General features: G+C 44.2%; 2 protein-coding genes across 3 annotated transcripts; both read right to left on the minus strand.

Moving 5' to 3' along the window:
- Window positions 1-14061: 14061 nt before the first annotated feature.
- Window positions 14062-202481, minus strand: vps50 (VPS50 EARP/GARPII complex subunit). 2 transcript variants are annotated; one of them, XM_056298098.1, is made up of 28 exons: window positions 202352-202481; window positions 201700-201768; window positions 189881-190003; window positions 188800-188871; window positions 176250-176303; window positions 163524-163594; window positions 156283-156400; window positions 155853-155888; window positions 154811-154893; window positions 140877-140919; window positions 138395-138493; window positions 131371-131511; window positions 115294-115426; window positions 91084-91181; window positions 90250-90344; window positions 87995-88093; window positions 79336-79426; window positions 76443-76628; window positions 73374-73492; window positions 70734-70840; window positions 67333-67454; window positions 62062-62142; window positions 35812-35960; window positions 29841-29937; window positions 28330-28488; window positions 23588-23709; window positions 18266-18455; window positions 14062-15913 (listed from the first exon to the last, which is right to left on the minus strand). In XM_056298098.1, exons 1-28 carry the CDS (start codon window positions 202382-202384, stop codon window positions 15794-15796), a joined length of 2910 nt encoding a protein of 969 aa, XP_056154073.1. In that variant the 5' UTR covers window positions 202385-202481; the 3' UTR covers window positions 14062-15793. The 2 variants fall into 2 exon arrangements, with proteins under 2 accessions (XP_056154073.1, XP_056154074.1); XM_056298099.1 differs by lacking the exon at window positions 14062-15913 and having other exon boundaries at window positions 18339-18455; window positions 23584-23709.
- Window positions 202482-206874: 4393 nt separating this feature from the next.
- hepacam2 (HEPACAM family member 2) lies at window positions 206875-220108 on the minus strand. Its single transcript, XM_056297917.1, has 9 exons — window positions 219944-220108; window positions 214677-215036; window positions 213587-213871; window positions 211044-211343; window positions 210033-210158; window positions 209215-209236; window positions 209069-209103; window positions 208516-208589; window positions 206875-207819 (listed from the first exon to the last, which is right to left on the minus strand). The coding sequence occupies exons 1-9, from the start codon at window positions 219999-220001 to the stop codon at window positions 207709-207711; spliced, it is 1371 nt and encodes a 456-aa protein (XP_056153892.1). The 5' UTR covers window positions 220002-220108; the 3' UTR covers window positions 206875-207708.
- Between the last annotated feature and the right edge of the window lie 11942 nt (window positions 220109-232050).

Consider the following 232050-nt stretch of genomic DNA (forward strand, 5'->3'; position numbering starts at 1 on the left):
GAGCTTTTCAAATGTTGCTGCATGAAGTATTGGTTTGTGTTATATTGATGTTTGCGTAACGCCTTTTCCACGTATGAAGGAGTATGTAAGACAGCCTCCTTTCAGTTGTATGATAAATTACTTTCATTATACTTTCATCTGGTAAAAATGGAAATAATCCTTCTGGGGCCACTCAGACTGTTCCTGTCAACATCCCCCTGTGATAGTGTATGAGAAAGAACAGCAATAGCAGAGTGAAGCTGCCATTTTTTGGTTATTGCGTCTGCACTGAGAAATGGGGCACTCGCTCAATACGTTCCTTGTTTACATTGCAAATAGTTGGAGTGATTCTTCACCAGCTCCTTAAACCTGTTAACGTTATTCTCCAATCTTTAAGCAAATGGGATAAAAAGTAAGACAGTGAACTAAATCCATCATACTATTAGTTGTGTAAGTGAAGATAGCCTGCCTCCCATGACTACTCTACCCTCTCTGTGTTGGTGTTGTGGTGAAATACAACATCCGTTAAATGTGCGTAGACAAAGATCCTCCCGAAGCTTCGATTTCTGTGCCAAGGGTCTGCAGATGGGATGCAAATTTAATCTAAAACCCGGGTAAGAGTGCATCTGCCTATTATACGTGGCAAGGTCAAGTATGACCTGCAGTCACTCATCAAGTACATGGTGAACTACAGTCTACTGTACCGTCATCTGACAGGTTCAATACAACAGTAGACAAATATTGGAAAAAAAACATGTTTCCCAGTTCTGCTTACCTAGTGTATAATGCAATATGGCATTAAAAACAAATTACCAGGGGTGTCCGGCTGGCACGGCGGTGTATTCCATTGCCTACCAACACGGGGATCTCCGGTTCGAATCCCCATGTTACCTCCGGCTTGGTCAGGCATCCCCACAGACACAATTGGCCATGTCTGCGGGTGTATATGTCCTGATTGCTGCATTAGCGCCTCCTCTGGTTGGTTGGGGCGCCTGGTCAGGGGGAGGGGGAACTGGGGGGAATAGTGTGATCCTCCCACGTGCTATATCCCCCTGGTGAAACTCTTCACTGTCAGGTGAAAAGAAGCGGCTGGCTACTCCACATATATCAGAGGAGACATGTAGTAGTCTGCAGCCCTCCCCGGATCAGCAGCAAGGGGGTGGAGCAGCGACCGGGACGGCTTGGAAGAGTGGGGTAATTGGACGGATACAATTGGGGAGAAAATAAAATCGCCAAAGAATTTCCATGCTTGGTTTCATATCTCATGTGTATCAACAAACGACATGTGCCCAGTTGCAAGCTGACCAAGATTCAGCTCTCAGACACAAACCAAGTCATCCGGACTTCACGCTCACTAGTTATGTAAACAGGAAGTACAAAAATAGCATTTCTCCTCAGTTGTATCCTGAGTCGACAATACACTAAAAATCACATGTATCTCATTTTGTATTGAAAAGCCAGAAAATACCTCTTCTGCAAGGCCACGAATAAACCCCCATCAAACACAGTGAGACTTTTGGATATAGCTGGAGAAACAGACATGCTCTCATTTGTTATCCGTCTTAAATAACCAAACACCGGCTCAGTCTCAGTTTTGTGGTATGCAATGCTCACAAGCCCGGGGAACCATGAAATTAACTGTGTAATAATCTATCGTGAGGATTTTGTTTGTTTATCTCTGCATAAATATTCACTGTTCTAGCGGTATGACTCATAAGACCTAAGGCGGTTTTCTTGTTGTTGGGTTCTTCATCTTATTTGTGACGATAGGCAAGGCAGGTGAGAGTCGACTGTATGAGACGGACGGTGATTTGGTGGATAAAAAGCAAATCAGCAAAAATGATCTAAAATCATAGAAAGAAATAAAAAAGCAGAGACGTTGTGGAAAGCATGAACATCAAGACTCTTGTAAAAATGCCCTGGAAAACTACTACTGGTCAGGACAAACAACATCATTATTGGTCAGTGGTCGTCCGCTAAAAATGCCCCATGATGAAATTGCAGTGCGTTGTGAGGATGATATGCAGACATGCCCGGGGAGAGATCGTTCCTCTAGATCAATCCACTGGGGGCAAATTCACATCAAATCATTCTCATCAAAACCGCATTTGAAACTACCCTATCGGAGGCGTACTAGGCCCTGCATCCCATCATCCCGGGAAATAAGATGTCTACTATACTACATGTACATGCTGCCTTTTATAACAGCATGAAAACCGGCAATTTACATCAAGATAACTGCAGAAAGATTAATCAATACCTATTCTACAGGGAGAGCGATATGGGTTGCCCATTTTGCTGCATGTGAGGGATTTCTAAAGGATTAGAGGAGGGTGGGAGGGTGACTGATGATTGTGTGTGTGTGTGTGTGTGTGTGTGTGTGTGTGTATATATATATATATATATATATATATATATATATATATATATATATATATGTATGATTGTAGGTTTGACTTTGGAAACGTAGACTCTTAGCTGGTCCATAGAGGACCCCACATGACCCCACATGTCTATTTTCATCCTGCATCACAGATACATAGCATAGAGATCAAGAAAGTGTAGGTGAAAGTGTCGAATGCCTCATTTAATGTGCTGCTATCGGAGTTTACTTGCTGCCTGAGGTGGGAAATAATAATTGCTCTTACCACGGCGCCATTCCCTTCGAGCTTACTTTACACTTGGCGTGTCAAAGGAACCAGCTCACTTTTACTGAGCTACAGATTTGCGGCACTCACAGCATTCAAACCTTTTGCCATTCAGACATTTGGCCTGTAATTTTACCTCACCTGGACTCTTGGTTTTTTTGGTTATACGATTTTATGAGTACTTGGTTTTGTATAAAAAAAATATGTGATTCATTAAAACAAAATATATGACCAAGATAAGGCGATTTGAGCAGCCTGAATAGACCACCTACAACCGGGGCGTCATCCATAACATTTACATGCAACGGAACAAAGAGGCTGCTATACAAAAGGATGTAGTTATTTTTATTCTTTTGGATCCCCCCCCCTTTTTTTCTCTCCAATTGTACCCGGCCAATTACCCCACTCTTCCGAGCCATCCCGGTCGCTGCTCCACCCCCTTTGCCGATCTGGGGAGGGCTGCAGACTACCACATGCTTCCTCCAATACATGTGGAGTCGCCAGCTGCTTCTTTTCACCTGACAGCGAGGAGTTTCACCAGAGAGAAATTCCCCCCACTTCCCCATCCCCCCCCCCTGAAACAGGCACCCCGACCGACCAGAGGAGGTGCTAGTGCAGCGACCAGGACACATAGCCACATCCGGCTTCCCACCCGCAGACACGGCCAATTGTGTCTGTAGAGATGCCCGACCAAGCCGGAGGTAACATGGGGATTCGAACCGGCAACCCCTGTGTTGGTAGGCAACGGAATTGATCGCTACGCCACCCGGGCGCCGGATGTAGTTATTTTTTGAAACGTACTATGCATTTGCCATGACACACTAATGTCTCTTCATGTTGAAGTTTGCCCGGGTAGCCGTCTGCACACTGTTCCACCAGGGTATTTTCACCCCTATCGAGTAACAGACCCTTGATCAATATCTTGAATGTCTACATTGTTGTTGTTTTTTTTTTTTACTATGCTCATTGGAAACTTTGCATGTGTTTATAGCCACACACATCATTTGCTGTATCCTGGCCAGGCCAAACACCTTACAAATGACTAACACCTGGAGGAACAAAATCCTCTCAGGGCTGCCATGAAAGTTATGCAGCAGAGCCCAACATCCAATTAACTGCTCCAATTTGTAATGAGAGTCAACAAGAAGAAGATGCAGGTACTACATTCATTAAAACAGCAAACTATTTTCACCGAAATTCCCAAGAGATTGTGAAAATAAAAATGATTATCTTTCCAGCTATTTCAGGAATCAGGAACACGTTATGTGCCATTCCATGCAGTTCTTTTGCTTCTGCATTAAGTCCACGTTTGCAAATGACTGCAAGTAATCTGATTTTATTGGTCTGGATTATTGCTTGCCCTTAAAAGGACATGGCATATCTTTTATAGAAAATAGCATATTATTTTTGCTAAGTTTTTGAATGCAAATGAATCCTATTCCTATTGCTCATTCGGCGACACATGAGAATGATTTTTCAAACATGCCTGGAGTTGCTTATTCTGAATTCAATTAAAAAGCTCTGAATTCTACCGACATTGTGATGGATATATCTAATATCTATGCGGGGAAACATTGACCAGGCTATTTCAGTTTCTTGCATGCTTGTTTGGTGAAAGGCCTAAAGGGTTATGAGGAAAACTTTGACATACTAGTACATGTGACAGCCAACCAGGAGAGTTCTTTGCAAGCCAGCGTCTCCATTGGTCCGTACTTGCTGTCAATCAATTTGCGTGTTTTTTTGAGAAAGCCTCTTTATTTTGTCATTGTAGTCTTACAATGAATTGTATTGTCCCAACGAAAGTTTTCTCTGCATTTAACCCATCTAATTGTATAGGAGCAATGGGCAGCTGCAGCGCCCGGGGACCAACTCCAGTTCTTCTTTCCACTGCCTTGCTCAGGAGCACAGACAGGAGTATTAACCCTAACATGCATGTCTTTTTGATGGTGGGAGGAAACTGGAGCACCCAGAGGAAACCCACGTAGACACGAGGAGAACATGTAAATTCCACACAGAAAGGACCTGGGACAGCCTGGGGTTCAAACCAAGGACCTTCTTGCTGTGAGGCAACAGCGCTAACCACTGGGCCACCGTGCCACCTCCCCATTTCTGCCCTCAATCATGGCTACAGAAACACTATGTATGATGCTGGTGGTCTTGTGATCCGAAAAGAAAAATTATTGTGGATGCTGTTGCGGCTAGTGCTTCTGGGGAATGATGACCTCGCATAGTTTAAACAGCTACTGACCAGGTTGCTGAAGTGTCTCTGCTATTTCTCGCCAACATTTAGCCTGTCTTTTTTGACTCTGTCATGGTCCTCCCTCAAGGAAATGTCAAAAAGACAGGGGTAGTGTTGCCACTGCTCAACGAACCTTTACTCAGTTTTGTTGTTCAACCTGACAGCTGCAACAGCAGCACCCCTCTTTCTCTTTGCCATGTTTACAGAGTGCACCAGAGAGGACTCTACCATCCTATTGGTCAACGTCAAGGAACACATCGTAGGAGTTGTGAAAGGAGGCCGGAAAATACAAAAAATTCTGACATGCTAGACTTTTCATCGGGATGTCGTGGGGCGTCCCAGATGCCAAATCGCTGCTCTTCGATTATATCACACTACACGGGGAAAAGATGCTCGTTTGTTGTTCCCGACATTTGTAATCGGGCCCAACACTGGAAATGTGTTGGCGATGACAAAATCTTGTCAAAATTGGTCTGAATTCGTGTAGTCTGAGCCCGGCATAAGACAGGCAGGTAGAGACTGGGATTTTCGAGCAGATAACCAGATAAGGGATGCAGTTCTGAATAAGTGTACATCAGAATATGTGTGCAGAAAATTACTGGAGGAAAGGCATGGACTAACACTCGCCCGTATATTGGAGTTGGCCTCACAGTGTGACAAAGTTGAGGAACAGATGGCAGCTGTCTCTGAATGGAGAAAAGAGGGAGACAGGAACTGTTCATTGTGTCACAGAAAACAGGAAAGTACATGAAAAAAGAGGAAAGATAACGGATAAAGAAGAGGGCAAAATCAAGAGAAAATGTTACAGATGTGGTTATACTGATCATATGGGAAAGGATCCAAAATGCCCTGCACGTGGACAGACATGTCACAAGTGTAATGGAAAAGACCATTTCTCAAAAATGTGTCACACAAAAGGATCTAAGTAACAATATGTGAACATTCTTGAGGTAGAACAAAAAGAGTTTGCATTTATTGTAAAAGAGCATGAAATGTCAGAGACTTACCTTTTGTGTGGAGGGAGTAGACTTGAAAATGTAAGTAGATTCAGGTGCTGCAAGTAATGTGATGGGATAAGATATATGGGACAGACTGAAGGCGGAAAAGATAAAGTGCTATTCATATGTGCCAAAAGAGCAGAGGAATTTGTACCAGTATTCATCAGTCACTGCCAGGTAAGCGGGCATTCAAGTGTGAAATCACAACTGATAACAGGACTGATCAGGCAGAATTCATTGTGATTAAAGGCAATGGTGAGCCACTCCTTGGGAAAAAGACAGCCTTTTTTTTCTTTTTTTTTTGGATTTTGAGATACTTTATTGATCCCCATGGGGGGAAATTGTGCTCTGCATTTAACCCATCCTAGCTGTGTAGCTAGGAGCAGTGGGCAGCCGCCATGCAGCACCCGGGGACCAACTCCAGTTCGTCTTGCCATGCCTCGGTCAGGGGCACAGACAGGAGTATTAACCCGAACATGCATGTCTTTTTTTGATGGTGGGGGAAATCGGAGCACCCGGAGAAAACCCACTGCAGACACGGGGAGAACATGCAGACGCCACACAGAGGATGATCTGAGATGACCCCCCCCAGGGTTGGACAACCCCGGGGTTCGAACCCAGGACCTTCTTGCTGTGTGGCAATAGTGCTAACCACTGTGCCACCGTGCTGCCCAAAGCCATGAGGGGTACTGAAAATAGGTGAAAATGTCTCAGCTGTTACAGACATCAAAAACACACACCCCAACAGCACTAGCCAAATGTGTTCAAGGGAGTGGGAAAGTTGAGCACCAAGCAAATTAGCCTTTACGTCCATCGACCCAAAGGTGAAAGCTGTGGCCCAGCCACTCAGATGCATACCATACAATCTCTGGGAGGCTGTGGAGAAAAAGATAAAAGAATTGATGGACATGGACATTGTAGAATGTGTCGAGGGCCCCACCCACTGGGTAAACCCAGTGCTTGTACTCCCCTAACCTGATAAGGATATCAGGACGTGCCTAGATATGACAAGGGCCAATGAGATATCGTGAGGGAGCGGTACCCTGTTCCTACCGTGAATGAAATACTCCAAGGCATAATTGGCTTGCAAAAAGGAAAAGGCAAAATTATTTGCAGATGAACAAAAGGGAGTTCAGTACTCAAAGGTGGACACTGGAGACACAGTAGGACAACTTAGACAAGTTCACCACATCATTCAATGCAACACCACACAAAGTTGTGAGTACAACAGAAATCAAGTTGTGGTCGAATCCCCAACAGGAGCATGTTATCAGAAGAACAACACACATGTGAAAAGATAACATAGGCTTAAGGAAATACACAGTATACAGGAGGAAACACCGGGAGCTGATAAGTGTGGTGGCTGAGGACACACATGCACAGACTAATGTCACTCAGACACCACACCAGGACACTCAGATATCAGATTTGCCAATGGTCTGACCTCAGATGGTTAAAAGGGCACCTGAAAGACTTTGTGATTTTGTATTGAAGTGAACGGTATACATTGTGTGGATGTATTGCGAAATAGTTGTCTGTTGTTGAAAAGACACAAGTCGTAAGATGGTTGTTAAGGAAAACAGCTGCTATAGAAAGCAAAAACATTAAATAATAGCCACTTATGTACAGTACAGTGTGGAGTTTATTTAAGTGAACAAGTTTATTTTCAAGAAAAGGAGGGGTGTCATGTGGAGGAGAGTGTACCCAAGGGAGAGAGAGTGGTGATTGGAGCAGACTTCAATGGACATGTTGGTGAAGGGAACAGAGGTTTTGAGGTGGTGGTGGGCAGGTATAGTGTCAAGGAGAGGAATGTGGAAGGAGAGAGGGTGGAGGATTTTGCGAAAAGGGTGGAAATGGCTGTGGTGAATACAGATTTCAAGAAGAGGGAGGAGCACAGAGTGACGTATAAGAGTGGAGCAAAGTGCACATAGGTGGACTATATCTTATATAGGAGGTGCGATTTGAAAAGAATTGGAGACTGCAAGGTGGTGACAGGGGAGAATATAGTTAGGCAGCATCGGATGGTGGTCTGTAGGATGACTTTGGAGACCAAGAAGAAGAGGAAGAGAGTGAAGGCATAGCCAAGGATCAAATGGTGGAAGTTGAAGAAGACTGCTGTGTGGAGTTCAGGGAGGACTTAAGACAGGTACTGGGTGGTAGCGAAGAGTTGCCAGATGGCTGGGCGAGCACTGCAGAAATAGTGAGGGAGACAGATACTTGGTGTGTCATTGGACAGAGGAAGAAAGACAAGACAAGGAGACTTAGAGGTGAAATAAGGAAGTGCAGCAAAGTATACAGAGCAAGAGGTTGGCAAAGAAGAAGGTGGATAGTCAGAGAGATGAAGAATTTAGACATGAGTATAAGGAGACGCAGCATAAAGCGAAGACAGAGGTGGTGAAGGCAAAGGAAAATGCGTATGGTGAGTTGTATGACAGGTTAGACACGAAGGAAGGCGAAAAGGACTTGTACCGATTGGCTAGGCATAGGGACTGAGCTGGGAAGGATGTGCAGCAGGTTAGGGCGATCAAGGATAGAGATGGAAATGTGCTGACAAGGGAGGAGAGCATGCTGAGAAGGTGGAAAGAGTACTTTGAGGGGCTGATGAATGAAGAAAATGAGAGAGAGAGAAGGTTGGATGATGTGGGGATAGTGAATCAGGAGGAAGTGAGGGCAGCTATGAAGAGGATGAAGAGTGGAAAGGCGGTTGGTTCAGATTACATACCTGTGGAGGCATGGCGGTGGAGTTTTTAACTAGATTGCTTTATACAAGCTTGGAAAGTGAGAGGATGCCTGAGGAGTGGAGAAGAAACATACTGGTACCGATTTTCAAGAATAAGGGCGATGTGCAGAACTGTAGCAACTACAGAGGTATAAAGTTGATCAGCCACAGCATGAAGACATGGGAAAGAGTAACAGAAGCTAGGTTAAGAGGAGAGGTGACGATTAGTGAGCAGCAGTATGGTTTCATGCCAAAAAACAGCACCACAGATGCAAGGTTTGCTTTGAGAAAGTTGATTGAGAATTATAAAGGCCAGAAGGAGTTACACTGTGTCTTTGTGGATTTAGAGAACGCATATGACAGGGCGCTGAGAGAGGAGGTGTTATATTGTATGAGGAAGTCGGGAGTGACAGAGAAGTATGTAGGAGTGGTGCAGGATATGTATGAGGGAAGTGTGACAGTGGTGAGGTGTGCGGTTGGAATGACAGATGGGTTCAAGGTGGAGGTGGGATTACATCAAGGATTGGCTCTGAGCCCTTTCTTGTTTGCAATGGTGATGGACAGGTTGACGGACAAGAGCAGGCAGGAGTCTCCATGGACAATGATGTTCACGGATGACATTGTGATCTGTCGTGAGAGTAGGGAGCAGGTTGAGGAGAGCCTGGAGAGGTGGAGGTATGCACTGGAGAGAAGAGGAATGAAAGTCAGTTGGAGCAAGATGGAATACATAATGCGTAAACAAGAGGGAGGATGGTGGATTCAAGGAGTAGAGGTGTTGAAGGCATATGAGTCTAAATATTTGGGGTCAACTGCTCAAAGTAACAGGGAGTGCAGGAGAGAGGTGAAGAAGAGAGTGCAGGCAGGGTGGAGTGGGTGGAAAAGAGTGTCAGGAGTGATTTGCAACAGAAGGGTACCAGCAAGAGTTAAAGGGAAGGTTTACAAGATGATTGTGAGACCAGCTATGTTATATGGTTTGGAGACAGTAGCACTGATGAAAAGACAGGAGGCGGCACTGGAGGTGCAGAGTTGAAGATGCTAAGATTTTCTTTGGGAATGACGAAGAAGGACAGGATTAGGAATGAGTACATTAGAGGGACAGCTCAGGTTGGATGGTTTGGAGACAAAGCAAGAGAGGCAAGATTGAGATGGCTTGGACATGTGCGGAGGAGAGATGCTGGGTATATTGGGAGAAGGATGCTGAATATGGAGCTGCCAGGGAAGAGGAAAAGAGGAAGGCCAAAGAGGAGGTTTATGGATGGAGTGAGGGAGGACATGCAGGTAGCTGGCGTGACAGGAAAATGCAGAGGACAGGAAGAGATGGAAACAGATGAGCCACTGTGGCGACCCCTAACGGGAGCAGCCAAAAGTAGCAGTAGTAATAGTAGTAGGTCACATAGTAGTAGTAGTAGTAGTATTAGTAGTGGATCATGTCTCTAGTAAACAGGAAGGGGCTGGAAAAAGACCGCAGGGGGATCGTGAGGATGCATAAAGCTGTATCATTGGTTGTTTGGACAATAAAGCAAGTAAAAGAAGTAGTTATATGTCATTATTCAATTCTGGATGCAGTATCTAATTAAGTATTAAGACAGGCACACAACAAGCACCAGGACTGGAGAAAATGAGAACACTTGCATCGGGGAGAGACTGACTAACACATACTAATACAGTATGGGCATCACTGGGGAATGTCCCACAACGATAGCGCATTGTAAGAGTTGATAGACGAGGACATTAACACATCATAATGGGCTGAACAGGCCCCATGGTCTCATCACTCCAACAACACCGACACCAGATAAAAAAGGACTGAACTGAGCTAAACGGTCGTAAAGTGTGCACAAAATGAACCTTGATTCCCTGTCATCAGCCTCCAATAAAATGTCAGCATCACACGAATGAGACGGCGGCACAAATCATGTACATGTCAAATTCATCCCAGTGGGGGTTTGTGTGTGTGTGTGTGTGTGTGTGTGTGTGTGTGTGTGTGTGTGTGTGTGTGTGTGTGTGTGTGTGTGTGTGTGTGTGTGTGTCAGCTGTGATATTGGTGCTCAGTTATTAGTTTATATTCACACAGGGACTAAGTTTCAACCCTGTGATCCAGTTAAACTGACAATATTTAAAAACAATGGGGACACATATAGTTAAATATTTGAACTCGCATCAGTGTCATTGTATTATAACAGCACAATGTGGCTTGTATAGTAATGGTCAGCAGTGTACCAATGAAAAAATAAGTGCCCCTGATAAAAGCTCCTTTGCTAGTTGTGATGGGAAACAAAAAAAAAATGAGAGAGCAGACACTGACACAGGCTATGTGTGGATGTGAATAAAGAGTAGCAAGCTGCAAATTTATACCAGTGACTTTTGTCTATTCTAATGTCGAATGTGTGCAAACACCTGAAGGTCCCTGTGGATACACAGTCATATTATTACACTGAGATTTGCGTCTAGACTATCCAGGTGTGTGCGTGGGTGCATCCTACTGAGGGATGAGTACAGAAGGATGGTGAGTCAGAAACAGGATAAAGAATGAATTGAATGTTAATACCAGTGAAAAAGTACAGTGCGATACTGCCATTTAGTAATACACATTACAGGATAAATCTGTTTTTTTCCCCCAACCTGGCTCTTATATTTGTAGTTTTTTTTATCATACAAATTGATTGATGTTTTTATTTATTTATTTATTTTGAAAATTTCCCCTAATTTCCCCCCCAATTGTATCCGGCCTATTACCCCACTCTTCCGAGCTGTCCCGGTCGCTGCTCTACCCCCTCTGTTGATCTGGGGAGGGCTGCAGACTACCACACACCTCTTCCGATACATGTGGAATCGCCCAGCTGTTTCTTTTCACCTGACAGTGAGGTGTTTCGCCATGGGGATGTAGCACGTGGGAGGATCACGCTATTCTCTCCAGCCCCCCCCCCGGACAGGCGCCCCCGACCGACCAGAGGAGGCGCTAGTGCAGCGACTAGGACACATACCCACATCCGGCTTCCCACCCGCAGACACAGCCAATTGTGTCTGTAAGGACGCCCAACCAAGCCGGAAGTAACAGGGTATTCGAACCAATGAGCCCCATGTTGGAAGGCAACGGAATAGACCGCCACGCCACCCGGACGCCCAATTATGATATTATTTTACTCACCAGCTTCATTTTGCAGATTTTGGGTACCAAGAGACAACAGCTTTAGAGCGCTGACTTATGGGCCACCTGAACCCAAGTCTTCAGCCTGTCCCATCAACACATCAACAACAACATCAACAACAACCAAACCAACAACCAAAAAGAGTCAGTCAGACTGTGTACATGATTTCCCAGTATCTATAACTCATCAGATGCCCTGGCCAGGTAGTTTGCTGATTGTTACTACTGCTTAAAAAAAGAAGAGCTCAGCAGTGCAATAGACCCTTGATAATATTCGAAAATTTGTTTTAACTTAAACCTTGGTTTACCCTCCCAAATATCAATGATAATGAGTTAAATCAGACCCGTTGAACATATCAGACACTTGTGTTCCATTGCAAAACAATGGAATAATCCTTACACAAATACTCATGAAGGAATACATGAGTTTGCGCGCGCCCGCATGCGCGCGCACTCACACACACACACACACACACACACACACACACACACACACACACAGTGACAGACACAGAAGAAATTTAGATGTCGAGATAGGGGTCACTTATACATTTACCATGACTTAAAGAATACCATCGCAGAACAGTACTAGCTCTGCTTTTCTGCATGTGTGACATGTATAAAGACTGCATATTTAAGGTGGAGTTCCTCCTGTGGGGGCAAGATATTGGCAGATTTATTACAGGAAATGCAGATATGACCATATTTGCACAGAAATGCCAAGATTTCCTTTAGGACTGATGTCTTTCATTGTAATAAAGGCATATATTTCATTTTTACACACAAAAATCATATTTAAAGGTACTATCCTTGGATTCAAATGTAAACAAAAGCCTTTAACAAAATACAAAACAAAGGATTAGAACCTTATTTCACTCCCAAATTGATCGACAGGTCTATTAAGTAAAGGAGTTAAGACCAAACAACAACTAAACCTGAGTTTCTGATGTTTTCTGATGCTGCAAAAGGTTCGTTTAAACATTGTAGTAAAACAAGCCCATATTTTCAATTATGGCTATGGTTTGCAAAAGACAAAAATGCTAATTTTTTATCTACCCATCAAATTCAATTAGGTATGGTCAAATAAATCACAGAATGGGCTTTTAAATGTGCAGTCACTCTTTAAAGTCGACCAGAAACGATTTCCGGCTGTGGTAAGAATCCCCTATTGAGTTGGTCCGAGCAGAACTAATGTAACATTTCAACATTTTGAGCAACATATGAAATGTGTGATAATAGTCACAACGTTCCCCACATCTTTCTTTAATTAAATCAAAATCAACAGGCTCCGGCCTGTTCCAGAGGGCTGAACGGTACGGCAGAAAGCCTCATTAATTAGGCTGAGATGGCAGCGCGAATTCATATTTGCGGTGGCCTCACCCAGTACCGTCCATGCACTGTCTTTGTCCACATCTGCATCTGAGTTTGTCTTCATTTGATGGCTGGGGGAGTGGTGCTGGATCGGCAGGGAGAGCTTTGTCTGACACGTCTTGTGGGCCCACGGCCCTCCCCGGAGCTGCACCCCAAGAGGAAACACCGAGGGGGGTCTGACAGGACAAGGAAGCCGAGCAGGCTAAGCTAACTGCTAGCCCATGTAGACCGGCAGTTCCGATAACACCGAGGGTGGTCTGGCGGCGGCCTCGCCTAGCCTTGACTGTGTTTTTAGTGTCGCTGTGTGGAGTGCGGGGAGGTGTGTCGAAGCTGTCTGGCTGGGAGAGCTGGCGTTGGATCGGCTGAGGGAGCCCGGTCTGCTGCGTCCGGTGGGCCCAAGGACCACGGCCCGGTCCGGAACTGCGACCGAAGAGGAAACACCGAGGGTGGTCTGACAGGACACGGGCAGGCTAAGCTAACTGCTAGCCCATGCAGACCAGCAGTTCCGACAGTCATCCTGGCTGGCGTTCGTTCTCCTGGACAGTGATTTTTTAAATTTTATTTGTTAGTATGGATATATGTGTTAGTATGGATATATGTGTTCTTGTACTTTTTGGATGTATTTTTGTCTTTGTGTTGCGCTGCTGTGGGCTAGGGGAAACGGTGTTTCGTTTTATCTCGTGTGCGCAAGTGCACGAAATGAAACGACAAAGTGTTGCTGATTCCTGGTAGGAACACTAGACCAGCAAAGACAGCACTCATACACGTTCATGACCCGCATTCACCAACTACCTCATTCTGCTGAGCTTATTTAAAGCTATTTTACGGAGATTTTAAATTGCTTCTTTTTTTTTTTTGGTTCATGAGGTTGACAACTGTAATGATCATCGGGTTGTCCAAACTGTTTGTTTCAATCATTTACAAGTGAGCACATGCACAACAGGTGGTGAAACGGTTAGTGTGTTTATTATGTTTGAATCATTTACAACTCCAACACTGATTACCGATTTTCACGACAGTGCACTTAAGCTTAAACAGTTTGTCAATGTTCAAATATTCATACTCTCCTTTACAGTCGACAGGTTACAGGGTACACAAGAGGAACCAGATGATAGCGCTCTCTCAGAAATTATCATGGGGAGGGGAAAAAACAAAAAACAAACCCAAAACCAAACGAGACACAAAGAGCAAGGAATAAATAGACAATGTTCAAAATTTACATTTTACAGTAGTTTTCTTAAAACAGTTGTGCACAAAGAAGGAATGGAATTAGAGCAAACTTTTTTCTCTCTCTCATCCGACAGCAAATCAATCTGCCTTCAAGGACTTAAAGGTTCAATAATGGAGATCTACTTTTTTTGGGGGGGGGGGGGGCTGGTTGGCCTTGAAGGAAACATTTTCATTGGTGTCAGGCACAGTTTACCCATGAACGTGCAAAAAACAAACAAGGTCAAATCTCGACTTCATACAGCCAGGGAATTGCTGAAAAATAAATCCATACTTTGCTGGTCGACAAGAGAGGCAGCCATCAAGTTGCAAGATAAGCAGTATATCACTTTCACCACAATAGCTTTCACAAAGCCACCCAACAAGAAAATAATTACTTCATAAGATAATGACAGACAACAACCAGACCAGTTCAGTCGGTGCAGATACATTCTAAAGACTTTGTTAATTTCACCGATAATTGTTTGTACTATTTTCAAAATCACCGTTAAAAGAGATTAGAATTACATCACTCGCGAGCGAAGCAAATCAACAGAACATAAAAAAAGATCTAGCATCCACTCAGGAAAAGTAAATGTCCTAAACTGAAATATTATAGAGCAAACAAATGAAGTCATAACATATAACATATGCTCAAAGGACACCACATATCACAGTCGTTTATGGACCCAACCTCCGGGAAGAGAATCAATCATATGTCCAGAACTTTACGACTGTTTGCACGAGAAGCCAGCATCAAACGTCTCCTGGGTCGACGATGGGTCACGCTAACCTCAACTACATTCTGTAATTACTTAATATGATAGCCTGCAGATGCTGAAGGATGTTTGTTTTTGTTTTTCCCACAAAATAAACCTTTTTAACTTTTGGGCTTGTTGGCAGGAAGTAAGCACATTTGTTGACAAAAGACAAAAACCAAAACCGAGAGCTCTTCCTCGTGTTTTCGTGGAGCTAATGAGAAGCTCAAATTCTTCTGGTTAGATAGAAAATGCAGCAAAACGTGTAAGCAGCTGACATGCATTATAGTAGGCTAATATCCCCAGAGCAACAGTCACATGCTTGATAGTGGGCAAATGTAGTATTTACTATAAATCCCCCCATCTAATGAGGTGCATCCAACAAGTTGCAAACCATCAACGGCTATCAAACAGTTTGAGATGTATTTTTGATTGTTTAATTTCAACGTGGCTAACATACATTTGTGGGACAAATGTATGTTAGCCACGTTGAAATTAAACAATTACGAAGCATCTTTTCCTAACAGCTCCGATGCTAACACTGTTAGCAAGCAATATTTACTACCTGCTTGTTGAAGCATTTCATACTTTACATGTGAATAACAAACTGAAAACATAGATGTTCTACACTGGGCTCCCCTCTCGTGTGACTAGATGTCCTTCTGTGGGAGTGTTTGCCATTACGGGCAGGGGGTTTATTTGGGACGGGTCTCGTATTACTATCCATCTATCTCTTTGGTCTATCGATGTCATCGATGGCCGCCAGGAGCTTCTGACGGGCCTTTTTGTTGATGTGGGAACCCAAGCACACGTTCACCAAGTTGGCAAGCTGCTTCATGGAGTACTCCTGCAGGGAGATGGAGACACAGCAAAAAAATACGAGTCAGTTGGAAAAAAAGACATGAAGTCTCAACATTTTTTTCAACAAGTACTTCAATGAACCTTGAATTCCACATTCTGGAGGGAGCGAAAGAGATGCATGAATTCAGTACACCCACAGATGGGTTAGAGAGGAGATTAAGAGTCATTCCCTGTACTGGTGTCATATGGGTTTCACCACTGCCCTGCCCCTTTAGAAGACTAGCAGCACATCCCGAGTCTATTCACTCCAATGGGAGAAGTGAACGTGAGCACAAGTTATGACTCATTCTTTTGCCCCATAGTCACCGAAGTAGATATTGGACCAATTTTTCACAAGACCCATATCTTCCTAATGTTCTGACACTAAAATTGCATTTTTCAGAGAGACAAATCAGGAGAAAATTAACTTTGTTCGAGACCTGTCTCTGTTGGTGCTGAACCATTGGTCTGATTTCACTTCAGTGCTGCTGATGTCACTTTCAAACCAGATAAACAGAAATTCAAAGGGACTTAAACATGAAACCATGAATTAAAAGTTAAAAAGTGAAAGAAAACTTGTTTCTTTGCTTAGTAATACAATTATTATTATCTAACTGTTTTTGGAGGGGAAAAATAATATCATGAGACTGATATGATCTTGTACTGGGTTGATATCAGATATAAAGCTAGCAGATAAAAATGAGCTGCAAAATAAGGCACAAACATTAAATTTGTACTGTATCTAGTGTTGTCCCCCCCAGTTGTACCCGGCCAATTACCCTATTTTCTGAGCTGTCCCGGTCATTGCTCCACCCCCTCTGCTGAGCCAGGGAGGGCTGCAGACTACCACATGCCTCCTCCGATTCTGATACATGTGGAGTCGCCAGCCGCTTCTTTTCACCTGACAGTGAGGAGTTACACCAGGGGAACGTAGTGCATGGGAGGATCATGCTACCCCCCCCAGTTCCCCCTCCCCCAGGAACAGGTGCCGCGACCGTCAGAGGAGGTGCTAGTGCAGCGACCAGGACACATACCCACATCCGGCTTCCTACCCGTAGACATGGCCAATTGTGTCTGTAGGAACGCCCGACCAAGCCAGAGGTAACACAGGGATTTGAACTGGCGATCCCCATGTTGTGTTGTGTTGTATTGTTTTGACATGGACAAGATAAGAGTCCATCAGTATTGTCTACTACTACTACTACTACTACTACTACTACTACTATTTTTGGCTGCTCCTGTTAGGTGTCGCCACAGCGGATCAACCACTTCCATCTCTTCCTGTCCTCTGCATCCTCCTCTGTCACACCAGCCACCTGCATGTCCTCTCACATCACATCCATGAACCTCGTCTTTGGCCTTCCTCATTTCCTCTTCCCTAGCAGCTCCATATTCAGCATCCTTCTCCCAATGTACCCAGTGTCTCTCCTCCACACATGTCCAAGACTTCTCAATCTTGCCTCTCTTGCTTTGTCTCCAAACTGTCCAACCTCAGCTGTCCCTCTAACGTACTCATTCCCAATCCTGTCCTTCGTCACTCACAATGAAAATCTTAGCATCAGTAATGTGTTATTGTTAAAAATGCCCAAGCTTTTTGGAGCAATAGGCTGTAATAACAGGGATAAGTTCTCTGTCTGTGTGTTCATCCATCCACACGACATTCACAACACTTCCAAATGAGGTGGGGGGATGGGAGGAGAGGAGACCGCTTCTACTTAGGAGACAGGAAGTTTGGCACAGCTTGTAATGCATCATCTTTGTTACAGAGCATCTTTGGTATGCTGTAGAACCTGTGATGGGAGCTAGCAAGGTCCTTCTAAACCTCCTTTTAAATTGTCTTTAAATCGTTTTTTATTTTATACCGCCACTTAAGTGTATTCAAATGTCTCTTTTTTATTAAAAAACAAAACAAAACAAGTACAGCGTTGTCCCAACCACATTATGTACAACTTACGCTGCTGGAAAAACTCACCATATACTCAAACTGTACAACTGCTGCACCCCAGCACAAACACTCATCATTATTTCTGAGAATTCACAAAGAGCTACGGCCAACTTTTCTGCCGATACTTTCAGCTTACAGACAACATGGACACTTCTGCTCCTTCAGAAAGCCGAACATTTCTGAAAACATTTCTCAGCTTTAGAGCTTTAACTGCACTTGGCTAATAAAGAGACCGGGTGCAGCGCTGCACTTCTGGGGCAGAGGCTTCAGAAAAGCTGTGTAAATTTTGAAGAAAATTATGCAACTTGTGGGGGGTAAGGTAAATGAAATTATGTGGACATTCTGATGGTGAAACCTTGAAAAACCTGAGGATCAATTTGATCCTTGGGCCCCGCAAATGGGATGATGTCTCACCCTGTGATTCTTGATGAACTGCTCCATGTCGTTCTCAGTGAGATAGTACGCCTTGATGTAGGTCTCCACAAACTCCTTGTCAGGGATCGGCCGCAGGTCCGTCAGCTTCTCCAGCTTCGTCAGGAACTGCTGGAAGTCCAGCTGCATCAGGGCCCGGCCTTCATTGCTACACTTCTTCACATTAGCGTAGCTATGGGACAGAGGGGGGGGGGGGGGGTTGAGTAACGCCAGAGGCCAGAGTGAAAACTGAGTTTGTTATTTAAGTATAATAGACATTGCATTGCTTGACCATGGTTTTAAGAATTAAAGCCCAAATATGCTTTGTTAGAACACTAATTTTTGCCCAATCAAATCCACGTTCATTATTTAGTACAAGTAACTGTTATACTGTGGTTTTACAGGAATAACGTGTTGGAATCATATGCGGCGCCAGGGAGGAGCTTGGGTGTGCTGTAGCTACTGCTAAGACAGCCATAGCACCCCCAAGAAATTTCTGTGGTTTATAATTCTTAGTTTTCAATATGTGAATACTGTAATTTATGATTTAAAAATGAACAAATACATTAATAAAACACACAAATTATTTTTAGACTAAAAACACACATAAGCCCATACAGGTGAAATGATTTGTCCAATGGCTGCAGCACACAGTGAACCCCCCCCAACTGGCAGCAAACTAATTGCCCTGTAAGGGACAATAAAGATACATTTGACTTTTGATTGTAGTTGGCCAATTATCCCGCTCTCCTATGCCATCCCAATTGCTGCTCCACCTCCTCTGCTGATCTGGGGAGGGCTGCAGACTACCACATGCATCCTCCAATACATGTGGAGTTGCCAGCCGCTTCTTTTCACCTGACACAGAGGAGTTTCACCAGGAGGACATAGTGTGTGGGAGGGAGGATCACACTATTACCCCCAGTTCCCCCTTCCCTCCCGTACAGGTGCCCCGACTGACCAGTGGAGGCACTAGTGCAGTGACATGTACCAGGACACATATCCACATCCAGCTTCCCACCCGCAGACACGGCCAATTGTGTCTGTAGGAATGCCCGACCAAGCCGGAGGTAACACTGGGATTCGAACCGCCGATCCTCATGTTGGTAGGCAACGGAATAGACCGCCACGCCAGCCAGATGCCTGCACACATTGAACTTTTGACCTTATTCAGGTTTATGGAACGGAATACTGCTGATTCATTAGCTGAGGTGTTGGTAACTGGCAGCACGAGTTTGTCATCTCAGAATCTGAGGCTGAAATGTGTTGCTCGCTGCTTGTATGTAAGCCCTGTCCATGGCAGGATTGTGTGAAAGTTTATATTCAGTGGTGTGTTTACGTAGGCAGGCTTGTGAACCTTACATCTATATCCACTGAGCTGAATATCTCGCCTTGTGTTTAATGGTGTGTTCAGATGGAGAGCGACTGATGTAGCTAAGTAATTCCTTTCCAATGAGAGGTGAGCGGGCAGGTAGGGAGGCGCGGGCAATCTGTCAGGCGAAGCGACAAGCGTGTGCAATCCCGTGAAGCTGTCACCGTCATGCTCATCATACGCACATGCCTGTCACCGAAGTTGAATCGTCTTGAACTTTTTTCTGTATGACGGCCTGTGGCACCCCACAAAATGGACGAGACGGATCCTTGCTGTGTGTGAGTTCCCTAAGATATACAACTAAACAGTTATCTGTTAACTGGTTTTTGTTTTTGTTTTTTTATTTTGGGGGGAGGAAGTTTCCCCTCTTTTGCTCCCCAATTGTACTTGGCCAATTACCCCACTCTTCCGAGCCATCCCGGTCACTGCTCCACCTCCTCTGCCGATCTGGGGAGGGCTGCACCACATGCCTCCTCCGTTACATGTGGAGTCTCCAGCAGCTTCTTTTCCCCTGACAGTGAGGAGTTTCACCAGGGGGACGTAGCACATGGGAGGATCACGCTATTCCCCCCAGTTCCTTGTCCTCCCTGAATAGGTGCCCCGACCGACCAGAGGAGGCGCTAGTGCAGTGACCAGGACACATGCCCACATCCGGCTTCCCACTCACGGACACAGCCAGTTGTATCTTTAGAGATACCCGACCAAGCTGCAGGTAACACGAGGATTCGAACTGGCGATCCCCGTGTTGGTAGGCAACGGAACAGACCGCCATGCTACCTGGATGCCCCATGGCAAGCCCTTTTAACATTTAATCATTTTTCTTGATATTAACATTTTGAAACTTGATATCAGATTTATGAACTTTTATATCAACTTTTTTCAAATTTGATATCAGCTTTTGGAATTTTGATTTGAAATTCGGGAAATTGATACCAAGCTTCTGTTTCCGGATGAGGAGGGACAAGCAATGGCAGAGCTGGAGAATGTCCTGTTACAGGTGCAAAGAAGATGTACGGCTGTTCACCAGAGGGCGAATTATCAAGGATTTGCTGGTGAATGAGAAAGACATACTCTTAATTTGTTCATTAGAAATGTGGGACAAAAGGGAATATGAAAGGGAAGCCCTGTTGTACATGTACAACGGCACTAACAACACATATTAAAACATCTTGAGAGTGAAGACGTTGTACATAACTACATGTGACTTAGCAGCCTACTTTAACAAACTACTAGTTCGGCACAATAGCGGTCTATTATAGCAAAGCAATAATAATGCAGAAAATGTTGGCTAAACTAGCGACCAACACCAACAGGAAATGTGAGTAAAGCAAAATACTGACATCAGTGCTTTTGAAATTTGACAAATTTGCTATCAAGTGTTTGACTTTTGATATCAAGGTTTGGAAATTTGATATCAAGTTTAATTTATTTTTATATTTGGGTTTCTTAATTTAATATCAAACTTGTGAAACTGATATCAAGACCTGTGTTGATATCAAAATTTAAAAACTTGATATCAGATTTTCCCAAACTTATGATAAGGGTGTCTACTGGGTTGTGAGCGTTGGTATGCATGGATAAGTGTGCACAGGAAGGGCCCGCTACTCAGTCTGAGAGGTCCATGCAGCTGTTTGTATTTTGTGGTGTGCGTTTGTGTGTTTGTGCCAGAGAAAACAAAATTACTATGTTTGTTTTACTTACTGTGTGTGTGTGTATACTGTGTGTTTAAACACAGCCTGCCAATAGATGGGGAGCTGATGACACCCATGTTGCCAGCCTGACAGAAAAGTAATTGCTTCAGCATCAAAAACAGATATGACCATGCATGTCCACTCTCTTCCTCTCTTTCCTTCTAACGCTCTCACCTCTGTTTCCTCTGTCTTTCTCTCTTCATTTCAACTTCTTCTCTGTCACCCTTCAGCTCCACCCACCCCCTCCTCTCTCTTACTCTTCAACCTCTCTGTCATCCGCTCTTCTCCGCGGGCCCATCAAACCCTGCCAAGAGTCCTACAGCGAGTGTTTATGGCCCTTTGCTTAGAATGTTAACAAGGCCGTTTCTCAGAGGGGCCCACTCCAGGAGAGATGACCGGTGGTAGGGGACAGGACTAACAGACGAGAGCATGCCAGACGGCAAATAAACAAATCTGACTATTGTGTACTGTGTGTGTGTGCGTGTGCATGTGTGTGTGTTTCTCTCTCCATGTGTGGGTGTGTCAAGAGCAGATGAGGTCACAGAGGGAGAATAAACTGTGGCAGAAACCGTCTGGGGTCACGCAGACCTAATAAGTGATTTCTTTGTTTGGAGGGTTTCAAAAGTTCTCTGGCATCATGGGGAGAAATGTTTGTAAAGGATTCATGATTAGCAAAACACAGCGGTCTGCTGATATTTCTCCTTTCAGTTTTCCAAACACTCGGTACTTGTAAACTATAAATAGCCATACCAGCTTAAGTATTTCGTGAGGAAGATACCTAAATCCTACTTGCTCCAGGACTGCTAGAACAGTTGTCTATCCATTCAGCCCAACCAAAGGATGAAATGCAACCTCTATGCCTTTGGAGCATTAACCTAATTTGATAAACATCATAGTCAAAGGAATTTTTTCCCACTACATCCGTGTTGAGTGCATGCAAACTTGAGTCCAATCAACTCCCCACCATACTGCCAGCGCTCACACTCAGCCGTGCATACTGCTGTGGCAGAGAAAGGAAGAGTCTGTGTGTTGAGTGGTGGAGAAACTATATTCTTATCTGGTGCTCGGTTACCCATAATAGCCTATAGCTGGTGCCTCCAAAGGAGATGGCTGAGAAGTGCATTACAGCGGGCATTCAGAGATATGCCAAGTGCAGCGTAGCTTTGTGCACAGAGCCCGTGTCATCCGGTTCCCTGATGGACCTCACTATCTGTAGCTGCAAAGATGAAGCAGCACTGAAGTTGCCTGCATGGGAGGCGGATGACAGGGATTAAGACAGGTTATCTTGGGGGATGAGTCTAAGAGAAACCTGGCAGCCTGACACCGCACATCTACAGTTATCAAGGCAATTCCCCCTTGTTCCTCATGGCGCTTGACAACATGCTTTTTTTTCTTTCTTATTTATGATAAACAGATGTTCATACAATGGAAGGATGATAGTTAAGAGGAAAAAAAACTAGGGGAAAAAAGAGGGGGAGAAATATACTCTTGTCATATCAATTTCTCCATAGGCTTGCCTGGAAAGACAGAAGGAATGAGAATGGTACGCTCCCTAATTTTTGTGATGTAATAACTCAACCACAATACAAACTTAAGAGTTAATATTTATGGCTATGCCCTTGGAGAGGAGACATCCTTTCCACCAAAAAGCTAAGAATGTCAAAACAAAGAATAAATGAGCGAGGTAAGATCTCCACACCTTCCAGATTCTCTGACTATAAATCCACTATTCCACAGGTGCACATTAGCATATCCACGAGTGATAAAGTGCAGCAGTAAAGTGTAATTGAATGAACAGCGTTTGTGTTTGCAGATTTCCTTCCCCGCCACCATGCTGAATCGTTCACTGGCATTCCAGCTGGCATCTATACTTCTTGTACAGCCACAGCTGCTGAGACGTTCAAAAAGTTCAAACGGCTGACTTCGGCTTTTACAATTCTTAGAATTCATCAATAACTGTTACATCCAGTAGTTTTAAGATGCTGACCGTTTTTCGGGGTGTTCACCCCTGAACGATTCTGTTCGTGCAATCATGCACAACTGCGATACCTGACAAGTAAATTTACATAAGCTACTACAGTTTACCATTAAGGATGTCAGGGTCCCACACACTCGCAGCAAAAAGCCTGCTCCTCCTCTCATCAGATACACCATGAATGATGGGAGATGTCAAATGGCGGACAGGATGTGTGCAGCTTAGCTGGTACGACATGAGACAACAGAGGCCCTTGACACTGAAGAGCTGCTGCATCACTCACTCACCCCTCAACAACAGTCCTGTTGGCTAGTCGGATGCAGTGCTCCCACAGGACGTTGGACACGGCCAAGGGGATACGCACATGTCTGGACACATCACTGAGCCGTTTGTTGAATAGTTCAAACTCCTGGAAAGGGAAAAGGGGGGGTTAAAAAAGGATTCACATTTGGAGATAGATTTACATTTGTGAAATAATCATAATTGACTTAGCATCAATATACTTTGTTGGAACATAAATCGTCCCCATAAAAACGCATATCAAATATGTTTTTTTCATTGGCTGATAGAATCAGTTAGTTGCATCCATCCATCCATCCATCCATCCATCCATCCATTATCCATGCTGCTTATCTCAATTGGAGTCGCAGGACGCTGGAGCCTATACCAGTGGTCAGCTAGTCGCATTCATTTACAAAATGAAAAGCTGGATAGATATGTGGTTACACTTTATTTTAGGGGGTCAGAGGGGGTCGGAAATTACCTAGTAATTTCCTAGTAATGAGGTGGTAATTATCACGTAATTTCTTAGACATAAGGTTGAAATTACCTTGTAATTTGGGTTAGGGTTAGCTGTAAAATTACCTGTAAAAACTACCACCTTATTACTTGGAAATTACTAGGTAATTTCAACCTTATTTCTAAGAAATTACATGATAATTACCACCTTATTACTAGGAAATTACTAGGTAATTTCTGACCCCCTAAAATAAAGTGTTACCAGATACGTTTATGGTAAACTCAAATATGAATACATAGTTCTGATAGGATCAAGTATTTTTTTTTTCACTTTCAGTTCTTCAGCATCATGTTGTACTTGATGAGAATTCAGAGAATGGTTTCAGTCAGCAAAGTCGTTTGCACACCTCTGATAAGTATTACCTCTGGGTAACTTTTGCTTTCTGCCTTATAATGTGGCAACACAGTGGAGGACCTGCACGCCTCCAGGACCTTGAGGCGGGCAGGGAAGATGGTTGCTGACCTCTCCCACCCTGGACAACACCTTTTTGAGACTCCTGCCTCTGGCAAGAGGCTGAGGTCCATCAGGACCAAAACCTCACGCCACAAGAACAGCAATCTTTCCTGTTGCAGTTGGTCAACACCCGGGCACTATATCTGTCTATCTATATATGTGTGCCTTTGTTTATACATTTTTTCACATCCATCCATTTTCACATCCATCCAAGCCGTCCCGGTCACTGCTCAACCCCCTCTGCCGATCCAGAGAGGGCTGCAGACTACCACATGCTTCCTCCGATACATGTGGAGTCGCCAGTCGCTTCTTTTCACCTGACAGTGAGGAGTTTCGCCAGGGGGTCGTAGTGTGTAGGAGGATCACGCTATTCCCCCCAGTTCCCCCTCCCCCTCGAACAGGTGACACGGCCAATTGTGTCTGTAGGGACACCCGAATAAGCCGGAGGTAACACAGGGATTCAAACCGGAGATCCCCATGTTGGGAGGCAATGGAATTGACCGCTATGCTACCCAGATGCCCCTTTTTTTTTTTTTACATACTTATTTTAATTTAGCCCTGTGATGGCCTGGTGGCCTGTCCAGGGTGGCTTCCCGCCTGCCGCCCAATGACTGCTAGGATAGGCTCCAGCATCCCCGCGACCCTGAGAGCAGGATAAGTGGTTTGGATAATGGATGGATGGATATTTTAATTTATTTTTATTTTATTTCATTCTCTGTACAAACAATGCCAAGCTAATTTCCAGTGCATGTCATGCACATGGAAATAAAATAATATTCTGATACCCCGACGTCCCTTTCAATGCATGATGGTATCCAAAATCAGGATCAAAAGCATCAATGATGAAAGTCTTATTACAGCTGGACTCCTATCTTTCTCTTTCCTGTTTTTAACCCGAGGAGGAAAAAAAAAGAAGTAAAGATTCCCAGAAAAACATTTCGGCTGCTAGTTGCAAAGATATATTGACCACAAGTGGCAGACAGCTACATGTACATGTACATGTAGCTGTACCTTGTTTTCTACTCCTTGTTTGCTAATGCAGAAAACAGCCATCACAAATCCAGACAGTTTCAGAAGGATGTGGCCTGCAAAGGCCCTGTATACTTTCACAGATAAGATGATGAATATGATTTTCAGATATGCTAAATACATTATCATGTGTTTACTTCCCCCGCTGTCTGGAATATCGACTTCCAATGAATTAAATGACAAAATTACGATGATATGTTGCTGTTTTTTTTCTCTTTTTTATTTTTTATTTTGGTGGCGCAAATCACAGTGCATCAGGAATGTACATAAATGTGATAAATGGGGCCCAGGAAAACTAGGTTACTTGTATGTGAACAAATGTGTGTCAGATGACTTTAGGTACACACCGACGTACTGTCATTACATTAGTTTTAGTCAAATAAGCAAGAATGAAATGCCATTTAATTCACAAAAATACAGAAAGAAGCACTTCGGCAGTGAAGTCCCTGCAAAGCCCCTGCATTTCATTGCCACTCTATATGCAAATCACCTCCAATGTCATATGCTACTGATCAACATGAACTCATGAATAAAAAATTCTCCTTTCTGCTGTACTATAAAATGCCCTGTAATAACGCCGTGTCTTTCATTACCTCTACTGGACTGTATACGGATGCCTTAAAGGGTGACAGAGGGGACCATTAGCATTTTCTGCAGAAGAAAAAGTACACACTGGTGTAAATATGCTGCACATTTCTTCTTGTGTCTGATAAAGTGGCACTAGTCCATCAGCTGAAATGTTTTGTACATTCAAACCCTGCCAGTGTGACAGACACCTCTCCAACCCGAACCCCCCTCTGGCAATTTAGCTTATAACCTAATTTTCTTTGGTTCAACGGCAGCTTAATTGCTGAGCTGCCAGAGTTAAACAAAGATCTGTGTGCCGTCTGGGAATCTGGAAAGGTGAGCCTGAGCTATGTATGCATTTCTCACCCAGCAGGGACGTTACACTGTGATAGGCCGAACAGAGGTTGTTTTTTTTCCCCCCTCCTTTTGTATCACCACAGCATTTGGGCGACTTAGCTGATGGAGCTTCCCGAGACGTGCCTGTGCATATATGGGGATTTCTCTGGGCTTTGTGCTCCAAAAATAACAGCCTCCTTCTGATTCCACCGTACAACAAGCCCATCTCCACCATCTTGCTCTCTCCACACAGAGCAGGCGTGAATCCCACGCTATGAATCCTCTCCCTTCATGATGTATTCATGACAGTAGAAATGGACGGGGTGGGTAGAGATGCCCGTTTAGAGAAAAACCACAAGTCTTTTCCAAAAAAAAAAATCGCTGGCACAGGGGGATTTCAAAAGTCTTTAACAAAGCTGAAACTTTAAGGAAGATCTGCATTTAACGCTGTCGTGTTAATCATTCATCCCTTTGCAAATAATTGATATCAGAGGTCTTTGGATGTATCCATGCCCGATGTGGGAGAGCACTGAGATGAGCGGTTTCAAGTAAAATCCAGATAGCGAAATTGACACGAGGCTTAAAGTCATAAGACATCAAAGGCTGTAGCAGGCCTAGTCCACGCTGCGGGTCTCACCAGAAACAGGATATGCCAGATAATTAGAACACACTGAAAAAGTGATGATTTCAGCTCAGATATTCCCACTGCATCTGGAATATTTTTTGATGCGTGTCATCCATGCTGATTATAAGAGTACCCCGAGTAGTCATCCATATCCCATTTAATGTCATGTATGCTTTTATGCAGTATGTGATATTACCTGTGCAACCCCGTCTAATTGGGTATGTATGTATGTATGTATGTATGTATGTATGTATGTATGTATGTATGTATGTATGTATGTATGCATTATGTATTTAATTATGAGGGCAAACTTGCATTCCTTTGCGATGATCATGCACTTGGATGTTTATAGGTGAACTTAAATTCTGATGTACATGATGTGGTAATGCACAGAGGTGTAAAACGCCGCTTCAGAAAGTAGAATTACATTTGCTCCACCCATGCACTAAACAAGCTGATTCTAATTAGCACAACACTTCAGCCATGTAGGAGAACTAATTAGTAAAATCAGCTGGTTTAGTCCATGGATGGAGCAAATACATGGTTAGTACTTCTCCTTTCTGAAGCGGGGTTTTCCACCTCTGGTAATGCAGCATGGTGGTGCAGTGGTTAGTGCGGTCGCCTCACGGCAAGAAGGTCCTGGGTTCGAGTCCCGGGGTAGTGCAATCTTGGGGGTCGTCCTGGGTCATCTTTTGCGTGGAGTTTGTGCATGTTCTCCCCGTGTCTGCGTGTGTTTCCTCCGGGTGCTCCAGTTTCCTCCCACAGTCCAAAGACACGTAGGTCAGGTGACTCGGCCATACTAAATTGTCCCTAGGTGTGAATGTATGTGTGTGTGTGGGCCCTTTGATGGCCTGGCAGCCTGTCCAGAGTGTCTCCCCACCTGCTGCCCAGTGACTGCTGGCATAGGCACCAGCATCCCTGTGACCCTGAGAGCAGGCTAAGCGGTTTGGATAATGGATGGATGGATGGATGATGTGGTAACAAATTTCCTCAAGTAGCACAATAAAGAATCTATCGCTATCTTTCCTAAAAAAGAAAAATCTTTGCACATACTCAGATCTAAGGTCAAAGACTTGATTGTGTTTATCTGTAAACCGATCACCTACTTGTATGAGACATGAACAGCGTTTTAGTAGTCAAACACACAACAGTCACATCCATAAACTTTACTGAGAGTCAATTAAGACGTCAGCTCTCCGTTTTACACAGGTCATCGTTACCTTCAACAGAACGTCAACGTATACGTTGTGCTGTGACATTATCTCCCTGACGTCCCATTTCACTCCAGCCATCATCAGCAACATCTGCTCATAGTCGATGGCTTTGGCTGCCACGATCCAATATATCGGTTTTCGCAGTTCACTGGCGGTAGACACCGTCTGTCAGGGAGGGATGGGAGGAAACATGATGATGTGTGACATGTATGCTATATGTTCCACTGTGAACATTAACACAAGAGACAGTGAGGAAAGGTAGCAAAACATATAAGGTTTGCTTTGTTGAGTCAGCCAACAAGCAATAATTTAAAGATTGTACAATACTGTTAAAATTGTTGTATTGAAATTACCAAAGTGTGGAATTAGGGGAGATGACATTCATTTAACACGTTTTGAAAACAGACGTACTTTGAGAGTATGAAAAGATTAAGAATGAGTGGACAGAGAGGAAATGTAAGAGCTATAGACGTATGGTTCACAGCAAAAGACCCAGCATCATAGCGATGAGTGGCTGCACAGAGTAAATGCAGAGGGACGTGTTTTGCTTGAGGGGAAATAAGCCTTTTCTTTTTAAATACAAGCAAAACTGGCTAACGGCAATGAGTTACTGTGTAAATACCGGAGGTCAATTTATAGGTTGCATTATGACAGTGAGACATTTTCCATGCACTATGATTTGTATTTCATTTCAGGATTGCTACTGCATCTATAGGAGTTAAAATCGACAGTCACACTCAGCAGACTGATATCACAATCTTATTATTGAATACTACAGCAGACCTTGCACAACATTTCCCCCCCCCTTTTTCTCCTCAATTGTATCCGGCCAATTGTCCCACTTTTCCGAGCTGTCCTGGTCGCTGCTCCACCCCCTCTGCCCATCCAGGGAGGGCTGCAGACTACCACATGCCTACTCCAATACATGTGGAGCCGCCAGCCGCTTCTTTTCACCTGACAGTGAGGAGTCTCACCAGGGGGGTGCAGCACGTGGGAGGATCACGCTATTCCCCCCAGTTTCCCCTCCCCCCAAAACAGGCGCACTGACCTACCACAGGAGGTGCTAGTGCAGCGACCAAGACACATACCCACATCCGGCTTCCTACCCGCAGACACGGCCAATTGTGTCTGTAGGGATGCCCGACCAAGCTGGAGGTAACAATGGGATTCGAACCGGCAATCCCTGTGTTGGTAGGCAACGGAATAGACTGACCGCTACACTACCTGGACACCCCATGACCTTGTATGACATTTAAGCGATTCAATCAACATAGCAAGAAAACAGGAAGCACTGTTTGCATAAATCAGCACCACTAATGTAAGTTCCTGTACCGCATGGTGAGGTGGGATTCCGAGGTGGCATATGGTTACAATGCAGCACCGTCTCTCTCTCAAGTCGATAAATCGGAGTGAAGGTGTACAATAAAATATCATTCACTCCAACTAGGGACAATGTTAGTAATATATGTCATCGTTGAAGCACAATGGCAGGAATCTTCTGATGTTATAAAGTATACCTGGGAGTAGAACTGCTGCAGGAAGGGCTTCTTGGCGGCAGGCATCATGGTGTCCAAGTGGGACTGGAGGGAATCAAATTGCTCAGCCAAAAATGCCCTAGGGGAGAACAATGAAGGGTCAACTTAAAGCAAAAGACACTGCCATGGGTGCTCTTGCTTGCTCGAGCAAGTTTAAATAGTTGTCCTAATTTCTAACGTTGATAAGTGTAGGTCAAAGAAGGTTGAATCCATTCATCTGGATACAACAGATGTATCCACACAAACTGATTCAACCTTCTTTGATTTTCTTACCTGGATTATTGAGCATGCATCAAGACAGATATGTGTAGGTGTACACTACAAATGAAAATATACACAATTGTACTTGTTCGTAAAATGCTTTTTTTCTCCAGCAGCAAATTACAAAAATTCCATGATTTTCATTTTTGTGAAATCACAATATGAATCACTCCAGGTTAGACAAGTGCACAGATCTATTAATCACAGCGAATGGCAACAAAAAGCCATCCTACAATAAATCCAACACATTCAGACCTTTTCATTCAGTGGGAAATCAGCGGCTCTGACTGTCACAGACAAGATGAAAATCAAAGGAGACAGTTTGTCTAATTGGGCTTGAATGTCATGGTTGAGTCAGGAGTTTAACGAGTGTAACTGCTGCAGTTCAGCGTGGCTGATTGATTGATTGATTTTATGTGACAAATTCATTAAATCGACAAACACCAGCTCTGTCAGGGCAGCGAGTGCTTACATATAAGGAAAGGTCAGGATAACACAATAAAGCCTTAAGGCTTATTTTGCGGTCCCTTTGGGGATGAGGAGTGTGCAGGGGAGGGATCGAGACAGCAGATCGGTCACGGCATGAATGACACAAAAACATTAATCAAAGCAATAATATAATACTCGGCGAGTTATTCACTGTATTAACAACATCAATCACTACGTCAGTGCTTCCTTGGACAATGCCTGGCCCTTGTCGCCACTCATTTAATAAAACTAATTCAAACGCTATACGTCAAAAATAATTACCTCAATATATCAACATTACATCACAGCCCCCTCAACAGATTACATATACAAGCCTGGGTCTGTACAAAATAATTAAAGTAAATAAGCTACATCAATACAAAACCAAGAAATAAAATGAAGACACCCTATCAGACATAATATTCTACTGCAAGTAACCTCTGAGCCTATTCTTAAGAATTTCTGGCAATCTTCTACATATACTTAGCACAAAAAGTAAGGAAATTTGTGTTTGGTAGATTATTTCTTTGTTGTAACAATGCTTCTTGGCAATAAATCTTATACCGTTGGAAAGCCTGTTTATTTCCCTTTTAAATGGTGCCACATTTGTAAGGAACATGCATTTGTGGGATGAGCAGGAGAGCTGAGTATGTGGGTTGCGCCCATGAAAAATTTGCCAAATCTTCTCTGCCAATGCCAAACAGCTTATTTTGCTGTAGCTATTGACTCTTGTTTTGAGCTTCTGGTACCCCAGGTGCTGACAATCAGGTGCCTGATATAAGATTCATTGCCAAGAAGCATTGTTAAAACAAAGAAATAATCTACCAAACACACATTTCCTTACTTTTTGTGCTAAATTTAGATTTACTGCATGTACAGAAACGTTTCCTTCCCAAGGTTACTCTTACCTGGGAGGAACAAAATCAGTGGAACTGCCCCTAGTGGAGAGGCTGTGAATATCCTTCACACTGGATACAATATATTTTTTTCTTTTTTGATTTCCCCCCCTTTTTCTTCCCAGTTGTATCTGGCCAATTACCCCACTCTTCTGAGCGGTCCTGGTCACTGCTCCACCCCCTCTGTTGATCCGGGGAGGGCTGCAGACTACCACATGCCTCCTCCAACACATGTGGAGTTGCCAGCCGCTTCTTTTTACCTGACAGTGAGGAGTTTCGCCAGGGGGACGTAGCGCGTAGGAGGATCCCCCCAGTTCCCCCCTCCCAAACGGGCGCCCCGACCGACCAGAGGAGGTGCTAGGGCAGCGACTAGGACACGGACCCACATCCAACTTCCCACCTGCAGACACGGCCAATTGTGTCTGTAGGGACGCCTGACCAAGCTGGAGGTAACATGGAAATTCGAACTGGCGATCCCCGTGTTGGTAGGCAACGGAATAGACCACTACACTACCCAGATGCCCAGATACAATAATTTTTTAGGTATCGAGGGACAGCATCATGCACAGCCTTATGTGCAATGCACAACTCGATCTGACAGACTTTATCGTGTACTTTCAACCACCCAAGGCTCTAACTATGAGAAGGGTCAAGGTCAGTTCTGCCTTGGTGATTTCTTCCTGCTACTATCCCTGAGTGATGCCACTCATACTGCTTTCTTGACAATTGCAGGGATCTCATCTATGGTTAATTTTGTGTAACAACAGCACCCTGGCAGATTATCCTTTCTATCATGGCACTAGAAGAAAATTATAGAAGAGTGCAATATAGAAAAAAATGACAATCTGTCATGCCGTTTATTTAAAAGTCAAGAAAAACACCCTTGGACATTAGTGAGAATAATAACTGCTGCACAGTTCTTAAACACTTCACCACAAGAGGTGCCACTTACAACAGGCTCGTAATTGATACTATAATGAAGAGCACTAAATGACTTATTATTGTTCCTGAACGCCCACCATGCATGGGTTCCCACCAGAGCACTTACTGTTCTCTAATCCATTTCTAAGCAAACTAGATCAGTGCTGCTGTTGAGAATGTAACTCAGATCAGTTTGGAGAGTCACAGCAGAATATGGGCTGGGAATAAACTTGACTAGAGACATTAGAGAATGAATGAATACTAAAACCATTAGGCCAGTGAGCTTAATGGCATTTTAAATTTAGACAGTAATGTGCCTCCATTCAGATTTTATGAACATTACAACTGGAGAGAAATTCTGCATGCGTGCAATGGTTTATGCAATTTCCCCAAATGATCATTGTGTGACTGATTCATTAAGTTATTTTCTGTTGATGTGTGCTTTGCTGCACAGTGTGGCCTCAACACTGAGGGGGAATTGAAACCGTGTTCTGAGTTTGCTTGTTTTTTTTTTAAACTTGCTCTAGACGAATGTGCTGTGGAGTTCAGTTTAAGTACCTCCCAAATTTATTGCTCTAAACGAAGCCCCTTTTGAGCTTTTGGGGATTGGCCAGGACAGAAAAAGGGCTGCTTTGGCAACACTAAATCTGTAAGCCCCACATTAAACACATCCAGAAAACCACCAATGTGCCTTGTGCAAATACATTTGTTCTTTTTATGTACCTGGGGAAAATCACATTAAGAGCTGCTGGAACGGCTTGTGTTTACCTCTAGAAGACATGCTGTAGGGTGTAAACAAGTGCAACATACACACTTACCTTGTCACGCTTGTATAAATATGTCACGCAGACGACTGTGAGAGCAGCACTTTACAGAGACCCTTATTTCAGGTGTAATCTTGATCTCTGCTTGGAGGGCCCTAAAGCCTCATTGGTTATTCCAATACAGCGGGTCTAAACAATGTGCAACCTACGAACAGCTCCTAGTTTAAAGAACCTTGGGGAAGCAACGGTGAGCTTCTGAACACATCTGAGGCGCTACACGCCAGGTTTAACAGGCGCGTGGTTTGGCTACCTTGTTTCAGAGGAGAAAGGTTTCGGTGCAATTAGACCCAACATAGGTTGGTCTCTAATCCCCCAGAGGAGCTTTTAATCTCAAGTAGAAATATGCGACTTTTGTTACCTTCAAATAAACGTTGAGCTCGTTTTGTTTTCCTCCAAAGAAGCTTGCCGCCTGCCTTCAAATACTGCTCAGGTTGTTCACTGTTCATTTTTAGCATCACTTCCTTTTTTCTAAGAGTGTAAGCATTTATGCACAGGTGGCTTTGGTCTCTAGTCCCTTGGCGTACCAACATTCATAAGAGGTTTCGTAGAGCATTTCTAGATCACAGACCCTCTCCAGTCAAACAAGGTAAGAAATGCCAGAGACTGATAAGCCTATTTATGTATGTGATTGTGTTTGTGTGTTTGTGGGCAGCACGGTGGTGCAGTGGTTAGCGTGGTCGCCCCACAGCTAAAAGGTCCTGGATTCAAGCCCCGGGGTAGTCCAACCTTAGGGGTTGTCCCAGGTCGTCCTCTGTGTGTAGTTTGCATGTTCTCCCCGTGTCTGCGTGGGTTTCCTCCGGGTGCTCCGGTTTCCTCCCACAGTCCAAAGACATGTAGGCCAGGTGAATCGGCAATACTAATTTGTCATTAAGTGTGAATGTGTGTGTGTGTGTTGGCCCTGTGATGGACTGGCGGCCTGTCCAGGGTGTCTTCCTGCCTGCCACCCAATGACTAGTGGGATAAGCTCCAGCATCCCGCGACCCAAATTCAGATAAGCAGCTTGGATAATGGATGGATTGTGTTTGTACTGATCTATAGGAATGAAACAGTGCATTGAGTGAAGTTTCAGGTGCAAATTCACAAACTAACAAGATGCCTGGAAGAAGCAAGGTCCATGAAAAAGCAAAGATTCCCATGACTCTTGCAGTTGCATTGAGAACAAAACCTTTTTATTTTGGTCAAAACTAACGCGTTTTGGTGTATGAGCCTCCATCAGGGTAAAAGGAAGTACAAACAACAGAAACAAGCAGCTAATATGTGAACATTATCATCATGTCTTGACTGGGTAGAAACCACTGATGCGAATTTTAAGAAAAAGGCGTACACAAAACAGTGTGAAACCATCCTTAGGCTCAAGGAAACCAAACATAAAGCACTTGACACGCAAGAAGGAAAGTAACCATCGAGATAATGAGCGTCCATGTGATATATTAATAATTCTTTTGACCTATAGGTGGCTTTCACAAGGTTTTGTGTCCTATTGATTAATCTGTGATTATGACCAAGGTTTTTTAGTGGCCCCTGTGGAATTGGTGGTTTCGACTGAGTCATGAGATTGTCACAATGCTGTCCTACTGGCTGCTGTTTCAGTTACCCTGCGCTCCGCTGGTAGTTGCTATAATGTTTCTTATTAAATGAACTGTTGTTTATATTTCCTTGGATCCTGATGAGGGCTCCCATGCCAAAACACATTGGTTCTGTTTTATTTTTCTCAATGCAACTGCAAGAGTTGCTGGAATCTTTGATTGTTTTATAGGGATGACAAAGCAATCAACATTGAGAAAGAGAAAAATACAGTGTGTGTATGAGAGAGAGAGAGAGCGAGAGAGAGAGAGAGAGTACAAAGGCCAGAGGGAAGTAGAGCGATAGAGAAAATGAATAAGTGACTCAGTGAGATTGATTAAAAAGACGTCAGGTCTAGAATGTTAAGAGCAGCAGAACGGCGAATTAGACAGACAACCAGAAATTCAGGTTATGGGGAAGGATAAGTCACGTCCATCCTCGTTTCTCTGCTTCTCTCTTTCCTCTCTCTCACACGCAAACGCACGTGTGCGCGCGCACGCACACACACACACACACGTCTGGGGTTCAGAGAGTACAACTGATGAAGTTAGGACCTCTCCAGGGCTAAGTAGTGAGCTTTTAAATTCTCTCTGTCGACAAATTAATTAATTGTAAAGTGCTTTGAGTGGCTGTTGCAGCTAGAAAAGCGCTACATAAAAATGCAGCTTGACTGACTGATTGATTGGTGAAACTGCCTCTCTTAAGCTCTAAGAATCAAGGACACTGCTTGGATGGACCTAAATGCCTGATTACATCATACTGCCAGCACACACAAGAGTTGCTAGGGGCAGCCATTGTCATCATTATCTTAAAGTTAAGTGCCTGTGATTGAATTTTTTTCCTCCTCACTGGAGGAGGGACTAATCAAGTTCTACGCTTTTGCGTAGGATGTGGGTGCAACTCCAGTGTTACATGGCAATTTGGTTCATAACACTTTGCTGGATGAATGCAAATGAAAGCTTTAAAGAAAAACGGATGAACTGTGAAAGCAACGGCAGAGGGTTTGCAGAGAGTACTTACAGAGACTCGGTGGCCACTACTCTCTGAGCAAGCCCGTAGAGCGTTCCACTGTTCGTGAGGACCACCAGCTGGCTGAGGTGTGGGCTAGGCACCTTCTCCTTTCTGTCCTCGCCCGAACCGTGGCCCGCTGTGTTCTCCCCCACTGCCTCCTGGAGGACACACAGAGGGATGGACAAATGAGTAGCCGCATAAGTCGAACTCTGGAGCTCAACATTATTCATTTGAATTTTAAAACCTCTACACTGACCAAGAGACAGAAATGGCACCAACTCAAATACCATATTAGATATGCATTTTATTGGATGATACGATTCATGTAAATGTGTTGCACTAAATGCAACTTTCCAGTGTGGTTGTTTTAGAGAGCACAAGTTCTAAAGCAAGGTCAGGATTTGTTTTTCCTCCCACAGTTACCTCACCTATGGAAATACGTGAAAAACCAAACATAAAATATAACCGTAGGTTGACAGGTAAACATAATCTAAAATTCATGAAACATTGTGGAAGTCGATGGAAATCAATTTCTTCTCACATCCAAAGCACACATACTGCATACTTCTGCTGAGCAAACACTATGTTGATGAGCCAAAATATTATGACCACTCACAAGTGAACCGAATAACGATCATTTCCAAACAAGGGCACATGTCAAGGTCTGGGTAGATTAGATGATATCAGTTCTTGTAGTCAACGTGTGAGATGCAGGAGAAATGGGCAAGAGTAAAGACCTGATCAACAAGGGCCAAACTGTTATGGCCAGACAACTGGGTCAAAGCATCTCTGAAATGGCAAGGCTTGAGAGGTGATTCCCGGTCAGCACTGGTGAGTACCTACTGACAGTGGTCCAAGGAGGGACAAACCCCAAAGTGGTGACAGGGTTTTGGGCACTAAGGGCTAATTGATGCACGAAGGCAATGGAGGCTATCCTGGCTGGTGCGAGCCGACAGAAGGTCTACTGTGGCACAAGTCACAGACATTTTTAATCATGGTTACCAGGGGGGCAGCATGATGGTGTAGTGGTTAGTGCAGTCTTCTCACAACAAAAAGGTCCTGGGTTCGAACCCCGGGATTGTCCAACCTTGGGGGTCACCCCAGGTCATCCTCTGTGTGGAGTTTTTATGTTCTCCCCGTGTCTGCGTGGGCTTCCTCCAAGTGCTCTGGTTTCCTCCCACAGTCCAAAGGCATGTAGGTCAGGTGAATCATAGGTCACGTGAATTGGCCGTACTAAATTGTCCCTAGGTGTGAATGTGTGTGTGTGTGTAGGCCCTGTGATGGACTGGTGGCCGGTCCCGGGTGTCTCCCCGCCTGCTGCCCAATGACTGCTGGGATAGGCTCCAGCATCCCTGCGACCCTCAGAGCAGGATAAGCAGTTTGGATAATGGATGGATGGATGGTTACCGGAGGAATGTGTCACAATACACAGTGAGGGCATCACACCCTGCTGCGGTATCGGGCTTTGTAGCTGCAGGCTGGTCAGAGTGCCCATGATGCCCCCTCTATACCATCAAAAGCACCTATAATGGGCACGTGAGCATCGGAACTGGACCTTAGACCAGTGGAAGAAGGTTGCTTGGTCCGATGAGTCCTGTTTTCTTTTAGATCACGTGGATGGCCGTGTACGTGTGCCGTTTACCTAGGGAAATTATGGCACCAAGATGCAGTGTGGGAAGACGACAGGGCGGTGGAGGGAGTGTCATGCTCTGAGCAATGTTCTGCTGGGAAACCCTGGGTCCAGCCATTCATGTGGACATCAATTTGACACGTGCCACCTACCTAAACATCGCTGCAGACCAGATACACCCCTTCATGACAATGGTATTCCCTGATGGCAGTGGCCTCTTTCAGCAGGATAATGCACCCTGCCACACTGCACACATTGTTTGGGAATGGTTTGAGGAACATGATGAAGTGTTCAAGGTGTTGCCTTGGCCTCCAAATTCTCCAGATCTCAATCCAATTGAGCAGCTGTAGGATGTACTGAACCAAGAAGTTCGATCCACGATGGCTCCACCTCGCAACTTACAGGACTTGAAGGATCTGCTGCTAATGTTTTGGTATCACACACCACAGGACATCTTCAGGGGTCTTGTAGAGTTCATGCCTTGGTGCTGTTTTGGTGGCACATGGAGGACCAACTGCATATTAGGCACATGGTCATAATGTTTTGGTTCATCTGTGCAGAAAAGCCAGCATTTATCTTGTTTTTTGACGTGGAACAGCACAACCCTCTCTCCACCAGACAGAAGGGGGTGGTGGGGGCTGAGAGAGATAGAAAGAAAGATTTCACTTCGAATCTCTTGTGATCGATCACAAGAACATATATCATAGTGGATACTAATGTTTCAGTAGGAGCATGTTTGAGCGAGCTGCTGTATGACATCGGCGTGGGGAACAGTGTACTCTGATCCTGCAAAGCCCCTATAAATAGCCCCCAGCAGATCAATAGCAGTTACACAGGCATGAACAAATGACAGGGGACTAATATCATCCACCTACATACCACTCTCCTGTGTATGCCATGTCTCATTTGCATAACAGCACCATTATTCTAGGCATCCACTGGGCACTTATCATTACAGGTACTCCATCAAGTGGCCAAAGAATATGACATACTGGTTAAAAATTGATCAGTAACACCTAAGAGCCTCTTCAAAATAAGGGGGCTTGTGAGTAAAACCACAAATGCTTTAATGACTGTCTGAATTACTTTTAACTTCTCCTGAAACGTCTCCAGTCAGATTCAATAAAACATCCATAATTAGGAGGTGACACACATTTTTGAGGCTAAGTCTGGTCAGTGGCACTCGTGTCAAAATGGTCTTGCTAATACAAATTAGGTTATGATGTGCATAGCTCTGGGAGAAAAAAAAATCACATTACGTGTCCCCTGTCATCGAAAAGTAAAGATATGATTTTTAAAAATGCAGCCTATTGCATTAGAAAAAAATCTAAATTATGCAGTTTCATATACAATGTATGAGTAAGAGCTGCTAAATAATGTATTCCTCGCTGTAAAAAATGCAACCTCTGCAGAGTCTGGAACTGTTACCCTTCCGTAGTCAATAAAAGCAACAGGATTTTTTAAATATCCATTGCGTTAATACAAAACACAGTCACATTCCGGGGATTAACACTTGAATTTTATTACTTTTATAGAACTGTGAATTTAATGGCAAATGGCTCTGATGGCACCAAAACACAGGTTGCATGACATTCTAATTCTCCAAAATGCATTTCATTCCAAACAGACCGGCTTTTGATTTAAAAGTTAAGCTGAATGAAACAAGATGTTCCGTGAAATAAGAAATTACTGGTAGATACCAAGGATCTGTGTAAGAATTTCTGGTAAAAGCCAGCTCTTTTTTTTTTTGTCTAGCTTTTATGTCAGCTGACAGAAGGCGTAGTGCCTCTGTCAGGGTTGTTGATGGTGTTGTTCTTGGCTTCTTCTGCTGTTTTGGAAGATTCAACATAGCGGTCAGACAGTTAGGGAAAGGTGTATGTGTGTGTGTGTGTGGGGGGGGGGCATTGATCTTCTTAATATAGATATCAAATGCTGTTTCCATCAGGCATTACTCATATGAAAGTCACACTGTAGCCTAACTCTATCAAGATCTCCACTTCTCTGCACACAGATAGCTAGCTAGCTGGGTGTGGATATCCACGGCCTTGGGTAGTGACAGAATTTATGTCATGCACAACATAGTAGACCCTCGTGTACTCGCGGCTGTGTAAAAAATAATCCCCTCCTTAGATGCTGCAATAACACCAGCTGGGTTACTAATCACTTTGATGGGATAAAGCCGTTAAAAGTTGAACAGTGGACTGCATTAAAAGCGCTCCAAAGCATATGCATACTCTTTATGGAGTTTATCCAAAAAAGCCATTTGTACCCATTTCCTAATGTGACTAATGATCTGGAACTTGAGAAAAACTCACTTCTGGCCAGCTATTTGCATCTGCTGAAGGGTCCACTCACAGCCAGTATTGATTTGTGCCTGATGGATCCCATTCTTTTTCTCCACTCGCATGCCAAAAGACTTAATCTTTAAACTAATATATAACTCATATTAGTGTTTGTGACAGGGAACCGTACAAAAATAAATAAATATGGACGCTATTATCAGCAGGATTTTGCATTGCTGCACGAAAGTACCATGAGAATGAACAAGGGGAAGACCTTTTGAATGGCAAACAAATTGCGAGACTGGCAGCCGTTACAAGAAAGATCTCTGTTTCTTCAATAATTCGAAATTGTCAGATTACGATTTGCCTTTGAATATATCAACATTATTACAGTTCTGTGGCAATAACTCAAAGCACAAGCTCAGAAAAAAATTAGAAACCAATATTATATTGACCAATCTATTCATTTTAGTTGACCTTGTTACTGAAGAAAAAAAATTAAACAATAATTACAGAAATATATAACAGGCTGTAAACGCAAGGTGGATTTTATCGAAACTGGCATTCAGGCACAATTATTAAATATGTTACAACAAAATCTCTTGAAAAAATTATGCAGAAGTTTTTGCGTTCCATGCCAAAGTGTAAATAAACTCATTTCCCCACTAATTTCCTGGTTGCCTTCAAGGTGTAGCTCAGTGTCATTCATGCTATTCACATACTGTCTGGGAACTGTGGGCCATAGGTTGATTTAAAAAAAAAATTCATCCCATTACTACAATGGAAATGCAATTGGCCACCAGGACCAAATCTAGCTATTCTAACACATGTCAAGACCTATAAATGGCATCATACATAACCTAATGAAATATTTTAAAGTTGCTATGAGGAGTTTTTCACTGATTTCACTGACAAGCCAACTACCTCAGATAGGAGTGAGAGTAACATGAATAGAGTCATACTGGCTACATACTGGCTAGGACATCGCCTGGATTAACTAGGTCCGCATCAGGTACTGGGGAACCAGGACAACCTGATGAGAAATTGGCTACTGCAAGAAGATATTCATGGACAAGAGCCGAGAACCTAGAACTGACGGAATGCTACTATAACAGCAGAGCCCAGGAGAGGGGCTATATGAAGTGTATGTAAGAACTGTAGACCAGTAGGAGACCTACTTCCACACCAACTCAGAAGCAGCTAGTGGCTCAATGCTTGAACATCAATAGAAAGAAGCTACTGTCACAACTTGAGATGGAGAGGCTCCAACAGGATGACTATACAATTCAGCACCCAGAATAGCCACACGGCAGGTAGGAGATACATGAGGACAGACTCTGATCAGCTGAAAAAATCCTATCAATCTTAACAGCTGAAGCTTCTGAGGCTCAAATGAGAATCATGGCCAGACTAAAGACAGTCAACCCCCTGGCTCAGCTTCCACAACTCAGTGACAAAGTACTATCACAAGGCCTGCTTGCAGATATGAACACAGCCTTATGAAATATCTCGACATCTCAACTGCCACCATAACAGAGACCAACAAGCTTGCAACTGTAATCCTGGAGATGCTTGGGTACAGGATTAAGAACACAGGACACCAACAGTACCCTCCAAGGAAGAGAAGGCTGGAAGCCAATATCAAAGCAGCGTGAAGAGATGTTAGCCAGTTAACAGAGCTGCAGAAAGGTGTCATGAAAGACAGGCTCTGGGTGAAGAAGTACAACAAGCTGTTCATAAGTGAGGCCCTGGAAACTGCCAAATAAAGGCTCACAGCTCTGGCCATGCGGCTGAAGAGATACGCTAGAGAAGCAGAAGCCAAAAGAATAAATGGCCTGTTCCTCAAAGAACCATCCAAAGTGTACTCCCAGCTACAGAGTAACAAGGGAACAACATCAGACCCCACCCAGAGCAGAGACCGAGCGATAGTGGAAGGTTATATGGGAAAAGGAGGCATCAGACAACACCAATACCCAGGGGCTAGTGGACCTAAGAGCAGACCACAGCAATATCCCAGAACTGGAACCAGTTATTATCACAGTGGCCGATAGGCCATGACAAGTCTCAAACATGAAGAGCTGGACTTCACCAGGCCCTGACATGATTCATGCCTACTGGCTGAAGAAGCTAAGAGCACTCCATGAACGCCACAGACGAACCAGCTGCTAATATCAGGGTCTCACCCTGACTGGCTAACACAGGGGAGAACAATACTGATTATGAGGGATCCCCGTACAACACCTTCAAACTACTGGTCAATGAGCTGTCTTTCCACAACATAGAAGAATCCTGTCAGACATCATAGAAGCTAAGCTGAATGGGCACACGAATCAATACATGAGTGACACTCAGAAAGGGATTAGGAACAATACCAGAGGGTCAAATCATCAGATACTGGTGGATAGAGCAGTCATCCAAGACTCTAAGGCCAGACTGACCAGCCTGAGCATAGCCTGGATTTACGACAAGAAAGCCTACGATTAAATGCCCTACACATTGTAGGAGTGCTTGGCACCATACAAAGCCAACAGGACACCAATAGCTTTCATCAAGAACTCAACACAGTGGAAAACAAAACTAGAGGCCAACTCAAAGTTAATGACACAGGTAACCATCAAATGTGGCATATACCAAGGTGATTCACTGTCTTCCCTGATGTTCTGCATAGGCCTGAACCCCCTCAGTCAGATCATCACAAAGAGGGGATATTGATACAGGTTCACAAGTGGTTACCATCAGCCACCTCCTATACATGGATGGCATCAAGCTGTATGCCAGGAATGAGCAAGACATTGACTCGCTGATCCACCTCATCAAGACCTACAGCAATGACATCCGGATTTCATTCGGACTAGACAAGTGCGGTCAAATGGTGGCAAAAGGAGTTAAGGTGGTGAGGACTGAAGGGGTTGAATTACCAGATGGCAGGATAACAGACATACAGGACCGTTACAAGTACTTGGGTATTCCACAGGCAAATGGAAACCACGAGGAGGCAGCAAAGAGGTCAGCTACAACTAAATACCTCCAGAGAGTGAGGCAGGTCCTGAGGAGCCCCAAACTGGGAGAGGGACTCCAGCAGATTCCAGGAACAACACCTGAAGTCTCTGTCCAGAAGAGTGCAGTCCTAGGAACAGCTAAGATGCTGCACAGAACCCTCACATTCCTGGGCCTCTGGTAGAGGACCTGAGCTTGAGGAAGACACACACCACCCGAAAAAAAGGTGAGAGGGTGATTTTTTTTTTAAGAGACTCTGTAGGCACGAGACAAGATTTTGGTATCAGAAGCATTCTGGTTGCCATTTCCGTTTCCATTATAGTGTGAGTAGCATTGACCAATCACATTTGAGTAGGCAGCGATTTCTAAAGGAACATGCTTTTGTTGCATCTTGGTGTGAGGAGCGAAAGAGAAGGAACGCATTGCCAAAATGTCGTCTGGACCTAAAACACCTACAAAAAGCATCGATGTTTGTGTATTGTGGGGAGAAATGTTCGACTTGTGTCAATTACTAGTGAAACAATCCGGTCGTAGATGTTGTCTCTCAACTCCGACTCCATTCTCGCATCTTAAATTGCAAACTCGACTGTAAACAATGACGGACGCATGGAAGAGAAAGTCTTCATAGGAAACGGAAGTGAGTAGCCAGCAGCTACATCAGAAGCCCCAAAGTATTTTCTCCTGTCTCCAGAGCTAAATCGTCAGATGAAGACTTAGCCTCTGGGTTCCGAGATTGATATGAAATGAAGTCATTCTTCTGCTAAACAGTACTGCTTTTGTCCACAGGGGCGCACAAAGTCAGCAGAAATGCAAAGCTCCTCGTAACAGCTTTAACATGTTCTATTTGATTTGCAGTCAATGTGTGGGTGCCTGTTTGGGGCGTCACTATTGCCCCCTAGTGGCTGTTTTCGATTATACATTGCACCCTTTCAGAGATGTGTTGATCCACTGGTTTGTAAATTGTAACTTCTACTTTGAATGACTCAAAGATCAAAACACAGCTAGTTAATCTTTAGTTTGATACAGAAAAACAACCCTCCAAAATAAAGAAAAAAAAGCGGTCTGTCTACTTGATCGGTCTGTATGGCTCTTTATATATCAGTGACTGTATGGACAAGTATCCGAGGATACTCGACCTGATGATGATGATAGACAATCATTTTGCACAAACTATGACGCAACTTCTTCTAGAAGGTGGAGGAAATGTATATGCTTTGCATCAAATTTTCTTTTACAAAGATCCCGCAATAACGACATAATGAAGACTTGTTTGTATGCTGCTTTGTGTTTTTATACTGAACAAAGGCGGCATAATCGCGACCCAGTGTGTGATTTCACATAGTATGCTGGCGTTCTTGAAGTAGAGGCGTCACAATGTGTAATACAACAGCGTCGGCTGCCCCATCCTGCTAGCTGTCCCATTTACACAGATGTGGCTCTGTGACTACCTCTGCTGCCTTCCTAGCAAACAAAAACGTCCCCAGCATGTCCCCTGAAGGTCCTCTCCGAATGTCCGGTAAATGTCATTGTGTAGGGTTTTTGTTACGTCACGGGGACATTATTGCGGGACGTTCAAAGAACATCTCGAGGACATTACAGGGATGCTAGGGGAAATTCTTCTAGACATCCCAGGACGTCACGAGGACGTTATTGCGGGAAGTTAAAGAAGAAGAAAAAAAAAGTCCCAAGGACATTACAGGGACGTTAGGGGAAAGTCCTCTAGACCTCACAGGGACGTTATTGTCGGATGTTCAAAGAACGTCTCGAGGACATTACAGGAACGCTAGGGGGAATTCTTCTATACGTCCCCGAGATGTCACGAGGACGCTATTGCGGGACGTTAAAAAAAAAACGTCCCACGGACATTACAGGGATGTTAGGGGAAAGTCCTGTCAGCGTCATGGGGACATTATTGTCGGATGGACAGAAAACGTCCCGGGGACATTACAGGGATGTTATGGTAAAGTCTCCTAGACGTCCCCGTTCAATTATTTCATTCACACATTTAATGGTAGAGCAAACGTGTTGAATAACATCTCTTCAATGTCTCATCTTCAGCCGCTTTTCTGGTGTCGGGACAGCGATGGCAGCAAGCTAAGTAGGGCACTCCAGACGTCCCTCTCCCCAGCAACGCCCTCCAGCTCCTCCTGGGGGATCCCAAGGTGTTCCCAGGCCAGATTGGACATGTAGTCTCTCCAGCGAGTTCTGGGTCCACCCTGGGGTCTCCTCCCAGTTGGCCATGCCCGGTAAACCTCCAAAGGAAGGCGCTCAGGAGGCATCCTAATCAGATGCCCGAACCATCTAAACTGGTTCCTTTCGATGCGAAGGAGCAGCGGCTCTACTCCAAGCTCCCTCCGGATGTCCGAGCTCCTCAGCCTATCCCTAAGGCTGAGCCCAGACACCCTACGGAGGAAATTCATTTCAGCTGCTTGTATCCGCGATCTCACCCTTTTGGTCACTACCCAAAGCTCATGACCATAGGTGAGGATTGGAACGAAGATTGACTGGTAAATTGAGAGCTTTGCCTTCCGGCTCAGTTCCTTCTTCGCCACAATGGTCCAATACAACATCCGCATTACTGCTGATGCTACACCAATCCGTCTGTCAATCTCCCGCTCCATCCTACCCTCACTCGTGAACAAGACCCCGCGATACTTGAACTCCTTCACTTGGGGCAGCAACTCATCCCCAATCTCTTCAATGTAGCCCAATAAAATTATCCACATGAGTAGACTAAAAGATGTTTTAATTCCAGTTTGAAATTAAAGCATGCTATTAGGCTGATGATTTTATCGGGGGAAGGATATAAGAAGGCCCGTACCTCCCTCAAAAGTAAAAAGTAGCACTGCTTACAGCAAATAACGATGTTGTGTCTGTATCACAACACAGCCGTCTCCATGCTAGACAATCTGCCTTGTAGCAGGCATTTGACATTAGAAAATGGATACTGTCAGGCATCCAGGTGGTGTGGTGGTCTATTCCGTTGCCTACCAACATGGGGATCACCGGTTCAAATCCCCGTGTTACCTCCAGCTTGGTTAGGCGTCCCTACAGACACAATTGGCCGTGTATGCGGGTGGGAAGCCAGATGTGGGTGTGTCCTGGTCCCTGCACTAGCGCCTCCTCTGGTCGGTCAGGGCGCCTGTTCGGGGGGGAGGGGGAACTGAGGGGAATAACGTGATTCAACCATGCACTACGTCCCACTGGTGAAACACCTCACTGTCAGGTGAAAAGAAGCGGCTGGTGACTCCACATGTATCAGAGGAGGCATGTGGTAGTCTGCGGTCCCCCCCAGATCGATAGAGGGGGTGGAGCAGTGACCAGGACGGCTCAGAAGAGTGGGGTAATTGGCCAGATACAATTGGGAAGAAAAAGGGGGGGGGGCAAAAAAGAAAATGGATACTGTAATAGTGAAATTACTTGTTTTTGACTTTGCATTCTCATTTTTCCCAATTTTACAATTGTGACCGTCATTGTACTTCTGTAGGTAAATCTAAGACTGTCTCAGTATATGTTATGTAGCTGTTATTCATGCTTAGTAATACATTTGAAACAAGTTGACAGGCCCAAGACATATGAGCTTTTCTCAGCTGCTCGGTTCATTCAGTGCACTTCTGCCATCCGAACTTCCTAATTTTTCTCAATGCTCATTTTTTTTATGCTCATAAAATACAAGCACGTGTCGCGTCTTCTCATATACAATGGGCAACATGTGAAAATATAATGCATAGCACGTTCTGAAGCCTTATTAGTATGACAGAGAAGCTCAGGCGATGTGATGGCTCATAGGGCAACATATGTTTGCACTTGGAGCGCAGCTGATAATGTGCATCATAATGACTTTGCTTTATGTCTGACTGGTGAATCACTTGAGATGCAAAGCTTTAGGGCACAGCATAAAATCAGTTATGACATTTAAAGCCTTCAAAATAAATGAAACGCCGAAACTGAAACACTGATATTTTCAAGCAAACATTACCAAGACATGCTGTGCTGGACTATAAGAGCTTTGACTATCAGCAGCTTAGACAGAGGGAAAATCCCCTCATCACTGACATGGACAATAATTCAAGTTACACTTGTATTCAGCCTCAATTTAAGGAGATAAGACAATGTGATACATTACGGCTCCCTGTCAGAAAATCCACTTTTTGGTGGTTATAGCAGAGCAGACCTGGAGCTTGTAGGAATGTGTAATCAATGAGCCTGCAAGGTCAGTGAGAAGCTATAAGATAATGGACCCCCCCCCCCACAGGACAGATGTAAAATGAAATGGTGGCAGAGCGGTCAGCAGGGTGGGTGGATGTAAAGCACTTCTTTAAGAGATAGCAGTTCACATTGTTGCTGGAATGTCTTGTACAGAAATCAGAAGTATACGACAGGCTTACAATAACTATGCTTTAAGAGATTTAATGATAATTCAGTGTGTTTACATGCAAATTAAAAATTCAACTTTAATCAGGATTAAGGCAATAATTTGATTATTGCAACTGCCATGTAAACACCTTAATCAAACTATCAATTAAATCAAGGTCTAAATAAATGCAAGCATAATGCGATTAACAGAGTTACATTTTTTTTTCTGTAAATAATTTGATTTACTCTGCATTGTACACACCTTAATCAGAGTTCATTTGGAGAACTGGTTGTGTACATGCACCAAAAAGGGATTCCCGCTACTGGCCTCTGATCCAGAAATGATAGACAAAGGACAATATGGCAAGCAGCAGTAAAAAGCCACATTTCTGAAGTAAGACTGAAACGACGTTCAGGCTATCCTAAAGTTTTTGGATAGTGGGGAAAAAAAAGAAACGGAGACATTTTCCGAAAAGTCTCAAACACAATGTTGGAAGCGGTGCCGCACGCAACGCAACTTCCGTTCCATAACTTCAACTATCCAACGCGTCTTGTAAATTTCAAATATATCGAAGAGATCGCATTATTGAAAGGACATGTGGACACTTTAATTGAACTATTGCCTTAATTCTCTTATTCACTTCAATCAGATTATTGACTGCAGGTAAACATGGGGATTGATGCTTCAAGACAGAGAAATGACCAAAGTTAGCGCATGTGTCAACCATCTTTGCCTGAACAAAGCTGGCACTCTTGTTATGTGTACTCCCTCCCGGTAGCTCAGGACTTGCTCTCTACCACATGTCTCCTCTGATACATGTGGAGACACCTGCCACTTCTTTTCACTTGACAGTGAGGAGTTTCACCAGGGGAACGTAGTGTTTTCCCTCCCCCCCAAACAGGCGCCCCGACTGACCAGAGGAGGCGCTAGTGCAGCGATCAGGACACATACCCACATCCGGCTTCCCACCCGCAGACATGGCCAATTGTGTCTGCAGGGACGCCCAACCAAGCCGGAAGCAACACAGGGTCTCGATCCTGTGATCCCCATGCAACGGAATAGACTGCCATGCTACCCGGACGCTCTATCATTACAACTCTTTAATGAATTCATTTAGTTTGCATTAATGAACCTGTATTGCTTTATAAATTTAATTTTCACACAATGTGTTACAAATTTTAGAAGATGACAGGCAAGTCCATATCGAAGACTTGCAAATTCAGTTCCCATGAAGTTATTTGGTAATCTTTAGACTTTGCTCAACTTACTTTTCTAAACTCCCCCTTTCATCTCATTCTGAATGTATGGAATATAATACACGTTCAGCAGTGTGGTTTATTAACCGTACTGGAAGGGGAAAAAATCCATGCAATCAGCTCTAGCACATTTTGCTTTGGGAGAAAAAAAATCTCTGTGTGTGTGGGTGTCTCAATGCTCAGTGTAATCTGTAGTGAGGTAACAAAAAGGGGGCAAAAAGTGGGGGATCGGAGGGGGAGAATGATTCTTCTCTTGGTGTGCTTGCGGTGCTTTAATTATCTGTCTAGCGCTGGTGCTCTGACAGAAGTGGCTCTCGAATTAATGAACCATTTTGAGTCTTTCCTCTGTGCAAAGACAGATGAGAAGATACAGACTCGAAACTCTTCTCCATCAGACAGACAGAGAGGAGAGGTGTGCTGGTGGAACGACACCCTGCAAAAGCAGCAATGAATGAGCACTCAACAAAAGCTGGGCCTGGACATCTTCAACAAAGAAAATATCAAAAAAGGCTTTCAACGCACATTGCAGAATGCCGCTGTGTAACTTTTTTTCATGTCATGGCAAAGACTACTTCTCAAGTGTGTTTCTGAGGGTGGAGTCAAACAGTCGAGGGGAGGACGCCTACTTACTTGCAACCTCTCTCCTCCATGCAAGGACATGCATACACACTCTCATGCACATGTCTTGTGCACTGCTGAGAAGTTTTGAGGTAAACAAGTCACACAAAATGATGCAGTGTGTATTGGAATTTCAAATTGCATGTGATTGATTATTGACAAACCAGTGAGGTCACATGGAACATTTACTGCTGCTGCCATCAATTACAAAGTATTGAGATTAACATGTGCGGCGTATCTCACTTTGTCATTCTGATGACTTTTACAGCTAGAAAACGTGTTGCTACTGTAAAACAAAAAAGCTTGTAATAAATTATTTAACATATACTATATTTATATTATAGTATGTACACTACCGTTCAAAAGTTTGGGATCACCCAAACAATTTTGTGTTTTCCATGAAAAGTCACACTTATTCACCACCATATGTTGTGAAATGAATAGAAAATAGAGTCAAGACATTGACAAGGTTAGAAATAATGATTTGTATTTGAAATAAGATTTTTTTTACATCAAACTTTGCTTTCGTCAAAGAATCCTCCATTTGCAGCAATTACAGCATTGCAGACCTTTGGCATTCTAGCTGTTAATTTGTTGAGGTAATCTGGAGAAATTGCACCCCACGCTTCCAGAAGCAGCTCCCACAAGTTGGATTGGTTGGATGGGCACTTCTTTGAGCAGATTGAGTTTCTGGAGCATCACATTTGTGGGGTCAATTAAACGCTCAAAATGGCCAGAAAAAGAGAACTTTCATCTGAAACTCGACAGTCTATTCTTGTTCTTAGAAATGAAGGCTATTCCATGCGAGAAATTGCTAAGAAATTGAAGATTTCCTCCACCGGTGTGTACTACTCCCTTCAAAGGACAGCACAAACGGGCTCTAACCAGAGTAGAAAAAGAAGTGGGAGGCCGCGTTGCACAACTGAGCAAGAAGATAAGTACATTAGAGTCTCTAGTTTGAGAAACAGACGCCTCACAGGTCCCCAACTGGCATCTTCATTAAATAGTACCCGCAAAACACCAGTGTCAACATCTACAGTGAAGAGGCGGCTGCGGGATTCTGGGCTTCAGGGCAGAGTGGCAAAGAAAAAGCCATATCTGAGACTGACCAATAAAAGAAAAAGATTAAGATGGGCAAAAGAACACAGACATTGGACAGAGGAAGACTGGAAAAAAGTGTTGTGGACGGATGAATCCAAGTTTGAGGTGTTTGGATCACAAAGAAGAACGTTTGTGAGACGCAGAACAAATGAAAAGATGCTGGAAGAATGCCTGACGCCATCTGTTAAGCATGGTGGAGGTAATGTGATGGTCTGGGGTTGCTTTGGTGCTGGTAAGGTGGGAGATTTGTACAGGGTAAAAGGGATTCTGAATAAGGAAGGCTATCACTCCATTTTGCAACGCCATGCCATACCCAGTGGACAGCGCTTGATTGGAGCCAATTTCATCCTACAACAGGACAATGACCCTAAACACACCTCCAAATTGTGCAAGAACTATTTAGAGCAGAAGCAGGCAGCTGGTATTCTATCGGTAATGGAGTGGCCAGCGCAGTCACCAGATCTGAACCCCATTGAGCTGTTGTGGGAGCAGCTTGACCGTATGGTACGCAAGAAGTGCCAGTCCAACCAATCCAACTTGTGGGAGCTGCTTCTGGAAGCGTGGGGTGCAATTTCTCCAGATTACCTCAACAAATTAACAGCTAGAATGCCAAAGGTCTGCAATGCTGTAATTGCTGCAAATGGAGGATTCTTTGACGAAAGCAAAGTTTGATGTAAAAAAAATCTTATTTCAAATACAAATCATTATTTCTAACCTTGTCAATGTCTTGACTCTATTTTCTATTCATTTCACAACATATGGTGGTGAATAAGTGTGACTTTTCATGGAAAACACAAAATTGTTTGGGTGATCCCAAACTTTTGAACGGTAGTGTATATATATATATATAAAATCCAGTGAGTCAAGTAAATTCTTTATGAGACAGTACAAGCCTGTTTCATGCCATAAGCAATCATCAGCTGTCAATAAAGCTACTCTATATACTATTTGCTGCCTCGTCATGCACATCACATGCACAACGTCCAATGGGGAAGGGAGAGGTGCCTTCATTCAAAAATTCAAAAACATGAGATCGCTAACGGTCCAGTGAGTGTGGGGTATGGTATTTGTCTATTGGCATGATTTATTTATAATTACAAAATAGGTGCTAATATCTATGTTTGCAATTGCCGGCCAATTCATTCCTGTTATTCAATGCGGACATTTCTGCTTTGCAAATGACAGAATATTTTTCTGTTAGACATAGAATGCACATTTTACTACTGGTTGAATATGCTGTGTTGTTTGAGAGGATTGATTGCCGGGGTCCATAGAAGTGACTAGAGACCTTGGTGAACAGCTGAGTATTCAGGAGTTTTTACTCCATTGTTGGTGAAAACAGCATTATGCTGTTCAAAATGAGACGGCTCACGCTTGTGCATTATAATTTTGTACATGTGTATTGCGTAGTGAACATAGAACATAGAACATCTGAAAGCAATGAAATGCCTTTGAAAAGGCAAGAGAGAGGTACAGGTTTTATGCATACCTTGTAAGGCCATTTGGCGGGAAATTATGCAAGCAGGACATGCCATTCCATCTCAAAAAAGTGAGATAAAAGAAAGAATCACACGTATTCCACAATGAATATTCAGTTGTGAAAGAAACCAGTTTCTGACACGCCTTTGAAGCCAAACCATAATTTGATTAGGGGGTTTGGAGAACAGTATCAGCCCAAGACCAACAAAGAAATCTCATTTGATTTTCTGTCAACTGTGCCAACATCCAATAGTTGAGCAAGAACAGATTCTCCAACAGCACCAACGGTAACGTCAATGTCCTTGAAGACCTTCACAGTTCGAGTACAGGGGAAGCAGTGAAATAAATTCTGGTTCTTTTCGCAAGGTTTTTACAGCCAAAAACTGTCTCCCAAATGGACGGATCGCATTATGAAGTGTGAAGAAATCAAGCATCAAAGCTAGGGAACTAATTGAGTCCTGCGTAATGATTAGAAATTAGTCCTTGATATTGCAAGTGAAAACAAAAAGGGGGGGGCCCAGAGAGGGACAAATAAACAGATAGAAGCAAGGCTTTGACTGAGCCTGGAGAACAGGGACACTGGCTTGCTGACTATCTATGCACCAAGCTCATGGCTATGGCACTGTTTTCCTCAGATCAAAGGAGGCAGCGATGAGATATCCTTTGTACCCATATGAAAATTATTCTCGATAAGTAAAATATTGTGGGGGAAGATGCATATGTATTTGTGTGTGCGTGTGTGTGTGTGTGTAGGGTCTATGGACTTTTGTTTAGCTCAGATCAATTGGAATATAACAATTTTATGGCATGTGTTATGGTAGTCGTATGGGATATCTGAAATCATCCTCCCATAAACCTTGTGGGAGAGAATGACGTTCAAGCTCTGACCCAATAGGCAGACTTGAGACAGCCCAACGTTCAAGCCTAGAGCAGAATTCCAGGTCCACAAGGACCAGCCCTCCAAGTTTTTAATCCAAGTCAAATCTCTGCATAAACTATGTTGGCTTTTGTTTCGACACGCAATTTATGGCCATGTGGCCACAGACAAACCTTCTGCTTTAATGGCGCAAACCTGTTTGTTGAATGTACAAAACCCCCAAATGCTTGGTTCAGGCTCTTTCAGTCTGACCGCGAATCAAGTGCAAAGTCGGGGAACCACCCATAGTTACTGATGACTTTGGCACTCGGGGGCTCCCTTGATACTGCTGGCTCATCTAAAGTGTTTATACTTCAGCGGCCTCGGTCTGCAACACGGGGCCTGGGTTTGACTTTGCTGCCAGGACCTCTCTGTCTACTCAAAATGCTGAGTCAGGCTTTCCTTTGCTGAAGTGGCCATATTTTTATTGGGTTTGCTCTTTGTGTCCACAAGGTGATTTGTTACATGGAAGCCGTGCTTTGAGGCACTGTCTGAGGTTGCTTTGGGGGGGGGGGGTATTTGAGGTGCCATCTGTCCTGGGTTGGCAAGATGCTGATCAAGCCCTCACCTGGGGGGGTGGGGCTTACTCACTAATTGGTTCAATAATGGAGCCTTTAGCAGCTGAAAGCAACCAAAAGTGCCATACACTTAGATAAGGAAGACTTGGGTACAAAAAAATGCCCAAATCCTACTAAGTATATAAAGCATATATATGATATATATACTAACGTTGAATGCAATGTTAACAGTCAAAACAAAGACTATGCCTGTTACACAAGACTGCCACATCCAAGAAGAGCTATTTTGTGTTTATTTAACATCATCATTATTGTTTTTTGTATTTTTCCTTTTTCTCCCCAATCGTACATGGCCAACTACCCCACTCTTCCGAGCTGTCCCGGTCGCTGCTCCACCCCCTCTGCCGATCCGGGGAGGGCTGCAGACTACCACATGCCTCCTCCGATACATGAGGAGTCATCAGCGATCACACTATTCCCCCCAGTTCCCCCTCGCCCCTGAACAGGCGCACCGACCGACCAGAGGGAGGCACTAGTGCAGCGACATGGACGCATACCTACATCCGATTTCGCATCCGCAGACATGGCCAATTGTGTCTGTAGGGATGCCCGAACAAGACGGAGGTAACGCAGGCATTCGAACTGGCGATCCCCGTGTTGGTAGGCAACGGAATAGACCACCATGCTACCCGGATGACCCAGACATCATTATTCTTAAGTTGTTCAAATTTCACTCAAAATTAACAAAAAAAAGACTATTTAACAAATGAACTAAATTTTGACAGCGTCATAATCATCCTTTTGATGAATGTCAGTCAAGACCTGACAATCAATCTCCTTGTTGAAGTATCCTCAAACTGCCATGATTGACTGTGTACTCCTCCCAAATCCATCCCACAGAGATTTATAGCCAACCGGAGGTGGCCTGGCTGTTAGACGTACTGTCAAGTGGATTCCATTGCTCTCCTCATCATTCACTCCAGTAGTAGAAATTTGCTTCTCATTAGATGAGCCTCAGACTTGTGAACATTTGTTTGCTTGGTGTGGCACAGCCTGGCCCTTACAAGCCCATCTCTTGCAAACTTTCCTCCCATGGCAGTTGATCTGATCACCTACTTGGGAGATAAGAATATCTTCCAAGTTTATTGTGCAGAAGTGCCTAGTTTGAACTGACACAATTGCAAAGAGTCAAGGGGAGAGAGAAAAAAAACCCCACACTCGAGCGCTTGGCTGTGGAGGCTGAATCTAGATCAGCTTCGAATTGAAGATGGAAGTGTAAAGCAGGGCCATTGTGTGCGAGGAAGAAAAAAAAAGGGAAAGAATTTGAATTACTGAGTGCAAATCTGCTTATCCCCGTTGTCTGTCACTCTGGAAATGTGGTGAGTCATTGGCAGAAGATGGGGAAGATTTGTGGACAGAGTTGAATCGCTGTGTCCAGCAGGGCCAGCTGCTCTTTTACTACAGACAGGGTGTGGTCATAGGTGAGCTACTATGGGGCTAATCAATAAGTTGTCAAACTCTCATTATGTATCACAGAATGAATTCTTGAGTGTGGGTGTGCGTGCGTATGTTCGTTACATGAACACTCAACTTAACCTCTATAAAAATGTCAACCGTTGCCATATTCTAACAGCTTTAAATATCCATTTCAGCAAACTTGATTATGACCCATAATGTCTGTCAAAATGCATCTTTGACAAACCAACATTCCCTTTGGCTGCCGGTGCCATTCACAGCCACAGACAAGGAGAGACAACAGCCAACCACACGCTGCTCCACTAAAGAGAAAAACTGGCCCGGACACTGATGTGCCCCTTGTGACAGATAGAGATGTAATGACTGTGTATAGCGTGCGTCTGTGTGGATGTGCACAATGGTAGCAAGTGCCTCTTGTGCGAGGCACTGTGCCAGGCTCTGGCCCTGGCATTCGCAAGCTGCGGTGAGAAAAACCACAACCCCACCACATGCTTAAGGTTTATAACCCAGCTGCTAGCTGACAGAAAGACAGAGTAGGACAGTGCACGTGCTTGTGTGTGTGATACAGAGAACGAGAGAGAGAAAAATACAGAGAAATGGTGTTTCACTCATATGTATGAATGGGTACAAATCTGTGTGTGTGTGTTTGTGTGTGTGTGTGTGTGTGTGTACTCCTTTTTACGCACTCTTGCTGCCAGATTGCTGGTGCCATCAGGGAAATCACTGCACTTCCGATTCCTGTTTCGGAGCCAAGCTGAAAACAGCCAGCCAGCCCAACGTGACACCAACTATGAATATCAATACTCGTGCCTGCACTGACAAACACATGTAACACAAACACACGTGCAACTGATTTGCAATAGCTCAGCCTAAGCGTACATCATTGACTTCAGCAATTTTAGGATTACAGGTAAAATACAACATAAAAAAAAAAGGAAATCGGACATCCGAGCAGCGTACTGGTCTATTCCGTTGCCTACCAACACGGGGATCTCCGGTTCGTGTCCCCGTGTTACCTCCGGCTTGGTTGGGCGTCCCTACAGACACAATTGGCCATGTCTGTGGGAGGGAGGCCAGATGTGGGTTTGGTCATGACAGACCTAGTAGGCTACAGGGCGCCCCTAGCGGCATCTGTGAGATACGTGTCAATGAACACGTGTAAGTGACTTGCAGAAGCGTGTCCATAGACACGTAAAGAGGAGGCGACCGGTCTGAACCAACACAGTGATCGCCGGTTTGAATCCCTGTGTTACCTCTGGCTTGGTTGGGCATCCCTACAGACACAATTGGCCGTGTCTGCAGGTGGGAAGCCGGATGTGGGCATGTGTCCTGGTCACTGCACTAGTGCCTCCTATGGTCGGTCGGGGTGCCTGTTCAGGGGGGAGGGGGAACTGGGGGGAATAGCGTGATCCTCCCATACGCTACGTCCCCCTGGTGAAACTTCTCACTGTCAGGTGAAAAGAAGTGGCTGGCGACTCTACATGTATCGGAGGAGGTATGTGGTAGCCTGCAGCCCTCCCCCGCTCAGCAGAGGGGGTGGAGCAGCGACCAGGATGGCTTGGAAGAGTGGGGTAATTTGCCGGATACAATTGAGGAGAAAAAGGGGGAAAATCCAAAGAAAAAAAAATACTATATCAAAGACACAACTAGGATGCGCGAGTTGTGGCAATGGGCTGGTACTCACCGGTACTGATTTTTGTTCAAATGAGTATCCTTACTTCATATTGCATCATGCCACCTTCTGGTGAGTCTAGGTAAGTGCCACTAAGCACCCGCGTAACTGCGTCTGTGTAAATACAAAGCTAGCTTAACGCTGAGAAAACAACTCCAAAAGGAGGGGGGGGGGGGACTGAGGACCAGGAAGAAACTTAAGCAACTGCTGAGGGTTCCTCTCTGAATGATGCTGCTGCTGTAACTGCGCCATTAGTAGCTAGCTGCAGTGCAAATGACTCAGAGGCTGTCGGTACTAGTTGCGGCACCAAAACAGAGCCTCCCTCGTCAGCTGCCAACTACCGGGGCAGCAGTGACACTTTGCACCATGGACGCAGTGTACCTGACTGCTGTACGAGGTAGCAAGTTGACTATTTCTGCAAGACAAATTATTGGCTCATTATGACATATAAGAAGCTTGGATGCCGTATTTGCAGACAAGTTAAATCTTTGGGAGTGCACTGTGGACAGGGACTCAAACTAGCGACTGAGTAGTTTGAGTTAAATACTATTTTCATGCTTTCTCTTTACTCCCTCTTTGTTCTGTCATGCTATAATAAATGCCGTTATTGCAAGGTGGAAATTCAGCAGAAGATGAAGGAAGAAATTTAAATAATGAGTTTTCCGTTATAATCAATTTATGTTGATTTAAAACACTACTTCAAGGTGAAATGTGATGTGACTGCATCATTGGAGCTAAATAAATGCAGTCTTGCCCATACATCATAGACTTGCCTTTTGTATTCATTCTCATTACCCAATTTAATCTGTAAGCCAACAGATATCATATTTTTCAGTTGGTTTTATTGTAGCACATATACAATATTATATTTGTGTATAATTTGACTTGTATCAGTAGCTACAAAGTTTTTATTAACCAAATATGCATTTATGTACAAACTGTGGAAATGAATGTCATGTGTAATGTATGTAATGAAATGCATACAAAAATACATTTGAAGTAGGACAAGATATGCAAATAAATATATCCAAGACCCATGCGATGCTCATGTCATGCAACTGCTGAATTAGGGTACTGGCACCTTTTTTTGGTGCAATTCATGCATTTTTAAGATACCAGCCTAAAATATATGGGACAACTTCATTTAGTAAACAAAAACGTGAATAAACTGGGTTGAAGTGGGTTTACCCCACAATGAATCTGTCAGAATGACCACACTGACGTTTAATGATTGTGTGACTGAGTCCATCGACCTGTTGGTGCCTTTCTCAACCCCTCTGAAGGTGTTTCTCCACCTGCCTCATTACTTTCAAACCCAGTGTTTTTAATTTGAATATTCAAGAGGAGAAACGAACGACATGGGCCAAAATGGAAAGTGTAAACCCTGTCAACCTACATGGCGTTTGGGAAAAAGTTATTCGGAGCCGAAGGGAGGGAAAGAAATAGAATAGAAGTGTGTGTGTGTGTGTGGGGGGGGGGGTTCGTTTACTTGTTTCCAGGAACTCCCAGTTCGAGCTGAGGCTGTACCTGAGACAATGAAATGGAGATGTAGTCTTGCCGTCAGCCATATGGGAGTCAGAGTCATTATCAGCACATTGGTTTTAGAATCAAACAGTCAGGACGATGAACCGCAAGGGCAACACTGCAAGGATTCGTCAGGTGATTTGAAATGCAGCATGCAATTAACTTTTATAATATGTTCACAAATGAGGTCTATCTTCACTGCGATCTCTTGAGTGTATGTGCTTGTATCGAAGTGTGTGTGTGTGTGTGTATGTATACGTGCACATAGACACTTTTGTGTAAACTCATTCACAAAGGAAGATTTATAATCCAAACACCCCTGCACCTAATATAACCCTGTGGAAGCTGAAAATTAGTGTAAATAAATACATGACAATATCCATTGGGGCTCGAAATGAATACTGAACGCAAACATCGACCTTTATTGTTGTCATAAGAATGCACACATTCAAAATGTATTCATTTTACCAAGACATATTCAGGTTAATGCATATTATTAATGGAGGTGTAGTGTGTGTGTGTGTGTGTGTGTGTGTGTGTGTGTGTGTGTGTGTGTGTGTGTGTGTGTGTGTGTGTGTGTGTGTGTGTGTGTGTGTTCAAGTGTGTGAGGGTAACTATGTGGAAAACAGGTGAACAGAGAGCAGAGCAACTAAAAAGGAAGAAAAAAAATGGGACAACTGCAGCAGTTTGGAAAATACGTAAGCTTTCTCCAGCAATGAATGATTTATAGAGCTGAGGTTAAAATAGTTTTGTGTATGGGAAAGACAGACTAAAAGCTTTTGCCAATACATCGGAGAGCGAATGAGAACCGCTGAAACAGCCTGAGTCCCTCGCTCTCCTTCTGTCTCTCCTCTTGAGATGGTCTTAAATACCTTTTAATAAGGCAGTCTAAAATAGCCACAAAGTGTGTTTGTGTGTTAACGCTTGAGCAAATCTGGCCTCTTGAGGGAAACTCTCAGCTATTAGCACCCACACCCACACGCTCGCACGCACGCACGCACGCACACACACACACACACACACACACACACACACACACACACACACACACACACACACACACACGTCTCCATGCACCTCAGTCATATTCTGTCCATCATTGCCCCTCTGAATCCATCTTTCTGCACTGCTAACTTTTACACTCCCTCCTCTCCCAGGTCGTCCATCTGTGTCTGTGTCCATTTGATGTAATGGCTCGGAGAAGAAAGGTATTCCCGCAGTACGCTGCTGAGCACTGAGCTAGACACAGCTACCCTGACATTTGGAAACGGTTGACAGTTTGTGTGGCCTGAAGATTGCTGAAGTGTAAATAGCTACGATGCTGCCCCCTGAAGGGAAAAAAGGCCACTTTTGCTGCCTTAAGAAAATGCTTCACGCACATCAGTTGTGCTCTGCTATTTATTCATTTATTCATCCTGCCCCTCTCTGTCTTTCTTCTATCTTATATCGCCTTGTCCTACTCTGAGCTAGCTAAACTACAACCATTGTAGCAGAATTCTTCATGTTGTTGTCATAAAACTGCCATCCTGCTGTGCTGTAAAAATTAACACTGTTTTAAAATGAGTACTTTAGATGGTGGTGTTTTACTTTGCTGTGGAGAACTGACAAATGTGAGCTTATGGACAGGTTGTGCGTGGACTTGCCTCTATAGAGAAAATGTACTCAGCTCACCGCTTCTAACCATTGACAGCAACAGAAACGAGACCGCTAACGCTGACATAAAGCTGGCCTTATATGGAAGGCCATTTGAGCAAATAATGCCGTGGAAATTTTGCGTTTACAGGACATTAAAATGTGTGTTAACACATAGAGCGTGGTCGTGTCAACGCATAAAAATATTACGCATTAACATGACTAATTTACATTGTACAGGAGTAGTAGCTACACACTGTGGCAGTAGCTAGCTAGTTACTGTGTCACGGTGTCTTGTCAGGGGTGTGTGTGTGTGTGTGTGTGTGTGCGTGTGAGGCATTGGGGGAGGGAGACAAAGTGAGAACGGAAAGAAATGGAAATTATTTAAGAGGCGCTGAATTATTTACATGATATCATATGTATTTTTACGTGACAATATTTCATTTTTTATCATGGTTATTGTCAATACCGGTATATCGTGACACCCCGACTTTACGCTTTATGGTACCTTGGTGCCTGCAGGGTGCCTGTTTATGTTTATTTAGATCCCCATTAGTTGTTACCCAAGGCAACAGCTACCTGTAACGAGTGTGTAGCATGTGCGTAGACACCCACATCTGTAATTTATGCACAATGTCAGTAATTTATGCATGTTTTCCCTTGCGTTGTTGTTCGACATCATTGATGCAACCCTCCTCATGAATATGTATGACTGCCTTGATTCAAGGTCCCTTATTGGCCACAACCAGAAAATGCACGTCAATGTGTCAATTTTTGTTGTGTTGATGTGTATAAATATAGTGTGTTAACATGACCAAACTCTACAAGTTAACATGCATTTTAATGTCCTGTAAACACAACAATTCTAAGAGGTTATTTGCTCAAATAGCCTTCCATAGCCTTATGCTTAGCCACTTAGCCCTGATGATTACTATGACAACCTGTCAGTGGGATGCTACTGACGGTGATGGTCACCAAGGAAACGCCTGTATCAGTGTGGTGGCCTGGTAAGACTCAGGAAGCAATACTGTAACACAAGCAATGAAAAAATAAAATCAAAACAAAAATTAGGAAATTTAAAAAAACAAATCAATGATTACGAATGCCTGGACTTTCTGTCAAGGCTGTAGGAAATTTGGAGTACTTAACATAATGTCACTGATTAGCACTACGCTATTCATTTGTACCTTTGAACAGCTTGGTTGGTATAAGTAAAATTCAGCTATTGTCTCAAACCAGCCAGGGAATTGGAAGAGGCGTCTGTTCTCTCCGTTTAGTCTGTGGAATTACACTGATGTACAGCTTCATAAAGATTATATTAGCAGGGGAGGTGTTGGCAGGCAAACGGGAGATGGGAGAAAAGATTGTGACAATACTCAGAGATGATTCCACCAGGAGAAATGGGTATTATTTCTGGTTTAGAACTGATATATTGTTAAAGCATTCAATAAAATCTTATTCGGGCATGAACTGACAAAGTCGGTCTCCTGCTCATTGTAAAAACAGCAGATTGAAACGGTTGCTGAATGACTGGTTTCTGGTTTTTGGAAATCAGGCCAAGCAGAGTCCTAACAATGACATGTGACTTCTTTAATTCATTTTGTTGAATGGATGAAAAAGTTTGTCAAGATGCTTCTTCTTTCCATTGTATTCAAGGCACGATGACTAAAATAGGACTTCAGGAAGTTATTCAGCACATCGCTACAGTAATCACACTCAGCTACTCTGCTTATTTGCTTTATCTCCTTTTCTCGCTCAGTGCTGTGGCAATTTGGAGAGTGGCATGACTTGAATGCCAGTGGGATTTCCCATTTTTCTCCAGGCCAGCTTAAGTGCAACAGTCTAGAGCAGATTTAAGTGCCAACATTGCATGTTGGACAGTACAGGCCAAAAAGGACTCTGAAAAAAAGGTCAGCAAGGAGTAGTTGAGAGGAAAAGAAAGACGAGGAGAGGTGACATCATGCTGGACATGTGTAATGGAAATGAGTGACGGGCGCTGGCTGAGTAACCGTTATAAGGGAGAGGTGAAAGGCCCTGGGTGTCCAAGTGGGAATCTTTCTATAGACTTGCTTGCTCTCTCTGTCACTCTCTCACTCCATCTCTCACCAATTTGTCAACACCAAAACAAAACACACACACACACACACACACACACACACACACACACACACACACACACACACACACACACACATACAAGCAGAGAAAAATATCAGAAACGTGAAAGCAGCCATTTAAGCAGACAGCTGGTTATGTCTGAAGGTGTGTGTGTGTGTGTGTGTGTGTGTGTGTGTGTGTGTGTGTGTGTGTGTGTGTGTGAGCTCATGTGTGGGTGGAGGAGTATGTATGTATGTGATGGCGAGACCAGTGGGAAGGCAAAGAGATAATGGCAACCCATGATGCATTTTGTGGCCACACAGGTCGGGAGCACTGTCGACCATAAGACCACACACGCAGTCGAAATGGACGGAGACAGCCAGGAAAAAAAAAAAACAGAGTAAAGGATAGAGAGGAGAAATTTGGATATGAGTAGAAGAGAAGAGAAAGAAGGACACAGAGAGAAATGGGAGGGACAGAGGGAGAAGAGGGGAAATGGTTTCCTGACCACTCTTCCCTGAGAGCAGTATCAACATGTTGAGATGGAAAAGGTGACGAAAGAGACACAGTAAGAGGTAGAGAGAAAGAGAGAGCGAGAGAGAGAGAGAGAGAGAGAGAGAGAGAGAGAGAGAGAGAGAGAGGGAGAGAGAGAGAGAGAGAGAGAGAGAGAGGGAGGGAGGGGGTAAGGAGAGTTACAATCTTACCATGTCAATGAGGCTCTCTTGGATACGGTTTAGTGTGGTCCTCAGTCTGCTGCTGATAAGGCCCAGGCCCGATGACTCATACTGTGAGAAAAAACACATGCGCAAGCACACACGTACACATGCACGCGCGCACACACACACAGGGACACGCACACAGGTGCACACACAGTCAGTTTCTACAGCGTGCATGAGTATGGACTCTTGTTTAAGACAACACACTTAAGCAATGTGGAGGCTAGACAATGCAAATGTACACACTCACATAAAACACACTGATGCCTGTTTGATCATTCTACATCCTAACTTCTATTCCTCCAGTCTGATCACACACCACTCTGATTCAGAGAGAAGGGAGGAGTGATGAGAGGAACTAACAAAAATCAAACACACACACGCCAACTACTGCAGATGATAGCAGGGAGGAGGAGGAGTGTGAAGAGGGTAAACACAAAGCAAACTCAATGCCCAAATGGCTCTCAAATTATTTACAGGTGTGCTTGGTGTTGATTGTACAATTCCTGGGCTGGTACTTGGGAATTGGGGACTGAACAGAAATGACGTACACCTTAACTGCTTCAAATCAAGCACAACACAACTTTGAGAGGTATTTGGGCACACAAGGCATACATACATGGCCTTGCATGATAGCTACGAGGCCTCCAGAGTACCACCCTTACCAAGCAAGCTGGACCCACTATCCTGGCAGTGCCCACCTCTCTGCCACCCTGGGTGGGCAAAGACGGGCTAGGGATTGGCTATGGACAACAAGCGGACAGCAGAAAGAAAAAAAAACTGACAGCTAAAATTAAACAATAATGTAATAGGCAAAACATTGATGCATACAGAAAAAGAATGAAACAATGGTTTGAAATGACTGAGGTGATGACTATTTTGGGACTAGCTTGTACAGTCACATGCAAAAATTTCCTTTGCATTTTGCATAGGCCCTGGCATCAGTGAGCAGAGAAAAACTACTTTCATTACAAACCCACATTAATTAATTAAGTTTCCTTTATCAATCCCCTTGGGGAAATTAATTTACGGCAAATTAACCCACCCTAGCTGTGATCTGTGTAGCTAGGAGCAGTGGGCCGCCGCCTTGATGCTGCGCCTGGGGACCAACTCCAGTTCTTTTCCCATTGCCTTGGTCAGGGGCACAGACAGGAGTATAAACCCTAACTAACATGCACATGTTTATTTTGATGGTGGGAGGAAACCGGAGTGCCCACAGGAAACCCACTACATACATGGGGAGAACATGCAAACTCCATACCTGGGATGACACCCAACCTGGGATGACACCCAAGGTTGGACAAACTCCGGGTTCGAACCCAGGATTTTCTTGCTGTGAGGCGGCAGCGCTAACCACTGGGCCACCGTGCCACCCACATGGCCAAAGCACTGCTTTTAAATGTCAACAGTTAAATTTTCTGATTGATTAGGAGACGGTTGGAGGAGAATCTAATGACATGGTGCATGGCAATGTTCTAGTTTGATGGTATTTAGCCAACATATCATCCTCTACTCCTGAATCTGACAAAAACTCCTGCTTGGACATTGTATTGTCGGTGTTTTGAAGACTGAGCAATGCACCTAATTCATTAGATAGGTGGATTCATTAATTTGGCTTGGATATGAAATATCAAACCAAGACAACTGCCAAGCTCAGTCATTACAGCAACTGAGCTTGCTGCTAGGGCTACTACAATTATTACATAATCGCCTGATCATGATTATTTGACCTGACCGCAATCATTTTGCATAATCTTTAGGATAGTTTTCATTCATTTGTATAAAAACAGCTGGATGAAACTAACAAATGTCATATTTCCATCACTATTTTCATGTCGTTTTCCACCTTTTGTTGTTTGACTGGCGCTCTTTTAATGACATCATCTTGTTGTCCCCCTTCTGCGATGGTTTAATGGCACATGAGTGGTGAATTAGTGAAAACAAACGGTTTATCTTGACACACTTGTTCTCTAATATTCGACGACTGCATTTCGATGAGCATCTATTGACATTAACATCTTGGACATAGTTGCAAAGCCAAACACCACAGCAGTGCTGTGGGCACATTTTGGTTTTAAACCAAATGAAAAAGGAGAGCCCAATAACTTGGAGGAGGCGATTTGTCAGATTTGCAGCAAAAAGGTGGCGGTCAAAAGCACTACTTACCACAAATTTAAAAAAAATGTCTACGGATCCACACCCCACCCAATTCACCAAACTTGGAAAGACAGCCACCGTCGAAGTTCCATCCCAGCAATTGGCTGTTCATGAAGCTTTCCCCTGTTACCTCCGGCTTCGTCGGAGATAACAGGGGGATTCGAACTGGCAATCCCCGTGTTGGTAGGCAACGGAATAGACCACTACGCTACCCGAACGCCCCATGATTGAAATATTTTTGATTCATCTGATCAGATGTGTACAATATAACACATTCAAGCTCTTTCTGAATGTTGGAAATACACAATCAAAAGTCAATTACAAAATCAAAAGTCAATTATTTCAAATGTCAAAATAATCATTAAATGATCCCACTTGCATTTGGATATATTTTGATAGCTAAACTATCAAAAAAGCAAGAACAGGCACACAGACTCACACAACCACAGTGACAGATCAGTATGGACAGAATGAGTATTTTTGCATACTGAGTAATCAGCGTCAGGCCGCTTCAAAATAAGCAGGCAGATAGATGGCCGCCCGGGAACAATAAAACCAAAGTCTTCCTCTAATGCTCACATTGTTGCTCGCTTTCCCGAGAACCCATCTATTCAAGTGTCGGCGCCTTTCCCATCCTCTCTCTCTCATCAATTTCTCTTTCCATCCATCAGTACATCCGCCTTCCTCCATCCATCTGTACCTCGCCACATCTGTCTTTGCTCTCTCCCCTGTATGAGTACTATGAGTTAGGGTTCCAAGCCTTTCCCATGGGGCAAACGGTTTTCATCATCTTAGGGCTGTTTCACTTTTGCCAATAAGGTATTTGCAAATCTGCCTCATCTCTTTCCCAGAATGTGAAAGCTAGGTTATTAGCGGTGAGGCAGAGGAGTCACAGGCGTTGCGCCTAATTCATCTTCAGCATATGTGCATGACAGAGCCAACGGTGTCGCTCAACTCGACAGGGCCAATCATCCCACACATCAGTGCATTTATCCTTTTGAATATTAATGTAGCTCATTGACTCTCAAGTCAAGAATTCTATCATACGGACTCTGGTGTAAAGAGAGGGGTCCTTCGGTCAAAATAGCAGCATATGTGCTGTGCATAACATTTTCAAGGAGGACGTAAAACATTTATGGGACATTAGCATATTAGTGCTTTTTTTGAGTAAAGATCTTTATTTTTTGGAATGGGTGGACTAATGAAGCCTTACATCGATCAGCCAAAACATTAAAACCACTGACAGGTAAGTGAATAACACTGATTATCTCGTTACAATGGCACCTGTCAAGGGATGGGATATATCAGGCAGCAAGTGAACTGACAGTTCTTGAAGTTGATGTGTTGGAAGCAGGAAAAAGGGGCAAGCTTAAGTATCTGAGCGACTTTGATAAGGGCCAAATTGTGATGGCTAAACTACTGGGTCAGAGCATCTCCAAAACAGCAGGTCTTGTGGGATGTTCCCGGTGTCAGTACCTTCCAAAATTGGTCCAGGGAACCACCGGAACAACCGGTGAACCAGCAACAGGGTCATGGGCACCCAAGAATCATTGATGCAGGTGGGGAGCGGAAGGTTAGCCTGTCTGGTCTGATCACACAGAAGAGCTACTGTAGCTCAAGTTGCTGAAAAAGTTAATGCTGGCTATGATAGACAGGTGTCAGAACACACAGTGCAGCACAGCTTGCTGTGTATGGGGCTGTGTAGCCACAGACTGGTCAGAGAGCCCATGATGACCCCTATCCACTGCCGAAAGCACCCACAATGGGCACGTGAGCGTGAGAACTGGACCATGGAACAATGGAAGAAGGTGGCCTGGTCTGATAAATATTTTTTTCTTTTACATCATGTGAACGGCCGGGTGCTTGTGCATGTGAATCGTTTACTTGGGGAAGAGATGGCACCAGGATGCACTGTGGAAAGAAGGCAAGCCGGCAGAGGCAGTGTGATGCTCTGGGCAATGTTCTGCTGGGAAACCCTGGATTCTGGTATTCATGTGGATGCTACTTTGACACGTACCACCTACCTAAACATTGTTGCAGACCAAGTACACCCCTTCATGGCAATGGTATTCCCTGATGGCAGTGGCCTCTTTCATTAAGATAATGCGCCCTGCCACATTGCAATAATTGTTCAGGAATGGTTTGAGGAACATGACAAAGAGCTCACGGTGTTGTTGCCTTGGCCTCAAAATTCCCCAGATCTCAATCCAATTGAGCATCTGTGGGATGTGCTGGAAAAACAAGTTCAATCCATGGAGGCCCCACCTCACAACCTACGTCTTGGTGCCAGATACCAGAGGACACCTTCAGAGGTCTTGTGGAATCCATGCCTCTATGGGTCAGAGCTGTTTTGGTGGAACAAGGGGGATCTATACAATATTAGGCAGGTGGTTTTAATGTTCTGGCTGATCGGTGTATGAACAAGAGAGAAGGCTGGATCTTTGACATGGAAGACTAAAGAAAGGGAGTGAAAAAAGAAGTGTTGCAGGAAAAGAGTAGAACCTGGAGAGGTTAAGAACATGAAATATATAAAATGAGGGGAAAGAAGACAGAGAGCGCGAGTGAAAAGGGACACAATGAAGCGAGGAGACAGCCCAAGAATGTGGAAGCACACATAGACCGACAATGATCAGATGGACACAAAAAAACCCCAAAGAAATCCTGGTAAGTAGTCAAGTGACAACCTCCAACCCTCCACATCCCATCCCTCAAAATCACACACACGGCAGTGATTTCTGCTGTGTGTGTGTGTTGGCCATTTGTTAGCTGTCAGTTTGTTGCCACCAATACTGGATCCCTAAAGATGCTATTGTCAATAGTGCTGTAACCCGATAGTGGCTTTACCATTCTCTTTATGCATGGTTGCATTACAAATTCATCAGTTCTTACCATCTTAGTCAGTAAATGATTATACTTGCAGCGGGCACAGACACATTCACAAAAATCAACTCAATTTTGGTTCAATATTGTGCATGCATGGAGCACTGGTATAAACACACAGTAAGTAAAGAAACAGTGTGACGCACCAGTAAGGGCCAGGAGAGCAAGGCAGTACAGAGACTAACACAGTAGCATATCAGGCTATGGAGAGTGATACAGTACCATGTCATTACGTCCGAAGAAGGTGTAGACGGCGTACAGGTAGTAGTCAAAGAGTTGAGACACACAGTGGATGACATCAAAGGCAATGGGCTTCAGAATATTCATCATCTGCATGTACTTGCCTATAGTAGATGGAGGTGGGAAACACAGCATCACAATCAGCACAAACAATTTGTCGATAAAAACAGACTGATTTCATTAACTCATTTGTAAAAATAAAGGTACTTACAGTACCTTTATTTTTATAGGTTTTCAGTCAGGGGCATTAATTTTTCTGCCGTTTTAAACTTCAGGGTTTTTTGGGACATGAATCTCTTTTGTCTTTGTCTATTTTTCGGTAACACTTTAGTATGGGGAACATAAAAAACTTAATTACTAGTGAATTAGTAATGATCAAGATGTCACTTTATTATGGGGACCATATTCTAAGTCAGTGGTTCTCAACCTTTTTGGGGTCCTGGACCCCTTGCGTATTTTTGATCTACCCTGAGGACCCCTCCACCTGATCTTGGGGGAGGGGGGTTGCAATTTGATAGATACAGTAGAAACTGCATTTTAAATTGCATTATAGCATTTATTCACTCTTTGGGGCAAAAATAAGAGCTTTCAGTTGTAACTTAGATATAGTTAACAAAACAGAATTCTTATGCAGTAACTTTCAGATATATGTAATAACAGAATTTTTATGCAGTAACTTTTAACAATGCAAACGGGAGCGAGATCTCTTATTAAAATACAGTAAATTACACTTGTGAAAAATGTAATTAGAGAAAAAAGTCCTGTTACCCTCTATAGTTTAGGTAGATAAAGGTCTCAGTCACATTTGAGTAAAATAATCCTATTTCTATAAATGTCATAGGATCTTTTTTTTAAAGATATTTTATTTTCACGGACCCCTTGCAATTACACCACGGACCACTAGGGGTCCGCGGACCCCCGGTTGAGAAACATTGTTCTAAGTAACAAAAACTTAATTTACAGTAATTTAACACTATTAACACTTGTAGTTTTGTGTTTTGTTATGTAAGAACAGACCATATTCATTAAGTGTTAGTAAGGGAGAATAACTTCTTGTGGTACTACCACCTTATAAAGTCCATACTAAGCAAAGCATATTGAGATGGTACTACTAATAAGCAATAATTCTGAGGTTATAGAGGGAAAACTCATAGTTAATGGCTTACTGGTTGTATAATAAGGCCATGCAGAATAAGGCATTAATGAGTACATAATAATGACCAATTAAGAGCCAATATGTTGCTAATTTGCATGCTAATAAGCACCTAATTAATGGTGACTACGTTCCCCATACTAAAGTGTTACCTTTATTTTTTTTGTATTTTTTTTACTACTTTCTTAATCCCTGTGGGGTGAAATTCTTTCTCTGCATTTAACCCATCCTAGCTGTGTAGCTAGAAGCAGTGGGCAGCTGCAGCGCCCGGGGACCAACTCCAGTTCTTCTTTCCCTTGCCTTGCTCAGGGGCACAGACAGGAGTATTAACCCTAACATGCATGTCTTTTTGATGGTGAGAGGAAACCGGAGCACCCGGAGAAAACCCACCGCAGACACGGGAGAACATGCAAACTCCACACAGGAAGGACCTGGGACGGTCTGGGGTTCGAACCTAGGACCTTCTTGCTGTGAGACGACAGTGCTAACCACTGGGCCACCGTGCCGCAAAAAGATACCAAAGATGTAACCCACTGGTGCTGGAGCCTCTACACACCCTGGGACTCTGTGCTGTGTTTCTTTGTGTGTAGTGGGGTATTGTGCAGGGAGAAGAAAGCACCAAACACTGAATTGTGGTTGAGACCTGGTGGCACTTCATTTGCTCACAAGGCTGCTGGTCCATAACCTTACGAGGTAGTCAAACAAATTGGCAAACAAATTGTATTGGCCTCTTTTTGAATGTAACATGGCTTTAACATGTTTGAACTCTGAAGTTAATCTTGTAGTAGAGTCACAGACTTTAAGCTACAGCAAGTCAATTGTGGACGAACGCCGTGCTTTTTGGGAAGAACCAGAGCAGGCGCACACTACATCTACATACACTAAGGGGCAGGGAAACAATTTGCTATAAATGTAATAAAAGCAATCAGCAGAGCTGAACAGGGGTGTAGCAAAGTCACCATTGACTCAGAACTGATGGATGGGGGTTTGGGGGTAAACTCAATCCATTTGGCTGTGGCATTGAGACGGCACTATTTCACTCACACTCTCATTTTTCATGCTGGCTCGTTTGGATTGTGTGCCCACAACTCAGCGTGCAATCTAACTCCATCAAACCGTGCTGGAGACAGAATCAGAAGTGGCTGCTTGAAATAAAAGTTAGGCTTTGACTCAGTTTGCTGTGACAAATTTTCCAGAAAGCGCTATACAAATATTACGTACCTCAAGTAAGAATGAAAAAATAATCTTTATTTTTCAAATTACCCCTGCCTTTGAGAGTGCAGACATTTGAAACAGAGTGAAAATGAGCACTTTCCATGAAAACAACAATGCAGTTGTTAGGTAGGTATGAAATGTGAAAATTGAAAAAAAAATGCAAACATGCATGCCAGTTCTTGTTGGTTGTCAGCCTCAGTTCAATCAAAGACTCGAATCAAATCACAAAAAAAAATTGTCCAGCTTTAGGTCAACAAAAGCAAGTTGATTATCATGTCTAAAAACATTTCATATATGTCAATACAAATCAAGAGGATTGCAGCTTGAAAGGGAATATTTTGACAAGAGAGGGTCCTGTTGCCTTCCAACCCCACATCACGAAGACACATGAGTCGATTTTATGAAATGAAAGGTCTTTAAAGTCGGGGTGAAGGTTAACGATGGTTAGCGCAGGCAGGTCACACAAGGCACAGCACAGATCTTCTCAATGAGCTGTTAGTGTTAATTGGTGGTTAAACAAGAGGCCCAATGACAGAAAGGTCACCTACTGCTGAGGCTGTTTCTGGCCCTGGACTGCTTTCAAAGACAGGAGGTGTGTGTGTGTGTGTGTGTGTGTGTGTGTGTGTGTGTGTGTGTGTGTGTGCGTGCACTGACTTCTAGTTTCGGTCACACATTTCAGATTGAAGACCAGTAAATTGGGGATAGCTTATCCAATTGGAGACAAAAGCCCTTTCCCCAATTGGGAAAAAGCTGATTTTTGGATCAGTGGTTACAGTTTGGGTTAGGTTTAGGTAAAGGTTAGGTAAAGGTTAGGCATGTAGTTCTGATCGTAAAGGTTAGGGTTAAGAGCTAGAGAATGAATGTAAGTCTATGTAATATCTCCAAACGTGAACTAAGTAAACGTGTGTGTATGTGTATGTGTGTGTGTGTGTGTGTGTGTGTGTGTGTGTGTGTGTGTGTGTGTATGTGTGTGTGCGCGCGCGCGCGCGCGCACACCTCTGCCTGCAGGACTCACCAACGAGCCGAATGACGTTGAGAGTAGTGTTGGTGAGGATTGGAGTGTTGCTCTTGTTAAGGCTGTAGTCTGACTTCTTCCTGCTCCTTATGGTCTCTCGGGATATGCTGATTAGTGGACGGAGTGGTTGGTGAGATGGGAGAGGTGAAAGAAAAGGAGGGTGGAAGGAGGAGAAAGGCGTGAGAAAATGAAGGACTGACTAATTTACCAAAGCACTGGGAACTTGACTGACTATTGCAGGCAGGAAGTCGGGTCAGGGGGGTTTCAGAGTCACGGCTATGTGACCAGCCACGCTCAGCTTCTAGACATCCACTTATAGTCTCATAATTGATCAATCACTGGCCTTTACACAAAGCCTGAGCCACAAAGGGACCCACCCCTAAGGTGGAGTCCATGAACTGGAGATCTTAGGAAACCAGACCCCTGACTCTGATCATTGAACCATATTAGCCAGCATTCATTATGTGGGCTTTCTCATTCCTGAATGTGACCTAAAGACCTGCTGATAATTACAGATTAGTGATCCTTGCTGATAAAAATGAGAAATTAGCATTTTGGTGACTACAGGCTAATGCAAGTAATACACTGGAGAAAAGGGATTAAGAAATTGAATGCAGTGTAGGCTGACAAGAAATACAATTTAGGCATGCTGCCATGTAACAAAAATGAGACTCGATGCAATGCATTAATAACACAATGCCATGAATAAGTTAGAATACATTGCATTTATTATATGACAGGAAACCATATCATTATCACAATGCCTTTTCACAGTGCAAGGTGCTGAATAAGTTATAGTATTATGTGCCTTACGGATATTCAATGCTTGACTCTGTAATGTATACAGATGCAGAAAGGCACACATACTGTACATACATAAACAAACTAACATACAACTAAAAAATTCAGTGTTCAACACACACACACACAGACAGACACACACACACAAGGTTAAAACATGGTAGAATAGTCTTGGAATTCTGTGGTGTAAGCATAGCAGGATAAACACAGCTCCAGACAACCGGCATTGTCAGTACTATTGACAGCTGTTAGTACTGGCTTTGTCTGTCTCTATGCTGATAGGCGTGCTGGCACACCTAAATCAAATCAAATGGACCCATTATTAGTGTTACTATCTGCAGATGTGTTTATCCTGCTCTAGTTACTTTTTTTTTTTTTTGGATGGTGTGTCATTATGTCCTTTGTGTTAAGGCAGAGAGACCCAGAGTAAAAGAATTGTGCTGTATTCCAATACACATTATAATAAAATTGAACTTGAACTTGAGTACCAAGATCAACCTGGCATGTTTTTAAACTTTAACCTGTAGATGTCATGCATGGGCTAGGGTTTACTTACTCTTTACCAACAGCCACTGCACCAGTTTAAAAGATGACCTAATTGTAATTTTAATGGCAAAAATTGTATAATGGCGACTAGAAATATATGCAATAGATTTCTAAAGATCCTTGTATCAGTTGGCCCCCCAAGAAACATTTTAATGAGCGCTAACCCAAACCCTTTAATGAAATGAAAGCTTAAATGTAGGCGTTTATGAAACTGTTTTGAAATGTAATTCAACTGGCTGCTTCACTGTGGCAGGAGGTGTAGAGGAGCTCATGACTGCCAATATGCTAATCCAACAGGCACTAATCTTTCCCTAGTCGCTGGGCAGAAATGAGTAGAAAGAGAATTTTTCATGAAGTGTAGACACAAGACTGGATGAAACCCTCCGCCTACTCCGTGGGGTTAAGTAGAGGTGAGCTAAAAATACTGCTGATCAAACAAAAAATGGCAATCTGCTTGAGCGAATGTTCTTGAAGATCCTCCGTAAAATTAAGATTTAAAGACAGGTAATTTGATTCCAGTCGGGAAGTTGCTTCCTATTCCTCCCTGTCCTCGTTGACTTCCCTTCAACAAAAAAAAAAAAAACACTTTCCACGCCTTGGGGTGGAAAAGGCTTGGCATCCGCACATTGCCTGTGACCAGTGGTGTGGTGGAGGGTAAACACATCTAAAGGCAGCTTACTTATATTCGGCCAATCGACTTCACACTTGGCAGATGCGCTGCGGGTCTGGACGGTTTCGTGCTTGTTTATATTGCCACTCTTAGCTTAAAATCCAGAATTGTCCTGTATTTTAGAAAGGAAATGATGTGTTCCTTGCTGAACTGATATGGAGTGTGATTTTTTTCCGTATTCTCATAACTAGAGAAGGGAGAAATATGCAGGCAGTGCCTCTGTATTTCTCACTCCAGTCACCTGAAAATTGCGGTGGTTTACCAGAGCAGTTTCCACGAGGTACCAGGGGCACATGGCCTAAGTCTTAAAATTGTACATTAATTATTAAATCAAATAATCTAATTTTGTTAAGAAATAAAAAAGAGTACATTGAACATTTGCACAATAGTACATTGTTATGTTCACTGAATGTATTTGTTGTGTTGCCTTTGTTTGCCAATACAGCGCTTAACTGAAATATTATGTAGCTACATGTTGGTTTTCTGGAGACATATTACTCTCACAGGTCTACTTACTGTAGACAGCTGACTAGCTTACTGTATATTTCCCTTTACTTGACCCTTTCAAGCTTGGCACTTTCTGAACTATTACCACACTGTGTGTGGTTCGAGGTGGTACTAACCTCTTGAGAGGCGCGTCGCCAGTCTGCTCATCCACATAGTCTTGCTTGAGCTCCTCCGGTACATCGCTGTCACTGTCATAGTCCTGGTACACACTCTTCTCCAGCTCATCGGACTCATACTGAAATAATGTGCACGTGTGTGTGTGTGTGTGTGTGTTTGTTTGTGAGAGAGACAGAGATAAGGAAGTTTTCATATGATGATGAAGAGATATTTGGGCAGGCGGGGGGGGGGGGGAGAATTAAAAGACTTAAAGCTGGATGAAGCGGAGGGGGGGAAGGAGTGCAAAGACACTGGGTCTCATGCAACAACTGTCTGCACAGATTTACTTGTAAAGCATGCATATGAAATAAAAACTTGTGGCAATTACAAGTTTTCTTATTTTTGGATTTGTTCCTTGACGTGATCAAAATTGTAGAGCCGTGCACATTGTCATATGTGAACAAGCATAACTTGGCTCAACCACGCCTTCCATATAAGAAATACATAAACCATTAATGGACAACATAGAGATGTTCTGGTGAATGTTTTTATACCTTAATGTCCTTTTTTTCTCTTTTTTTAAACACGGTCATAAAACGATCTTTTTATGTCGTTAAGTATGCCAATTGAAGGCTCATGGGCACGCATACTGAATGTGTGAACAAATGGGATTCAACATTCAAGACACGTACAAGAACAACTTTGCATGGCTAGGACTGTTTGGGGAATCTTGATGTTGTCTGACGATTTCTCATAACAACAAATTTAATTGAAATCTGAGAGAAAGTTAAGAGAATGGTCTTGCTTGAGACCAAGTGTCAAAACCTGTTATCACACACAAAGATACAAATTGGTGAAGGATTAAAAGTGGCTGAAAACAAGTGAGACAAAATGTACTTCCATGAGAAAGTAATCTGTCCTTTGAGGATTTTTTTCTGTTTTGATTTTGAGATACTTTATTGATCCCTGTAGGGAAATTACGCTCTGCATTTAACCCATCCTAGCTGTGTAGCTAGGAGCAGTGGGCAGCCGCCGTGCAGCACCTAGGGACCAACTCCAGTCCGTCTTGCCATGCCTCGGTCAGGGGCACAGACAGGAGTATTAACCCTAACATGCATGTCTTTTTGAGGTGGGGGAAACCGGAGCACCCAGAGAAAACCCACCGCACACAAGGGGAAAACATGCAAACTCCACACAGAGGACGACCTGGGATGACCCCCAAGGTTGGACAACCCCGGGGTTCGAATCCAGGACCTTCTTGCTGTGAGGCGACAACACTAACCACTGTGTCAGCCTGCCGCTAAACAGATAAACATTTGATCAGATAAACATTTAGACCATCATGCTTAACATAAAGACGGTCTTCAAAGGACTGAGGAGTAACACTAGATTCATGAAACACAAGTTGAGAGGCGAATGGTGAAAACAGAAGCACGCTACAGTGACTCTGATTGACACCTTAAAGTTCAACCAAAAAAACGATATGTATAAGTAGATGGTGTAAATTTACAATATTTCAGACCTGAGATGGAAAATCCCTTCTGTGCATGAAGGACACAGTTCAGATAACAACTTCTATCAACAAGATGAATTTTTTTTTCTTCTCCAATCTCACAACTGCAATAACTGAAGGGAGTTCTGGTAAATGGGTCATCATGTACGTAGGATCACAATATCACTCATAAGCTATGATTCTATATGGCTGATGTATTAGGTTAGGGAATATTGCTTTTGATCCAGAGCGGAGAAAGGAGTAGGCGGTTAAGTGGTGAGGATGCTTTTGTAAATTCCAATTTGATTAGCAATATATAGCCTCTCTCAACAAATACGCCTTAAGGCGCTCATTGGCTGTTCATACTGAGCACACACATCACAGAGGGGAGGATGTGTTCACAGGATATAAAAGGCTTTTCTGATATTGAGAGGATGCCTTTTGAACACAAAACTAGAATACTAATTTCTCAAGGCCCCAAAGAACTGCTATCCAGAACTAAAACCGGAGTCTCAACATACAACCTACAGAGAACCACTTGCTAAAAAAAGCTACTAAACCATTAGACAGCGTAATTAAGTTCACCTTGCTTAACAAAGGACTATTCTGCTCCTCCGTATGAACCAGCTCTCTGTTTTCATTAGGCCAACAGCTCACTGAATGTCAGGAAATGCAAAAAGGACTTCCAATAATGGTGGGAGTTTTGTGCGCCACAAACATAGGCCGATGTCTATAAAACTCAGCAATGACCCTACTGTTGACAGCTGGAGGGCTGTTGTAAAATATTCAGCAGCCCCTGGTGATAATCTCATCTCTATTGACTCATTTGCAGCTGGAATGTAACAGCGGGCCTTGTTCATGATATGTGCAGAGGCAAATCAGCATATCTGATTGACTGCCACAAGTGACTGACAAGATTTTCTGCAGGCAGACCACAGGGGGAATAAAAATAATCTTTTAATAAATTTATTTCTGATTTTCTCCCAATTTAGTGGCCAATCGATCCTACTTTAGTTCAAACACCCACCCTCATACTACATGCGTTCGCCAACTGCATCTCTCCGGCCGGCAGTCTTGAAGGAGACGTCTCCCCGTTTTCGTGACAAGGCGAATCCAGGCCAAACCACTGCCTTTTCCGACACACACAGAGACGCACTCATTGGACGAACACAAGCCAACTCCACCCCCCTCCCAAAGACAGCGTTGCCAATTATTGCTGCTTTATCAAGTCTGGCCATAGTCGGATCTGACGAGACTGGGGCACGAACCCCGGTCCCCAGTGGGCAATTGCATCAACACAAAGCCGATGCTTAGACCGCTACACCACCGCAGACACCGGAATAAAAATAATCTTAATCTTTCTGTCAGTGCATGTGTATTGGTGTGTCTCATATGGTTGAGTCTTAGATATCGCTCTCTAATTAATGAACACTTTAGATTAAAATACAAAACAAGGCTCACACTGATATGATGCATTTAATGCCACATCAACTTGGAAATGAGTAGCTCCTAGATCCGTGTGCCTTCCAGGCTGTCCTAGGCCCTCTCATTTTCCAAGTGTGCCCCATCTTTCACACACCTCTCCTCTGTCACCTACCCCATTAGATGCCAGCACATCCTCTGTCTCCTCCTCCTTTTGCTCAATGTGCATCTCAAAGGGGTTGCCTTCCTGGAGGAAAAGTTGGAAGAGAGAGAGCTCATCCTGAGCCGGGCTGGTCGCGGACACAGCCTGTCTGCTGGGGGACACGGATGGGGAACGACACTGGCCCATGAACTTGAACTCCTGGCAAGGAGAGGAGAGGAGAGGGCAGTGAGATAGTTAGCAAGGAACTGGTTAGCCTTGTTTTGGCTACAGCATATAAAAAATGGAGACACAGATAGAGTAATATTTTTGCAAATATCATCAGATAGCTTCAACAAATGATTTGAAGGTAAGTGCAGCTGTTTAGTACACAGCGTGCAATAAGAGTTGCAGAGAACGACCAGGCAAGTATCCACTCATAGATATTTGCAAGAACAAAGGCCCGATTCAGACTTTACACAGATTTAGATGTGCATATCAGAGCGGTTCCTTTACAGACTTGGCCTATGTGATGAGTACACAGACATTACTTTGCTTTTGCATGGGTTTATTTGGATCCTTGGCTTTACTGTCATTCTGATCTGTATGTTAGAAAAGTCAAACTATTGGCCTTTGGCGTTTCATGTGTTTCTGTTGAGGCATGCATTGAAAGACTACATACTTTTTATTTGGTTTTGCTCAGGAGCATTATAAATGGGCTTGGAGACTGAACTGAAAAAATACTCGGGACATTCTTGAAAAGAAAAAAAATACAGAATTCCCATCCGGACAATCGCCCAACTCTTCAAGCCATCCCGGTTGCTGCTCCACCCCCTCTGCTGCTCCGGGGAGGGCTGCAGACTACCACATGCTTCCTCCGATACATGTGGATACTTCTTTTCACCTGACAGTGAGGAGTTTCGCCAGGCGTACGTAGTGCATGGGGGGAATCACGCTATTCCCCCCAGTTCTCCCCCAAACAGGCGCCCCGACCGACCAGAGGAGGTGCCAGTGCAGCAACCAGGACACATACCCACATCCGACTTCCCACCCACAGACATGGCCAATTGTGTCTTTAGGGATGACCGACCAAGCCAGAGGTAACACGGGGATTCGAACTGACAAGCCCTGTGTTGGTAGGCAACGGAATAGACTGCTATGCTACCCGGATGCCCCTAACTACAGAATTTCTTCAAAATATCTGTAGCCACAAATTTTGTCAACAAATTTTTTTTTTCTTGAATGGACCTTAAAATAAATGCCAGTGTGCTTCTTGCAAAATTGATCGGTATCAAATGTCAAAGCTTTTGTAACAACAAAAGCCATTCCCAAAAAAATTATGTCTAAGAAATTGTTGATTATTTTAGCATCCCCATAGTGCAACGTCATAATCATTTTCTGATGAGAGGCAGGCATCAGAGGAGCCATTAGGATGGCTGTTTTGCATAAGGTATTGCCAGCGGGTTTATTCCACAGATTCTCTGAAAATGAATTTTGGAAATGTAGCAAAAGGATGCAGCTCCCCTCAAGATGTCTACAAAAAAACAAAAGCAGATGCAGAAGCACTTTAAATTAACTTCATTTATCTTCTTGACATCTATCTTTTCTAATGATCCCATCTTCCTGTATTTACAGTGAGTGGAGTACAATGTGAGCAGTATGACACACTGACAGATTCAGTTATGAGTCACAACAGGACCAAGTAAAATCCTGATGATGGTTGTGCATGGCCAGTGATGGATTTCTAACATTAGAGCGTAAAAACTCATTAAAACACGTTTTACTGGGGGCGTCCGGGTAGCATAGCGGTCTATTCTGTTGCCTACCAACACAGGGATCGCTGGTTCGAATCCCTGTGTTACCTCCGGTCGGTCGTCCCTACAGACACAATTGGCCGTGTATGCGGTAGAGAATCCGGATGTGGGTTATGTGTCCTGGTTGCTGCACTAGCGCCTCCTCTGGTCGGTCGGGGCACCTGTCCGGGGAGAGGGGGAACTGGGGGGAATAGCGTCATCCTCCCACGCGCTATGTCCCCCTGGCAAAACTCCTCACTGTCAGATGAGGTGACTCCACATGTATCGGAGGAGGCATGTGGTAGTCCGCAGCCCTCCACAGAGTGGCAGAGGGGGTGGAGCAGCGACAGGGACGACTCAAAGAGTAGGGTAATTGGCCAGATAGAATTAGGGAGAAAAAGGGAGGGGTAAAAAAAAAAAACCCACATTTTACTCGTGTGTAATCTGGCGTCTATATACTGCATGCGATGACAGACAACCATCCTTGTCATAATTCAACACTCGACCCAGAGTGCAGTGACAGATGTTTCAGGCACTAAATCAGGCACAGTGCTTTTCCCTGCGATCGAAATCATCAGCGGGTGTCGGATGCATCTACATTACCATTCCCCACACCGCCTACCGTTGTTCTTTCAAGTCCACTTTTTTGCATCTTCAAATACAGTGCAGCAGGCAGAGAAATGTTCAAACTACTGAGGGAGTAAGAGAAGTCTGGTTTTTAAAAATGTGGTTTTATGAATCACAGGAATGAACCCCTGAGGATGGAGAGGGCATGTTTACCTTCATCTGTATTTCATAATGTGGTTGTCAGTTTACAATACTCTAGGGTATTGTTTATTGAAACAAAGACTGAAAAAAATCCATGCATTCACACACACACAAACACACACACACACACACACACACACACACACACACACACACACACACACACACAAAATCCAATCAAGCAAGACCCCTCACGATTCAAAGCCACATGCAAATGTCATGGCAGTGAGATGAGAGGTGGGCGGGAAAGCATGGGAGGGTTTTTTTTTGAGGAGATGTTCCCTTCAAATGCCATGTGCACATCATTATGTCAGTAATGCCGCCCGCCTTCAGTTGACATGCCCACGCGGATGTGACATTTCGCTTACGTGGAGCTGGGTGATGTTGAAGTTGGATTTAACAGGGCAGAGCTCCCAAGTCTCGTTTTCCAAAAACATTCGTAGCTCCTCCAGTCGTGCCCTGAGGGTATGGGTGGAGAGAGAGAGAGAGACAGAGAGAGAGACAGAGAGCGAGAGAGATGGAGTGGGGTTGAGAGAAAAATGGAGAAGAAGAAAGAAAGTGGCAAAAAAGAAACAAAATAAGAATCGGGATCCAGCGATTGATGACCTCCTGCCCTTTAACTTTGGAGAGGCTACCATGTTCTGGGTCTAGAATAAATGTGCTGACACAGTCTGCCAGTCTGCAAAGGTCACTGATGGGCTGTGAAAGGGAGGCTGTGTGCGTGTGTGCGTGTGTGCGTGTGTGTGTCCTGCTCTTCATGCTTGCTATGATCGTGACCCAAGGCACCTGCCCAGGCTGGTTAATATCTGATCGTGTTGTGTGAAATGGCAGTCAGTACACCTCAAACACTCAGTTTCCCCTGGCGCTCCTGGCTCCCCTGGCTCTCTCTGCCTTTTAGGTGTCTAAAGCAGCAGTGACAGATATAACATGGCGTAGGTACAGGCGAGAGACATGTGAGGCTTGGTGGAAAATTGGTGCCATCACTTTAGTCTAATTTTCACACCTTTTGACCTTGAAATCTTGATCAAACAGATTCAGTTCTGACTCAGATTATCTTATTCAACAATGTTGTTCTTTTCCTGCATGCTTTTTTCCTAAAATACGAAACATTAAGAAAAAGTGACATTAAGTTGGAAAAAAATCAAGACAGTCCAATCACCCAGGTGTAGCGAAGACTCTCTCTCTCTCTCTCCACACACACACACACACACACACACACACGCGCACACAGACACACACGCGCACACACACACGCGCACACACACACACACGGGGTCTGGGTAGTGTAGAGCAGTCTATTCCGTTGCCTACCAACACGGGGACCACCGGTTCAAATACCCGTGTTACCTCAGGCTTGGTCAGGCGTCCCTACATACACAATTGGCCGTGTATGCAGGTGGGAAGCTGGATGTGGGTATGTGTCCTGGTCGCTTCGTTAGCGCCTCCTCTGGTCGGTCAGGGTGCCTGTTCTGGGGGGAGGGGGAACTGGGGGGAATAGCATGATCCTCCCATACGCTACGTCCCCCTGGTGAAACTCCTCACTGTCAGGCGAAAAGAAGTGGCTGGCGACTCCACATGTATTGGAAGAGGCATGTGGTAGTCTGCAGCCCTCCCCAGATCGGATCGGCAGAGGGGGTGGAGCAATGACCGGGATGGCTCAGAAGAGTGGGGTAATTGGCTAAGTACAGTTGGGGAGGAAAAGGGAGAAACATCTAAAAAACAACACACACTCACACACACACACACACAAACACACACACATACACACACACACACACACACACACACACACACACACACACACACACACACACACACACACACACACACTGGAGTGTCAAACTGACATCAACCAGCCGAGGGGCTCCATGTCTTTTGATATGATTAGCAGCCCACCACAGGACACGGAGACCATTCAATGACCTTCCCAAACTATCGCAGATGGGAAACTCAGCAGGAACCATCCTACTTCTGATATGGTTACCAAATTCGCTGCAAGACACGGGACCACCAGACGACCTCCCCAGGTTGTTGTCCCCGTTGATCACAAGACGAAACTTTAATCTCATCTCCACGATAAGACAGAAACTCTCACCTCCAGATTATAGTGGAGACAGGGCAATGACTTGAGTTGGTCCATTTAAATCTTGAACCCCCTCCCTTTTGTCTCTGCCCCCCCCCCTGCACACACACACACACACACAAACAACAAAATCCCTCTATATTGGGTCAAATGCTGATAACTTCTATTCAGTCATAAATTGTAACTCTCCTTGTCAATGCCTGTCTGTATTAATGTGATTAATTGTTTAACCATTTAGCCATCCAGCCAACATCCATCCATCCATCCATTATCCGAACCGCTTATCCTGCTCTCAGGGTTGCGGGGATGCTGGAGCCTATCCCAGCAGTCATTATACTTAGTAATATAATACTTAGCACTTTTGTGTTTTTCCATCGCCGAGGTGCACACGTATCAATTGTATTCCTGAAGCAAATCTCAGTCTTGTATCTCTGCAGCTGAGCGCGCCAAGCTTTGATAGTTTTTTATATCACAAGGAGGGTCTCACGTGCGTTAATTTTTGGAAGTTTTATCATCTGGCCAACGAACTTACTTTCAGATTATTTCAACCAAGTCAGAACACTTAAAGTCAGTGTAGTAGATTATTATTGGACTTTCGCCCCAACGACCACTGCAGCCAAGACCACATCGCCTATCAACATGTGACTGTTTGCCAAGAGCCTCCAGGCAGTCTGCCCAGGAACTAGAAAGACTTCGACTCCCAGCGTCTGACTTTCGTCTGGGATAACCTAGGCAGTTTTGCCTAGGGTATGCTACAGACAACCCATAGCGAGAAATCGACTGAGAACCGCCGCAGCCGGAAATCGTCGTTGGGCAACATAAACTCCCTTGTGGGTCCGTTCTCACATGGACGTTGGGGATAAGCTTGCGTTATCTACAAGCGGCCTTCAGTCGGAACACCTCCACACCAACGCTTCATCTCAAGTATAGGCTCACATCACCACTACTGCCATTGATAAGAGCTGATGTCGAATAATAGTCTAAGATATTAATTTTAAGCCTTAGAAATATTTTAACCCTTTTCTACAGCACCCAGCCTTCTCTGGTATTCTTGCAAATCATGTACTATCTGACACCATCACCAAACTAAGTGACAAGCTGTTTGTTGTCATTTCCTTTACCTATTTGATTCTGATTTTCCATTTATTCCTTTTTTTCTGTAATTTATTAACTTACTCATTTATTCTATTGTTGGGAGACATTTGGCTATTAATAAATGTCTCTTATTGAAAGTCGTTGCCTGTGTTTATCTGAAGCAAAGATAGAAATCCCTGTAATCCAGAATTTACAGCTTCACATCTACTACTACTACTACTACTACTACTTTCGGCTGCTCCCGTTAGGGGTCGCCACAGCGGATCATCCGTTTCCATTTCTTCCTGTCTTCTGCGTCTTCCTCTGTCACACCAGCCACCTGCATGTCTTCCCTCACCACATCCATAAACCTCCTCTTTGGCCTTCCTCTTCCCCTCTTCCCTGGCAGCTCCATATTCAGCATCCTTCTCCCAATATACTCGGCATCTCTCCTCCACACATGTCCAAGCCATCTCAATCTTGCCTCTCTTGCTTTGTCCCCAAACCGTCCAACCTGAGTGGTCCCTCTAATATAATCGTTCCTAATCCTGTCCTTCTTCGTTACTCCCAGTGAAAATCTTAGCATCTTCAACTCTGCCACCTCCAGCTCCGCCTCCTGTCTTTTCGTCAGTGCCACTGTCTCCAAACCATATAACATAGCTGGTCTCACAACCATCTTGTAAACCTTCCCTTTAACTCTTGCTGATACCCTTCTGTCGCAAATCACTGCTGACACACTTCTCCACCCACTCCAACCTGCCTGCACTCTCTTTTTCACCTCTCTACTGCACTCCCCGTTACTTTGGACAGTTGACCCCAAGTATTTAATCTCAAATGCCTTTGTCACCTCCACTCCTTGCATCCTGCCCATTCCACTGTCCTCTCTCTCATTCACGCATAGGTATTCCGTCTTGCTCCTACTGACTTTCATTCCTCTTCTCTCCAGTGCATACCTCCACCTCTCCAGGCTCTCCTCAACCTGCACCCTACTCTCGCTACAGATCACAATGTCATCCGCGAACATCATCGTCCATGGAGACTCCTGCCTGATCTTGTCCGTCAACCTGTCCATCACCATTGCAAACAAGAAAGGGCTAAGAGCCGATCCTTGATGTAATCCCACCTCCACCTTGAACCCATCTGTCATTCCAACCGCACACCTCACCATTGTCACACTTCCCTCATGCGTATCCTGCACCACTCCTACATACTTCTCTGCAACTCCTGACTTCCTCATACAATACCACAGCTCCTCTCTCGGCACTCTGTCATAAGCTTTCTCTAAATCTACAAAGACACAATGCAACTCTTTCTGGCCTTCTCTATACTTCTCAATCAACATTCTCAAAGCAAACATCGCATCTGTGGTGCTCTTTCGTGGCATGAAACCATACTGCTGCTCGCTGATCGTCACCTCTCCTCTTAACCTAGCTTCTATTACTCTTTCCCAAATCTTCATGCTGTGGCTGATCAACTTTATACCTCTGTAGTTGTTACAGTTCTGCACATCGCCCTTGTTCTTGAAAATCGGTACCAGTATGCTTCTTCTCCACTCCTCAGGCATCCTCTCACTTTCCAGGATTGTGTTAAACAATCTAGTTAAAAACTCCACTGCCATCTCTCCTAAACATCTCCATGCCTCCACAGGTATGTCATCAGGACCAACTGCCTTTCCATTCTTCATCCTCTTCATAGCTGCCCTCACTTCCTCCTTGCTAATCCGCTGAACTTCCTGATTCACTATCCCTACATCATCCAACCTTCTCTCTCTCTCATTTTCTTCATTCATCAGCCCTCAAAGTATTCCTTCCACCTTCTTAGCACACTCTCCTCACTTGTCAGCACATTTCCATCTCTATCCTTGATCGCCCTAACTTGCTGCACATCCTTTGCAGCTTGGTCCCTCTGTCTAGCCAATCGGTACAAGTCCTTTTCTCCTTCCTTAGTGTCTAATCTGTCATACAACTCACCATACGCCTTTTCCTTTGCCTTTGCCACCTCTCTCTTTGCTTTACGCTGCATCTCCTTGTACTCCTGTCTACTTTCTTCATCTCTCTGACTATCCCACTTCTTCTTTGCCAACCTTTTCCTCTGTATAATTTGCTGTACTTCCTCATTCCACCACGCAGTCTCCTTGTCTTCCTTCCTCTGTCCTGATGACACACCAAGTACCTTCCTAGCTGTCTCCCTAACTATTTCTGCAGTGGTTTTCCAGCCATCTGGCAACTCTTCACTACCACCCAGTGCCTGTCTTAACTCCTGCCTGAACTCCACACAACAGTCTTCCTTCTTCAACTTCCACCATTTGATCTTCGGCTGTGTCTTCACTCGCTTCCTCTTCTTGGTCTCCAAAGTCATCCTACAGACCACCATCCGATGCTGCCTAGCTACGCTCTCCCCTGTCACCACCTTGCAGTCTCCAATCCCTTTTAGATGGCGCCTTCTACATAAGATATAGTCCACCTGTGTGCACTTTCCTCCACTCTTGTACGTCACCCTGTGTTCCTCCCTCTTCTTGAAATATGTATTCACCACAGCCATTTCCATCCTTTTCGCAAAATCGACCACCATCTGTCCTTCCACATTTCTCTTCTTGACTCCATACCTTCCCATCACCTCCTCATCGCCTCTGTTCCCTTCACCAACATGTCCATTGAAGTCCGCTCCAATCACCACTCTCTCCTCCTTGGGTACCCTCTCCACCATGTCGTCCAACTCATTCCAGATTTCTTCTTTTTCATCCATCTCACACCCAACTTGCGGGGCATATGCGCTGATAACATTCAGCAATAAATGCAGCAATAAACCTTCAATTTCCAGCTTCATATTCATCACTCTGTCTGACACTCTCTTCACCTCCAGCACGCTCTTGACATACTCTTCCTTCAGAATTACCCCTACCCCATTTCTCCTCCCATTCACACCATGGTAGAAGAGTTTGAACCCACCTCCGATACTCCTGGCCTTACTCCCCTTCCACCTGGTCTCTTGCACACACAGTATGCCTACCTTTCTTCTTTCCATCATGTCAGCCAGCTCTCTCCCTTTACCAGTCATAGTGCCAACATTCAAAGTTCCAACTCTCACCTCCACATGCCTACCCTTCCTCCTCTCTAGCTGCCTCTGGACATGCTTTCCCCCTCTCCTTCTCCTTCGCCCAACAGTAGCATAGTTTCCACCGACACCCTGTTGGTTAACAGTACCGGTGGCGGTCGTTGGTAACCCGGGCCTCGACCGATCCGGTATGTAAGTCTTATTTATGAGACTTACAGCTTCACATCTGAAACTGACTAATTTGGTTTATCTTAAATTCCTACGAAAGTAGGCGGAGCCCAGAAATTCACAACGAGAACATAATTAGATTGTAGCCATCCATCGCTACACAGGGAACATGGGAGGGGGAAAAGCTAAAAATTTCTGTGGTGCATCACTTGAATCATTATAATTTTTGAAGATTGACAGCATCATTTTGGCCTTCACTCTCAGAAGCAAAAAATACCCCCCCCCCCGATGTCTACGACTGCTAATGCAGGTGGCAGCCAAGACAAAGTGGGGTGTCACAGCTCAGGTGTAATTCCTTGTGAATAGCACCCAAGTCACAAACTGCTAACTTATGTGATAATAATGACTGTGGAAAGTTTCTGATGTCTGGCTAGACTGCAGCATGTGTGTGTGTGTGTGTCACTCTGGGAGTGGCCTTGTGCCTTGTCACTGTTGTCCGGGTGAGGACGGACAGAGCAGGAATGGGGGATTGGTTGTGAGTAGTCCATCTTCCTCTCTTTCTGTCCATCCATCTGTCTGTGAATGCATCATTCCCATCACCTCCACAATTTATTCTTTCACCGTTTCTATGGCAATTTCACCTTGCCCCTTTACTTTCCCCCCATTTTTCTCTCTTCTGTCTCCCCTTTCGGGCAGCAATCATCTCTCTGTTTGCACGTGACTCGCCCTTTCCTCTCTCCCAGTCTACTCTGACGTGTCAGTAAGTGGAGATGAATCCTATTTAACAGTCTGACTGTTTAAACGTATTGTCAGTGACAGCTGACAGGTAATCACAACAACAATCAATGCAAATCACCTCCAATCACGCTCTGATGTCAGCGGGAAAGCATGCATATGCATACGACTGGCAGGGGGGTATACAATCAAGACACGAATGTACTTTTAGTGGAACAAGTGTTATCGTTGTAATTCAACATTAGCTCCTGAGAGGGTAACGCTGGGAGCAGAGCACATCCCAGGAAGCCAGGAATTTCACTACCAGACAAACCTTTTTGCAACGAAATGATAATTGGCTGTCTCGGACAGTTTCCATTAAACATTCTCTCCAGTTTTTTAGTGGTCTTTAGTGACTGACTGTCAATGGAGATGAGAAAAGACAAGAGTTTAGCAACTGCTAAAAATTTCAGAAACAAAAATTCTCTGAACAATGTGATACTTTAAGGATTTGATTTCTTAGATAATGTGAAAGGGTTTGTAATTATTTAATGCATACAATTTATTTGACATTTATCAAATTTTACTGTAATGTTTCTGTGGCAATATCCAAATTAGAACAGCTGTAAAACTGACTTTTTTTGGGCGTCCGGGTAGTGTAGTAGTCTATTCCATTGTCTACCAACACCAGGATTGCCGGTTCGAATCTCCGTGTTATCTCTGGCTTGGTCAGGCGTCCCTACAGACACAATTGGCCATGTCTGTGGGTGGGAAGCCAGATGTGGGTATGTGTCCTGGTTGCTGCACTAGCGCCCCCTCTGGTTGTTCGGGGTGCCTGTTTGGGGGGGGGGGGGTGGTGTGATCCTCCCATGCGCTATGTCCCCCTGGTTAAACTCCTCACTGTCAGGTGAAAATATGCGGCTGGTGACTCCCCGTGTATCGGAGGAGGCATGTGGTAGTCTGCAGCCCTCCCCGGATCAGCAGAGGGGGTGGAGAAGTGATCGGGATGACTTTGAAGTGTGGGGTAATTGGTACAATTGGGGAGAAAAGGGGGGGGGATCCCCCCAAAAAAGAAAAAAAACTGACGTTTTCACACTGCACTAACATCACAAAACTGGCTACTGAACTGTGCGCAATACTAGTACTGTATGGCGAGTTAGACTAGTAGTCAACATTAGCTGTGGAGTCATGCTGCAATGTAGGAATTCAGTGCCAAAATGTGTTGGCAATCTGAATAACTTGGTACTTCAGCCTCTTAATTGAGTAGCCGTATTTAGGGTCTTTTCTGTTAACATCTTAACAAGTTATCAGCTCTTTGAATCCAATGCGTAATCTTTGTCTTCCTCTTTGTTGTCGAGGGGAGGCACACTTAAGACTGTTAATTTTGCGCTTGCCAAAAATACTCTGTTGCTCCAAACAAATTAACAAACACATACACACACACACACACACACACACACATACACACACACACACACGCATGCATGCACGCACAGAAACACACACACACACGGTAATCTCCGCATCATGCTTGCGTGAATAACAGTAAGTCAGGTCGTAACTTCACAGTGACACGTACATGAGGCTGAGGAGGGTTGGAGTAGAGCGTGATGCAGTTTAATAGCGAATAATGAATGGCAAATTTGGTTCTTTTTTTTAAGAACATAAAAGGAACAAACTGACAATCAGTATAAGGAATCATTTAGGCAAGCATGTTTCCATTTGGCCAGCTCCGGAAACATGACAAACAATCTTTTGAGGGAATCTGGGTCACTGTTGCTGACTCTAGATGTCAGATCGATTTACGTCGCAACTGGTTTCCAAAAACCAACCGTGTTCACTTTGTGACTGAGAAGGGAATGAGGTCACACAAGCCCATTTCAGCAGATTCAAAGCACAATACAAGCACAAGGCCTGGCGAGGTGTGGTCCCACCTGTGATAGTTCTTGAAGTAGTTGACACTCTGGCGTTTGATGGACTCCTGCAGCACCTCGGACTTACTGCCACAGAACTCCTCTCCCACCTGCATTAACCTGATGGCGGGGGTAGGGAGGTTTGAAGAATAGGGAGGAGGAGGTAGAGAGCAAAGGGGAGAGAGAGAGAGGCAGATGGATAGTGGAGGAAGAATGGGTGTAAGAGAAAGGGAGATATTAAATGCACTTATTGTAAGTCGCTTTGGATAAAAGTGTCGGCTAAATGACTGTAATGTAATGTAATATGGATTTGCAGAGAGAGTATAGGAATAAAAGGATATGTTATCTAAAAGTAAAGTTTTGACCTTGAAATCAGTACCGTCAGCAGGAAACTAGCCCATCCTCACACCTACTTCAAAGAAGTAGGGTGTAGCCAAATCCATTAACAGAGTCGGAAATGAGAGAAACAGGCGGAGGTTTTCCGTTTGAAGAAACCAATATCGCTATCCTGATGGGTAGGACATCAAGGGACTGTGCTGCTCCAGAATCGAGTCGAGTCACAAATGTGTTGTTAATTTGGAGATGTGAGCAATGGAGAAGTCTCCCGACAAAACTACATCAAAAAATATTGCTGTTTGTGATTTTATTAAAAAGGGTAAGAGAAGCAAGCACAATCTAATCAATGGCAGCATAAAGCAACAACATACTGCAGATTTAGAAGAACTGACAACCAGAGCTAGCAATGTGACAACTGCTAAGCTAAGACTGACAGATAAAGGGCTATAGTTTAAAGACAAGGCTTTAACTGTGGCCAGTTGTCAAAGGGGCAAGGGCATTGCAGTTGAAAACTAAATGTTTAATTTGCAAATATTTGATATTGCTTCCAGTATCAAACATGCCCTTGAAGAGAACGTGATCAGTTTTTGGCTGGACCACAATAGCGTGGCCAGGCTTACACGCTGGGTTGTCGTGAGTGAGTGATGGAGTTCCACTATTAGTCAGGCAGCTGAGTTGGAGTTTCCCCATTGCCCGTTGCCCTATCACAATGAATCGGCGCGAACAATTTTCCATTAAGTCATCAGTTGTTGGACGTTCAGGTAGCGTAGTGGTCTGCCTACCAACACGGGGATCGCTGGTTCGAATCCCCGTGTTTCCTGCGGCTTGGTCGGGTGTCCATACAGACACAATTGGCAGTGTCTGCGGGTGGGAAGCCGGATGTGGGTATGTGTCCTAGTCGCTGCACTAGCGCCTCTCCTGGTCAGTCGGCGCGCCTGTTTGGGGGGGGGGGGCAACTGGGGGGAATAACGTGATCCTCCCATGCACTACATCCCCCTGGTTAAACTCATCACTATCAGGTGAAAAGAAGCGGCTGGCAACTCCACTTGTATCGGAGGAGGCATGTGGTAGTCTGCAGCCCTCCCTGGATCAGCAGAGGGGGTGGAGCAGCGGCTGGGACAGCTCGGAAAATAGGGTAATTGGTCAAGTACAATTAGGGAGTTAAAAGGGGGAACCCCCCCCCCCAAAAAAGTCATCAGTTGTTCACTGAACTGATGTCAAAACAGCCGCTTTTTAAGCGTAGTCGTGCAAAAACAGTCTTTTAATAAATGTAGTTGCGGTCCAGCCATATACCAGGTTTTAACCTAGTCTTGTTTTGTTGCTCGGGGGATGTTGAAATCTGTACCACAACAGGCTCAGAGAGGTGAGGGTGGGATGTGTCCGACCAGATTTGATCAACAGTTTCTCACATCCGTTAGACACCAGACTTTGTTTTAATTAACCCAACGAGAGGCATGTCACAGCCTTTGTGGGCCTTGGGGCTTCAATGTAAGAACCCGCCTTCTCTTTGGCCACTGACCTGTGTGAAACCCATTTATCCCTTCTGAACCCCTAGCAGTCAATGGTACGGTTGATTGATGGTGCATGTAGTGAGGAGTTGGTACAAGTGGTACAAGCGGGGTCATTCACCGATGAGTGGCTGCAGAGGACAGGCTCTCCCCGGAGCCCCCTGTTGGTTGTTGTGCTCGAAAATGAGAGGATTCACACAAGAGGTTGGCAGTCGTAGCATGGGGCACTTTGTGTGTCTGTCTGTGTGCAATCATGTGCACTCTTATTTAAGTGAGTGAGTGCTGTGACACATTTTGAGAGAGAAGGGGGAGAGACTTTGTATGGGGGAATCTCAGCATGAAAAAAGAACAAGAAAAATAACAAACAAGAGTGGGAGATAATGAGGAGTAATAGGGTGAATGAACGACTGTGAGCAGACGCCAAGCCCATACCTGCTGATCACATCCAGCACCACTATGAAGTCATCGTATTTGAAGTTGGACATGTCCGTCCCCAGGATGTACGCCTTCACCTTCAACTGAACATCCTGGTGAATAAAAAGCAAGTTAGACAGCGTACTGTCGGGTAGAGGTCACATCCGTTATCATTGTGAGGAGAATTTCTGATCGAATGGCTCTGTAACTGAGGGGGCGGGAGAGGAACTGCACCAGTCGAAGAGGCAAGAGAAGGGGGGAGAAAGAGAAAAATAATGAATAATGAAAAAAGAAAGTAAAGAGATCGAAGAGGTAGACAGGAAGAGATGGGTGGGGGACAGTGGAGACTAGTGTCTGTAGTGCCGGAGAGAATGAATGAGACATGAAAGGAGAAGGAAGAGGAAAAAGCGCGCAAATAAAATACGAGCGTTTATATCAGAACAAGAAAGTGAGAAAATTGTTTAAAAAGTAAATGAGACAGGAAGGGAGAGAAGAGAAGGGATGTTTCCCAGATGGAGCAACTGAGAGAGATAGAGCGAGAGAGAGAGAGAGCGTGTGTGTGAATGACTGAGTGAGTGTGAGAGAGAGAGAGTGAGTGAGTCAGGGAGTCAGTGCATGTGTGTGAGCGAGCGAGTGAGAGAAAGAGAGAGTGTGAGTGAAAGAGTGAGAGAGAGAGCATGTGTGTGAGTGAAAGAGAGAGAGAGCAACAAAAAAAGAGATGAGAGTGAGAGCGGGGCAAGGGTGACAGTGAAAGAAAGAGATAAAGGCAGAGCAACGGCAAGTCAGAGAGAGTCTCAGAGACAGCGCGCGAGAGAGAGAGAGAGCGAGAGAACAGCTCAATCTCTTGTTTACCTGCCAGATCCGCGTGAGGCCATGCTCCAACTTCTTCTTCACATAGCTGTGGTCCACCACCAGCTCATCGGACTCTGCTGCCACTGCCGCCGAGTCATCTGGGGAGGGGGCGCACAAACAAAAGCACACAGATGGATGAAAATAAAAGCAGGCTAATGAAAAAAAAGGCTGATTACGATCCACTTCTTTCTCATCTGTCTCATTCGCCTGTGGGTTGGGGCTGTGATGTGTGGCGTGAATCATACAGGGATTATTTTCTCATTTGAATGGATGGGAAATAAGATGCATAGCAGATTGTGTTGAAACTGGAACAGAAGATGACAAAAATGAGCAGTGATACAGCTGATTAAAAAATGACAAGATGTATTGCTTTGATAAGTTGCGAGAGATGTTCTCCTGATAGGCACTTCAATATCAGTGAGGGCTTAATAGTGAGCACAGTAAAGCTGTGACTGCAAATACAGGAAAGGCTTGAAGTACTTGAAACCATTCAATTTGCCACACTTTGATTTCTTTGCATTATCAATATGTGCTACTTACTACTTGTACACTCAAGTACATCTGCTACTTCATACTTTATTTGAATTCCCACTTGAACTACCACTTAGGGCTGCTCCCGTTAGGGGTCACCACAGCGGTTCATCCATTTCCATCTCTTCCTGTCCTCTGCATCTTCCACTGTTTCACCAACCATCTGCACGTCCTCCCTAACCACATCCATAAACCTCCTCTTCTGCCTTCCTCTCTTCCTCTTCCCTGGCAGCTCCATATTCAGCATCCTTCTCCCAATATACCCAGCATTTCTCCTCCACACTTGTCCAAGCCATCTCAATCTTGCCTCTCTTGCTTTGTCTCCAAACCGTCTAACCTGAGTTGTCCCTCTAATATATTTGTTCCTAATCCTGTCCTTCTTTGTCACTCCCAGTGAAAATCTTAGCAACTTCAACTCTGCCACCTCCAGCTCCACCTCCTGTCTTTTCGTCAGTGCCACTGTCTCCAAACCATATAACATAGCTGGTCTCACAACCATCTTGTAAACCTTCTCTTTAACTCTTGCTGGTACCCTTCTGCCGCAAATCACTCCTGACACTCTTCTCCACCCACTCCACCCTGCCTGCACTCTCTTCTTCACCTCTCTTCTGCACTCCCAGTTACTTTGAACAGTTGACCCCAAATATTTAAACTCATGTGCCTTCGTCACCACATTCCCACTTTATACTTGCCATATTTTGTGCTGTTGGACTAGTCTGAATTGTTTTCACTGCTTTCATTTTTAATCTTTGTAGGAATATGTTGTGACCCCCAAGTGGCAGCCGTTCTGCACTGAGCAGTTTGATTTGACTGCCAGCCAATGATGGCCTGGCATTTTTCAAAAAAATGTGGACCATCAATATGCTATCAGCTAGTTTCAATTTGGTGGTAGAAGATAACTTGTTATTGTACATTTTTGTTAGTGTATGACCACAAGTGCAAGAGGAAAGAACTAAAAGTGTATTCCATCTTTTTAGAGAGAAAACGTTATTCTTATTAACACAAAAATAAAACTTTTTTGTGATTTTCTAGAACAAAGTTTTTAATAATTGTAAATTAAAGGGGTGGTTTGCATTCAGTGACATAAGGTGGTATGAGTTACTCACTATTACAGCTTAAAATGTTTTTATTAGCATCCCCGTTTGCCACTGTTTATTTTTGTGCCAGCTCGCTCTGACTAGCAACCACATCTCTGACTAAAGGAGTTGCTGACTAAAGGCCTTTACACACTGGGGCTTTTTTTTTGTTTTTTGGGTGTGATTAATTTGCAAGTTCATATATTTTTTCAAACTGTTGTTTTTGTCATGTGTGCTTTCACACATCAAAAAGGGGACTATTTTTTCCAGAATGAGGTCGGATTTTCCTGAGCTTCCACAATGCTAATAAAGGCATCAACCAATCACATTGTGTGGAACGGAGGTCCTGTCACAACTCCTAATGATAATGGTGGACCTGCTGATTGCCTGTGTTTCTAATCACCCTGTATTGTATAACCAAGGACACAACAATTGTAAAGACAATGAACTCAAGGACATTGTGTGGAGCAGGATCGCTGAACAAATAGGCTATCAGGATAGTGAGGAGTTTATGTAGTTTATTTTTGGAGACAATAGAGTTGGTAGCGTGGCAACCCTTCCTTGCCGACCCAGAGCCAGTCGCAGTGCAGTGCAACGGAGGAAGTGCGCCTGGTGGGACCTGGGCAGGCAATGGGCAGGAGTCCCCCCAGACCCCGAAGGAAAGAGGAGATCCCCAAGCACTGCACTGCCATACCTGAACCCGCCGGGTTGAGTCCCCCTTGCGTCTTGCAAATCATTGCCGGAATGAATAACTTTGATGTGAAAAATTTGCTAGCGAGTATTTCACATTTTTTTGTCGTTTATTCATCATGTCCCATTGTGTAAAGGCCTTCAGGTAACGCCCATCCATAACACTACTAGTGAGTAACAATTATGAAAATGTCAATAAATCCAAACCATATCGCTTTAAGTGCAGATAAAAGAGGGAACAAGAATAATAATAATAATTAAAAAAAATTTCATTTCATGGTACTTTTAAATGTGATCCTTTGTGATACCCAGCTCCACAAATTGGTTGAAGCACAAGGCAAGCAACAGAACAAAACATGGAGTTGGTTCAAAATCTGTGCCTTCCTCAATGGCACTTCAGCAGAATGGATACTTGCCATTACTGGGACAAAACTCTGCCCTCCTGTAACACAACGGCAGATCACACAGCGCAATCTAGGACACACTGAAACCTTCTCAGGTGAAGACATGAGAAGAATTCCAGGCATGACTAAGAAAGTAATATTGTTCATGACACTGAGAGGTCTGCTCAAGGTAAGACTCATGAAAGTGTCACTGAAGTGCTTCAGAGATGTAAAGAGGTCTACCAGTCCAATATATTATTAAGCCCACTATTAAAGAACCTCTTGACTTTGGATGAGGATATCCTGTCCTATTTAGACGAGGGAGGATTCTTAAAAGCAGAACAAAGAAAGTTCTGTTCCATGTGTACCAGATGGTGCAACGGATAAAACTATCCCTACGTTTGACGGTCACAGTGACACATTCCACAGAACACTAAAAGCAGTGCTCGAGGAGTAAATGGCAAAAGCACTGACTGGCCAAATACTTATGAAGTGACTGTTCTTTGATTAAACAGCTGGACATGGGCTGTCAATGATAAAGCACCCTATATCTGCGACATACCCTCAGACACTCAAAGAAACGCATGTGTGACAGAAAACTGGTAAAAATGTTGGTTTGTATTTCTTGTACAAGTATGTTTGAGGATGCTCTAAAGCTTAAAACATGCATATGCACAATTTCACAAAGCTTCAAGGATCTGCAAACTACAATCCAAGGATGCTATAATGTAAATTTACATCTGTCAACTGTGCAAGAGAGTGCCATTTTTGTTTATCTATTTGAAGAGAGTAATCACATATTTCAGAGCTGCTTTGAGAGAAAAACCGAAGTTATTTGTTGACAACAGTGTAGCAGGCAGCAGTGGGGGAAAAAAAACAACTTTTTGGACCATACAGATAGTTGCTTACAGCAGCTTTGACACTAGGGACTTAAGGCATGGCAGGCAGCAGGCAACTGGAAAACCTGCTAGGCATGATTTTATTGCAGGTTTGGAGTCTACTGTTGAGCCAGGTCAACTCTGATAGTGTAGGTCATCAGATTGATAATGTAGCTTATCAGACTGATACTGTCTCTCCTTCCCTTCCATGTCATGCGCAGGTTTTCTTGCACAGCAAAAGCTAACCACAACGATTTAATTACAATATGTACTTCTGGCAGTGTCAATGTGTATCACAAATAATCTCACCAAATCACAACTGTATCTCTCCGTCAACATGAACGCAGGCCTCCCAATTCCCCGATTCCTACACTTAGACATCTTGCCCCAATTAAAATGACCTCATCCACTGCTAGCCCCAATAAAAGGCATATCCCAGCAAATCCTAGTAGTACACAACCGGCAAAAATTGGTTTTATCAATACGAGATCACTGTCTAGCAAAGCGATGCTGGTAAATGATGATCTTGGGGCATAGCTTTGATATGCTATGTCTATGCAAAATTTGGCTGAACCCGAAAGTTTTCTTATCACTAAATGATGCCTCACCGACTGACTACACTAATGCTCATGCTGCTAAAGCTACCAAACATGGTGGAAGTGTGGCGACAATGGCTCAGACGTAGGGCAGGATGTCTGGTAACTGGAGGGTTGCAGGTTCGATCCTCAGTCCCTCCTTCCAAAAATGTTGATCCATGAGCAAGACACTTGACTGCTCCTAGCTACAGTGTGTGTTGGAATGGGTTAAATGTAGATGATGAATTTCTCCATAGGGATTAATAAAGTACATCTTAAATCCAAACTGCCCCCGATCAGCTGGTAGTTTACCTTGCATGGTTGACATTGTGTGTGTGTGTGGCATTCACTGATTATCAAGCACTTTGAGTGGCTATTAGAGCTAGAAAAGCACTATAGAAATGCAATCCACTTACTATTTGTTGCCCTAATTTATAACCCTATTTTTAAACTGGGCTAAAAATCTGATATTAAATTTGAATCTTTTGAGGTGTTAGTCATATCACCATCTGCAACAGCCATTAACAGCTCTGTCCAGGTTAATGGACTCCTGCCATTTTACTTTGTTTTTCTCTACTGGCCACCTGGGCCGTACTCCCAATTTTTAGATGATTTCACAGAATTTTTGTCAGACCTTGCTACTCGTGCTGACAATTTCTTAATCTTTGATGATTTCAATATCCATCTAAATAAAACATCTGATCCTCTTGGTAAGGCTTTTTCAACAGTTCTTGATACCTTTGGTTTTGTTCAGTATGTGCAAGACACCACCCATCGCAGTGGCAACACTCTTGATCTGAATCTAGCACATGGTGGAGTTGTTTCTGATCTGACTGTCTCTTCTCTTACATCTGCTGCATCAGACCACTTTCTTATCAAATTTCAGGCAGCACTTTCTTGTCTTCACAGCTGTGGCACCAATGTGTTTAGCACCTGTCAACCCTGATAGCACTTGGTGTTAGAATGCCAGAGGCCCTGGCTCCTTTCGCTGAATTGACTGGCTGAGTCGATAGCTTTACTAGTGACCTAAATGTAACTCTTTCTAATCTTCTCAAGTTAGTGGCACCTCTAACAACCAAAATTAGACACCAAAGAAAATCAACACCCTAGTTCACTGACGAGACACGTGTTCTTAAACTGGCCTGTATGGCTTAATTAATGTCAATAAACACAAGCCTATATTTCTCTTTAGAAACAAAATAAGTAAACTACTTACAAAGCCTGTGATTACACTTTATTATAAGGACTCTCAGACTGTCCCAGTACTTTCAAGTTTTGAGACTGTCATGCTGGAAATATTGTCCAAGCTGGCTTTGGCAGCCAAACCTACAACTTGCCTTCTTGACCCCCTCCCTGCTAAACCTTTCAAAGAACTTTGGCGATTCCTGGATCCTCCGATACTAAATACTATAAATTGATATCTTACCTCGGCAGTTTTCCTACTAGTTTTAAAATTGCCTTAGTTAAACCTCTCTCAGTGAAACCAAATCTTGATCCAGGGGTTCTCAATACCTATAGACCAATCTCCAACCTATCTTTAATTTCCAAAATTCTGGAAAGAGTTGTAGCTGATCAACTTTCGGCCTATCTTTCCAACAACAATCTCGTTGAACCATTTCAATCTATGTTTAGAGCCTGTCATTCCACTGAAACTGTATTCACGTAAGTGGTGAATGACCATTTGCTTGCTATGGATTCCAATTCCACATCAGTGCTACTGTTGCTTGATCTGTTTTGGACCACCTTGAGAATTACATATGTGTTTCAGGGCTTTCTCTGTCTTGGCTTAAGTCTTATCTGATAGAACACAGTGTGCCTTACATGATAATGTTACATCTGATTTCTCTGCAGTGAAATATGGCGTACCCCAGGGCTCAGTTCTTGGTCCTTTGCTATTTATTCTCCCTTTACATCTCTCCTCTTGGCCATATTATACGGAGCTATGCAATAAATTTCCACTGCTACACTGATGATACTCATCTGTATGTACCTGTCAAGTCAGACAACCATTCTCATACAAGAAATCTAGTGGCATGCTTGTCTGCAGTGAAAAATTGGATGTCATCTAACGTCTTACTACTTAATTCTGAAACAAAAAAAAAAAACAAAAAAAACAAGATGCTGGTTATCGACCCTGCAAGAAAAAGTCACCTTGGACCACCTTGAGAATTACATAGATGGTATCTCTTGGTATCTCTTGACAATTGTGTGATCTCCCAAAGTTCCGCAGCCAAAAATATTGGTGTTATTTTTAATCAATCCCTATCTTTTGAATTTCACATTAGAGAAATCACCAAGACTGCCTTTTTCCACCAACGAAACGTTGCCAAAATTCTGTCTTTTCTGTCCATGGTGGATGCTAAGATCCTGATCCATGCTTTTGTTTCATCCAGATTAGATTACTGCAATGTAATTTTTTTTCTGGCCTGCCACGTGCTAGTACTTAAAACCATCAGCTGGTTCAAAATGCTGCTGCTAGAATATTAACTAAAACAAAAAAGTTTGACAATATCACACCAATTCTAGCCTCCCTTCACTGGCTCCCTGTTCATGCTAGATCTGACTTGTTCAAGTGCTACTTTTAACCTATAAAATACTTGATGGGCTTGCCTCCTTGTATTTGTCTGATCTGATACAGCATTAAGTACCTTCTCGTGCCATCCATTCTGAAAGTGCAGGCCTCCTCTCTGTCCCTAGAGTTAATAAGAAGTCTTTCGGCTGCCGAACCTTCTCTTTGTGTGCCCCCTTTAATTGGAATAGTCTCCCAGCCAACATCAGCGAATCTGACTCTGTAGACTCTTTCAAATCCAAAACCCATCTGTTCTCATTAGCTTTCAATTGTATCTTATTTCTTTGGTAGTTTGACTTCCTTCTGAGTGTTGTCACAACTATCCTCTTTTGGGGAGGCCTCAGTCTAATTGTATTTATACTGTAGGTCTTAGCAGTAATCTCTTGGTTTTGTGCTGCCGACAAGAATGTTCACTAAACTTTCTGAATGTATCGCAAAATTCTAACCTTCTGTTTATCTCTGAGCAAGTGTGCCCATGTTGTGAGCCTGTCCCCCTCTCTCTTTTTCTCTCCGTCTTTCTCTCTCTTGCTTTCCAGGACTATTTCTCTTCCTTTATGGTCTGTCTGATGACCATAGATCATCTCTCTCTTTGAACCACCTGATGACTTTGGAGGCTGTTTGTGATGCGTCCTGTTTTCCCTCGGACACAATCCAACCTTCCTGGAGATTTAGTATGCTATCGTGTGTGCTGTTCTCATTAAAAATTGCTTTTATATTATTTGTTTTAGCTATGACAACTTCGGCATCAGTCTCTCATCTTCTCTCATCTTCTTTCTGTGTGTGTGTGAATGCTGTGTCAAAGTCTGCCTCGCCTCATGTGTATGTGAAGTCTATTCTGTCTGCAAGGCCCCACTGGGCAGAGCTGGTTTTGTGGAGCAGGGTCCCACCAGCTCTTGACTACATCTGTGGGGTTCCTGTTGTTGACTTGGATGGATACAGAGTCACTAAATTTGCCGTGCACTCTATACAAGTTTATTACCCAGCACATTTCAATTTTCTAAATTTTATGGATTAACTGTATGTATTCTACATTACCTTGCTCTGTGTAATCTATAATGTCGCATTATAATTATGTTATTTTTGAGTATTTTGTGCATTTGAAACCTATTGCATGTCTGTCCATCCTGGAAGAGGGATCCCTCCTCTGTTGCTCTTTCCTGGGGTTTTTTCTCCTGATAAGGTTTTTTTTGTGTGGATTTTTTCCTCATTCGGATTAAGGGTCCAAGGGTAGAGGGTGTCGTGTCATGTACTGTTGTATATTGCACTGATTGTAAAGCCCTTTGGGTCTACCTAGCGAATTTGGGCTGTACAAATAAACTTCAGTTGACATTTGTGCTTTCATTGGATGCTGAGACGAGGTCTCCTTTGATCTTTGCATCAGTGGAAGTGATGCTGGTTTTATGGCAGCGGTGCAGTGGAAGAATGCACAGCCATACACAACACGCACAGACACATTAGCACAGACACAATATAACATGCACACAAGCATTTATTCACAAGTTTTCAGAAAAGGTAGGTAGGCGACTGGCTGGGGGGAAGTTGTTATAGGGGGAAGTCCATCACCACTAAGGTAATGTAGGGTTGATGGTAGGAATGATGTCAGCTAGAAAGTCTGATTTCATTTAAACCCCTTGGAATTTTCTGAATATTCTTTGGACAAAAAGGAACAAAAAAGACAGGGCAGGACAATTCCTGATTGCTGTTCTTTATCCACCAGCATCAAATGCTGGCAAATACAGTCCTTACTTTTAATAAGCAGTGGGATATTGTGGTACGACGTACAGATATGAAAGTTAATCCTGGAAATAGAAATCAGTGGTCTAAGAATTAAGGGTGTCATCTATTGTAGCTACCTGAATTTCATGCTGCTTCAACTTTCTTACATTCTCTCCCTGTAATACCACATTTGAATGCAATGGAATATTTTTTCTCTCGTCACTAACACATTAATTTAACACATTAACAAAGCCAAGCTTTTTTTTTAATTCAAGAACATTTGTTTGTTATTTTAAGTCTCATAATGCTTATTTCAAGAATATTTTCTTATTCTACTGGCAGATATGATGCTTGTTTCAAGAAAGAGTACTTGTTTCATGATGAACACTTGTTATTATGAGAAATTTTCCCTAAACAGGAAAATAAATCTTAAAGAATGAAACTTGATTTGAGATAATCTTTTTTTCGAGTAAATGTCTTGAAACAAGTCTTATAATCATGAAACAATTGCACTTTCCTGAAACGACCAATATTATCTGCCAGTGAGATAGGAAAACTTCACTAGCAATATCTTGAAATAAGAATTATGAGACTTAAAATGAGATAAAATACCTTGATAAGCTGGTCTTTTTTCTCCCCCTAGAGTCAGTTCTTTATAGGTAAGACTTTGGCAGTAGTGAGGTAGGTTTGTATGAGCATTGAACAGTTAGATTTAGCAATTTTTTACCATTCCTCACTGCAAATTCATTCTAACTGCCAAATTCGATTGAGAGCGGCAGTAGACAGTAATGTTTAGGCCAAACCATATACTCTCAATAGGAATTAAGTCTCAAGTTTTACCTTGGTGTTGTGTTGTTTGTTCTGTGCCCAAATGCTTTGCTTTCTAGCCAAAGAGTTCTACTCACATTGGACCATAAAATCTTCTTCCTGAGAGTCTCAGATTTTCTAACATGGTCTCTAGCAAACTCAAGATCCTGATTTATGTTCAACTTTCTCTTTAGTGGCTTGCTTCTGGCCACTCTCTGTGCACTGAAGGGATTGGTGATCTCTGACAGTTTCTGCCACTTCAACCAATGAGCTGTGCAAATCTGAACATTATTGCTAATCTCCTGGTCAACTGAGCCAGTGAGGATGCACAAGCCAGTGCATTCTTAGTGCCAGTCCAAAGCCCGGATAAATTAGGAGGGATGCGTCTAGATTGAAGATAGATTCAAGATATACTTTTATTAATCCCCTTAGGGAAATTTATCTTCTGCATTTAACCCATCCTAACCATGTAGCTAGGAGCAGTGGGCAGCCGCCGTGCAGCACCCGGGGACCAACACCGGTTCTTCTTTCCGTTGCCTTGCTCAGGGGCACAGGCAGGAAGTACATCCGGCATAAAACCTTTGCCAAATCACATATGCGGATCACAAATCAGATTTCCAACTCTTCTGCCATGGTGTGGATGGGAGAAGAAATGGGGTAGGGGTAATTCCGAAGGAAGAGTATGTCAAGAGTGTGTTAGATATGAAGAAAGTGTCAGATAGAGTGAAGAGTATGAAGTAGGAAATCGAAGGTGTGAAGATGAACATTATCAGCACATATGCCCGACAAGTTAGATGTGAGATGGAAGAGAAAGAAGAATTCTGTAGTGAGTTGGATGAAGTGGTGGAGAGTGTAACCAAGGAAGAGAGAGTGGTGATTGGGGTGGACTTCAATGGGCATGTTGGTGAAGGGAACAGAGGTGATGAGGAGGTGATGGGTAGGTATGGTGTCAAGTAGAGGAATATGGAAGGACAGAGGGTGGTGGATTTTGTGAAAAGGATGGAAATGGTTGTGGTGAATACTTATTTCAAGAAGAGGGAGGAACACAGGGTGATGTAAAAGAATGGAAGAAGGTGCAAACTGGTGGACTACATCTTATGCAGTAGGTGCAATCTGAAAGGGATTAGAGACTGGAAGGTGGTGACAGGGGAGAACGTAGCTAGGCAGCATCGGATGGTGGTCTGTAGGATGACTTTGGAGATCAAGAAGAGGAAGAGAGTGAAAGCAGGGCCAAGGATCAAATGGGGGAAGTTGAAGAAGGAAAACTGTTGCGTGGAGTTCAGGGAGGTGTTAAGACAGGCACTAGAAGGTAGTGAAGAGTTGCCGGATGGCTGGGCAACTACTGCAGATATAATAAGGGAGACAGCTAGGAAGGTACTTGGTGTGTCATCTGGACAGAGGAAGGAAGACAAGGAGACTTGGTGGTGGAATGAGGAAGTACAGGAAAGGATACAGAGGAAGAGGTTGGCAAAGAAGAAGTGGGCTAGTCAGAGAGATGAAGTAGACAGAAGTACAAGGAGATGTAGCGTAAAGCGAGGAGAGAGGTGGCGAAAGCAAAGGAAAAGGTATATGGCGAGTTGTATGTGCGATTGGACATGAAGGAAGAAGAGAAGGACTTACACTCACCGGCCACTTTATTAGGCAAACCTGTCCAACTGCTCGTTAACGCAAATTTCTAATCAGCCAATCACATGGCAGCAACTCAATGCATTTAGGCATGTAGACATGGTCAAGACGATCTGCTGCAGTTCAAACCGAGCATCAGAATGGGGAAGAAAGGTGATTTGAGTGACTTTGAACGTGGCATGGTTGTTGGTGCCAGACGGGCTGGTCTGAGTATTTCAGAAACTGCTGATCTACTGGGATTTTCACGCACAACCATCTCTAGGGTTTACAGAGAATGGTCCGAAAAAGAGAAAATATCCAGTGAGCGGCCGTTCTGTGGGCGAAAATGCCTTGTTGATGCCAGAGGTCAGGGGAGAATGGCCAGACTGGTTCGAGCTGATAGAAAGGCAACAGTAACTCAAATAATCACTCATTACAACCGAGGTATGCAGAAGAGCATCTCTGAACGCACAACACGTCGAACCTTGAGGCAGATGGGCTACAGCAGCAGAAGACCACACTGGGTGCCACTCCTGTCAGCTAAGAACAGGAAACTGAGGCTACAATTCGCACAGGCTCACCAAAATTGGACAATAGAAGATTGGAAAAACGTTGCCTGGTCTGATGAGTCTCGATTTCTGCTGCGACATTCGGATGGTAGGGTCAGAATTTGGTGTCAACAACATGAAAGCATGGATCCATCCTGCCTTGTATCAACGGTTCAGGCTGGTGGTGGTGGTGTAATGGCTCGGGGGATATTTTCTTGGCACACTTTGGGCCCCTTAGTACCAACTTGAGCATCGTGTCAACGCCACAGCCTACCTGAGTATTGTTGCTGACCATGTCCATCCCTTTATGACCACAGTGTTCCCATCTTCTGATGGCTACTTCCAGCAGGATAACGCACCATGTCATAAAGCTCGAATCATCTCAGACTGGTTTCTTGAACATGACAATGAGTTCACTGTACTCAAATGGCCTCCACAGTCACCAGATCTCAATCCAATAGAGCACCTTTGGGATGTGGTGGACCGGGAGATTCGCATCATGGATGTGCAGCCGACAAATCTGCAGCAACTGCGTGATGCTATCATGTCAATATGGACCAAACTCTCTGAGGAATGTTTCCAGTACCTTGTTGAATCTATGCCACGAAGGACTAAGGCAGTTCTGAAGGCAAAAGGGGTCCAACCCGGTACTAGCAAGGTGTACCTAATAAAGTGGCCAGTGAGTGTATAATGATTGGCTAGACAGAGGGACTGAGCTGGGAAGGATGTGCAGCAGGTTAGGGTGATGAAGGATAGAGATGGAAATGTGCTGACAAGCGAGGAGCGTGTGATGAGAAGGTGGAAGGCGTACTTTGAGGGGCTGAAGAAAATGAGAGGGAGAGAAGGTTGGATGATGTGGGGATAGTGAATCAGGAAGTGTGGTGGATTAGCAAGGAGGAAGAGAGGGCAGCTATGAAGAGGATGAAGAGTGGGAAGGCGGTTGGTCCAGATGACATACCTGTGGAGGCATGGAGGTGTTTAGGAGAGATGGCAGTGGAGTTTTTAACTAGATTGTTTAACATAATCTTGGAAAGTTAAATGATGCCTGCGGAGTGGAGAAGAAGCATACTGGTACCGATTTTGAAGAATAAGGGTGATGTGCAGACCTGTAGTAACTACTAGGGTGATGAAGGATAGAGATATGGGACAGAGTAATAGAAGCTAGGTTAAGGGGAGGGTGATGATTAGTGAGCAGCATACCGCAAAAGAGCACTACAGATGCAATGTTTGCTTTGAGATTGTTAATGGCAAAGTATAGAGAAGGTCAGAAGGAGTTACTTTGTGTCTTTGTGGATTTAGAGAAAGCATATGACAGGGTGCCGGGAGAGGAGGTGTGGTATTGTATGAGGAAGTCAGGAGTTGCAGAGAAGTATGTAGGAGTGGTGCAGGATATGTATGAAGGCAGTGTGAAAGTGGTGAGGTGTGCAGTTGGAATGACAGATGGGTTCAAGGTGAAGGCGGGATTACATCAAGGATCGCCTCTGAGCCCTTTCTTGTTTGCAATGGTGATATACAGGTTGACACACATAATTAAGACAGACAGACAGACAGACAGACAGACACAATCTTTCAACAGTATTTTGAAAATAAGAAGCTGAGAAACTCTTTGAAAGATGAAGGGTACGGAGAGCTCTGCCCTGCAAAGGTCAGGTTCACCTTGTGAGATTTTCATACTCCGCTTGACATGTAGCTTTAACATAACATTGTTCTCTTGTATAGGTTTGTGTGCGGACCAATGAGTCACACACAAGAGCTACACTAATCTCTCTCCTGAAGATATGATAAGCGACAGAGAAGATCTGCTGTCCTATATTGGATTTTGACAGACATTTTAAATTACAACTAAAACACTAGCAGAGCGACAGACTACTCAAGAGAAATTTATGAGAGGGTTTAACGCAATGGGAACATTGGGAACAAGCCTGAAAATTTTCAATAGTTCTTCTGCATTCTCAGACAAACAATCTGACAGTAGCCTCCTCTACTGACAGATCGGCTCTCATTAGATATTCCCCGTCAAGGACAAAACATCAGCACTTTTAGCTGATGGCTGAACTATGCCATCCTTGACAGAGAATGGGTAAGAGAACAAGGCTGAGTGCTGATTTGTGGCACAGAATGCCAAATGTCTTATCAACAGATCAAGAGTGACACGCATCCACTCTCTAAGTGGTGCTTATCTTTCATACATGTGTCTAAATGCATGGGAAAAAAGGTACCATTTACTCTGCACAATGCGCACTCATACACACTGTTCCAGAGAGAGAGAGACACACACACACACACACACACACACACACACACACACACACACACACACACACACACATACATATTTTTCTATCTGTTTCGTTCCTATCCCTTACTTTTCTCTTACCTTACTCTTTTCTATTGAGCACACACACACACACACACACACACACACACACACCACACACACACCACACACACACACACACACACACACACACACACACACACACACAAGCATGTACAGGCAAACCATCGAAACCAATTTACAACAAACTTGCTTGTAGTTTTAACTGTACTGAATCAAACCTTCGCTTTAATTGATTTTTATATCTCCAGTTCGACATCTCTGCTGCTACGCAGGGATGGATCTTCAAGGCTTTTGATCACTGGATGAGCCTAAATATTTAGCAGCCAACACAGCAAGTAACATTTCCATTTGATCACGTTTTAATCCCAGCTAGCAAAGGTAATTTTGGATCTTGCTGTGATCATGAATACCAATTTAGTTTTGTAATCAACAACCTTCTCTCTTCTCCCCGACAACCGATAACGATCACCAGAATAAGCAGGGCATTGCCATATTAGTGCGATATGCCATCTCGGGGCCATGATTTGGAAACTCAAGCTTCAAGCATCTTTAGATTATTGCAATAGATGGTATCCTTATCCATATCAGATTACTATGTTTACCTAGAATGCAACCATGCTGCATATACTATTAAAACCCTGCCTATATTTAATATTTCCTCCACAACAACGTCGATATTGTTAAAATGCCACTATCAGTGCATTGCTGGTCTTCAGTTGCACGAAGTGCTCCACCTACAGAGTATGCATTTAACTGCAATTGTAAACTGTTGTAACAACCATGGAACACCACTGAAGAAAACATCCTGGCTACAGAATGGCGTCCAGGTAGCGTAGTGGTCTATTCCGTTGCCTACTAACACAGGGATCGCCGGTTCAAATCCCCGTGTTACCTCCGGCTTGGTCGGGCGTCCCTACAGACACTATTAGCCATGTCTGCAGGTGGGAAGCTGGATGTGGGTATGTGTCCTGGTCCGCTACACTAGCGCATCCTCTGGTCGGTCGGGGCGCCTGCTCGGGGGGAGGGGGAACTGGGGGGAATAGTGTGAGCCTCCCATGTGCTACGTCCCCATGGTGAGACTCCTCACTATCAGGTGAAAAGAAGCGGCTGGCGACTCCACATGTATCAGAGGAGGCATGTGGTAGTAGTCTGCAGCCCTCCCCGGCTCAGCAGAGGGGGTGGAGCAAGGACTGGCATGGCTTGGAAAATAGGGTAATTGGCTGGGTACAATTGGGGAGAAAAAGCCAAAAAAGAGCCTGACTACAGCTTGGACTGGATGAGCTATGTTTAATGTAACATGATTATCTCACAGGACATCCTTTGTCTCAGGACAGCACCTGTTTGAAGCTCTGCCAAAGCCAGCAGGGTAGAATGAACATCTGAGTCAACCCCTTTAAGACAAGGGCACAGCAGAAAGTGGAGAACCACTGCGACAAGGAAACGTGGCGTACTGCAGATTTGTTTAGTGCGAATGTGGGGGAAGACATAGAGAGAGGAAAAGTGAGGGAGAGACATGAACTTCAAATGAGTTTGGGGTTGTGAAAGGTGGGAGACAACCGTCAACCTTAAAGACGAAGAGAGAGAGGCAGTGTGACTGAGAGACAGATAACAGTAGAGCAAGAGGAGATAAGTAGGTGGGACATTGCCAGGTTGTGTCTGCAGCAGAGGGAGAAGGGCATCACCTCAGTCTGACTCTCAGGGTTAACAAAAAGAAGTGTATAGAGAGGGGAGAGATAAAACAGTGGAGAAACTGGGAAACAGGAGATGTTGACATAACAACAGTGGGGGGGGGGCAAAAAAGAACAAAACCAACAACAAAATATGAAAAAAATGTAAAAGGACTCCAAGTCCTCACTTATTTTAATTTTAATGTTACAAGTTCTCGTTCCCGCTGCAGAAGGATAAGTAGGGAAAGGTGGTGAGTAGAGAAAGAAATTACTTGACAAGAGGAGATTGAGGGAGGTAAATATTAATGAGGAGTGCAGAAATAGTCCTTGGGTAGTAGTCAGTGTTTAATCTTTGTTAGGATTGTGGATAACAGAGTTGTTAATGAGTCATCACAGCAACACCCTCAGGGACTCCCTCTCTCTTGTTTCTCCTCCCATTCAAAGCCATGGGTCATGAGCCACAGAGTGACAACATGTGCCTGACTTACTAAAAGGTGGACCTAAACACTACTCGGATTTCATCAGAAAATGAAAAAGACCGAGTCCAAATGGAGGCAAATGAAAAACACACTGCTTGGACTTTGTCAGTGATGCAATGCGGGGGGCTCATTATCACAAATTAAATTCCAAGTTAACCGATACCCCGCAGCGAACGAGAAGAGGAGTGGAAACCAAGGCTATAAACAAATAAACAGAGATGGGGAGCAGGAACAGCAGGAAGGCTAACTTGAATAAAAAAAGATTTGAAGAATAAGGAAACGCAAAACAGCTGTGGTTGACAGTAAAACGTGAGATTGATCCCTCTTTCCAAATTTTGGTCAAATGGCATAAACAGAGCCTTAAGGGAGCCATTACAGAAGGACACCATTTCCCCAAAGCCAAAGGCAAAGGTGTTAGTGGTGTGAAAGTCAAAATAAAACTAAATAAAACAAAGAAATTAAAATAAACCCAGAGAAAATTGATAAGGCTTCAAATTTCTCTGGGCTTGAAACCCCAAGAATCTCTGTGCACACAAATGCTCAAACAGAGGTAATCACAAAACGGCATATCACTGAAAGTGCCAGGGAAATAGTTATTCAGGCTTTCTCTTCCACACCCGCCCTCTCTCAGGTCTCAGTTAATAAGCTTATAGATCATTTTAATTCTAAAATTGCAGATGTTATCGATGCTATTGCACCTGCTAAGGTGAAGGTGGTCTCTGGTAAGAAAAGATCTCCATGAAGATGTGCCACGCTGGTCAGAAAAAAAGAGTGTCATAAAGCTGAATGCAGGTGACGAAAAACAAATCTCACTGTTCATTATAACATCTATAAAGGGAGACTGCGCATTTATAATTTGGAACTGAGAAATGCAAGGTGGTCCTACTTCTCTGACATCGTTGCCAAACACAATAATAATGTACGTGCCTTGTTTGCTACTGTTGACAGGCTAGCAACCCCCCCAGTGGCAGCAGCCTCTGAATTTGTATCTACCAGGGCCTGCAATGAATTTGCCTCCTTCTTCAAATAGTGTGTCACAATTTGATTCCATCAACCATAAAAACTTGGAGGACATTATACAACGTTCGAAATCCTCCTCCTGCTGCCTAGATATTCTGTCAACAGGCTTTTTCAAAAATGTTTCGAATTGCATGTCCTCAGATCTTTCACAAATTGTCAACACATCTCTTCTCTCAGGTCTCTTCCCACAGGCCCTGAAAACTGCAGTCATCAAGCCACTCTTAAAAAAATAATAATCTAGACACTTCACTAATGAACAGCTATAGGCCCATATCAAACCTCACGTTTCTAAGTAAAATAATTGAAAAAGCTGTTTTCCAGCAGCTCAACAACCTTTTGGCACTAAACACCAGTTTCAATGTCTTCCAGTAAGGATTCCGACCACACCACAGCACTGAGACTGCTCTTGTTAAGGTCTTTAATGACATCCGCTTAGGCACAGACAGTGGCAGAATCCCCCGGTATTATTGGATCTCAGTGCTGCATTCAACACAGTTGACTATAACTTATAACTGGACTAACTGGAAAACTGGGTGGGACTTTCTGGCACAGCACTAAACTGGTTTGAATCCTACTTAAAGACAGAGACTACTTTGTGTCTATAGGTAATTACAAATCTGAGTGTACAAAAATGACCTGTGGAGTTCTTCAGGGCTCCATTCTGGGGCCGCTTTTGTTTAACATCTATACGTTCCCACTAGTCCAGATTATGGAAAACAATAAAATATGTTATCATAATTATGCAGATGACATAAAGACTTACATAACCATATCACCAGGGGACTATAATCCCATACAAGCACTGAGTAAGTGCATGGAACAAATCAATGATTGGATGTCTCAGAATTTTCTTTAGTTAAATCATGATAAAATGTAAGTACTTGTCTTTGGAGCCAAGGAAGAACAATTAAAAGTCAGCACTCAGCTATAATTGGTGATGTCTAAAACCACAAACCAAGCCAGAAATCTTGGTGTAGTCATGGACTCAGACCTGAATTTAGATAGCCACATTAAGACAGTTATAAAGTCAGCCTACTACGACCTGAAGAATATATCAAGAATCAAGATTTATGTCTCAGCAGGATTTGGAAAAACTTGTCCATGCATTTATCTTCAGTCAACTCGACCACTGTAACGGTGTCTTTACAGGTCTTTCTAAAAACAATCAATTAACAGCTGCAGCTGAATCAGAACGCTGCTGCTCAAGTCCTTACTAAGACCAAATGAGTGGCTCACATCATCCCAGTCCTGAGGCCAGCACACTGGATCCCTGTCCGTGAAAGAATTTATTTTAAAATTCTGCTCTTGGTTTAAAAAGCACTGAATGGTTTAAGGCCAAATATATTTCTGACCTACTGCTACACTATGAACCATCCAGACCACTCAAATCGTCTGAGACAGGTCTGCTTTCTGTCCCGAGTCATAACTAAACATGGAGAGGCAGCTTTCAGTTTTTATGCACCACATATCTGGAACAAACTCCTGGTAAACTGCAAGTCTGCTGCAACTCAGTTCTTTTAAATCTAGGATGGAGACATTCCTCTTTGCTGCTGCCTTTTATTAAATAAAACTTGAAGCTTTTTTATTTTCGTTTACACTGCACTGTAACTTTTACTCTTTTTATTTGTTTTTAAATGTATTTTTATCGCCTTATGTTGCTTTTCTTAATGCCTTTTATGTTTTATGTAAAGCACTTTGAATTGCCTTGATGCTGAAATGTGATATACAAATAAATTTAAAAGAAAAGAAAAAAAGAAAAAAGAAAGACTAACAGGGGCATGGTTTAGGCATTAGTTTGTTGGCAGGTGGAATTATAAATGGTTCATCTGGGCAATGTGAAACACCTGTGTTTATTTAAACACCCCAATTGTGAGAGAGGAGGAAGGCTGGAGATGCTGAAAAGCTGAAACTCTGCATCATATATATGGCTTAATAATGATTTTGGACATGAAGCCTTTGAAAACTGCATGATTTAGACTTGGCTGTTTGTTGAAGGGAATTTGTATTGACTGAGTACCGGGCTTCTAAATTGCGTAAGACCATAAATATTGTCAATTTGAGTATTGTCTCCACCGTGTCATTCCTCCTGAGGTGCCTGAGGCCTGTCACAGACACCAACAACAAAAGGCGGTCACGGGCCATGAAAAGCAATTTAGCTGCTGATAGCCTTGGAAAATGAAGATACTGACTGAGAATAGGCATCTTAAAAAAGGCCCTGAGATGAGTGCAATTGGAGGCAATGAAAAGTGTAATTGTCACTCCATCCCCTGGGGATTGTCCCATTATTCAGCTCTCCGGACCTACTTGATTAGCCGGGCAATCCTCTGAAAACGCTTTAAGTCAAATGTTATCAGCACATCTAGCAAGTTTGACATGCCTTGATGTGAGTCATTTTTTTCCTGAGTCAAGAGGCGAATGTGCAGTTCAAATGTAAGGTCTCTAGGTTTATTTAAAAAGCATAAAAGGAAAAAAGTAAATTGAAACTTTCGCAAATTCTCACTAGCCCCCCCTTGTACGTATAGTGCCTAGTAGCATTGCCACACATCTCTTATACAGATGGTATACATGTGGTAATGAAAATGCATCTCATGTGACCTTATAATAATCCGAATACACGTTGCATCTATTTTCACATATTTGTTGTATGTGGAATTGCTAATGCACGTTCATTACTGAGACAATGCAAGTCTCTGACCCTCTTTAAAAAGGTGAATTCCATGATTGGGTTTCCATCTGTTTTCATACCTGGGTTTTATATCTCGTTAAGCTCTCTGGAAAAAAATAAAAATTGCCATTATTTATACTGATCCTTGGACATGAAGGGGCAATGCTGTGTTTAACATTTTTTTTCAGGCTAGAATTTGAATAACAGGAGAGGTACTTGAAATCTTATGAAAATTAATCAAACTACTATGTGCTCCTTCTCAGAAACCATAGCTGGGTTGAACATGTTGGGGGGGGGGTAATATACAGTATTGCATGGGCAAATGCAGCTAGGGTGAAGATTAAGCCTTGTTTAGTCAAAGGAAGGCATGCTTGAATACAAAAACAAGATGAAGGGATTCAATTAAGAAAAGCACAACATAACCAAATAAGTATTACATGGTCTGTAAACCATAAGCTATTTCACACAGTTTGATTCCATAGCTGAGTTTCTATGGTATGTCCCTACTAAGTCTACATGATGTGTGCAGCCAATTTCTACCTTGTCAAAAAAGTGACAAGAGTATTGACAAATTGACAGCTCCAAATTGACAGCTCCAAATTGCTGAATGTGTCACTCATGGCATGGGAGGGGCAGCCTCAGCACACATCAATATTAGCCCAAGCTGTCCATGTCCGAGCTTTGTCTCAGATCCAAGCCAGGCCTTGAATATCTACTTAAATGCACTCCAATGTATTCACACATAAAAAGGAGCCCTCTACATGCCTGACAGGCATCAGTGTTGATCCAACATGACAGTGTGTGCTGTACAGCACCAAATCCAAGCTGGCAGGTAACAAGATGACCCTGGCCCATATTGCCTCCTGCCCGACCTTTCCTTTTATCGAGTGGTGAAATTAACAACTGATAAATTACACTGACCAGCTCAACACATCAAGATTGCCATGGCCTTAAACACAGGGGGGTTGTCTGTCACTTTCCTAGTGACTGGGAGGTGAAAGTGTGTGTGTGTGTGTGTGTGTGTGTGTGTGTGTGTGTGTGTGTGTGTGTGTGTGTGTGTGTGTGTGTGTGTGTGTGTGTGTGTGTGTGTGTGTGTGTGTTTGTGTGTGTGTGTGTGACATATGTAAGATCTATACTACGCAAGGTAGATATGCAAGGTGACAGGGACAAGTGTGAGATGGAGGTCACCATCACTGCAAAATCACTATTTGACAAATTGGACAAACGTGTAAATTATTCCTCTTAAGGGCTACCCACATTAACAAACAGCAGTGGAGGGGAAACTTAGGACAATGTAAAGGCCGAGGAGACCTTCACATATGGGACAGAGGTGACAGCCAATCAAATCATGTGATGATGGATGGCCTAGCCCTCCACAAACAGGTATTTGAAATGAATATAAGATATGCCCTTTCCCTTTGCAGTGGTTCGCTGCTGTATTTCTTTTTTGAGGGGATTTTTCCCCCTTTTTCTCCCCAGTTGTATTCAGCCAATTACCCCACTCTTCCGAGCCATCCCAGTCGCTGCTCCACCCTCTCTGCCGACCCGGGGAGGGCTGCAGACTACCACGTCTCCTCCGATACATATGGAGTCACCAGCTGCTTCTTTTCACTTGACAGTGAGGAGTTTCACCAGGGGGACATAGCGCGTGACAGGATCACACTATTCTCCCTAGTTCCCCCTCCCCCCGAACAGGCGCCCCAACTGACCAGAGGAGGTGCTAGTGCAATGACTGGGACACATACTACCCACAGACACGGCCTATTGTGTCTGTAGGGACGCCTGACCAAGCCGGAGGTAACACGGGGATTCGAACCGGCGAGCCCCGTGTTCGTAGGCAATGGAATAGACCAACGCTGCCATATTTCTAATAAAGGTTCCTGATCATTTCAGCTTGCCCAGCCATTCACAAATCAAGGGTCATCATAACACCTGTCATCTGTTTGCATAACCGATTCTACTACAGCGTAAGGAGTGGATAATAGAAAATGACTCAAAGCACTGGACAGGAAGAAAAGTTTGTGTGACAAATTTTGTTATGTGGATGCCAATATCTAACAAAAACTTTTGACACAGAAAATGAAAATGATGACATTCATCAAAATCGATTGATCTTTCTATTCCTACCTTGGGACTAACATCCCATAATGTGGGGTTTCGTGCTAACCCTCAAAGTTTGCATTGCCCTGACAGCCAAGTCACTAAGAGGCTGCTGTTGTCAACTGTGGATGCTGCAGGACAGGAAGGATATTACAGGACACAAGCAGAAGCCTTCATGTGGACAGCCCTGGTGTAGTATTCTGATTGTTATACCTGGGTCATGGCTTGAAAACAGCTATGTTCCAATATACTATAATGACACAAGAGAATATATTTGATTATATTTTTAACTGAAATGAAGAGCACTTTTGTATCCAGATAACACTAGAAGGTTACTTAAGACAGCATTAAAAACCTAAAAGAAAACTAAAAGTCATAATGTTCCTTTTATCTCAACCATTGGCCATATGTGCAGAAATATTGTAATGACAGCTAAAAAACCTGTCATCGCAGCACCTGAAAGCCCAGTTCCTTTATGTTATCGACAGGGCACAATCACAATGTGTCACGCGAATTTCACAAACATGACATGCATTTGCACGCATGATTTAACCTCTGCATTGTTTATCCTTGGACACGATCCAGTGAGCCCTGTTAATTTTACAACTAAATTTATCTAATCCGAGATCAACAAAGAAATGACAATGATGTTTGTAATGCGCATTTATGTCAAGATAAATTGAGTGTCAGAGAATTCTCATAATAATCGTATGCAAATTAGATTCACAGTTTTACATATTACTGTGTGTCAAAGCTTAGAATCTTAATGCGCGTCCTTATGGACAAGTGCTACAGGAGAGAATAAAATGATTTTCCCAATGTCAACAGGACAAGTATCACCTGGGGACCTCATGTGATTTAGAAATTACCCCCCCCAATATCTGGAGCTCGTGCGGCGCATTTGCACGGGACAAGCGAAGTATATAGTTTACTTGAATGTTCTGAAATTATCCCCCCGGATATGAGTGAAAATGTCAAGGCTCCGTGTAACATCCACACTTTCTGCAAATAGGTCTCCATGCTGTGTAGCAAGATGAGCCTCCTGAATTTGCACCCAAGAAGCTGTCAAAACTTATAGGGTGTCTGGGTGGCGTGGCGGTCTATTCCATTGCCTAGCAACACGGAGATCAGCGATTCGAATCCCAGTGTTACCTTCGGCTTGGTTGGACGTTCCTACAGAAACAATTGGCCATGTCTGCGGGTGGAAAGCCGGATGTGGGTATGTGTCCTGATTGCTGCACTAGCTACTCCTCTGGTCAGTTGGGGTGCCTGTTCAGGGGGGAGGGGTTACTGGGGGAAATAGCGTGATCCTCCCATGCACTACATCCCCTGGTGAAACTCCTGTCAGGTGAAAAGAAGTGGCTGGCGACTCCACATGTATCGGAGGAGACGTGGTAGTCTGCAGCCCTCCCTGGATTGGTAGAGGGGGTGGAGCACCGACCAGGACGGCTCGGAAGATCGGGGTAATTGGCCAAGTACAATTGGGGAGAAAAAAACAACAACTTCCGTTTATAATTTCCACCACAGCCTCCATAATTCTCGACCAGGAAAGAGGCAGAAAAAAGGAGCGGAGAAAACAAAAAACCTCGCTAAAAAAATATGACCCCAAATTACTGAGTTGCCGATTCGCACAGGACTAATATCATCAGATGACCTCCGTCTTTGCCGAAATATGGTAGGTAATCTACACTGGAATTTTCATGTTACAAATTACGGACATGGCCGATTCGCATGGGATTAAGATCACAGACAGTCTTCGCAATTATTACTAGAGGTCCCCAGGTTAGTCCCGTGTGAATAGGACTTGTGTAATGATTACTATTCTATTTCAGACTTATTTAGCTTTTACACAGAACGGGATTATCAAAAACTGAAAATCATAATCCCACTCCACAAGTAAGAGCATAATACTCTGATTACAAATAGCATTACAACTGTGCTGCAGCAAAAGCCTGGTGCCCATTCAGAACCTCTCATTTCATACACAGAGGTCATTAAGGCTCCTTCCCGAGGTACAGAGCCGAATAAACCCATTAGAAATCAAATTAATCACAAGGGTGGGCCTGAATGGCCCACTATGTAATGAAAGTCGACCCCTTTTCACTTAGTCTGTATAAATTCATTTTATGGGTTCCTTCATAGGCTTATAAAAAAGAAAGGTAAATGTGCAATTAAAAATGCCTGGTTGAAAGAAGAGTGAGATATTTACAGTAGAGGAAGAGACATCGAGAAGGGGAGGAAATGGTGAGCAAGCAGAGTTGAAAACAAAATGTTATATTGGATCACAGTGACAGTGAGACCCATGAGAAAGCCACTTGTATCCCCCAAGGGTATCTGGTGAACTTGAAAGGTGTTGTGTTGTAACCCTTGTGTCTAGATCTGAGATGTACTCCTTTGAAAAGGTGGTTATGGATTTCCTCAAGGAGTGGTTCACCTTTTGTCATCACACAGCAGTGACTATTGCAATGGTGGTCTTGTCTGTTCGGCATAATATGAAAACCAACTGACATCTGACTGACCAGAAATTTGATTTTGATGTAGAGGAATAGAGGAATCTTACCTGGGGTGGGTGAGACCTCCTCTTTGTCATGTTCCTCATGCCACTGCATGGTGCGATAGTAGCTTAGCATCACTTCCCACAATGCTTTGCACAGGTCTGTCAGACAGGGTATGTAGCTGTCCGGGGTGATATGCTGCCAAGAGGTGGAGGAGACATGCTCGATGAGTTTTGATAGCACTGGAATACTTTTGCTTATTGTCACTACTATTGTTTCACATTTTTTTTGTTGTTTGTCTTAAATTTCAGTAAAGAATATTCCAGAAAGACTAATTAAAATTTGGATGTGGTACACTACATTAGACAAATTACATATTTCCAAAATATCTGTGTTGGGTACAAAATGGTGAGGCTGTAAGGGTAACACCTTTCCTTAATTAAAATAATTATATCATTTAATAATCACGACTGAGGTGCAAATTTCATTTCATGTGAAAGATATGCCCTCAAAACATCCATCCATTATCCGAACCGCTTATCTTGCTCTCAGGGTCGCGGGGATGCTAGAGCCTATCCCAGCAGTCATTGGGTGGCAGGTGGGGAGACACCCAGGACAGGCTGCCAGGCCATCACACAGGGCTGACATACACATACACACACATTCATACCTAGGGACAATTCAGTATCGCCAATTCGTCTTTGGACTGTGGGAGGAAACCGGAGCCCCCGGAAGAAACCTACACAAACACGGGGAGAACATGCAAACTCCACACAGAGGACGACCCGGGATGACACCCAAGGTTGGACTACCCCGGGGTTCAAACCCAGGACCTTCTTGCTGTGAGGCGACCACACTAACCACTACACCAGGGGTCAGGAACCTTTTTGACTGGGAGAGCCATAAAAGCCAAATATTTCTAAATATATTTCATTGAGAGCCATATAGTATTTTTAACGTATAATAAATGAAATATGTCTTACTTTTATTGCGACTTCTGGTGCTGCATGGCGTATCGAAGTGCCGCTTTATATGTGACCGTTTCATCGATGCAATGTTATCATTGCATATGAGACATACGGCAGATCCTGCTCTCTCCACAAATGCAGATTCCTCTGCGCACGCAGCCTGGAATGCACGGTAACCACCGTCTTTTTTTCATTTCGCCCTCTTTTCCCTTACAAGGGTTGAAGCGGATAAACTAGTTGGCTATCTGATCAAATTGATTTCTTCACCTTTACAATGACCCGGACATGCTCGCGAGCCATTGGTTCCCGACCCGACCCACGGGTGACCCGTGACCCGTGAAATTTATCTTCAAAACTAATTTCTGTTTACTTTAAAATGACACAGTATTATTAAGAAATATCACAAGTATTTTAAAATCAGTTCCAAACTGATTTTTTTTTCAACTCAAAATTGTCTGGGAGCCATATGCCGTCACCGGAAGAGCCATATATGGCTCGCGAGCCATAGGTTCCCGACCGCTGCACTACACCATCATGCCACCCCCTCATAACAATCATTCAAAATTGTTATATGAATCACATTCAACACAACACTGCACCATATGGGATAACAATCATTTCAGAAGGCACAAAGGATTGTTTCTGATCATTAGACAGTGGCTGATGTTATTCACCAACTTCCATCTCAGAAGCCAAGTACAAGCCTGTTTCTGAGGTCTTTCAAGTGCAGAGAGAGCAGAAATTTGCATGTCTGTGTGCATGTGTGTGCGTGTGTGTGTGCGTGTTGAGTGAGACCTTGGCCCACTTTATTACAGTGGAGTTGGCAAAATGAGACATTTTTGAGGCAGCTGACAAGGCTCCATGGAAAATATCTCAAACCAAGCCTCTAACGTGTTCAGATAAGCAGCTGATCTCCGCCTGGTGAAACTGTGATGTCGAAAGGAGACCCTTCATGACTTCATTAGAGCCCCGATAGTAAACGGGGGTAACCGGGCCTCCTGCTATGTTTTGCAAAAGCATTACAAATTATACACAGCAAGCCTCACAAACCCTTGGCTTCTGTAAAGGGGAAATAAACAGCTTAATGGATCCAGCTGTGGAAAAACCAAACAGGAGTGAGGTTCCACAACAATTTATGTATTATGAGAGTTCTTGTTTCCAACTTCTTCTGGGTGTCTTTGACAGTTCACCGCAGGCCTGTAAATCAGCCATGGCCAGGTCTCCCGAGTGATGAACCACCATTCAGCCACCAGGCCATACTTCCAGTAAAATATGTCTTGGCAAAACCATCAGGCTGGATTTATGATTGTTGGGTGACAGTAAACAAGTTAAGTAATACAACAACTGCTGTCTGCAAAGACTTGCAGCACAGCAGGCCCCTATCAAGAGCAAATAAAATAAATGGCAGGCTCGTCTGCGTTGTTCTCAAGGGGGGGTGCTTACCGTTATTCTAAATTCAATAAACTATGGGTAGTAAAGCAAGTGATGTAAAACCTGTTAGTTTGATCTAATACGTCCTTAGGCCTTGAAATTATGAGCTCTAAACTTTAAAATAGTGTATGGTATTCGAACAACATGGATAGTATGAACTCAACACTTTCAGCGAGCAACACCTCCTTCTTTTGTTATTACAAAATGGAATCACATTATTGCTGGCTGAATGAATAAATTACACAACAATGGGCCAAACCTGCGGGACACTACATCTCAGGGCTATAATTTTGAGAGTTGTTATTCAAAAAGATGGTGGAGGATAGGAATGCAAACAAATACAGCCGAAGAGTCTATAGTGCCAAAGGCCTGTACCATCCGATACCAGGAGTGTTCTTTTCACCTGACAGTGAGGAGTTTTGCAAGGGGGATGGTACATGTGGGAGGATCACGCTTCCCCCTCCCCCCTGAACAGGCCCCCTGACCGACCAGAGGAGGCACCAGTGCAGTGACCAGGACACATACCCACATCCGGCTTCCCACCCGCAGACACGGCCAATTTTGTCTGCACAGACACCCAACCAAGCAGGAGGTAACACGGGGATTCGAACCGGCGATCCCTGTGTTGGTAGGCAATGGAATAGACTGCCACACCACCCAGCAGACACCCCCCCCCCCCATGGTGAGTTCTTAAAGGGGTAGTAAACCTTTTTTGAGCTGAAAACAAGCTGCTATTGGACTAGAAATGATTGTCCTCATGATAAATGCAATAGAACGAAACACAATGCACAGCCGTTATGAGGGAGAAACTCTATTAAACGCACATTACGATCAACCCCATCTGAATTACATGCTCAGCGTGGAGGACATCAAAAACCCCGACATCCGTGTGACGTGGGCAGCACACATGGGGTCCATCACGTCAGACCAGTAAAATATGAGGTGGGTAGAAAGGCGACATGCCAGCGTCGGCCATCTAAGCTCTCTAGGAAGACTTGTGTGAAGCTGGAATGAGGGGTTTTACTACGAAACTCCCAACATCAGTCTAACCCACACCATCATCACTGACCTCTTCATCTACACCCCTCCTCTTTTTTAATCCTTTTTGTAAATACGAGTATGTGGACACAGGCAAAAAAAAAAAAAAAAACACAAAACAAAACAAAACGAGTGTTTACTTATTCTTTAAATACACATACACTCTATACCCAGTTTTAAATACATAGTCTCAGCCATATAGTTTTAGTCCACCTTCTTCTTCTTCTTCTTTTGGCTTATTCCCCGTTTCTCAGGGGTCAGTCACCACAGCGGATTTTTGCCCTCCACAGCTTTCTGTCTGACGCATCCCTCTCCCGCAGTCCAACCCTCCTCACATCCTCCTCTATCTGGTCTCTCCATCTTTTCCTTGGTCTTCCTCTTTTTCTTTTGCCAGGTATTTCCAGGTCCAACACCTTCTTTTCTATATAGTCCATGCCTCCTCTCTGTACATATCCAAACCATCTCAATCTTGTCTCTCTCAACTTCTCATCCATTCCTCTGATGTTGAACGTAGCTCTCACTTCTTCATTTCTCTTCTGGTCTTTTCATTTAGTCTTAGTCCATCAATAACTATAAAACGTACCGTAAAAAATCCAGTGACTTAGATCAATTGTAAGCATGCAAGCATGACAATCATAAAAGTACTTAACCATATGATTCAGATAGGAGACAGCAACATGACATGGCTCATTAAATCTATCAGTAGGATCATATAAAAGTTGGTACCAATAACGCTATCAGCATCACAGTGGGTCAAACGTACTCTTTATTTTGCTGTATCAGTTGAATGGGGATTAGAAAGAAAGCACAAGGTGTCCAAAGTGGGCTTTATCAGCAGGACCTACTGGTTCCAGCTGTAGTGCATTACTCTGTGCCTTCATCTTTACATTAAAAGCTGAGGTCAATATGAGGGCTCGCTGGCAGCGGCCAGAGGACGACACATAAAATGTAACAGTGTGAGAGGGATCGAGCCTTGCATTTCAACAAGACCTCATTCTCCTGTCACGCTGCACCAGACGCATTATCTCAAAACTCCAGCGGACTGCGGGATCCATTTCATCTTAGCCACTTCAATCGCCATTTAACTTCAAAAGGTATTTGCAGGCAATAATACTCTTCTTAATAGATAGATAGATTCTTTATTGTCCCTTTTCCACAGAAATTTGCTGTCATGGTCTGTACAGAGCCTCACATCAGCACACAGGTACATAAATACAGTAAATACCATAACATGACTACATGAAGGACAACCACCCATCCATCCATTATCCTAGCTGCTTATCCCAATCAGGGTCACAGGATGCTGGAGCCTATCCCAGCAGTCATTGGGTGGCAGGCGGGGAGACACCCTGGACAGGCCACCAGTCCATCACAGGGCCCATGAAGGACAACCATACAAGATATATGAATGATAGAAAGAGAGAGATGGAGAGAATGATACAGAATGAGAGAGACAGAGAATGATAGAGAGAATGACAGAATTTGAGAGAGAGAGAGGGAGAGAGAGAGAGAGAGAGAGAGAGAGAAAGAGACACACACACACACACACATTTATGCACACAAACCTACATAGAAACACATAGCACTTATATACACTGCTCAAAAAAATAAAGGGAACACATAAGCAATGCAATGTAGCTCCAAGTCAATCACACTTTTGAGATATCAACCTGTCCAGTTAGGAAGCAACACTGATTTGTGAATCAATTTCACGTGGAAATTAGATAATTTGCAAGACAACCCCTATAAAAGGAATGGATTTGCAGGTGGTGGCCACAGACCATTTGCCTGTCCTCATCTTTTCTGGCCGATCTTTGGTTAGTTTTTCATTGTGCTAGTGCCCTCACCACTAGAGGTGGCATGAGGCGGTATCTGCAACCTACAGAAGTTGCTCAGGTAGTGCAGCTCATCCAGGATGGCACATCAATGCGTGCTGTGGCAAGAAGATTTGATGTGTCTCCCAGCACAGTGTCCAGAGCATGGAGGAGGTACCAAGAGACAGGCCAGTACACCAGGAGACGTGGAGGGGGCCGCAGGAGGACAACAACCCCGCAGCAGGACCGCTATCTGGTCCTTTGTGCAAGGAGGAACAGGAGGAGCACTGCCGGAGCCCTACAAAACGACCTTCAACAGGCCACTAATGTGCAGGTTCCTGCTCAAACAGTGAGAAACAGAATGCATGAGGATGGTATGAGGGCCCGACGTCCACAATTGGGGCCTGTGCTCACAGCCCAACACCGTGCAGCTCGACTGACCTTTGCCAGAGAACATCTTGGTTGGCAGATTCGCCATTGGCGCCCTGTGCTCTTCACAGATGAGAGCAGGTTCACACTGAACACATGTGACAGACGTGAGAGAGTCTGGAGATGCTGTGGAGAACGTTCTGCTGCCTGCAACATCCTCCAGCATGACCGGTTTGGCGGTGGGTCAGTGATGGTCTGGAGAGGCATATCCTTGGAGTGCCGCACAGACCTCTACGTGCTAGCCAGAGGTACCATGACTGCCATTAGGTACCGGGATGAGATCCTCAGACCCATTGTCAGACCATATGCTGGTGCAGTGGGCCCTGGGTTCCTGCTCATGCATGACAATGCTCGTCCTCATGTGGCCAGAGTGTGTCAGCAGTTCCTGTATGTCGAGGGCATTGATGCTATGGACTGGCCTGCACGTTCCCCAGACCTGAATCCAATCGAGCACCTCTGGGACATCATGTCTCGTACCATCCGCCAACGCGATGTCGCACCACAGACTGTCCAGGAGTTGACCGATGCCCTGATCCAGGTCTGGGAGGAGATCCCTCAGGAGACCATCCGTCGTCTCATCAGGAGCATGCCCAGACGTTGTAGGGAGTGCATACAGGCACGTGGAGGCCACACACAATACTGAGCCTCATTTTGAATCGTCTTGAAGAATTTCCACAGAAGTTGGATCAGCCTACGTTCTCATTTTCCACTTTGATTTTGAGTATGATTCTGAATCCAGACCTTAATGGGCTAATGATTTTGATTTCCATTGATCATTCTTAGGTTATTTTGCTCTAAACACATTCCTCTGTCTAATAAATAAAGATTTTTAGCTGAAATATTTCATTCATCGAGGTCTATATTGTGTTTTTAGGTGTTCCCTTTATTTTTTTGAGCAGTATACATGACAGTTACCAGGGTGTTTTGTTTAATGATGCTATGGCAAAAGGGACAAAACTCCTGCCATAGCATACCCATTTCCAGACCAGAGATCTGTATCTGCAACCGGATGGAAGTGGTGTGAAGAATGGGTTGAGGGGGTGCCTGGGGTCTTGTGCAATGGTGCATGCTCTGCGTGTAATGGCTTTGCGGTTGAGGTCTGAGAGGTTGGGGGTGGAGAGGCCAATAATTTTGGCGGCATTTTGTGTGATGCGTATGAGTCTGTTCCCACTGGAGGCAGTTAACATGTTGAAGAAACAGGGGGAACAATAGAAGAGAATTGGTTGGCATATACTTTTCTAGAGCAGCAACAGAAGTTGGGGGGCAACATTAAGTGCTTTGAGTCTGCAGATGGCACAGTCTTTGCTGGCACCGTTTATGGATGTCAGTGGTGTTGTTCAAAGCTTGGTTTATTGTCCAGGGTGAGTAACAGATATTTGAAGCACTCCACCGTCTCAACAGTTTTGTTACTGATGCAGTCGGGGTTGTGGGTGGAGTTGTGGGCTGTGTGTGCTGGAAATGTTAATTAACAGTTCTTTTGGTTTTATTACATTCAGCTACAGGTAATTGCTCATGGACTATTGTGTGAAGTGGGAGATGGAGTCTTGATAGATTAAAACAGAGTTACTGTCATAGGAATGGCAGTGGCATCAGAGTATTTGAAGTATGTTGTGATGGGTGAGGGGCTAACAAAGACATTGGTATGGAGGGTAAACAGGAAGGGGCTCAGGATACAACCCTGTGGGGCTCCGGTGTTAATGGTGGTGGTTGAGGATGTTACTGTACCCACTCTAAGTGTTTGTGGTCTGTCGCTGAAAAAGCTGTGTACCCAGTGGATGTGTAATGGTGGGAGGTTGAGGTGGTGAAGTTTCCTGATCATTTGGTCGTGCTGGATGGTGTTTTAAGCAGAACTGAAGTCAATGACGAGGAGTCTGGTGACGTTACTGGGCGATTCTAGGTGTTGTAGGAGGGGGTGAAGAAGGCATGCCACAGCATCCTCCATCCCCCTATTGGCCTTACAGGCGAGCTGATGGGAGTCCAGTTGTGGTCTGACAATTGGAATGATGATGTTAAGCGCCACCTTTTCTATGCACTTCGTAACTATTGTGGTGAGTGCAACTGGCCAGTAGTGGTTTAGTTAGGTAACCTGTATTCCACTGAATATCGAAAAACTGCCACAAACACATACTGCTACTGCTGCTATGTAAGACTACTACACCAACCACCATAAAGAGGGTTATTCACTGTATATGGTTATTTTCAGATGAAAATGCAATAGAAAACACCAAAGCATATGAGACCATGATGAAATATAATAATTACAAATAAACTTAATTACTGTTACACACATGCTTCACTGCCAATTAGATTGGCGGGCTAATGAACTAGACCTGACAAACAGAGGCATACAATTACACTGTGGTCCATGGCAGCCAGCCATATCACAGCACCATGTTGCCAAGCAACCCGGGTGAAGGGAGAGGATGTGGAGGTTAGAGGTATATGTGTATGACATTGTGTGTGCATGCATGTGTGCAAGTGTGTATGTGTGTGAGAGAGAAAAAGCAAGAGAGAGTGAGAGAGTGAGAGAGAGAGGGGGGGGGGTTGGTGTGATGAAGAGAAATAGCCCCAGCCACTCCTCTGAGCGTTAATGTCCTGTTTCTGCCCTAACAAGGAAGGTTGTGTTTGTTTGTTTGTCCGTTTACATCTGTGCGCGTGCGTGTGTGCGTGTGTGTGTGTGTGTGCGTGTGTGTGTGTAGGGGGGGGGGGGTCACAAAGCAGCCCTCTTTGCCGGGAGTAGCTTCTTCATAAGTGCAGTGGTAGGATCTTGGGTCAGGATGGATTTATTATACACGCTGCCTTTGGAGCCACTTTAGGACAGCCATTTGCATTTGCTTTTCTGAGGACTTGGCACCTTGAAGCAGCAGTCAGCTAAACTCTAAATTAACCTTGAGCCAGCAGGAATAATGCGTTTTGATTGACTTGGGAGAGTTTGGTATTTTTCTGGTTTCCGTAAAAGCTTGAATTTACTTCTAGGAGATTTTAAATTGCAGTCCTCTCAAAGAATCACTCAGCAAATGTCTGGAAAAATAATGTCTTCAGCTTTTTGTTGGGTCCAAAAAACAGAAAAACATTGCCAGCTTTTATTACCTAATGGCTCTAACATAACATCTGAGGAAGAGTGTGGTGGCTCAAAATGCATTTTTGTAACGACTATGATTCAGCAAGTTTACAGACTCTTACCTTTATCATTAATTATTTATATCCTTTCAAATGTTTGTGCATATGATCTCTAATGCAAGATCAATTAGAGACAGAATCCCTTTATTTGCCAAGTACAATTAGTGTATGGGTATTTCCTTCTGAGACAAAGGTGCAAAAGTGATAAACCCATACATATATATGCACAAAGTACTGACAGACATGATACAGGTGTACATGACCTCAAGTTAACTACAAGGGTGAACATACAACTTCACAGGTGACCAGACATACTGTCCCACACCTCATGTATAACAAAAACACTGTACCCTCCTATGCAGTGGCATGCAAGCCATATGGACAAGTATGGTTACAAGATAACCATCCAATAAATAGTGTCCAACATGATGATTAACATAATCTTGACATAAAAGAACGATTTTTTCCCCCCAAAACAGGCAACAAAAAAAAAAACCCAAACAAGGCATCTGGGTAGAAGTGGCAGTCTATTCCGTTGCCTACCAACATGGGGATTACCAGTTCGAATCCCTGTGTTACCTTCGGCTTGGTCAGTCGTTCCTACAGATACAATTGGCCGTGTCTGCGGGTGGGAAGCCAAATGTGGGTATGTGTCGACAGATGGGGAAATTCACCAAAAAAGAGAAACACCAACATGCGTTTTCACCTACAGAACAGCCTATGTATGGCAAACTTTCAATAGAAATCAATGTAATGTAATCTGGAGGGGGATCAATGTGTGATATTTAAGTTTAAGATTTACGTTTCCTTTATTAATCCCCTTGGGGAAATTCCGTTACTGCAAATTAACCCATCCTAGCAGTGATCTAGGAGCAGTGGGCTCCTAGCTACACCTTCATGCAGCACCTGGGGACCAACTCCAGTTCTTTTCCCATTGCCTTGGTCAGGGGCACAGACAGGAGTATAAACGCTAACATGCATGTCTTTTTGATGGTGGGGGAAACCGAAGCGCCCAGAGAAAACCCACCGCAGACACGGGGAGAACATGCAAACGCCACACAGGCGACGACCTGGGATGACCCCCAAGGTTGGACATTCCCAGGGTTCGAACCCAGGACCTTCTTTCTGTGAGGCGACAGAGCTAACCACCAGGCCACCGTGCCGCCCATATGAAAAGATTCTAAACAGGCACAAAGTTTCCTGACTGCTCCTACTCTGCTTTGTGCACAAGTTCACATGGATTGAGAAAAAAAAACTTGCCATGTCACATCACCACGGAGGTGTGAGTCAACAAGCCACAGGTCACAGCAACACTTTGTCAGAAGCATCAGCTTAACTCCTGAGGAAATTCAGAGGCGGAAGAAAACAGAAGACTGGTTGCTGCACGAAATCATATGCACAACCGGATGAAAAATACCTTATATTTCACTTTTTACTGGAGGGGGAGAAGAAAAAAAAAGGATCGAAGAAAACTAAAAGAGGACAAATGTCAAATGACATCCGGGGCATCTCAGCCACAGGGACCAAAATAAAATAAAACAAAACAAAGGAAAATTAAAAAAAAAAACCTGTAATAAACAGCCCTGAGGATTAAATGTCTATGTCTATGTCTGACAGAGTAATATAAACACTCCATGTGAAACTAATTTCAATCCAGGAGAAGTAGGGTGAAGAGGGGCACACTGCTCTAGAGGATACCTTTCACTCTGCGTATAATGAAGCTGGTAACAGTGTCAAGAGAAATACAAAAAACGCCATCACGAATATAGCTATGGAACTGGCAAATGCACACAGTTTTTAACCAGCCTACCTTTTGGGGCCACGGGAGGCGCGTAGAGGTCAGACTGCAGGATGGGTAAGACAGGTTGTTGGTGAACCTTAGATCCAACATGCATGCAAATAATTACTCACACCCCCGTTTACATCCAAGGGTAAATTAGAGTCTTCAGTCACCTGGCCTGCAAGTGTTTCTACTGGGACGACACCACAGAACATGCAAATTTAGGACAGAGCCTGGGACCCTCTTATGGTGAGGCAACAGTGCCAACTGTGCCACCCACCTGGTTCATATGAAATAGCAGTAATGTCTGCATCTATTCTGGAACCACGCAAAGTGGTCTGTCCTTGACAAATACAACAGCGCTTAACAGCCGCCTTATATCAGGATGATGGGCTCCTGCACAATAGAGTGAGACGGATCATTAAGGAAGAGCAGCCCGTGGGTATTAAACAACCTGTTGGTTGATGTCATTGTCAGGGTGGTTTTTCCCACCACCAGCAGAGCAAATGGATTTGCTCAACAAGGGTTTAAAAAAAAAAAACAACAACGCTGAGGCATTATAAAACCTGTAGTCTCAACATAAGCCATCTGATTGGCCACAGTCGTTCGAACTGCACCGTTACTGCATAACAGACCAAGCCATGCAACATGAAAACTGGAATCCTTTATTATACTAACTAGCGAGGCAACCGCGTAAATAACCATTTATCTTGGTTTCGATTGTTCCACCCCCCCTTTTTTCTCCCCAATTGTATCCAGCCAATTACCTTACTCTTCCGAGCCATCCCGGTTGCTGCCCCGCCGATCCACGGAGGGCTGCAGACTACCACGCCTTCTCCGATACATGTGGAGTCGCCAGCCGCTTCTTTTCACCTGATAGTAAGGAGTTACGCCAGGGGGACGTAGCGCATGGGAGGATCATGCTATTCCCCCCAGTTGCCCCCCCCCCGAACAGGCGCCCTGATCGACCAGAGGAGGCGCTAGTACAGCGATCATATACCCACATCCGACTTCCCACACGCAGACATGGCCAATTGTGTCTGGAGGGACGCCCAACCAAGCCAGAGGTAACACAGAGATTTGAACCAGCGATCCCCATGTTGGTAGGCAAAGGAATAAACCACCACGCTACCCAGATGCCACCCAGTTTTTAACCAGCCTACCTTTTGGGGGTCATGGGGAGGCATGTAGATGTCAGACTGCAGGATGGGTAAGACGGGTTGTTTCATTTCGTTTCGTTTCGTTTATTTCGAACATGTTGTTGAACCCTAGATCCAACATGCATGCAAATAATTACTCAAACCCTTGTTTACACCCAAGCGTACTTTAGAGTCTTCAGTCACCTGGCCTGCATGTGTTTCTACTGCGAAGACACCAGAGAATATGCAAATTTAGGACAGAGCCTGGGACCCTCTTACAGTAAGGCAACAGTGCTGCCCACCTGGTTCATATGAAATAGCAGTAATGTCTGCATCTATTCTGGAACCAAGCAAAGTGGTCTGTCCTTGACCAATACAACAGCGCTTAACAGCCGCCTTATATCAGGATGATGGGCTCCTGCACAATAGAGTGAGATGGATCATTAAGGGAGAGCAGCCCGTGGGTTTTAAACGATCGGTTGGTTGATGTCATTGTAAGGGTTTTTTCCCCGCCATCAGCAAAGCAAATGGGTTTGCCTGACAAGGATTCAGACAGCAATAAATAAATAAAAAACCTGTAATTTCAACATAAGCCATCTGATTGGCCACAGCCATTCAAACTGCACCATTACTGCATAACAGACCAAGCCAGGCAATATGAAAACTGGAGTCGCTTACTATACTAACTAGCGAGGCAACCGCGTAAATAACCATTTATCTTGGTTTCACTCATTCTTATTTTGATGTAGGCATACTTTTTTAAATGAATCTTTTCTAGCAATTACCTCTACTTTGGTATCCATTGCTTTATAAGCTATATGAGATCCATTCTTTTTTTTCAATGTTCTACCTTTTTCTGCCCAATTGTATCCGGCCAATTACACCACTCTTCCGAGCTGTCCCGGTTGCTGCTCCACCCCCTCTGCTGATCCAGGGAGGGCTGCAGACTACCACATGCCTCCTCAGATACATGTGGAGAAGCCAGCCGCTTCTTTTCACCTGACAGTGAGGAGTTTCGCTAGGGGGACATAGCGCGTGGGAGGACCACGCTCCCCCCAATTCCCCCTCCCCCCTGAACAGGCGCCCTGACTGACCAGAGGAGGCCCTAGTGCAGTGACCAGGACACATAGGACGCCTTGAAAATTTAACTCACATGATTCCATGGCTAAGACGAGGCTCTTCTGTGAACGTGCCCTCTGAAATTTGTTTTCCTAGTTATCCTCAGAACTCTCCTGAAACAACCCGGAATGGTGTTAGCAATTGTGTTAGTAATTCACAGACATGTCTTGGTGCTTTTTTAAACTTTACTGGATCAAAGCTGTGTTTCAGTGCTTTAATCAAGTCTACAAACACTGACTTTGAAGAATAATGGTGAAGTTACTTGTAACCAGCCACGGACGGACAACATAACATACAGTGAAGGATGAAAAGTGCTTACTGGAAAGACGAAGAATGTCTGAACTTCCCTCATAAGTCACTGAAGATCCCGTCAAAATACGCTGTGAGTAACAAGCAGATAAAATGTGTCTGCGGGTGCTCAAATGCTTCTTCCTCTAAATAACTGTGTGTGTGTGTGTGTGTGTGTGTGTGTGTGTGCGCGTTTAAGAGAGATTTGCAAGGCCGATCCATCACAATCACACAGCCAAGAGTCTAACGACATATGCCATTAATCCAGGATACATCAGAACTGTGTCCGAGCGTTTTTGTTGGTGGTCTCGCCCAGGCAGCATGATGCTGTGATGGGATATCCATCAAAGTAAATACCAGAGTGTGTCTCTCAGTAGTGTTTAGTTGCATGGACGTACACCCATTCATGGGAGCAGCAAGCCACGGCCACAGCTTTGAGGAGTCAAGCCCCGAGGATCAGAACATACACTAAGTACATTACTTCAGCTCCAGAAGAACACAGAGTTAATGAGCGGGATATCAAAACGTATTCACATCAGTGCTGAGACAGAAGGCTGAAATACTTGAATGAGGGGGAAAAATTGAGTATTTCACTGAAGTCAATCTGCAACGAGGCAAAACTTCTCCATACAACACTACAAATACACAACCTATAGAAATCAGTCCACTGTCAAAAGCACCACTGCTCAGCAAAGCAGCATGCAAATACCATCTCCCATAGGGATTCACTAACAAAATTCATGGAGCTGATGCAACAGCTGCTATGAGAAGAGAGGCCAGAGCATTTCATTGCATGATAACAAAAGTTAGCAAGCATCCTCACCACAGTCCTTGCTAAACTTAGATTGCGTGAGCATTCAACAAAATAGACCAATTTCGATGATTTTTCTCCAATTATGTGTATTGCCATTTTACATTGTTAGCTGTCTTGCTGAATGGAATAATAACTGTGTGAGAATTTGGTGCACTGTTTTGACGTGCTCTCAAAAACACAACATCAGCTATCTGGAGCATCAGCCACAATTGTGGCCTCTGGCTGTGAACCAGCCTGCGACTGAGAGCCGGCTGGACACGACCCCGGAAAACACAAACGGATATCTTAATACTGCTGCATCCGTACCATTTATCAGCCCACGCAGGCCAGAGCTAATCAACTATGTGATGAGAAAACCGATAGTGGGGAGTACAAGGGAAAAAAATACTCCCCCCCCCCCTCTCTAAATAAACCAAATAACCTCTGCTGACCATAGTGGCTCCATCCAAACAAAATGTTAACTCTCATCGTAGCTGTGAGAAAAGCAGAAAAATACCCATATAATGGCTCTCCATGAAAATAGTTGGCCAGAAATGGAGATATCAGGATGAAAGGTTGAAAACGATGACAGTTGAGACGTCTCCTGAGCACTGAGAGGTATGGCCCCTGGGTCTTCTAGTAGGTAGGGACCATCTACTTTCACTTCATTACGCCATATAATCTATTGGGCCTGTCGCCGGCTGAGAGAGGTTTCTGGGAAAGAGGACTTAGTCCCAGCAACGTGTGATAAATCAATCAGGCTATCGCGGATGCCATCTGGACATGCAAGTGGAATTTGAGAGCTGGGGAGGGAGGGTGCAGAGGCTGAGAAGGACAAGAGAGAAATAAAGAAAGAGAGTGAAAGAGAAACACACAGCATTCAGGCATTTGGCCTGATTTAAAGACCAGAGAGAAAGAGTGAGACTATAGAGGGCGAGAGACAGAGAGACGTTGGGTCATTTAGTCACAGTGGAGACCAGTGAGAAAATGCCTTTCACTGCATTGGTTCTGCAGCATGCGCAAGATTAATTATCTCATAGTAAGGGGCTACGATGGCGAGCGCCTCGCATTACAGTGAAAAACTTGTTTTTCTTTTTTTCATTCTCTCAAATAACTTTTTCTCTACCCCCCCCCCCATTCTCTGTATTGCAGTGGGGAACCCAATCACTCTCCCTTCACTCCCCCACCACACCACCACCTTCATTCCTCTGTTATGAGTGAAACGTACAATCCCTTGTCATGAAATAAGGTATTTCTCGCTTGGCAAGAGCTCGGGGATCGGCACGAACGCGTGTGCGTGCGTTCATGTGTGTGTGTGTGTGTGTGTGTGTGTGTGTGTGTGTGTGTGTGTGTGTGTGTGTGTGTGTGTGTGCACGTGCAAGTGATATCTCTGTGGTATTTCTCACACTTAATCAGAGCTATGGGCAGATGACTTACCCTTTATCTGAGTTATTTGCTTGCTGAGTAAAAACGTTGTCAGCCTTCAAACTGGCGTCCAACTGACTAGACAGAATCACTCTGGAGAAAAAGCTGTGTGGTAGCAGGGTGTGATTTAGCGTTGGCTGGAAGTGGAGAGGGGGGGGCGGGTGGGTTGTGGGAGAGCAGACGCAATAGGGAGGCTGAGTGATCAGCCTCAGGTGTGTCACGTGAACAAACTGCTTTATATACTGCAGTGAAGCTGGGTCCTGGACTCACTGAAACTGATGAGCACGCAGGCGGAACACACACACGACGAAAGCCACGCTAGAGGAAGCTTTAAATGGAGAGAGCAAGGCGGCACCAGTTCCAGAGTGCACCGGCCCGTGCAAAGTGAGAAAGTGACATTGTATGGAGTGAGAAATAGTGTTAACTCAAAACCTGTGTCCTGCTGAAATTGTGCCCTTCCTTACATCCAGAATCGCTCTAGTGGCAGAAGCTTTGCCACAAGCTGCTATATCATGGATGCAAACGTGGAAAAGGTCACCCGAGGATACAGTAGAGCAGACTCGATATAACCCATCAACCAGGGACATGGGAGACCTCGCCGTGTGTGTGTGTGTGTGTGTGTGTGTGTGTGTGTGTGTGTGTGCGTGCGCGCGCTTAGGTGGTGGTGGTGGTGGAGGAGTAAATGTACTTGTGTTTGAGTACACGTAACTGCTTCAGTGTGGATTTGCGTTTTATTTTTTTGTTTTTTTTTTGTTTTTTGTGTGTATTTATGTTGAGTGCTAGTGTGCACATCCTTACTGTGCAGAGGTCCTTGTATTGCATCTTCTGGAACTTGGTATCAGCGTTGCCGGCGCAAAGCTCCACGTAGCCCAGGACCACCTGGAATACTGTGTTGTGAATAGCCTGGGTGAAGTGCATGTGCAGCTGGTCCATGGCTGTCTGCAGAACAAAGCCAAACACAGATTAAAATGAGAATAAATGTGAACAGTGTGCAAGATAACTTCTCCCATGCCAGCATGGATCTGTGCTCAATGAGATGTTTCAAGTCAAGTTCAAGTCAAGTCAAGTCAAGTATATTTATACAGCTCTGAGTGACATTTACAGTCTAAGAGGGATTTATGTTCACACAGTGAGGACTGGGTAGATGCAATAAACAACGAAGGTAGCTGTCTTGATGCATGCTCAATAATGCAGGTAAGAAAATCAAAGAAGGTTGAATCAGGTCATCTGGACACAACATTGTATCCAGATGACCTGATTCAACCCTATTTGAACCAAGGTAGATATTTGCAAAAAAAAAACTTGTAGTCATTACTGATATATCTGTGTAAATTACTAACGGCTAGGGTAGAAGTAATTAATTTTACAATGCAAACGATTTCAAACAAATTTTCCCATCGTGCAATGTGCCTGTACCATAGAAGTCAACACAACTACCCCCTAACATCACGTCTGCCACCAATGCTGTTGCACCGGTCCCAAACACTATCCCTTCCTCAGATCAGTCTCAAAAGCTCTGACTGGCCTGTCCACAATCTAGATGGCTCTGCCATTTATTTATTCTTTTAGAGATTTCCTCCTTTTTCTCCCCAATTGTACTTGGCCAATTACCCCACTCTTTCGAGCCGTCCCAGTCGCTGATCCACCCCCTCTGCCGATCCGGGGAGGGCTGCAGACTACCACGTGCCTCCTCCGATATATGTGGAGTCACCAGCCATTTCTTTTCACCCGACAGTGAAGAGTTTCACCAGGGGGACGTAGCGCATGGGAGGGTCACGCTATTCTCCCCACTTCCCCCTCCCCCCTGAACAGGCACCCCGACCTACCAGAGGAGGCGCTAATGCAGCAACCAGGACACATACCCACATCCGGCTTCCACCTGCAGACACGGCCAATTGTGTCTGTCAGGATGCCCGACCAAGCTCGGGGTAACACAGGGATTCAAACCGGCGATCCCCGTGTTGGTAGGCAACGCAATAGACCACTACGCTACCCAGACGCCCCTGGGTTCACCTTTTAGAAATTGCTCTTAAAAGGAGGGAGGCTAGAGTGACTCTCACGAAAGATCTATGTGATCCACTAACCACATCTGTCTGGTACGCAGGTCTAACCATAGCTGTTCAGTATTTGAACAGCTCAAGCAGTATCACTAATAAAAGAAAACAAGTTACCCAGCCACTAAAACTAAAGACCAACCAACTCTGCAGCATGAAATCCTGATGACTTAACCAGTTACACATCAGTTCAGGTCTAATGACGACCCCCCAAAGTTCAAACCCAGCTCAGTTTTCCTTGTCACTCTTCACCTTCAAACCGAGCAAAAACGACCAGAAAATATCCAGTCGAGCGTTCATATCATTTGAATTAAATGTCATCCACTTCCTCGTCGAAGAACCTTTACCACGCTCCCCCTGCTAAAACCCGAGCTCAAACTTTTACCCACATGCGAGAGGAGTCAAAAGTTGTGTTGAAACTTGGCTACCTCACGAAATCCCTTTCAAAATACAGTCTCGCCCTTGTCATGCTGTTTAACCAATGAGGTATGTTGTGTACGTCATTAAAATCATTACTTCATATGAACACGAAATGCTTATCAATTATGAATTAATTATAATTAATTATATATATATCATATACTTTATGTATTATGAAATTAACTATTACTTAGTTGCATGTTGAAAGTCAAAAATGAGAGTAATTGATCATAAACAAAAGTCACAAAATCTTCTCAACAGTTCCTGAGTTGACTTCTTCTTTAGTAGAGAAATTGACCTCAGTGGGACAACCTGATGAAATAAAAACTTATTTTCATTACGGTTCTCTTTAATGTCGGGCGATATGTAGGCTGGTTTCCTTTGCCTCCCACTCCCGGCCTTGCAGCTGGGACCCCCAGTCACCCGAGGGCACTTCACCCAACACTTCACATGGTTGTTGTGTAGTGCAAAGACCCAAACACAATCAGTTATAGCTTGATTAAATTTCCTTCCCACAAGCTCATGATCATAATACTGCACACACTCCCCTGTCCCTAATGTCTCCCATTTGTGAACACGTAATAGGACAATCTCCCTCTTCCTTTTGGCAGGTAGCCTAATGTGATGCCTCCCAAATAATGAGCTGTGTGAAGCAGGCAGGCCGGATGATGAAAAGGGACCACAGTTACACACCAGCAGTTTCACTGGTCAGGGACATCTGACCCAAAGAAATCTACACACCAGCCACCATCCAGTTTAGGAAAAAAGACACGCATGTTAGGGTTAAAACCCCTGTCCATGCCCCTGAGCAAGGCAATGGAAAGAAGAACTGGAGTTGGTCCCCGGGCGCTTCAGCTGCCCACTGCTCCTATACAATAGGATGGATCAAAAGCAGAAAACAAATTCATTGTAAGAATACAATGACAAATTAAAGTGGCTTTCTTCTCTCTTTAAATGATTAACTGATTTACCAAACCAGCCCACACAAATTTTTCTAGAGCCTTGTGCAAGTAAACAAGCAGATGCTTCATTCAGACAAATTAAAAAGTAAAGCCCAATTAATGTTGGAGAAGCAATGATCCTTTCTCGGGCTCATTAGGCTAAGAGTAGCCTGCACATTTGAAGATGGAAATAAGTGAGAGTGAGAGAGAGAGAGAGAGAGAGAGAGAGAGAGAGAGAGAGAGAGAGAGAGAGAGAGAGAGAGAGAGAGAGAGAGAGAGAGAGAGAGAGAGAGAGAGAGAGAGAGAGAGAGAGAGAGAGAGAGAGAAACGGCCAAAAGATGTGACTGGAGAAAATAAACAATGCTTCTTAGTAGAACTGGCCTGAGGCAACGTTATGTTGAGACCCTTTGCTCCTCTGAAGTCAGACGGCCAATAACTAACACAGCATCATATTGTTAATGTTTGTACTGTTTTTGTTTTTTACTTTGAGTGAACAGAGTGAAAAAGAAAATATGTGGGTCTGTGTGTGTGTGTGTGTGTGTGTGTGTGTGTGTGTGTGTGTGTGTGTGTGTGTGTGTGTGTGTGTGTGTGTGTGTGTGTGTGTGTGCACTCCATGAAAAAGAAAAAGAAGAAAAAAAAGACTGCAGGGTGTCTGGGTAGCGTGGCGGTCTATTCCGTTGCCTACCAACACAGGGATCACCAGTTTGAATCACTGTGTTGCCTCCGACTTGGTCGGGCGTCCCTACAGACACAATTGGCTGTGTCTGCGGGTGGGAAGCCGGATGTGGGTAATGAGTCCTGGTCGCTACATTAGCGCCTCCTCTGGTCAGTCAGGGCACCTGTTCAGGGGGAGGGGGAACTGGGAGGATTAGCGTGACCCTCCAATGCACTACGTCTCCCTAGTGAAACTCCTCAATGTCGGGTGAAAAGAAGCGGCTGGCTACTCCACATGTATCTGAGAAGGCATGTGGTAGTCTGCAGCCCTCCCCAGATCGGCAGAGAGGGTGGAGCAGCAACCGGGGCGGCTTGGAAGAGTGGGGTAATTGGATGAGTACAATAGGGAGGGGAAAAAAAAGAGGGGGGGGGGATCCAAAAAACAAAAACAAAGACTGCAGTGAGATCTGGACACAGCACAGTAGCGGAAAGACATACAGAAACATGCAGACACAGAGAGAGAGGGAGAACGAGGCCAACGCAGAAAGAAGAGATGCCAAAATAACCGGAGTTAAAGAGCCACAGCAAGAGCTGGGTGACAACATCCCCTTGAGGCAAGTGCATGGTTCATGGTGAGTTAGCCCTTGTTTAAAAAAAAAAAAAAAAAAAAACCCTCATTATCACACAAATTAAACAATATTCATAGACAACACACCCTGATGACGCAGTCAGCGCCTCATAGATGACTGCCCGTGTGCAAGAGGCATGACTCATTGTGAATAATACAATCATCAGCGATGGCTTAGGTGTCCAACATCCACCACGCGTTGTTTCGGTTCGAAGCGTGAGGGTGTGTTAATATGGGGTTACATGTTTCATTCTAAAGTTGAGCTGTTTTTTTTTACTCCATAATGACCCACATGATATGGTGATACTGAGATCATTTGAATTCAAATTGTCTCTCCTCGTAATTTATGGAAAAAGATCTTCATGGGTCACTTGAGTGTAGCAAGTTGAGATAATAGTTTATTTCTGCTCGATTTTGTTTGATGCCAAATAGGGATTTTGATGGATTACTACAAAATTACATGAAAATAATGTGTTGATTCGATTTGACCAACCAGATAGCCTAAAAGAATTGTTTTACATCAGATACGCTTTTGTGTTTGTGTGTGTATGTGTGTATGTGTGTATGTGTGTACGTGTGTGCGTGCATGCATGAGAGAGTGCATTGACTTGAGCTGCTGGCCACACACCAATAACAGATGACTCCCTGTCGCTCCTGCACTGTGATGTGATCTATTATTTGCTGGCAGCCATACCAAGCTTAGCTTCCATCATTCGGCAGAGCCGAATGATGGAAGCTAAGCAGGTAAGGGCTTGGCTAGTACATGGATGGGAGACCTTGTGGGAAAATGAGTCGCTGCTGGAAGTGCTGTTGGTGGGCCAGTAGTGGGCAGTCTTCCCTCTGGTCCTAATAACAAAAACCCCAATGCCCCTGTGCAGCGACAGGGACGCTTTGCTGCAGGAGATGCCGTCCTTCGGATGAGACGTTAAACCGAGGTCCTGACTCACTATGGACATTAAAGATCCTATGGGAGTAGGGGGTCCCGCGGTGTCCTGGCAAAATTCCCAACCTGGCTCTCTCCATCTGGCCACCTCATCATCCCTCCATGTAATTCTCAACGATTCCTCCCTCTCCACCTCAAGCTGATGTGTGGTGAGCGTTCTGGTGTAAAATGGCTGCCGTGCATCACCCAGGTGGGTGCTACACATTGGTGGTGGCAGAGGTGAGCTCCCCCCCTTCACTGAAGCGCTGTGGGTGTCTAGATAAAGCGCTATATAAATGTAATCCATTATTACACAAGCCGCATGGCGGTGTCTCAGGTAATGGTGAGAGATGACGGGAACAGCATCAAAATGCACACACATGCATGCCAGAGCACTGAACGTCATCCAGCCTGCAGACCTTGAGAAGCCTGTGGTGGTGCTGTTTCCATTACTGTCAGGTGACCCCAAAATAGGGGGATTCATTTCAGGAACTGACGATACGCTTCAAAGTTGTGTTTTTTCATGTTAGTATATAATTGCTTGTTTAGTGTTAACAACTATAAATATTTAATTTCATATTGGATTTTATATGAAAATAATATAAGGAGTGATTAGTCATGTCACGTTAATCAGATCTTAACTGTGCTTAATTGTGCTTGTGCCATAATTGCGAGCCTATAACAATTTTGGCTGATTATCAATTTTACTGTTTGAATACACACAATTTAATATATGCTATGAATTTTTTTTTTTAAAAAAGTCCACTGATTTGTAAAATGGGCCCTTGGCTTCTTGATTTTAGTTTTAAGAAGGCACACATTTACCATGTCCATCCATCCATTACCTGAACCGCTTATCCTGCTCTCAGTGTCACGGGGATGCTGCAGCCTATTCCAGCCGTCATTGGGTGGCAGGTGGGGAGACACGCTGGACAGGCCGCCAGGCCATCACAGGGTGCTCGCACGCACGCACGCACGCACACACACACACACACACACACACACACACATACACACACACACACACCTAGGGACAACTTAGTACGGCCAATTCACCTGACCTACATGTCTTTGGACTGTGGGAGGAAATCGGAGCACCCGGAGGAAACCCATGCAGACACGGGGAGAACATGCAAACTCCACACAGAGGACGACCCGGGATGACCCCCAAGGTTGGACTACCCCTTCTAGCTGTGAGGTGACCGCGCTAACCACTGCGCTGCCACATTTACCATGTACGAGACTGAATTAAAATTATAACTCAACAGAATTTGGAAAAACAACTTCTCAACAAGGAGACACAGAAGGAATTGATACTATTCAAAATGAAGCCTTTTGTTGTTTATACATGGAATTATTAGAATCGTTGGATCCAAAATGTTTGATAAATAAAGCGTTAAAAAAAAAACTGGATGAGGTCTCATGACATTTTCAGTGCGCCACAGATATTTCCGGCAAGCCAGAGGGCAACTCCGGGTCTGCAGCTAGACGACTATTCTCTCTATATAATTGTAATCACAAGATAAATAACTGTACACTAAGAGATTAAAAAATAAGAACATTGAGGCAAATGGCTAATTTCTGAAACAAATCCCACTATTGAGATATCGTGACATTCCTGGCAGGCCAGAGTCTTCCCCGGATCTGCAGCTGGATGACTCAGGGAATGTTTTGCTTCTCACATCCCCGGATCAATCCCAGTTAGAGAAGAGCGTGGAGCTGATGGTGGGAAAAGCTGACGGTGTCAAAGTTGAACTGCTTGTCTGTTTCTCTCACTTTGATCGAGGGAGGGGGAGGGGGGGGGACTGGAGGAGGTGAGGAGGAGGAAAGCATGGGAAAAACAAATATCATCCAGAGAATGCTGAGGTGCATGGGGCACTGGAGGTGCCCCTGGTGTGAGATATTGATGCGTTGTCACAGAAAAGGCTGGGCAAAGAAAAACGGATAAAAACTGTGAGAATAAGAAAGACGAGATCAAGACAGACAGACAGACAGAGACAGACAGACAGAGCGACAGAGGGACGGATAAAGAAAAAAAGAAATGGAGGGAACAAACAAAGGGAGGGACAAAGACAGAGGAAAGGACACGGAGAGGAAATTATGCGTGGTACAAAGTTATGACAACAGGCAGGCTGTTGCATCACATTATGTCCGCTCACATCCAGGCGGCCCATGGCCCCCGCAGATGAGCCGCGCCACTGACCTGTGTCTTGCCCAGCAGCGTGTAGGCCTGTTGGACCTTGGTGTAGTGCGAAACATCAAAGTGCTTGCAAGTCTTCGACAGGGCCACATCCAGCTGCTCCTGGAGTTGGGGAGTGATCAAGGCAAAAATAGATGGGTGGAGAGAGAAGGGGAGGAGAGGAGAGATGAGAGGGATTATCAACATTAAGACCGGGGATTTGGAGGTAGATGTAAAGCTACTACATAAGGTCAAGGGCAGGTAATTCTGCCTCTGTGTCGGTATATATCTGATTGAGAGAGAGAGAGTGTGTATGTATGAATGACTGAGTGAGAGTGCGTGTATGTGTGTGTGAGAGAGAGTGAGTGAGTGTGTGTATGTATGAGTGAGTGAGAGAGAGACAGAGAGAGAGCGTGAATATATGTATGAGTGAGTGAGTGAGTGAGTGAGTGAGAGAGAGCGTGAATATATGTATGTATGAGTGAGTGAGTGAGAGAGAGACAGAGAGAGAGCGTGAAGGTATGTATGAGTGAGTGAGTGAGAGAGAGACAGAGAGAGAGCGTGAATATATGTATGTATGAGTGAGTGAGTGAGTGAGTGAGTGAGTGAGTGAGTGAGTGAGTGAACAAGAGAGGGAGAACAGAGAAGTAAAAACAGATGAAGAGGTGGAAATGAGATGGAGATGAGAGGAGAGATGGCGGGATAGAGGTGTGTAACTTATCAAGGTCGTAGATAAAGTGCTGACTGCAAACAGGGCGGGTTGGGGACGGTTGCGGTGTAGGGAAAATGCACAGTCACCTCTCCCCATTTTCTATCGCAGGATGGAAACCCATCTGTCTAAAGTGTTTACGTAACCCCACCTCAGAGCTTTACAGCACTCAGATGAGGGTTTTACTTCCACTACTAACAAACTCAAAGAGCCACTTGGCAAAACCTATTCCCCAGCAGAGTATAAGGTGCACACAATGTCAGTGGGCCTCCAAAGCTATTTATGACTGTGTACTTAAAGATTTCACCTGTGCAAAAGAAACACTAGAGTCCTGAAAACCGTGGGAAGATTGTGAAATAGGCACAGAACTGAAAGACAGGTTAGCGGTTGTATTTTGCTCAATGACTGTCTTTATTTAATGAAGACATCATCGTCATCAAAGTTCCTAAGAGGAAAACCATGCTCTAGTGTAATGAATTCACTGACCCCCCCCCCCCCCGGATAACAGACTGTCTGTATTTCTATTGCACCTGCCATACAAAGAAGACAGACAATAATGGGGGCGTGTGGTTCTTTTGTCTAGACATTTCTTCATGCTGTTGACTAGCTGGCAGCATTTTAGATCTCGGTATAGATATGGGTCAGTAGGAAACTCTTACACAACTTATTGGTCCCCACCTCAACTTGACAGGGTTGGGGGAAAATGTGACGACAGGGGCTGTGGATTTGTCTCTGTCAGCTCGTTGGTTTGTAGGTTGTTTTTTTCCATCATTCATTTCATGTAGTGTTATGTGTCTGCCACAAGGTAGGGGTCTAACAAAAATTATCGGCAAATATGGAGAAAAAAAAACAACAAATCAGTCTTCTCAGCCACTGTGTTTCTGCTCTTACATGGGCTAAAGGTTTATAGCGCTTTGCTAAACTAATTGTGGAGCTGACCAAAGCACCATGGGTGGGGGACGACATGACCCTGTTGGCTTGCTTCTTCATTTAAAGTCTAACGTGTGTGTTTGCATATGTTCATGTGTGTGCGTGGGTGCTTTCGTGTATGCATGTTTGATGGGGAGGAAGGAAGGAGGAGGAGGATGGTACACACTAGATCGCACAGCCGATCTGCGTCCTCTGTCGGCGCTGTGATGTATGTCAGGGATGAGGAGGGCCCTGTCTTCACCGGGGGAAGTCTGATGTGTGTGTTTAGCAGCAGAGAGAAGGAAGCCACTGCTGGCGAGACCGCAGAGAATCTACAACCTGAATGAGCCAGTGATTTGTGTTTGTGTTTACACATTGGCTCTCGGAGGATGATGCCCAGTCAGCTGGCAATGCTAAGAGATACACACAAGGGTACTGATTTGTGCCTCAGCATATGCATACGTGTGTGTGTGTGTGTGTGTGTGTGTGTGTGTGTGTGTGTGTGTGTGTGTGTTGGCACACACAAACTTAGTTTTTCTTGTGTACTGACAAAACTCTGGGTAATTAATTTGCTCACCACAGAGGCATTGGTGCTGCACAAATTGCTTTGTATACCTACCACTTATCTAAGCTGCTATCGATCCAGCGTGAGAGATGAAACACATATTCATGTACGCCACATTGAATATAATGACTTTTTGCATGTGTCAACATTTGGCAGAAAGAGTGAAGGAGCCAAACTGTCGAAAAGTCGAGGTGCGACATAATTGCAGATGAGAGCTCCTGGAAAATGACGAGACGGTTAGAGCGATCCAAAGTACTGATGAGACTGGACCGAGAGATGACAAAACAAAACAAACAAAAAAATAAAATAAAAAAATCACATACCTCTATTTGCTCGAGAGTGTCTTGTAGTTTGGAATTCAGTTCACTGCAGGAGAGAATACAAAAAGAGATTGTTGTTGTTGTTTTCTCACTGATACACTGCATACGCCCACCTGAGCGCGCCCTCCCAACCGCCTTGCTGAATCACAGACCTCTTAATAACCTTTCTCAGTTTGTTAGAAAAAACACTTTTTTCAGTGGCTTGTATGAACGGCAGTGTGTGGCTGGCACATACTACCACAGTGCAAGACTTGATTGACAGGTAGGTGTATTATCACATGTTGCTGCTGAATACTCATTTTACCCATTCAAATGATGAATAAATTGCCCCCTCTTTTTCTCCCCAATTGTATCCGGCCAATTACCCCACTCTTCCGAGCCATTCCGGTCGCTGCTCCACCCCCTCTGCTGATCCGGGGAGGTCTGCAGACTACCACATGCCTCCTCCGATACATGTGGAGTCACCAGCCGCTTCTTTTCACCTGACAGTGGGGAGTTTCCCCAGGGGGACGTAGCACATGGGAGGATCACGCTATTCCCCTCAGTTCCCCCTCCCCCCTGAACAGGTGGCCCAACCAACCCGAGGAGGCGCTAGTGCAGCAACCAGGACACATGCCCACATCCGGCTTACCACGCGCAGACACAGCTAATTGTGTTTATAGGCATGCCTGACCAAGTCGGAGGTAACACAGGCATTCAAACTGGCGATCCCCGTGTTGGTAGGCAGCAGAATAGACTGCTACGCTAGCTGTACGTCCCTTGTCCCTTTTTGCTGAATGTATTCATTGTGTGTGTGTTTTTTGTGTGTGAGTATGTTTGCATGTAAACCAAAGATTATCTCATGTACAGATGCTGCCAATACCAATGCCAATCTTCCAAGACACCTATAGTTCCTGGCAAGTGTATCCATCAATTATCATCCCCTCATTCAATCCCCTCCATATCTCTGCCTCAGCCCCTCCTTCACTCGGGGTCTTTCTCAGGTCAGCCCGTCCTTGTGTTGTGTCTTGAGAGACCACGGCCGCCCAAGGGAAAGGGTGTCCTTCACAAATTACTAATTAAGCACCTCAGCTCCAGTTGGGGATAGAGAGGAGGCGGGGAGGGGAGAGAGGGGATGAAACAAGCACAGCGGGAGAGGAAGAGCGAGCGCACAAACGATAATGAGAGGGAAAAAAAAGAGAGAGGATCAACGAGAGCCCCTGACGTCTTTTGCAGGAGAGGTAACCAAAATCATGCCATGCAGTTTTAAATCAGGGGGCCGAGTGTGTGTGTGTGTGTGTGTGTGTGTGTGTCTGCATGTATGTGTGTGTAAGATTGAGAAAGACAAAAAATTAGAGCGAGGGATGAAGAGGGCAGAACTTTTGGAAATGTTGAGCCTTGCATGTCTGATAGACGAACCCAAGTGAGTGAGAGGAAGTCCCCACTGGTGTGCAGCTCCCTGCTAAGTACAGGTATCCAAATGTCTCTTGACAGAATGCAAAAATAACAGATGTGAGCGGGGGGCGGGGGGGCGGGGGGGACTCAATTAACAATCTGCTCCCTGCAGGCAACAAGAGGAGCAACGGGGGAATATGGTACATGAGAACACTTTCTATTCGTTTTTAATTAACGCTTATGAAAGGTAAACACAGCAGCTTGTGGCAGGAGCTTTTGTGCAGGGGTGGGCTCACGCACTCCACCGCCAAGGTATGGACTCCTATGTATGGCGAGCAGCCAGACACGGCCAGAAGGGATGCAAAAGGACAGTGGAAAAGCACCGAAGAAAGAATTGGAAGAGAAAGATCAAAAGAAAGGACGGAACAAGAGCAAGCATAATAAGAGAGAAAGGAGAACAGCAGGGGAGAAGCAGCAGCACAAGGGGAGGGCAGATAAAAGGTGAGGGAGGAGAAGGAATGGCGTGTGTGTGTGTGCGCACACACGTGCGCGCTTGTGTGTGTGTGTTCCTTCACACTTGGCAACTGAACCAGTCTTTGCCAACGCAGACTGTTCAGGCCTACAGAGTGGTCTTGGGTGACAGGGGACACATAGATGGTGTCACACTTGAAGAGTCATGAACCCAGTTCTTCATGTCTTGTCCAAAATCTTGCAAAATCTCACGGATACACTTCAGCCCAAAACGGACGTTGAAGCGCCAAAAAAAAGGAGGGAGGGAGAGAGAGAGAGAAAGAGAAAGAGAGAGAGAGCGAGAGTGCCAACATAAACAGTGTGCCAGTCAAAAGTACTCTTACAGGAGTGAGTGAACCCATCACGAGGAATGTATCTGCGACTTGTAGATGGCAGATGAAGAGTAACATTTATTTGAAAACCACTAAAAGTAAGAGAATATTCAAAAGATGTCTGGGGTATCCGGCTAGTGCAGCAGTCTCTTCCGTTGTCTACCAACACGGGGATCGCTGATTTGAATCCCCGTGTTACCTCCGGCTTGGTCGGGCGTCCCTACAGAAACAATTGGCCGTGTCTGCGGGTGGGAAGCCAGATGGGTATGTGTCCTGGCCGTTGCACTAGTACCTCCTCTGGTCGGTCAGGGCGCCTGTCCGGGGGGGTAGTCTGCAGAGGTGGTGGAGTAGAGACCGGGAAAACTCGGAAAAGTGGGGTAATTGGAAAGGTACAATTGGAGAGAAAAATAAATAATAATAAAAAAAATATGTCTGGAAAATGGACGATATACACTCACTGGCCACTTTATTAGGCACACCTGTCCAACTGCTCGTTAACGCAAATTTCTAATCAGCCAATCACATGGCAGCAACTCAATGCATTTAGGCATGTAGACATGGTCAAGACGATCTGCTGCAGTTCAAACCGAGCATCGGAATGGGGAAGAAAGGTGATTTAAGTGACTTTGAACGTGGCATGGTTGTTGGTGCCAGACGGGCTGGTCTGAGTATTTCAGAAACTGCTGATCTACTGGGATTTTCACGCACAACCATCTCTAGGGTTTACAGAGAATGGTCCGAAAAAGAGAAAATATCCAGTGAGCGGCAGTTCTGTGGGTGAAAATGCCTTGTTGATGCCAGAGGTCAGAGGAGAATGGCCAGACTGGTTCGAGCTGATAGAAAGGCAACAGTAACTCAAATAACCACTCATTACAACCGAGGTATGCAGAAGAGCATCTCTGAACGCACAACACGTCGAACCTTGAGGCAGATGGGCTACAGCAGCAGAAGACCACACCGGGTGCCACTCCTGTCAGCTAAGAACAGGAAACTGAGGCTACAATTCGCACAGGCTCACCAAAATTGGACAATAGAAGATTGGAAAAACGTTGCCTGGTCTGATGAGTCTCGATTTCAGCTGCGACATTCGGATGGTAGGGTCAGAATTTGGCATCAACAACATGAAAGCATGGATCCATCCTGCCTTGTATCAACGGTTCAGGCTGGTGGTGGTGGTGTAATGGTGTGGGGGATATTTTCTGGGCACACTTTGGGCCCCTTAGTACCAATTGAGCATCGTGTCAATGCCACAGCCTACCTGAGTATTGTTGCTGACCATGTCCATCCCTTTATGACCACAGTGTTCCCATCTTCTGATGGCTACTTCCAGCAGGATAACGCGCCATGTCATAAAGCTCGAATCATCTCAGACTGGTTTCTTGAACATGACAATGAGTTCTGAAGGCAAAAGGGGGTCCAACCCGGTACTAGCAAGGTGTACCTAATAAAGTGGCCAGTGAGTGTAGATAAGAGCTTTTATTGTGCACAGAGGATGAAATCAGAAGTCAGCTATGGGGTACAGTATGATGGAGAAAAAACCCTGAGAATGCCAAAATAATAAATGACTAATCCCAGAAGGTTGAATCAGTTCATCTAGACACAACGGTTTTTGAGAGAAACGTTTCATCACTCATCCAAGTGACCTCTTCAGTCTCAACTGACTGCAGGTATCCCCACCCTCATAAACAATACAGCTGCATAACGACCAAAACCAACAACCAGTTTCATATGCAATGTATAATGTACCGGGTTCGGTCGGTTCCTTACCTGGATTATTGAGCACGCATCAAGACAAATAAACGAATAAATGAATGACATCAAAGATGCCATAGTTTAATGACGTAAAGACATCCTACACAAGCAGGGGAGAGACAGAAGACGCTGTCATGTGTGAAGACACGCTATCTGTAAATCTTACAGATAGAAACTGCATGTGTGAACAGGGAAAATCACCACCGGTGCCTGAAAAATCCTTATGTCAATGTTAGATAGAGAATGTGTGTTTTACAGCGGCTAGAGAGAGGCTTGTGTCTGGAGACGGAGAGGACCCAGACAAAACAAAGAAGAAGAGCAGCAGGAGAGGGGCGAGGTGCGGAGCAGGAGGAGGTCACGGAGGAGCAGGAATCTGGATGCTTTGACCTTTAGCATAAAACTGATGACTTTGTCCAACAGAGATATTTGGCACTGGCACCTCCACTGGGCTTCTCTCCATAAGAGAGGGATGTGTGTGTGTGTGTGTGTGTGTTTGTTTGCCTCCAATGGCCCATTCCTCCATGGGCAACATCAAAACTCATGGCCCCAAATGTCACATGAGCACTACCATCAATAGCAACACCAATTGGGATTGTTCTCTTTCTGACTCCACCACTCGGTGGGCGGCAGGAAGGTCCTGGGTTTGACCCCTGGAGTAGTCCAACCTTAGGGGTTGTCCCGGGTCATCCTCTGTGTGGCGTTTGCATGTTCTCCCCGTGTCTGTGTGGGTTTCCTCTGGGTGCTCCAGTTTCCTCCCACAGTCCAAAGACATGCAAGTCAGGTGAACTGGCTTTACTAAATTGTCCCTAGGTTTGAATGTGTGTCAGCTCTGTGATGGCCTGGTGGCTTGTCCAGGGTGTCTCTGCCCTGACGGTAGGCGGGGAGAGCTGGATAAGCGGTATATATATGTATATATATATATATGTATATATATATATATATGCAAACACAACCTCTGGCAGAGTCCAAATGGGTGACACCGCCAAAGGTGGGTGAGAGTGGCAGCGCTAAGATCTCGTGGGACTTCAAGTTCCAGACCGACAAGCAGGTGCTGGCAAACCAACCAGACATTGTGGTGGTCAACAAGGAACAGAAGACAGCAGTAGTGATCGATGTAGCAATCCAGAGCGACGGCAACATCAGGGAGAAAGACCACAAGAAGCTAGAGAAATACCAAGGGCTGAGGGAAGAACTAGATCAGATGTAGAAGAGGCTGTGACCCCCTAAACTGGGAGAGTGGCTCCAGCAGAGTCCAGGAACATCATCTGAAGTCTGTCCAGAACAGTGTAGTCCTAGGAACAGCTAAGATACTGCACAAAACCCTCAAACTCCCAGACCTATGATAGATGACCCGAGCTTGAGGAAGACACACACCACCCGAAAAAGGTTGAGAGGGAGATTTATTACGCACACACACACACACACACACACACACACACACACACACACACACACACACACACACACACACACACACACACACACACACACACACACACACACACACTCCTGTCTAATGTGGGTACGGTGTTCTCGCTTTCTTCCCCGAGAAGACCACATCCAGCTCCACTCAGCATGACTGGACTCCTGCTGGACAGTTCCAAAACCAGCCATCTTGTCTTGTCTATACAGCTCTCGATGAACCAGTCAGAGCTGTTCTCACAAAGCCACCTGGGTTGGTAAACAAATGGGTTGTTCAAGCCCACAAATCAGGACTTGAGAAAATAATGTGAAAAGTCCATGGGGGAAGGAGGATTGTGTAGTTCTGATTCAATTTATAAAGCATCCACAACTGTTGCAGTTCCCTGAAAGACAGCCTGTCCAAGTCTGTGTGTGTGTGTGTGTGTGTGTGTGTGTGTGTGTGTGTGTGTGTGTGTGTGTGTGTGTGTGTGTGTGAGACACAGTGATTAACTCAGCAGCCTTTTCACTACTTCCAACCTGTTTCACTTGAACGTGCCGCTGAAGCCTCCTCCAGTGCTTCCAGCAGATTAACACCCACTACCAAAACACCTCCCTCGGTGCCGACATGACAATGAGCCAAGCTGGACGTTAGGAGGGACTTCGCCTCAAATGACTTCGCCAATCTGCATGTCTGACACAAATGACCGGCCTCTCCTAAGCCAAAACAACTGGTAGTTTCAGCCAAGAGTGGACAAACGGCATGACGCAATTCCCCTGATGTGATAATTCCCTTAAAGCTTGGCGTATGGCCACCAGGGAGAAAACTGTTCTTTGCTCTTGAATCCATCTGGTATTTTCTGATGTATGCATACTACACTGATTGAATTTCTGCTCAGTGCACATGTTGTTAACTGATTTATAAAAGCACCAACGCCTTTGCGGACATTATTTCAAGTGATGAAGGACCGACCAAGCTGCCGTGTTACCTCCGACCAAGCCAGAGGTAACACGGGGATTCGAACTTGAAATCCCTGTGATGGTAGGCAACGGAATAGACTGCCACGCCACCCAGACTCCCCTATGATTAACATGATGATAATATTTTTCATATGCCCCAGCCCTACACATAACCATCTTTCAGCTGACCTTCTTACACACTGCAGCTGTTCATACAGTACTACTCTGAAAGATAACTGTAATAATGCCAGGACAGAGTTCAGGTTTATGAGAACAGCACAGACCTGCAGGGACCTCAAGCGAATCTGTGACTACCCCAGCCTGCCTGATATGAATGCACTTGGGCAGAGCATAAGTCTGAGTCACTGCATGCCTGACAACACAAGGTAAAAAAGGCATGGGGATGGGGATGAGAGAAGGGGCAACGATAAAGGGCAGGGTACAAAGCATGGATGTACAAACTGCACGTGCAAAAGCATAAGAACCAGAGCTGACTCCTCACACATGATGGCAAGGTTATGGTACATGTTAGCTGGAAAGGGCAACGGTGAGGTTTAGGTTGTCCCAAGGTTATAGCAAATAGCCCAGCTAAAATATAGAGATTAATGCTAAAAGCGATTGATGAGTAACAATCCATTAAAGGTTGTCAAGCTATAAAAGCAGGGGTTAGGGGAAGGGCAAGTCACAGAGAAGCCTCGGGCCTTGACAGCACTTCGGGAAACAAATGACATCATCACCTTGTTTGTGCACAGAGGTTTCGAGGTTCACTCAGGAATCTGCTACATGCATATGTTAGAACATGCGGATCTGTGTGTGTCTATGTGTGTGTGTGCATGTCTGCGTGCATGCTTGTATTTGTGTGCATGTAGGCACAAGGGTTCGGGAGAATAACTGGAAGTGGAGAAGCAAATACAGCTAGCTCATCAATATCAAATTAATACCCAACAAGAGGATGCTTTCATTAGAATAAAAAAAACCACGTGTGCTTGCCAGTAGTACCTTGAGGTAAAAGGAAAAATTGCCCACAAGCTCCACTCAATATTCATTTAATTTCTGAACCTCATTTAATTAAGAAGAACTCTGGCTGTTTCAGAGACAAGAGTCTGCAGGAAATAATTACCTGCTGGCAAACAGCAGAGGCTGGCCTCCTGCTGGCCAGCTACGGTGCCGAGCTTCACAGTCTGACTGGAAAAACGAGATTCGGATATAACGTAACTCTAGAGCCCCTTACAAGTAAGCATGGCTCGGTTTAAAATGTGTTTCGTGAAATACAGCAGTTATATATCTTCTAAAATTGTAATTAAGTCTCAAAGGTGATTCATCAGCGGGCACTCCTCTAAGTGATCCTATGCATATGTACCTCCTCTTCCTATGAAGCAGAAGGTCTCTCGCTAAGATTACTATAATCTTGCAGGAAATCCTGGAAATTCAAAAGAAAAATGGGTCGAAGTCCCAGGGATGCAGGGTACGAAAGCAGTGATTCAAGAATCAACTGGGAATGCAATTATGCTTTCTGTACAGCTGCATGTTATTACTGTTAAAACACTTAAAATACTTAATTTCATTAAACCGAATGGAAGAAGAAATTGCAATGCACTGACAATCAGGTTACTGGCTGCGATTGGTAAGACTTGGGGCTCAAAGTGAATGACCGGATCCCTGCCATTTTCTGCTTCTATCACGTAGGGATCTTTTTTTCGGGGGGGGGGGGTGTCCCCCTTTTTCTCCCCAGTTGTATCCAGCCAATTACCCCACTCCTCCGAGCCATTCCGGTCACTGCTCCACCACCTCTGCTGATCCGGGGAGGGCTGCAGACTACCACCTGCCTCCTCCGATACATGTGGAGTCACCAGCCGCTTTTCACCTGACAGTGAGGAGTTTTGCCAGGGGGTCGTAGCACATGGGAGGATCACGCTATTACCCCCACTCCCCCCCCCCAAAAAGGAGCCCCGACCGACCAGAGGAGGCACTAATGCAGCAACCAGGACACATACCCACATCCGGCTTCCCACCCACAGACACAGCCAATTGTGTCTGTAGGGATGCCCGACCAAGCCGGAGGTAACACAGGGATTCAAACCGGCGATCCCCGTGTTGGTAGGCAATGGTATAGACCGCCACGCCACCCGGATGCCCCACTTAGAGATCTTCTTAACCCAAACACACCACCGTATCTTCGCTGTTTGACCACTTTGCTGGTTGTGATATAAAGATATAGCACTGTTATGACTTTTAGGACTGGGCCATTTCCAGTAAAAAAAAAGTCTTGTGTTATTCATTACAACCCATGATAATCTCACAATACACCGCGGTTCACACAGGGAAGTATTTCATACTAGTTCCAGCTGGATTGAAGATGGGAGGAAATAGTTCAGCTCAACAGATGACCGGACTGAAAACGAAACCAAAGACAAAGACGATTTTGTTTTGTGACAAAGCCGACCGTGGAAATTAATAGCAACTCCTTCGGATGAGCAGAACCTCATTACTTATTGAGGTTGCGTTTTCCGTTAATACCCTGTAACCTGATTTCTATAATCCCTACTCTGTGCCTGAAAGACCTGGAATCAAAAACGTAGTTCGCCGTAAACTCCTAATACCCTTCATTACATCATTCTAGTGCGACACACACGGGAGGCTAAGTGAATACCCAGCTTACTGGGTTTCTTCAAAAAGAGTTTTCTCCAGACAGATGGACGAATACGTACGATTAGATGAAACAGAGATGGGAGGAGGGGGTGTAATGTCAGTTTTGTGAAGCAGCTGTTAGTGTGTAGTTTCCTGAGCACAAGTGTGAAAGCTGGATTTGTGCATAATTTTCGAAAAACGCAGAATGCCGACTTAAGGCACCGTGGCACAGGACGGTGGAATAGAAATGAGGGCTCAGATGCATTCTGGGAAGAGGAGAGAGAGAGTAGGGTGGTAAATGGTCAGGCATCATTTTCTCATAAGGTTCCTCACACAACGTTCCCTCTGCGTCTGTGTTTTGTCCTAACAGGGGAAGGGGGTAAAATGCCAGCTCTGACGTGCATCCTTAATAAATACACAAAAGGAGTGCTCGAGGGACCGCCTACCACCGCAACTTGTTTGGGAAGGCAATTATCCAAGATATCAAAGGAACATGGATGATTTCCCAAATCAGTGCGAAAATTAGTCCCTTTTAGTAGTGCTCAGGGGTGCGCACACACACACACGCACGCACGCACATACACACACACACACACACACACACACACAAAACTTCATAACTTAGCGCTTTGTTGTGCCCTTTCAAACCACATTCTATCTCCCAAAGAGGCTGTATTAACAAGCAGAGTGAGACGGATGGCAACCAGAGGAAAACGTAAAAGACAACAGAGAGAGAGAGAGCAAGAGAGACAGAGAGAGAGACAGAGGGAGAGGAAGACAGAAGGAGAGGGAGACAGAGAGCGACAGAGACAGAGCGAGAGAGAGAGCGATGGAGAGTGAGTCAGAGAGAGACAAAGAGAGAGAGAGAGAGGTGAGTGTGCTGTGGCAGTGAAACTTGGGGTATATTCAGTCATCATAGCTAAACTAGATAGGACTAGCATCCAACAGAGAGACTATAGTATGCAGAAATTTCCAGAAATACCGTAAATGCCCAAAGGAAAACACCAAAACAAAAAAATGCATGCAAAAAGAGCAGAATCGGGCCAGCCCAAAAAAAAAGAACTCCAAATTTCCTGACACATCTATGATTTGGTCCCAATGACTCACTCCATTTCAAAGCACTCCAAACCTTGAAAAAGCTCCCCCAAGTCAGTTGGCACTGAGAAAAACCAATTATGTCCAATCGAATCAGACCAGTGCTGCTTTACAAACACCAATTCCAGTGAAGCAAATAATCAAACAAAGCAAAAAGTCCGATTGACTGGAAAAAAAGAAACCTAATCTCTCGCTACTGTCAGAAATATTAAGCTGTGACGGAGACTAAACAAGGACAGGCTAGGTGACAACCAACTGGCAATTGAAAAAGGAAGAGATATGTAAATCTTGGCAACTAGGAGAAAACAGAATATGTCATCACTGCAGGTGAGGTCAAGACAGACAAACAAACTGTGACAAAGTCAAAATATAAGGCGAAGATATTTCAACAGATTTGAATAGCTAAGGCCACATTTCAGGAAAGTGAATGACAGCTGCAAGTGAAAGATCCTCCAGGTAGAGGACACCTCTGTGGCGCCAATATGTGCCACAATTTGAGGGACAGTGAATGATCTAAACACATACACACACACATAATACATTTACATGAATTAGCCCATCTACCTGAATGTGATGTGTAAGGTGTGTAGAGAGAGGATCACAGACAGACAGGTAAAAGGGCAGAGAGACAGTGAATGAGAGCCACTGTGAGAGACAGGAGGCATTGCGTAGATAAAGGGAGGAAAGTGCTGGAAATGACTCAAAGGCATGAATGAAACAAGGAAGAATTTCATATATGGTCTAAGAATAGATGTTAAGATCTAGCGATAGCCCGATAAGCAAAGAGAGAGAGAGAGAGGAGTCACTAGAGGAGTTAAGGAGAGAAGACTGGGGAGACGGTAAGAGGTTTAAAAGACAAGACGGAGAGGCACAACAGAAGTAACACGCACATACACGAGTGAAGATGCAGCGACGTGACAACAGATGGAAAGTTGAGATAGAGCGGGACACAGAAAGAAAATGTGAGATATCGCACCGATGTGAACTGAGGGCAGCTGGCATCGAGCACGATAAAATAGAGCATCAGAGAAAGTAAAGGAGAGAATGAGAAAGAAGGAGACGGTATAAACCACAGATTTTGACTCATCACCAAACTAACGTTCCACTTCACACTAAAAACCATCTATACCAACACAAGCTCAACGCACACACATACACACACACACACACACACACACACACACACACACACACACACACACACACACACACACACACACACACACACACACATACATGCACGTGCATGCATGCACATGCACACACACATGCACACAGAGCACCTCGGGGGAGACAGGTTAATGAAATAATGACTGGCCATTACACAAGTCACTCACTTATCGGTCAGGTCATGATACCAGCAGACGCATCCTCAACAGTGGCCACTAATACATAACGCACTCATGAGTGCTTTTAAAATACAGGAGGTGGGCAGAGAGAGGAGAGGAACATTCTTCCTTCAAAATAAATAAATAAGGGCGCCCGGGTGGCGTAGTGGTCTATTCCGTTCAAATCCCTGTGTTACCTCTGGCTTGGTCGGGTGTCCCTACAGACACAATACGCTGTGTCTGCAGGTGGGAAGCCGGATGTGGATATGTGTGCTGGTTGCTGCTCTAGCGCCTCCTCTGGTCAATCGGGGCGCCTGTCCAGGGGTTAGGGGGAACTGGGGGAAATAGCGTGATCCTCCCATGCTACGTCCCCCTGTTAAAACTCCTCACTGTCAGGTGAAAAAAAGTGGCTGGCGACTCCACATGTATCGGAGGAGGCATGTGGTAGTCTGCAGCCCTCCTCCGGATCAGCAGAGCGGGTGGAACAGCAATCAGGACCGGATCGGCAGAGGGGGGTAATTGGCCGGATACAATTGGGGAGAAAAAAGGGGGGGAATCCCAATCAATCAACCAACCAATCAACCAACCATCAATCAATAAAAGCATGGTAGCATTTGAAGCTGTTTCCCATCCAGGGCCTACTCGTCTTGTGCGTTCTTTACTCTCAGTGTCTCCTGGCTGGTCGATGGTGTTGGTGGTTAGTTAGCAGCTGCAGGAGGAAGCGGTTTGTTAGGGTGGCCATGTGCGAGCACTGCCAAGACTACTGTGATTGAAGTCTTGCCGGCTCGGTCCCTAGGACGGTGTCCCACAGTCCCACCCCCCACCCATCTGCTCATAAAATGCCTGGGCACAAATTTGAATGTGCCCATCTACCTGCCTCTGTCGTTTTTTTATGCATTTTTCTACCTACCCAACCATCTGTACAGCATGCCAGACTAGCTGTCTGCAAGTCTCTCTGTTTACCTGCATGTCTGGATAACTGCACATTCATCGATTTTGGGATGGAAAATTTCACAAAAGGAGATGTGTCATCAATAATGGGCCTAAAGTTGGCAAGTCACTGAGGTTAAACCACTTCACACATGCCCACTACAGCCAAAAACATTTCAGGGTGAAAAGTGGAGACACTTTATGATTTCAGGTACATAGCCCCTACAAAACCTGCCACTTTAAACTTACTGAAAAACTAAGCTTGGTGAAAAGCCCTACTGGCAATGTTGACAGACATAAAAAGTTTCAAGAAGTGCTGTGACACGAGCAAACAAAACGTAGCAGCAAAACAAGATCCTCACAAGGGTTCTACAATCATGCAGTTACACTAAAAGCTTAGTAAGAAGTTAAATAAAGACAACAGGACTCGTGTTTAGTCTCCAGTCTGCACTTCAGAGTACACTCAAGATGACAAATTGCTTGAGTCCATGCAAAAGTTATTCATATTATACAATTTCAAAAGCTAATATTCTTTTTCTTGGTTAAACAAAGATGCTTCCCGGACCAACACCATTACAAAACGTTTATACTATTGAAAGCGAAAAATGGAAATATATGGCTTTATTTCTTCTTCTTTTTTTTTGTGGATTTTTCCCCCTTTTTCTCCCTAATTGTATCCGTCCAATTACTCCACTCTCTGAGCCATCCCAGTTGTAGCTCCACCCCCTCTGCCAATCCGGGGAGGGCTGCAGACTACCACATGCCTCCTCCAATACATGTGGAGTCGCCAGCCACTTCTTTTCACCTGACAGTGAGGAGTTTCGCCAGGGGGATGTAGCGCGTGGGAGGATCACTCTATTTCCTCCAGTTCCCCCACCCCTCTGAACAGGCGTCCGGACCGACCAGAGGAGGCGCTAGTGCAGTGACCAGGACACATACCCACATCCGACTTCCCACCCACACACACAGCCAATTGTGTCTGTAGGGGATGCCTGACCAAGGAGGTAACACGAGGATTCAAACCAGCGATCCCTGTGTTGGTAGGCAACGGAATAGACCGCCCAGATGCTGTGCCCACTTCCATCTAAGTTTGTACTATTTCTGAGCATTACACATTTTATTTTGCATATGCATTACTCGAGATGAAAAAGTGGTGGAGCAGACGGGGCCCATTCTCTTCCTGTATCATCAGACACTGACGCTACTGACCAAGTGTCAATATACATTACATGGAAGGACCCTTCATGAGTATAAGATACATGCAAACAGGGCGCAATAACTTCTGCATCTGTATGAAATGCATTGGGTTAACCGCTACCTAACCTTAACCCCAACTTTAATCACTATCTAACCTGCATGTTTTCCAAAATCAGGGCAGACGTCGCACATTGGAGTCTACGAACACACTCCATGTCTCTATACAGATGTCCGAGGGTACCTTGAGCATCAGTATAGCGACACTTTGTCAATCATGTCAGTATATGGCATATGGCATGTGGCATGGGATGAGAATGTGGTGAGTACAGGTGATACTGTTGGATGATGGTACTTTACCCAGAGAGCTCTTCAGTTAGGCTCTTTAGGTCACCCCTGTTAACAGTGTGAACTAAGACCCATCAATTACACATACCTGATGCAGCTGTAGTGTTTGAAGGTGCTGGCAGCCTTCTGACATTCCAGACATAGCTGAATTGCACCAGGATAATCTTCCTCCTGCAGGGAATATGGGAATAAAGTCAACCAGGTATATGTGGGTTACATCACACCCTGGTCACAATCTGTTCCAACTACTCCCCTCTGGCAGGCGCTACAGAGCACTGTACCCCAAAACAACCAGAAAGAAAAACTTTCTTTCCGCAGGCTGTCATTCAAATGAACGCTTATCACTGTCAAATAAATACAACCATTTTGTATATACTGTACTGTACATTGAACGTATACTGGTATGCTGTCATGTACATCTACCTCACGCATGTATACAAGTAACCTGCTAACATCTATTTCAGCATCTCTGATATATTCTCTGCACCACTGCACTTTATCGTGCAATGGTGCACGATAAAGTATAAGTCAATCCTTGTGTATAGTATATCTGAAGATTGTTGTGTTGTAGTGTTGTTATTCTGTGTTATGTACACTGACAGAGCCACAAAACCAGAGTCAAATTCCATGTAGTGCAAACTTACATGGCCAATAAACATGATTCTGATTCTGGTCAGTGCTATATATTCCAAGGAATTTTTAGTTTTCATTCTTGAGTATTTTGAGGTCACAAAATATCGGAGCGGGATAATTGCCCATGACCCTGTCCGGAATCTGTTCTATTGCAAAGTTTTGTGAGCTGTGTGTGTATGCTTAACTTAATTTTTCCTCTTGCTATTTGAGAGCACATATTGGCTCACAAACAAGTGGATTTGTTTTGTTTGACCCCAATCCCGGTTTTTAAGTTGGAATTAAGTTGGAGCAGCTAGACCATTCCTTTGCAACCAATTGAAAGAACATGTCGGCACATCCAACACTTGTGCGGGTCTAGTCTTCGATACAGAATCCCCACTGCTTGATGTTTAAATTTAAATAGCAACATGTAAAAGTTTGTGTGTGTGTGTGTGTGTGTGTGTGTGTGTGTGTGCGTGTGTGTGTGTTAGGGTGTGTGTGTGGGGGGGGTACAATACCTCAAGCATCTCACTGAGTCTTACATCTGTTCTTTGCTGTGAGAAAAGGAACGCAAAGATGAAAAATTACTTACAGCGCACGATAACAGCAGAAGGCTACAATGGTAACAACGTTATACTTTTATTGAGCCATGTTACAAAATTGTAGGGATGCTCTTTTTCCTCCTCTTCTTTTCCAGCCTTATGAGTACCGTATCAGTTACACAACAGCGTACCTGAAGTTGCTACTGCAAGGATTCAGTGTTTTGGTTCAAGAGCAATTTGGCAGGAAGGATGCTTTGGCAACATTAAAGCTTGAACCTGGCTTCTCTCCGAATTAAAAAAAACCCTGCTGTCTCCCCACTCACAACTCCCTATTACCCTTACACAGGGTTTAGAGCCTGAGTGCTTACATAAGCATGCGTTTGTGTGTATATGGTGCAGACAGTACCAGGGTCTTGATGGTCCTCAATGACTTGAGCAGGCCTGTCAGCAGTTGACGTCTCTTCTGATTGGATAACAGGCCCAGGCTGGCCTCAGTGAACCCCTCCTTTGCCACACTCAGCTGCCTGCACACAGCCAATCACAGCACAGCAAGACTATAAGAGAAAGTGTTATGGAATCGCTGGAGGCTTATAGCACCATGTTTACTGAGTATGTAGATGATGCCCTATACTGTTATGCAGTAATATTGCCACAGTTCAGACTGATGGTAAGACCCTGTTTTACAAACATCTTGTTTTCAAGGTCATTCAAGGTCAAAGATCATGGTGCTGTTTAAAGGTTCATGCTGAACTTCATTAACATCAGTAAATAATAGAAATTAAGTGAATCTCTGCAGCCATGTTTGAGTTATTACTGGACTATATGTAAAGTTGACTGATGACATTGATCCCCTAAACTTCAGCTCCCATTTATCTTAAACATATAACTTACTATATAGCTTAAATATAGAAAAGTACACAGTGTGGGCCTAGTTTGAAGTAAATTGGACAATATTTCACCAAACTAGAAGAGTATACTCAGTATAGTGCAGATCTTTGCCAGGCGTATCTCCCCTTCTCTGGTGCTAGGACTTGGCGACAAACCACCCCTTTTTTCGCCTACCGGGAGAAGGGAAAATACAGAGGCATTGCCTGCGTATCTCCCCTTCTCCGGCGTTCGGACTTAGGTAAAAAACCAACTGAGGAGATAGCGCTCAATTTCAGTGTATAACAGCTTTGTCAAAGGTTGTGAATCGCCGCAACACCGAAAGGTCCTTGATCATACAATTATAAATGTGCACAAAAATTATAGGCCCAGTAGTATGCGAGATAAGCAGCAAACAGATACACGCACACATGGACAGAAAAAAAAAACAGTGTTCGTCCTGCCATTAGAAGACTTTTGGGGCAGCGCCCAAGTCCATTGAACAAAAAAAATCTACCTAATAAAAACATTTTGTTTGTCAGTCTGTGTATGCGCAGAAAAAAAATCCACTTTTTTGGTAATCTTGACCATGACCTTGACTGAATTTTGTCTAAAATGAATTGGAACCTTCTGAGATGGTATCCCACATTTTATATATATATATATATATATATATATATATATATATATATATATATATACACTACCGTTCAAAAGTTTGGGATCACCCAAACAATTTTGTGTTTTCCATGAAAAGTCACACTTATTCACCACCATATGTTGTGAAATGAATAGAAAATAGAGTCAAGACATTGACAAGGTTAGAAATAATGATTTGTATTTGAAATAAGATTTTTTTTACATCAAACTTTGCTTTCGTCAAAGAATCCTCCATTTGCAGCAATCACAGCATTGCAGACCTTTGGCATTCTAGCTGTTAATTTGTTGAGGTAATCTGGAGAAATTGCACCCCACGCTTCCAGAAGCAGCTCCCACAAGTTGGATTGGTTGGATGGGCACTTCTTGCGTACCATACGGTCAAGCTGCTCCCACAACAGCTCAATGGGGTTCAGATCTGGTGACTGCGCTGGCCACTCCATTACCGATAAAATACCAGCTGCCTGCTTCTGCTCTAAATAGTTCTTGCACAATTTGGAGGTGTGTTTAGGGTCATTGTCCTGTTGTAGGATGAAATTGGCTCCAATCAAGCGCTGTCCACTGGGTATGGCATGGCGTTGCAAAATGGAGTGATAGCCTTCCTTATTCAGAATCCCTTTCACCCTGTACAAATCTCCCACCTTACCAGCACCAAAGCAACCCCAGACCATCACATTACCTCCACCATGCTTAACAGATGGCGTCAGGCATTCTTCCAGCATCTTTTCATTTGTTCTGCGTCTCACAAACGTTCTTCTTTGTGATCCAAACACCTCAAACTTGGATTCATCCGTCCACAACACTTTTTTCCAGTCTTCCTCTGTCCAATGTCTGTGTTCTTTTGCCCATCTTAATCTTTTTCTTTTATTGGTCAGTCTCAGATATGGCTTTTTCTTTGCCACTCTGCCCTGAAGCCCAGAATCCCGCAGCCGCCTCTTCACTGTAGATGTTGACACTGGTGTTTTGCGGGTACTATTTAATGAAGATGCCAGTTGGGGACCTGTGAGGCGTCTGTTTCTCAAACTAGAGACTCTAATGTACTTATCTTCTTGCTCAGTTGTGCAACGCGGCCTCCCACTTCTTTTTCTACTCTGGTTAGAGCCTGTTTGTGCTGTCCTCTGAAGGGAGTAGTACACACCGGTGTAGGAAATCTTCAATTTCTTAGCAATTTCTCGCATGGAATAGCCTTCATTTCTAAGAACAAGAATAGACTGTCGAGTTTCAGATGAAAGTTCTCTTTTTCTGGCCATTTTGAGCGTTTAATTGACCCCACAAATGTGATGCTCCAGAAACTCAATCTGCTCAAAGGAAGGTCAGTTTTGTAGCTTCTGTAACGAGCTAAACTGTTTTCAGATGTGTGAACATGATTGCACAAGGGTTTTCTAATCATCAATTAGCCTTCTGAGCCAATGAGCAAACACATTGTACCATTAGAACACTGGAGTGATAGTTGCTTGAAATGGGCCTCTATACACCTATGTAGATATTGCACCAAAAACCAGACATTTGCAGCTAGAATAGTCATTTACCACATTAGCAATGTATAGAGTGTATTTCTTTAAAGTTAAGACTAGTTTAAAGTTATCTTCATTGAAAAGTACAGTGCTTTTCCTTCAAAAATATGGACATTTCAATGTGATCCCAAACTTTTGAACGGTAGTGTATATATATATATATGTGTGTGTGTGTGTGTGTGTGTGTGTGTGTGTGTGTGTGTATGTATATATATATATGTGTATATATGGGATACCTTCCCAGAAGGTTCCAATTCAGGACCTCAAATATATAGATATATACCTTTATTTTCATTGGAGCCAATGGGGGCATTGTAACCAGAACATTTAGATAGTTAAAATTTTCCAGGTCTTGCCTCACAGTGCTGATTAATGGTAAACCGGTTTTCATACAAATGGTGCATGAAAAGGATTGTCCATTTCTGCATTTGTATAGTCGGTATCAGATCCTCCCAACATACCGAGCTCCTACAGGTCAAGCTCTCCCAGCTGATGTTGCCTGACCCTGTCTGACTTCTTGTCTGACAAGAAACAGCATGTGAGGCTGGGGAACCACACATCAAAGACTGAGCTTCAGCACAGGAGCCCCTCAGGGCTGTGTGATCTCTCCTCCTCTCTACGCCAATCATCAACTCCAGAGACCCCTCAGTCAAACCCCTCTAGTTTCCAGCCAACATGACGTTGATGCACTCGTGCACCACAGATATAAGTATGGACGCAGACAGAAGATTGCAGTTTGGTTTCCCTGTCTCGAGCAGTGGCGTTCATATATATGCCACAGAGGTGTGTGTGTATGCAGGGTTTCTTTCAATCCAACACTACACCAGCTGATTTCACTGATAAGTCCTCATGTCTGGTTGTAGTTGTGTTACATAATTGAACACAACTGATCTAGAGCTCAATGAAAACAGTGGAGATGATTGTATATTTCAGGAGAATACCCCTCCCACCCAACATTAATTGGCTTCTTCGTCAGCGGGGTGGAGTCTTTCAAGTTCCTGGGCACAACCGTCACCCAGGACCTCAAATGGGAGTCCAATGTAAACCCCATCACCAAAAAGACAGGGCAAACAATGTACTTCCTGAGGCAACTGAGAAAATTCAGTCTTATTCAGACCATGGTCAGGAATCAGGAATCAGGAACACTGTCATTTCATTTTCTTGTACTTGCGTACATGAAATGAAATGAAATGCCGTTTCCCCCAGCCCACAGCAGTACAACACAAAGACAAAAACACATCCAAAAACTACAAGAACACATATATCCGAACTAACACATATATCCAAACTAAACCAAAAAAAAATCACTGTCCAAGGGAACAAGCACCAGCCAGGATGACTGTCGGAACTGCCGGTCTGCATGGGCTAGCAGTTAGCTTAGCCCGCCCCTCTTCTGAAGCAGACCAAGCTCTCCCAGCCAATCCAGCACCAGCTCTTCCAGCCAGACACCCTCAACACACCTCCCCCACACTCCACACGACGACATCAAAAACACCACATCCTGGTGAGGCCGCAGCCAGAGTGCCCTCTGTGTTTTCGGAACTGCCGGTCTGCATGGGCTAGAAATTAGCTTAGCCTGCCCCGCTTCCATGTCCTGTCAGACCGCCCTCGGTGTTACCTCCTCAGGCGCACATCCGGGCAAGGCTGTGGTCGCTGGGCCCACAGGATGCAGCAGACCAAGCTCTCCCAGCCAATCCAGTGCCAGCTCTCCCAGCCATCAAACGAAGACAAAACTTAGATGCAGAGGTGGACAAAGACACTGCGTGGATGGTACTGGGTGAGGCTGCCGCAATTGTGAATTCGTGCCGCCATCTTCCCACACCAGTACCTGGTTAGGCCGCAGCAAATGTGAATTTGCGCCGCCATCTACCCACACCGCTTCTGGTGTGGGAAGATGATGTGTACAGTCTTACACTACCATCACTGAATTCATCCTCAGCTCCCCCATAACTACATTGTTTGGGATGGCAACCAAAAGGGACAGACAGGAGCGCATCATCTGGTCTGTGGAACAGACCACTGGATGCAATCTGCCCACCTTCCAGGACCTCTTTGAGGCTGTTTACACCTGGCACTAACATGTGTCTGGAGTGATCCGATCACGAGTGGACAGCTCTAAGTACAGATGTGAATGCCCCCAATGCGTCTTGACATCCGACTACTCAGCCCACATTTGGAGGTGTCCTGGGATGCATTTGTTCACACTGCATTTGAAGTGTAAACATGCATCTGTTCCAGGTCACATTGAAGGACCACCTAGTCAACTAATGTCCTCACCAAAGCCTCCTCTGGGTCTAGTTTAGTTTTATTTTTTTTTATTTTTTTGCCTCATCTGTAATTTCTGACACACATCAGACCCACAACTGTGGAAGAGCCCCTGCCCACTTGCACGTTCAATTCAACTTCATATTCATTTATCTACCGCAGTGCAGAACTCGACCTTCTCAAGCCCGCTGGAATAATTAAATAATGTGAGCCTGAACCGACGTGATCAGGTCGAGCCTGACAGGGTTCAGATTGAGAATTACAGATTCTAACTGAGCGTCCAGGTGGCATGGCAGTCTATTCCGTTGCCTTCCAACACGGGGATCGCTGGTTTGAATCCCCGTGTTACCTCCGGCGTTGTCGGGTGTCCCTACAGACACAACTGGCCGTGTCTGCGGGGGGGAAGCTGGATGTGGGTATGTGTCTTGGTCACTGCACTAGCGACTCCTCTAGTCGGTCGGGGCACCTGTTCGTGGGGGGGAGGGGGGGAAAGCGTGATCCTCCCATGCATTATGTCCCCCTGGTGAAACTCCTCACTGTCAGGTGAAAAGAAGCGGCTGGTGACTCCACATGTATCAGAGGAGGCATGTGGTAGTCTGCAGCCCTCCCCAGATTGACAGAGGGGGTGGAGCAGCGACTGGGATGGCTCAGAAGAGTGGGGTAATTGGCTGGGTAGAATTGCGGGGAAAAGAGAATTACAAACTCTAGTGTTCAGACATTAACATTTTCCCACATAATGAGTTTTAGGAATGAATTTCATCTCTTGCTGTGTATTTTGAGCACAAAATGTAAGACACAATCGGCGACTGATGCTCCTAATTCACTCGGTTAATTTTCCTCATCAGATTATTTGTCTCAATTTGGCCCGACATGCATTTGCTGCATCTATGCTATTGCAATAATGTGAAACTATTTACCCATAACAGATTATTTCTTAAATACAATATATCAGGTCAGGGGGACTGAAGGCTTTCAGATAGATCCATCATCATCATCATCATCAGAAAATTAACATTTATTTACACACCACTTTTTAAAAACTTGTTGTGCTTCACAACAAAGGGGAATGGAGATAAAAGAAAAGAAGTGCAGTTGGGATATGGGATGATTTATTTTATTTCTTTAAGAGCACTTCAAATTTTGTATCACAGCATAATGTGACAGTAATAACCTACAGATGTGAAATAAGTCATACTAACTGACGGCGCATTAAACTGAGGCTCGAGTGAGCAAGGATGTCTCATTTTGTTAAATACCTGTTGCTTCGACTCCTCTCTCCTGTTTACGGGTTTATTTGCTTGTTTATTTATGTGATTGTGACATGTCTACAGAATGGGGAGGGTTCGAGATGAAGGCGAACATGGTTTTTTGGATATTAATGCAGGCTTTATTCAATAATGTCTTTCATTCGTTCACTTGCACGGGCAAGTGAATGAATGAAGCCACACACCCTCTCTCCACTTGCAGCCGAGGATAAACCACTCCCCCTACCACGGTGATGTACCTGTTCATTTGCATATAGAACAGGTACGTGAGATCCGACCCGAGACGCATTCGAATGCCAGGTGTAAAGTGACAGACTTAGAGCTGTCCACATGTGATCGGATGAACCCAAGATGCATGTTTATGCCAGGAACAAATGGCCTCTATGACTCCAGGGCCAGGAGGAGGGCAAAAAACATCATGACCCATCACTCTTTGGCCACGACATATTCCAAACTCTCCCAAAAGAAACTCAAGGCAACTAAGGCAAAACAACCAGACATAAGGACAGTTTCTTCCCCGAGACAGTGGCCTTAATTAACAAGTGAAATACCCTACCAAAACTTTGAACATCACTTCTGCCCTCTACAGCTGCTATCTACCCCCTTTACTATATATTGGAATTACATAGAAAATTCAGTTCATTATCTGCCCCATATCTATCTACTACCATCTGTCTAAACTATATTTATGTGCAATATTCTCAATAATTACAATTAGGGAAATTATATTGGTGCAAGACTCCATATTATCCTGTTTACTGTACATACTAGTATTATCTGTACAAAGCAGTGTTTATTCATTTACAGTATTCCCGAATCGCTACCAACCTTTATTATTCTTGTTTAACCTCCCTTACCCCCAACCTTTTTTGCTGCTGCTGTTGTTGTTGTTGTTGTGTGCTTTGTGTATTGCGTATTGTGTATTGTCTATATTGTGTATTGTCTATATTGTGTATATATAATGTAATTGCATTGAACTGAATCAAATTCCTTGTATGTGGAACTATACTTGGGCAGTAAATCTGATTATGATCATCTAATCTTCTGATTCTGAAAATCTACAACAGAGTAATGTCAAATACCTCCTTGCGTTGGTGCAAATGACTGCTGCTAGTTGTAGGTTGGTTTGCAATGCCGTCACTCTCTCCAGCTCCTACAAATGAAGAGAGAATGAGACATGAGTGCCACAGTCTCAGACAAAAAGAGAAATTTATGACAAAAATCCAATAAATAAGGGCTGAATAATATTGAAGAAAAAAAATCAACAATGCAATATTTTTTTGCAATCTGTATTGAAATATCAAAGAATAAAAAGCGGTTACATCATTTCACCAGATATAAACAGCTTTCAACTGTCAAAGCTCCATTTGCAAGGAGTGTACTACTCTGATAACAATTAAGGCAATGTTAGGGCAGAGGCATCCGGGTAGTGTAGCGGTCTATTCCGTTGTCTACCAACACGGGGATTGCTGGTTCAAATCCCCGTGTTACCTCCAGCTTGGTCGGGCGTCCCTACAGACACAATTGGCCGTGTCTGCGGGTGGGAAGCCAGATGTTGGTATGTGCCCTGGTCGCTGCACTAGCGCCTCCTCTGGTCGGTCAGGGTGCCTATTCGGGGGAGGAGGGGGAACTGAGAGGACTAGCGTGATCCTCCCATGCGCTACATCCCCCTGGTGAAACTCCTCACTGCCAGGTGAAAAGAAGCGGCTGGCGACTCCACATGTATCAGAGGAGACATGTGGCAGTCTGCAGCCCTCCCCGGATCAGCACAGGGGGTGGAACAGTGACCGGGAAGGCTTGGAAGAGTTGGATAATTGGCCGGATACAATCGAGGAGGAAAAAAGGGGGGAAAATTCACACAAAAAAAAATTAAGGCAATTTTAGATGGGAAGATAAGAGGAAAACGGATCTTGCTAGATTTAATTTCCTATCAAGCAAGAACAGTTTTACCATAACATCACCATTGGGGCCCCAATTTGCCTTACACTGCATCCTTTACAGTGTGCCTACAGCACATGTGTATTGTTCAGCCCTTTGACCCATGTCAGTGTTCAGCGCCTGGGAGCTGTAGTCTCTCATGCTATGGGCATAGCAACAGCCACGTGTCATAAGGATGTCATTAAACCGTTTCATTTGTGACACTGTCAGTGAGCTATGACCCTCATGATGGCGTCTAATGAGCTCCTCACTGCGCCCACCAAGCACCGCACAGACACAGACAGCGTTGCACCAACATACACAAACATACCATGCATTATGAAATTCTCCTCTCATATGTACCCCACTGAGGGTGCGTTAGGAAGACAGTTAATGATTGCTGGGGTAAGACATTAGGATAGAACATGCACCATCAGTGCCAGAGCGCAACACAATTCAAGGGGTCGTCTCCTTGCAAACCCATAACAAAAAAAAACCTCTCGACAAAAACACATCTTTACTGCGATGTTTTAGCACCTAAAATTGGATCAGTGAGGACTTGGCTCTCAGGCAGAGAGGGTTCAGTGACTGTGCCCCATCAGCGACCTCCTAAAAGAACAAACAAACCCTTAGCCAACACTGGAAAAAATAGACAGGTTGCAGCACAGCGGTTAAATAAGGCTTTCTGCTTTTTCTTTTCCAGACGCACTGTCTCGGGCAGGAGATTCTTGTTCCATGACTCACTTGTGATGCTCTTCAGAAATCAATAATATCTTCATGACGCTGTCTTGTTTAAGACAACTGTTGAGCTGTTGTATCAACAGTCACCCAGCTGCTATAATCTGAGATGTTCCCTCTTTTTAATAAAGATAATTTGCAAATACCAAAACCTGAGGAAGAGCAAGGCTATCATAAGATCTACTGACTACAAGACAAACTGATACTACTGAAGAATGATTATTTATCTTAATAATAGTTATTACACAAAGTTCCACAAAGAAAGGTCTTTGAAAATTAAAAATCAGTATATTTCCCATCACAGAACCACGCATTCATTCATTCATTATCCAAACCACTTATCCTTACGCAGGGTCGCGGGCATGCTGGAGCCTATCTCAGCAGTCATTGGGCAGCAGGCAGGGAGACACCCTGGACAGGCCGTCAGGCCATCACAGGGCCGACACACGCATTCACATCTAGGGACAATTTAGTACGGCTGATTCACCTGACCTACATGTCTTTGGACTGTGGGAGGAAACCGGAACACCCGGAAGAAACCCACACAGACACGGGGAGAACATGCAAACTTCACACAGAGGGCGACCTGGGACGACCACCAAGGTTGGACTATCCCGGGGCTCGAACCCAGGAACTTCTTGCTGTGAGGCGACCGCGCTAACCACTGCGCCACTGTGCTGCACATGATCACAGAATCAAATATATTTGTTTTTGTCATGAGGCAAAACAAAATGCCGTCAGATGGTTCCTTGAAAGTGTTATTGTATTGTTTTGTATGGGCATTGCAACACCCCTGCAATTTATCATACAGAATGATGAAACACAGCAGCAACTTGTGCACACTCAGTAAAATAAAGCTTTTTCTTTTCTTTTCTTTTTTACTAAGTACATATACATCCTCTACTAGGTTCCTATTGCATACTCAAGGAGTACACAGTTGTCCTCAGGAGGTCCTCTTGTCCTCACTGACACAGTGCTGATTCATCAGGTCTAACTGAAGACCTGACAAAGATGAGCTAAATTTAGAGATGACCCAACGGAGCTGAGTCACAGTGAGAGAAGTAGAGCCACGCCACAAGCCCACAAACACCTTTAACAGTTCTGACGCTCCATTACGTCTAACCACAGCCAAAGTTTCAAGATGATACGGTGCCTTGCAGATGTATTCAACCCCTCCTTGACAGTCATTGCTAATTTCTGGATTATAAAAGATACTCACACATCTGTTCCTGAACAATATTATTTTTGTGAACCCATAAGCTCTAACAGCATGTTCCCAAAGCCAAAATAAGTTATGTTTTGCTGACTTTTTATTTATAAATTAAAAACTAAAATATAATGCTTGCAAAAGTATTCAACCCCCACATATCAACACTTTGTAGAGTACCCTTTTGCTGCAATAACAGCCGTGATTCTCTTGAGGTAAGTATGTACAGGCTTTGCCACATTCTTTTGGAGTACATTTTGCCCATTCTTCTTAGTAGAATTTGTACAGGTCTTGCAGGTTGGTAGATGGCACCTCTGGACTGCGATTTTCAGTCTGTGCCACAAATTTTCAATGGGGTTGAGGTCCGCACTTTGACTTGGCCACTCAACAACATTCACCTTTTTATTACTGAGCCATGCCATTGTTGCTTCAGCCTTGTGCTTAGGATTATTGTCTTGCTGGAAGGTGAACCTTCTCCCAAGCTTCAGTTTTATGGCAGACTGCAACAGGTTTCCTTCCAATATTTCCCTGTATTTAGCTCCATTCGTTCTTCCCTCGATTTGAGCAAGGTTCCCAGTACCTGCAGATGAAAAGCAACCCCATAGCATTATGCTGCCGCCGCCATGCTTCACTGTAGGGAGGGTGTTTTTTAGGGCATGAGCATTGTTAGGTTTGTGCCACACCTAACCCTTTGAGTTTTGACCATAAAGCTCAACTTTCATCTCATCTGGCCACAAAACCTTTACCCACATCCTAACTGGATCTCTCTCATGCTTGGTAGCAAACTCCAAGCGTGCTTTTATACGCATAGTTTTGAGCAACGGCTTCCTTCTTGCCACCCTCACATACAGGCTAGATTTATGGAGAGCCTGTGATATGGCTGACTCATGCACATTTACTCCAGTTTCAGCCACTGACCTCTGGAGCTCCTACAAAGCGATTGCAGAATCATCTGTGGCTTTCCTCACCAGCTCACGTCTTGCTTGGACACTTAGTGTTGATTCTCGTTTTAATGCTGTTTTTGTTGCAAAGTGTGTTGGGGCACCTCGGTGTGATAATGCAGTTTAAATGAACTCTGACTTGACTTGATTTAACTTAGCTTTAAGGGATGGCCTGTCCTACAAAGCATATAGGTGGTGTGATACAGCTTCCACTTTCTGACAATGGACCCAACAGTGTTCTGTGGGACATCCAAACACTTGGATATTGTTTTGTATCCCTTTCCCGCCTTCTGCATTTTAATCACGTTGTCTCTTACTTCAGTACTATGCTCCTTTGTCTTCATTTCCTGATGGAGTTCACGCCCGGCTAATGAACTTTACACAAATTGCTTTTTGTAGCCATAAACGAGACCATTACTTTAATATCTTACAGGTGAACACTAATTATGTCCAATTGTGTTTACCTGAGTTTCTTTTAGGAATAATTTGTCATTTGTGTAAACTTGGTGCTTTCAGAGCACAAGGGATTGAATACTTATGCAAACACTATATTTTAGTTTTTAATTTATTAATAAAAAGTCAGCTAAACATTTTGGCTTTGGGAACATACTGTTAGAGCGTATGGGTTCACAAAAATAATATTGTTCAGGAACAGATGTGTGAGTATCTTTTATAATCCAGAAATTAGTGATGACTGTCAAGGGGGTTGAATACTTTTGCAAGGCACTGTAAGAGACCTTGCCACATCTAAAGCTGTATAAGGCTTGAGGCTAGATCCATGAAAAAGCTATCAACCATTAGATGCAAATGCAGCTCAGCTGTATGCTGACCAGGCACTGTTTCGATGCCAATAGCCTCAACTCTTGACCTCAAAGGAATCTTAAAAAGCGGCTAAAGTTGAATTTATGAGATCATTAATAGGTAGCTGGCAACATTATACGCTGGTCTGGTAGAGTTCAAAAAAAAGAAAAAAGAAAAGAAATTCCACTGGGTGGACAATATTCCCTATCTCATATTCATGTTTGCAGGCCAAGGAAAAAGCTTGTCCACCAACAGCCTCATTCCTGTGCTACATCATATCAAGACGCGCAGCCTGGCTTGCACTTTCTGGCTTGTACCTGCCTGCCTGTCTGGCTAGTGTAGTTATCAACCACATATAATACAAGGATTGCTGGCCAAGCACGAAGTCCTCAGCATATTTGATGTACACATTCATACACTATGCGTGCACAGACCAAATCGTACGGAGAGGGAGAGAGCAAAAGAGCGAGAGAGAGAGAGAGAGAGAGAGAGAGAGAGAGAGAGAGAGAGAGAGAGAGAGAGAGAGAGAGAGAGAGAGAGAGAGAGAGAGAGAGAGAGAGAGAGAGAGAGAGAGAGAGAGCTCAGTGTGTAAGTTGTGGCTCTGGTCCATTACTGTATCACAGCTCTGAGCTGCCCCGTCTATCCTGTCTGTCAGCTACTACAAACTAACAGAGCGTTCAGTCAGCATCTGTTAGTAGAGATAAACAGTGCACAAACAGGGAAGTCTGGCAGTTGGTAAACAAACAGGTATGTTTAAGGAGGACACTGAGCGTTAAATAGCCACCCATATTCTGGATCAACCCAAAAATACATGAAAATTAATGAAAGCCACTTCATTTGACATTGTATTCTTACAACTAATTGTATTCTTACAATGAAATGTGTTCTCTGCATTTAACCCATCCTATTGTATAGGAGCAGTGGGCAGCTGCAGCGCCCAGGGACCAACTCCAGTTCTTCTTTCCATTGCCTTGCTCAGGGACACAGACAGTAGTATTACCCCTAACATGCATGTCTTTTTGATGATGGGAGGAAACCAGAGCACCTAGAGGAAACCCACGCAGATACGGGGTAAACATGCAAACTCCACACAGAAAAAACCTGGGATGGCCTGGGGTTTGAACCCAGGACCTTTTTGCTGAGGCAATAGTGCTAACCACTGGACCACCGTGCAACAAATAAACAAACAAATGCATAAGCTCTGTACTACTTGGAGCATGGAGAGGCTGAAATTTGAAAATGTAAAAAGTCTACCCATGGGCAAACACACACACATACACACAAGAAGAGCCAACTCAAGCACAATTAATGATGACATCCCAACTCTCACCAAGTGCGCATACACTTGTGCATGGGCCCCAGTGTGGGAAGGGAAGGTCAAGGAGAGAGAGATCTTTGGTCAATGGGGAGGATAATTTTTTCAGGTCTCCTTTTTCAGATATTTATGAGTGCCACCCTACAACCTCCCAGTGCATTGACTATGCAATGATGACCCCCTGCTGCCTATCCTAGCTACCCACTCTCATGATGGAAGTATTTCAGGAAGTGCCCTGAAAGCATGGCTTGGGAGAGTAAGGGTAGAATGACAGCAAAAAGGGATTTTTACCACATGCAGGTAAAGGCAAGCAGGTGGGGATGCGAATATGAATAACATGGAATTAGATGTGGCACGTGGTTTAAGGCTCTACATCCACACATTATTACCTAAGACATCCTGATGCAAATACAGAGACACAGACACACACACACATGCACACACACATGCATCTCCACACACAATGTCCACACCACCGCGTTTGTTCTGTCTCAATTTCCTATCTCCTAAGTAAAAAGCACTTGTACAAAGAACCCCATTTAATTGGCAGCTATGACCACCAAGGCTGGTGAATTTAAATGTCTCTTTGAACCAGGGCAATCTGGGAAGCAAAGACAAAAGCACTAAGAGGAATTTCAATGAATGGTGAGAGCATCCATTGGAAAATAAATAAATACCAGTCCAAGTCCATTCCTATCCACTTGTGGTGTCTGACCAGACAGTCTTTCTGAGGGGCTATTGGATGAAAATTCACTACAACACTGACTCCTGCAGGGTGATCTCTCTTTTCCAACAAGATTAAGTGTCAGTGTCAAGTGGTTTAGCTGTGCAGGTCTTAGGCATTTCTATTTTAACTAGGAAGATAAGAGCAGGCAGACATTTTCTAAAATCCTGCTTTCAGTGGTGCTGGGCCCTTTAACCATCTCATGCCTGGAGCAAATTAAAAGAGTCTAATCTCGCTGGCAAATCGTGACAGCTTTCGAAGTCTCTGAGCCAAAAAGGTTGAAAGAAAAGAGGGCTGTTTATCTCGCACTGTTTTTACATTTCTTAGGAGACATTTGTTAAAGGTTATTCTCAATCAATAATCAAAACTGTATAAGTCATGACTTTGCTCACTCACTGAGTGAAAGAAAATAAATTACCGAAACACCAAATTTGCACCAGCAAGTTGTGACTAATGATTCTAAGAAAACTAAAACAGACATTTCCTAAGGTTAAACAAAAATTAAATTAAAATTTGCCCACAACAGGAAATCAGGATGGTGTGGCGGTCTATTGCGTTGCCTACCAACACCGGGATAGGCAGTTCGATTACCCATGTTACCTCCAGCTTGGTTGGCCATCCCTAAAGACACATTTGGCCGTGTCTGTGAGTGGGAAGCTGGATGTGGGTATGTGTCCTGGTCACTGCACTAGCGCCTCCTCTGGTCAGTCGGGGCGCCTGTTCGAGGGAGAGGGGGAACTGGGGAGAATAGCGCGATCCTCCCACGTGCTACGTCCCCCTGGCAAAACTGCTCACTGTCAGGTGAAAAGAAGCAGCTGGAGACTCCACATGTATTGGAGGAGACATGTGGTAGTTTGCAGCCCTCCCCCGATCAGCAGAGGGGGTGGATCAGTGACCAGGACGACTCGGAAGAGTGGGGTAATTGGCCAGATACAATTGGGGAGAAAAAGGGGGGGAACCCCCCCCCCCAAAAAAATTGCCCACAACACCAGCCTGTGGGTAAACCTTCCAGCTAGGGGAGCATAATCATACATCACTATAACCTCCTTCCTCCTGTGTGCCAGGGGATCATCTGTATCTGGATGAAAGAATCAGAGTTCAGATCGAGAACACAGCAGCAGACAGCCATTGCATCACTCTGTCACAACATGGAGTCAGAATGCATCATTCAAAAAGCAACGGGATGTCCGCAAGCATCCATGGGCGCACACATTTTGCTCATAAAGCCCAAGTTGATGCAAGCTTTTGAGCACATATGTATGCTGAACAGTATACAGGATAGTTCTCTCTCAAAAGAAAGGTATCAATTGGTCTGCTGGTGGAGGACTAGTTTGTATGCAGGGAGAAGGCAATGGTGAATACCACTTTGCAGTTAACATCTCTGCAATGACACATATACATTTCTGTGCACCGCATGGCCCGTTCCATGAAGATTACTGGCCGGGTAAAGGGAGGTGGTGCACTAACGTGGAAATAGTCTCTCAGTCCTGTTAGCCAGTGTTGGAACAACTAACAATGAGGTGCAGACCATTCTTTCTACCAAGGGAATTCCCCTGAGTGTTATTAACTGCTGTCTACATACCTCAGCAAGCTACTGCCGCAGTGGTGCTGGACGAACTGTATTGAGCTATTAGCAGGCAGGAGAACTTGGCAGAGGACTTTAACCATTGTAACCTGATATCTGTGCTACCAAAATCTTACCAACATATAAACTGTCCAACCAGAGGCAATAACACTCTTGACCACTGTTGCTTCACAGTCAAGGCAGCTTACAGGTCTATCCCATGACCTCTTTGGGAAATCTGACCACCTGTCAGTGCTCTTGCTTCCTGCCAACAAGCAGAAAGTGAAGTGCGTGCAGTCCACTGTGAGGACAGTATAGTGCTGGACTACAGAACATGAAACCAAACTTCAGGGATGTTTTGGATCAACAGACTGGTCAATCTTTAAGGATTCAGCCTTGAGTTTGGATGAGTATGCTGAATCGGTCACTGGCTATCATCCAACAAAACTGTAAGAAGATGTCTCCAGATCACAACGGCAGTGAAGGCGGATGAAGGCTGCAACAGAGGGTGGTCCCCAATCGTCTTGATTCTCCATAACATTGGACTCTGGCCACCCACTGCCAAGGACCATGGGTTGGCTACAGGCACATCAGCCACTCTGCGTATAAAGCTGTCACACACAGGCGTCCTCCCATTATGCAGCTCCAGGATCGGCCTCTACAGCCACCTGAGGACCCATAGGGAGGACGGTCATATTTGACCCTGAGTGACCACCGATGATATTGGATTCTGTGTGGATATCTGTATCCCAGTACAGTCTATTTGCTCTCACCCTAACCAAAAGCCCTGGATTAACAGCAACATTCGCCTGAGTTTGAGGGAGCATACCACTGCTTTTAAATCAGGGAACAAGGAATGCTGCAAAAGAAAAAGAAAAAAAATCCAGGTATGACTTAAGAAGAGCCACCAAAGTTGCTAAAAGACAATATAGGGACAAACTGGAAAATGACTACAGTGGCTGTGACTCACGGTGCACATGTGGAGGGGGCTGCAGGCGATTATGGACTATAAATCTAAACCCAGTGTCGCTATCAACACCTCTGCCTCTCTCCCAGATGAGCTTAAAAACTATTATGCCCATTTTGAAGCTCACAACTTGGACCGAGTGACAGTGTCCACCCAATGAAGTCGATCTATGGGTGACAGATGCTGATGAGAGTAGAACTGGGCGATAAATCAATTTTATCAACTAATTCGAATTTATGGTTTAGGACGATGTTTAAAAATTAAAATCGATTTTCACTTTAATTTGGGTAATTATGGTATGGAACAGCCACCGCTTCTCAAGTCCCATAGTTCATAGTAACAATAAACATGACACCACAGTGATTGGACTAATAAGCGACAATGATGAGAGGGCCTATAGGAGGGAAGTGGAAAATTTAACCATATGGTGCCATGATAACAACCTCTCTCTAAATGTCAATAAGACAAAAGAAATCATTGCTGACTCTAGAAAAGTCAGAGGAAATCACATTCCTATTTCCATCAATAGGTCATCTGTTGAAACTCTGGACAGTTTTAGATTTCTTGGTTTACACATTACAGACACCCTCACATGGACTCTCAACACCAATTGCATCCTTAAGAAGGCACAGCAGAGACTGTATTTTCTGAGACATCTCAAGAGTTTTGGTATGAGTACTGAAACTCTTATGAACTTTTATGGCAGTACCATGGAGAGGGTATTGACAGGCTGTATCACAGTGTGGTTTGGCAACCTAACTGCTCAGGACTGCAGACTGCTGCAAAGTACTGTAAAGATAGAAGCAAAAATCATTGGCATGGAACTACCACAACTTCATCATATTTACACGACTCTCTGCAAAAGCAAAGGCCAAAAACATCATTAAGGACACCAGCCAACCCGCTCATGTTCTGTTCTCCCTCCTTCCATCTAAAAAAAAAAAGACTACCAGAACATCAAATCACATACCACCCGCTTAGTAATAGTTTCTTTCCAAAGGCAGTCAGGTTGCTGAACAGCTGGCACACTAATATGCACTGTACATTTTTGTGTTATCGTGTACTTTTCTATACTGTGTATATAATGTGTGAATTCACTGTGTACATAGTCTGTTTTTCTTTCTTTTCTTTCTTTTCTTTTTTTTTTTTGGGAATGGTGTGTCCTTGTGTCCTTTGTCCTTTGTGTTAAGGCAAAGAGCCAGGGCACAATAATTTCATTGTTTTCCAGTGCACATGACAGTAAAGTTGAACTTGAACTACATTTAATTCAACAGACAAAGAGAGGCCCAGGGAAATGCTGAATCATCAGCATAAGGGATTAAACATCAGTTCTTGTGTATTACAGAAGGAATTGTTCATGTTTGATTCTGCACCGTGGAGGCTCTGGCTACGCATCACTCTCTCTCTGCACTTTTTTCTCCATCCATGTGAGTGTTGTGTCTGGTTTGCCTCCTGTGTGTGCATACGAGAGCGCTAACCTTTCTCCAGGTCTTTGTAACACTAAACTGGTGTTGATGCATGGGGCTGTAATTGCTCCGGGCATCCATACCAGGCATCCTCCATAGATGCCTGACATGTGAGTGCGGAGAATGCCTGACTCATCACTATATAGCTGCTTTCAGTCAACGGGGATGAGAGAGGTAAGACCAGGCGATTGGAGTTTTCCCTCCACAAGGCTTTTAGAGCACACCAGGCTTCCATCCATTTCTATTGGAGGCTTTCTCCTAGTTCTCCTCCATTTACCCGTTTTCTCCCCTATAATCATTACATTTTGCTTATTTCACTATAACTGATCTAATAATTGTATATATTCTGCATTGTTTTGCAATAACTTGTGCAATAATCAAGTGTCTCATTGAGTGGTTATTGTATATTTGTTACTACTGCTCATCTCTCTGTCCACTAGGCTGTTGCATGCATACCCGTCCCAGAGGAGGAATCCTCCCTTTGTTGCTGTTCCAAGTTTCTTTCTGTAGAGTTTTTCCTCATCTGAATCAAGGCTCTATGGATAGAGGGTGTTGAGCATTGCACAGAATATATTGTGACTGTACAGCCCTCTGCAATTAAATTGTGATTTAGGGCAATACAAATAAATTTGACTTGACCCGACACTTTTGGTGGCTTATACTTATGCATAAGAAGTATTTTGAGTTATCGCTCTCAGACCCTGTGAAAGAATTATTAAAGACTGTGGACTGCCACTAAAAATGGAATTTGGACTAACTTAGTGCAGGACATCTGATACGGTTCGTTTGATAAATAATACAAGGCTTGTCGTCGGAGTGTCCCACCATAAGCGTGTCTGAATCTTATCACTTATTCAATCAGCAATTTTCAGCGGGAGCAAACAGAATTATTCATTGTGTTAGTCTGCAAGAAAGACAAATCCATTTAACCCCTGAATGGTGCTTGGAGGTAGGAATGAGCAGGGAGCGTGTAAAACTATTGCATGCATGTGATAAAATAAGGTCAGATAAGAGGAAAAACCACAGAGAGAATAGAGTTACTCTCATTTGATAAAAAAGGTAAAGAGCATTTAAAGGAGACCTGAGGATGTGTGGGATCAGCCAGGAATCAGAATACACTGGTGAAGTTACTGACGCAAGTATAAGAAGCATGGTCTCTTCAGTGCCCTGAGATGGTGTGGCGGCCTGTCCAGGGTGTCTCCCTGCCTGCCGCCTAATAACTGCTGGGATAGGCTCAAGCATCCCCGTGACCCTGAGAGCAGGATAAGCGGTTTGGATAATGGATGGATGTGGATGGTCTCTTCAGTTTTGTTCTGTGGTTGTTTTTTTTAATCTAGTTTCCCCATTGATTTGACAGGGTCAACATGGCAGAAGACATCCAAATTGCGCACGGTATTTGCGGACCAATCAGATCTCAGGTCGAGGATGGGTCAATGCAAATGTCCCTAAATCCATGGCAACCACGGCTAATAAGCACCGCTGACAATGAAAGTATGCATTTTCATGGGTGTGTGTGTGTGTGTGTGTAGTGTGGGGTCATGAAAAATAATGGCCACTTTAGTATTCATAGACTTCAGACGGCTTAACACAGTACTGGATGTAAATGTAAATTTACTGGCTTCTGCAGAGTTACATTTTCTTACCGCTTCCAATTATTCCTTGCCTCTTGCCATGAACAAATAAGATGTACCAGTACACGTCTGAGGCTAACTAGTCAACACAGTCACCTGAAATCCTCCCTCGGACATGCAGCCACCCCCGTGCACACACGCACACACGTTTATTTCAGTTCAGGCACAACATCACGTCTATCCAGAGGATGGATTTCGCGAAACTGATCCGAGTACGTTTTCAAACAACACCGAGGCTGTCATCCTAGTTCATCATCCTAGTAGAGAGAGAGAAATCCCACACTATCACAGCTAGTTCTACTGCATCCGGCCACCCGCCGGACACAGTCACGCGTCTCCTGATAACATCAGCAATAGTCCGACATCCACTGCAGATGTCATAATGAGAGCAAAGCCGCTCTTTGGAAAGACCGGTGGACATGGCATATCTGTATGAGGATGAAATCATGACGGATGAATTCCTGTTTGAGATGAACTACCAAGGGGAGAACAGAAACACTCCCTGCTTATTTTTCTGTGCAGGCATCAGGAGCTTACCTTGACATATGCGGGCTGTTTCTCGAGAATGAGATCGGCGACCCTTTTCGAGACCTGCAGAGAGAGAGCGGGGGTGTGGGGGTGTGAGAGGGTATATTAAAAATAAAAAAAACTACATTATGAGGAAGTTCCAAAATGCCACCCCACCACAATAGACAGTCACTTGTGTCCGTATCTACAACTTGCACAGACTTTTTCAAAGTTACTGTAGGAGACTGCACAGAGACTCTGCCTGCATTTTTCACCAACTCAATGTATTTCTTCATTGAATTATTTAACTTTTTTTCCCTCGGAGACCTTGATTTTTTTCCCCCTCTTACCGTTTTCAGTTTTCTGTTTCGCAAAACACTTAAGCGTCACCTTTGTGTGTTTTATCCCTTTGACAGCTGAGGCAAGCCCAAAATGAATGGTGTGTAAAGAGCATGTGTCCCTGCATGTGGTGTTTTATGGCATCCTAAGAAAGGTCATGAAATCAGTTTGGTCCCTACTTTAATGCTGCCACCTTGCTTTTGGTGGAGGTTAACGCCTGAGAATGTAGAAGGTCATTGAAAAGGCAGGCTAAGGTTGTTTTGGGTTGGGTTTTTTTTTTTATTCCCCCTCCCCTTTTTCTCCCTAATTGTATTCGGCCAATTACCCCACTCTTCTGAGCCGTCCTGGTCACTGCTCCACTCCCTCTGCTGATCCGGGGAGGGCTGCAGACTACCACATGCCTCCTCCAATACATGTGGAGTCGCCAGCCGCTTCTTTTCACCTGACAGTGAGGAGTTTCACCAGGGGGGATGTAGCGCGTGGGAGGATCACGCTATTCCCCCCAGTTCCCCCTCCCCCACAAACAGGCACCCCGACTGACCAAAGGAGGCACTAGTGCAGTGACCAGGACACATACCCACATCCAGCTTCCCACCCACAGACACGGCCAATTGTGTCTGTAGGGACGACTGACCAAGTCGGAGGTAACACGGGGATTTGAATCGGTGATCCCCGTGTTGGTAGGCAACGGAATAGACCACCACACTACCCAGACGCCCCTGGTTGGCTAAGTTTAAGTGTCAATACAAGCTTGATGACAGAGGAGGACCATTAAATAAATTTGTGTCAAACTATGGAGAGGAGAGGTTATGGTAACTCCCAGTATAATTCCCACTCTCAATACCAATGCTCACTTTTTTCCCCCCCTTAAAAGTTGAAGGAACAACCATCATTTTTTCACTGTCAGTGTGTTAAAAGGACTGTGCATTTGAGGGTCGTTTGAAGGGCAGGTAGAGTAGCGGTCTATTCCGTTGCCTACCAACATGGGGATCCCGTTTTGAATCCCTGTGTTACTTCCGGCTTGGTCGGGCGTTCCTACAGACACAATAGGTTGTTTGCATATGACGTCACGAACTACAGATGGAGGGCAGGAAGGGATTTTCTACACAGGAAGCACTATCACAAACTTTTGAAATGCCTATGGCTGTGTCTGAGGATGGGTAGCCAGATGTGGGTATGTGTCATGATTGCTGTACTAGTGCCTCCTCTGGCCGGTCAGGGCGCCTGTTTGGGGGGGGTGGTGGTAGCGTAATCGTCCCATGCGCTACGTCCCCCTGGCGAAACTCATCGCTGTCAGGTGAAAAGAAGCGGCTGGTGACTCCAGACACGCATGTGGTAGTCTGCAGCCCTCCCCGGATCGGCACAGGGGGTGGAGCAGTGACAGGGAAGACTCGGAAGAATGAGATAATTGGCCGGATAGGGGAGAAAAAGGGGTTAAAAAAAAAGGTTTTGCATTTGATTACATTTGTATAATTAGTTTCTGAAGATACACTATGTTGTTATTTGCCCACTTCAGCTATAAGACATGATGAGCTAGCATTCTGGTTTACAGGCTAGTTATATCTGAGCAAGCAATGTTTAGTTATATTTGAGCAAGCAATGGGACTACACAGTATGATAAGGTCAGTGACCTTAAGTCTTTCATACACATATGGACTTAAGCAGCTTTGCATAAATTGCAGCTCAAGAGAAAAAAACATTACATTCCCCACTCTCGCAGCATGTGTATGAGCAGGAATTACAATGTGCCGCACACTGAAGTAAAACAAACATGTAGATTACACACAGTAAGAACATCACCCTCAGGGTGAATGACCTGCCTCAGGCAGCTGGGATAGACTACGTTAAGGACACACAAATATATCAAATATCTTTCTCCTACTCATTGGTAAATTTCTCTTCCACATACGTACTATATCTTTTTGCCCACACACACACACACACACATACGCATGAACACATGCACCTCAGCTCAAGTCGTTCTGGTGTAAACATGAGAATATTCAGTGTGCGAAGTGAGGAGGTACTCAGATGTGATAGACTGGAAGTGACTTGGGTAATGGCGAGCAGGTTGACATTTCAACATGTTGTGAGTATGCAAGGGGGTTACCTAGGGACCCAAACAGATGGTGAACAGTCAAACTGAAATGCGGTGATGTGTGTGTTTGTGTGTGGTGTGTGTACACGCCTGCGTTTGTGTGTGTGTGTGTGTATGTGTGTGTGTGTGTCTGTGTGTGTATGTGAGTGAGAGAGAGAAAGAGAGAGCGACAGAGAGAACTAATCCTGGAGGGAGAATGATTGAGGAAAAAAAATCAGACAGGAAAGAGCAATGAACAAACGTTACGAGGGGTCATATTCATAGTTATGTTCAAAGTCATAAAAGCCTGCCGTGCTCTCTGAAACAGTCGACTCCTCTCAATCAATGTATGCCGACAGCCCTTCCACCATACCTAAAACCCATAGCACCACCTTCTGGTGACTGGCGGAACACAACCCTGGACGTCATAGCAGCCAGGAGCTCAGCTGGCCAAGCGGAGCCACGCTGTGCAGTCAGTCCATGATACTCTGCCAACCCCATTCATGTCCAAAATGAAGTGCGCTTTATAACCAAAGTATTGATTTATTCAGGATTGGCAGCAAATGAGGTATAAAAAAAATAGCAGCTGCCAAATAAGAATCATCAATTCACTCCCGAAAGAAGATATTGAACACCTGCGTTCTCTTCCTGGCGTTCCAGAAAGCTGCACAGGACAAGATTTACCCACCTACTACATTGCAGTCCTCAGTTTGCAGCGATTGAACTGAATCAGTAGAGAAAAACTGATGCTCGTTGCCCCCAACCAACAGTAACAGCAATATCTGGATAGTTTTCTCGTCATTAGCTCAATTTATAGTAATTGTAATCTTCAGGCAAATACCTATATCAAGTAGAGGGTTATTTGGTGGGCACTAAGAGATTTTTTTTCTAAATAGCAAGACATTTTACTGCCTCTGAATAGTGGTTTGTGAGATGCACAACTGTATTAGCAACAATTACCATTAGCTACGTTAGCCAGCACTCATTAGGTAAGAGTGGAGAAATACCAAGTAACTAAGTCATCGGCCACAGTCAGAGCTGGGATTAAAATGCCTCCACGGGTGATCCGATCCCAAGTGGTTAGCTCTAAACACAGATCTGACCAGACACAATGCATTCTCAAAACGCCTTGAGATCCAGACAAACAGAGGACACGTATATCCATGTACGTAGTGTCACCTGAATGCAAACGTGTTCCTGGCCACATTGATGCGGAGTGTGATGTACCTGGTCACTTGACCACAGGATTCCCATATGGGACAGTGGAAAATTTCACTATCAACCCCCTGAAAATTGGATGTCACTAGATTTTCTGCTTTTAAAGTGAGATAAAACCGAGATGCTGGTCGTTGGCACTGCTAGACACAGACACCAATTTGATAAAATTTTTGTGTGCCCAAAGTTAAAGAAGTCAGCTGGTGGCAGGGCCTTTTCCTATCGGGCTCCGTACGTATGGAATAACCTGCCTGCTGCCACCAGACAATCTGAATCTGTTGAGTCCTTTAAATCCAAACTTAAAACTCTTTTTTTTGCCTCAACCTACAGTTAGTTGCCTTTACATGGAGTTCTTCACAACCTGTACTGCATGGCGGGTCATTTTTTGTCTTAATGAATTTACCAAACACTGTTCTGCCGACGAGATTACAGAGTAGAGATCACTGACTATTGCAAACTGTTCTCTCACATGTCTTTTCTCTCTGAGTGATGTCTTCTTTCTCTTCTTCTGTGTATGTGAATGGTGTGATGCGAGTCTCCCCTGTGTGCATGTGTAGTCTGTCCTCCTCCCACGTCTCCATGGTGATGGTGGTCACCACCTGGATGCTACTTGGCATCCTCCACATCACATTCTTTATATGTCTTATAAATTCAAATAATTTTGTTACCCTGTTTCAATGTTGTATCTTTCACTCCCTCCAATGTGTGACTAATGTCTTCTCCATTCTCTTCACCTGTGTATGTGAATGGTGTGATGGGAGTCTCCCCTGTGTGCATGTGTAGTCTGTCCTCCTGTCAGGTCTACATGGTGAGGGTGGTCACATAGCTCAGGTCCTGGGCTGTTCTGGTGGCATCTGGACACTGCCTGGCATCCTCCTCATCATACTCTTCATATCCCATTATAAGTCTGTTATCCTCTTCCAATGTTGTATTCTGTAAATTGTGTTTTATTCTGTACACACAACATTCATTGCATGTCTGTCGGTCTTGGGAGAGATCGCTCCTCTCTTGCTCTCCCTGAGGTTTCTTCCTATTTTTTCTCCCTGTTAAAGGGTTTTTTAGGGAGTTGTTCCTAATCCAATGTGAGGGTCTAAGGAGGATGTTGTGTTGCTGTAAAGCCCACTGAGGCAAATATATTGGGCTATATAAATAAAATTGACTTGACCGAGAAGTACTGGATGGGGGGGGGGATATTATATTTTCCTATGAATACATAATGTTTTCGTGACGGTGAACAAAGTTATGGTAATTCTCTGTTGTATCCACATTTTATTTGTTTATTTATTTATTTTGCTCTTGTTCCATCCACCACCAGCTGTACGACATGTTTGGGTTATAGCAACAAAAAAACATTAAAAAAAAAACAACAACAACAAAAAAACAACTATAACTTGCATGGAAATTAAGTGAGACAAACAATGGAAAGAATGGCCAGAGTCTCAAATCAAAATCACTGCATTGCATAATAAGCCGAGTATCTTCTTCTTCTTCCTGCTTGTTCCCCGTTTCCCAGGGGTCGCCACAGCGGATTTGATAGTTTCCATCAGTACGCTGTGAGGGCACAGCACCCATGGCAGTCTTGTCAGTCCGCGTAATGATTTGGCAAAATTCTATGTTGGATGCCTTCCCTGACACAACCACTAACCCTATGGACTATAATAATATAATAAGCCTAGTACACCCCCTTACACATAATATTAGTAATAACGGTGACGACAACAACAACATTAATAATAATGGCACAAATGGGACGGGAATCTTTTTTCCTCCCCTTTTTCTCCCCAATGGTACCCATCCAATTACCCCACTCTTCCGAGCCATCCCAGTTGCTGCTCCAACCCCCTCTGCCAATCCGGGGAGGGCTGCAGATTTCCACATGCTTCCTCCAATACATGTGGAGTTGCCAGCCGCTTCTTTTCACCTGACAGTGAGGAGTTTCACCTGGGGGACGTAGCGCGTGGGAGGATCATGCTCGCTATTCCCCCCAGTTCCCCCCCCCCCCAAACAGGCACTCCAACCGACCAGAGGCGCTAGTGCAGCGACCAGGAAACATACCCACATCTGGCTTCCCACCCGCAGACACTGCCAAATGTGTCTGTAGGGACGCCTGACCAAGCCAGAGGTAAGATGGGGATTCGAACTGGCGATCCCCATGTTGGTAGGCAACAGAATAGACCGCCACGCCACCTGGAGCTAGAGCCGCCCCCCCCCCCCCCCCCAAGAATTGTTTTTGTGAGGAGACAGAACGGGAGTTATCTTGCGGGAGTTGGACAGCACGGCAAAGAAAATTTACTTCTGTGTCAGAACAACAAGCAACAACAAAGTGGGTACTTATGTCAGACCCTGGTAAATCACATAAACACAAGTGATGCATGTAGTTATTTGCTTACTGAGCGGGGTAACCGATATCCGACCACAAGTACCCTGTCGAGATGCATTAGATATACATTTTAATGCTGGGTGTGAAAATGCAACCCTTCTCGTCAAGCTCTTGGCATAATGTGGATGTGTCTGATGCAAAACACCAGGTCTGAACAGCCTCTTCACACTGACGAGTACTTGACTATTCCTTGTAAACATGGCCACATATTTAGCTATATTTACAAGGATGTCAAGATGGTGATGTTGAGCAGTCAATCCATTCTCACTTCACAACTTTGCGCGTGTGTGTGTGTGTAAGTGTAAATTTGTTTTTTAAGTTGAGCAGGTTTCATTAGATAATGGGATTTCTCTCACACATACAAACTCACACACACACACACACACACACACACACACACACGCACACATTTCAGCGATCAGCTCTGCAGGTTAATAAGATTCTGAAAAGGTTGCATAAGCATTGCAAGAGCTGATGAGAGGGAGAGGAACCGTTGCTTCCGTAGGACAGGGTGTCAGTGTTTTAAGCTGAGGAATTTGAATATGTTCACCCGCGTTATGAAAGCTGCTCTCTCCGACACCTTCACAGCCCACAGTCCTGCTGAACACTTCCTCAGAAATGCATGGGAGCCATAACTCAAAATGACATGACAGTGCAAAACGGGGTTTTCCCTAAAGATGGCTCCATTGGCGTGCAGCTTTGTGTGTGTCGGTGTGTGTGTGTGTGTGTGTGTGTCCGTGTGTGCGTGCATCCACAGGGGATATAGCACACTTGCACACACAGCCAATGACTCAAATGGGCAAACCCGCAGTCATGCGTGCAAATTTCACACACGCACCTCATCCCCGACATCTTTCGTATGGGCTACATTCATGCGGCAAGACAAGGCAATTAACTGGGAGATGAGCCTGCGCCAGGCATGTGTCAGAGACGTCAATTAGGCTAGACCGATGTAGCAGGGGAACCCAGTAGTCGTTCTCGACCCACTCAATACCAGTTTTGTTTTTTTTAACGAACTACTCCGAATGAAATTGACACTGAGGGGTAAAAAGAAGGTATGGAAAAATGAAAAGGGTGGTGGTGTGTGTGTGTGTGTGTGTGTGTGTTTGTATGTGTATGTTTGGGGGTCATTGCATTAGACCAATTTATAAACACCCCCATGAGTGTTTATGCAAGCAGAGTGGCAGCTAGCTATACTAGTAGACCTGCACAAGTGTGCTTTTGCACCCCCTCTAACTCCTGTACAGACACACACGCCGTGTGGTTTGAGTGGCTTTACAGCTTTACTAATGGTATCAGGTAAAAAAAAATTTCTTTAAAAAGGTGTGGAGTCTCCACATCATTTGACAGGATGAGGAACCATTTACAGGACAGCCCTGTGGTGAAAATATGAAAGCATCATTACCACATCCTCACCAAGGTCTACGCTCTGTTTCACACACTGATATCTGTGTGTGTGTGTGTGCGGGTGTGTGTGTGTATGTGTGTGAGTGAGTGAGTCAGTGGGAGTGAGTAAGATAGTGTGTGTGTGTGTGTGAGTGAGTGAGTGAGTGAGTGAGTGAGTGAGTGAGTGAGTGAGTGAGTGAGTGAGTGAGTGAGTGAGTGAGTGAGTGAGTGAGTGAGTGAGAGGGAGTGAGTAAGATAGTGTGTGTGTGTGTGTGTGTTATTGAGTGAGTGAGGCAGTGTGTGTGAGTGAGTGAGTGAGTGTGTCAGTGAGTGAGAGAGAACGTGAGTGAGTCACACACACTCTCTCTCACACTTATTTTCTCTCTCTCTCTCTCTCGCTGTCTCTCACTCACTCACTCAATCACTCACTCACTCACTCACACACACACACACACTATCTTTCTTACTCACTCACACTCTCTAGTGAGTAAGTGAGTGTGTGAGTGAAAGAGAGAGAGAGAGAGAGAGAGAGAGAGAGAGAGAGAGAGAGAGAGAGAGAGAGAGAGAGAGAGAGAGAGAGAGAGAGAGAGAGAGAGAGAGAGAGAGAGAAAATAAGTGCATGTAGAAATTGGCCCACTCCCAGTCGGCATTTGTCTGTCATCACGACAGATCCAAGCTAGTTTACTGAAACACACCACGCACACGTGTGATATCACCCTACACAGCAAGCACTTCCATTACCTCCACATCAGTCAATACCGTCCCTTCATGAAAGGGGACGTGTTAGCCTAGTTTCAAAGAAACTCTGACAAACAAAAGCGATTACGGTGACCAACAGCAAACGCAGCTTTGAAACATGTTTCATTATCTCCCCACCACCCTGTTTTACATGCAACAGAACCAGCTAGATTCAACAGGAAAATCCAGCCTCAGAAGCCCCCATGTTGTCTTTTATTTCCTCAAACAAATCAATTAGAATCGGTTTTATTTGCCAGTTAAGTTTGCACTATCATTTTTTATTTATTTATCTGTATTTTACTCAGTGGGCCGCCCCCATGAAAACCGTAGGATGTAACATGACATGCAAAGAAGATTTCAAAGCTGAGAAGACCAGGGAAGGGAAGACATTTAGGAGATAAGGCCCCTTCTGACGAAAACCAAAATGAAAATTACTACAATGTCCACAAACTGGAACATTTTGAAACAACGAGTCTCTACTATATTCCCCTTAGAAAGTATCTGACTGCTAAGAAATCCATCCATCCATCCATTATCCCAACCGCTTATCCTGCTCTCAGGGTCGCAGGGATGCTGGAGCCTATCCCAGCAGTCATTGGGCAGCAGCGGGGGAGACTCCCTGGACAGGCTGCCAGTCCATCACAGGGCTGACACACACACACACACACACACACACACACACACACACACACACACACACACACACACACACACACACACACACACACACACACACATTCACACATTCACACCTAGTGACAATTTAGCATGGCTGATTCACCTGACCTACATGTCTTTGGACTGTGGGAGGAAACCGGAGCACTCGGAGGAAACCCACACAGACACGGGGAGAACACACAAACTCCACACAGAGGACGACCTGGGATGACTCCCAAGGTTGGACTACCCGGGACTCAAACCTAAGACCTTCTTGCTGTGAGGCAACCGCGCTAACCACTGCGCCACTGTACCGCCCTGCTAAGAAATATGATTGTAATGTGTACAGAGCTGAGGAATATTAGGAAAGTGGTTTTGAGTACAGAATCAAATATTCCATTAAGTATTAACTATACTACATAACTACATGATGCACGATGCGGCAAGTGGGTAGTGGAAGTAGGTGCTGGATACCAGCAGAAGTGCCTTCTGTTTGCATTAAAAAGTGCACCCACACCCAACATTGCAGCACATATCTTTGCGCTTAACAGCTGAAGGTTAGGAGTAGACTGGTGGAAGTTCCCTCATGTAAGACAGCAAATCTGTACTGATAAGAGTGCCGGAAAATTTGACTGAAGGTTGTCTGCTGTGTGTGTGTGGGGGGGGGGGGGGGGGGGACCAGAAAGAAGGGATAAAAAGTGTGGTGGTCATGTATGCAGAGGCAGTAAAAATCAGAATGGGGGAACAAAACAGAGAGTTAAGTGGAGGAAATACGGTGGAAGAAATCGGTGATTGAGGGAGCACAGGAGCTGCTCTTTTGCCCTTTTTGTCCATAAATAGTGTTTATAGACAGGCTATCTCCCAGGCAGGGAGTCTTTTAGTACCTGGGAGACCTCAGCACAACATCCGTTATAGTGCAAACACCTCGCTGGCTGTAAAATCAAAACACAGCAAGGGGGTGCTTGACATCCCAGCGTCCTGCTGTGAGAGGTCAGCACCTGCACAGGTGTTGTTTTACACCCACTTGCTCCTGAAAACTATTGTATTTCTGGTTACTGAATACTGTTACTGTGCACCCTCGCTCTCCAAACTTCATCTTCACTCTCTGTTGGCCCTATGGCTCTTCATGAGTCATAGTGCCCCTGCTGCACTAACTGGATTGTTACTAAATTAAGGAGGGCTCCTATCCGCCTCTTAAAAGATGTGATGCCCAAACAAAGACTGCAGACAAGGTTCTATTCCTGTGCATTCGTAGAAAGTCAACAGTGATACAGCTCTGCTCAACATGAGCGTGGAGAGTTTGCAATCATGGCAAGTGCAGCTGCTGGAACGATTCCAAAAATAATTATTTACGGCTATAAGAACTTCGAAGTTGTTGGGAAGAAAAGGACTGCCGTTTGTAAAACATGTGCAGCAAAAGTATCAGATGGGATTTCAACAACGTCAAACTTTGTGCGTCATCTGAAAAGCCACAAAGAGAAGTAAGTTTGTTTGCTAGCCTACAGGTACAGTAGCGTGTGAGTGGTCAGACACACACGCAGACCCAATCTGCCCGTTTGGAATACGCCAGAGTATATTGCCCAAACATCGTCCCAATCTCATCTCAAAAATACAATTGAACGTACTGTTCTGTTTCAGAACACCTAACAGCGAATATTCAATTATGCTGGCCCAGTGGGCAAACGATGTCTGGGCGATGTAGCAGTCACCAGAATGAGTTAGCATATCCCCTGTTGCCCCCTGATAATTAGCTAATCAAACACTGTTTCAGTGCATGGTTTCACGTATCATACTATAATACAATATGATATAGTTTTAAATATGGGTAATATAATGTGGTTCTCGAGAAAATCAGCCCATTCCGAACGGGCACTGAACTAGTGGTATTCAATCGTGATTATGTTTACACTGTTTTTAATTGAGCGTTTAGACTTGATGCTCCGAATTATGTGCTACCGACGACTCCTGCCGAGGGACTACAGACGCAAATTAGCTTATAGCTAATTCTGGTGCAATATATTTATTGTGCATTGTCAAATAAACAAATAAATAAAAAATATTAAAGTATCTCCATGATTCAAATTAATCTAGTTATATAATGTCTTTGGAAAGATTTTTCTCCACTGAATTATAAACATTTATAAATACATTTACTTGTTTCATGAAACCAAAATTAATACCTATAATTTCTTATATTACAACACTTTTTGTATGGCACAATGGCAATTGAAATAATGCTCCGAGCATGACACACAGTGCACTGCACCCAATATGAAATATAGCCTACTAAGCATAGGCTTAGATTAGAGCCATGGGGTAGTAGGTTATTTCACAAAGCTGGCTAACTAAGTAAGCCTCACTTCTGCGCAGAGTGAAGCCGGGACAGCTCTTTTTACTTCAATCCATGTTCCAGATCTGAAAGATTTCCAGGGTTTACTTTGCGCAGATGTCAGGCATACTCAGTTAGCCAGCTTTGTGAAATACTCCCTTGTGTCTAGTCCAGTGGTTCTAAAACCTCCATGGCTGTGACCAAAAACGCACCCCTATATATTTTAATGTACGCTTATTAAGTACACATCGTCACGTACATCGGTACTTAATACACGTACATAAGTAGGGTGCGCCTTTCGTCACACACAGCCCATGTATTTATTGAATTACACCAACAGCACCCCTGATTCCACTAATCTAGGGAGTCAAATAATTAAAGGTAGGGAAGGCAATTTTTTTCAGAAGCACTATTTGTTATATTTTTTGCAATTCTCTTTACATCCCGACAGCAATCACTAAATTAAATGCTCTGACACTAAATTAAAAAAATAAAAAGAGTAATCTGTGGAAGTCACAGGACCGTAATAAACCCATCCAATCATTTTAAGGTGTCCAGTTAAAATGATTGGATGGCCTACCTGCCTGTCAACCTATCTACCTCCAGAAGTAGGCTAGTCAGGCAGTGCGTGTTTGCGTGTTTTGGAGGAGTGGCTTTGGAGGGAGGCGATAAAGTCCTAGCCAACTTGATATTTTGCAAGTGCAATGAATTGTAGGTCGAACTAGACAAGCAGAGAGAGTGTTTGTTTATTGTGTATTGTAATGATCAATATGTTTTGTATTGTTATTAAGAGTTGTGTGCTCATTTGTGATTTAGAGTGTGCCTTTTATTATTTCTTAAATGGAAAACAAAATCCAAATTTGAACACAATAAAATAAAAATTATTTCTAACATTATCTGTGGTTTATTTATGTACTATTGTAATGAAACAATTTAATATTACCTGAATTAAAAAAAAATGTGTTAAATTGGTATAAAACACTCTACATTTGAGACTTGATGACTTGACACCTGAAATTAGGGACTTGTGACTTGACTTGACCTGAGCTCGGTGACTTGGGACTTGACTTGAGACTTGCCCTTCATGACTTGGGACTTGACTTGAGACTCGAAGGTTAAGACTTGAGACTTACTTATGACTTGCATAACAGTGACTTGGTCACAACTCTGGATACAGCCCATCTATTACTTCATTTAGGGGAGCAGAACAAGGGGAAATCTCCAAATAGGGTTTCCAGGCAAAGTTTGATGCATCCTGTCTCTCTGGTAAAAACAATGTGCAAAAGGAATCTGCAGCATTGGTGAAGGTGCTGTTGTGTTACATTAGAGATGCCAGGTTCATGCCACGAACGGATTCACATCATGCCAGGTGTCACATATATAGGTATGGCATTAACAGTCTTTCTGTGTGTGTGTGTGTGTGTGTGTGTGTGTGTGTGTGTGTGGGTGCGCCACTTACCGCTGCCTGCTGTCTCTTCAACTTGTCTCTGTACTCTTCCAGCTCTTGCAGGTTCAGCTCAGGTGGGAGCTTCTGCAAACACACACACTAATTGTACAGTCCATTCATAATACGTTGTCCTACATATGCGAAGGCATGCAAGACCTAAGCACAAACATCCACAATCAATGCCTTTGAGCTCATCTTGCTGCTATACACCTGCACAGCAATTCTGAGAATTAACAGCCTTCAGCAGAATTAAACTTCTCTGTATCTACATACTGCTGACAGAGAAACAATCAAAGTAGAATTATGGTCCAAGGAAAAAAAACGCTCAGACTGGAGCTCAGAGTTACAAGAGGGCTTTTCAATTGTTTCTAGAAAGCTAATCTTCATTTGTGAGAAATGTAGGCTTCACATACATCTCAGCAGCCATTTAGAAAGAACTTCAGCCGGCAAAAATAAATAGCTAGTCCTTCCTTCATTAAAACACAAGAAAGAAAAATTAGTTACAAAAGGAAAACACACACACACACACACACCTCACTGCACCACAAGTCAAATTAGTACACAAGGAGGATGTTATCAGGTAAACGACAAACAAACTGCTGAGAGAAAAAAATAAAGATATTTCCAACCCAGAGCCCAGAGAATGATAGGTAATTACTTTCCCCTTGACTGAAAGTCTCATTTCAGATGGTATAGTGATACCAGGCTAAATCTAATGAGATTTCACACCCTTCCTCTGTTCGGCGGATGCAATCCATCAGTCCAGAAGTCAATGGCATGCGGTTGGCTCAGCAAATGTGCAACGTAAGTGCCGCTCAGGTGAGAAAGACTTTAAACTGTGCCAGTCAGACCGTGTTTGCTTCTCATCCATGATATTCTTTCATGGTTAATAAATAACTAAATAAATAAATGCAATATTACTAGAATCAGAGTCACTCAAATGTGATACACCTGGAAGGCTTATCAGTTTATGGAGGTGGTGGGCCCTCAAGTCTATTGTAAATCCTGTTTATACGGGTGAGTGGTTCAGTGATTTCAGCGATTTGCCCATATTTATTTATCTATTTGTTTATGTATCTACACAGTGTCTGACCTCCAGCTCGTGCTGCACCATATCAAATGAGTCGCTGGAGAAGAAGACCTCCTCGATGCCATCAATGATCTCCTGTTCTGCCTGGGGGTCGATAGGCTGCTCCCTCAGCTCCCGTAGCTCTTCCTTCAATAGACAGAGACAGACAGAGACAGAGAGTCTTCCATTATACAAAAGTTGTTGAGATGACTTTACTTAGTACCCTTTCATGCTTTTGTTTTCAAAAAATCTGTTTCTTAATGCCTTGGCAACACAGATGTCAATTTTGTCATGACAATAAAGCACATTAGAATTGCTTGATTGCAAAGACAGGAGAAGAAGAAGAAGAAGAAGAAGAAGAAGAAGAAGAAGAAGAAGAAGAAGAAGAAGAAGAAGAAGAAGAAGAAGAAGAAGAAGAAGAAGAAGAAGAAGAAGAAGAAGAAGGAGGAGGAGGCCATTTTATTTTGTCATTGCATTCTTGCGACGAATGTGTTCTCTGCATTTAACCCATCCTATGGTACAGGAGTGGTGGGCAGCTGCAGCACCCGGGGACCAACTCCAGTTCCTCTTTCCATTGCCTTACTCAGAGGTACAGACAGGAGTATTCACCCTAACATGCATGTCTTTCTGATGGTAGGAGGAAACCCACACAAACAAGGGGAGAACATGCAAACTCCACACAGAAAGGACCTGGGATGGCCTGGGGTTTGAACCCAGGACCTTCTTGCTGTGAGGCAACAGTGCTAACCACTGCGCTACTGTGCCGCCCTTTTTTTTTCAATAAAGAAACAGACAGACAGATCAGGAGGAACAGGAGAGACAACAGGATAGAGGGAAGTCCAAAACAAAATCAAAAATGCCATCATTACCACTTGCAGAGAGCACAAGAAATAAAACAATCAAATGAAGCTCGGAAACAGACAAACAAAACTTAAAAAAGAGAGAGGGAAAGATAAACAGACATGGCAATAGTGATGATGAAGAGACATGAGAGGAGAGGAACAAAGGCAGAAAAGGCAGGAGGGAGGAGACAGGCCGAGGCAAGGCGAGAGGAGCAGGGGAGTAGGAGCACAAGTGGAAGGAGTGAAGGAATAAGTGCAGAGAGAGGATAGAATAATCAGAATGGGGGTTGGCGGGAGGGAGGGAGGAGGTGTGTAGATCAGAGAAGACAGGGAGTGAAAACATTTATCAAGGGATTTAGTGGCAAATTGCGGCTCATTTCGTCGGGCTTTGCTCTGTCATGGACAAAGGCGAGCAGCCTTGAGAAACGGCGGGGAGGAGGAGCAGGAGGTGGAGGAGAGGGAATAAATGAGCGAATGAGAAAGAAAAAAAAATACGGCAGGGAACCCTCTGAAACATCTCTGGGAATCATCAGAGCCTTATTGATCAGCAAGTGGTGCATCCGTCGAGGCTTATCACTGAGGTCGAGTCCTTTAAGAGTTTTAAAAACCACCTCCCCAGCGGTCCCCACTTCAGTGGGCTTAATGAGGAGTAATGGAGGTACATGTCAATGAGACAACGGAAACGACGACGGAAACAAAGGCGCCAGGAAGATTAGGGATGATGAGGTGCATAGAACTAGATAAGATGGATTTTTTTGAGGGGGATTCCCCCCCCCCTATTTCTCCCCACTTTTACTTTGGCCAACTAACCCACTCTTCCGAGCCGTCCCATTCGTTGCTCCACCCCCTCTGCCGATCCAGGGAGGGCTGCAGACTACCACATGCCTCTTCCAATACATGTGGAGTCGCAAGCCATTTCTTTTCACCTGACAGTGAGGAGTTTTGCCAGGAGGACGTAGCACGTGGGAGGATCAAACTATTCCCCAGTCCCCTCCCCCCCAAAAAGGTGCACCAACTGACCAGAGGAAGTGCTACTGCAGCAACCAGGACACATATCCACATCCGGTTTCCCACCCACAGACATGGCCAATTGTGTCTGTAGGGATACCTGACCAAGCCGGAGGTAACACAGGGATTCGAACCAGCGATCCCCATGTTGGTAGGCAATGGAACAGACAGGTATGCTACCCGGATGCCCAAGATTTTTTATTTTTTTTTAGAAATGCTGTGCCGTGTCTTGTCCCATGTTGTGTGTCCTGTATTTGATGGTATCCTTGATGGTGAATTCTTTATGATGGGATTGAAGCTGCCTTTCCCTACATCTGGGATCACCGCTAGAAAGCACACTCAACAAAAACAATTACAAAAATAGAGCAGAGGCTTGGTCAGTAGGTGAGTTTAGATGGGTATGGAGTAACAGGCTAAATGATTTCAGAGTTTTCCTCTGTCTATAAAATCGTACCCACTCTGGATGACAGCAGCAACTGATCACGAAGACCCTGTTACAAACCCCTGCCTGGCCACCGACAGCTTGCCAGTTAACATCACCCTGCACTGCACCCAGTAAGTGTGCCATCCAGTTAACATCACCCAGCACTGCACCCAGTAGGCATGCCATCCACTTAACATCACCCTGCACTGCGCCCAGTAAGTGTGCCATACATGAAACTATGTGACTGTGTGTGCACATGTTTATGAGGTGGGGCTTAGGAACTTTAATTCAATGTAATCCAATAACCCCCCTCAAATAAAGTCTTTAAAACATGTCCCTGTGTGTGTAGGCGGGAGAATGTGAGCATGTATGCATTTTTGTATGTGTGCATGCATGTTGTAGTGAGGGCATGTGCATTGTGCATCTGGAGTACACACAGATGGTTATGCTTGTGTGCACGTGCATTGCTGTGTTTGAGGCTGCTGACTGAGGGAGTGGAGCCCCAGGGGAATATGTGGACAAGTGTGTGAGTGTGGAAAAAGGAGGTGTGAAGGCAGAAGATCGGTTTCTCCTCGTCGTAAGAGGGTGGGTGGGAGATGAGCAACGGAGAAAGAGCAGGACGAACAGGAAGAGGGATGAAGTGGGTGACTCACCGACAGAGTTAGAGGAGGTAAAACAACACAGAGGAGGGGGCCTCTATCCAGCGATCCATTGCAGTTGAAGCAATTCACTTCGCTCTTTTCTTTCTCTCTCTCTCTCTCTCTCTCTCTCTCTCTCTCTCTCTCTCTCTCTCTCTCTCTCTCTCTCTCTCTCTCTCTCTCTCTCTCTCTCTCACCTTCAAAGAGCTTTTACAGCTCTAAGTAAATGACTCATCGATGCACAACCTCGGATAGAAATTCCCTCCCCTCCCTAGCCCCCCTTATAAATAAAATAAAAAATACCCCCGCTCTTCCAACTCCATCCTAGCCCCACCTGTAAAAACCAAACACCAACCACGATAAGGCTTTAATCAAAATTCACTTTGAAGGATTCAAGGAAAAACGTGCCATAACTGCACCCCCCCCCCACACACACACACACAAACAAATTCAATTCTCATCATTTATTAGAAATTAGAAATCTATTTGCATCCAAAGTGTGGGATGATTAACAAGCCTTATCAAAGAATCAAAGTGGAGTGCTAATTGAATGCAGCATATCAAGCTCGGGACAAAAGGCACTCGACAATGGCGGGATGCAACAATACTCAGGCGGCTGCGTAAATAGTAACCAGGTGAGTGGAAAAAACACCCGAGCAGACGGAGGGAGAGGAGATGAGGAGGCGCTGAAGTGATTGAGATGGGGCCTATTATTTCCACTGTGTAGTTAGTCATTGATTATGTACAAAATCAAAGCCTCCACCTTGTAATAGATGAGGCAGATTTATGGACCCCCCCCCCCCCCCCCCACACACACAATTTTCCTCGGAGGTATGTTCTAATCAGCTCCAGAAGCTAGGGGTTAAACGCAGTGGTCCCCTGGGACATTAGGACGTAATCACGGTGAGAATCATGGCATGTCCAGGCTGTCTTGCGGCTGTGGGCGCGCTGTGCTAAAGGGAGATGGGATACTGCCGCCTTTCAGCTGACATGTTAATGTACCTTACCGCTGTCAGCCTGTCAGCTAAACCGCAAGAGACCCCCTCCGTGTTTGCAATGTCACGAAGTGCATGTGTGCAGTTCTGCAAGAAAAGGAACAAAAGAAAAGGGACGCTTTTCATGGAGGTGAAGGTATATGAAATTCATAGTTGCTGCTACATATGGGCTCCCACTTATTGTCATCAGAACAGCTTCGGGCTGTACGCTTGTATGACGTCACCGACTGGACTTCACAATTACCGACTAGGCTGCCATAGAGATTGTGTGGGTCCTGGGGAGTGAGCTGTGTTTCATTGTAGGATCACATTGCTAGGGGCTTTTTTTTTATAGGCTTAGACCCCACCTATATCTCAGGAAATAAAAAACAATTTACTTTCAGGTTCTTGGCCATTGAGATTAGGTCCGAGTAGTGCTGATAAATACACCAATATCAAGCGGGCTACCCAGTCACCTGTGCGCACGAACACCTGTGATGTGATTACAGTTATTCACCTCAAACCATACACAGGTGAGAGAGACGCGTGGACAGAACGCTTCATAGATGTATGTGAAGGCTAAACTGAGAGTGACCCCTACTGGCAGAAGCAGGTAACTACACGGACTGCTGGTATTCACAGCAGGGCATGCAGAAGCTTCGAGTCGTGCGGCAAGGTATTGGAAACCTCCAGGAACCCCGCCGGTTTACCGGGAGACTTTGCACCACTAAGGCCATATAAGAAGACTTTAAAGCTACCTCTTAAATGGGGGTAAAGAACTCCACACAGAAAAGATTTGGAGGGAATAAAGGGTGCCATAGACATCAAAGGTTTGATTCTTATTACTTTTATTCTCGTTACTTTCTGCTTTGCCCCCCCCCCCCCCCGTGAACTTGAGAAAGCAGCTTATACTTTATCCTGCAGCCAGACAGAGTTAGAAAGGGGGCAAAAATCCAACTGATCTATAATAACCCACAGCTCACTGACCAGCAAATCTGGGATAAAGTCAAGAAATAGAAAAACAGTCAAAGTTTTTCCCCTAGCACTGCCCAAATACTGCATGCACCAATCACTTTTTTAACATGGACTTTAAACTTAATAATTAATATTTGAGAAAAATTCACACCATCAGATCTATCAGTCTGTCTGTCCATCCGTCCACACCTTCACCCTTCCGTCCAGCCATTTTAAAGAAAGCCTATGTATCACTGCAAAATTTTACTATTAATTACTCTTTCCAAGAGGTTCAGTCACATCTGAAAATGAACAAAAATTGCAGAACATTTCAGAGTAGCAACCTCTCCTTGATGAAAAGGCAAGGTCAAAGACATGCACATATCTTCCTATTCTTGCTCCTCTTCAATCGCGCTTCCCTCTCTCTTCTTATACACAAACACACACACACACACACACACACACCTTCCTAAGACACACTTATTTTAGCCCATTACTCAAATGCTGTCAAAACTCTGCAAGCCATGTCCAAATGTTTACAGGATAACATAAATTATATTTATCCTCTCTCCAATTCCAACTCCCACCATCGGCCAGATGTTGCTTTCATCTCAGCAGGATGATAAATGATTCAAGATTTCACAGCGAGAACGGGAGGAAACATGAATGGTTGCAAACTACTACATGCATCCAGGGGCACCGCCAGGATTTCAGGGCCCAATGATCAGATATGGTCTCGGGGACCCCAACTACCCTTCCTCAAACACCACTGCAACACCACATTTCACACATGCATGCATACACGTTGTTTGCCATCATTACAACTGAAGCATTATCATATTTTTTTTCTAGCCAACTTTCAAAGAAATATTGGTCTTTTTCACATTATCTGCCTACAGTCCTCAATCATGTGATGTATTAAACTCTACCTCTGAATCCTGTGTACATATATCTCTCTATCTGGACTTTGATTTCCTCACTTTGATTTTCCTCACTTTCCTTTTTTTCTTTCACTCAAACTTTCTGTTTTGCTTCCATGAAGTGCTCTGCATCAACAGAGAAGCCCACATTATATGTATGCACTGGTATTACCCTGGTATTTTGTGTGTGTGTGTGTGTGTGTGTGTGTGTGCCAGCCCTGTGAAAGTCTGGCGGCCTGTCCAGGGTGTCTCCCTGCCTGCCGCCCAATGACTGCTGGGATAGGCTCCAGCATCCCTGCGACCCTGAGTAAGGATAAGCGGTTTGGATAATGGATGAATCGTATTGCTCTCTGCCCTCAGGTTGTTGTGTATATATTCTGTGTGCATATCTCTTCATTTCTAAAAGATAATAACCCTGCAATGAAGTATTTAGTTATAAAATTAACTGACCCTGGGCAGGCCGCCAGGCCATCACAGCCCCCCCCCCACACACACACATATATATGTGAGACAAAACATTATGACCACTCACAGGTGAACTGAATAACACTGATCGTCTCCAAACAAGGGCACATGTCAAGGTCTGGGTAGATTAGATGGTAAGCGAACAATCAGTTCTCATGGTCCATGTGTTGGATACAGGGGAAAAGGGCAGCAGTAAAGACCCGAGTGACTTTGACAAGGGCCAAATTGTTATGGCCAGAGGATCAGAGCTGACATGGCAAGGCTTGAGGGGTGCTCCTGGTCAGCAGTGTTGAATAACTACTGAAAGTGGTCCGAGGAGGGACAAACCACAAACTGGTGACAGGGCGTTGGGCGCCCCAGGCTCATCAATGCACAAGGGCAACGAAGGCTATCCCATCTGGTCAGAACCGACAATTGCACAAGTCACAGAAAATTTTAATGATGGTTATGGAAGAACTGTGTCACAACACTGTGCATCATACCCTGCAGCGTAAGGGGCTGTGTAGCTGCAGACTGGTCAGATTGCCCATCATGTCCCCTGTCCACCACAGAAAGCACCTATAATGAGCAGTGGAAGTAGGTCGCCTGGTGCGATGAGTCCCGTTTTCTTTTAGATCACGTGGATGGCCATGTGCATGTGTGCTATTTACCTGGGGAAGTGATGGCACCAGGATGCACTGTGGGAAGACAACAAATCAGTGGAGGGAGTGTGATACGCTGAGGAATGTTCTGCAGGGAAACCTTGGGTCCAGCCACACATGTGGATGTCAATTTGACACGTGCCTCCTACCTACACATCGTTGCAGATCAGATACACCCCTTCATGGCTATGGTATTCCTTGATGGCAGTGGCCTCTTTCAGCATGATAATGCACCCTGCCACACTGCACACATTATTCAGGAATGGTTTGAGAAACATGATGAAGTGTTCAAGGTGTTGGTCGCCCTGGCCTCCAAATTCTCCAGATCTCAATCTGATTGAGCATCTGTGGAATGTGCTGAACTGACAAGTCCGATCCACAGCTGTTCCATCTCAAAATTTACAGGACTTAAAGGATCTGTAGCAAATGTTTTGGTGCCAGATACCACAAGACACCTTCAGAGGTCTTGTAGAGTCCATGCCTTGGTGGGTCAGTGCCATTTTGATGGCACACGAAGGACCAACAGCATATTGCACAAGTGGTCATAATGTTTTGGCTCATCAGTGTACACTGCCTCACGATGATTGTAAAAAATGGGATCAGAAGCCCTAGGTCCCTGAAGGCAAAGAAGGAGCACACACCCTTAGGAGCACTGGTGATGAGAGTCAAAGTTTAATATGTCCTTTCCAAGGCTCACATGTCCTCTCTTGTCTGCCAGGGTCATGACAGTTTATGATAACAGAAAGTGGAAAAGAATCAACCATTCAACACTTCCCTTCTCCCAAAACACAAGAGAATATTCTACATACTAATCATGAAACACTTTCATGATTAGAATAACAAGGGAAAATCAGACCCCATTCACCCTGCACTGTGCACCAGTCGGGGGGCTGGTGATGCTGGGCCCTGATCATCCAAACACATCCACATGCTCATCACACACATGCATGCAAACACACACACGTGCATGCAAGCAAACACATACACACTTGATTTATCCTTATTATTTGCCTCCCAACAACTTTGTAATTTTTAATGTTATTACTACTACTGCTTTCGGCTGCTCCCGTTAGGGGTCGCCACAGCGAATCATCCATTTCCATCTCTTCTTGTCCTCTGCGTCTTCCTCTGTCACACCAGCCACCTCCATGTCCTCTCTCACCACATCCATAAACCTCCTCTTTGGCCTTCCTCTTTTCCTCTTCCCTGGCAGCTCCATATTCAGCATCCTTCTCCCAATATACCCAGCATCTCTCCTCCACACATATCCAAACCATCTCAATCTTGCCTCTCTTGCTTTGTCTCTAAACCATCCAACATGACCGGTCCCTCTAATATAATCATTCCTAATCCTGTCCTTCTTCGTTACTCCCAATGAAAATCTTAGCATCTTCAACTCTGCCACCTCCAGCTCCACCTCCTGTCTTTTCGTCAGTGCCACTGTCTCCAAACCATATAACATAGCTGGTCTCACAACCATCTTGTAAACCTTCCCTTTAACTCTTGCTGGTACCCTTCTGTTGCAAATCACTCCTGACAGTCTTCTCCACCCACTCCACCCTGCCTGCACTCTCTTCTTCACCTCTTTCCTGCACTCCCCGTTACTTTAGACAGTTGACCCCGAGTATTTAAACTCATACGTCTTCCATCACCTCCACTCCTTGCATCCTGGCCATTCCACTGTCCTCCCTCTCATTCACGCATAGGTATTCCGTCTTGCTCCTACTAATTTCATTCCTCTTCTCTCCAGTGCATACCTCCACCTCTCCAGGCTCTCCCCAACCTGCACCCTACTCTCACTACAGATCACAATGTCATCCGCAAACATCATAGTCCATGGAGACTCCTGCCTGATCTCGTCTGTCAACCTGTCAATCAGCATTGCAAACAAGAAAGAGCTCAGAGCCAACCCTTGATGTAATCCCAACTCCACCTTGAACCCATCTGACATTCCAACCGCACCTCTCACCATTGCCACACTTTCCTCATACATATCCTGCACCACTCCTACATACTTCTCCGCAACTCCTGACTTCCTCATACAATACCACACCTCCTCTCTCGGCACCCTGTCATATGCTTTCTCTAAAGCCACAGACACAATGTAACTCCTTCTGCCCTCTCTATACTTCTCAATCAACATTCTCAAAGCAAACATCACATCTGTGGCGCTCTTTCGCAGCATGAAACCATACTGCTGCTCGCTAATCCTCACCTGTCCTCTTAACCTAGCTTATATTGCTCTTAACCATATCTTCATGCTGTGGCTAATCAACTTTACACCTCTGTAGCTGCTACAGTTCTGCACATCGCCCTTATTCTTGAAAATCGGTACTAGTATGCTTCTTCTCCACTCCTCAGGCATCCTCTCACTTTCCAAGATTGTGTTAAACAATCTAGCTAAAAACTCCACTGCCATCTCTCCTAAACATCTCCATGCCTCCACAGGTATGTCATCAGGACCAACTGCCTTTCCACTCTTCATCCTCTTCATAGCTGCCCTCACTACCTCCTTGCTAATCCACAGCACTTCCTGATTCACTATCCCCACATCATCTAACCTTCTCGCTCTCTTTCTCTCTCTCGTTTTCTTCATTCATCAGCCCCTCGAAGTACTCCTTGCACCTTCTCAACACACCCTCCTCGCTTGTCAGCACATTTCCATCTCTATCCTTGATCGCCCTAACTTTCTGCACATCCTTCGCAGCTCGGTCCCTCTGTCTAGCCAATCGGTACAAGTCCTTTTCTCCTTCCTTAGTGTCTAACCTGTCATACAACTCACCGTACGCCTTTTCCTTTGCCACCTCTCTCTTCACTTTACACTGCATCTCCTTATACTCCTGTCTACTTTCTTCAGCTCTCTGACTATCTCACTTCTTCTTTGTGATTTTTAATGTTATTAACATTATTATTATTTTTACTTTTGTTGTTGCCATTATTGTGGTTATTATTTTTATCATTATTATTATCACCATCATTATTGTTATTATTTTCTCCTTTTTCCGAGTGTGGATTTCCCCCCCCCACTCATTGTTTTGTTGCATTTGGTTATGTCCTGTATGATTATGTCACCCCAGTGTTATTGTTCTCATGGATTTTTCCATCCACCTTTTTCTTTTCTTCTTGGTTTGTTGTCTCCAAAAAAAAAAATTTTAAAAACATGTTTTGATTGGTTTACAGTGGCTCTAGGGTTCCTGGTAGGTTCGTATTTCATGGGTGAGCCAAAAAACCTCTTACATGAATAAAGACATATCTTCCTGGACACAATCACAGTCACTTTCACTCTGGTGTGTATTACAGCACAAGAATAAATTACTGTTCTTTTCTTATCGAGGTAAAAGTATTTAATTATGTGTCAGTAGTTTTTTGTCTGACAATAGCCTTGTAATAATTTCTCCAAAACATTGGGCCTTTAAGTTGTTGTAATTGTCGGCGATTTTAACAGGTAGGCTGTAAAACATTATTTTCCTCCTTTGTGAATGCATAATGGACAGCACTTTTATTGCAATAGTACTGAACACCAGCCCTATATCTGGCACAAACAAATGATTAAGCATTACTCTTTACAACAGTCAAAAAAAAAAAATCAGCTGTCAGTTTATTATTTCAAAAGACAGTAGCTTGTGACCACAGGGCTTTTGAAATATGCACATGATCTAAAATACATTAGGAACTTTTTGGCTACACTAAGACGAGATAACATGAAAACAGATCCCCCCCAGCTAATGATCGGCAGTATATTTCATCCTGTGCAATACACAAACACGTGAAAAATTAGCAACGCCCACTTGCTTGTCAAGGACACACTTCCACACATCACTGCTCAAACAGCTTACAGTGACAATCCAAACAATGTCAACCACAAAAGACCATTTACTCGACCAGCGTGTTTCCAGTATAAACCACAACACACTGAAGAAATTATATGTGGCCATCAAAGGTTAAGTCTTTAGAAGCAGTGAAATTAAATGTCTACTTGAATTAACTTAGCCGAGTATCATGAAGCACTGTGAATAAATGGGTTGGTCACCTTCCCAGTTCTAGTCAGCTGTGCTAAGAGAAGGTCAAACTTACGAGGCAAAGCCAAAGCAAGTGCAGCTTGCAGTGAGCAGAGCTCCAAGTGAGTGAGTCCATTCCTAATATGTAGTTATTTTGCTGTCCCTTGCACAAATTGAACTACAAGTAGCTACGAGTTCTCTTGACAAATTGAACTAAAAGTGGCTTTTGACAGATCCTTATTGTAACTAATGGTGACTGATAACATTAATGATGTGGAACACATTACACATTCCTGAAATACCATCAGTGTTGAAGACCACATTCCAGTCTAACAGAAGTTTCAATGATGCAAAGAATGTCATTCGTGATAGAATTGGGCAACATGACACATCTTTTCCCAGCTTATTCAATGGAGCAATGTGGAGTTGGGATGTCCCAGATGAAAGCTTCGGAGAGCAGTATAAAACTTAAAATAATAATTAGCAGGCATACAATAAAAGGCCAAATAACTAGGTTAATCCCAAAGGCATCTCATCAAAACCAACCTCAATCACTGGAGTTGTTATGATGGAATTGCTTGCAAACCCGATTGAAATGCATGCTTTAAGCATAACAGAGTGTCAAAATGTCTGGTGTGCGTGATTAAAAAAAAAAGGTATATCAAAATATATAAAGAATTATGTGGCAATGCTTGCTTTTGTTGTATATTGTTAAATGGATAGAAACACAGAAAATAAAATAGGTTTCCCCCATTGTCTTCTCTGTCTTTCTGTCATCATACCTAAAAACACATCTACTCCAACAAAACATCTCACAATTCGAATTAGATGAGGAAAACAAATGAAAGTGGAAAAAATAACTCCAATTAGCTGATCATTTACATTATTAGTCGGTCTCTTCTATTGAAGTTATGGTGAAAATAGATTGTTTTCTAATTAGAGTTTGACATGCAGCTCAAGTCTCATTCAGCTAACCTACCTTGCTGGGAATCCTCAGGTTCTCCACAGGGCTAAGGTCTGCCATGCTTTCTTGGGGGCTTTTCAGGCCCTGTCAAGACAAAACCCACGTTTATGCTGTATATCATCCATACCAACGACTTAAGGTCTGAATGAAACAGACCAATCTTTAGCAATTTAACGGACAGCGGTCAAGTACAGTAGAAAGCTCACTGCTCCGCTGTAAGCTATAAATTATTCATAACATCAGACACCTTTCTGTGCAGCAAGATACAACCACATTGCACACAACAAAAACTGGAATTAACGAGCAGATTTCCCGAGGCAATAGACTCTGTTATTCCTAAACTATGCAGCCTGTCTAACGTTACTCAGAAAGTTGAGAACTTCCCTGAACGCCCATATTTTCCATTGTTGTGCCCCGATACTGTGGCTTTGTGATGATGCTGAGCTCTTGAGGTTGTGGACATAACGTGGCACATAAACAGAGGCAGGGATCTTTTCTACGTGTAAACAGGCGATGGCTGATTCGCGGTCGTCTGAAGACTTATTGTTGACCAGCCAGTCGTCGCATTATCTGATCTATGAACTGAGCTGTCAAACTAGCATGTTAGCTTCTGCTGTCAGAGCACATTTGGAAGACGGGTAAAATCCCGGAGACATGTTTGACTCACCTGTCGGGCCATAAGCGACTTGATCTTCTGCATCGTCAATTCAAAAATTTTCACCCCGTGGTCAAACAACTTAAACTAGAAGGATTTGTTCTGATGTTGTGAGCTCGGCCCCTTTACTACGAGACGGAAGCCATGGTTAACCGTCACATGACCAGTACATGACCCGGAAGTAGTATTGCACAGCCTTAGAATTGTAGTTGTTATAACGCACTCTTTGCCTGACGACTGTCAGTGACTTTAAATGCTTAGTTAATTTTTTTTAAAACTGCGACCTGCTAATTTGAAAATATCTGTTTATTATGTGTCTTACTTTCAAAGAGTGTACATTTTTTCTTTCAAAGTAACATGATCGGGTACACCTGTTACTATCACTCACCACTGGATGGTAGTAATTTATTCTGATACACAAACCTACAGGATACATCAAATCTGCGCTGAACAATAGGATTATGTCAAATGAATCTTCTTCTTGTTCCCTGTTTTTCAATGGCGGCCCATTGAGTCTGATGAATAATCTGTGAAAAACTACTCCCAGCAGATAAAGCAGGGTGAGATTAAAGAAGACGGATAGAGAACAGTGACGTGTGAATTTAAATTTCTAGAAATAGAATAGGATAGAATAGAATAACATGTTTTTTTATCATAGTATAATGGATTCAGCAGACCCTCAACCTCAATAATGTAACTTTATGAGTACTTTTTTTTCCTGTGGGACAGCATCCCAGTGTTGATATTGTAAACTACTAATAAGACCCGTTAGCCCCTAGTCTGACCCTTTAGCCGAGCGGTTAGTGATGTCGCCTTGTGGCGCAGTAAACCCCGTATCGAATCCCGCACCGGACAAGAAAATAACCGGTTACATTGGTGGCAGCGGTGGGATCCGGAAGTGGGTAGATCCTCAGAAATCTCTTCGGAGCGCGGGAATAACAAAGCGCGAGGGCGCGCTTCCGGGGAGGGTGACGACTGTAAACTACTAATAAGACACGTTAGTCCCTAGCAAACGGGTCTGACCCTTTAGCCGAGCGGTTAGTGATGTCGCCTTGTGGTGCAATACACCCCGTATCGAATCACGCACCGGGCAAGAAAATAACCGGTTACAATATATTAGCTAGCTTCCTCTAAAGAAAAAATAGTACAGAGTAGAAAATAATCATATAGAATATGACAGACTAGAACAGAATAGAATATAACAATAATAAAGAATAGAACGGAACAGAATAGAATGTTAGGAAATAAAAGTTGTTTTTTTATACTCGCTGTTCTAATAGCATGTGATAGTTACTGTTTTGCAGCAAATCCACCAGGGCTGGCCTGGTGTGCATGCTAAAAGTCTGCTAAACTGAAAACTTTGTAGCTTTATTTGAACATAAAATGAAACAATTTAAAATAGATTTTTTGTGACTATTTTTTTTTTATTTATACTTTAAAAACATTAAGTAGGTGGCACTGTGGCGCAGCAAGAAGGCCCTGCGTTCGAGCCCCGGGGTAGTCCAGCCTTGGAGGTCGTCCTCTGTGTGGCGTTTGCATGTTCTCCCCATGTGTGCGTGGGTTTCCTCGGGGGTGCTCCAGTTTCCTCCCACAGTCCAAAGACATGTAGGTCAGGTGAACTGGCTATACTAAATTGTCCCTAGGTTTGAATGTGTGCGTGCGTGTGTGCGTGTGTGCATGTGTGTGTTGGCCCTGTGATTGTCTTGTGGTCTGTCCAGGGTGTCTTCCCGCCTGCCGCCCAGTGACTGTTAGGATAGGCTCCAGCATCCCCGCGGCCCTGAGAGCAGGATAAGCAGTTTGGATAATGGATGGATGGATATTTCCTTTTACGAACATGAGTCATCATGTAGCCCAGTCATCTCCCAGCACCCATACAACAATGCCCATATAAAATTATATGGATATTGGCTACTTTAAAGGCTTTTACAACATAATGTTCTCAATAATTAGCAGAGAGGTCATGCAAGCCCATTGAGCTTAGTTTGTAATTGTCCCTTTGGATGTCATTTCGAGGAAAACTGTTAAAAACGGGAAGTGTTCAACAGACAGCAGGATCCGAGGCCGTGGGAACTAGAGGTGCGGAAGGTGCTGCAGCGCCCCCTAGCGAAATGCAGACAATACAGAACCATAATTTAAAATTACATACATTTATTTTAGTAAAGTGGATTAATTATTGATGTTAACCCTTTCCCTCTTGGCAAGAAAACAAGCACATAATTGATCAGAATGAATCTACCAATTTTGCCAAGGGCGAGGCATGCCACTCCCATACATGTATGAACGGTGGTGGGAACTTTCATCAGTGTCACCTCAGAGCGCAAAAACACATTTGGAGTGTTATGTATGACTGCAGCACAAGGTAAGAATGCTGGGTTGTTATTACGTGGTGCCGCAATGCAGTAAATGGGCATGATTTATCAACTGTTCGGTTCAACTGAAAATTTATTCACAAATTATTGGAGATAATTATATCAGGCGACAGGAATAGGCACAAGTCCGTGAATACTGGGATGACATCCAGCGCTTTACCTGTGCCCCCATCCATAGGGTTAGTGGTTGTGTCAGGAAGGGCATGCGATGTAAAAATTTGCCAAATCATTATGTGGATTGACAAGACCATACCGGATCGGTCGAGGCCTGGGTTAACAAGACTGCTATTGGTGTTGTGCCCTCACTGGGTACCGATGGAAACTATTAAATCCACTGTGGCGACCCCTGAGAAACATGGATCAGGGAATTATGTTTCTTTATACACGTGTATTACTTATGTATTGGAAAACAAGAATGAGGCCACACCTTACAGTTTTAAATACCCTAGCGTATATCCTGTTATGCAATCATAGGGCCTGTTAGGCCTGCAGGTTAATGTGCTTTCAGAACTTCTGATAAATGAAGCCCAATATCCTTCTACTATTGCATAGTATGCCTTTTAATTTGCTTATGCTGTGCTATAAAATTTAAGGCTGCATTTCTATGTTCGGGTCTGGATGAAATTGAATTTGGTTGAATAGCTATAGTGGTCTATTATTTTCTGGTGGATCTTGATCAGTATGCCAGACCAAGGCTAATTGTTGTCTAGGTTAGGCTATTTATAATGAATTAAATCTCTATACAGTTGTAATGGTTGTGGTGTGGTGTTTGGTGGTTAACTTCGGCTGTCAGTTTGGGTAGCACTGGCCCTTTTGTCAGAGCCAATTGTAAACGGCGATCTGATATTTATTACATGTTGACACTCCCACCCCTCCCCTCCAAGTACAGCCCCCCCCCAACTTAAAATATGTTCCTGCAGGCCTGCCAGGCACCATGAGCTCTAGTTCCTGCTTAATGATGCCCTGGGTTATTTCCCAGTCAAATGAAGGTGAGGTAGCTCTGAGCTGCGCTGATCTGAATTTACTTCACTGTTGTTTGTTATGCAGTCATCCACAGTTTGGATCCTCCCTGAAAGCATACACGGAGACGGAACAGATGGCAACCCCTACCAGGAGATACCGCCACAAAGGAACAGTAACATTCAATTGGTCAAGACATGAAGCTATAATTAGAGCTACAACAGACTGCTGCATTATAATTTCAGACAGAACCTTGTTTCACAACACATTACAGGTCAAAACGTCCAGAAAGAGGATTCACATGGCATATAACCATGTCTAGACAAAAAACAAAGCAAAAAAAACAAAACAACAAAAAAACATATCAAATATCAAGCGCTATCAAGTAAACCGTATCATCAACGGTTTACTTGATAGCGCTGTCATTAAAACCATAAAAACTCGTTGGAACTTAAACTTGCGTATTGAAGTCATCTCTTGTGTTTTTGTCTCACTCCCTACATTGCCTTTGTCACTCTCATTCTCTCTCTCTCTCTCGCTGTCTTCTCACTCTCCATCTCTCTCTCACTCTCTCTCCATCCTGTTCGCACACATACACAGGCGAACACGTGGTTGCATCTATTCGTGACCGTCTGCCTGCAGGAGCAGGTGGAGGGCCCTCTGCCACATGCTGAACCCCTTCTGTCGACGCCTCTCTTCATCCCATGCCAGGTACACGACAAATAAGTCGAAACAAGCACGTCAGGATTGTGTTCACTGAAAGAAAGCAAGGACTCACATGACGGTACAGACGAAAACAGAGCATGGAGCACAATCTGTCAGCTAGTCGCATAGACTGATGAACTCTGCACTTCACCCAACAAGTTGATATTGTTCATGAAATAGACGTAGTTTTAGGAAACACGGGACAAATTCGGGCCTGGGACCTGTCAAAGAAGTGAAAGAGGCAGTATTGTTACTAGCATCAGCCAAGAAAATACCATCCCTCGGCCAGGAGATTTAACATCAACTCACGATTGTAATGAATATATATCTCCATGAATATGGACTTGATTTAATTCATTCGCCTCAAATAAGGAGAGGAATTACCAGCTAAACAGAGGATGATTTAGGTCAAGTTGGAAGCAACACACAATCAAGTATTTAAGCATGGCCCAGAGATGTAAACAATTATAAATCTTTATTCAAATACAAAAAGCACATGTATGATTTGAAACTGTACAATGATATAGTAAATGGTTTCCATTTTCTGTATTTCAATGGTAATTATTTCAGTGCTGGGTGGAAAAGCTGCTACATTTGTGAAAAGAGGGTAAAATGCTTTGGCAGAAATAAATAGTGACATGTTCAGCAAAAGCATTTAAATGAAAAGAATATAACACACAAAGGACTTGCAGCATAAATGCTTGTACAATATTTACAGATGGCTATCATGTTCACTACATCCTTACCTACATCTCTTGCAAGGAAACTGAATTGTGCTTTACACTTTGCAAAATGACTCCTTATTTGAGAAAGGCTCAAATTACAACATTGAATATCAATACAATGGCACTGGGATGATAAACCCCTTGAATTCAAAATCAAACAAGATGCTGAAATAGTAAGTAGGGCATCGAAACTGTGGCAGCTTGCAGGCACTTTGTAAAACAACATGACAGGATTAGTACCTTGCGATCCATCCTCTAAGTCCACATTTGGATTCACTTGCTTGCCATTTCATCATGCCATCTTGATTTTTTTTAAAGGGGGCACCTGTCAGGATCTTAAAAGGTTTTGCCTTCAGTATTCTTAAAACATATTTCAAGCGATACAACGCAATCTTTATCTTCATGTTAGCGTCACCAGAAGCCATTTAACATTTGTCAAAAAGCGGCTGAACAACGACGGCTCTTGATAAGCCCAGATACTGTGCGGCTCATCCCTTCTCCCTTGAACAGTGCTTGATGCTTTGGTGGCAGAGAACGCACCACGGTAAAGCTACATAAGGAGTCATAGTGTGGAACAATCACAGGATACATCTCAGTCCCTGGCTTGAAGTCAATTTAGCAAGCTGTGGGTGGGAGTTTCAGGAACATATCTGATTACATCATAGATGGTGGTGTGCATATCCTGAACAGACTCCAGGTGAGAAAGCGATCTGCACGATGCCTGGAAGACAGCAGAATACAGAAATGTGAAAAATGTGCATAAAATCATTGATCAAAATAATCAATACATCTGTTATTTATTATCTATGATGTATAAGTATGTCTTCATCCCATGCCAGGCACACAGTGCAATGAAACTGAGTAGCAATCCTGACGGTGCATTCACACATAACAAACAGCAATTAAAAATAGAAAAGAGTTCAAACTAGCCAAGTATATAAATAAAATATATATACTTGCTGTACAACAAGATTTAAAAAATACACACACACACACACACACACACACACACACACATATATATATATATACACACACACACACACACACACACACACACACACACACACACACATAAAGTGCTCAACAAACAAGGAATACATATATATATATATTACAGCGCAAAGTTGTTAAATGGCAGAACAAGCCTGTTTCGTGCTCAGCGCACTCATCATCTGCCTACATGGTTACAGCAAATGTCATTATTATGACATTTAATAATGACGAATAATGATGTTTGCTGTAACCATGTAGGCAGCTGATGAGTGCGCTGAGCATGAAATAGGCTTGTTCTGCCATTTAACAACTTTGAGCTATAAAATATATCTTTGCTCCTAAACTGTTAAGCTCTTTATTCTACATCAAAGGTTTCATTGCAACATCCTGTGAACATATGTGTGTGTGTTGTGCAGCATACCTGTGTGGATTCCATTTTTCCAGGTATAGAAACAAACTCGTAAATGCCAAAATCTTCAGTTGCATCCTCATGACCTGTTTGCAACAGTTTAGAAATTAGTAACCCATCATTTACTCTGACCAAAACAGCCCTCTGACTGTAATGAGGCCAAATGCAAGACCTTTTTTGGTTGCTATCTATGAAACACTCTCTCTTTGTTTACTTCCTGCTTTAGGGTCCTCCTGTCCCAAGCCTATATGATTATGGAATACTTTCAATTTCAGGACAACTAAAGTCCTATCCATAATATTCTCTTGTTGAAGGCCACCTCACAAGTTTTGTTGTGCATCGCTGAATTAAAATACACCCCTAGGTGATAGTTTGTCTGCACAAGGTAAACAATGTGTGATCACTGTAATTATTCTGTGTTTGCCTGTTAATTATAAAATATAGAGATACTCTCCTATGAGGGAAATAGTTTGCACAGCTCAGGATAAATACACAAAAGTGCTGAGATGATAAATGGAATATGATGGCATCGACAGCACAGGTTAGTGAATGAGCAATGGATTACCTGAACGGTGTGGTCGTTTCTGCTCTGTTAACGGTCTGCACAAGAAAGAAAAATAAAGCAATTAACAAAGGCTCGTTTGTGTACCTAGGGCATATATAATTCATGCTTGTGTGCACTGTGTGGTCAGATATCTGCCAATGTCTTACCTGTTGTAGAGGCTCATGAGCACTAATAACGAAAAAAGAGACGGAGCGTGAAAGAGAGAGAGAAAACAAGAGAGGTCATTATTCTGTCACTTAGAAATGTTGATATTTTTAAATATGCATTTCAATGTGTCTTTCAAATAAACTCCTGCTGTTTTGCTCTTGTTCCCTTTGTTTTTGTTTTTTTATTTTTGTATACTATATTAATCCCCGTGGGAAAATTCCTCTCTGTATTTAACCCATCCTAGCTGTGTAGCTAGGAGCAGTGGGCAGCTGCTGTGCAGCACCTGGGGACCAACTCCAGTTCGTCTTGCCATGCCTCGGTCAGGGGCATGTCTTTCTGATGGTGGGGGAAACTGGAGCACACAGAGAAAACCCACCGCAGACACGGCGAGAAAATGCAAACTCCACACAGCGGATGACCTGAGATGACCCCCAAGGTTGGAATCCCCAGGGTTCGAACCCAGGACCTTTTTGCTGTGAGGCGACTGCGCTAACCACTGGGCCCTCGTGCTGGTTTGACTGACATTTGCAAGTGATTTACATTCATTATTACCAATTCTCTGTGCCCTTAGTGGTACCAGCTGTTGGCTTTCGTGGAGGAATTATGATAATTACTTTAACAGCCATGATATCCCTGAATGGATTGCAAACAAGGTGCATGGTTAACAAAGTTCAGAACTCACTTTGGCACACAAAACCTAGCTAAAGAGGCACCTTAATGAGATCCTTTCTATTTGGTCCTTGGCTTGGCAAACCGTTTCCCAACATACTGCTGGAAAATCACGTGTCACAAGCATCAGTTGAGGAGAACTTCTCACCTCTCTTGGGATGGCATGTTCTCTTTAGGAAGACCAGCACCATACAGCCTATGATGAACAGAGAGCCGACGGTGATGGCTGCCAGGGGGGATACAGAGCTGCTATCCTGGGTGTGCTTCTCTTTGCCTGAAATCAACATTAGGACAGAAAGCAGCGTTAGTATCGGTACTAATGAAAAGAGGTGTGTTGTTTGTTGATTTCTTTGTCTTCGAAAAATCATAATGGCTGAGTTTCATATTATAGCCGGTATGAACAGCAGCAACCAGTATGGCTCGCCCAACATCACCAAGACAACACATCAATGTCCTGTTTGAGACACAGAAACTCCATATGCTATAAAATTCAACAAACAGAACAGCTGTTGGCCAATGTTTACTTTCCCATAGAGCCACTGGACTTTAACACAAGCCGCAGCGCCTGCTCCTAAAAAACTAATGAAAAATGCATTACTCAAATAAGAGCTCTCGAGGGCACGCGAGTAGCGTAGCGGTCTATTCCATTGCCTACCAACACGGGGGTCGCCAGTTCAAATCCCCGTGTTGCCTCCAGCTTGGTTGGGCATCCCTACAAACACAATTGGCTGTGTCTGCAGGTGGGAAGCCAGATGTGGGTACCAAAAAAAAAATATTTAAAAAATAAATATATATATATATATATATATATATATATATACACAATAAATCTCAACTTTAGCCATACAATACAGTGTCCGCCGCCCTGATTTATTCTGTCACTTAACAGTCAAAATCTAAACTGAAACTTAAGTATCATCCAACTTGTAGTTAACAGATAAGTAAGCACACTACCACTTTCCTCAATCTTCAGCCTACCCACCCCACCAGTTTCCAAGCTGGCCAGTATCCATCCCTGTCAATCTATCTCCCTCCGTGCTGACAGCCTCCTCTGCTTTTGGCATAATTCAGTGTTAACGTACAACATGTTTATCTAAGATGATTCCCGCACTCAACCCACACTTTTCTCAATTCTTGCCATGTTCCACCCTCTACCCACCTGTCCCTAAGCTGGCCACCACCAGGGTGAACTGGGCCTCATCTTGCTTTTGGGTCACGTTGTTGAAGGCTCTGCACAGGTACTCTTCCGCCTGGGCCAAGCGGTAGGAGCGCACCTCTAACCGCGGGCCCTCGGTGATGACCTGGGTGGCGTTGTGGCTCTTGGAGATCCACACGTAGCTGTTGGGCGGGTTGGAGTCAGCCTGGCAGTCGAAGAAGACCAGCTCTCCAGGGTTGATGGTGAACACCTCCCCTGTCCGCAGGCCCTGGCCCGAGTTCACCGCCAGGTTGTAGGGGCCATCTGGGAACAGTGAAGGTGAATTAGGGGAACCATCATACTTGGCTACTACTCTCACGCTCTGACCTACAGGACGGTGATGATCCAAAGAACACCCTCATAATAATGCGTAGAAGGCAAACTCACGTTACCTGGTGGCAAATCAAAATGTGCTTTTTTTGTCACATAATACTCTATGAAAAGAAATCTAAATCTGCTCTACCATTGCTTTAGAAAACAAGCGGACCTAAATAGTCTTAAACTTAATAAAATTTAACAATGGAAATTTACATAAGCACTGCTTCGAACCAAATGAACTAAATGTAATAATGTTACAGAACAAACAAAAAAACAAAGGTTACCACTTCTATATTACACATATTAATTCCTTTATTAAACATTTGATATAACATATTATTACCTTTTTTTTTTACTTGCTTATACTAGTCCCAGATATTTTCTCTCCCATCTATGCATCCCAAGTATGTCTCAAAAAGAGGAAGCTAAGGGGGTGTCTGGGTAGTGTGGCGGTCTACTCTGTTGCCTACCAACATGGGATCGCCAATTCAAATCCCTGTGTTACCTCTGGCTTGGTCGGGCATCCCTACAGACAAAATTGGCCGTGTCTGCGGGTGGGAAGCCGGATGTGGGTATGTGTCCTGGTCGCTGCACTAACACCTCCTCTGGTCGGTTGGGGCGCCTGTTTGGGGGGGAGGGGGAACTGGGGGAATAACGTGACCCCCCCCATGCGCTACATCCCCCTGGTGAAACTCCTCACTGTCAGGTGAAAAGAAGCGGCTGGCGACTCCACATGTATTGGAGGAGACATGTGGTAGTCTGCAGCCCTCCCCGGATCGGCAGAGGGGGTGGAGCAGCGACCAGGATGGCTCGGAAGAGTGGGGTAATTGGCCGGATACGATTGGGGAGAAAAGGGCAGAAAAAAAATCCAAAATAAAGAGAAAGCTAAATAAACTCTTGGCATTTTCACTCATTAACTGTTAAAGAACTCAGCCATGTTGGGTGTATTTTTGCACCGTCCATTCAAAAAAAAAAAAAATTACACTTATGGTCTATTGGAGAAAAGCCAAAACATCATAGGGAACACGGTTACAACGATAAGAAACAATAAAAGGATGATAAGACAGGTATCATATTATTACTGTCTGTCAAACCCTGAGAAATGCTCTGGGTAGGATGTGAATTAAAAGCATGCGGAGGTGAAAGGTCATTTTTACTGCGCAGATTGGCATGCAGCCTCATAACAAGGTTAACCAGTAAAATATTCCTTACAGGTTGAACTGAATGTTAAGTGAATAATGGTCTGCATATAGAAACAGTGACAGCGCCCTTAATTTGCAAATAATCCATTTTGTAGTTTCAAGTTACAAACACACTCAGTGTTGGACCTCCTTTAACCAAAGGGATTGACATGAAAAAAGTAAAGTCTAAACAGAGGGTATATATGGACATGTTCCAGTAACATAAGAGTTTTCATTCTGATCCATTTGGTAATGTTTGTTTTCTGACAGTCATGAAGGCCAAAGATGATTTAATAAAATTAGCCACATTCACTATGTGTAACCTTAAACTCACAAAACCAGGCTAGTTTTTCAACATGTCATGATAACCTAGCTTCAGCTTTTAACAGTGGAACAGGCGACCTCTGTTAAATCGACTCCCATGCAAATACCTGCCACGTGTTTTTACTTCTTTGTGACTAGTCTCATCTCATGCGGATTTACATATCAGCTCTTACTTCCAAAGACCCAAGAGTGCGATTGCAAAAGTTCAAAACACAAAATGGTAAAATGAAAGGATGACACTGATATTTCCACCAAGCTCCAAAAATCAAATGAATTTCTAGTATGTATTTGATGCACTGTGGTGGACGACTGCTATGAAAGAACTTCCTGTAAATTCCAGGGAAGTATGTCCCATGACTCCATTTTATAAATATACACATAGATAGATAAATATATGAATATGAAAATGTATAAATGCCTTTAAATGTCAAGAAGAAGAAGTAGTCCAAGAAGAAGTAGTAGTGAAAGAAGAAGAGGAAGGAGAAGAGGAAGGAGAAGAGGAAGGGGAAAAAGAAGTACAAGTTTAAGAAGTAGAAAAAGGAAGAAGAAAAAGAAGAAAAAGAAAGAAGCAACGAAGAAGAGAAGAAGATGAAGATGACGATGAAGAAGAAAAAGAAGGAGGAGGAGGAGGAAGAAGGAAGAGAAACGGAAACAATAGCAACATGGCTGGTGGACTTAACTCACAGTAAACACTGAGGTCCATGGTCCCACTGGATCTCCGGCTGACACGGTTGCTGGCCACACAGCGATACTCTCCCATATCCTCTTTCCTCGCGGGACTGATCACCAATGTGCTGTGGTCTCGGGAGAACCGGTGTCTATCACTGGACGCGATCGACACGTTATTCCTCAGCCACTGGAAGACAATCCTGGTTCCTTTCTTAACTGAACAAGTCCAGGTGACGTTTCCCTCATCCTCAACCACTGTATGCAGCGGGCTCTTCCCAATGACTGGAGTGGAGATGGGGACTGGAAAAATGGACACAGATGTAGGTGAATCAAGGGATGTGTTGTCATTTGCAGTGATTTTCTGATAGGGAATGGACTTTAGTTGCAGTGCGTCTTATTAGACAAGTCATCACATTTATCAGGTCAGAAGGTATCCGGTCAAACACAGCAGATTTGACTGGTGTGGCTAGATGGGGCCTGTCAGGCTTAAAGAGCTCATCCAACAGCCGATTCCATATTGTCCCACCTTTTTTTCTGCCACAAACATTGTTTTTCATTCATTGAAAATTGAGCTTTTTGTAAACACTCCCCTAAATGGTTAAATTAAAAAATGCCAGTCTCACATGGTACTGTGGATGGGGAAAAGGGAGCATTTGAGGTAAAGCTGACGGCTCAAGAAGCCTGCGCATGCCTAATAGGGGAGACTTAAGTGTTTTTCTGTTCTTTCGGCATTTCAGTGCGGAGGGCGACCTTACGAAAACAATCAGAAAATGCTTGTGTGGACGAAAACTTTTCTACCTGTTTTTGCCATGAAAACAGCATTTTCATATTTCTGCAGCGAAGTATGGACATAGCCAGAGAGAGTGTCTATGGAGATTATCACCAAGTCACAACACTCATGTCTCAAGTGCTTGGTGACGGAACTGGTACGTCACTTCCTGTTTCACTCAGAAACAGGAAAATTTATGTTTTCTACCAAAATAACAAATTTTGTATAACATGTAGATTTTCAGTGCATGTTTGTACAGTAACAACATTGTCTAAGAACATATATTACCCGATTTTCATTTGTCGGGGTCTTTAATGTAAACTAATATCCACTTACCATCCACTGTAACATGCACTGTCCTCTCCTCCTTGATTACAAGACTGGTCCTGTTATGAAACTCTATGTTGAGGTCCAGGTGATAATCCCCCTCATAGTTCTGGTTTAACCTCTGGATTAACAAAGAAACATTGGGTTGTCTGAAAACAACATGGTTTCGGTACATCATGTCCGTGATGGTGGTGTTTTTGGTGAAGGTCACCAGCGTAGTTCTGGTGCCACTCGGCCTGATGTGAGACCAGGTCCCCTGGATCTCAGCCTCGTCCAGCTGGAAGCGAGTCTCCACGGGGAGGAACAGGGACCCCCCCTCGACGCCATGGCGGACCAACGACGGGACGTGGATGAACTGCGAGTTGACCTCTACTGTAAGAGGAGGATTGAAATGGGAAGGAGGGAGGGAGGGAGACAAAGGGGGAGACAGAGATAGAGAGTTAATACATAATCTGATGAGAGGCTTGTTGGATCTCCCAGGTAACAAATATGGCTTGGTACACAACTCCTCATTAAAAGCTTATTTCACTAAGTGGGAATACTCCTTTAGGTCCATATTCATTAAGAGAAAACACTTAAAAGGCTGTGTAGCATATTTACACTCATTATCAAACGCGCGTGTTCTTTGCATTAGCGTCCAATGACGTGATCTAGGAAACGAAACTGAGTCTCAGTTGTTATAAACCTGCTGTGAATACACACATGACTAGTTTAACAAGTACAGCAGATATGAATGCTGTAAACCCCGAAATTAAAACAAGTAGGTGGGAGACAAGGCCAAGTCTGGTTATCTATCTCGAGCACGTGCACTTGTCTGTTTTACTGTCTAATTTATATCCTATTGTATGAATTGTCCAGGTCCTGAAACTGTTGTGAGTTAATATTGACGCAGCCCCCTGTGTCACCATTGTCAGACAAACGACAAGCCTGTCTTTTTTCATCCCAACTGGTTGCAAAACAAACACTCGGGCTGTCTGAAGTAGCAAGCCAATGGCCAATGTATATTGCTTAGTCCTCTGTTTAAGCTCTAGCTGGGAGACAGCTAAGTCTGTTTGCTAATACCTAGTTTAAAAGAGTAAATTTGGGACAGAAAAAAACATTGAACGACAAGAGAGGAATTGTGGATTAGCTTTAAATGAATGTTTCATTAACTGCGTCAGTTGGGAAGTCATTTCTGATAGCCTTTTCAAACAGTGGGCGACACCATTCTGAAGCAGAGAAGGTGTCCTTTTGCAGCTATGTTCAACAGCTTTAGGTCAAAAAGGCCAACGGGTTGGGGTGGGGGTTATGTTGGTGGTGGTATCGGTTTGGTTGCCAGGCCAAGTTAAGCAACAGCAAGCGAGTACAGCGCAAGTGTCAATAAAGACAAACCCACTCATTTCTCTCAGTTGATAGCACAGTAATCTCTCTTTACTTCCCCCTCTCTGGGGAACTTCTGTGTTGTCTCATTTGCATCATGACTCAGTGCAGACCGTTGATCATTTTCGGTCTAAAAGTATGAGGTTTTTTGGGGTGGAAAATATTGATACAATGACATACAAACTTCATATTTGAAAACGAAAAGAATGTTTATCAGATTATCAACGTGTTTTTAAGCATGTAGTTAAGTGGAAACCACTTATAGTGATCACGGTTACAGTGGTGAACTGCTTATATGGATCAACAAGCTTGGGACAGAATCATTCCTATACAAATGCTGTTTAAATAATTCCCTCATAGTAATCAAGTATAGTAATCGAGAGCGCTTACAGTGTTCATCTTGGGTCTTTTCATACGTGACACATGGAGAAAAATTTTAAAACTGTGGCAATTCAGGCGTCTGGGTAGCGTAGCGGTCTATTCCGTTGCCTACTAACACGGGGATCGCCGGTTCAAATTGCCGTGTTACCTCCGGCTTGGTCTGGCATCCCTACAGACACAATTGGCTGTGTCTGTGGGTGGGAAGCCAGATGCGGGTATGTGTCCTGGTCGCTGCACTAGCGCCTCCTCTGGTCAGTCGGGACGACTGTTCGGGGGGCAGGGGGAACTGGGGGGAATAGTGTGATCCTCCCACGCGCAGCATCCCCCTGACGAAACTCCTCACTGTTAGGTGAAAAGAAGCAGCTGGTGACTCCACATGTATCAGAGGAGGCATGTGGTAGTCTGCAGCCCTCCCCGGATCCACAGAGGGGGTGGAGCAGTGACTTGGATGGCTCGGAAGAGTGGGGTAATTGGCCGGATACAATTGGGGAGAAAAGGGGGGAAACAAACAAAACAACAGTAATTCTATTTTTCGAGCTATGCATGGCAAATTGTGGTCACTTACGCAGGGACAACCTGAGAGAGACATTTAGTAGGGACCAGAGGTGAAACTACCATGTTTGCAGATGATGCAGCTGCATTGGGGCCTGCAACAGTTTAGGGCCCGCATGCATGGACCCCTCTTTATCTCGACACTATCGTATCAAAGATCTCGGGCACTGAGTCTACAGTATACAGCATGTCCAAAAATGTGCAAAGTGTGCCCTTGCGTACTTATGGACATGCATGCTACTGCGTAGCGAAATCCACACAGAAGAATTAGCTAGCTGGCGAAGTGCCAAGACTTCGCACAGCGAAGGCCCGGAGAGTGCACCTATGATGTAAATAGAACTCATTATCATTTATTTGACTAATAATCAACCAATAATGTTTTCATCTGTTATGTTGCTCTGACACCAGACTTTGATCAGTAGGCTAGTCCATCACTATCTTGGCCTTGCTATGATGACTCCTATAGCACGGCGGTCTCCCAGTAATCGTTTCATTTAGGCGTCAACTCTGCAGTGCATTTCTCTGTTGCTGGTCATTTTAAACCTGCGTGCTTTCACGTCTGTCATTCACTACTGACATGATGTTATGTTACGTCTGATTGTGATGTGCAGACCGGGGCCCGCTTTGACCATCTTGCATTGGGGCCTGGCGCTGTCTTGTTACGCCTGTGGTAAGGACATTCAGTAGGACACATGTTTAACCGCAGCTGCTGCCGTGGGCTATGCGTGGCAGATTGTGGTCACTCACTCCTGGACGACCTGAGAGGGACCACCGCTGTTGCCTCTCATTGAACACTGCCTTCCGGCACCTACATGTGCAGTACAATTGTGCCATGGGTCTGGATGGTTTCGGGCTGCAGCGCCATTATCGCCTCACGGTAACCCATCTGCCATCTTTAAACAGCCAATAAAATTCAGTAAATGGCGAAGCTGTCCATTTCATTACTTTATATTCAAGTAATAAATATACAAATGTCAATTAGATGGTAATCTGCATGAGAAATTAAGAAAAAGAAGGAAAATCCTCCGCTTGTAGTGATCAATTTGACCAGGACAAAAAAGATCACTATAGGTGGTTTCCAGTGTATTTACAAATACACATGGTGCATTTTGCATGGCATGCGGTTCGTACCATGCCTTTGTGAAAGCACCAAAACCGTGCTTATTGAAATGTCTATACCTATATCCTCTAATGTAAACATGATGAATTTCAATTTATCTGTGAATTTCCACGGATGACAAACCTGCTCTGGAGGGCTAAAAAACACACTGAAGAAAATCAAATGATGCTTCCCTCCACAGGGTTCTCCTTCAGTCATGTGGAAGCTCTTTGGTGTATACTGCGGTTAGTGACGTACTCACTTGATTGTTTCTACTGTTGGCCTCCTGACCTGATCTCCCTAACCTTTCTCCCAGGCTCTCTCATTCCTCCATGTCCAATCTCTCTCCCACTGTTACCCCCTTTCCCCCCTTTGGGGACTTCCAGCATGGGTCAGCCAGGTCCTTGATGACTCTAGTGCCCGGGTTGTTCATCACAATAGATTTACTGTGTGCCTGGTGTTGTGCCCTTAATAATGCATGCTGCACCGACCCCCCCCCCCAAAAAAAAACACTCCGCTCTGTCACTGCCTGCAGGCCAGTTTCTGTGTGCATGTGTGCCTGTTGTCAGAAGTGTGCCTGTGTTTATGCCAGCTGAGATCCAGTGAATAGGAGAATGAGGAGGAGTGTGCCGGGCCCGCTGGGCCACTGTTGTCCCCAAACAACACAGGGATTGTTGTGGTGATAAGGTGCACTGACGAGTGAGATTACTGTGAGAGGGGGCTTTTTAGGTGAGAGGGATGTCTTCATCCATGACCATCCATACACATACACACACACACACACACACACACACACACACACACACACACACACACACACACACTCATTCTCTCTCGCTCTCTCACACACACACAGGCATATACATTCACACAAACGTGCACGCACATACACACACATGCACAAACAGACACGCACACTCACTAAGCTAACGAAGCTAACGAAGGTGCATGCGCACACATTCAAACAAGATAACTGCACATACAGACCCACAGCACCTGCCTCTCAGCACCCATATGCCCGGCCAAGTTGTTTGGATGATAAATAAAGTCAACCTGTGCGTTTCCAAACAATGCATGCACCACTCGCTTACGTCCCATCTCTCTCCCCTTTAACCGTTATGACAAACATCGTCCTTCGAGGAAGCTTCGACGACACAAACATCAGAGAAGCAGCAGCCAGTCTGGGTCATATGAGGGACACCGGTACAAGTCTTAGTTACCACTGACTCACTGCTGTGTGCCGTATGAGATATTTTTACCGACAGCTCCTTCCCCTGTGTCTTATACTTAGAACTGATGATACCAGAAATGCTAATTCTGTTCAGCCTTACCCTGACTGACACCCACGGTAGTGACACAGTGAACGCCCGAAATAACTAATATCTGCAAACAGAAAAACAAAGAGGATGAAGCCAAACACTTCTTAAGAGCGTATACAAATTCCAAATTAGAAAGGGTGGAGACAGAGTAGGTTTGATGACTATATTCACACACTGCGTAATTTATCATACAGGTCAACGACACACTTAGATAAACCAATCGTATCAACATCCCTGGAAAATCCATTTCCCTTGTGAAGTTTACGTATCTGCATGGTTCAGAGATGATAATGTTCACCCCAAAGGCAACAGGGATGCATTTTGTATAATTGCTACTAGTACTTCACAGGCTTACCGCTACTGTCTTTGATGGATGATGTTGGCAAAAAAACATTTTTCACCCCAAGTTTTGAATCATCGTATTATCACGGCATACCACCACCCAAAAAAACAACCTTCCCTTGCTGGCTGTCTCTCCTGAGCTAAACTCAAACACAGCAACCATAGTGACTGCTATGCCAACCCGCTGCGCAACCTCCCACCATGGCACCTCGGTGCTCCCTCACCTGACAGGAGGAACAGTGCGGTGCAGACACAAAGCGCTCTTATTCCCAAGGCCTCCATGGCATCTTACTCTCTGGGGATCTGCGGGACTTGTGACGGGCAGGCAGACAGCGAGGGATGTAGGAGGAGGAGGAGGAGGAGAGGAGTGGAGAGCGAGAAGGAGGGTAGAGGTGTGACTGGTTGTAGTCACAACATTTGCCAGGGAAATGAGAGGAGCTGGCTACGGCCTCCCAGCACCGATGCCCCTCCCAACACCAGAAAGAAAGGGTCCACCTTGATAAGGGCCAGTTCAGTTTGCTAAATACACACACACACACACACGTTTGCCTCCCTGGGGCTGGGGATCACATTGAGACAGAGAGAAACTGGGACATATTAGAGTAAATGGATATCTCGGAGCAGTTGAGAAACGTTGTTTCTTCTATTACAATATGCCAGCTGTTTACCTCGAGTCCCTGAGGCTGTGATACTGAGAGAGAAAGAGAGACAGACAGACAGACAGACAGAGACAGTCAGACCTGAACCGTGCTAATGTCGCCCCTTACGGATAAGTCATAAAACTCTCAGCTATCATCCGAGTTTCTGGCTGTGTAGTCTAGAGGGAGGCAGAAAAATATAGATACGACAGCTAAAGAAAGCCCAGTGTCTTCTTAGTTGCCTTCAAGCAAATAAATGCTCAAGTATCAAGGCTCGGGTGAGATCAGAGAGCCCATTTCATGTTGTATTTGTTGCCTCAGACACAAGATCGGAGGAAAATTGCTCAAATTATCATGTTTAATGTTTTCGTTTACCCCCCAGTGGTTTGTACTGTTGTTGTTTTTTTACACGGTTACCCCTGATAAGATGTGGTGAATGAATTAGACCATTGTGGGCTGCATAAATGAACGCACAGTTTGGTGATGGCACCATTGAGAAAAGTAAATATTCTCTCCATTGTCTGGCATTCGCTCCACCATGGGATGTCAATTCACACAACACGTCATTATAGCCTATCAATACCGGGCTTGTTAGTGATGGCTGCACACGTGACACGTTTGACAAGAAAACTGCAATTCGCATCTGGTGTCGTTGGAGGCCGTTGAGTTGAATACGTGGTATGATACGCTAAGTACAAAAGCCACCCTGCTGAGGAAGCAGGCTGTCGCCACATAACCTGCATGTACCTTCCACTCCTCTAGAGGGCCACATTGCTTCATACACAACAGCAAATTACCCGATGGGTTTAAAGTTCATCTACCTACAAGTCACGGTACAACAAGTCTCTTCTTCTTCTTCTTAAAACAGCTAACTGTGTTTAAGGTTGTTGTTGTTTTTTGTGGCATGACTACGCGTAGTTTAGTTTAGTTTGGTCTAATTTATTTTATAGCTTGGTTTAGTTTAGTCTAATTTAGATTAGTATAAGCAATCACATTCTTTTTAAGACGTTGACCTGTCTTGACGTCATTACCGATCTTACTTGATCACTCTGGAGCAAATAACTCACAGCAGAACGCTGTTGCTTCCATCCTTTCACAGTTGCTCAAAATGTTGGTTGTCTGGGGATTTTATGCATATTTTACAGAAGATAAGCTAAACCTATTTAACGTTAATGTTAAAATCTATTCGTGGGAAAGGAATGCATTGTCACAAAGCAGACGGATGTTGAGTAACACAAAGGGATCTTGGCTCATGGTTGGGTATTGGTGTCTCTTGCACAGTGGTTTTGGCTCTAAACATTGCATTGTGTGTGACGGGTTTAAAATATCTGGTCTTGGCCAAAAGGCACTCACTGAAAAAGGTCAAGATGACAACAAAACAGTAATTTTTTCTGTGGCAATATTGTGTGTGTGTGTGTGTGTGTGTCTGTGTGTGTACATGTATAACTATCCTAATGTGGACCAAATGTCCTCATTAGGATAGAAAACCAGAAACCACCTACCTTGTGTGGACATTTTCGAGGTCCTCGCCAGTAAAAGGGTCTATTTTAGGGTTAGGACTTGGTTTTAGCGCTAAGGTTAGAATCAGGGTTAGGTTAAGGTTAGGGTTAGGGTAAGGGTTAGGGTGTGTGTGTGTGTGTGTGTGTGTGTGTGTGTGTGTGTGTGTGTGTGTGTGTGTGTGTGTGTGTGTGTGTGTTCGGTGACCATGGGACCACCACTTTGACCAGACATAGGTTTGTTTATATGCACCCAGCAAACCAGTTTTCCCTCAAAGCTATAGATGCATGCTGTGTGTGGACTCAACCAACAGCCTAGAGTTCAGCTGTAATATCAACCCATCAAGAGGACATCTGCAAAACTTAACAAGCGTTTGTAATGATGAAGACTTTGAAAATATATGATGCCTTGAACATATGTATTTAATTTTTTTTTTCATTGTCCCCTGCTGCATTGCTTATAATTGTTTTTGTTTTCATTTATGTTTATGTAAAATGCTTTGAGTGGCTGTTGCAGCTAGAAAAGCGCTATATAAACTGCAACTTGATTGACTGATTGATTGATTGATGAACTCGGGCTTTGCTTTCTGTCATGTTATTAAAAAGGAAAATATAAGAGAATATGTGGTGGATCCTGTCCATTGCACTGTAGTAAATCCAATCAGGACACATAAAACTTAATACCTGTCAGCATGCAAAATCTAATAGAAAAACTGGTCTAGTAATGTCTTGTACAGTATGGTATGGTAAGATAGTGTGCGATAAAGTATAGTATGCTATGGTACAGTATGGCCTGGCTTTGGCCTCTCCCAATACCCAATACACCAATACACTAACAAAGAGCATATACATATATTCACACACATACACACACATGCACACACTCACATACACACACATTCAGCCTCAACTGGGGGCCGTTTGCTGAGCTGTAACATGTCACATTTTCCACATTCAGCTTTCCAGCCCGTCTCTGTGACTACTGCCACACTTCACTACACAAATCTGTTTGTCTAGGCTATCCTTCTCCTCCTCTTCATCACCATCGCTTCCTCCTCATCTTGTCCCTCTTATGATTGTTCTTGTAAGAGAGGGCCAGAATATTTATCTAAAGAAATCACTAAACTCAACCAAAACTACGCAGTGTCCACGCCCCCAGCGGACTCCCCGTTCCCCTCATCACTCCTCTCGTCCCCCGACCTCTCTCCGCTTTCTTTTTGTCTATGCTTTCCACTTAGACCTCTTCACCCTCTCCTCTCTGTTGCCCATCCTCTCACTTATCCTTCTCTTTTCTTCTCTTTCTCCTCTCTCACTCCTCCTCTCCGAAGGCAGCCTTGGCTTACAGCTGTAGACACTCAGAGCAGACACAGCACACTAACCCACATCAAGGCCGCACCACAGGCACGTGTGCATGTATACCCTCGTGCATGAATGAGTGTGTGTGCACGTGCATACATATGTGTGTGTGTGTGTGTCTGGAGCAGTCGTTACAGTGGGGCCACATAGGGTGTCAGCGGCCTACTGTGGTACATGTTGATATACGCGCCCATATTCCCCTCTCATTTCACTGAAATGTGGCATACCAAGATAACTCTGGCTGTGCCGCTGCATTGCGATCTTGAAGTGGCTGCTCTATTTAATCAGAGAGGATGTTGGGGGTAATTTTTTTTTGTTTGTTTTTTTGTTTTTTCCGAACACCGTCTGTCTCCTGTGTCACTATCTCTGAAAGGAAAGAGACAGACACCTCTCCGACAGCTCTGAGACTACACTCGGCCCCTCATTCAGTCACCCAGACATGCATGCGCGCACACACACACACACACACAAACACACACACATACACAAAATATTTTTAATGCCACCCACAGCAAAAAGGGGAAGTAGTAGCTCACACTTAAGCATTGAAGAGTTTGCATTTCATACGTTGCACGGCACCCAATGAATATGGCTTGAGGCTTCAAATGCAGTTGGAGTTGAGAAACGTTCACCCTATAGCTGAGAGAGAGAGAGGAAGTAAGAGAGAGAGAGAGAGAGAGAGAGAGAGAGAGAGAGAGAGAGAGAGAGAGAGAGAGAGAGAGAGAGAGAGAGAGAGAGAGAGAGAGAGAGAGAGAGAGAGAGAGAGAGAGAGAGAGAGAGAGAGAGAGAGAGAGAGAGAGAGAGAGATTGGGCACTTGGTTGTTTCTAGGGAAGAAAAAAGGGGCGGGGATGTCTGTGAAGCCTGCCAGTGATCTCATTGGACAGAAAAGATTCATTCACAAATTGGTGATTTATAACAGTGAGAAACAGCTGAACGCTGGACACAAGCACAGGACCGCTCACTGTCCTCACACGTCTGTATGCATGGGTGTGCATGTGTGTGTCTGTGTTATTTCCCCTCAGCAGCCACGTGAATGACACTTTTACTGCTGCCCCATTGAACCCTTCTATCTCTCTCAATCTGCCTGCTATTGCCTAAGTACATAAGTGGCACCTTCACTTCATAAGCCAAATGCCTAACACATCATGTGGGTCGAGTGAATGTTTCGATGAGGAATTTCTTTGAGGAATGCTTCAGCATTCTCCACCCTGAAAGCTCTGTGTGTGTGTGTGTGTCTGTGTGACTGGTGGTGAAGGCCTCACCCCTTTAACGTATTTCATTTTCTTGTACATCTCGCCCACGCACTCACCATGTGACCCACAGCCAATGACAGGAAATAAGCCGATGTCAAATCCTGCTGCCTGCAACCCAGATCCTCTTTTGCTCCCAGTCAGACTCGGCTTTGTTTGCTCAAAATCTAACCTCCCCTGAACACAGAGTGGTATGTAAATGTGTAAATGGAAACGGTTATTTTATCCACATGTTTGCATAAGCTATCTGATATATCTGATATCAGATTCAAATCCTCTGAAGACATGGCCAGGAGGGAAAATGGGCCTACCCTGCAAATGTGATTAATCAAATACTTAAACACTTGCTCAAACTGAAAAGTGTAGCTTCAGCGCTGTACATGTGACACGGTATCTGTTAATGTGAGGTGGAAAACTGATAAAGACTTTCTTTAACAGTCGTGTTGACATAGTTGACACCCACGTAGACTTGCAGATGGATTATCTACTTTCCTGTTCTCCAGCATTGAAGTTCCTCGGCGCAAACACCATTCAAAGATTCTTACTCAGAACCAACACTTCTTTCTATCACAGTGCTTTTGATAGGAGGCGGTGAAAGATATAAAATGGTCACAGTCTGAAAATGACTATCACATTTATGTCTGCTTCAGGCTGACTAAAGAAAATGCCCCTCAGATGACTGGAAATTATGTGTGCTTACTACGGCAGAAAAACGACACTGAAAGTTGAGCTCACTCTGTATAAAAAATAATGAGTCGAGACTGATTCAGACTGGCTGATAAAAAAATTTCCCTCAGAGAGATTCAAAATATGTTCTATCTACCATATTCCTACGAAAACATGTTGACATCCCACAATGCGTGAATTGGTGCATATGTGGCTGTAACACATCCCTGTTGATAAATGTGTTTATGTCATTGTTGGCCTTTGCATATGTGTGCATGTGTGTACAAATGTACACATGCATGATTGTGTGTGTGTGCGTTTGCGTTTGTGCACATGCGTGTGAATGTGCATGTGCACAGCGCTGAGTGGACAGAGCCACCTCTATGTTCTACCTGCTATTAAACTGCTGGCTGACACAGACCCTGAAACCAGGCTGGAAGTCGGTATTCCTCTTGCCACGTCTGTGTTTACTTGCTTTTCCGATTACCTTTACAAGGGTCGAGATTAGAGACAAAAGAATGTACACATGAATCCAGTCCTGTTAAAACCGTATTCAGCAAGCGCATATAAATATGACTGAGAGCGCAGGCACAACCCAGGTGAGCACCAGGGGAAAAGGTGACGTTCCTGAGACACGGCGTTGGTGTGAGCACCCTCTCTAGTATTAAATTTCCTCGAGGCAGACTGCTGTGAATTAGGAATGCTATAAGAAATTCTTGCTACCAGTGAGAGACGGAGACCTCCTGCCCCCCCCCTCCCCTTCCTGTCACAGGAGGTGTTAATGTTTATCGTCACTCGCCACCCCACAGTCCATGTGATCCTGCTGGTGGCTGCTAGCATGCACAAGTATTTGGGACCCCGCCATTTATCAGAACACTCCGCACCCCTGCCGATTTTGCCCAACATCTGTCGGTTTCCCCCTCTCAGGAGGCATCTTGGTGAAGTTTCCCACCAGCACAAAGCTGAAGTTTGAGACTGCATAGTTCCTGTCAAACAGAGATGCATAGATAGGGGGAGTTGAACAGCTGGTGGGGGCCTATCTCTATCTAGTATCTTAAATAGAGGCACTTCATTGTTTGAAGGTGTCTTACTACAACACCCATCACCACACATTGCAGCGATTCTATCACAGCCTCGTGAAAAAAAATTAGGCCATGTCAAACCAGAGTGTCTGGTAGTTAGATTGTTTGTTTTAATGTATTATGATTATCTATTAGTACAGTTGTGATGGCACATATGGCGAGTATGTGAAGCACAGGACACCTGTGTTCACAGTGTATGAGAAGAAAGTATAGACAGCTTGACAGAGATAAGAAAACCTTTCAAATGTGCATATGCTCACACACATACAGGAACACACACATACACACACACACACACACACACACACACACACACACACACACACGCGTTTACTTGGGTCACTCTTGGGGACATCACATAGACTTATATTCATTCCCTAGTTCTTAATCCTAACCTTAACCATCAGAAGTACATCCCTACCTTAACCACTGACCCAAAAAAGATCAGCTTTTTTCCTATCGGGGGCACATCTTTTTAGGCTGATAGGTCGAGTAGTTATATATCACTTTTCCTGCTCTCAGGGTCGTGGGGACACACTGGAGCCTATCCTAGCAGTCGTAGGGTAGCAGGCAGGGGAGACACCCTGGACAGGCCACCAGACCATCGCAGGGCTGACACACACACACACACACACACACACATTCACACCTCTCTCTCTCTCTCTCTCTCTCTCTCTCTCTCTCTCTCTCTCTCTCTCTCTCTCTCTCTCTCTCTCTCTCTCTCTCTCTCTCTCTCTCTCTCTCTCTCTCTCTCTCTCTCTCTCTCTCTCTCTATATATATATATATATGACATTCATGGACAAGGGCCGAGAACCTGGAACTGATGGAATGCTACTATAACAGCAGACCCTTGGAGAGGGGCTATATGAAGTGAATGTGGGAACTGTGGACAAGTAGAGACCTACTTCCACACTGACTCAGAAGCAGCTAGTGGCTCAATGCTCGAACATCAATAGAAGGAAGTTACTGTCACGATTTGAGATGGAGAGGCTCCAACAGGATGACTATACAGTTCAGCACCCTGAATGGCTGCTCAGTAGGCAGGAGATACATGAGAAAAGACCCTAACCAGCTGAAACAATCCTACCAGCCATGACAGCTGAAGCTGCTGAGGTTCAAATAAGAATCACTGCCAGACTAAAAACAGTCAAGCTCTGGGCATGTCTTCCACGATTCAGAGACAAAGTACCATCACAAAGCTTGTTTGTGGATATGAACACAGCCCTATGCAACATCTCAACTTCCACCATAACAGAGACCAATGAGCTTGTATATGCCACTGCAACCATAATCCTGGAAATGCTTGGGTACAGGATTAAGAACACAGGTCACCAACAGTACCCTCCATGGAAGAGAGGCTGGAAGCCAAGATCAAAGCAACATGGAGAGATGTTAGCCAGTTAACAGAGGTGCAGAGAGGTGTGATGAAAGACAGGCCCTGGTTGAAGAAGTACAGCAAGATGTCGTAAGTGAGGCCCTGGAAACTGCCAAACAAAGGCTCACAGATACACTAGAGAAGTAGAAGCCAAAAGAGTAAATGGCCTGCTCCTCAAAGAACCATCCAAAGTCAAAGAAAGTTAAATCTTTTCATCTGGACACAGTGTTTATTGACAGAAACGTTTCATCACTCATCTAAGTGACCTTTTTGGTCTAAACTGACAGCAGATATCCCCACCCTTATAAACAATACAGTGGCATGACAACCAAAACCAACGATCATTTTCATATGCAAATAGGTGTGACCATTAACTAGTTTCAATGGCCATGTGTACTATTCACAGAGGATTTGGAAATGTTTGCAATCACAGCACTGTAAGATGGCGACAGCTGTACTCTTAGCCCCCCCCCCCTTCGGTTCAGGGATGGTCATTCTCTATTCACATGGACTGAGGGAGGGGGGCCTAAGAGTACATCTGTCACCAAACAGACCAACCTGAGCACAGCCTGGATTGACAACAAGAAAGCCTATGATTCAGTGCCCCACACCTGGTTACTGGAGTGCTTGGCACTATACAAAGCCAACAGAACACTAATAACCACCATTAAGAACTCAATACGGCAGTCGAAAACAACACTAGAGGCCAACTCAAAGACGATCACACAGGTAATGTGGCATAGAACCAGGGTGACGCACTATCCCCGCTGCTGTTCTGCATAGGCCAGAACCCCCTCAGTCAGATCATCACAAAGAGCGGATATGGATACAGATTCAGAAGTGGAGTTACCATCAGCCACCTCCTATACATGTATGACATCAAGCTGTATGCCAGGAATGAGCAAGACATTGACTCACTGATACACCTCACCAGGATCTACAGCAACGACATCGGGATATCATTCGGACTACACAAGTGCGATCGAATGGTGGCAAAAAGAGGAAAGGTGGTGAGCACTGAAGGGGTTGAATTACCAGATGGCAGGATAAGACATACAGGACAGTTACAAGTACCTGGGTATTCCACAGGCAAATGGAAACCACAAGGAGGCAGCAAGGAGGTCAGCTATAGCCAAATATCTCCAGAGAGTGAGGCAGGTCCTGAGGAGTCAGCTCAATGGGAAGAATAAGATCCAAGCCATCAACACATATGCCCAGTCATTGGATATCCAGATGGAATAATAAGCTGGCCAAAGGAGGAGATAAATGCCAAAGATATCAGGACATGGAAACTCTTCACAATGCATGGAGGGTTCCACTCGAGGTCCAGCAGCCTGAGACTATACGATAAGCAAAAAGATGGGGGCCAATGGTTAGTGAGTGCCAGGGCCACTACCCAGGATGAAACAAGGAAAAAGGAACAAGTACATCAGAAAGAGCCGGATGAACTGCTGAGTGATTACCTCAGGCAGCAGAAGACAGAGCGTGGCGGAGGAAGAGGCGATATCATAGAAGATCAGGATGTACCATCAACAGATAGAAGATGAAGCTGATAATGAGAAATCCCACCAGTGGCTAGAAAAGGCTAGACTGAAGGACAGCACAGAGGCTCTTGTCATAGCAGCACAAGAACAGGCACTCAGGACCAGATTGGTTGAGGCAGGGCTCTACCACACCAGACAAGACCCAAGATGCAGGCTGTGCAAAGATGCCCCTGAGACAGTCCAGCACTTAGCAGCAGTGTAAAATGCTAGCTGGGAAAGTGTACACTGAAAGGCATAACCAAGTGGCTAGGATAGTGTACAGGAATATCTGTACTGAATACAGACTGGAAGTCCCCAAGTCCAAATGGGAGACACTACCAAAGGTGGTTGAGAATGACAGCGCTAAGATCCCGTGGGACTTCCAAGTTCCAGACTGACAAGCAGGTGCTGGCAAACCAACTAGAAATTGTGGTGGTCGACAAGGATCAGAACACAGCAGTAGGGATTGATGTAGCAATTCTGAGTGATGGCAACATCAGGAAGAAAGCGCATGAGAAGCTAGAGAAATACCAAGGGCTGAGGGAAGAACTAGACTGGATGTGGAAGAGGAAATCCACAGTAGTCCCAGTGGTAATAGGAGCACTAGGGGCTGTGACCCCAAACTGGGAGAGTGGCTCCAGCAGATTCCAGGAACAACATCTGAGGTCTCTGTCCAGAAGAGGGAGGTCCTACGAACAGCTAAGATACTGCGCAGAACCCTCAAACTCCCAGGCCTCTGGTAAAGACCCGAGCTTGAGGAAGACACACACCACCCGAAAAAGGGTGAAAGGGGGATTTTTTTTTCAGCATACACACAGGAACATAGCCCAACACTGATGCACACAAAAACACCCACAGGCACACAATAACATTCTACCCCTCAGCCAAACACACCACTACCACCCTCACATCTCACACAAGCCCCCCTCATATGTTCCTTCATAACATTTCCCTCAACCCCAGTTTCCGCCTCAGATGAAGCAGTGTGTGTTGTTTTGAGACCCACAGAAGGCAGTGTGGGGTGGGATGGGGTGGGGGGTCCAGGCCAGTTTCTCCCACCAATGATGTCATGGTGAGGAAAGTTTCCCAACTATGCAGTGGGCCGCTGAACAGAGGGTTAGTGCATACTTAACACCAGCACTTCAACTGGTTTTGAAGAGAACTCTTGTGAGTTTCTTTTTCTGCTGTTGTTGCAATTGCCAGCTGAGTTTGGCTTTGAAATCAGCTTTGACCAGCTTCTCCTGGAGGTAGTCATCCTGAACGTAATTCAAAGTCAGACTCAAGGCTAGACCTTTCGATGCAGTCAGATGTCAAAAGCCACATTTTCCTTGTGGTAACTGGGTCTTAGTTGCTACACAGGGAATGAAAGGGCTCATTTTGTCTGAGCCCAGAGTCCTCTGTCGCCAAAATGTTACATGGGGATGAGATCAGATATGTTAGTCCATTAAGACCAATACTGGAATGTAAAGTATATGTCTGCTGATGCAGAAACATGCACTTAGATGCACAGACATGGCAGCTGAGCATGAAAGAACTACAAGACACTGTTTGAATGCAAAAGGGAAAATGGCATTTTATTTGGAGATCCTACAGGTCTCCAACATTGTAGCTTTGGAGCAAATAGGAGGAAACGGCACAATGAGAGTAAATTCTCTTTTAGACTGCTGAAACACAGTCCAGCACCCACCCTCCAAACACTTATCTGTGACCGCTGAACAGATTAAAGGTGTGCCGCCATAATGGTTTCCAGGTGAGACAATAACACCCACGTAAGAAGAAATGTCAATGCAACACTGACGGTACGTTTGAAGATTCAATCAAAGTCCTTTTTGAGAAAGATAAACCGACCTTAATTTCTTTACCACAGATACTGTTAAGTAAAACGCTGACATTTCATGAAGATAAAAAGGATGATTTGTTGAAATAAGTACTTTGACGGAAGGTTGCAAAGGATGATAGCAAAACATTTGATCAGTTTTTTTTTATTCAATCTATTACACAATGCAAAAGAGCATGGGTTTCTTAATTTAGTCTTGCTTATGGTTTGTACTGTGACTCCAACTTTACTGGCTAAAGTTAAACTGAGCTAGAACTGACACTGGGTGGCTGTTGGAGCAAAAGTCTCTACAGTTTCTAGAAATTCCAACTGAAATTGGCTGTTCATATTTATACTCCTTGAGAAACACATCTACAAATCTGGCAAATCTCACTAGGTGCAAAAGACAGTTTCTGGATCAATTTGCTGAATTTTCCTTTTATCTATTTAGCCCCAAAACAACAATTAACATATATCCCCCATCTTCCATTCCAGTTACTGTTATCACATGGGCTTGGGATAATCCTTCCGATCCATCCTTTAATCACCAATCAATCCCCTTAAAAACACACACAGACACACACACACATGCACATACACACACACACATGCATACACACACAAAATCTGTCAAATATTATTTATATACCCTCAGCTTGTTTTTCCGGTGTCTGCAGTTAATTTTCTGCGGAATGTGAGGAGCAGCTGTCACTAGCACATGAATGGAGCCGGTTTAGAGCCCAGAGGCATCAGAGTGGATCAACGGTAGAGGAGGGACAGCTGGCCCTGAGGGGACAATAGCGCTCTTAGTTAATCATTAATACTCTTAATGAACAGCAGCCAGGCACCAGAGGTTCACTAGCTAGTCTATCCAGAACGTTCCGCCTGTAACAGGAGGACATAGGCAACCTCGCCTTGCCGGCTGACCCCACACTGACACTTGTTGATTGGGGGCCTTTTAAAACGGTTGTCGGAGCTTTTAAAGCACTGTCAGTTTGAGATGGCCCCCGTCGAGTTTGAAAATTATGACAACCGGAAGATATCGGCTGGATTTATTGTTAGGTAGAAACAAAAGGGTCTGTACTGCACTGTGTCTTCTTGTCAAACTTCGTTGCGCGTTTTGCTGT

Source organism: Lampris incognitus, chromosome 18 (assembly GCF_029633865.1).
Source record: "Lampris incognitus isolate fLamInc1 chromosome 18, fLamInc1.hap2, whole genome shotgun sequence".
Classification (NCBI taxonomy): Eukaryota; Metazoa; Chordata; class Actinopteri; order Lampriformes; family Lampridae; genus Lampris; species Lampris incognitus.

Excerpts from the sequence above, each read along its gene's own strand:
- hepacam2 (XM_056297917.1), bottom strand. The coding sequence starts at position 220,001 with ATGGAGGCCTTGGGAATAAGAGCGCTTTGTGTCTGCACCGCACTGTTC. Across the intron at positions 211,344-213,586 it reads CATGGACCTCAGTGTTTACT|ATGGCCCCTACAACCTGGCG; the intron begins GTGAGTTAAGTC and ends CACTGTTCCCAG. Across the intron at positions 207,820-208,515 it reads GAAAAATGGAATCCACACAG|GCATCGTGCAGATCGCTTTC; the intron begins GTATGCTGCACA and ends GCTGTCTTCCAG.
- vps50 (XM_056298098.1), bottom strand. The coding sequence starts at position 202,384 with ATGCAGAAGATCAAGTCGCTTATGGCCCGACAG. Across the intron at positions 156,401-163,523 it reads ATTTGCACCAACGCAAGGAG|GCAGCTGAGTGTGGCAAAGG; the intron begins GTATTTGACATT and ends GGCTGTGTGCAG. Across the intron at positions 140,920-154,810 it reads AAACACTACAGCTGCATCAG|TGAACTGAATTCCAAACTAC; the intron begins GTATGTGTAATT and ends TCTCTCCTGCAG.